Here is a 227,771-nt window from a genome sequence, read left to right on the forward strand (position 1 = left end):
TAAACGCTGGGGGGGATACAAGGTGATCAAGGTGTCCCACGTGGGGCTCACGGTCTTCATCCCCATTTTACAGATGAGGGAACTGAGGCTCAGAGAAGTGAAGTGACTTGCCCGAGGTCACACGGCAGACATGTGGCGGAGCTGGGATTCGAACCCATGACCTCTGACTCCAAAGCCCGTGCTCTTTCCAATGAGCCACGCTGCCTCTCTATATATACGGATATATAGATATCTATATATGGATATAGATGTATATATAGATATAGATATATAGAGATAGATATCTAGATATATATGCAGGTATAGATACATAATAATAATAATGATGGCATTATGGCTATATCTATATATAGATAAATATATAGAGATATCTATATATGGATATATAGATATCTATATATAGATATGGATGTATATATAGATAGATAGATATCTAGATATATATATACAGATATAGATACATAATAATAATAATGATGGCATTATGGCTATATCTATATATAGATAAATATATATATATCTATATATATGGATATATAGATATCTATATATAGATATAGATGTATATATAGATATAGATAGATATCTAGATATATATACAGATATAGATATATAATAATAATAATGATGGCGTTATGGCTATATCTATATAGAGATAAATATATATATAGATATCTATATATCTGGATATATAGATATAGATATAGATATAGATATCTAGATATCTATATATAGATATAGATGTATATATAGATATAGATATATATAGATCATCATCATCATCATCAATCGTATTTATTGAGCGCTTACTATGTGCAGAGCACTGTACTAAGCGCTTGGGAAGTATAAATTGACAACATCTAGAGACAGTCCCTACCCAACAGTGGGCTCACAGTCTAAAAGGGGGAGACAGAGAACAACACCAAACATACTAACAAAATAAAATAAATAGAATAGATATGTACAAACAAAATAAATAAATAAATAAATAGAGTAATTAATATGTACAAACATATATACATATATACAGGTGCTGTGGGGAAGGGAAGGAGGTAAGATGGGGGTACAGATATAGATACATCATCATAATAATAATGATGGCATTTATTAAGCGCTTACTATGTGCAAAGCGCTGTTCTAAGCGCTGGGGAGGTTACAAGGTGATCAGGTTGTCGGACCCAACCCCTTTCTCACTCGGGGCTCACAGTCTGACGGGGAGGGAGACCAGGGATTTATGTAATGGCGTTTATTATGTAATCGCATTTATTAAGCGCTTACTATGTGCAGAGCACTGTTCTAAGCGCCGGGGAGGTTCCAAGGGGATGAGGTTGGCCCACGGGGGGCTCACAGTCTTAATCCCCAGTTGACAGAGGAGGGAACTGAGGCCCAGAGAAGTTAAGTGACTTGCCCAAAGTCACACAGCTGACAATTGGCAGGGTCGGGATTCGAACCCATGACCTCTGACTCCAAAGCCCAGGCTCCTTCCACTGAGCCACACTGAGGGATTGTATCTCAATCGTATTTATTGGGCGCTTGCTGTGTGCAGAGCCCTGTACTGAGCGCTTGGGAACGAAAATTTTTTGACAGATGTGGAAACTGAGGCTCAGAGAAGTGAAGTTACTTGCCCAAGGAAGCATGTGGCTTAGAACAGTGCTTTGCATGTAGTAAGCGCTTAATAATCGTATTTATTGGGCACTTGCTGTGTGCAGAGCCCTGTACTGAGTGCCTGGGAACGAAAATTTTTTGACAGTTGTGGAAACTGAGGCTTAGACAAGTGAAGTGACTTGCCCAAGGAAGCAAGTGGCTTAGAACAGTGCTTTGCACGTAGTATGCGCTTAATAGTCATATTTATTGAGCGCTTGCTGTGTGCAGAGCCCTGTACTGAGCGCCTGGGAACGAAATTTTTTTGACAGATGTGGAAACTGAGGCTTAGAGAAGTGAAATGACTTGCCCAAGGAAGCAAGTGGCTTAGAACAGTGCTTTGCACGTAGTAAGCGCTTAATAATCATATTTATTGGGCGCTTGCCGTGTGCAGAGCCCTGTACTGAGCGCTTGGGAACGAAATTTTTTTTACAGATCAATCAATCGTATTTCTTGAGCGCTTACTGTGTGCAGAGCACTGTACTAAGCGCTTGGGAAGTCCCAGTTGGCAACATCTAGAGACGGTCCCTACCCAACAGCGGGCCCACAGTCTAGTACAGATGTGGAAACTGAGGCTCAGAGAGGTGAAGTGACTTACCCAAGGAAGCAAGTGGCTTGGAACGGTGCTTTGCACGGAGTAAGCACTTAATAAATGCCATTATTGTTATTATTAAGTGGCGGAGCAAGGATTAGAGCGCAATAACTCCAGCTTCCAGGCCCGGGCTCTTCGGGTGGGCCGCAGCCTCTGGTTTGGACTCCCCTTTGCTTTCCCTTCCCGCCCCACCAAGTCTCTGGAGAGCTTCCCAGCTGTATTGGACAGATCCCAAATTGGATCTCGATGATCCTTTGGCCAACAGAAGCCGGCTTTTTTCCAGCCCCGGCCCTCTTTTTTATGGTCTTTGTTAAATACTTACTATGTGCCAAGCATTGTACTAAGTGCGGGGGTAGATGGAAGCTAATCCGATTGGACACAGTCCCTGTCCCACATGAGGCAATCTTAACCCCCACCCATTGTACGGATGAGGGAAGTGAGGCCCATTCATTCATTCATTCAATCGTATTTATTGAGCGCTCACTGTGTGCACAGCACTGTACTAAGCGCTTGGGAAGTTCAGGTCGGCAACAGAGACGGTCCCTACGCAACAGCGGGCTCACAGTCTAGAAGGGGGAAGGAAGACAACAAAACATGTAGACGGGTGTCAAAATCGTCCGAACAAATAGAAGTAAAGCTAGATGCACATCATTAACAAAATAAATAGAATAGTAAATATGTACAAGTAAAATAAATACAGTAATAAAGAGAGAGAGAGAGAGTGCCCGGGCTTTGAAGTCAGAGGTCGCAGGTTCAAACCCCAGCTCTGCCAATTGTCAGCTGTGTGACTTTGGGCAAGTCACTTCACTTCTCTGGGCCTCAGTTCCCTCATCTGGAAAATGGGGATGAAGACGGTGAGCCTCCCGTGGGACAACCTGATCACTCTGTAACCTCCCCAGCGCTTAGAACAGTTACTTGTACCTATCTATTCTATTTATTTTATTTTGTTAGTATGTTTGGTTTTGTTCTCTGTCTCCCCCCTCTAGACTGTGAGCCCACTGTTGTGTAGGGACTGTCTCTATATGTTGCCAGCGTGTACTTCCCAAGCGCTTAGTACAGTGCTCTGCACACAGTAAGCGCTCAATAAATACGATTGATTGATTGATTGATTAACAAATTCTGTTATTATTATTATTATTATTATTATATACAAGGCCTTCCCAGACTGAGCCCCCTTCTCCCCCTCCCCATCGCCTTACCTCCTTCCCCTCCCCACAGCACCTGTATGGATGTATATATGTTTGTACGGATTGACTACTCTATTTATTTTATTTGTACATATTTATTCTATTTATTTTGTTAATATGTTTTGTTTTGTTCTCTGTCTCCCCCTTCTAGACTGTGAGCCCACTCTTGGATAGGGACCGTCTCTATGTGTTGCCAGCTTGTACTTCCCAAGCGCTTAGTACAGTGCTCTGCACACAGTAAGTGCTCAATAAATATGATTGATTGATTGAGACAGACATGAATAGAAAGAAAGAAATTACAGACGTGGACGTAAGTGCTGTGGGGGTGGGAGGGTAGGGGATGAATAAAGGGAGGCTCTTTGACCTCTGCTCTTCTGGGCCTCCGTCCTGACCATGGCTGCTGTTGGCCAGCATTCATCAGGGATGCCCGCTCCCAGAGTGTCCCTTCCCTCCACCAAATCCCCCTCCGCTCCTCCCACCATTCCCTCTTCTCCCACCCTTCCCTGTTCCCGCCCGCCGGGAGGGGAGAGAAGGATGCTGGAAGTCAATGAAGGCCTTTCTCCCCTCAAGACAAACCCACACACTTAATTCATAACGGGTGACAGGGCAGCTATTGAATGTGGAGATGCTGGAGGGAGGGGGCGGCGAGGGAGACTCTTCCAGAAATAGGCTGTGGCCTGGAGCAGGAAGGGGGGCTGCTGGCCGGAGGGAGAGGCAGGGAGCGGGAGAGGAACAGAGAAGGGAAGAGAGATAGCCAGGGAGATAAAGGGGAAAGGCAGAGAGAAGGAGAGATTCAGAGGAAGGCCCAGAGATAGAGAGATAAAGACACAGAGAGATGATAGACACAGAGAAATAAAGAGGAAGGCCGAGAGATAGACATAAAGAGGATGGCAGGTGGGGCTGAAGTAGAGAAACAGAAAGAAACAGGGAGGGAGAGAGGAAGACGGATGGGAAAATCAGAAAGAGAATCAGAGCGCTGGACAGGCGAAGATAAAGGAGAGAGACAAAGAAGAACAGAGAGAGGAGCGAAAGCTAAAGGGAGGCAAAGAGAAAGAAGAAAGACATTAGAAAGAGACAGGCAGGGAGAGATATAGAGAAAGATAGGGGAGGGAGGGAGAGGCAGAAAGAGGAGATGAGAGAAAAGGATACTGAGAGGCAACAGAATAGAGGACTAAAGAGACAAAGAGAGGGGAGACAAAAAAAGGATTAAAAGAGACAGAACGGAGACAGCAGAAGGCCGAGATCTGGAGAGAAACAGAGGGGGGAGAAGAGACAGAGAGACAGAGAGTCAACAGGAAGAAAGATACACAGAGAGGCAAGCAGAGAGGTAGAGAATCACAGGGGAAAGAAAGAGGAAGAAAAAGAGAAAAGAGAAAGACAGGCAAGAGAGGAAAGCAGAAAGGAGGCAGAGGGGGCTCTCACTCAATCCCCATTTTACAGATGAGGAAACTGAGGCCCAGAGAAGTGACGTGATTGTCCCAAGGTCACCCAGCAGACAAGCGGCAGAGCAGGAATTCATTCATTCATTCATTCAATCGTATTTATTGGGCGCTTACTGTGTGCAGAGCACTGTACTAAGCGCTTGGGAAGTACAAGTTGGCAACATATAGAGACGGTCCCTACCCAACAACGGGCTCACAGTCTGGAAGGAATGAGAACCCGGGTTCTTCTACTCCCAGGCCGAGGCTTTATTCATTCATTCATTCATTCAATCGTATTTATTGAGCGCTTACTGTTTGCAGAGCACTGGACTAAGCGCTTGGGAAGTACAAGTTGGCAACGTGTAGAGACAGTCCCTCCCCAAAAACAGGCTCACAGTCTAGAAGGAATGAGAACCCAGGTTCTTCTACTCCAAGGCTGAGGCTTTATTCATTCATTCATTCATTCATTCAATCGTATTTATTGAGCGCTTACTGTGTGCAGAGCACCGTACTAAGCGCTTGGGAAGTACAAGTTGGCAACATATAGAGACGGTCCCTACCCAACAACGGGCTCACAGTCTGGAAGGAATGAGAACCCGGGTTCTTCTACTCCCAGGCCGAGGCTTTATTCATTCATTCATTCATTCAATCGTATTTATTGAGCGCTTACTGTGTGCAGAGCACTGGACTAAGCGCTTGGGAAGTACAAGTTGGCAACGTATAGAGACGGTCCCTACCCCACAACGGGCTCACAGTCTAGAAGGAATGAGAACCCAGGTTCTTCTACTCCCAGGCTGAGGCTTTATCCACTAGATGAGTAGGGAGTGTGTCGGTTTATTGTTCTACTGTGCTCTCCCAAGCGCTTAGTACAGTGCTCTATTTATTTATTTTATTTGGACATATTTATTCTATTTATTTTATTTTTGTTAATATGTTTTGTTTTGTTCTCTGTCTCCCCCTTCTAGACTGTGAGCCCGCTATTGGGTAGGGACCGTCTCTAGATGTTGCCAACTTAGACTAACCATGCGCTTAGTACAGTGCTCTGCACACAGTAAGTGCTCAATAAATATGACAATGAATGAATGAACGCTCTGCACACAATAAGCGCTCAATAGCTACGATTGAATGAATAAAGGAGTAGGCTGCTCTGTGTTGGCTAATCTAGCTCCACCTCCAGCAGTGTGGCTCAGTGGAAAGAGCCCGGGCTTTGGAGTCAGAAGTCATAGGTTCAAATCCCGGCTCTGCCACTTGTCAGCTGCGTGACTTTGGGCAAGTCACTTCACTTCTCTGTGCCTTAGTTCCCTCATCTGTAAAATGGGGATTAAGACTGTGAACCCCCGGAGGGACATCCTGATCGCCTTGTAACCTCCCCAGAGCTTAGAACTGGGCTTTGCACTTAGTAAGCGCTTAATAAATGCTATCATTATTATTATTATGGGGCTGGAACTCCTTTTCGGCCCCCCGTTCCAACCACCTCCCAAGGCCTGGGTTCCCCTTCCCCACCCTCCTGGAGGCCCGAAATAATAATAATAATAATAGTAATAATGATAATAATAATAATAATAATAATAATAATGGCATTTGTTAAGCGCTTACATCATCAATCATCAATCGTATTTATTGATAAATATCATCATCATCAATCATATTTATTGAGTGCTTACTGTGTGCAGAGCACTGTACTAAGCTCTTGGGAACTACAAGTTGGCAACATATAGAGACAGTCCCTACCCAACAGTGGGCTCACAGTCTAAAAGGGGGAGACAGAGAACAAAACCAAACATACTAACAAAATAAAATAAATAGAATAGATATGTACAAGTAAAATAGAGTAACAAATATGTACAAACATATATACATATATACAGGAGCGCTTACCATGTGCAGAGCACTGTTCTAAGCGCTGGGGGGGATACAAGGTGATCAAGTTGTCCCCCGTGGGGCTCCCAGTCTTAACCCCCATTTTACAGATGAGATAACTGAGGCTCAGAGACCGAATCGGCTTCGCGGACGGGAGCGAGAGGAGGCCGAGGGCCGGAGGGAGCGGGCCCAGCTGGGGTCTCCAGCCGGCCACCGTAATGCAGATGTCAGTTAATTAGAGGAAAAGTTCGCGTCTTTAGCGGCGGGATCGATACCGAAGGAATTAAGAGCCGTGGGCGATGAACTCTCTCCCTGCGGGTAGCGGGGGCTGCGTGGAGGTAAAATTCAATACGCATTAGTGGGGCAATCAGTGAACGCGGCCATTGGGAGGGCCGGGGCCACATCCCAAGCGCTTAGTACAGTGCTCTGCACATAGTAAGCGCTCAATAAATACGATTGATGATGATATTGGGGCGAGGCGAGGGTCCTCTCCGGCCTCTCTGCCAGGCCTCAACTACCGGCCGGAGGCGGGAAAAATGGGAAGGAAGCCGCGTGGCCTTGTAGCCGGAACCCGGGCCTGGGAATCAGGAGGATCTGGGTTCTGATCCCGGCTCCGCTGGGTGACCTCGGGTGAGCCACTTCCCTTCTCTGGGCCTCCGTTGCTTCAACTGGAAGATGGAGATTACGACTGTGAGCCCCAACTGTGTCCAACCTGTTCGCTTAGAACAGTGCCTGGCACGGAGATCATCATCATCATCATCAATCGTATTTATTGAGCGCTTACTATGTGCAGAGTACTGTACTGAGCGCTTGGGAAGTACAAATTGGCAACATATAGAGACAGTCCCTACCCAACAGTGGGCTCACAGTCTAAAAGGTAGTAAGCGCCTAACAAATACCATAAAAAACGGGGGAAGTGGTGGGGCTTTACTTAATAATAACGATGGGATTTGTTAAGCGCTTACTATGTGCAAAGCACTGTTCTAAGCGCTGGGGGGATACAAGGTGATCAGGTTGTCCCACGGGGCGCTCACAGTCTTCATCCCCATTTTACAGATGAGGGAACTGAGGCTCAGAGAAGTGAAGCGACTTGCCCAAAGTCACCCAGCTGACAAGTGGAGGAGCTGGGATTTGAACCCATGACCTCTGACTCCAAAGCCCGGGCTCTTTCCACTGAGCCACACTGCCTGTCTAATAATAACAATAATAATAATAATAATAACAATAATAATAATAATAATAATGGTATTTGTTAAGCGCTTACTATGTCAAGCGTCTTTCCATTGAGCCATTTCTATTTATTGGGATGACTTGACACCCGTCCACATGTTTTGTTTTGTTGTCTGTCTCCCCCTTCTAGACTGTGAGCCCGTTGTTGGGTAGGGACCGTCTCTAGATGTTGCCGCCTTGGACTTCCCAAGCGCTTAGTACAGTGCTCTGCACACACTAAGCGCTCAATAAATACGCTTGAATGAATGGATGAATGAGGGGAGGGATGCGGGTTCTGCCTTCCAGATTCTCAATCGTATTTACTGAACGCTTACTCTGTGCAGAGCAATCAATCAATCAATCAATTGTATTTATTGAGCGCTTACTGTGTGCAGAGCACTGTACTAAGCACTTGGGAGAGGACAACCCAAAAGAATTAGCAGGCGCGTTCCCTTACAGTCTAGAGGGGGGAGACAGACGTTAATAAGAATAAATGCCATTTATGGCATATAATTTAAAGATATGTACAGATTTGTACATAAGCGCTGCGGGGTTGGGAGTGGGGCCAATATCACGTGTCCAGATTTCACAGAATAATGATGGCATTTGTTAAGCGCTTACTATGTGCAAAGCACTGTTCTAAGCGCTGGGGAGGTTACAAGGTGATCAGGCTGTCCCACGGTGGGGGGGCTCACAGTTTTAATCCCCATTTTTCAGTTGAGGTCACTGAGGCCCAGAGAAGTGAAGTGACTTGCCCAAAGTCACACAGCTGACAGTTGGTGGAGCCGGGATTCGAACCCATGACCTCTGACTCCAAAGCCCGGGCTCTACCCACTGAGCCACGAGGGGGGCTCTGCGTACAGAGCTCTGCACACAGTAAACATGATTGGATGAATGAGTCTCCCCATCCCCCCGCCTTACCTCCTTCCCCTCCCCACAGCACCTGTATATAATAATAATAATAATAATAATAATAATAATAATAATAATGGCATTTATTAAGCGCTTACTAAGTGCAAAGCACTGTTCTAAGCGCTGGGGAGGTTACAAGGTGATCAGGCTGTCCCACAGTGGGGGGGCTCACAGTTTTAATCCCCATTTTTCAGTTGAGGTCACTGAGGCCCAGAGAAGTGAAGTGACTTGCCCAAAGTCACACAGCTGACAGTTGGTGGAGCCGGGATTCGAACCCATGACCTCTGACTCCAAAGCCCGGGCTCTACCCACTGAGCCACGAGGGAGCTCTGCGTACAGAGCTGTGCACACAGTATACACGACTGGATGAATGAGTCTCCCCATCCCCCCGCCTTACCTCCTTCCCCTCCCCACAGCACCTGTATATAATAATAATAATAATAATAATAATGGCGGCATTTATTAAGCGCTTACTAAGTGCAAAGCACTGTTCTAAGCGCTGGGGAGGTGACAAGGTGATCAGGTTACCTCATCTGGCAAATGGGGATTGACTGTGAGCCCCACGGGGGACAACCCGATCACCATGTCACCTCCCCAGCGCTTAGAACAGTGCCTTGCACATAGTAAGCGCTTAATACCATCATTATTATTATTATTATTCTTACTAAGCGCTTGGAAAGTACAGTTCAGCGACAAAGAGAGACAGTCCCTGCCCACACCGGCCCAGTGCTCTGCATTTCGCTCATTCATTCATTCATTCAATCGTATTTATTGAGCGCTTACTGTGTGCAGAGCGCTTGGGAAGTCCAAGTTGGCAACATATTACCCAAAAGCGGGCTAGTAAGCGCTCAATAAATACGATAAATGCAACTGACTGGACGGAGCGAGCCCTCCCGCCCCTCGGTAAAGGCTCCGTTGCCGTATCTCGATCTCATCCCATTACGAGGATTAAATCAGGGCCTGGACCCAGGAGGCCCTCCGCGCCTCTCCCCCTCCACGTAATTGCCTTTGGCCTAATCTGAGGTCATCGCACCTCTCTCTCTCTCTCCCAGATATTGAACAGGCTAAATGGGAGCAGGGGAAGGCCGGGAAATCCGGGGAGAGGGATGGAGTGGACGCCAGAGTAAGGGCAAGGTCAAGAGCTCCCAGGCTCGTCCAGGACGGGCGGGAGAATCCTCCCCGGGCCTGAGATGTCAAGTGATGGGAGAGACGGGATCTGAGAAGTGATGGGAGAGAGGGGGGATCCCCATCCCCCCGCCTTACCTCCTTCCCCTCCCCACAGCACCTGTATATAATAATAATAATGGCATTTATTAAGCGCTTACTAAGTGCAAAGCGCTGTTCTAAGCGCTGGGGAGGTTACAAGGTGATCAGGCTGTCCCACGGGGGGCTCACGATCTGAGAGGGGATCTTCTCCCCCGTCTAGACCGTGAGCCCACTGTTGGGTAGGGACTGTCTCTATATGTTGCCAATTTGTACTTCCCAAGCGCTTAGTACAGTGCTCTGCACATAGCGAGCGCTCAATAAATACGATTGATGATGATGAGAGGGATGGATGGACACGATTCCCCCTCCCCAGCCCCCGTCCACCCCCCAGCGGGCTCGGCCCATTAGCTGGGAATCCCGGAAGCCTGGGTTGGCCGAATCCTGCCCCGGGAAGATTTTCCAGAAACCCTGGCGGACCCCCGGGAACTCCGCTCCGAACTGGCGGCGCGGTTCCATCTTCCGGCAACAGCCCGTTGTTGGGTAATAATAATAATGGCATTTATTTGCCAACTTGGACTTCCCGAGCGCTTAGTACAGTGCTCTGCACACAGTAAGCGCTCAATAAATACGATTGATTGATTAAGCACTTACTATGTGCAAAGCACTGTTCTAAGCGCTGGGGAGGTTACAAGGTGATCAGGTTGTCCCACGGGGGGGGCTCACAGTCTTCATCCCCATTTTCCAGATGAGGGAACTGAGGCCCAGAGAAGTGAAGTGACTTGTCCAAAGTCACACAGCCGACAAGTGGCGGAGCCGGGATTTGATCCCGTGACCTCTGACTCCAAAGCCTGGGCTCTTTTCCACTGAGCCACGCTGCAGTATAGATAGGGATAGATAGGGAGATAGACTAGAACATCCATGGAACATAGAACATAGAACATCCATAATAATAATAATAATGGCATTTGTTAAGTGCTTACTATGTGCAAAGCACTGTCCTAAGCGCTGGGGTGATACAAGGCGATCAAGTTGTCCTACATGGGGCTCACAGTCTTAATCCTCATTTTACAGATGAGGTAACTGAGGCTCAGAGAAGCAAAGTGACTTGCCCAAGGTCACACAGCAGACTTGTGGCGGAGCTGGGATTCAAACCCATGACCTCTGACTCCAAAGCCCGGGCTCTTTCCACTGAGCCACGATCCATCCCCCTCCTAGACTGTGAGCCCACTGTTGGGTAGGGACCGTCTCTATATGTTGCCAACTTGGACTTCCCCAGTGCTTAGTCCAGTGCTCTGCACACAGTAAGCGCTCAATAAATACGACTGATTGATTGATTGATCCATGGTGTTACCACGACCGCTAGCTTTCCGCTGAATTTTTCTCCCAAGGGGATCCTATCTTCCTGCAAGAGCTGAAGAGGCCTCCCCGGGCGTCCCTCCCCACCGGCTCTTGTCTCCAGCCCGATACGTCGCCGGGTAATTAAGCGATTCCTGAATAACCCTCTTGTTTCCATCTGGGACAGGCTGGGAGCCATGGATGCCGTCTCGGAAAAAGTCCTGGCCTCCATCCAATCCGTCTCCAGTTAATGGGCTGTCAATCCCGGGGTCCCGGGAGGCCTCCGGAGAGGACCCCCCTGCCGTACCCGAGTGAGCCAAGGTGATGCGTCGTGGACGCCATCGTCAGTCAATCGGGCCACCTGTGGTATTTACTGAACGCCTACTGTATGCCCCTTCTTGACCGTGAGCCCCTTCTAGACGGTGAGCGCACTGTTGGGTAGGGACCGTCTCTATATGTTGCCAACTTGGACTTCCCAAGTGCTTAGTACAGTGCTCTGCACACAGTAAGCGCTCAATACGATTGACTGAATGAATGTGAGCCCCTTCTAAGCGATAAGCCCACTGTTGGGTAGGGACCATCTCTATATGTTGCCAACTTGTACTTCCCAAGCGCTTAGCACAGTGCTCTGCACACAGTAAGCGCTCAATACGATTGACTGAATGAATGTGAGCCCCTTCTAAGCGATAAGCCCACTGTCGGGTAGGGACCGTCTCTATATGTTGCCAACTTGTACTGCCCAAGCGCTTAGTCCAGTGCTCTGCACACAGTAAGCGCTCAATAAATACGATTGAATGAATGAATGAATGTGAGCCCCTACTAGGCAGTGAGCCCACTGTTAGGTAGGGGCCGTCTCTATATGTTGCCAACTTGGACTTCCCAAGCGCTTAGTCCAGTGCTCTGCACACAGTAAGCGCTCAATAAATACGATTGAATGAATGAATGAATGTGAGCCCCTACTAGGCGGTGAGCCCACTGTTGGGTAGGGGCCATCTCTAGATGTTGCCAACTTGGACTTCCCAAGCGCTTAGTACAGTGCTCTGCACACAGTAAGCGCTCAATAAATACGATTGAATGAATGAATGAATGTGAGCCTCTACTAGGCAGTGAGCCCACTGTAAGGTAGGGGCTGTCTCTACATGTTGCCAACTTGGACTTCGACAAGCGCTTAGTACAGTGCTCTGCACACAGTAAGCGCTCAGTAAATACGATTGAATGAATGAATGAGAGCCCCTTCTAGGCAGTGAGCCCACTGTTGGGTAGGGACCGTCTCTAGATGTTGCCAACTTGGACTTCCCAAGCGCTTAGTACAGTGCTCTGCACACAGTAGGCGTTCAATAAACACGATTGAATGAACGAAGGAATTGAGGACAGCGGGTGGGAGGGGGCGGTGGGCACGGCAGAGCGCAGAGTGGCTCGGTGGAAAGAGCCCGGGCTTGGGAGTCAGAGGTCGTGGGTTCTAATCCCGCCTCCGCCACTTATCGGCTGTGTGACTTTGGGTAAGTCGTTTCACTTCTCTGGGCCTCGGTGACCTCATCTGGAAAATGGGGATGAAGACTGTGAGCCCCCCGTGGGACAACCTGATCAGCCTGTGCCCCCCAGTGCTTAGAACAGTGCTTTGCACATAGTAAGCGCTTAACAAATATTATTATTATTATTGTTGTTGTTATTATTATTATTATTACTACCGAGTTGGGACAATGGCCTGCCGGGCTTCACGAGCTCGGCTCTTTCCTGCCACCTTGTGGCCACACACCGCTCTGCAGGCCGGTTATTGTTATTACTATTATTATTATTATTATTATTATCATCATCGTCATCATCATTCATTCATTCAATCGTATTTATTGAGCGCTTACTGTGTGCAGAGCACTGGACTAAGCGCTTGGGAATCATTACCAGAGAAGCAGCGTGGCTCAGTGGAAAAGAGCCCGGGCTTTGGAGTCAGAGGTCATGAGTTCAAATCACGGCTCCACCACTTGTCAGCTGTGTGATTTCAGGCAAGTCACTTCACTTCTCTGGGCCTCAGTTCCCTCATCTGTAAAATGGGGATGAAGACTGTGAGCCCCCACGTGGGACAACCTGATCACCTTGTAACCTCCCCAGCGCTTAGAACAGTGCTTTGCACATAGTAAGCACTTAATAAATGCCATCATTATTGTTATTATTATTACCATAGTTATCATCATTATTATCATTATCATCATTATCATTATCATCATCATCATCATTATTTGAGAAGGCCTTGGTTTGGCCAAGCAGATTGGGGAAACCTGTTTTCCTGGCTTTCCTGTAAACTCATGGCGGGTAGGGAATGTGTCTGTTACGTTGTACTTTCCTCAGCGCTTAGTAATAATAATAATAATGATGGCATTTAATAAGCGCTTACTATGTGCAAAGCACTGTTCTAAGCTCCGGGGAGGTTACAAGGTGATCAGGTTGTCCCATGGGGGGCTCACAGTCTTCATCCCCATTTGACAGATGAGGGAACTGAGGCCCAGAGAATAATAATAATATTTGTTAAGCACCTACTATATGCAAAGCACATTTCTAATATTAATAGTAATAATGATGACATTTATTAAGTGCTTACTATGTGCAAAGCACTGTTCTAAGCGCCGGGGAGGTTACAAGGTGATCAGGTTGTCCTACGGGGGCTCACAGTCTTCACCCCCATTTTCCAGATGAGGGAACTGAGGCCCAGAGAATGATTTGGGCCCAGTAAGCCCTCAAAAAAACACGGATTCACTGATTGATTCGCTGATTCATTGATTCTTCTAGACACTGTTGGGTAGGGACCGTCTCTCTATGTTGCCAACTTGGACTTCCCAAGCGCTTAGTACAGTGCTCTGCACACAGTAAGCGCTCAATAAATACGATTGATTGATCGATTCTCTTGCTTGCTTGTCTCTAGGGAGCAAGAAGACTCAGAAGGTCAAAGATGCTCCCCCCCCCACCCCAAACCAAACCCGCCAAGATCGCCCGAAGGCGGAAATCCAAGAGCAATTCCAGAAATCAAAGACAACTCGATCAAAGAGCCCGAAAGGTGGAAACCGCTCATTCTCCCCGTGGAAATTAGTTTTGAGGGACCTGGGAATCTTCAGCGATTTAATTTGTCAGATGATTCGATTGTAGCTGCTTTATTTTTGACGATTTGTCTCCTGCAACTGGCCATCTGCCCTGCAGTTTTCAACCTCCCAAAGCGTGTGGATTGAAAAATAAATCTACCTCGCAGAGAAGACCAAAAATAAAATTACCAGCCCACTCAAAGCTTCCGTGGGCCAATCTTCCCCGCAAGGAAATTCCCAGGGGGAGAAGGCAAAAATAAAACGGGGGGCGGGAGGCCAAAGGGGAGGCTTTATTTCTTGATCTGGGCTAGTGGCAAGTTTGATGAACTGTTCTTGGCACATAGTAAGCGCTTAACAAATATCATTATTATTATTATTATTATGAAGACTCCCACAGCCTACTAAGGAGGAGGATGGACAGCCTGCTGGGTCGGTCAATAAATAATCTTGAGTGATTGATTGACCGCCAAGCTAGCTCTCTTCCTCCCTTCAAGGCCCTACTGAGAGCTCACCTCCTCCAGGAGGCCTTCCCAGACTGAGCCCCTTCCCTCCTCTCCCCCTCGTCCCCCTCTCCATCCCCCCCCATCTTACCTCCTTCCCTTCCCCACAGCACCTGTATATATGTTTGTACATATTTATTACTCTATTAATTTATTTATTTTACTTGTACATATCTATTCTATTTATTTTATTTTGTTAGTATGTTTGGTTTTGTTCTCTGTCTCCCCCTTTTAGACTGTGAGCCCACTGTTGGGCAGGGACTGTCTCTATATGTTGCCAATTTGTACTTCCCAAGCCCTTAGTACAGTGCTCTGCACACAGTAAGCGCTCAATAAATATGATTGATGATGATGATGATGACTGATTGATTGTCCGTGTGGTTGAGGAGTTGCTTTGATCCCACCTGGAGGATCATAGGACATCCAGAATTCCCTCTTGGCCTTTCCCATACCAGAGGTATTGCTTTGATCCCATCTGGAGGATCATAGGACATCCAGAATTCCCTCTTGGCCTTTCCCATCCCAGAGGAGTTGCTTTGATCCCACCTGGAGGATCATAGGACATCCAGAATTCCCTCTTGGCCTTTCCCATCCCAGAGGAGTTGCTTTAATCCCACCTGGAGGATCATAGGACATCCAGAATTCCCTCTTGGCCTTTCCCATCCCAACGGCTCCGGCAGGAGGAAGGACAGGGGCAGAGAGAACTCCATCCGGCGAATTAAGGGTTGAGGGCTGTGCGGATCTGGGAGAGATCCTTCCCCTCCCCACAGCACCTGTATATATGTTTGTACGTATTTATTACTCTATTTATTTATTTTATTTGTACATATTTAGTCTATTTATTTTATTAATATGTTTTGTTTTGTTCTCTGTCTCCCCCTTCTAGACAGTGAGCCTGCTGTTGGGTAGGGACCATCTCTATATGTTGCCAACTTGGCCTTCCCAAGCGCTTAGTCCAGTGCTCTGCACACAGTAAGTGCTCAATAAATACGATTGAATGAATGAATCTGGAACTCCATTTATTTATTTATTACTCTATTTATTTATTTTACTTGTACATATTTATTCTCCTTATTTTATTTTGTTAATATGTTTTGTTTTGTTCTCTGTCTTCCCCTTCTAGACTGTGAGCCTGCTGTTGAATAGGGACCGTCTCTAGATATTGCCAACTTGGACTTCCCAAGTGCTTAGTCCAGTGCTCTGCACACAGTAAGCGCTCAATAAATACGATTGAATGAATGAATCTGGAAATCAGAGCCCGGCTTCCCCTAAGGGCGAAGCAGGGCCAGGGATGGACCACCGGATCCCAGCTTTCCTAGAACAGAGTGCCATCATTATGGTAATTCCGAGGAGAGGACTATGACATCAGCTTCACAATCAATTCTCTCTCCATCTTGGGCTTTCAGGGGCGACCTCAGAGGATTTGGCATTTGGGGGCATTGGTAATTGATGGGAGAGAAGTGAGGAGGGTCAGGAGAAAGTGAGGGCGGGGGCTTCCAGGAACCCAGGACTGCAGCCAAGTCAGGAGGAAATCCTGAGAGGGAAAGGGCCGCTTCCCATCATGGCCCTGGGTGAGCCACTTTGGCTAAATAATAATAATAATAATAATAATGATAGCATTTATTAAGTGCTTACTATGTGCAAAGCACTGGGGAGGTTACAAGGTGATCAAGTTGTCCCACGGGGGGCTATCAGTCAATCCCCATTTTACAGATGAGGGAACTGATAATAATAATAATAATAATAATAATGGCATTTATTAAGCGCTTACTATGTGCAAAGCACTGTTCTAAGCGCTGGGAAGGTTACAAGATGATCAGGTTGTCCCCTGGGGGGCTCACAGTCTTAATCCCCATTTTACAGATGAGGTAACTGAGGCCCAGAGAAGTTAAGCGACTTGCCCAAAGTCACGCAGCTGACAAGTGGCTGAGCCGGGATTTGAACCCATGACCTCTGACTCCAAAGCCCGAGCTCTTTCCACTGAGCCACACTGCTTCTCTGCTGCTAAAGGGAAGAAGTAATTGCCCACCTGGGCCTTTCTGCAGGAAGAACATTTGAATTTGTGAATACTAATACTCATTATGGTAGTCGATCCATCAATGTTTTTATTGAGCACTGGTTTAATAATAATAATAATGGCATTTATTAAGCGCTTATTAAGCACTGGGGAGGTTACAAGGTGATCAGGTTGCCCCACAGGGGCTCACAGTCTTCATCCCCATTTTACAGATGAGGGAACTGAGGCACAGAGAAGTGAAGTGACTTGCCCAAAGTCACACAGCTGACAGTTGGCGGAGCCAGGATTTGAACCCACGACCTCTGACTCCAAAGCCCGGGCTCTTTCCACTGAGCCACGCTGCTTCTGGGTTCAGAGCACTCTACTAAGTGCTTGGGACAGCATTCATTCATCCCATCATTTTATAGATTGTTTTATATCCCCCATTTTATAGATGAGGTAAACGAGGCATGGGGCAGGGGAGCCATTTATTCATTCATTCAATCGTATTTATTGAGCACTTACTGTGCACAGAGCACTGTACTAAGCGCTTGGGAAGTCCAAGTTGGCAACATCTAGAGACGGTCCCTACCCAACAGTGGGCTCACAGTCTAGAAGGGGGAGACAGACAACAAAACATAACATATTAACAAAATAAAATAAATAGAATAAATATGTACAAGTAAAATAAATAGAGTAATAAATATGCACAAACATATATACATATATACAGGTGATGTGGGGAGGGGAAGGAGGTAAGGCGGGTCAGAGGTCATGGGTTCAAATCCCGGTTCCGCCAAATGTCAGCTGTGTGCCTTTGGGGAAGTCACTTCACTTCTCTGGGCCTCAGTTGTAAAATGGGGATTAATCAATCAATCAATCGTATTTATTGAGCGCTTACTGTGTGCAGAGCACTGTACTAAGTGCTTTGGAAGTGCAAGTTGGCAACATATAGAGACAGTCCCTACCCAAAACTGGGCTCATAGTCTAGAAGACTGTGAGCGCCCCGTGGGACAAACTGATCACCTTGTAACCCCAGCGCTTACAACAGTGCTTTGCACAGAGTAAGCGCTTAACAAATGCTATTATTATTATTATTATTATTATGAGAGGGGAAAAATGCTTTATACACCTCATTTTATATGTTTTATATACCTCATTTTATATGTTTTATATACCTCATTTTATAGGGAAAAATGTTTTATAGACCTCATTTTATATACTTCATTTTATAGATGAGGTAACCGAGGCACGGAGCAGGGCAGTCAATTGCCCAAGGTCACACAGCAGACAAGTGGCGGAGCCGGGATTAGAACCCAGGACCTCTCAACTCCCATGCCCAGGCTCTACCCACTAGGCTAAGCTTCTCCCATAGGCCTTCCGACCCTCAGGAGATCAATCAATCAATCAATCGTAATTATTGAGCGCTTAACTGTGTGCACAGCACTGTACTAAGCACTTGGGAAGTCCAAGTTGGCAACATCTAGAGACGGTTCCTACCCAACAGCGGGCTCACAGTCTAGAAGGGGGAGACAGACAACAAAACAAAACATATTAACAAAATAAAATAAATAGAATAGATCTGTACAATAGATGAAGGCGGTCACACCCCGGTCATTCACCTGAGAGGACTCGCCCGTTGGCGGTAAGAAGAAGAAAACTTCCTTTTCCAGGAAGGGACCTCTGATGAAACCATTTAAAATATCCACACCCAGGGTCACCACAGGCACGGGAATGTTCAGGAAAAAGGAGCAGTAGCAAAAACCATTAGATCCCATTAAAAGCTTTCGTTTTGAATGCCCAGGGGGACGACGGTCCATTCTGGCTGAATCTTGGATATTTCACCTTCCTCTCCCCCTCGTCCCCCTCTCCATCTCCCCCGTCTTACCTCCTTCCCTTCCCCACAGCACCTGTATATATGTATATATGTTTGTACAGATTTATTACTCTATTTATTTATTTATTTTACTTGTACATATCTATTCTATTTATTTTATTTTGTTAGTATGTTTGGTTTTGTTCTCCGTCTCCCCCTTTTAGACTGTGAGCCCACTGTTGGGTAGGGACTGTCTCTATATGTTGCCAACTTGTACTTCCCAAGTGCTTAGTCCAGTGCTCTGCACACAGTAAGCACTCAATAAATATGATTGATGATGATGATATTTATTACTCTATTTATTTATTTATTTTACTTGTACATATCTATTCTATTTATTTTATTTTGTTAGTATGTTTGGTTTTGTTCTCCGTCTCCCCCTTTTAGACTGTGAGCCCACTGTTGGGTAGGGACTGTCTCTATATGTTGCCAACTTGTACTTCCCAAGCGCTTAGTCCAGTGCTCTGCACACAGTAAGCGCTCAATAAATATGATTGATGATGATGATATTTATTACTCTTTATTTATTTTACTTGTACATATCTATTCTATTTATTTTATTTTGTTGGTATGTTTGGTTTTGTTCTCTGTCTCCCCTTTTAGACTGTGAGCCCACTGTTGGGTAGGGACTGTCTCTATATGTTGCCAACTTGTACTTCCCAAGCGCTTAGTACAGTGCTCTGCACACAGTAAGCGCTCAATAAATATGATTGATGATGATGATATTTATTACTCTATTTATTTATTTATTTTACTTGTACATATCTATTCTATTTATTTTATTTTGTTAGTATGTTTGGTTTTGTTCTCCGTCTCCCCCTTTTAGACTGTGAGCCCACTGTTGGGTAGGGACTGTCTCTATATGTTGCCAACTTGTACTTCCCAAGCGCTTAGTCCAGTGCTCTGCACACAGTAAGCGCTCAATAAATATGATTGATGATGATGATATTTATTACTCTTTATTTATTTTACTTGTACATATCTATTCTATTTATTTTATTTCGTTAGTATGTTTGGTTTTGTTGTCTGTCTCCCCCTTTTAGACTGTGAGCCCACTGTTGGGTAGGGACTGTCTCTAGATGTTGCCAACTTGTACTTCCCAAGCGCTTAGTACAGTGCTCTGCACACAGTAAGCGCTCAATAAATATGATTGATAATGATGATATTTATTACTCTATTTATTTTACTTGTACATATCTATTGTATTTATTTTATTTTGTTAGTATGTTTGGTTTTGTTCTCTGTCTCCCCCCCTTCTAGACTGTGAGCCCGCTGTTGGGTAGGGACCGTCTCTATATCTTGCCAACTTGGACTTCCCAAGCGCTTAGTACAGTGCTCTGCACACAGTAAGTGATCAATAAATATGATTGATTGATTCACCCTTTTGAGTGATTTGATACCTTTCCGTCGTCCTCTTCGTTCTCCATTTTCTCCTCCTTCCTTTCCGCTTATTCGCCTTATAACGTTTCTCTTCCTTCCCCCCATCATCTGTTCGACAGCCGAACATAAATGCCACTAATTCTGACTAGGGACTGTCTATGTTGCCAACTTGTACTTCCCAAGCGCTTAGTACAGTGCTCTGCGCACAGTAAGTGCTCAATAAATACGATTGATTGATTGATTGATTGACTCGGCCCGGCGGACTGTCCAGCCCTGGATGGGGGCAACAGCCCTCTAGACTGTGGGCCCGTTGTTGGGTAGGGACCGTGTCTATATGTTGCCGACCGGTACTTCCCAAGCGCTTAGTACATACAGTAGGCGCTCAATAAATACGATTGAATGAATGAATGAACAGGATGCTTCAAGGCCCTACTGAGAGCTCCCCTCCTCCAGGAGGCCTTCCCAGACTGAGCCCCTTCCTTCCTCTCCCCCTCGCCCCCCTCTCCATCCCCCCACCTTACCTCCTTCCCTTCCCCACAGCACCTGTATATATGGATATATGTTTGTACAGATTTATTACTCTATTTATTTTACTTGTACATATCTATTCTATTTATTTTATTTTGTTAGTAAGTTTGGTTTTGTTCTCCGTCTCCCCCTTTTAGACTGTGAGCCCGCTGTTGGGTAGGGACTGTCTCTATATGTTGCCAACTTGTACTTCCCAAGTGCTTAGTACAGTGCTCTGCACACAGTAAGCGCTCAATAAATATGATTGATTGATTGATTGATTGATTGAAGGAATTGGGTGCTGTTAGGGATGGACTGGCCAACATCCTGACTCTCCCCCGTTCCTCCCCAGTGACCCAGCATGGCCCATCCCACCCCCCCCGACTCTTCCCTCTCCCTCCCTGACTGTCCTCCAGTGTCCCAGCATGGACCATCTTTGTGCCTCAGTTCCCTCATCTGTAAAATGGGGATGAAGGCTGTGAGCCCCACGTTGGGACCACCTGATGACCTTGTATCTCCCCCAGTGCTTAGAACAGTGCTTGGCACATGGCAAGCGTTTAACAAATGCCATCATAATAATGATGGCATTTATTGTGTGCGTTTAACAAATGCCATAATAATAATAATAATGGCATTTATTATGTTTGTATGTATTTATTGCTCTATTTTACTTGTACATATCTATTCTATTTATTTTATTTTGTTAATATGTTTGGTTTTGTTCTCTGTCGCCCCCTTCTAGACTGTGAGCCCACTGGTGGGTAGGGACCGTCTCTATATAATAATAATAATGATAATAATGGCATTTATTAAGCGCTTACTACATGGAAAGCACTGTTCTAAGCGCTGGGGAGTTTACAAGGTGATCAGGTTGTCCCACGGGGGGCTCACAGTCTTCATCCCCATTTTCCAGATGAGGGAACTGAGGCACAGAGAAGTGAAGGGACTCGCCCAAGGTCACCCAGCTGACAAGTGGCGGAGGAGGGATTCGAACCCATGACCTCAGATTCCCAAGCCCGGGCTCTTTCCACTGAGCCACCCTGCTTGTCCAATAACAACAATAATAATAAGAATGGTATTTGTTAAGCACTTACTATGTGCAAAGCACTGTTCTAAGCGCTGGGGGGGATACCAGGTGATCGGGTTGTCCCACGTGGGGCTCGCAGTCTTCATCCCCATTTTCCAGATGAGGTCACTGAGGAACAGAGAATTGAAGTGGCTTGCCCAAGGTCATCCAGCTGACAAGTGGCGGGGGAGGGATTCGAACCCACGACCTCGGACTCCCAAGCCCGGGCTCTTTCCACTGAGCCACCCTGCTTAAATGCTATCATTATTATTATTATATTATTATTATATATGTATATATGTTTGTACATATTTATTACTCTATTAATTTATTTATTTTACTTGTACCTATCTATTCTATTTATTTTATTTTGTTAGTATGTTTGGTTTTGTTCTCCGTCTCCCCCTTTTAGACTGTGAGCCCACTGTTGGGTGGGGACCGTCTCTAGATGTTGCCAACTTGTACTTCCCAAGCGCTTAGTACAGTGCTCTGCACACAGTAAGCGCTCAATAAATACAATTGATTGATTGTCTAATAACAATAATAATGATGGCATTTGTTAAGCACTTACTATGTGCAAAGCACTGTTCTAAGCGCTGGGGGGGGATACCAGGTGATCGGGTTGTCCCCCGTGGGGCTCGCAGTCTTCATCCCCATTTTCCAGATGAGGTCACTGAGGAACAGAGAATTGAAGTGGCTTGCCCAAGGTCACCCAGCTGACAGTATGTTTGGTTTTGTGGTCTGTCTCCCCCTTTTAGACCGTGAGCCCACTGTTGGGTAGGGACTGTCTCTAGATGTTGCCAACTTGGACTTCCCAAGCGCTTAGTCCAGTGCTCTGCACACAGTAAGCGCTCAATAAGTTCGATTGATGATGATGATGATAACAAGTGGCGGGGGAGGGATTCGAACCCACGACTTCGGACTCCCAAGCCCGGGCTCTTTCCACTGAACCACGCGGCTTCTCCACGAGGCCCCGCCCCTCCACGAGGCCCCGCCCCCTTCCAGCGGGCCCCGTCCAATCAGCACCACGCCCCCTCCTCAGGCCCCGCCCCTCTCCCCCACCTCCACCCGGCTTTCCCGCCACGACGCGTCCCGACCAATGGGAAGCGGCGACGGCCGCCCGGCCCCCTCCGCGGGGGGGGCGGCGTGTGGGGGCGGGCGCTCCGATTGGCCGCCGCGGCGTCCAATGGCGGCGGCGCTCCTTGAGGGGTGGCCGAGTGTGGCGCCTCGTGATTGGCCGAAGCCGGGGCCGGGCGGGAAGATGGCGGCGGGGGCCTCGGCGGGCGCGGGAAGCCCGGCGGCCTCCCCGGCGGTGGCGGCGGCGGCGGGGGCGGCCACTACAGCCCCCTCGGCCCCTTTCTCCGACCTGCGGGAGATTAAGAAGCAGCTGCTGCGGATCGCGGGGCTCAGCAGGGACCGGGGGCTTCAGCACAGCGGAAAATGGTGGGAACCTCCCCCCCCCCAATTTCACAATCATATTACCAATAATAATAATAATAATGACATTTATTAAGCTTTTACTATGTGCCAAGCACTGTTCTAAGCGCTGGGGAGGTGACAGGGTGATCAGGCTGTCCCACGGGGGGCTCACAGTCTTCGTCCCCATTTTACAGATGAGGTCACTGAGGCCCAGAGAATAATAATAATAATAATGATGGCATTTATTAAGCGCTTACTATGTGCCAAGCACTGTTCTAAGCGCTGGGGAGGTGACAAGGTGATCAGGTGGTCCCACGGGGGGCTCACACTTTTCATCCCCATTTTACAGATGAGGGAACTGAGGCCCAGAGAATAATAATAATAATAATAATGATGGCATTTATTAAGCGCTTACTATGTGCCAAGCACTGTTCTAAGCGCTGGGGAGGTGACAAGGTGATCAAGGTTGTCCCACGGGGGGCTCACAGTCTTCATCCCCATTTTACAGATGAGGGAACTGAGGCCCAGAGAATTATAATAATAATAATGATGGCATTTATTAAGCGCTTACTATGTGCCAAGCACTGTTCTAAGCTGTGGGGAGGTGACAGGGTGATCAGGCTGTCCCACGGGGGGCTCACAGTCTTCATCCCCATTTTACAGATGAGATCACTGAGGCCCAGAGAATAATAATAATAATAATAATAATGGCATTTATTAAGCGCTTACTATGTGCCAAGCGCTGTTCTAAGCGCTGGGGAGGTGACAAGGTGATCAGGTTGTCCCACGGGGGGCTCACAGTCTTCATCCCCATTTTACAGATGAGGGAACTGAGGCCCAGAGAAAAATAATAATAATAATGATGTCATTTATTAAGCGCTTACTATGTGCAAAGCGCTGTTCTAAGCGCCGGGGAGGTGACAAGGTGATCAGGTGGTCCCACGGGGGGGCTCACAGTCTTCATCCCCATTTTACAGATGAGGGAACTGAGGTACAGAAAATAATAATAATAATACTTGTTAAGCACTTACTATATGCAAAAGCACTGTTCTAATAATAATAATAATGATGGTGTTTATTAAGGGATTACTTTGTGCCAAGCACTGTTCTAAGCGCTGGGGAGGTTACAAGGTGATCAGGTTGTCCCCTGGGGGTTCACACTTTTCATCCCCATTTTACAGATGAGGTCACTGAGGCCCAGAGAATTATAATAATGATGATGGCATTTATTAAGCGCTTACTATGTGCCAAGCACTGTTCTAAGCGCTGGGGAGGTGACAAGGTGATCAGGTGGTCCCACGGGGGGCTCACACTTTTCATCCCCATTTTACAGATGAGGGAACTGAGGCCCAGAGAATAATAATAATAATATTTGTTAAGCGCTTACTATATGCAAAGCACTGTTCTAATATTAATAATAATAATGATGGTGTTTATTAAGCGCTTACTATGTGCAAAGCACAGTTCTAAGCACTGGGGGGATACAGGGTGATCAGGTGGTCCCACGTGGGGCTCACAGTCTTCATTCCCATTTTACAGATGAGGGAACTGGGGCCCAGAGAATGATGATGGCATTTATTAAGCGCTTACTATGTGCAAAGTGCTGTTCTAAGTGCTGGGGTGGTTACAAGGTGATCAGGTTGTCCCATGGGGGGCTCACAGTCTTCATCCCCATTTGACAGATGAGGGAACTGAGGCCCAGAGAATAATAATAATAATATTAAGTGCTTACTATATGCAAAGTGCTGTTCTAATATTAATAATAATAATGATGGCATTTATTAAGCGCTTACTATGTGCAAAGCACTGTTCTAAGCACTGGGGAGGTTACAAGGTGATCAGGTTGTCCCCCGGGGGTTCACGCTTTTCATCCCCATTTTACAGATGAGGGAACTGAGGCACAGAGAATAATAATAATAGTATTTGTTAAGCGCTTACTATATGCAAAGCACTGTTCTAATATTAATAATAATAATGATGGTGTTTATTAAGCGCTTACTATGTGCAAAGCACTGTTCTAAGTGCTGGGGAGGTTACAAGGTGATCAGGTGGTCCTACAGGGCGCTCACACTTTTCATCCCTATTTGACAGGTGAGGGAACTGATGCCCAGAGAAGAATAATAATAATATTTGTTAAGCGCCTAGTATATGCAAAACACTGTTCTAATACTAATAATAATAATGATGGCATTTATTAAGCGCTTACTATGTGCAAAGCACTGTTCTAAGCACTGGGGAGGTGACAAGGTGATCAGGTTGTCCCATGGGGGGCTGACACTTTTCATCCCTATTTGACAGGTGAGGGAACTGAGGCCCAGAGAATAATAATAATAATATTTGTTAAGCGCTTACTATGTGGCAAGCACTGTTCAAAGTGCTGGGGAGGTTACAAGGGTATCAGGTTGTCCCACAGGGAGCTCACATTTTCATCCCTATTTGACAGGTGAGGGAACTGAGGCCCAGAGAATAATAATAATATTTGTTAAGCGCTTACTATGTGCCAAGCGCTGGGGAGGTTACAGGGGCATCAGGTTGTCCCATGGGGGGCTCACACTTTTCATCCCTATTTGACAGGTGAGGGAACTGAGGCCCAGAGAATAATAATAACATTTGTTAAGCGCTTTCTATGTGCCAAGCACCGTTCTAAGTGCTGGGGAGGTTACAAGGGCATCAGGTTGTCCCACGGTGGGCTCACACTTTTCATCCCCATTTTCCAGATGAGGTCACTGAGGGATTGATTTGTGTGTGTGAGTTTCAGGGCCTCGGAGCTGGCCTTCGCCCTGGCCCCGCTGCCCCTGGCCGACCTGCCGCCGCCTCCCGCCCTCACCGAGGTAAGGCCAACCCCGCTTCGGTCCGGTTCGATCCGGTCTGTATCCGTTCCCAGGCGTCCTCCAGGCTCACCTCCTCCAGGAGGCCTTCCCACACTGAGCCCCCTCCTTCCTCTCCCCCTCCTCCCCCCTCCATCCCCCCGCCTTACCTCCTTCCCCTCCCCACAGCACCTGTATATATGTATGTATGTTTGATTGGATTTATTACTCTAATTTGTACATATTTATTCTATTTATTTTATTTTGTTAATACGTTTTGTTTTGTTGTCTGTCTCCCCCTTCTAGACTGTGAGCCCGCTGTTGGGTAGGGACCGTCTCTAGATGTTGCCAACTTGGACTTCCCAAGCGCTTAGTACAGTGCTCTGCACACAGTAAGCGCTCAATAAATACGATTGATTGATTGATTGTCCACGTTTTGTTGTCTGTCTCCCCCTTCTAGACTGTGAGCCCGCTGTTGGGTAGGGACCGTCTCTATATGTTGCCAACTTGGACTTCCCAAGCGCTTAGTCCAGTGCTCTGCACACAGTAAGCGCTCAGTAAATACGATTGAATGAATGAATGAATGAATTCAGCAGTGAAGAGACAATCCCTCCTTCCCCTCCCCACAGCACCTGTATATATGTATGTATGTTTGTATGGATTTATTACTCTAATTTGTACATATTTATTCTATTTATTTTATTTTGTTAGTATATTTGGTTTTGTTCTCTGTCTCCCCCTTCTAGACTGTGAGCCCGCTGTTGGGTAGGGACCATCTCTATATGTTGCCAACTTGTACTTCCCAAGTGCTTAGTACAGTGCTCTGCACACAGTAAGCGCTCAATAAATACGATTGAATGAATGAATGAGGAGGTGGAGAGGAAGGAGAGGGCTCAGTCTGGGAAGGCCCCAGTCTCTGGGGTCTGTTTATTGTTCTGTTGTCCTCTCCCATGCGCTTAGTACAGTGCTCTGCTCCCAGTAAGCGCTCAATAAATACTGCTGAATGAATGACTGTTTCCTGGGAGCTCATCATCGTCCCTGTCTCCCCCAACTTCCGTCCCTTCCAGGAGGACGCCCAGGATTTGGACGCTTACACCCTCGCCAAGTCCTACTTCGACGTGAAAGAGTACGACCGGGCGGCCCACTTCCTGCGGGGATGCAAAAGCCAGAAAGCTTATTTCCTGTACATGTATTCCCGATATCTGGTATGTGCCACAAACACACTCCGGTAATTCCTGCAGAGAAGGAAGCCAAAATGATCAAGCAGGAAGAGGTGGAATGATGCGGGCAGGGGAGGGGGTGTCCCCCCCATCTCAGAAACCTTTAGTTCCTTGTGCAGAAGGGCGTCCTGGGCCTCAGTTCCCTCGTCTGTAAAATGGGGATCGAGACTGTGAGCCTAACATGGGACAGGGACGGTACCCGACCCGATTTGCCCGTATCCACCCCAGTGCTTAACGTAATAACCTCCTCCCCCTCTCCATCTCCCCCCGCCTTACCTCCTTCCCCTCCCCACAGCACCTGTATATATGTATGTATGTTTGATTGGATTTATTACTCTAATTTGTACGTATTTATTCTATTTATTTTATTTTGTTAGTATGTTTTGTTTTGTTCTCTGTCTCCCCCTTCTAGACTGTGAGCCCGCTGTTGGGTAGGGACCGTCTCTAGATGTTGCCAACTTGGACTTCCCAAGTAATAAGCGCTTAACAAGCACCATCATCATCATCAATCGTATTTATTGAGCACTTACTGTGTGCAGAGCACTGTACTAAGCGCTTAGGAAGTACAAGTTCGCTTGGGAAGTACAAACTTGGGAAGTACACCACAGTCAAGAGCCCGGGCTTTGGAGTCGGAGTTCACGGGTTCGAAGCCCGGCTCTGCCAATTGTCAGCTGGGTGACTTTGGGCAAGTCACTTCACTTCTCTGGGCCTCAGTGACCTCATCTGGAAAATGGGGGTTACGACTGTGAGCCCCATGTAGGACAACCTGATCACCTTGTAACCTCCCCAGCGCTTGGAACAGTGCTTTGCACATAGTAAGCGCTTAACAAATAACATTATTATGATTATTATTATTATGATTGACAAAAACAGATTTGCCCCCAGCCCGCTGACTCTGGGTTTTCCTTTATAGTCGGGAGAAAAGAAGAAGGACGATGAAACGGTGGACAGCTTAGGTAAGATCCCGGCTAGCCCCCACCACTTGTCTGCCGTGTGGCCTTGGGCAAGTCACTTCACTTCTCTGTGCCTCAGTGACCTCATCTGTAAGAAAAAAAAAAGGGGGATTAAGAGTGTGAATCCCATGTGGGACAGGGACCGTGTCCGACCTGATTAACCTATATCTATTCCAGTGCTTAGAACGGTGCTTGGCACATAGTGGGTGCGTAGCAAATCCCATCATTATTGAGAATCTCTCCCCGCGCCAACAGAGACGGCGAGGGAGACGTCTCAGTGGGGTGAGGGAAGTCTCTCTCCCCATTCTGCCACCTCGGTGTCTGGGGAGGGGCTCGAAGAAGTCGTTGGGTTCCTCCCCGTCGATCACCGGTATTGATTGTGCACGGAGCACTGGACTAAGCGCTTGGGGGAGTGTAATGGCCGCGTCCCCCGTCCACAACGACCTTCCAGTCCCCGCTCCCCGCAGGCCCCCTGGAGAAGGGCCAGGTGAAGAACGAAGCCCTCCGCCAGCTGCGGGTAGAGCTCAGCAAAAAGCACCAGGCTCGCGAGCTGGACGGATTCGGCCTGTACCTGTGAGCGCGGGGCCGCGGTTGGCGGGGCGGGGGGGCCGGGGAGGGGCGGCTGTCCCCCGGGCTCCTGAGATGGGCCCCCGTCCCTCCCCGCGGCAGATACGGAGTGGCGCTGCGGAAGCTGGACCTGACGAAGGAAGCCATCGACGTGTTCGTGGAGGCCGCCCACGTGTTGCCCCTGCACTGGGGGGCCTGGCTCGAGCTGTGCAACCTGATCACCGACAAGGAGATGGTGAGCGGCCCCCTGGGCGGCCCCTCTCCTCCCCATCGGGGGGGCTCTCGGCCCCAGGCTGGGCATTCGGGCCCAGTGGGGGTCAGTGGAGGGCGTGGGGAGGTTCCTCGGGGCTCTTGCAGCCAAGAGCCCCAGCGGACATGTGGCGGTCGGTTGGCCGGGTGGCCGGCCGGAGGGAGGGTTCCTGGCCGGCCTGAGCCAACAGAGCCAGGGGAGGACGGACCGCACCTCCCTAGGAATTGTCCACCACCAGAAACCCTTCCTCACCCATCCCCAGCCACTTCTCACTCTCCTGAGACAGGCCAGGCTTTCTCCTCTCCCTCCTCCCCCTCTCTCTCCCTCCCTCCTCCTCCTCTTCCTCTCCCTCCTGTTTTCCTCTCCCTCCACCTCTTCCTCCTCTCCTCTCCCTCCTCCTCCACCTCCTTGTCTCCTCTCTCTCCCTCCACCTCTTCCTCCTCTCCTCTCCCTCCTCTCTCTCCTTTCCCTCCTCCTTGTCTCCTCTCTCTCCTCTCCCTCCTCCTTGTTTCCTTTCTCTCCTTCCCCTCCTCCTTGTCTCCTCTCTCTCCTCTCCCTCCTCCTTGTCTCCTCTCTCTCCTCTCCCTCCTCCTTGTCTCCTTTCTCTCCTCTCCCTCCTCCTTGTCACCTCTTTCTCTTCTTCCTCCTCCTTGTCTTCTCTCCTCTCCCTCCTTGTCTCCTCTCTCTCCCTCCTCTTCCTCTCCTCTTCCCCTCCCTCCTCTCCCTCTTCCTCTCTCTCTCCTCCTCTTCTCCTCCTGCCCCCTTCTTTCCCTTCACCCTCCTCCCCTCCTCCTCCTCCTCCTCCTCTTCCTCCTCCTCCTCCTCCCTTTCCTCCTCAGCGCCCCACATCCTCCACCTTTCAACTGTAGCCAGTTTCTGCATGCCCCAAGCCGTTTGTTTGGCAGGAATCAGTCGCTCAGCAAGCGATCAACTGACCATATTGGCCACCGTCCGGGGAAGGAACGGGAATGTTTGGAAGTGTGGGTAGGAGGCAGGGTGTGGTTTTCCGGCTTATTCTTGAAATATTTCTCTCTGTCTCTTCCTGTTTGTCTCCCTCTGCCCTTTCTTGTCTCCGTCTCCCTCTTTGTTTCCTTCTGCCTCTTCCTGTCCCTCTTCCTCTTCCTGCCCGTTTTCCTCACATCTCCTCCTGTCTGTTTCCTTCTGCCTCTTCCTGTTTTCCTCACGTCCCTTCCCGTGCTTCCTTCCGCCTCTTCCCGTCCCGTCTCCCTCCGTGACCGTCTCCCCCTCGCCCGTCTCCACCCGCGCGTCCGGTCCGTGGCCTTTCCAGCTGAAGTCCCTGTCCCTCCCGGACACCTGGATGAAGGAGTTTTTCCTGGCTCACATCTACACGGAGCTGCAGCTGATCGAGGAGGCCCTGCAGAAGTACCAGAGCCTGATCGACGTGGGCTTCTCCAAGAGCACATATATCATCTCGCAGATCGCCGTCGCTTACCACAACATCCGCGGTCAGCGGCGGCCCCGGGGGGCCCCGGGGGGCGGGGGTCCGGGCCGTAGGGCGGGCGGCCCCTGAGCCCCGACGCTCCTCCACGCCGCAGATATCGACAAAGCCCTGTCCATCTTCAACGAGCTGAGGAAGGAAGACCCTTACAGGATTGAGAACATGGATACGTTCTCCAACCTGCTGTACGTCAGGGTGAGCACCGTGCCTGTCCGGCCCTCTCCGGGTTCACCCCACCCTCCGCCTTGGCGGTTTCTCTCTGACCCCGATCTCCCCGTCCCCGTCTCTCTCCCTCTCCCCGATTCAGAGCATGAAGCCCGAACTGAGCTACTTGGCTCACAATCTGTGTGAGATAGACAAATACCGGGTGGAGACGTGCTGCGTTATCGGTGAGAGCCCCCTCTCACCGGGGAGCTGGGCGGACGGGCGGGGGGCCGGGGAGCAGCCCCCCGAGAGAGACCGGAGACGCTAGTTATCTGGGGCGGGATCCCCCCCGGGTGCGGAGGGAACCACAACGTAGACCCCCGGCTCCAGTCCGGAGATGTCAGGGTCACTCCGGACCACTGCACCCCCTTAATAATAATAATAAAAATGATGATGATGGCATTTGTAAAGCGCTTACTATGTGCAAAGCACCGTTCCACTGCACCCCCGTAATAATGAATAATAACAATAATGATGATGATGGCATTTGTAAAGTGCTTACTATGTGCAAAGCACCGTTCCACTGCACCCCCGTAATAATGAATAATAATAATAATGATGATGATGGCATTTGTAAAGTGCTTACTATGTGCAAAGCACCGTTCCACTGCACCCCTGTAATAATGAATAATAATAATGATGATGATGATGGCATTTGTAAAGTGCTTACTATGTGCAAAGCACCGTTCCACTGCACCCCCATAATAATAATGAATAATAATAATGATGATGATGATGGCATTTGTAAAGTGCTTACTATGTGCAGAGCACCGTTCCACTGCACCCCCGTAATAATGAATAATAATAATAGTAATGATGATGATGGCATTTGTAAAGTGCTTACTATGTGCAAAGCACCGTTCCACTGCACCCCCGTAATAATGAATAATAATAATAATAATGATGATGATGGCATTTGTAAAGTGCTTACTATGTGCAGAGCACTGTTCCACTGCACCCCTGTAATAATGAATAATAATAATAATGATGATGATGGCATTTGTAAAGTGCTTACTATGTGCAAAGCACCGTTCCACTGCACCCCCGTAATAATGAATAATAATAATAATGATGATGATGGCATTTGTAAAGCGCTTACTATGTGCAAAGCACCGTTCCACTGCACCCCCGTAATAATGAATAATAATAATAATGATGATGATGGCATTTGTAAAGTGCTTACTATGTGCAAAGCACCGTTCCACTGCACCCCCGTAATAATGAATAATAATAATAATAATGATGATGATGGCATTTGTAAAGTGCTTACTATGTGCAGAGCACTGTTCCACTGCACCCCTGTAATAATGAATAATAATAATAATGATGATGATGGCATTTGTAAAGTGCTTACTATGTGCAAAGCACCGTTCCACTGCACCCCCGTAATAATGAATAATAATAATAATGATGATGATGGCATTTGTAAAGCGCTTACTATGTGCAAAGCACCGTTCCACTGCACCCCCGTAATAATGAATAATAATAATAATGATGATGATGGCATTTGTAAAGTGCTTACTATGTGCAAAGCACCGTTCCACTGCACCCCTGTAATAATGAATAATAATAATAATGATGATGATGGCATTTGTAAAGTGCTTACTATGTGCAAAGCACCGTTCCACTGCACCCCCGTAATAATGAATAATAATAATAATGATGATGATGGCATTTGTAAAGTGCTTACTATGTGCAAAGCACCGTTCCACTGCACCCCCGTAATAATGAATAATAATAATAATGATGATGATGGCATTTGTAAAGTGCTTACTATGTGCAAAGCACCGTTCCACTGCACCCCCGTAATAATGAATAATAACAATAATGATGATGATGGCATTTGTAAAGCGCTTACTATGTGCAAAGCACCATTCCACTGCACCCCCGTAATAATGAATAATAATAATAATAATGATGATGATGGCATTTGTAAAGTGCTTACTATGTGCAAAGCACCGTTCCACTGCACCCCTGTAATAATGAATAATAATAATAATAATGATGATGATGGCATTGGTAAAGTGCTTACTATGTGCAAAGCACCGTTCCACTGTACCCCTGTAATAATAATAAATAATAATAATAATGATGATGATGGCATTTGTAAAGTGCTTACTATGTGCAAAGCACCATTCCACTGCACCCCCGTAATAATAATAATAATAATAATAATAATAATGATGATGATTTGTTAAGCGCTTACTATGTGCAAAGCACCGTTCTAAGCGCCGGGGTGGATACAGAGCGATCAGGTTGTCCCACGTAGGGCTCACAGTCTTCATCCCCATTTTACAGGCGAGGGAACTGAGGCTCAGAGAAGTGAAGTGACTTGCCCAAAGTCACCCAGCTGACAGGTGGCGGAGCCGGGATTTGAACCCATGACCTCTGACTCCCAAGCCCGGGCTCTTTCCCCTGAGCCGCGCTGCTTCTCTAACCTGAACCCTCCTCCTGACCCAATCCACGAGTCACGCCCTCCTAAATTGTCACCGTCTCCCTCTTTGTTTCCTTCTGCCTCTTCCTGCCCGTTTTCCTCACATCTCCTCCTGTCTGTTCCCTTCTGCCTCTTCCTGTTTTCCGGGAAACGGACAACGAGGTGGGGAAACCTCATTGGATTTCGAGTCCAACGCCTTAACCACTCGGCCATCACAGCACCCGCATTACGGGGCTTTGCACGTAGCAAGCGCTCAATAAATGCCATCATTATTATTCGGGGGGGCCGTCCGAAGCCCCAAGGAGGAGGCCCCGGAGAGACGGTGACGGGAGATTCGGGTGGGACTCGGCGTCCCACGCGCCGGCGTCTCCCCCATCTCCCCTCCACCCCCCCCGCTAGGCAATTACTACAGCCTGCGCTCGCAGCACGAGAAGGCGGCCCTGTACTTCCAGAGGGCCCTGAAATTGAACCCCCGGTACCTCGGGGCCTGGACCCTGATGGGCCACGAGTACATGGAAATGAAGAACACGTCGGCGGCCATCCAGGCCTACCGGTGGGTGCCGGGCCGGGCGGCGGGTGCGGCGGAGGGGGGGATCCCCGGCGTCGGCCCGCGCCCCGCCGGAGGCCTCACCCGCCTCCGTGCCCCCCCAAAACAGGCACGCGATCGAGGTGAACAAACGCGACTACCGCGCCTGGTACGGCCTGGGGCAGACGTACGAGATCCTCAAGATGCCCTTTTACTGCCTCTACTACTACCGCCGGGCGCACCAGCTCCGGTGATTTGCCCGCCCCGATGCCATCCCCCCGGGGCTGGAAGCGCGGGCGCGTGCCCGGACGGATGCCCGCGGATGCCCCTTTGCGCTTGGGGAGGGAGGGAGGGAGGACGGGGGCGAGCCGCGGGGTCCGGGGTACCCCAACCGATCGGGGTTCGCGAGGGCACGGGCCGGAGAAGCCCGGCGCGCCTCAAAAAACGGTCTCTCTCCCTCGCACCCGCGCCCAGGCCCAATGATTCCCGCATGCTGGTGGCCCTGGGCGAGTGTTACGAGAAGCTCAACCAGCTGGTGGAAGCCAAAAAGGTAATAAGGCGCTATTAGTATTAACAATAATAATATTTGGTAAGCACTTACTGTGTGCCAAATACTGTTCCAAGTGCCGGGGTAGCTACAGAGTAATCAGGTTGGCCCAAGTGGGGCTCACAGCCTTCATCCCCATTTTGCAGATGAGGTCACTGAGGCGCAGGAAAGCAACTTGCCCAAAGTCACACCGCTAATAATCATAATGGTATTTGTTAAGCGCTTACTATGTGCAGAGCGCTGTTCTAAGTGCTGGGGAGGTTACAAAGTGATCAGGTTGGCCCACGTCGGGCTCACAGCCTTCATCCCCATTTTACAGATGAGGTCACTGAGGCGCAGAAAAGCGACTTGCCCAAAGTCACACCGCTAATAATCATAATGATGGTATTTGTTAAGCGCTTACTATGTGCAGAGCGCTGTTCTAAGCGCTGGGGAGGTGACAAGGTGATCAGGTTGGCCCACGTGGGGCTCGCAGCCTTCATCCCCATTTTGCAGATGAGGTCACTGAGGCGCAGAAAAGCGACTTGCCCAAAGTCACACCGCTAATAATCATAATGGTATTTGTTAAGCGCTTACTATGTGCATAGCACTGTTCTAAGCGCTGGGGAGGTTACAAGGTGATCAGGTTGGCCCACGGGGGGCTCCCAGTCTTCATCCCCATTTTACAGATGAGGTCACTGAGGCGCAGGAAATCGACTTGCCCAGAGTCACACTGCTAATAATCATAATGGTATTTGTTAAGCGCTTACTATGTGGAGAGCACTGTTCTAAGCGCTGGGGAGGTGACAAGGTGATCAGGTTGGCCTACGTGGGGCTCACAGCCTTCATCCCCATTTTGCAGATGAGGTCACTGAGGCGCAGAAAAGCGACTTGCCCAAAGTCACACCGCTAATAATCATAATGGTATTTGTTAAGCGCTTATTATGTGCAGAGCGCTGTTCTAAGCGCTGGGGAGGTTACAAGGTGATCAGGTTGGCCTATGTGGGGCTCACAGTCTTCATCCCCATTTTACAGATGAGGTCACTGAGGCGCAGAAAAGCGACTTGCCCAGAGTCACACCGCTAATAATCATAATGGTATTTGTTAAGCGCTTACTATGTGGAGAGCGCTGTTCTAAGCGCTGGGGAGGTTACAAGGTGATCAGGTTGTCCCACGGGGGCTCACAGTTTTAATCCCCATTTTCCAGATGAGGGAACTGAGGCCCAGAGAAGTGAAGCGACTTGCCCAAAGTCACCCAGCTGACAATTGGCGGAGCCGGGATTTGAACCCATGACCTCTGCCTCCAAAGCCCGGGCCCTTTCCACTGAGCCACGCTGCTTCTCCGTGATAAAAGTGGCGGAGCCGGGATGAGAACCCCCGACCTCTGACTCCCAAGCCCGGGCGGTGTTTTGTGCTCTTCCAAGCGCTTAGTACAGTGCTTTGCACACAGTAAGCGCTCAATAAATATTCATTCATTCATTCAGTCGTATTTATTGAGCGCTTACTGCGTGCGGAGCACTGTACCAAGCGCTTGGGAAGTCCAAGTTGGCAACATCTAGGGACGGTCCCTACCCAACAGCGGGCTCACGGTCTAGAAGATCGAATGAGTGAATGAAGGGCTCCCTGGGCGGGCCAGTAACAATTATGGCGTTCGTTAAGCGCTTACTATGTGCTAAGCACTGTACTGAGACCTCTCGTTTCTTCTACAGTGTTACTGGAGAGCGTACGCCGTGGGCGATGTGGAGAAAATGGCTCTGGTGAAACTGGCCAAGTGAGTGAAGGGGGCCGGGGCGGGACGTAGTTTCTGTGTTTAGTGATCGATCAATCAATGGTTTCTATCGAGCACTTACTGGGTGCCGAGCGCTGTACTGAGCGCCTGGGAGAAGGCAGCGCAGCAGCGTTTGCGGACGCATCTCCAGCCCACAGGGAAGTGACATTCTAGAGGGTTTTATAGTCTAGGAAGATTTTGAGTTATAATAATAATCATAAGTACGGTGTTCGTTAAGCGCTTACTATGTGCCGGGCGTCGTACTAGACTGTGAGCCCGCTGTTGGGTAGGGACCGTCTCTATATGTTGCCAGCTTGGACTTCCCAAGCGCTTAGTACAGTGCTCTGCGCACAGTAAGTGCTCAATAAGTACGATTGAATGAATTGTACTAAGCTCTGTAATAATAATAATAATAATAATAGTAATGTTGGTATTCAATCAATCAATCAATCGTATTTATTGAGCGCTTACTATGTGCAGAGCACTGTACTAAGCGCTTGGGAAGTACAAATTGGCAACACATAGAGACAGTCCCTACCCAACAGTGGGCTCACAGTCTAAAAGGGGGGGTTAAGCGCTTACTAATTACTCCGCCAGTTGTCAGCTGTGTGACTTTGGACATGTCACAACTTCTCTGGGCCTCAGTTCCCTCATCTGGAAAATGGGGATGAAGACCGTGAGCCCCCCGTGGGACAACCTGATCACCTTGTAACCTCCCCAGCGCTCAGAATAGTGCTTAGTCTCCCCCTTTTAGACTGTGAGCCCACTGTTGGGTAGGGACTGTCTCTATACGTTGCCAACTTGTACTTCCCAAGCGCTTAGTACAGTGCTCTGCACACAGTAAGTGCTCAATAAATACGATTGATGATGATGATGATGACAGTAAGTGCTTAATAAATGCCATTATTATTATTATTATTGTTATTATTATTATTATTATTATTATTATGTGCCAAGCGCTGTTCTAAGCGCTGGGAAGATACAAAGTAATCAGGTTGCCCCACTTGGGGGGCTCACAGTCTTCATCCATTATTATTATTATTATTATAACTAAGCACTTGGGAAGTACAACATATAAAGACGGTCCCTTCCCACCAACGTGCTCACAGTCTAGGAGGGGGAGACGGACAACAAAACGAAACACGTGGGCGGGTGTCAAGTCATTCATTCGTTCATTCGGTCGTATTTATTGAGCGCTTACTGTGTGCAGAGCACTGGACTGAGCGCTCGTCCCCCTCTCCATCCCCCCCATCTTACCTCCTTCCCTTCCCCACAGCACCTGTATATACGTCTATATGTTTGTACATATTTATTACTCTATTTTACTTGTACCTATCTATTCGATTTCTTTTATTTTGTTAGTATGTTTGGTTTTGTTCTCTGTCTCCCCCTTTTAGACTGCGAGCCCACTGTTGGGTAGGGACTGTCTCTAGATGTTGCCAATTTGTACTTCCCAAGCGCTCTGCACATAGTAAGTGCTCAATAAATACGATTGATTGATTGGGAAGTCCAAGTCGGCAACACATATCTGACGACGCAAGTCGTCAGAGCACAATTCGAATCGGATGATTCGGGGTGCGGGGAAACGGAGGGTGTTTTGGGGGGGCTGCTGAGACCCCCGCTCGCGAACCGCCCTCCCCAGGCTACACGAACAGCTCACTGAGTCAGAACAGGCCGCCCAGTGTTACATCAAGTACATCCAGGACATCTACGCCTGCGGGGTGAGTGTGGCGGAGGGTTGCGGGGTGGGTGTGGGGGGCGTCTCTCCCCTTCCCCTACCCCGGGCGTCCCGTACGGGATCGGAAGGGGGGTCCGGGAGGGGCGGTGGCGTCCCGGCTGGGGACGGGGGGGCCCGCGAGAGCCGCCGGCGGTCCCCCTTCTCCCCCCCGGCCCAGGAGATCGTGGAGCACCTGGAGGTGAGCACGGCTTTCCGGTACCTGGCGCAGTACTACTTCAAATGCCGGCTGTGGGACGAGGCCTCGGCCTGCGCCCAGAAATGCTGTGCCTTTAATGACGTGAGTGGGGGGCGGGCGGGCCGGGGCGGTCCCCCCTCCGCTTTATACCAAGCCGCCGGGAAGGATTTCGGTACGCGGCCTCCAGTCAACCCATCGGCGGGTGGTATAACAATAATAATAATAATGATGATGGCATTTAGTAAGCGCTTACTATCATCAATCGTATTTATCGAGCGCTTACTATGTGCGGAGCACTGTACTAGGCGCTTGGGAAGTACAGATTGGCAACATATAGTACAAATTGGCAACCTATGTGCAAAGCACCGTTCTAAGCACTGGGGCGGTTACAAGGTGATCGGGTTGTCCCATGTGGTGCTCACAGTCTTCATCCCCATTTGACAGATGAGGGAACCGAGGCCCAGAGAAGGGAAGTGACTTGCCCAAAGTCACCCAGCTGACAATTGGCGGAGCCGGGGTTTGAACCCACGGCCTCTGGCTCCAAAGCCCGGGCTCTTCCCGCTGAGCCCCGTTTGACAGATGAGGGAACTGAGGCCCAGAGAAGGGAAGTGACTTGCCCAAAGTCACCCAGCTGACAATTGGCGGAGCCGGGATTTGAACCCACGACCTCTGACTCTAAAGCCCGGGCTCTTTCCGCTGAGCCACGCTGCTTCTCTATCTGGCGAGGGCCTACCGGGGACGGGGCACGGCGCGTGGGAGAGGACAGCAGTTCGGAGGTCCCGATACCTACCCTCAGGGAGATTACGGTCCGCCGCGGGCAGAGCACTGGACCGAACGTTTAGGAGAGGGCAGTGGCGGCGGTCCAGCGCTTAGAACAGTGCTTTGCACATAGTAAGCGCTTCACAAATACCATCCTTTTTATTATTACGTGACCGTCAGGGAGCTGACGGTCTGCAGGGCACTGAGTGGAGCAGCTGGGGGGTCGAGTTAGAGCAGGTGGGCGTGATTCCTGCCCTCCAATCAATCAATCAATCAATCGGATTTATTGAGCGCTTACTGTGTGCAGAGCACTGTACTAAGTGCTTGGGAAGTACAAGTTGGCAACATATAGAGGCGGTCCCTACCCAACAGTGGGCTCACAGGCTAGAAGGGGGAGACAGAGAACAAAACCAAGCCTATTAACAAAATAAAATAAATAGAACAGATATGTATAAGTAAAATAAATAGAGTAATAAATATATACAAACATATATACAGGTGCTGTGGGGAAGGGAAGGAGGTAAGATTAGGGGGATGGAGAGGGGGACGAGGGGGAGAGGAAGGAGGGGGCTCAGGGAGCCGACGGTCTGCAGAGCACTGAGTGGAGCAGTTGGGGGGTTGAGTAGAGCAGATGGGCGTGATTCCTGCCCTCCAGAAGCGTCCAGTCTATACGGAGTATTTGGGAGAGTACGGCAGAGGGGCCGGGCCTCACCCCCACCCCGCCGCCGGCTTGGAGCGGAGAGTCATCATCATCAATCGTATTTATTGAGCGCCTACTGTGTGCAGAGCACTGGACTAAGCGCTTGGGAAGTACAAGTTGGCAACATAGAGAGACGGCCCCTACCCAACAGCGGGCTCAGAGTCCGGCGCGGATAGTCGGGAGGGAACGTCGGGCCGCTCCGGAAACCTCCGACTTTGTTCCAGACCCGCGAGGAAGGCAAGGCCCTCCTGCGCCAGATCCTGCAGCTGCGCAACCAGGGGGACGGCTCGGCGGCCGACATCTCGGCCCCCTTCTTCCTGCCCGCGGCCCTCTCCGCCAGCAACACTCCCACCCGCAGGGTCTCCCCGCTCAACCTCTCCTCCGTCACGCCCTAGGCGGCCGCTCCCCCCCCGGGGAGGCCCTTCCCCGCGGCCGGATGGACGCTGGAAACGGACCCCCTTCCCCTCCGCCGCAGGAGCGGGGGGAAAGAGGTCGGTGGGTCTCAGCGGGAAGTGACTCTCGCCTCGCAGTGACCCCGGCACGGGGTGCGAAGGAAAGCGGGGCCTCAGCTTTGGAGGAAAAGACTGCCCTGAACGGCTTGTCCGTTTTAATAAAACCGATTCAACCCCGGTCCTGCCTCCTTGCCGGTAGCCCGTTCCTGGGGCGGTCGGGACTGCTGCCTTAGTGGCGATTTAGACCGCCCCAATTTTGCCACTCGCCCGACTCCACGTTTCTGACGTGTGGGTGCCCACTTCGCGAAGCGGAGGCCCAGAGAGGTTAAGCGACCGGCCCCCGGTCCCACAGCAAGCCGGCGGCAGAGCCGGGACTTGAACCCCCCCCTCCCTGCCCAGCGGGGGTGAGGTAGAAAAGACCAGCGAGCCTCTTGGCTGTGTTTACAATGTACATAATATATAAGTTTATTTTGTGCATAGAAACCATCAAACGGACAACGGTTTGGATACAACGCGGGAATATAGTACAAGTGAGAGTAGCGGGCGGTGCAACTTGCAACTGGAGCGTTCGCCCTGTGTTTTAAAAACAGAGGGGCGACCCCCCTCTTTAAAGCTTATAGGATCGCGAGGTTGTCGGACGGGGTGGGGGGGGAACCGACACCCCCCGCCCCTCAGTATTTCCGGCCGAAGGGCCCCGACTTGAGCAAGGGGGAGCGGCGGGAGCGGAGGATACGGACGTAGGGGCTGCTGTCGGCCGTGACCGGGCGCGAGGGCGTCCGGTTCAGGAAGCCGTGGAGGAAGGGCCTCTTGCCCGGCGGCTGTTGCCCGGGCTGCACGTTCTCCTGGTTGGGGCCCTGGCGCTTCTTGAAGAAGGCGGGGGCCGGCGGCCTGAGCCCCGCGTGGCACCCCTCGCCCCCGGGGCCGGCCGTCTTCCGCAGGTCCAGCTTCAACAGCGTCAGGTTGTTCTGCAGCTCGGCCAGGGTCTGGTCCTGAAGGCGGTGGGGTTGGTTTGGTGAGCGCCCTTTCGGGGCCGGGCGCCCTGCCAAGCGGGTACCGGATCCCCCGTGTGACCGGGTCAAGCCCCTCTCCTTCCCAGAGGCGGGATCAGAACCCAGGTCCCCGGCCTCCCCTCCTTCGTGCGACGGTGCTAGGAAGGGGACTTGGATCAGCTGCAGGTGGCCGGCCACCTGCTTAGGAACCTCAGGAGCGAGGGAGGGAATCAAATCCTCTAATTAGGAGTGGACAGACCAGAGAAGGTAGCAGAAGCAACCTGCCTCGTCCCCAACTCTGTCCGCTCGGGAAAGGAGAGTGGAAGTGGCGGGAGAAAAGACGACGCTGGATTTGGGTTAAATCCCGGGCCGGCTGAAGTCGGGGGCTCGTCCCCCACTGCCGCGCTCTCCCGATCTCGGCATGGGCCGCCGGCCGTTTCCTAAACCGGACCCCAAGGGATCCCTCGGGGAGGCTGCCGGGTGACGACACCCTCCCCGTCAATCAATCAATCGTATTTGAGTGCTTACTGTGTGCAGAGCACTGTACTAAGCGCTTGGGAAGTACAAGTTGGCAACATATAGAGACAGCCCTTACCCCCGTCACTCCCGGGAGGTGACAGGGCACCTCCGCGGCTGGGCGAGACCGGGGGGTGGGCCGCAGGAGGCTGCCGCGTTTTAAACCTGCAGATGAGGGGCGGGGAGAGGAATCTGGGGACGTGGATCCACCCCTTCAAAAATCCCAACTCCAATTTTGCTGTGGGGGTCAGAGCCGAGAGGAATTGCGGTTTAGGGGTCCCCTCCCCGGCAGGAGGAAATCTCCAATGAAATCCAAGGCGATGGTTAAATACGGAACTGATCCGATGCCACAGTTGTGTAATCGTCTCCTAAGTGAGGAAGAGTACATCCGCAAAGGACCCCCCAAAAATCTGATCGTCCCCAGGGACCGCGGGAGTGAATCCGGTCCCCGGCCCGGAGGCATGAAGTTAAAGAAGGGGGGGCAGGGGGCCCTTCGTCCCACTCCCGGCCCGGGGCAGGAGGAGGGAGGGAGGGGAGGGCGGTCACCTACCTGCTTGACGAGGATGTCGTCGCAGGTGGCCAGGGCCTGGCGCAGTTTCCCCGCCCCGGTGCTGTGGCAGCAGACTCTCTCGGCCGACTGGAAGGACTGGCCCAGCTTTTCAAGTTCTGCCCGCAGCAGCCTCACGTTCTGCGGGGGGACGGAGGGGGGTCTGGGGGTGAGGGAGGGGAGCGGGCGGCCTCATCTCCCCCTCCAGCCCGGCTTGGGGGGCGGAAAAACCAAGCCGTTAGTCTGGGGTCGGGGGGAAACCAGGCCGGGCATCCTGGCAGGTGGCCCGCGGGGTCGCCGTTACCTTCTGCCCCTCTTCCAGCTTCCTGTCCACGTCGCTGGCGAAGGATTTGGAGGGCGAGGGCGGCGGCTCCAGCATCTTCTGGTACTTGTGCAGCTCTGAGGAAGCACGGGGCCCCAAGGCGAGGAGGGACGGTCGGACTGAGCGGGTGGGCGCCTCCCTGGGGCTTCCCACCCCTGCCCTGGGAAGACCTTCCCCAAATTTATTAAGCGCTTACTATGTGCGCTGGGGAGGTTACAAGGTGAACAGGTTGTCCCACGCTCTTCACCCCCATTTTCCAGATGAGGTCACTGAGGCCCAGAGAAGCGGGATGACTTGCCCCAAGTCACCCAGCTGACAAGTGGGATCTGAACCCGTGACCTCGGACTCCAAAGCCCGGGCTCCTTCCACTGAGCCCCGCTGCCCCAGTAAGTGCTCAATAAATATGATTGATGGATTTTACTTGTACATATTCTGTTTATTTGGTTTATATGTTTTGTCCTCCGTCTCCCCCTTCTAGACCGTGAGCCCACTGTTGGGTAGGGACCGTCTCTAGATGTTGCCAACTTGGACTTCCCAAGCGTTTAGTCCAGTGCTCTGCACGCAGTAAGCGCTCAATAAATACGATTGATTGATTGATTGTGTGGTGCGTGCCCGGCTCTCCTTACCACGCTGGGCAGAGCTCAGCTCCTCCTGGCAGTGGGCCAGCTTGGCCTTGGCCTCCTGCAGTTCCTGCAGGCCGGAGGCGGCGGCCACGCGCTGGGACCGCCGCACGGGGAGGCCGGCCTCCGCCGCCTGCTGCCGGGCCTCCCGCAGCGCCGCCTCCAGCTCCTCCACCTGCTCGTCCCGCTCCTGGGGGGGGAATAACAATAACGATGGCATTTGTTAAGCGCTTACTATGTGCAAAGCGCCGTTCTAAGCGCTGGGGGGATACAGGGTGATGAGATTGTCCCATGTGGGGCTCACAGTTTCCATCCCCATTGCCCAGATGAGGCCCAGAGAAGTGAAGTGGCTTGCCCAAGGTCACACAGCCAAGTGGTGGAGCTGGGATTCGAACCCATGACCTCTGACTGCCAATAATAATAATAATAATAATGGCGGCATTTGTTAAGCACTTACTCTGTGCAAAGCACCGTTCTAAGCGCTGGGGGGATACAAGGTGACGAGATTGTCCCATGTGGGGCTCACAGTTTCCATCCCCATTTCCCAGATGAGGCCCAGAGAAGTGAAGTGGCTTGCCCAAGGTCACACAGCTAAGTGGTGGAGCCGGGATTCGAACCCATGACCTCTGACTCCCAATAACAATAATAATAATAATGATGGCATTTGTTAAGCGCTTACTCTGGGCAAAGCACCATTCTAAGCGCTGGGGGGATACAAGGTGATGAGATTGTCCCCCGTGGGGCTCACAGTTTTCATCCCCATTTTCCAGATGAGGTCACTGAGGCCCAGAGAAGTGAAGTGGCTTGCCTAAGGTCACACAGCTAAGTGGTGGAGCCGGGATTCGAACCCATGACCTCTGACTCCCAATAATAATAATAATGATGATGATGATGGCATTTGTTAAGCGCTTACTCTGGGCAAAGCACCGTTCTAAGCGCTGGGGTGATACAAGTTGATGAGATTATCCCCCGAGGGGCTCACAGTTTTCACCCCCATTTTCCAAATGAGGTCACTGAGGCCCAGAAAAGTGAAGTGGCTTGCCCAAGGTCACAGCTGACAAGTGGTGGAGCCGGGATTCGAACCCATGACCTCTGACTCCCAATAATAATAACAATAATGATGGCATTTGTTAAGTGCTTACTATGTGCAAAGCACCGTTCTAAGCGCTGGGAGGAATCAAGGTGATGAGATTGTCCCCCCGTGGGGCTCACAGTTTTCATCCCCATTTTCCAGATGAGGTCACTGAGGCCCAGAGAAGTGAAGTGACTTGCCTAAGGTCACACAGCTGACAAGTGGCGGAGCTGGGATTCGAACCCGTGACCTCTGACTCCCAATAATAATAATAATGATGGCATTTGTTAAGCGCTTACTATGTGCAAAGCACCATTCTAAGCAGTGGGGGGATACAAGGTGATGAGATTGTCCCCCGTGGGGCTCACAGTTTTCATCTCCATTTTCCATATAAGGTCACTGAGGCCCAGAGAAGTGAAGTGGCTTGCCCAAGGTCACACAGCTAAGGGGCGGAGCTGGGATTCAAACCCATGACCTCTGACTCCCAATAATAATAATGATGATGGCATTTGTTAAGCGCTTACTATGTTCTAAGCGCTGGGATCAGGTTGCCCCCTGGGGGGCTCACAGTCTTCATCCCCATTTTACAGATGAGGTCACTGAGGCACAGAGAAGTGAAGTGACTTGCCCAAAGTCACCCAGCTGACAGTTGGCAGAGCCGGGGTTTGAACCCATGACCTCTGACTCCAAAGCCCGGGCTCTTTACACTGAGCCACGCTGCTTCTCGACTAAGCGCTTATTCGATTCATTCATTCAACTGTATTTATTGAGCGCTTACTGTGTGCAGAGCACCGAACTAAGCGCTTGGGAAGCCCAAGTCGGCAGCATATAGAGACGGTCCCTCCCCAACAATGGGCAGTGTGGCTCAATGGAAAGAGCGCGGGCTGTGGAGTCAGAAGTCATGGGTTCAAATCCCAGCTCCGCCGATTGTCAGCTGTGGGACTTTGGGCAAGTCACTTCACTTCTCTGTTCCTCAGTTCCCTCATCTGTAAAACGGGGATTAAGACTGTGAGCCCCCCGTGGGACAACTTGATCACCTTGTAACCTCCCCAGCGCTTAGAACAGAGCTTTGCACATAGTAAGTGCTTAATAAATGCCATCATCATCACTTCTCTGTGCCTCAGTCACCTCATCTGTAAAATGGGGATGAAGACTGCGAGCTCCCCGTGGGACAACCTGAGCACCTTGTAACCTCCCCAGCGCTTAGAACAGTGCACATAAGTAAGCACTTAATAAATGCCATTATTATTATTATTATTTTTTTTATTATTATTATTATTATTAACAGGCTCACAGTCTAGAAAGGGAAGACAGACAACAAAACCAAGCATGGAGACAGGGTGTCAAAATCGACAGAACAAATAGAATTTCTAGACTGTGAGCCCACTGTTGGGTAAGGACCGTCTCTATATGCTGCCAACTTGGATTTCCCAAGCGCTTAGCCCAGTGCTCTGCACCCAGTAAGCGCTCGATAAATACGACTGAATGAATTAAAGCTGAGGAGAAGCAGGGAGAGGCGAGGAAGAGGAACAGGAGGGACAGTGAGGAGGAGGACCAGGAAGAGGCTGTGAGCCCGTTGTTGGGTAGGGACCGTCTCTAGATGTTGCCAACTTGCACTTCCCAAGTGCTTAGTACAGTGCCCTGCCCACAGTAAGCGCTCAATAAATACGATTGAATGAATGAATTAAAGCTGAGGAGAAGCAGGGAGAGGCGAGGAGGAGGAACAGGAGGGACAGTGAGGAGGAGGACCAGGAAGAGGCTGTGAGCCTGTTGTTGGGTAGGGACCGTCTCTAGATGTTGCCGACTTGCCCTTCCCAAGCGCTTAGTACAGTGCCGTGCACACAGTAAGCGCTCAATAAATACGATTGAATGAATGAACTAAAGCTGAGGAGAAGCAGGGAGAGGCGAGGAGGAGGAATCAATTGTATTTATTGAGCGCTTACTGTGTGCAGAGCACTGGACTAAGCGCTTGGGAAGTCCAAGTTGGCAACATATAGAGACGGTCCCTACCCAACAGTGGGCTCACAGTCTAAAAGGGGGAGAAGGAACAGGAGGGACAGTGAGGAGGAGGAGGACCAGGAAGAGGCTGTGAGCCCGTTGTTGGGTAGGGACCGTCTCTAGATGTTGCCGACTTGCACTTCCCAAGCGCTTAGTCCAGTGCCCTGCCCACGGTAAGCGCTCCATAAATACGATTGAATGAATGAATGAAGAGGCTGCGGACCAGGGAGAGTCTGAGGGGAATAATAACGGTGTTTTTTAAACGCTTCCTATGGGCCAAGCACTGTTCTGAGCGCTGTGGGGGGGACACAAGTCGGGCCCTCCCCGCCCCTCCGGCTCACCCGCAGCTCCTCCCGGTAATACGTCGTCAGCGACTCCTTCAGGTTCTTCAGCTTGTCTTCATACAGATCCTCCAGGAGCTCTTTCTGGGTGTCCAGGTGCTCGCTGCTCGGGGCGGGGCGAGGGGGGAAAAAATAAATAAATCAATCCATCACCGGCGATCGCGCGCTGACTTGGTGCAAGACCCCGAGGGGGGACGGATTTGATGGGACGCGGCGGTCCCCGAGCCCCACGGGCATCCCACGCTGGGCTCCTGTCGGCATCGTCCTCCTCGGCGTCATCAATAGTGCTCATGGAGCACTTCCTGGGGGCAGGGCGCTGTACTATGCGCCTGCGAGAGTCCAGTTATAATAACAATGATGGAATTTATTAAGCGCTTACTATGTGCAGAGCGCTGTTCTAAGCGCTGGGGAAGTTACAAGGTCATCAGGTTGTCCCACGGTGGGGCTCACAGTCTTAATCCCTATTTTACAGATGATAGAATAATAATAATAATGGCATTTAAGCACTTACTGTGTGCACTGTTCTAAGCGCTGGGGAAGTTACAAGGTGATCAGGTTGTCCCACGGGGGGGCTCACAGTCTTAATCCCCATTGTACAGATGAGAGAATAATAATAATAATAATAATAATAATAATGGCATTTATTAAGGGCTTACTGTGTGCAGAGCGCTGTTCTAAGCGCTGGGGAAGTTACAAGGTGATCAGGTTGTCCCACGTTGGGGGGCTCAGTCTTAATCCCCATTTTACAGATGACAGAATAATAATAATAATGGCATTTAAGCGCTTACTATGTGCAAAGCACTGTTCTAAGCGCTGAGGAAGTTACAAAGTGATCAGGTTGTCCCACGGGGGCGCTCACAGTCTTAATCCCCATTTTACAGATGAGAGAATAATAATAATAATAATAACAATAATGGCATTTATTAAGGGCTTACTATGTGCAGAGCGCTGTTCTAAGCGTGCTGGGGAAGTTACAAGGTGATCAGGTTGTCCCACGGGGGGGCTCACAGTCTTAATCCCCATTTTACAGATGAGAGAATAGTAATAATAATAATAATAATAATGGCATTTAAGTGCTTACTATGTGCAAAGCACTGTTCTAAGTGCTGAGGAAGTTACAGAGTGATCAGGTTGTCCCACGGGGGGGCTCACAGTCTTAATCCCCATTTTACAGATGAGAGAATAATAATGATGGCATTTGTTAAGCGCTTACTAGGTGCAAAGCACTGTTCTAAGCGCTGGGGGGGATACAATGTGATCAAGTTGAGGACAACAGACTTCAGTCCCACAGACTTCCCAAGTTGCTCTGCCCACAGTAAACGCTCAATAAATACGATTGAATGAATGAATGAATATCATTATTATTATTATTATTGTTATTATTAAGTGGCCAAGCCGGGATTTGAACCCCTGACCTCTGATTCCAAAGCCCGGGCTCTTTCCACGGAGCCACGCCGCTTCTCTGCAAGTCAGTAGGACTGAGTTGGCGGGCACGTGCCCAGCCGGGAGGGCGGGGGGCCCGGAGGACCCCCAATCCCCGGCCCCTCCCGGGCCTCCCGCCCGCCGCCCGCTAACCTGTACCACTGCTCCCTCTCCCGCATCTGCTCCACCACCTCGTTGCAGATCTCGTTGCGGAGTTGCATTTCCAGCTGCAGCTTTTCCCGCCGCTCCTGCAGCAGCAGCTTCTTCAGGGCGTCCACCACCTGCAGCAGTTTCTGGGGGGAAGACGGGGCAGGGATGACGACGGTGGCGTTTGTCAAGCGCTTACGACGTGCCAAGCACTGTGCGGGCTCAGCATGTCGGCCCCCGTGGGGCTCACAGTCTTCACCCCCGTTTTACAGATGAGAGAACTGGGGCACAGAAGCGACTCGCCCCAAGATACACCGCTGACAAGTGGGATTAGAATTATTTTCATTCATTCATTCATTCCATCAATCGTATTTATTGAGCACTTACTGTGTGCAGAGCACTGTACTAAGCACTTGGGAAGGACCTCACAGTCTTCACCCCCGTTTTACAGATGAGAGAACTGGGGCACAGAAGTGACTGGGGCACAGAAGCGACTCGCCCCAAGTCACACTGCTGACAAGTGGGATTAGAATTATTTTCATTCATGCATTCAATCAATCAATCGTATTTATTGAGCGCTTACTGTGTGCAGAGCACTGTACTAAGGGCTTGGGAAGTACCTCACAGTCTTCACCCCCATTTTACAGATGAGAGAACTGGGGCACAGCAGCGACTCGCCCCAAGTCACACCGCTGACAAGTGGGATTAGAATTATTTTCATTCATTCATTCCATCAATCGTATTTATTGAGTGCTTACTGTGTGCAGAGCACTGTACTAAGCGCTTGGGAACTGCCTCACAATCTTCACCCCCATTTTACAGATGAGAGAACTGGGGCACAGAAGCGACTCGCCCCAAGTCACACCGCTGACAAGTGGGATTAGAATTATTTTCATTCATTCATTCATTCCATCAATCGTATTTATTGAGTGCTTACTGTGTGCAGAGCACTGTACTAAGCGCTTGGGAAGGACCTCGCAGTCTTCACCCCCGTTTTACAGATGAGAGAACTGGGGCACAGCAGCGACTCGCCCCAAGTCACACCGCTGACAAGTGGGATTAGAATTATTTTCATTCATTCAATCAATCGTATTTATTGAGCGCTTACTGTGTGCAAAGCACTGTACTAAGCGCTTGGGAAGCACCTCACAGTCTTCACCCCTGTTTTACAGATGAGAGAACCGGGGCACAGAAGCGACTCGCCCCAAATCACTGTTGAGAAGCAGCGTGACTCAGTGGCAACAGCCCAGGCTTCGGAGTCAGAGGTCATCCAGCGCTTAGAACAGCACTCTGCACATAATAAGTGCCTAAGTTGGCTTATGTTGCCGACTTGTACTTCCCAAGCGCTTAGTACAGTGCTCCGCACACAGTAAGCGCTCAACAAATATGATTGATTGATTGATTGAACAAATGCCATCATTATTATTATGGGGTCAGTCCCCCTCCGCCCCCCGATGACCCCAGGGCTCCTCCCCAGCCCTTCCACTCACTTCCTTCTCACAAAGGGAGAAGTCCTCTTCGTCACCGCTGCTTTCAATCAATCAACCAATCATATTTATTGAGCGCTTATTGTGTGCACAGCACTGTACTAAGCGCTTGGGAAGTCCATGTTGGCAACATATAGAGACAGTCCCTACCCAACAGTGGGCTCACAGTCTAAAAGGGGGAGACAGAGAACAAAACCAAACACACTAACAAAATAAAATAAATAGAATAGATATGTACAAGTTAAATGAATAGAGTAATAAATAGGTACAAACATATATACAGGTGCTGTGGGGAAGGACCTCGCAGTCTTCCCCCCCGTTTTACAGATGAGAAAACTGGGGCACAGAAGCGACTCGCCCCAAATCACTGTTGAGAAGCGGCGTGGCTCAGTGGCAACAGCCCAGGCTTCGGAGTCGGAGGTCATCCAGCGCTTAGAACAGCGCTCTGCACGTAATAAGCGCTTAAGTCGGCTTATGTTGCCGACTTGGACTTCCCAAGCGCTTAGTACAGTGCTCCGCACACAGTAAGCGCTCAATAAATACGATTGATTGATTGATTGAACAAATGCCATCATTATTATTATGGGGTCAGTCCCCCTCCGCCCCCCGATGACCCCGGGGCTCCTCCCCAGCCCTTCCACTCACTTCCTTCTCACACAGGGAGAAGTCCTCTTCATCACCACTGCTTTCCTCCTCCTCCTCCTCGTCTTCCTCCGCGGAGACCGGGCCTCGCCTGGCCGCTTTCCCCTGGCCGGGGGCAGCGAGGAGGCTACTATGGCTCTTGATGAACAGCCCCAGCTTCACGGGGGGGGCGTGGACCAGCTACAAGGGAAAAACGGCCTCGGCTCAGACCCCCGATCCCCCCCACCCCCCGATTTCTAGACTGTGAGCCCGCTGTTGGGTAATAATGATAGCATTTATTAAGCGCTTACTATGTGCAAAGCACTGTTCCAAGCACTGGGAGGATACAAGGTGATGAGGTTGTCCCACGTGGGGCTCACAGTCTTCATCCCCATTCTACAGATGGGGGAACTGAGGCCCAGAGAAGTTAAGTGACTTGCCCAAAGTCACCCAGCTGACAGGTGGCGGAGCCGGGATTTGAACCCATGACCTCTGACTCCAAAGCCCGGACCGTCTCTAGGTGTTGCCGGCTGTTCTAAGCGCTGGGGAGGTCACAGGGTGATCAGGCTGTCCCACGTGGGGCTCACAGTCTTCACCCCCCTTTTCCAGATTAGGGAACTGAGGCACAGAGGAGTGAAGTGACTTGCCCGAGTCACACAGCCGGCAGGATTGGAACCCACGACCTCGGACTCCCAAGCCCGGGCTCTTTTCACTATACCACCGTGGAGTCAGTAGGCGCGATCCCTGCCCTTTAGGAGCCTGCGGTCTACATATGTTGCCAGCTTGTACTTCCCAAGCGCTTAGTCCAGTGCTCTGCACACAGTAAGCGCTCAATAAATACGATTGATTGATTGATTGCGTGCAGGGCAGGTATTTATTTATTTACTTTACTTGTACATATCTATTCTATTTATTTTATTTTGTTAGTATGTTTGGTTTTGTTCTCTGTCTCCCCCTTTTAGACTGTGAGCCCACTGTTGGGTAGGAACTGTCTCTATACGTTGCCAACTTGGACTTCCCAAGCGCTTAGTACAGTGTTCTGCACACAGTAAGTGCTCAATAAATACAATTGATTGATTGATTGACTGTACTGGGTGTTTGCGTGTGAGCCCGTTGTTGGGTAGGAACCGTCTCTATATGTCGTCAACTTGTACTTCCCAAGCGCTCAGGACAGTGCTCTGCACACAGTAAGCGCTCAATAAATACCATTGAATGAATGAAAGTAATAATAGCAATTATAACGATGGCATTTAAGCTCTTACTTTGTGCCAAGCACTGGTACTGGTATTCATTCATTCATTCAATCGTATTTATTGAGCACTTACTGTGTGCAGAGCGCTGGACTAAGCGCTTGGGAAGTCCAAATTGGCAACATAGAGAGACGGCCCCTACCCAACAGTGGGCTCACAGGCTAGAAGGGGGAGACAGAGAACAAAACGTATTAACAAAATAAAATAAATAGAATAAATATGTACAAATAGAATAATATGTACAAACATATGTCCGTATATGTATATATATGTATGCCAGCGCTTAGGACAGTGCTTTGCACATAGTAAGCGCTTAACAAATACCATTATTATTATTATTATTACGTGTATGTATACAAATAAATGCATATATATATATATATGTTTGTACATATATACAGGTATTTAAGCCCTTTTATTAAAAACAAAAAAAAGGACCCACCACCCCACGGTAACCAAAAAAGGACACGCGGATGCAATGCAGCGGGATGACCGAGGGGCAACAATAGACGGAGTTCCCAACGGGAGCGGGATACCAAACTCCAGGACTCCGGGACCGCCTCCCGGGCTCCCGGTTTTGGCAGATTCATTCATTCAATTCAATTCATTCATTAGTCCAGTGCTCTGCACATAGTAAGCGCTCAATAAACACGATTGATGATGATGATGATGATTCAATCGTATTTATTGAGCGCTTACTGTGTGCAGAGCACTGGACTAAGCGCTTGGGAAGCACAGGTTGGCAACGTATGCGGATGCGGGAGCCCCCTTCCCTTCGGTTGCCGGGGCCGGGGGAGGACGACGGAGGGGCGCGAGCCCACCTGGCTGGCCAAGGCCGAGAACTTGGCCACGTGGAGGGTCTCGTCGTACGTGGAGGCGCAGGGGTTGACGTTGACGATCATGCACGAGCGGCCGCGGCCCGTGAAGAAGCCCTGGAACACGCGTGTCAGCTTGCTGTCGCGGAAGGGCACCAGGCTCGGCTTGGGCCTGCGGGGGGGCGGGAGGACGGGGCGGCTGAGCCCGGGGGAGCGCGGGGGGCGAGGTCCCCCCGGCCCTCCCCGCGGCCCCCGTGGCGGCGGAGCTCACCGCGCCTGCTGGTTCTGGCGCAGGGCCGCGATGCAGCGGCCCAGGGTGTGCAGGGACGTGTTGATGCTCCCGGCCTCCTTCAGGCGCTCCCCGGTTTTCTGCTCCTTGCAGCGCTCGGACCCGGCCAGGTCGCAGAGGGACAGTCTGGGAGGGGTGGGGGGGGGGACCGGGGTGAGAGGGGAGGGCCTCTCCGGCTAAGAGGGAGCCCCCACTCCTAAAGGGCGGGCTCACGGACTCGTCAGTCCCGGGCTTGGTCTCTGGCAGAGGGGCACCGGGATGCTGGGAGGAACCGGGGGCTGGTCGCCTGTTGCCACCCGCCCTCGGAGGGGGTGGAGGGGGGACGGACCGGCCAACATCCCCGATTCTCTCCTCTCCACCCCTGGTTCCCCTGCAGTGACCCGGCCTGGACCACAATCCCACCCGACTCTCCCCTCTCCATCCCTGCTCCTCCCCCCGTGACCCAGCCTGGACCACCCAACACCCCGACTCTCCCCCTTCTCCATCCCTGACTCTCCCCAGTGACCCAGCCCGGATCACCCAACACCCTGACTCTCCCCTTCTGACCCAGCCCAGATCACCCAACACCCTGACTCTCCCCATCTCCATCTCTGACTCTCCCCCAGTGACCCAGTCCGGATCACCCAATGTCCTGACTCTCCCCCTCTCCATCCCTGACTCTCCCCCAGTGACCCAGTAAGGACCACCCAACACCCTGACTCTCCCCCAGTGACCCAGTAAGGACCACCCAACACCCTGACTCTCCCCCTCTCCATCCCTGACTCCTCCCCAGTGACCCAGTAAGGACCATGCAACACCCTGACTCCCCTTCTCCATCCCTGACTCTCCCCAGTGACCCAGCCCGGATCACCCAATACCCCGACTCTCCCCCTCTCCATCCCTGACTCTCTCCCAATGACCCATTAAGGACCACCCAACACCCTGACTCTCCCCCAGTGACCCAATAAGAACCACCCAACACCTGACTCTCCCCCAGTTACCCAGTAAGGACCACCCAACACCCTGACTCTCCCCCTCTCCATCCCTCACTCTCCCCCAGTGACCCAGTAAGGACCATGCAACACCCTGACTCTCCCCTTCTCCATCCCTGACTCTCCCCAGTGACTCAGCCCGGATCACCCAACACCCTGACTCTCCCCCAGTGACCCAGTAAGGACCACCCAACACCCTGACTCTCCCCCAGTTACCCAGTAAGGACCACCCAACACCCTGACTCTCCCCCAGTTACCCAGTACGGACCACCCAACACCCCGACCGCGGCCTCCTGGGCCGGGACTTCCCCCAGCCCTGCGGAGCAGAGCCGCCCCCCACTCACTCGCTGATCTTGAGGACCACTTCGCTGTCTCCCTGCAGGTGCAGGATGCGGATGGAGAAGATACTGTGGCTGGGGTGGGGCGAGGGCGGAGAAGGGATACGGAGGGAGCACGTGAGCCAGGGGGGCGGCGTCTGGCCGGATTCATTCATTCAGTCGCATTTATTGAGCGCTTACTGTGTGCAGAGCACTGTACTAAGCGCTTGGGAAGTACAAGTTAGCAACATATAGAGACGGTCCCTACCCAACAGTGGGCTCACAGTCTAGAAGACTAGAAGATCCTCTGGCCCTGAGCCATTTCCACCTTCCTCCCGAGGCAATGCGCTCGTCGTGGGCAGGGACTGGGTCTCCCCCAAGCGTTTAGTAATAATAATAACGATGGCCTTTATTAAGCGCTTACTATGTGCCGAGCACTGTTCTAAGCGCTGGGGAGGTGACACGGTGATCAGGCTGTCCCATGGGGGGCTCACAGTCTTCACCCCCATTTTCCAGAGGAGGCCCAGAGAAGTGACATGCCCAAAGTCACCCAGCTGGCAATTGGCGGAGCCGGGATTTGAACCCACGGCCTCGGACTCCAAAGCCCGGGCTCTTTCCGCTGAGCCACGCTGCTTCTCGGAGTAAGCGCTCAATGAATACGACTGACTGACTGAAGCCCCCGCCGGGTCTAGCGGTCTCCCCCAGCTCCTCTCCCCCCGTTCCCGGCCCGTCCGGCCCCCGACCTGCGGCTGGAGTTGTGGTTCAGGTGGGTGCTGGCGAAAGTCTGGTTCATCCGTCCTACACGCAGAAGCTTCCAGGCCTCGTCCGCATCCCGCACGTTCACCCAACTCAGGTCTGAGGCCCACCACGACCGGGCCGGTGGGTGGGGGCGGAAAAAAAAAACAATAATAATGAGGGTATCTGTTAAGCGCTTACTATGTGCCAACTTGTACTTCCCAAGCGCTTAGTACAGTGCTCTGCACACAGTAAGCACTCAATAAATACAATTGAATGAATGTGCCAAGCACCGTTCTAATAATAATAATGATGGCATTTATTAAGCGCTTACTATGTGCAAAGCACGGTTCTAAGCGCTGGGGAGGTTAAAAGGTGATCAGGTTGTCCCATGGGGGGCTCACAGTCAACCCCCATTTTACAGATGAGGTCACTGAGGCCCAGAGAAGTGACTGGCCCAAAGTCACACAGCTGACAGTTGGCGGAGCCGGGATTTGAACCCGTGACCTCTGACTCCAGAGCCCGGGCTCTTTCCACTGAGCAACGCTGCTTCTCTAAGGCTCTAGACTGTAAGTTCTTCGTCGGTGGGGAATGTGTCTATTGTTTTAGTGTACTCTCCCAAACGCTTCAGCTGCGTGACTTTGGGGAAGTCACTTCTCTGTGCCTCAGCGACCTCATCTGTAAAATGGGGATGAAGACTGTGAGCCCCCCGTGGGACAACCTGATCACCTTGTATCCTACCCAGCGCTTAGAACAGAGCTTTGCACATAGTAAGCGCTTAACAAATGCCATCATCATCATCATTATTATTACTAAGTCACAACTTCTCTGGGCCTCAGTGACCTCATCTGTAAACTGGGGATTAAGAATGTGAGCCTCCCGGGGCACAACCTGATCACCTTGTAACCTCCCCAGCGCTTAGAACAGTGCTTTGCACTTAGTAAGCGCTTAACAAATGCCATCATCATCATTATTATTATTATTATTATCAAGTCACTTCACTTCTCTGGGCCTCAGTGACCTCATCTGTAAAATGGGGATTAAGACTGTGAGCCTCCCGTGGGACAACCTGATCACCTTGTAACCTCCCCAGCCCTTAGAACAATGCTTTGCACATAGTAAGCGCTTAACAAATGCCATCATCATAATTATTATCATTAAGTCACTTAACTTCTCTGGGCCTCAGTGACCTCATCTGTAAAATGGGGATGAAGACTGTGAGCCTCCCGTGGGACAACCTGATCACCTTGTAACCTCCCCAGCGCTTAGAACAGTGCTTTGCACATAGTAAGCGCTTAACAAATGCCATCATCATTATTATTATTATTATTAAGTCACTTAACTTCTCTGGGCCTCAGTGACCTCATGTGTAAAGTGGGGACTAAGACTGTGGGACAACCTGGTCACCTTGTAACCTCCCCAGCACTTAGAACAGTGCTCTGCACACAGTAAGCGCTTAACAAATGCCATCATCATCATTATTATTATTAAGTCACTTAACTTCTCTGGGCCTCAGTGACCTCATGTGTAAAGTGGGGACTAAGACTGTGGGACATCCTGGTCACCTTGTAACCTCCCCAGCGCTTAGAACAGTGCTTTGCACATAGTAAGCACTTAACAAATGCCATCATCATTATTATTATTATTAAGTCACTTAACTTCTCTGGGCCTCAGTGACCTCATGTGTAAAGTGGGGACTGAGACTGTGGGACATCCTGGTCACCTTGTAACCTCCCCAGCGCTTAGAACAGTGCTCTGCACACAGTAAGCGCTTAACAAATGCCATCATCATCATTATTATTATTAAGTCACTTAACTTCTCTGGGCCTCAGTGACCTCATGTGTAAAGTGGGGACTAAGACTGTGGGACATCCTGGTCACCTTGTAACCTCCCCAGCGCTTAGAACAGTGCTCTGCACACAGTAAGCGCTTAACAAATGCCATCATTATTATTATTATTAAGTCACTTAACTTCTCTGGGCCTCAGTGACCTCATGTGTAAAGTGGGGACTAAGACTGTGGGACATCCTGGTCACCTTGTAACCTCCCCAGCGCTTAGAACAGTGCTCTGCACACAGTAAGCGCTTAACAAATGCCATCATAATTATTATTATTAAGTCACTTAACTTCTCTGGGCCTCAGTGACCTCATGTGTAAAGTGGGGACTAAGACTGTAGGACATCCTGGTCACCTTGTAACCTCCCCAGCGCTTAGAACAGTGCTCTGCACACAGTAAGCGCTTAACAAATGCCATCATCATCATTATTATTATTAAGTCACTTAACTTCTCTGGGCCTCAGTGACCTCATGTGTAAAGTGGGGACTGAGACTGTGGGACATCCTGGTCACCTTGTAACCTCCCCAGCGCTTAGAACAGTGCTTTGCACATAGTAAGCGCTTAACAAACGCCATCGTCATCATTATTATTATTAAGTCACTTAACTTCTCTGGGCCTCAGTGACCTCATGTGTAAAGTGGGGACTAAGACTGTGGGACAACCTGGTCACCTTGTAACCTCCCCAGCGCTTAGAACAGTGCTCTGCACACAGTAAGCGCTCACTAGATGCGACTTGAGGCGTCCCCATTTTACACTTGAGGAAACCAGCCCAGAGAAGCGAAGTGACCGGCCCCAGGTCACCCAGCAGCCAAGTGCTGGAGCCGGGATTAGCCTCCCCCCCGAGTCATTCATTCATTCAATCGTATTTACTGAGCGCTTACGGCGCGCAGAGCACTGGACTGAGCGCTCGGCAAGTCCAAGTTGGCAACATCTGGGGACGGCCCCGACCCAACGGCGGGCTCGGCTCCGCCGCACCTTTGACGTAGGGGTTGCCCTTGTGGTCCTCGCACAGCCGCAGCGTCTGCCTCTTGTGCCCGGGCAGCTCCAGCAGGTCGTAAATGAGCTCGTTGTAGATCTCGAAGAAGGACACCCAGACCGAGAAGCGGACGGCCGCGGCCACGCGCAGCGGGGCGTCCTCCGCTTCGGCCCAGCGGGCGCTCGGCTCTGTCGGGGTGGGGGGTCAGGCGGCGCCTCAGGCCCGGTCCCCTCGCCCCCCATGCCCGCCCTCGCCCCTACGCACCTTCCAGCTGGCTCCCGCTGGCGTGGCCGGACGAGGACAGCCCGGCGATGCCGCTGTCGAAGCTGGCGGCCGCCTGCGGGGTGGGCGGCTCCGGGCTGGGCTTCGGGGGCCGATCGGCCGGCAGCGGCGGGGAGGAGGGGGTCGCCTCCCGCGAGCCGGCGCTCAGCAGGGCCTGCTTGCGGGCCTCCTCCTGGCGGCCCTGCCGGCCGTCCAGCCGCACCACCTCGTGGGACAGCAGCGGCTTCAAGGCCGCGCCCGCGGCCAGCTGCCCCCGGATGCTGCTGAAGATGAGGGCCAGGGAGCGCGGCAGGATGCCCCCGTCCTTCTGGGTCCCTGCGGGGAGGGGCAGGCAGCGGCGCTGAGCCCCCCAAACACCCCCCGGCCCGCGACCCCCGTGCCGGCCGCCCCCCGCCGCTCACCCTGCACCGTGTGCGTCTTGCCCGAATTGGTGACTCCGTAGGTGTAGATGAGCCGGTTCTGGCCGCTCAGGACCTCCCTCACCATCTCCCTCACCGTCAGGTTGAAGAAGGACGCCTGGCCCACGTCCGGCCCGAAGACCTAGGGGTGGCCCAGATCAATCGATCGCATTTATTGAGCGCTTACTGTGCGCAGAGCACTGGACTAAGCGTCGGGAGGCCCTGCCCTGGGCGTCCAGACCGGTCCGGCCCCCCCCGGGGCTACTAGCTGAGCGGGACGGGACGCCGAGGCCGCCTCTCGAGCTCTAGAGGATGGGGCGGGACGGAAGCGCGCCCTACGGATCGGGAACACCTTCATCATCATCATCATCAATCATATTTATTGCACGCTTACTATGTGCAGAGCACTGTACTAAGCGCTTGGGAAGTACAAATTGGCAACATATAGAGACGGTCCCTACCCAACAATCAATCATATTTATTGAGCGCTTACTATGTGCAGAGCACTGTACTAAGCGCTTGGGAAGTACAAATTGGCAACATAGAGAGACAGTCCCTACCCAACATTGGGCTCACAGTCTAAAAGGGGGAGACAGAGAAAAAAAAAAAAAACCAAACATACTAACAAAATAAAATAAATAGAATAGATATGTACAAGTAAAATAAATAAATAAATGAGTAATAAATATGTACAAGCATACATATGTATGTTTGCATGTATATGTGTGTGTATGTATGTATGTGTATGTATGTATATGTATGTGAGCCCACTGTTGTACATATGTACAACAGTGGGCTCACAGTCTAAAAGGGGGCACCTTCCCAGCACGCCCCCGGGCACGCAGCACCGTCCTCATCTCCTCGACCTTTATTTTATTTTACTTGTACCTATCTATTCTATTTATTTTATTTTGTTAGTATGTTTGGTTTTGTTCTCTGTCTCCCCCTTTTAGACTGTGAGCCCACTGTTGGGTAGGGACTGTCTCTAGGTGTTGCCAATTTGTACTTCCCAAGCGCTTAGTACAGTGCTCTGCACACAGTAAGCGCTCAATAAATACGATTGATGATGACCCAGCCCGCTCAGGCACAGACTCCTCTTCTTCTCCCCACCTTGCTTTTTAAAAGCCATGTAAGCGCCTACATCGGGCCTGGGGTCGATACAAGCTAACCCGGTTGGACACCGTCCCCGTCCCACATGTAAGCTGATGTTTACAGATCATCATCATCATCATCAATCGTATTTATTGAGCGCTTACTGTGTGCAGAGCACTGGACTAAGCGCTTGGGAAGTCCAAGTTGGCAACATCTAGAGACAGTCCCTACCCAGCAGTGGGCTCACAGTCTAAAAGGGGGAGACAGAGAACAAAACCAAACATACTAACAAAATAAAATAAATAGAATAGATATGTGCAAGTAAAATAAATAAATAAATAGAGTAATAAATATGTACAAACATATATACAGATGAGGGACGACTGTGACTGTGAGCCCACTTTTAGACTGTGAGCCCACTGTTGGGTAGGGACTGTATATGTTGCCAACTTGGACTTCCCAAGCGCTTAGTACAGTGCTCTGCACACAGTAAGCGCTCAATAAATACGGTTGATTGATTGATTGATGAGGAAACTGAGGCACAGAAAAGTTAGGCGCTCTCTCCTCTAGGCCCCGCCGCGTCCCCCGTCCCTGTGACGAAGGGAGAGCGAGAGAGCAAGAGATAATAATAATAATAATAATGACGGTATTAAGTGCTGGGGAGGTGACAAGGTGATCAGGTTGTCCCACGGGGGGGCTCACCGTTTTCATCCCCATCTTCCAGATGAGGTCACTGAGGCCCAGAGAAGTGAAGCGGCTTGGCCGAAGTCACCCAGCTGACAGTTGGCGGAGGCGGGATTTGAACCCGCGCCCTCCAACTTCAAAGCCCGGGCTCTTTCCACCGAGCCACGCTGCTTCTCCGCGGGTAGGTGTGTTTGGGCGCGCACCCGCGAGTGGTTTGAGGGGATGGCGGGGACACCGGCCCCCCGCCGGTACTTACCTGGGAGAAGGTGAAGCGGTGAGTGGCTTGGCCCACTCCGCGCTCGGTGCTCTTCATGGCGAACGACTTTTTGGGCGCCTGCAGGACCAGGGTCTCGGCGTTCTCGATGACGACGCAGCCCTGGCGCGGGGGGGTCGAGTGAGGTGGGGGGGCCGGCGGCGGCTGCTGAGCGGGCCCCCTCAAGGCGCAAGCGCTTAGTACATCATCATCATCATCAATCGTATTTATTGAGCGCTTACTATGTGCAGAGCACTGTACTAAGCGCTTGGGAAGTACAAGTTGGCAACATAGAGAGACAGTCCCTACCCAACAGTGGGCTCACAGTCTAAAAGGGGGAGACAGAGAACAAAACCAAACGTACTAACAAAATAAAATAAATAGGATATGTACAAGTAAAATAAATAGAGTAATAAATATGTACAAACACAGTGCTCTGCACACAGTAAGCGCTCAGTACATACGACTGAATGAAAGTACGGCCACATCCTCCGCCTCACCTGCTCCTCATGTCTGTCCACCTCGGACGGCATCAGGGGCCGGACGCGCAGGTAAACCTTCACCTTCCCGGCCTCTTCCTCCACCTGTGACGTACAGTCAGCCGGTCAATCGTAATAATAATAATAATAATAATAATAATAATAGGCATTTGTTAAGCGCTTACTATGTGCAAAGCACTGTTCTAGGCGCTGGGGAGGATACAGGGTGATCAGGCTGTCCCCACCTGGGGCTCACAGTCTTCACCCCCATTTTACAGATGAGGGAACTGGGGCTCAGAGAAGTGAAGTGACTTGCCCAAGGTCACCCAGCAGGCACGTGGCGGAGCCGGGATTTGAACCCATGACCTCTGACTCCAAAGCCCGGGCTCTTTCCACTGAGCCACTCTGATCGTAGCTTTTGAGCGCTCACTGTGTGCAGAGCACTGTACTAAAGTCCAATATGACGGTATTCGCTCCCACACCCAGCTTGCGGTCTAGAGGGGGAGGCTGACGGCAGTATAAATAATTAAATTACGGCTATAATAATAATATAATAACTGTGAGCCCCCCCCCCCCCGTGGGACAACCTGATCACCCTGTAACCCCTCCAGCGCTTAGAACAGTGCTTGGCACATAGTAAGCGCTTAACAAATGCCATCATCACCATTATTATTATTATTATAATGATGGAATTTATCCATCCTCGCCCAAAGTCGCCCAGCTGACACGTGGCGGAGCTGGGATTTGAACCCATGACCTCTGACTCCAAAGCCCGGGTTTTTTCCACTGAGCCACGCTGCTTCCCCTATTCCTGGTAAATACGACTGAGTGAACGAACCATTCATTCATTCAATCGTATTTATTGAGCGCTTACTGTGTGCAGAGCACTGTACTAAGCGCTTGGGAAGTCCAAGTTGGCAACATAGAGGGACGGTCCCTACCCAACAGTGGGCATTTATTGAGCGCTTACTGTGTGCAGAGCACTGGACTAAGCGCTTGGGAAGTCCAAGTCGGCAACATATAGGGACGGTCCCTACCCAACGGTGGGCATTTATTGAGCGCTTACTGTGTGCAGAGCACTGGACTAAGCGCTTGGGAAGTCCAAGTCGGCAACATCTAGAGACGGTCCCTACCCATCAGTGGGCATTTATTGAGCACTTACTGTGTGCAGAGCACTGTACTAAGCGCTTGGGAAGTCCAAGTGGGCAACATCTAGAGACGGCCCCTACCCAACAGCGGGCTTACAGTCTAGAAGGGACGCCCACGGACGGATCGGTCGACTGAGCTGGGGGTCGGGGGCTTCATCCGTCCGTCCGTCCGTCCATCACAGCCCCTCACCTGCGTCTGGTCGCCCTCCGGGCCGGGCGAGATGGTGGAGAATTCGGCCAGCAGGTCCTTCCGCAGGCCGGCCACCAAGTCGGCCGCCGTGGACTCGAACAGGGGGGAGACGGCTTCGTCCTCGTCCGACAGCAGGTGGGTCGGGGGGGACAGGAGCTCCTGGGCCATGGCGGATCCTTCTTCGCCCTGCAGGGAGACCCACACCGGTCATTCCTATTTATTGAGCGCTTCCTGTGGGCTGGGGAAAGCAGAATACGGCGAGGAGCAGACACATCTGAGACCACACCGGTCATTCCTATTTATTGAGCGCTTACTGTGGGCAAAGCACTGAGCGCTGGGGAAAGCAAAATACGACGAGGAGCAGACACATCTGAGACCACACCGGTCATTCCTATTTATTGAGCGCTTACTGTGCGCAAAGCACTGAGCGCTGGGGAAAGCAGAATACGACAAGGAGAGGACACATCTGAGACCACACCAGTCATTCCTATTTATTGAGCGCTTACTGTGGGCAAAGCACTGAGCAAAGCAGAATACGACGAGGACCAGACACATCTGAGACTACACCGGTCATTCCTATTTATTGAGCGCTTACTGTGCGCAAAGCACTGAGCGCTGGGGAAAGCAGAATACGACGAGGAGCAAGACACATCTGAGACCACACCAGTCATTCCTATTTATTGAGCGCTTACTGTGGGCAAAGCACTGAGCGCTGGGGAAAGCAGAATACGGCAAGGATGAGACACATCTGAGACCACACCGGTCATTCCTATTTATTGAGCGCTTACTGTGGGCAAAGCACTGAGCGCTGGGGAAAGCAGAATAGGACAAGGAGCAAGACACATCCGAGACCACACCAGTCATGCCTATTTATTGAGCGCTTACTGTGCGTAAAGCACTGAGCGCTGGGGAAAGCAGAATACGACGAGGAGCAAGACACATCTGAGACCACACCGGTCATTCCTATTTATTGAGCGCTTACTGTGGGCAAAGCACTGAGCGCTGGGGAAAGCAGAATACGACAAGGATAAGACACATCTGAGACCACACCGGTCATTCCTATTTATTGAGCGCTTACTGTGCGCAAAGCACTGAGCGCTGGGGAAAGCAAAATACGACGAGGAGCAGACATATCTGAGACCACACCGGTCATTCCTATTTATTGAGCGCTTACTGTGCGCAAAGCACTGAGCGCTGGGGAAAGCAGAATACGACGAGGAGCAGACACATCTGAGACCACACCGGTCATTCCTATTTATTGAGCGCTTACTGTGGGCAAAGCCTGAGCGCTGGGGAAAGCAGAATACGACGAGGAGCAAGACACATCTGAGCGCTTGGGAAAGCAGAATACGACAATGAGCATAATAGCATTACTCAGGCCTCACTCAATTCCCTCATCTGTAAAATGGGGATTAATAATAATAATAATAGCATTTACTAAACGCTTACTACGTGCAAACTCTAGACTGTGAGCCCTCTGTTGGGTAGGGACCGTCTCTCTATGTTGCCAAATTGGACTTCCCGAGCGCTTAGTACAGTGCTCTGCACACCGTAAGCACTCAATAAATACGATTGAATGAATGAATGAAATGCAAAGCACTGCTCTAACTTGTACTTCCCGAGCGCTTAGTACAGTGCTCTGCACACCGTAAGCACTTAATAAATACGATTGAATGAATGAATGAAATGCAAAGCACCGCTCTAACTTGTACTTCCCGAGCGCTTAGTACAGTGCTCTGCACCCAGTAAGCGCTCAATAAATACGATTGTACGAATGAATGAAATGCAAAGCACTGCTCTAGGCCCCCCGTGGGACAACCTGACCACCTTGTAACCCCCCCACAGTGTTGAGAACAGTGTTTTGCACAGAATAAGCGTTTAATACGTAGCAATAATAATATAATAATATGCAATAATAATGTCAGCATGATTATTATTACTTATTGAGCGCCTACTGGCGAGAGAGAGCAATGTAGCCCACGCACAATAGACTCACAGGATCCCACCGCTGCAGGTGTCCGCAGGCCCAGTCCTTGGCGGGGCGTCGGGGGATCTACGCTTTTGTGTCCGCGGCGGCGTTTCAAACTCCGCGCCCTGCCCCGGCGGCCAATCATAGGGCGAGGGGGACCACCGGCGGCCAATCATAGAGAGAGGGGGCCTGCGGCGGCCAATCAGAGAGCGAGGGGTGCTCCGACAGCCAATCAGCGCCAGACGAGGGCGGGCCCGGGCAACGGTTTCTCCCCGCCCCCTGTCACGTGACTTCCAACCGTCACCCTCCGGGCTGAACCATTTAGGGCTGCTCCCGGGGGGGGGCAGCGGGAGCAGAGGGTCCCGCCGCTCCCTATCAGGGCGGAAAAGGCGCGTTACAGTGAAGTGGAGCAACAGTAGAAGCCGACAGCCTTTTTTGCGTCCTCTACGGGGCGGAGGGGCGACGGGGCTCCCTTCCCTGCGCCCCCTGAGGCGCGTCACGTGGGCGCGCCCCGTACTCCCGCCGGGGACTACAACTCCCAGAATCCCCCGGGGCGCAGCAGGCCGCAGGCCCCGCCTTGGCCTGAGGGGGGGCGTCTCCCAGAATCCTCCGGGGCGCAGCAGGCCGCAGCCCCGCCTTGGCCTGAGGAGACGTCGCGGCCAAGATGGCGACGGGGATGGGCAGTGAGTGAGGCCTCAGGGCCGTGGGAAGCCACCCCTGGGAGGGCCTGGGGGGTGGGGGGTGTACAGATTTATTACTCTATTTATCATTTATTTTACTTGTACATATCTATTCTATTTATTTTATTTTGTTAGCATGTTTGGTTTTGCTGTCTGTCTCCCCCTTCTAGACTGTGAGCCCACTGTTGGGTAGGGACCGTCTCTAGATGTTGCCAACTTGGACTTCCCAAGCGATTAGTACAGTGCTCTGCACACAGTAAGCGCTCAATAAATACGATTGATTGATTGATTTGGGGCTGTCTTAATTAATAATGGCATTTATTAAGCTCTCACTATGTGCAAAACACTGTCTCCTTGAGCCCCTTCCTTCCTCTCCCCCCGTCCCCCTCTCCATCCCCCCCATCTTAACTCCTTCCCTTCCCCACAGCACCTGTATATATGTATATATGTTTGTAAGTATTTATTACTCTACTTATTCATTTATTTTCCTTGTACATATCTATTCTATTTATTTTATTTTGTTAGTATGTTTGGTTTTGTTCTCTGTCTCCCCCTTTTAGACTGTGAGCCCACTGTTGGGTAGGGACTGTCTTTAGATGTTGCCAACTTGGACTTCCCAAGCGCTTAGTACAGTGCTCTGCACACAGTAAGCGCTCAATAAATACGATTGATTGATTGATTTGGGGCTGTCTTAATTAATAATGGCATTTATTAAGCTCTTATTATGTGCAAAACACTGTCTTCCTGTGCCCCTTCCTTCCTCTCCCCCCGTCCCCCTCTCCATCCCCCCATCTTACCTCCTCTTCCCCACAGCACCTGTATAGATGTATCTATGCTTCTATATATCTGTTACTCTATTTATTAATTAATTTATTTTACTTGTACATATCTATTCTATTTATTTTATTTTGTTAGCATGTTTGGTTTTGTTGTCTGTCTCCCCCTTCTAGACTGTGAGCCCACCGTTGGGTAGGGACTGTCTCTAGATGTTGCCAACTTGGACTTCCCAAGCACTTAGTACAGTGCTCTGCACACAGTAGGCGCTCGATAAATACGATTGATTGATTGATTGGGGACTGTCTTAATTAATAATGGCATTTATTAAGCTCTCACTATGTGCAAAACACTATCTTCCTGAGCCTCTTACTTCCTCTCCCCCCGTCCCCCTCTCCATCCCCCCATCTTACCTCCTTCCCTTCCCCACAGCACCTGGATATATAGATATATGTTTGTACGTATTTATTACTCTATTCATTTATTTTACTTGTACATATCTATTCTATTTATTTTATTTTGTTAATATGTTTGGTTTTGTTGTCTGTCTCCCCCTTCTAGACTGTGAGCCCACTGTTGGGTAGGGACTGTCTCTAGATGTTGCCAACTTGTACTTCCCAAGCGCTTAGTACAGTGCTCTACACACAGTAAGCGCTCAATAAATACGATTGATTGATTGATTTGGGGCTGTCTTAATAGTGGCATTTATTAAGCTCTTACTATGTGCAAAACACCGTCTCCCTGAGCCCCTTCCTTCCTCTCCCCCCGTCCCCCTCTCCATCCCCCCATCTTACCTCCTTCCCTTTCCCACAACACCTTTATATATGTATATATGTTTGTACGTATTTATTACTCTATTTATTTTGCTTGTACATATCTATTCTGTTTATTTTATTTTGTTAGTATGTTTGGTTTTGTTCTCTGTCTCCCCCTTTTAGACTGTGAGCCCACTGTTGGGTAGGGACCGTTTCTATATGTTGCCAACTTGTACTTCCCAAGCGCTTAGTACAGTGCTCTGCACACAGTAAGCGCTAAATAAATACGATTGATTGATTGAGCGCTTACTGAGTGCAGAGAGCTATACTAAGCGCTTGGGAAGTCCAAGTTAACAACATCTAGAGACGGTCCCTACCCAACAGTGGGCTCACAGTCTAGAAGGGGGAGACAAATACCATTATTATTATTGTTATTATTAGAATGAACCAGACCTAATAATAATAATAATAATCAATCGTATTTATTGAGCGCTTATTGGGTGCAGAGCACTGTACTTAGCGCTTGGGAAGTCCAAGTTGGCAACATCTGGAGATGGTCCCTACCCAACAGTGGGCTTACAGTCTAGAAGGGGGAGACAAATACCATTATTATTATTATTATTAGGAGAATGAACCAGACCTAATAATAATAATAATAATCAATAAATCAGTCGTATTTATTGAGTGCTTACTGTGTGCAGAGCACTGTACTAAGCGCTTGGGAAGTACAAGTTGGCAACATATAGAGACAGTCCCTACCCAACAGTGGGCTCACAGTCTAAAAGGATAATAAGGATTAAGACTATCCAACCTGATTTAGCTTGTATCTACCCACTGCTTAATATAGTTATTTATTTACTTTTTTGTACATATTTATTTTATTTTGTTAGTATGTTTTGTTTTGTTGTCCGTCTCCCCCTTCTAGACTGTGAGCCCGCTGTTGGGTAGGGACTATCTCTAGATGTTGCCAACTTGGACTTCCCAAGTGCTTAGTACAGTGCTCTGCACACAGTAAGCGCTCAATAAATACGATTGAGTGGATGAATGAATCCCCATTTTCTCTCTCTCACACACACACACACACACACACCCCTCCCCCCCCCCCCCCCCATGAATGAGTGAAGGGACTCTACCATATCTGAGTAGAGGCTCAGCACTTTAACGCAGTCCTTTGCACCTTGTAAATACTTACCAGGTGTCACAGCCATCATCATTATTATTGTGGTATTTGTTAAGTGAGAAGCAGCGTGGCTCAGTATAAAGAACACGGGCTTTGGAGTCAGGGTCATGGGTTCGAATCCCAGCTCTGCCAATTGTCAGCTGGGTGACTTTGGGCAAGGCACTTCAGTTCCCTGGGCCTCAGTTCCCTCATCTGGAAAATGGGGATGAAGGCTGTGAGCCCCCCGGGGGACAACCTGATCTCCTTGTAACTTCCCCAGCGCTTAGAACAGGGCTTTGCACATAGTAAGCGCTTAATAAATACCTTCATCATTATTATTATTAATAAATGCGATTGAATGAATGAGTTTAGTACAGTGCTGTGCACACAGTAAGCACTCAGTAAATACGATTGGATGAATGAGTGAATGAATCCCCATTTTCTCACACACACCACACACACACACACACACACACACACACACACACACACATGAATGAATGAATGAAGGGACTGTACCAGATCTGAGTAGAGTCTCAGCGCTTAACGCAGTCCTTTGCACCTTGTAAATACTTACCAGGTGTCACAGCCATCATCATTATTATTGTGGGATTTGTTAAGTGAGAAGCAGCGTGGCTCAGTGGAAAGAGCCCGGGCTTTGGAGTCAGGGGTCATGGGTTCGATTCCCGGCCCTGCCAATTGTCAGCTGTGTGACTTTGAGCAAGTCACCTAACTTCTCTGGGCCTCAATTCCCTCATCTGGAAAATGGGGATGAAGGCTGTGAGCCCCCCGTGGGACAACCTGATCTCCTTGTAACCTCCCCAGTGCTTAGAGCAGTGCTTTGCACATAGCAAGCGCTTAATTAAATGCCATTTAAAAAAAAAAAAGAGCTCGGGCTTGGGTCAGAGATCATGGGCTTTAATCCCGGCTCCGCCACTTATCAGCCGTGTGACTTTGGGCAAGTCACTTCACTTCTCTGGGCCTCAGTTCCCTCATCTGTAAAAGGGGATGAAGTCTGTGAGCCCCACGTGGGACAGCCTGATCACCTCGTATACCCCGCCCCAGCGCTTAGAACAGTGCTTGGGGACATAGTAAGTGCTTAACAAGTACCACCATTATGATTATTACTACGTGTTGAGTGCTGGTCTAAGAAATTCATTCATTCATTCAGTCGTATTGAGCGCTTACAGTGTGCAGAGCACTGTACTAAGCGCTTGGGAAGTACAAGTTGGCAACATATAGAGACAGTCCCTACCCAACAGTGGGCTCACAGTCTAGAAGGGGGAGACACAACAAAACAGAACATATTAACAAAATAAAATAGAATAAATACGTACAAGTAAAATAGAGTAAAATGTACAAACATATACATATTCACTCATTCATTCAGTCGTATTTATTGAGCGCTTACTGTGTGCAGAGCACTGTACTAAGCGCTTGGGAAGTACAAATCGGCAACATGTAGAGACAGTCCCTACCCAACAGTGGGCTCACAGTCTAGAAGACAACGAAACAAAACATATTAACACAATAAAATAAATAGAATAAATATGTACAAGTAAAATAGAGTAATAAATATGTGCAAACATACATACAGGTGCGGTGGGGAGGGGAAGGAGGTAAGCCGGGGGGAAGCAGACATGTCCGGGATTTGAACCCATGACCTCTGACTCCCAACCCCGTGCTCTTTCCACTGAGCCACGCTGCTTCTCTAATATGCTGTAATAATAATTAGGATTATATTATATCATATTAATAATAACAATATAATAATATATAATATATAATTATATATAATATTATATATTATATATAATAATATACATATAATATACATGATTATATATAATATTATATTATGTATCATATATGTTGATAAATATAATGTTGATATTAATACCACAATATTACATATAATTATATATGATTATATTGTTATATAATTATAATATACAATGTATGATGATATGATAATATGATGATAATTATATTATATTAATAATAGAATAAATATATATAAGTAAAAGAAATAGAGTAATATATACAAACATATACATATTCATTCATTCAATAATACTGGATGCTGTGTTAATAATTAGTAATAATAATTTTTTAAGCCCTTACTGTCTGTCAAGCGCCGAGCACTGGGGTACTCTCCCAGGCGCTTAATCCAGTGCAGGTACTTAGCGCTCAGTAAATACCGTCAGAGGCGAAACGGGCAAGGGAGGAAGATGATGGGGCGGAGGGGTGTCTAGTCCAGCGCCTGTGGCTAAAGCTCCCGCTGTCCTTTCAGAACATAAGCTCCTGACCACCGGCCCCACGGAGCCGTGGTCCATCCGCGAGAAGTTGTGCCTGGCCTCTTCGGTCATGAGGAGCGGAGACCAGAACTGGTAAGCGCCTCTGGGGGGGTCTGGGAGGAGTACTTCCCAAGCGCTTAGTACAGTGCTCTGCACATAGTAAGCGCTCAATAAATACGATTGATGATGATGATGATGACGATCCGATTGCGGTGCTTAGTACAGTGCTCAGCACCCAGTAAGCGCTCAGTACCACTGGCTGACCGACTTCATCATCATCAATCGTATTTATTGAGCGCTTACTATGTGCAGAGCACTGGACTAAGCGCTTGGGAAGTCCAAGTTGGCAACATATAGAGACAGTCCCTACCCAACAGTGGGCTCACCGTCTAAAAGGGGGAGACAGAGAACAAAACCAAACATACTAACAAAATAAAATAAATAGGATAGATATGTCCAAGTTAAATAAATAAATAGAGTAATAAATATGTACAAACATATATGCATATATACAGGTGCTGTGGGGAAGGGAAGGAGGTAAGAAAGGGGGATGGAGAGGAGGACGAGGGGGAGAGGAAGGAAGGGGCTCAGTCAGGGGAGGCCTCCTGGAGGAGGTGAGCTCTCAATAGGGCCTTGAAGGCCATCCTTAATAATAATAATAATGGCATTTATTAAGCGCTTACTATGTACAAAGCACTGTTCTAAGCGCTGGGGAGGTTCCAAGGTGATCAGGTTGTCCCACGGGGAGCTCACAGCCTTAATCCCCATTTTCCAGACGAGGTAACTGAGGCCCAGAGAAGCGAAGAGACTTGCCCAAAGTCACCCAGCTGACTGGCAGAGCCGGGATTTGAACCCATGACCTCGGACTCCAAAGCCCGGGCTCTTTTCCACTGAGCCACGCTGCTTCATATGGGTCATTCTTTAATATCCCCAAAAAATACCATTGGAAGGGGGACAAGTCATTGTTATTAGGTCTTACTAGAAGAGTATTGTTATTATTAGAGAAGCAGCGTGGCTCAGTGGACAGAGCCCGGGCTTTGGAGGCAGAGGTCATGGGTTCAAGTCCCGGCTCCGCCAACCGTCAGCGGTCGGCAAGTCACTTAACTTCTCTGTGCCTTAGTGACCTCATCTGTAAAATGGGAATTAAGACTGTGAACCCCACCCCCGTGGGACAACCTGATCACCGTGTAACCTCCCCAGCGCTTAAAACGGTGCTTTGCACATAGTAAGCGCTTAATAAATGCCATTATTATTATTATTAGAGAAGCAGCGTGGCTCAGTGGAAAGAGCTCGGGCTTTGGAGGCAGAGGTCATGGGTTCAAGTCCCGGCTCCGCCAACCGTCAGCTGTCGGCAAGTCACTTAACTTCCCTGTGCCTCAGTGACCTTATCTGTAAAATGGGAATTAAGACTGTGAGCCCCACCGTGGGACAACCTTGTCACCTCCCCAGCGCTTAAAACAGTGCTTTGCACGTAGTAAGCGCTTAATAAATGCCATTATTATTATTATTTTTCTTATGTTATTGATGTCTGCTTGTTTTGTTGGCTGTCTCTTCCTTCTAGACTGTGAGCCTATTGTTGGGTAGCGATTGTCTCCATCTATTGTACTTTCCAAGCGCTTAGTCCAATGCTCTGCACACAGTCAGCGCTCAATAAGTACGGTTGAATGAATGAATGAACGAATGAATGAATTAGGTCAGCAGACCCACCTCTGCCAGCATAGTGGGGAAAGGGGACTGGGAAGCTCCAATCAGTCGATCGATGGCACGTATTGAGCGCTTACTTTGTGCAGAGCACTGTACTAAGCACTTGGGGGAACATAATATGACAAAGTTGGGAGGCGCACAATGAGCAGAGGGGGAGTTCCACTCAGTCCATCAGGGATATTTATTGAGCACTTGCTGCGTGCAGAGCCCTGGACTAAGCACTCGGGAGAACACAATAAAACAGATGCGTTTAATTATTATGTTGTACTCTCCCAAGCGCTTAATACAGTGCCAATACTAAGCGCTCAATAAATACCATTGATTGAAAAAAATTAGAGGCGAAACGGGCCAGGGCGGCAGGCAGATCGATGTGATCCCTGACCATGAGGAACTTACAATCTACGAGGGGAGACGGGCGTTAAAATGACAGATACAGGGGGGAAATTGGCAGCATGGAGGGATGTGGGCGTGGATGCTGGGGGGTTGAGGATCAAAGGCTTACAGATAACAGTAAGCGCTTACTATGTGCAAAGCGCTGTTCTAAGCGCTGGGGAGGTTGCAGCGTGATCAGGTTGTCCCACGGGGGGCTCGCAGTCTTCATCCCCATTTGACAGATGAGGTACTGAGGCCCAGAGAAGTGACTTGCCCAAAGTCACCCAGCTGACAATTGGTGGAGCCGGGGCTTGAACCCATGAGTGCTTAGTACGGTGCTCCGCACACAGCAAGCGCTCAGTAAATACAATTGAATGAATGACCTCCGACTCCCAAGCCCGGGCTCTCTCTGCTGAGCCACGCAGGCGCGTAGGCACTGGGCCTGCCCTTCACGGGGCTCCCAATCAATCAATCAATCAATCAATCGTATTTATTGAGCGCTTGCTGTGTGCAGAGCACTGTACTAAGCGCTTGGGAAGTACAAGTTGGCATCATCTAGAGACAGTCCCTACCCAACAGTGGGCTCACAGTCCCGATCCAAGAAGTCGAGAGAGCGAGCTGGTGTCCCGTCCCCGTTTTACAGATGAAGAAACTGAGGGCCCGCGAAGCGAAGGTGGCTTGCCCCCGGGGGGCCCCCCCAAGCGGGTCGGTGGCCGAGGTGGGGTCAGAATCCCGGGCCTTGCGACGGCCGGTCACGGGCTCTTTCCACCAGGCCGGCCAAACAGCTTGACCACTCCGGCCCTCGCCCCAGCGTGGGGGGCGAGGGGGCGTCCAAAACAAGTCCCCTCTCTCTCTCTCTCCCACAGGGTGTCCGTCAGCCGAGCCATCAAACCCTTCGCCGAGCCCGGCCGCCCCCCGGATTGGTTCTCCCAGAAAGTAAGTTGCTGAGACGGGGGGGGCGGTCTCGGTCTGCCTCAGTTTCCCTCTGGACTCCAGGCACAGGGGGATCGTCAGTCTTTCCAAGCTAAGAAAGTCCCATGGGGCCCTGCGGAACCTCAAAAGGGCCTGGGGGTGGGCGCCGTCTCCAAGGTGACGTCCAAAAAATAATAACCCTTCACCCTCCGCCCCCGGGCCGTACGGGAGGTCAGGCTTCCCCTCCCGCCGGAGCTGTCGGGCTCAGCTGGCGCGTCTCTCCGCAGCACTGCGCCTCCCAGTACTCGGAGCTCCTGGAGACCACCGAGACCCCCAAGTGAGTGCCCTCCCAACCCCCGGCCCGGGATTTTCCGGGCCCCGTCGGGCCGGCCGGTGAGGTGGGCGTCCGTCCCGGCGGAGCCCCCCCGACCGACCCAAGGGCCGACCCCCCCGCAGGCGGAAGAGGGGCGAGAAGGGCGAGGTGGTGGAGACGGTGGAAGATGTCATCGTGCGGAAACTGACGGCCGAGAGAGTGGAGGAGCTGAAGAAGATGATCAAGGAGACCCAGGAGAAGTACAGGTAAGGACCGCCTCCAGGTGTTGCCGACTTGCACCTCCCAGGCGCTTAGCACAGTGCTCTGCACACAGTAAGCGCTCAATAAATGCGATTGATTGAATGATTGAATGAATACAGGTGCTTGATTTGGGGGGGGGTGCAGGGTTGGCCCCCGGCTTCTCCCCTGAGGTCTATTAGCCGGTTCCGGAGCAGGCTGGGTCCGTCCAAGAGGTGGGCTCGGCCAAGGGACTGTGGACACCAAGATAATAATGATGGCATTTGTTGCCATTTTGTACTTCCCAAGCGCTTAGTACAGTGCTCTGCACACAGTAAGCGCTCAATAAATACGATTGATTGATTGATTAAGCGCTTTACTATGTGCAAAGCGCCGTTCTAAGCGCCGGGGCATTCATTCATTCAGTCGTATTTATTGAGCGCTTACTATGTGCAAAGCACTGTTCTAAGCACTGGGGGATACAAGGGGATCAGGTTGTCCCACGTGGGGCTCGCCGTCTTCATCCCCATTTTACAGATGAGGGAACTGAGGCCCAGAGAAGTGAAGTGACTTGCCCAAAGTCACACGGCTGACAGAGCCGGGATTCGAACCCACGACCTCTGACTCCCAAGCCCGGGCTCTTCCCGCTGAGCCACGCTCGAGGCGGCAGGGTGGCGTAGTGGAAAGAGGCCGGGACTCCCAGGACCCAAGTTCGAGCCCCGGCTCCGCCGTCGGCCTGCTGGGTGATCCGGCCCGAGTCGCCGTACCCAGGCGGGCCTCAGTTTCCTCATCTGCACAGGGGGCATAAAATAGATCGAGCCCTTTCTCAGTTCTTGAGCCTTGACTCTTACCATATAGTAAGCGCTTAACGAATGTCGTAATTATGAACGGTGCCTTTGGTTATCGGTGAGGCGTAGTCGAGTCCTCACTACAGTGTCAATCAATCAATCAATCGTATTTATTGAGCGCTTACTATGTGCAGAGCACTGTACTAAGCGCTTGGGAAGTACAAATTGGCAACATATAGAGACAGTCCCTACCCAACAGTGGGCTCACAGTCTCGTTGTGTGGACTGGAGGTCTCAGCAGTCTTCTGCTCTGGGGGTCAAAAGTCAGCATTCGGTGAGACAGATACATGGTCAAGTATCTTGTGTAATAATAATAATAACGATGATAGCATTTATTAAGCGCTTATTATGTGCAGAGCACTGTTCTAAGCGCTGGAGAGGATACAGGGTTAAGGCTCACAGTCTTAATCCCCATTTTCCAGATGAGGGAACTGAGGCCCAGAGAAGTGAAGTGACTTGCCCGGTCACCCAGCTGACAATTGGCGGAGTCGGGATTTGAACCCTCGACCTCTGACTCCAAAGCCCGGGCTCTTTCCACTGAGCCACGCTGCTTCTCCTCCTGTAATCCTTCTGTAATTCTAGTGCAACTGATGTAGAAAACATCCAGCCATAATGCAATTAATGCAAGTGTGGATTTGGTGTGTTAGAATTCCCAAGAGGAAAATATGAATTATGGTGTTTTGTCCCCCACATGTGGTGGTTAATATTTTTCATGAAATATTTTTAATTGTTTTCTTTGGAAGCCGCTTGTTTACCTGTAAAACTTTAAATCAATCATCAATCGTATTTATTGAGCGCTTACTGTGTGCAGAGCACTGTACCAAGCGCTTGGGAAGTCTAAGTTGGCAACATATAGAGACAGTCCCTACCCAACAGTGGGCTCACAGTCTAGAAGGGGGAGACAGAGAACAAAACCAAACATGCTAACAAAATAAAATAAATAGAATAGATATGTACAAGTAAAATAAATAAATAGAGTAATAAATACGTACAGACATATATACAGGTGCCGTGGGGAAGGGAAGGAGGTAAGATGGGGGGATGGAGAGGGGGACGAGGGGGAGAGGAAGGAAGGGGCTCAGTCTGGGAAGGCCTCCTGGAGGAGGTGAGCTCTCAGTAGGGCCTTGAAGGGAGGAAGAGAGCTAGCTTTCAACAGTCCCCACCCGCCATTGGGTAGGGACTGTCTCTATATGTTGCCAACTTGTGCTTCCCAAGCGCTCCGTACAGTGCTCTGCACACGGGAAGCGCTCAATAAATACGATTGATTGAATGAATGAGTGAACGCCTTCAGCGCCCCATTCCCCGGGAAACCGAATGAAAGAGGCTCCTTCTGGGCCCTTCTCTCCCTGACCCTCAAGGCAACTGAAGAAAGACGCGGAACTGATCCAGGCCGGCCACTTGGACGGGCGGTTGGACGAACTGGTCAACGAGATTGTGATGTGAGTCACGTCACCCCTCCTCCCGCCCTCATCCTCCTCCGTCCCAGAGATGCTCGGAGCGGGGAGGCGACCCCTCAATAAATACGATTGATTGATTGATTGATTGACCCGGGGCCCGAAACCCCCCGAAGGCCGGGCTCCTCGGGTGGAGCCCCGGGCCCGGCCGATGGAGTGTGGCCAAGAGGGAGGAAATCCCCCGGGATCGAACGAGGACCCTGTCCCCCGGCTCGGGCGGAGGTGGGGGGCTGACCCTCTCCCTCCGCAGGAAGAAGAAACTGGAGGAGGAGGAGGCCGAAGTGAGGAGGAAGGCCACGGATGCGGCCTACCAGGGTGAGCCTCGCTCGCGGGGGGCCTCAGGTGGGACTCACGCACTCTCGGCCCAGGCCCCACGGGGTCGAGACCCCTGGTAGTCGAGCGGGGGGCTCGGTAGGGGACGGAGCCCCGCCAGCCCCAATTTTGAAAGGCAAGTGACGAGGAAATGAAAACGGCAGGGACGGGCCAGCGAGCGGCGTGAAAATCGGGACGGTTCCTCAGACCCGGCCCCGCGCTTCACGGAGCGCGTCGGGTCGGCTCTTAGCGAGTCTGGCGGTGAAATCAGTCCGTCCATCAATCCGGGGTCTTGATGACGCGCTTGCTGCGTGCGGAGGGTTGTGCTAAGGGCTGGGGAGCGTTCAGTGCAGCAGAATTAGCAGAAATGTCTCCCGAGGACAGCCGCGCAGGCAGACGGCAAAAAAGCGCAACCTCCCGCCGTTGTCGTATTTATTGAGCGCTTACTGTGCGCGGAGCACCGTACTAAGCCCTTGGGAAGTACAAGTTGGCCACATGAGAAGCAGCCTGGCTCAATGGAAAGAGGTCGTGGGCTCAAATCCCGGCTCCGCCACCTGTCAGCTGGGCGACTTCGGGCAAGTCACTTGACTTCTCTGGGCCTCAGTTCCCTCATCTGTAAAATGGGGATGAAGACTTTGAACCCCATGTGGGATAACCTGATCACCTTGCCTCCTCCCCAGCGCTTAGAACAGTGCTTTGCACATAGTAAGCGCTTAACAAATACCAACGTTATTATTATATAGAGATGGTCCCTACCCAACGACGTCGCCAGCCAGGGACCGAGCGCCTAGAGAGGGATAGCCACCCTGCAGATTTAAAGGAGACCCTGCTAACGGTGCAATTCTCCTCTGCCCGCGTCTTGGCAGTCATCATCATCATCATCAATCGTATTTATTGAGCGCTTACTATGTGCAGAGCACTGTACTAAGTGCTTGGGAAGTACAAATTGGCAACATATAGAGGCAGTCCCTACCCAACAGTGGGCTCACAGTCAAAAAGCTGCCCCTTGTCATGTAGTCATGCTTAACATTTTCTCTTTTGCCCCCTTGTCTCTCGTTTGCTGAGAAGCTTTGGCTCGACAAGAACCACTCCATTCTCAATGCCAAGGAGTGTGCCAAGCACTGCACTAGAGGCTAGGAACGTACTGGTTCCTGGCCTCCGGGAGCTTACGGAGTTTTTTCCCTCCCCGCTCCCGGCTCCCTTTCTCCGCCCCCAACCAAAGATCCGGCCCTCTCTGCCCGGACGGGAGCCGTGGTGGCATCGGGACACGAGCCCCGGCTTCCAGACCAGAGGCCCCGGAGCCAGCGGGTTGAGTCCTTAGAATTGGCACGGGCACGTTTTCCAGGAGGGAGCACGGGCCCAGGCGTCAGAAGGCCCTGGGTTCTAATCCTGGCTCCGTCCCATGCCTGCTGTCTGATCTGAGGCAAGTCACTTCCCTGGGCCTCAGTTCCTTCACCTGTAGAATGGGGATTAAAAGCGTGGGCCCCACGTGGGATGGGGCCAACCTGATTGACCTGTGCTTGGCCTGTAGTATGTGCTTAATAAGTGTCATTATTGTTATTGTCGTTGTTATCGGCCCGTGCTCCAGGAGGGAGCAGGAGGCGGGGCCGAGGGTTGGTGGTTGGAAGGAGAAGAGGGGCCGGCGGCCCCAGGCCCGTGGCCGCCCGTGACACCCCTCGAGCCGTCCCCTCGCCCGTTTCAGCCCGCCAGGCGGTCAAGACGCCCCCTCGGAGACTGCCGAGCGTCATGGTCCGGTCCCCCGCCGGCTCCACCTCCCCGGGAGGCGAATGCCCGCTGGGGGAGTTGGCTGCGTCGGCCGCGGAGGACGGCAGCTCTGGGGTAAGGGGGCACCTCTGGGCCCCTGGCTGGGTCGGGGGGCTTCCCGGGAAGGGCGACTGCGGCGGTGGGGAGAGAGGGGCTCCCCTCAACCGGGAGCCCCCGCTCCCGGAGACAGGTGGGAAAGAGGCGGGGAGACGGGCAGCGGCCGGCCCGGGGACCCGGAGTCCGGAACGGGGTCGTTGGGTAGAACCGACTGAGCTCCTGCTGTGTGCAAAGCACTGTGCTGAGCACCTGGGGGAAGGCAGCAGGGAGACCGGGCTGGGCCGCCCAGAAGCCGTGCAGTTAGAGAAGGGGACTGACCGGGAGTTGCAGGCGACGGTCCGTCCCCGAGTGTTTGGCTATCCCCCCACCCCGACCCTCCCCGGCCCAACCCAGCCTCTCCATCGCCCTTCAGGTGACCCCCGGGACTCTTCCGAGCGCCCCGGCCGCCTCGTTTCCGGGGATCCCCGACACCCCTCCCCTGGGCCTGGACGCCGCAGCCGCCCCGGGCGCAGACGACCCCTCTCAGAAAAAGCTGGTGGGCCCCAAGGCCACCCCGCCACCCTCCCCGCTGCTGTCCGAGCTCCTGAAGAAGGGCAGCCTCCTGCCCACCAGCCCCAGACTGGTACGGAGGCACCGGCCGTTCGGGGCTTTGTGGGGGGTGGAGGGAAGGACAAGCGAAAACCCCCGCCCTCCCCCCCGAAATGCAAGTGTGATGGTCTGGAGCAGAACGGGAGAGAGCGATAGGGCCCCGGGGCCTAGCCCCTTGCTTGGCAGAGGAGGTGGGCACCCGGGTTTGGGCCCATCGCCCTCGCTGCTTCAGTGGAGGGAGGGGATACGGTGTGGGGAGGGCATGGCCTGCCTCTCCCGGGCAGCTCCGACGGAGCGGCCAGCCCTGTCTCTCCCCGGCAGGTGTCCGAGAGCGAGGCGGCCGGGCCTTCCGGCCACCTGAGTAGCCCGGGCGTCCTCCTGGAGGTCAGCGGCGGAGCCATCCCCGGCCTCCCCGGTGGGGAGATGCCACCCGCGCCCGGCGCCATCCCCGCCTCTCCCGCCGCCTCCGGTGAGTCTGTGGGCTCTTCCCCGCCGGGGCTCTCGGAGGCCCAGGAGCAAAGGAATCAACCCTCTGGTCCCCGAGCTGGGGATCCTTTCCTCCTCAGTGGAAGAAGGCAGAAGGGGCGGGGGCCGCTCTTGTCCGTAGTCACCGCGGAGATGCCCACCGGGCCAAGGTTGTGCCCCAGAATGAGGCCCAGATCTCCGGGGTGGGGGTGGGCTGGAGGGGACTGGCCGAGCGGCCTCGTCCCTCACCGTCCCCCCCGTCCCGTGTCCCCCTCCGTTCCCCTAGGTGCTCCCACTCTGTCCCGGCTTCTAGAGGCCGGTCCCTCGCAGTTCAGCGTGCCCCTCGCCTCTTTCGCCTCCGCCGAGCCGCCTGCCAAGCACGGGCCGCTCCCCGGGGACCCCGGGCCCCAGGCGACCATCGTCCTCCCGGGCCCGCCCTCCGCACCGCCTGCCACCGCGCCCGAGAGCGGCGCCCCAGGTGGGTCCCCGGCCCGGGGGACGGGAGGGCCCCTCGGGGCCGGGGGCGGGCGGCCGCGGGCTGACGCGTGCACCCGTTCCTACCCAGCGAGCCAGCCCGAGGCCCGGCTGCCCCTCGAGTCCGTCGGGGAGCAGCACACGGTGACCGTCTCCATGGACAGCAGCGAGATCTCCATGATCATCAACTCCATCAAGGAGGAGTGCTTCCGGGCCGGGGCCGCCGAGCCCCCCGGCGGGTCCCAGGCCCCCGGCGTGGGCGGCCGGGAGGACCTGGTCCTGGCCCAGAAGATGGACATAGCGGTCTCCTACACCGGCGAGGAGCTGGACTTTGAGACCGTCGGGGACATCATCGCCATCATCGAGGACAAGGTGACGGTCCCCGCCCGGCCGGCCCCTTCCTCCGCCGTCGCTGCCGTGCCGCCCGGCCCCCCCCGGTGACCCAGGCCCGCGTGTCCCGGGACAGGTGGACGACCATCCGGAGGTGCTGGACGTGGCGGCCGTGGAGGCGGCCCTGTCCTTCTGCGAGGAGAACGACGACCCCCAGTCGCTGTCGGGCCCGTGGGAGCACTCCATCCAGCCCGAGCGCCCCGTCCCGCCCGGGGACGGCCCGCTCACCATCAAGCAGGAGAGGCTGGACTCGGAGGAGCCGGAGGGCAAGGCCGGGCGGGCCCCGCCGGCCCCCGGCCTCCAAATCAAGGCGGAGCCGGCCGAGCCCGCGCAGGACCGCCTCGGCCCCGACGGGGCGGCCGGGCCGGAGCCCCTGGACCTCGGGCCCCGAGACCTGGGAGGGGAGGCCGGCCTCGGCCTCGGCCACGGCCCCCACGCCGACGTCCTCCGGGGGAAGGGCGACGACGCGCCGCGCCTCACCGTAAAGACCGAGGTGAGCCGAGGGCGCCGGGGCTGTGCGGGCGGGCGGAGGGAACCATTTCCCGGAGGTCGAGGCTTCGATGCCGTCGCCTCTGCCCGGGGCGTGGGGCGCGGCTGCCGTCCGTCAGTCGGCGCGGGGTCCTCTTCTCCCGCTTCCAGGCCTCCCCCGAGGGCGACCTGTCCCCACCGCCCGGCCCCCACCCCGGCGAAGACCCGACGGAGCCCGAGCCTCGGCACAAGTTCGAGCTGGCAGGTACGGAGGGAGGCCGGGGGGAGCCGAGCGAGGGGGCGGGGAAGCCCTCGGCGGGGGTGCTGGGAGAGAAGGGGCAGAGGATCCCGCCCCGTCGGGGCAGAAACACCCGCGGTGTCTCCTCGGCAGGTCCGTTGAAAGAAGAATCGGGGACGATGTTTGGAAGCCAGATAAAGGTACTGACCTCTCCGGCCGCGGAAGCCCCACCTCCCTGGGTCTATGGGGCTCGAGCGGCGGGGAGGAGTCCACGGCCCGGTCGGGGTCACCACCCGGGAGGGTGGAGCAGGCGGGTGATGCCCGCCCGTGACACGCACGGCTGCCGTCGGCCGATCAGCAGCCTCTGCTGGGTACAGAGCATCATCATCATCATCAATCGTATTTACTGAGCGCTTACTATGTGCAGAGCACTGTATTAAGCGCTTGGGAAGTACAAATTGGCAACATATAGAGACAGTCCCTACCCAACAGTGGGCTCACAGTCTTAAAAGGGCTCAGAGTCTAAAGAGCTCCGCGCAGAGCGTTGGGGCGACGCACTCGCCTTGACCGCGCGGTGCTCCCGCCCCCCGCCCGTCCGCAGGAAGCCCCCGACGAGGACGAGGACGGGGCCAGCGAGGTGGCCAGCCTGGAGGAGCCCAAGGAGGAAGACCCGGGAGAGGGCTACTTGTCCGAGATGGACAACGAGCCGCCCGTGAGCGAGAGCGAGGACGGCTTCAGCGTCCACAACGCGGCCCTGCAGTCGCACGCCCTGGCCGACTCCATCCCCAGCAGCCCCGCCTCCTCCCAGTTGTGAGTGACCGCCCCGGGGGGCCGCCGAGGAGGGTACCCACCCGCGCCCCCGCCCCGGTCGGCTCAGGGCCCCCTCCTCTCGCCTCAGCTCCGTCTGTAGCGAGGACCAGGAGGCCATTCAGGCGCAGAAGATCTGGAAGAAAGCCATCATGTTGGTGTGGAGGGCAGCGGCCAACCACAGGTGAGGCTGGGCGGGCCGGCCCGCGGCCGCTTCTCGCCCGCGTGGGGAAGGGCGCGACCTAAACGGGGCCATCCCGTCTCCGGGCAGGTACGCCAACGTCTTCCTGCAGCCCGTCACGGACGACATAGCTCCCGGCTACCACAGCATCGTGCAGAGGTGAGCCGGGCCGCCTCCGGGCTGCGGTTGCTCTGGACGGTATCCGTTAGGCGCCTGCTAGGTGCCGGGGGAGGTGCGGAGTTGGGCGTCATCCCTGTCCCACCTCGGTCTCCTGTGTCCCCCCGAGTGCTTAGAACAGTCCTTTGCATCATCATCATCAATCGTATTTATTGAGCGCTTACTATGTGCAGAGCACTGTACTAAGCGCTTGGGAAGTACAAATGGGCAACATCTAGAGACAGTCCCTACCCAACAGTGGGCTCACAGTCTAAAAGGGGGAGACAGAGAACAAAACCAAACATGCTAACAAAATAAAATAAATAGAATAGATATGTACAAATTAAATAAATAGAGTAAAAAATATGTACAAGCATATATACATATATACAGGTGCTGTGGGGAAGGGAAGGAGGTAAGATGGGGGGGTGGGGAGGGGGACGAGGGGGAGAGGAAGGAAGGGGTATCATCATCTTCAATCGTATTTATTGAGCGCTTACTATGTGCAGAGCACTGTACTAAGCGCTTGGGAAGTACAAATGGGCAACATCTAGAGACAGTCCCCACCCAACAGTGGGCTCACAGTCTAAAAGGGGGAGACAGAGAACAGAACCAAACATACCAACAAAATAAAATAAATAGAATAGAGATGTACAAATAAAATAAATAAATAAATTGCACATAGTAAGCGCTTAACAAATGCCAACATTATTATTAATCCCCAGTTTACACCCGAGGGAACCAACACGTAGAGAAGTGATGGGTTCACGGTCCCTCGGGAGAGCAGCGGCAGGGCCGGGATTAGAACTCAGGTCCTTCTGGCTCCCAGGCCTGGGCTCTACCCCACGGGCCAAGGTGCATCTCGAGTTCGGGGGCCTAGAGGTGGGGTGGTCTAGCCAATAGCCCGCGGGGGACAGGAGGAGGATGGGTGGCGGTATTATAGCACCACTAGGCCCCCTCGTAAGCACCGCGGAGAGGACGACGGTAGCCCAAGAAACGCCCCCTGCCCATAATTTATTTATTTATTTTACTTGTACACATCTATTCTATTTATTTTATTTTGTTAGTATGTTTGGTTTTGTTCTCTGTCTCCCCCTTTTAGACTGTGAGCCCACTGTTGGGTAGGGACTGTCTCTAGATGTTGCCAATTTGTACTTCCCAAGCGCTTAGTACAGTGCTCTACACATAGTAAGTGCTCAATAAATACAATTGATGATGATGATGATGATAAGGGGCTACCACCCTGACGGTGGTCCTGGCACAGAGAAGCAGCATGGCTCAGTGGGAAGAGCCCGGGCTCTGGAGTCAGAGGTCATGGGTTCAAATCCCGGCTCCGCCGACTGTCAGCTGTGGGGGATACAAGGTGATCAGGTTGTCCCTCGTGGGGCTCACAGTCTTCATCCCCATTGTACAGGTGAGGGAACTGAGGCTCAGAATAATAATAATAATAATGCTATTTATTAAGTGCTTACTATGTGCAAAGCACTGTTCTAAGCGCTGGGGGGATACAAAGTGATCAGGTTGTCCCCTGTGGGGCTCACAGTCTTCATCCCCATTTTACAGGTGAGGGAACTGAGGCTCAGAGAATAATAATAATAATGGCATTTATTAAGCGCTTACTACGTGCAAAGCACTGTTCTAAGCGTTGGGGGGATACAAAGTGATCAGGTTGTCCCCTGTGGGGCTCACAGTCTTCATCCCCATTTTACAGGTGAGGGAACTGAGGCTCAGAGAATAATAATAATAATGGCATTCATTAAGCGCTTACTACGTGCAAAGCACTGTTCTAAGCACTGGGGGGATACAAGGTGATCAGGTTGTCCCCTGTGGGGCTCACAGTCTTCATCCCCATTTTACTGGTGAGGGAACTGAGGCTCAGAGAATAATAATAAAAATAATAATAATAATAATGGTGTTTATTAAGCGCTTACTACGTGCTAGCATTGTTCTAAGCGCTGGGGGAATACAAGGTGATCAGGTTGTCCCCTGTGGGGCTCACAGTCTTCATCCCCATTTTACTGGTGAGGGAACTGAGGCTCAGAGAATAATAATAATAATAATAATAATAATAATAATGGCGTTTATTAAGCGCTTACTACGTGTAAGCACTGTTCTAAGCGCTGGGGGGATATACAAGGTGATCAGGTTGTCCCCTGTGGGGCTCACAGTCTTCATCCCCATTTTACAGGTGAGGGAACTGAGGCTCAGAGAATAATCATCATCATCATCATCATCATCATCAATCGTATTTATTGAGTGCTTACTGTGTGCAGAGCACTGTACTAAGCGCTTGGGAAGTCCAAGTTAGCAACATATAGAGACGGTCCCTACCCAACAGTGGGCTCACAGTCTAAAAGGGGGAGACAGAGAACAAAACCAAGCATACTAACAAAATAAAATAGAGTAGATATGTATAATGGCATTTATTGAGTGCTTACTATGTGCAAAGCACTGTTCTAAGCGCTGGGGGGATACAAGGTGAACTGTGGCTCAGAGAATAACAATAATAATAATAATAATAATGGCATTTATTAAGTGCTTACTATGTGCAAGCACTGTTCTAAGCCCTGGGGGATATACAAGGTGATCAGGTTGTCCCTCGTGGGGCTCACTAGTCTTGATCCCCATTTTCCAGATGAGGGAACTGAGGCCCAGAGAAGTGAAGTGACTTGCCCAAAGTCACCCAGCCGGCAATCGGCAGAGCCGGGATTTGAACCCCTGACCTCTGACTCCAGAGCCCGGGCTCTTTCCACTGAGCCACGCTGCTCCAGCGGCGGCCACCCCCTAAGCTTTGGGGTGCCAGAGCGGGCGAAGGGCCCTCCGCCAGCGGAAGTCGGGGGGATCCCGATTCCATTCCAATGCAATTCCCGGATTCCGCTCCAGGCCGATGGACCTGTCGACGATCAAAAAGAACATCGAGAACGGGCTGATCCGGACCACCGCCGAGTTCCAGCGGGACATCATGCTCATGTTCCAGAACGCCGTCATGTACAACAGCTCCGACCACGACGTCTATCACATGGCCGTGGAGATGCAGCGCGACGTCCTGGAGCAGATTCAGGTGACCGAGAGGCCGGAGGACCCGGGTTCTAATCCAGCCCCCGCCACTCGCCTGCCTGTCTGGGCCTCGGTTTCCTTATCTGTACAACGGGGATGAGATCCCCGCTCTCCCCCCCCCGCCTTTTCAGGCCGGAGCCCCGGATAGGACGGGATCTGTATCCGATCCGATGGCAAGTTGTGTTGCCAGCTTGTACTTCCCAAGCGCTTAGTACGGTGCTCTGCACACAGTAAGCGCTCAATAAATACAATTGATTGATTGATTGATCTGCTTGTTTGGAAGCAGCGTGGCCTAGTAGGGAAAGCAGCGTGGCTTCTAGACTGTGAGCCCACTGTTGGGTAGGGGCTGTCTCTATATGTTGCCAACTTGTACTTCCCAAGCGCTTAGTACAGTGCTCTGCACACAGTAAGCGCTCAATAAATACGATTGATTGATTGATTGATCTGCTTGTATGGAAGCAGCGTGGCCTAGTAGGGAAAGCAGCGTGGCTTCTAGACTGTGAGCCCACTGTTGGGTAGGGACCATCTCTATATGTTGCCAACTTGTACTTCCCAAGCGCTTAGTACAGTGCTCTGCACACAGTAAGCGCTCAATAAATACGATTGATTAATGGAATAAGCCCAGGCCTGGGAGTTCAAATCCTGCCTCCGCCTCAAGCCTGCTGTGTGACCTTGGGCAAGCGGCGTGAGAAGCGGCGTGGCTCAGTGGAAAGAGCCCGGGCTTTGGAGTCAGAAGTCATGGGTTCAAATCCCGGCTCCGCCAACTGTCAGCTGGGTGACTTTGGGCAAGTCACTTCACTTCTCTGGGCCTCAGTTCCCTCATCTGTAAAATGGGGATGAAGACTGTGAGCCCCATGTAGGACAACCTGATCACCTTGTAACCTCCCCAGCACTTAGAACAGTGCTTTGCACATAGGCGCTTAATAAATGCCATCATTATTATACAAACAAATCAAGTTGGACACAATCCCTGTCCCATATGGGGGTCACAGTTTCAATCCCCATTTTCCAGATGAGGTCACCGAGGCACAGAGAAGTGAAGTGACTTGCCCAGGTTCCCACAGCAGACAGCGTGGCTCAGTAGGAAAGAGCCCGGGCTTTGGAGTCAGAGGTCATGGGTTCAAATCTCGGCTCTGCCAACCGTCAGCTGGGTGACTTTGGGCAAGTCACTTCACTTCTCTGGGCCTCAGTTCCCTCATCTGTAAAATGGGGATGAAGACTGTGAGCCCCCGTGGGACAACCTGATCACCTTGTATCCCCCCCCAGCACTTAGAACAGTGCTTTGCTCATAGTAGGCGCTTAATAAATGCCATCATTATTATTATTATTATTGTCAGTGCATTGCACATAGTAGGTGCTTAATAAATGCCATCATTATTATTATTATTATTAAGTCAGTGCATTGCACATAATAGACACTTAATAAATGCCATCATTATTATTATTGTTATTATTAAGTCACTTCTCTGGGCCTCATTTCCCTCATCTGCAAAACCTTGCGGAGAAGCAGCGGGCCTAGGTGTCTGAAGGATCTGAGTTCTAATTCCGGCTTGGCCACTTGTCTGCCGTGTGACTTTGGGCAAGTCACTTCACTCCTCCGGGCCTTGGTTCCCGCATCTGGAAAATGGGAATTAAGATGGGGAGCCCCATATGGAAGGGGGCCAGCCTGTTGACCCTAGAGCCCGTTATGGGCAGGGATTGTCTCTCTTTGTTGCTGAATTGTACTTTCCAAGCGCTTAGTACAGTGTTCTGCCCATAGTAAGCGCTAAATAAATCCGATTGAATGAATAGAAGAGCGCCCGGCACATAGTAAGCGCTTAACAGATACCATAAAAATAAAAAATGGGGATTCGCTCCCTGTTCTCCCTCCTCCTCAGACTGTAAGCCCCCTGTGGGACCCGATTACCCACCGCAGTGCTTGGAATAATGTTGGCACGTAACAAGCGCTTAACGAATATCCCCGTTATTATCGTCGAAGCCCGTCACCTAGTGCGTGCTAACAAACGTCACTGATTTTTATCTCTGTCATTTTGGGGTTATCTGGATGCCGAGCCTTAGTCCCTCGGGGTTGGCTCTATAATAATAATAAATAATAATAATAATAGTGGCATTTATTAAGCGCTTACTATTCATTCAATTCATTCAATCATATTTATTGAGTGCTTACTCTGTGCAGAACACTGTACTAAGCACTTGGGAAGTACAAGTTGGCAACATATACTACGTGCAAAGCACTGTTCTAAGCGCTGGGGCGGTTACAAGGTGATCAGGTTGTCCCACGGGGGGGCTCACAGTCTTAATCCCCATTTGACAGACGAGGTAATAATAATAATAATGGCATTTATTAAATGCTTACTATGTGCACAGCACTTTTCTAAGCACTGCGGAGGTTACAAGGTGATCAGGCTGTCCCACAGGGGGCTCGCAGTCAATCCCCATTTTACAGATGAGGCAACTGAGGCCCCGAGAAGTGAAGTGACTTGCCCAAAGTCACACGGCTGACAATTGGCAGAGCCGGGATTTGAACCCACGACCTCTGACTCCAAAGCCCGGGCTCTTTTCCACTGAGCCACGCTGCTTCTCTCAGGTAACTGAAGCCCAGAGAAGTGAAGTGACTTTTTAGACTGTGAGCCCACTGTTGGGTAGGGACTGTCTCTCTATGTTGCCAGCTTGTACTTCCCAAGCGCTTAGTACAGTGCTCTGCACACAGTAAGCGCTCAATAAATACGATTGATTGATTGATTGATCGCCCAAAGTCACACAGCTGACAGTCTTATCTCGGTGACAGATTTCTCGGAGGGCTTCATTCCCGTCGCTCCAGGCAGCCGGGTGGGCTTCCTCTTCCAAAGACTATTTTTCTTTTTTAAATAGTATTCGTTAAGTGCTTACTCTATGCCAGGCACTGTTCTGAGCGCTGTATGAAGGGTTCCTACAGCACTTAGTTTCTGCCATTCATTCATTCATTCCGTTCAGTCGTATTTATTGAGCGCTTACTGTGTGCAGAGCACTGGACTAAGCATTGGGAAGTCCAAGTTGGCAACATAGAGAGACAGTCCCTACCCAGCAGTGGGCTCACAGTCTAGAAGGGGGAGGCAGACAACAAAACAAAACACATTAACAAAATGAAATAAATAGAATAAATACGTACAAATAAAATAGAGTAATAAATCCGTGCAAACATATATATACACACACACATATATATGTATATATACATACATATATATATACATACATATATGTGTATATATACATACATATACACATGTGTATATATATGTATATATATGTGTATATATATATACACATGTGTATATATATGTGTGTATATATGCGTATATATACACACACAGGTGCTGTGGGGAGGGGGAGGGAGGTAAGTCTGGGGGGTTGGGGGGGAACACTTAGTACAGTGCCTGGCACATAGTAATTGCTTAGAGAAGCAGCGTGGCTCAGTGGAAAGAGCCCAGGCTTTGGAGTCAGAGGTCATGGGTTCAAATCCCGCCTCCGCCAATTAGCTGGGTGACTTTGGGCAAGTCTCTTCCCTTCTCTGAGCCTCAGTGACCTCATCTGGAAAATGGGGGTGAAGACTGGGAGCCCCCCGTGGGACAACCTGATCACCTTGTAACCTCCCCAGTGATTTGCATGTAGTAAGCGCTTAATAAATGCCATCATTATTATTATCAACGAACACATTTAAAGGGGAAAAAGAGACAGGGGAGGGGGCCTCGGTCCGGATCAGCCGGGGTCCGCTCGCCCGCCCGGGCCCCTTCCTCCGTCCCCGGCCCACCGGGGTCCGGTTGGCCCCCCGCTCGACCTTCGACCTCTGCCCCCACAGCAATTCCTGGCCACGCAGCTGATCATGCAGACGTCCGAGTCCGGCATCAGCGCCAAGAGCCTGCGAGGGAGGGATTCCACCCGCAAACAGGACGCTTCGGAGAAGGTGAGGGACGGCGGCGGGCCGGACGCCGGCCCTCGGGGGTCTCCACGAGCCCCGACGTTGGTTCCGTGTAGCATGTCGGGCGTCCGCCCCCCGCCCCGCCAAACCCCGAAGAAGCTGGGGGTGCCAGGGACCTCCTCCCGTCCCGGCCCTCGGGAGCGGGCGACGGATCTGTCTCCCGGACTCCTTCCTCCTGGTGTCCCGGTGGCGACCCGGCGCCCGTGCGCCACTCCGGTCCCCGGGACCGGCGTTCCGGCCGTCCCTGATCGGCTTTGTCTGTTTGTGTGTGTGTGTGTGTGTTTGTTCGTTTGTCCTCTGACAGGACAGTGTCCCCATGGGCTCTCCTGCCTTCCTTCTCTCTCTCTTTGTAAGTATTGAACGGCGGGCGCGGGCGCCCCGAGCCCCGCCTGGCCGGCCCGGGCTCCGGTGCCCAGCCGCCGCCATTTCCTCTCCCGCTTTCCTGTCCGTGTGCATGTGTGCGTCGGGGGCCGGCTCGGGACGGGGGCCGCCTAGGGGGGGCGGCTCCGGCGGGTGGGCGTCGTTCTCTCTCTTTCTCGCTCTTTTTCTCCCCCCTCCGTCCTCCCCTCCCGTGCCCGCCCGCCGCTCCCAGCGGGCCCTCGGCGGGCACCGCCTTCCCGCTGTCGCCTTCCAGACGGGAGCCCGGCAGGGCCGCCCCCTCTCGCGCCCTTTCCTCTCCCGGCACGGGCCAGAGCTTGCGGAAACGGCTGCGTCCGGGCGGTTGGGGTCGCGGGGCGGGGGTCGCCAGCCTCAACGCGCTCGCCCCGGAACGGCAACCGGCCGCCGTCCCCTCTGGCCCCGTCCCGCCCATCGGAGGTCGCCTGTACAGAACGGCTTTCCCCCCCCCCCCCTTTCCCTTCTTGCTCCCCACAGCGGCCCGCGGCCCCGAACTGGGAGCGGAGGATTTTCTGGGCCCTGGGCCTTTAGGGACCGAAACCTCTCCGGCCCCTCAGAAAAAGCGGGCCCGCTCGCCGCCACCTCCTCCCCAGAATCCCCGCCCCAGGCCCGGGCCACCCGGCGTGGAGAAGCCGGGCCGCCGGGCGCCGTTCCCGCTCTCTGGGACCGGCCCTCTGACCTTTCCGTATCGAAGACAGCCAGATATGAACAGGAGAAGGAGCTGGGCTCCAGGGACAGGAGGAGGTGCAAAGAAGCTTTCCCATGATTGATTGGCCTCCGCGCTCCCGGAAGGCAGCGGTGGTCAGGAGGTGCTAGGGAGCTTAGTGCCAGGGTCAGTCGGCAGGAAGGGCCCCTCTTAGGGGGGCCGACAGACGGACAGGTACGTTAGCCCAGAGTCTCGCCCTTCCCCGCCCCCCTCCCCCTCCTCCCCGCCCCACCTAGGGATCCTGGGAGCGGTGGGGGGCTGGGGCCGGGCCAGGACGGGCACCCCCCCCCCCCTCACGTACGCACGCACACGCACGGTGATCGATGTCGGGCGCCCGAGCCCCCCACCTCTCCGCTCGCACCCCAAGCCTCCAGCCGCTCTCTGGGAGGACCGGGGAGCGCCTTCGGACTTCGTGGCCGACGCGGTTGGTTCTCGGGATGCCGACCCCCTCCGGCCCCTTCCCCTCCCCGCCCTCCCATCCCCTCCGTCGTCCTCCTCCTCCGCCCTCCCTCACAGACCCCTTCTCTTTCTGCCTATCACTCAGGACGGGGGCACCAGAGGTCGGCGCTGCGCCATTGAGGCGGACATGAAGATGAAGAAGTGAGGCCTCCCCGCCCCCCGAGACCCGAAGACCCCCGGCCCCGGGGTCCCCCGGGCGGGCCGGCAGAGAGGCGAGGCCGCCCGGCTGCCCGTTTTAGGGCAGAAGCGGCCGGCGGCGGGCCCGGCGCGGGAGGCCCCGCGGGATTTTTTAACCTGTAAAAAGCACCCACGCGGAAACAATAAATTCCGGAAGGAAAACGCCGTCTCCCCACGTCCTCATTCCCTGTCTCGGGAGCCACCAGGCCGGAGAAAAAGCCGGCTCCCCGCCAAGTCGCCGACTCCGGCTCAGGATGGAGTCAGGGAGTGGCCACCCCTCGTCGGTCACTCCGATCGCCCGGCTGGGAAATACCTCTGTGCCCACCACGCCCATCAGAATGGAAGCTCCCAGAGGGCAGGGATCGGCTCTCCTCCGGGCGTCCTCTTCCCAAGCGATGGGGACCACAAACCACAGATAACGTCGCCTCTTCAGCTGGGCCACATCGGGCAGGAGGGCAGAGGCGGAGACCCGCCGGCGGCCAAACACCGGGGTTGCCCGGAGTTGTCCCATCGCGGGCCGATTGCCGGGCAAGGCCGGTCATTTGTTTTCTCAACCTCGGTCTTCGGTGCCTTCTTTTCCTTGCCTTTCCGTGTGTCTAGAGGAGCCCAGTCTCCCCTCTCTGGTCTGGTCAGCCGCCTCGTGTGTGTCTTTAGTGGCTTGTGGATGGTTCCGTGGTTCGAAGATCGGACCACTCGCTTTGTAAAAAAAACAGAACAGTTACTTGCTGATGTCGGTTCTGATCTTGGCTCCTTGTCCTTGATGCCCGTTCGCCGTCGGGTTAAGGACGCGTTCTCGGTGGTGGTTGCGACGGTTTCAGTGTCTGTATTGATGTCAATCAACCTCTCCTCCGACCTCCCCCTCTCGCATCTTCCCTTCTTATTTCTGTGCCTCCTCGCCACTTCCGTTGCACTTTCTGGAGTGGTTTTTACCATCCCCGACTTCTCCGTCCATTTCACCCCTCTCTGGAAATGAGTTGATGTCTCAGACCGTTAGCTCCCCGAAGGCAGCGGTCGTGCCCTCTCACTCCAAGCGCCCCGTACGCCGCCGGGTCCGTAGTCGTCGCTCAATAAAAGCCGTTGACTGATTGCTCGATTGCTCGATTGCCTGATTTGCCCCCAAAGACGCCGAAAACGTTTAAATCCCGGGAGTGCTCTCGAGACGCTTCTTGGAGGGTGAGTTCCTTTGACTTCCGTTTGCCTCCCCGCTTCTGGCCTTTTTTCGTTCCGACTTCATCGTTGATCTTCCACTTGCATTAACGCTTGGCTTCCCCGGGTTTCCGGGACCGCCCGCCCCCGCGTTTCCCGCCTGGCTGAATTCCCTGTCCGGGAAGCGTTTTGGGGCAGCGCTTGGTTTGAAACTAACTCTGCTCTCTTCTCCTCCTCTTCTTTAATCCAGGCAAATCGACTTATAGTTAACAGCAGTAGACTAAGCGTGCGTGGTTCTGTTTAACCTGCTTTCTCCTCTGTGGTATCAGCTCTTAGTACAGCGTGTCGCACCCATTCGGAGCGCAAATGCTTCTCCTTTCCATACTACCGTTACCGCCCGAGCTTCGTCCTCCGGCTGCAGTGTAGAAAACAAGCGCGGCCGGCGTCGGAAGCCGGCGGGCCTGATCCGGACGAGACCCTCTGATCCCCTTCTCCACTCTCCCCAGGTGGACGTGGAGCCGAATCCCGGGGGAGACGATCGCCACCGGTCCGAGCCGCCCCCCGGCTCGCGGGACCCCCGTCCGCACCGGGACCTGGGCAGCTGGAGGGAGATGGAAGAGCCGGGCGGTGAGGATCACGAGAGGAGTAGCCCCGAGAGAGGGGGTAGCCCTCCGGGGCTGAGCGACCCCGAGCCGGACGGAGGAAGCGGGAAGGAATTCCGGGAAGAGGGGCGACGCTGCCATCAGAACGTCCTTCAGTTCCTCTCCGAGGTAGGATTCATTCATTCATTCAGTCAGCACATAAAAACGCTTAAAAATGCCATTATTATTATTATTATTATTAATAAGCACTTAACAGATACCATTGCACTTACTGTGCACTTATTATACCATTGCACTTACTATACCACTGCACTTACTATGTGCAAAACATTGTTCTAAGTGCTGGGGAGGTTATAATAATAATAATAATGATAACGGCAATTATTAAGCACTTACTGTGGGCAAAGCACTGTTCTAAGCGCTGGGGGGAGATACAAGGTGATCAGGTTGTCCCACGTGGGGCTCACAGTCGTCATCCCCATTTTACAGATGAGGGAACTGAGGCCCAGAGAAGTTACGTGACTTGCCCGAGGTCACGCGGCAGACGTGCGGCAGAGCCGGGGTTCGGACCTGTGACCTCTGACTCCAAAGCCCGGGCTCTTTCCACTGAGCCACGCTGCTTCTGTATCGAGCGCTTACTGTGTGCAGAGCACTGGACTAAGCGCTTGGGAAGTCCAAGTTGGCAACATCTAGAGACGGTCCCTACCCAACAGCGGGCTCACAGTCTAGAAGGGGGAGACAGACAACAAAACAAAACATAGTGACAAAATAAAATAAATAGAATAAATATGTACAAGTAAAATAGAGTAATAAATCCGTACAAACATATATACATATATACAGGTGCTGTGGGGAGGGGGAGGAGGAAGGGGGCTCAGTCTGGGAAGGCCTCCGATGCTCCACTAATAATAGCTGTGGTATCTGCTAAGCGCCTATCGTGTGCCAGGCACTGTACTAAGCGCTGGGGTCGGACACAGTCCCTGTCCCCAGTGGGGCACCCAGTCTTAATCCCCATTTTCCAGATGAGGGAACTGAGGCCCAGAGGAGGGAAGTGACTTGCCCAGGGTCACCCAGCGGATGGGTGGCAGAGCGGGGATCGGAACCCAGGGCCTCTGACTCCCGGGCCAGGGCTTTAAGTAGTAAAATCCCGTTAAAATTCAACTTTAAATTCAAGTCCCCGCTCTGCCAACTGTCAGCCGTGTGACTTTGGGCAAGTCACTTGACTTCTCTATGCCTCAGTTACCTCATCTGGAAAACGGGGGTGAAGACTGTGAGCCCCCCGTGGGACAACCTGATAATAATAATAATAATAATAATAATGGTATTTGTTAAGCACTTACTATGTGCAAAGCACTGTTCTAAGCGCTGGGGGAATACAAGGTGATCAGGTTGTCCCACGGGGGGGGGGCTCACAGTCTTCATCCCCATTTTACAGATGAGGGAACTGAGGCACAGAGAAGTGAAGTGACTTGCCCAAAGTCACACTGCTGACAATTGGCAGAGCTGGGATTTGAACCCCTGACCTCTGACTCCAAAGCCCAGGCTCTTTCCACTGAGCCACACCGCTTCTCGCAACCTGATCACCTTGTAGCCTCCCCAGCGCTTAGAACAGTGCTTTGCACATAGTAAGCGCTTAATAAATGCCATCATTATTATTATTATTATTATTACTACTATTAGTAGTAGTAGGCCACATGGTGGGCAGGCTCTCCCTCCTCCGTCCCCGTGGATCTGGTAACGAGGTCTCCCTCCTCCATCTCTTCCCCACCCCCAAGACTCTAAGCTCGCTGTGGGCAAGGAATGGGTCTGTTTATTGTTCTCTCGTCCCCTCCCAGGTGCTTAGTACAGTGCTGTGCACAGAGTAAGCGCTCAGTAAACTCGACCGAGTGACTGACCCGAGGAGCTGTCATTGCAGGTGGCCTACCTGATGGAGCCTCTGTCCATCAGTAGCAAGGGAGCCACTGACGGGGGCAGGGCCCAGCCAAGTTGCAGCCCCCCAGAAGGGAGCGATGCCCGCGCGGCGGGGGGAGAGGCGGAAGAGCCGGCCCCCGAACCTCCCAGCCCGGGGGCCCCACGAGAGTCTGGCGGAGGAGCGGGCCTACAGGTGATCGAGGGGTAAACAGAGTCCCGGGGGGCTTCCGATCCGCCTGGCCTCCAGGGACGCGGCTGGAACCTGATGGGGGGCAGCGGGTGACCCCACAGAGGCCAAAAACGCGGTGGGAGGTGGGCCTGCCGCTGCCCAAATCGTCATCATCATCATCAATCGTATTTATTGAGCGCTTACTATGTGCAGAGCACTGTACTAAGCGCTTGGGAAGTACAAATTGGCAACATATAGAGACAGTCCCTACCCAGCAGTGGGCTCACAGTCTAAAAGGGGGAGACAGAGAACAAAACTAAACATACTAACAAAATAAAATAAATAGAATAGATATGTACAGATAAAATAAATAAATAGAGTAAAAAAATATGTACAAACATATATACAAATTTGTCGGGACTCACCAAATCCTAAACCCCGTCAGCGAGGCCAACTGCCCCATCAGCCATCTCCCATCCTCGTGTCTCTCCCCTCTTCAATCCATACTTCATGCTGCTGCCCAGATTGTCTTTGTCCAGAAACGCTCTGGGCATGTCACTCCCCTCCTCAAAAATCTCCAGTGGCTACCAATCAATCTGCGCATCAGGCAGAAACTCCTCGCCCTGGGCTTCCAGGCTGTCCATCCATCCCCTCGCCCCCTCCTACCTCCCCTCCCTTCTGTCCTTCTCCAGCCCAGCCCGCACCCTCCGCTCCTCCGCCGCTAATCTCCTCACCGTACCTCGTTCTCGCCTGTCCCGCCATCGACCCCCGGCCCACGTCCTCCCCTGGGCCTGGAATGCCCCCAATCCCTCCGCCCATCAGCCAAGCTAGCTCTCTTCCTCCCTTCAAGGCCCTGCTGAGAGCTCACCTCCTCCAGCAGGCCTTCCCACACTGAGCCCCTTCCTTCCTCTCCCCCTCGCTCCCCTCTCCATCCCCCCAATCTTACCTCCTTCCCTTCCCCACAGCACCTGTATATATGTATATATGTTTGTACATATTTATTACTCTATTTTGCTTGTACGTATCTATTCTATTTATTTTATTTTGTTAGTATGTTTGGTTTTGTTCTCTGTCTCCCCCTTCTAGACTGTGAGCCCACTGTTGGGTAGGGACCATCTCTCTGTGTTGCCAACTTGTACTTCCCAAGCATTTAGTCCAGTGCTCTGCACACAGTAAGCGCTCAATAAATACGATTGATTGATTGATCAGCCGGGCCGGCTTCCCCCTGGGACCCCGCCGTGAACCTCCCTGTGTCTCCCAGCTGCCCCAGGACACTGCCCGGCAGGAACACGGGGAGCCAGACGTGGGCGAGGGCTCGGCTGGGCTCCCGGCCCGCGGGCCCGGTGACGACGACAAAAGCAGAGTTGCCGCTGCCAGCCTTGTCAGGGCCCCTCTGGACTTCTTCTTCGGCAGCGGCCCCGCCATCTCGCAGCGGTGAGTACCAGCAGCCCCACGGCGGGGACAGTGGGCCGCTCGGCGACCTCACCTCCATCACCAGATCCCCAAAACCATCGCCAGGCACGGCTCCCTTCCGTGGCCACGGGCTGGATCGCCCTCGGGCCGTGGGTTGGAGGGAGAGGCGGTGGGTTAGGACGAGGAGGATGGGGGGCTGACGAGCCGTGGGCTTGAGGGAGAATCGGGGGGCCCAGGAGTCTGGTGAGAAGAAGACCAGGGGCAGGCGGAGTCGATGCAAAGGAAAACGGCTCCCGCCAGGCTCCGCACAGGCCGGGCCGGAAGCCATCCCGCCGCCCCGGAAGCCCGAACTTCCAGGAGCCGCGGTGGCCACCAGGTTTGCGTTTCCCTGCTCGTCCCGGCTCCGCTCCCGCGATTACGCTTCCCAGAGCGGGGGGCTTTCCCCGGCCCGGTTGGGATCCGGACGGGTTACGGAGTGGGGGCTGGCGTTTGAAGGGGGAAGGGACAACCCCCAGCATCATCATCATCATCAATCGTATTTATTGAGCGCTTACTGTGTGCAGGGCACTGTACTAAGCGCTTGGGAAGTCCAAGTTGGCAACATAGAGAGACAGTCCCTACCCAACAGTGGGCTCACAGTCTAAAAGGGGGAGACCGAGAACAAAACCAAACAGACTAACAAAATAAAATAAATAGAATAGATATGCTTCTCATGGTATTTATTGAGCGCCTAATGTGTGCAGAATGCCGAACTAAGAGCTTGAGAGTGCAGCGGAGCGGGTAGATGGGATCCCTGCCCACAAGAAGCTGACGATCTTGCTTTCATTCCTTTTCTAAATGAATATCCTCTCCCCACCTTCCACTCCCCGTCTGAATGCTCTTATTTCGTATTCACCCCAACTACTTAACAAGCGCTTAACAAATACCGTTTAAAAAAAAAAATCAAAGGAACATAGAGAAAATCACGAGCTTTCTCCGCCGTTCTCCCCTCTCCTAGGACCGACAGGAGCCGGAGTGATTCCAACCCGGACCACCTCCTCCTCAAGAAGACGCTTCTGCCCCTCTGGAAGATGATTGCCAGTCACAGGTGTGTGTCCAAGAGGTGGGCTCCCGGGAAAACTGGCTTCTGCCCTTTTCCGAATCCAACACCCTCCCAGAACTAGACCTGTTAGAGGGCGACTGTTTTGGTACGGATAAAAGATGTTTCCTCGGGTCCCCTCCCCGCAGGAAATAAGGCCACTCTGAGTTTCATTCTGAAGTTTCCGGGACTTTCGTTCCGAAGTTTCCGGGCTCTCACCTGGCCCAGTTTTTTTTGTTGTTGTTTTGTTTTTTTAATATCATCATCATCAATCGTATTTATTGAGCGCTTACTGTGTGCAGAGCACTGTACTGAGTGCTTGGGAAGTACAAATTGGCAACATTGGCAATACATTAATAGTATTTGTTAAGAACTTACTATGGGCCAGGCACTGTTCTAAGCACTGAGGTGGTTACAGGGCAATCAGGTTCATTCATTCATTCAGTCGTATTTATTGAGCGCTTACGAAGCGCTTGGGAAGTAAAAGTTGGCAACATAGAGAGACGGTCATCGTCATCATCATCAATCGTATTTATTGAGCGCTTACTATATGCAGAGCACTGTACTAAGCGCTTGGGAAGTACAAATTGGCAACATATACAGACAGTCCCTACCCAACAGTGGGCTCACAGTCGTTACCCAACATGTCCCACATGGGGTTCCCAATCTTAATCCCCATTTTACAGATGAGGGAACTGAGGAGCGGAGAAGGGAAGTGACTTACCCACTGGGGGAACAGCCTGGGTGGTCCCCAGACCCTTTTCCCAAACAGTTCCCTAGGGCTGAGCGGGGCCGGATGCTACCATAGGCCAGCCTGGGGCTGAGGTGAACCTCTCTGGTAGTCAGTCGTATTTATTGAGAAGCGGCATGGCTCAGTGGAAAGAGCCCCGGCTTTGGAGTCAGAGGTCATGGGTTTGAATCCCGGCTCCGCCACGTGTCACCTTGGGCAAGTCACTTAACTTCTCGGAGCCTCAGTTACCTCATCTGTAAAATGGGGGTGATGACTGTGAGCCCCACGTGGGACAACCTGATCACCTTGTATCCCCCCAGCGCTTAGAACAGTGCTTTGCACGTAGTAAGTGCTTAACAAATGCCATCATTTTTTTTTTTTTGGAGTCAGAGGTCATGGGTTCAAATCCCGGCTCCGCCAGTTGTCAGCTGGGTGACTTTGGGCAAGTCACTTCACTTCTCTGGGCCTCAGTTACCTCATCTGGACAGCCTCCCCGTGGGACAACCTGATCACCCTGCAACCTCCCCAGCGCTTAGAACAATGCTTTGCACATAGTAAACTCTTAATGAATGCCATCATTATTATTATTATTATTATTATTATTATTATTGAGCGCTTACTGTGTGCACAGCTCTGTATTAAGCGCTTGGGAGAGTACAACAGAACAGACACATTCCCTGCCCACAAGAAGCTGAGAGTCTAGAGGGGGAGACAGACGTTAATAGACGTCTTCTAGACTGTGAGCCCACCGTTGGGTAGGGACCGTCTCTATATGTTGCCAACTTGGACTTCCCAAGCGCTTAGTACGGTGCTCTGCACACAGTAAGCGCTCAATAAATACGAGTGATTGATTGATTGATAGAAATAAATTACAGAGACGGACCACAAGAAGCTGAGAGTCTAGAGGGGGAGACAGACATTAATAGAAAGAAAGAAATGACAGAGACGGACATGAGGGCTGCAGGGCTGGGGGGAGAGGGGTGTTGAATAAAGGGAGCAAGGCAGGGCACCCCTTCAGTCCCTACTATTGGGTAGGGACTGTCTCTATATGTTGCCAATTTGTACTTCCCAAGCGCTTAGTACAGTGCTCTGCACATAGTAAGCGCTCAATAAATACGATTGATTGATTGATTGATTGATTGATTGATTGATTCCATGACACCCCCAACCCTCAACAGGTTCAGCAGTCCATTTCTAAAGCCCGTGTCAGACCGGCAGGCCCCGGGCTACAAGGACGTAGTGAAAAGGTAAGTAGACACCCCCCTCCCCGGCCCCGTCTCCCCGTGTCTCTCCTTCAGCTCTCTGGTCGCCAGTCTCGGGCTCGCATCCTACCTCCATCTTTAAAACCCGCCTGAAACCCCTCCTCCAGGAAGCCCTCCCCGCTTCCGTCCCACCAACCCCAATGGCGTGCCCCTCCCGACACTGAGGTAGCGTCGTTCGCCAGCGCTAGTCGCTCTACCCGTGCTACTTCCCGATTCACTCATCCTTCCTGCTTTGCCATCCATATTCCTGCTGACCCTTGTGTCCCCCACTCGATGGTGGAGAGCTCCTTGAGGGCGGGTTTGGATTCCCACACTTGCCCAAGCGCTTAATACACCCCCCCGGTGTCCGGTACACACCCCTGAACACCCCGAAGGTGAACCGGGGAATCTTTCCGCTCTGCGATTTCCTCAGGGGACCTGATATTTGTCCTCTACTGGATATTTGGTAAGTCGGGGTTTCCCTTTATCGGGTAGAGTCGTGAGCAGAGCAGAACAGTGCTTGGCACATAGTAAGCGCTTAACAAATGCCGTCATTATTATACCTTTCCTCCCCCAACATCCTTTTTGGGGTGCCTTCCTCACTACCCCCAGCTGCTCTACTCCCAGGTTTCCCCCTGGGTCATCATCATCATCATCATCAATCGTATTTCTTGAGCGCTTACTGTGTGCAGAGCACTGTACTAAGAGCTTGGGAAGACCAAGTTGGCAACGTATAGAGACGGTCCTTACCCAACAGTGGGCTCACAGTCTAGAAGGCAGGCACCCCCAACTTCGGAGGGGAGGGCGGGGTACCGGAGAGGGCCAGGGTGGCCCCGGGGCGGCGGTCCAGTTGACGCCGGTTGCCCCCGGGCCTCCCGCAGACCCATGGACCTGACCAGCCTGAAGAGGAACCTGTCCAAAGGGCGGATCGGCAGCACGGCCCAATTCCAGAGGGACCTGATGCTCATGTTCCTCAACGCCGTCATGTACAACGCCGCCAACCATCACGTCTACCACATGGCCGTGGACATGCAGAGAGAGGTCCTGGAGCAGATCCAGGTACTGGGCAGGGGACGGGGCGGGACACGCGGCGGGTTCTAGCCTATAATCAGTCAATCGTATTTATTGAGCGCTTACTGTGTGCAGAGCACTGGACTGAGCGCTTGGGAAGTCCAAGTTGGCAACATATAGAGACAGTCCCTACCCAATAGTGGGCTCACAGTCTAAAAGATAGAGCCCGGGAATCGGAAGGTCATGGATTCCGATCTCCGCCCCGCTGCTTGGTCTGCTGTGAGACCTTAGGCAAGTCACTTCCCTTCTTTGCACATAGTAAGCGCTTAATAAATGCCATTATTATTATTCTCCGGGCCTCAGTTCCCTCATCTGGAAAATGGGGATCGAGACCGTGAGCCCCGCGTGGACAGGGACTGTGTCCTGTCTGATTTTACTTGTACATATTTATTCTATTAATTTTATTTTGTTAATATGTTTTGTTGTCTGTCTCCCCCTTCTAGACTGTGAGCCCGCTGTTGGGTAGGGACCGTCTCTCTATGTTGCCAACTTGGACTTCCCAAGAGCTTAGTACAGTGCTCTGCACACAGTAAGCGCTCAATAAACACGATTGAATGAATGAATGAATGAATGAATCCACCCCAGCGCTTAGTACAGTGCCTGGCATATTATGGACAGGAACCTTTCTGTGAATTCTCTTGTATTGTTAGTACAGTGCTCTGCACATAGAAAGTGCTCTGCACACAGTAAGCGCTGAAAAAATACGATTGATTAATGCCTTTAGGACTGAGCAATCTTTAATCTTAAGGTATTGATTAGGCACCTTCTGCGGGCTGCAGTTCTATCAAATCCCACCTCCGCCACTTGTCTGCTGTGAGACCTTGGGCAAGTCACTTCACTTCTCTGTAGTTACCTCATCTGCAAAATGGAGATTTGAAAGTGTGAGCCCCATGTGGGATCACCTGATTACCCCGAATCTACCCCTGTGCTTAGAACAGTGCTTGGCACATAGTAAGCGCTTAACAAATACTATTCATTCATTCATTCATTCAATCGTATTTATTGGGCGCTTACTGTGTGCAGAGCACTGTACTAAGCGCTTGGAAAGTCCAAGTTGGCAACATATAGAGACAGTCCCTACCCAACAGCGGGCTCACAGTCTAGAAGGGGGAGATAGAAAACAAAACATATTAACAAAATAAAATAAATAGAATATGTACAAGTAAAATAAATATTTTATTATTATTATTATTTATTATCATTATTATTATTATTGTCTGATCTTTCGGTAGGTGCTGAGTATCTGGCTGGACCGGCGGAGAGAGATGAGTGGCCTTGACTAAGTTCTCTCCCTCCAGAGTTGGGAGAGCCAACTTAATCCCTGCACCTGCCAGGGCCCTTTGGGTTCTGGGAGGGTGGCTCTCTTAACCGGAGTTGTATTTCCTAGATGACCAAAGTCCTATTTCCTAGATGACCAAAGTCCTATTTCCTAGATGACCAAAGTTCTATTTCCTAGATGACCAAACGGATTTCCTAGGTGACCAAAGTCGGATTTCCTAGATGGCCAAAGTCATATTTCCTAGATGGCCAAAGTCGGATTTCCTAGATGACCAAAGTCGGATTTCCTAGGTGGCCAAAGTCTGATTTCCTAGATGGCCAAAGTCGGATTTCCTAGATGACCAAAGTCCTATTTTGTAGATGACCAAAGTCCTATTTCCTAGATGGCCAAAGTCCTATTTCCTAGATGGCCAAAGTCAGATTTCCTAGATGACTAAAGTCAGATTTCCTAGATGGCCAAAGTTGGATTTCCTAGATGACCAAAGTCATATTTCCTAGATGACCAAAGTCGGATTTCCTAGATGACCAAAGTCCTGTTTCCTAGATGACCAAAGTTGGATTTCCTAGATGACCGAAGTTGGATTTCCTAGATGACTAAAGTCATATTTCCTAGATGACCAAAGTCGGATTTCCTAGATGATCGAAGTCCTATTTCCTAGATGACCGAAGTCGGATTTCCTAGATGACTGAAGTCATATTTCCTAGATGGCCAAAGTCATTTCCTAGATGGCCAAAGTCAGATTTCCTAGATGACTAAAGTCATATTTCCTAGATGGCCAAAGTCGGATTTCCTGGATGACTAAAGTCATATTTCCTAGATGACCAAAGTGGGATTTCCTAGATGACCAAAGTCCTATTTCCTAGATGACCAAAGTCCTATTTCCTAGATGACCAAAGTCCTATTTCCTAGATGACCAAAGTCGGATTTCCTAGATGACTAAAGTCATATTTCCTAGATGACCGAAGTCGGATTTCCTAGATGACTGAAGTCCTATTTCCTAGATGGCCAAAGTCATATTTCCTAGATGGCCAAAGTCAGATTTCCTAGATGACTAAAGTCATATTTCCTAGATGGCCAAAGTCGGATTTCCTGGATGACTAAAGTCATATTTCCTAGATGGCCAAAGTGGGATTTCCTAGATGACCAAAGTCATACTTTCTATGCACCCACCGGCTGAATGTTTTCCAGAGGCTTAAATAAACATTTATTGAAGAAAGGGACATTTTGGGTGAGAGATTCATTGGGGCTGGGAACGGCTGAGGGGGAAGGGCAGGCCTGAAGCGAGATAGCCGGGCGCGAAACGCGCGGCGGGGATTGACCCTCTTCCGCCGCCGTAGTCCTCGGCGGCAGCCGCGGCTGGACGCCGTCTCCTAGCAACCGGGGTCGCCGGAAGTAGGGAACCGCCGGCTCTGAGGTGAGTCTCGGCCCGAAAGTCGGGAGGAGGGTGGCCACGTTCGTCGCCTCCGACCCCTTCACCTCCGGGAGCGGCTGCGGGATGGGGGAATCCCCCCTGTGGGGTGTGATCTGCCTTTTCCCCTTCTTTTCCACCCCGCCATGCCCGAGGAGGCGGAGGTGGCGGCACTGCGCAGGCGCAGTGGGGATGCCCTCGGCGAGGCGGCCGCACTGCGCAGGCGCAGTGGGAATGGCCTCGGAGAGGCGGCCGCACTGCGCAGGCGCAGTGGGGATGCCCCGGAGAGGCGGCGGCACTGCGCAGGCGCAGTGAGGATGGCATTGCGAGGCGGCGGCACTGCGCAGGCGCAATGGGGCTGACACCTGACCCCGTCGGGGCGGGCTGGAGGGCCTGCTCCCAGAAGGCATTGCGGCCTAGGCACTTAGCCACAGTTCATTCATTCATTCAGTCGTATTTACTGAGCGCTTACTGTGTGCAGAACACTGTACTAAGCGCTTGGAAAGTTGCCACATAATAATAATAATATAATAATAATATTATTAATAATAATAATAAGTTCTGATCCCGGCCCCGCCACTTGTCCGCTCTGTGACCTTAGGCAAGTCACTTCACATCTCTGGGCCTCAGTGACCTCATCTGGAAAAAGGCGATTAAGACTGTGAGACCCACGTGGGACAACCTGATTCATTCATTCCTTCAATCGTATTTATTGAGCGCTTACTCTGCGCAGAGCACTGGACTAAGCGCTTGGGAAGTACAAGTTGGCAACATATCACAGGTGACATAGGTGACAACCTGATCACCTTGTATAATAATAATAATGATGGTATTTGTTAAGCGCTTACTATGTGCCAAACACTGCTCTAAGTCCGGTGATAGATACAATATAATAATAATAATGGCATTTATTAAGCGCATACTATGTGCAAAGCACTGTTCTAAGCACCGAGGAGGTTGCAAGGTGATCAGGTTGTCCCACGGGGGGCTCACAGTCTTAATCCCCATTTTCCAGATGAGGTAACTGAGGCCCAGAGAAGTTAAGTGACTTGCCCAAAGTCACACAGCTGACAAGTGGCGGAGCCGGGATTTGAACCCATGATCTCTGACTCCAAAGCCCATGCTCCTTCCACTGAGCCACGGTGCTTCTCTAAGGTTAACACCTGAGTGCTTAGAACAGTGCTTGGCACATAGTAAGCACTTAAATGCCATTAGTAGTAGTAGTAGTAGTAATAATTGAATATTAATTCTATCGTATTTATGGAGCACTTACTGTGTGCAAAGCTGTACTAAGCGCTTGGGAAAGTACAATGCAACAATAAACAGCGACATTCCCTGCCCACAGCAAGCTCACAGTCTAGATGCGGGGAGACGGACATCAATTGAGAAGCAGCATGGCTTAGTGGCTAGAGCATTGCCTGGCTGGGAGTGAGAAGGTCATGGGTTCGAATCCCGGCTCCCAAACGTCTGCTGCGTGACCTTGGGCCAGTCACTTAACTTCTCTGAGCCTCAGTTCCCTCATCTGTAAAATGGGGATGAAGACTGTGAGCCCCCTGTGGGACAACCTGATCACCTTGTATCCCCCCAGCGCTTTGAACAGTGCTTTGCACATAAGTGCTTAACAAGAGCCATTATTATTATTATTATTATTCCTAAGTGCTTGGAAAGTCAAAGGTGATTTTAGCAAGCCGGTTAAAATGGTGAAATAAAAAGTGGCATTTTTGATTTCACGTTTAATAAGGCGGTTTACCATAAAGCATTCAGGAGTAACGAAACCTCAGAAAGGCCTGCTTAAAATCCGAGCATTTTGCAGATTCAATTTCCGTAGGTTAATTGGAAAGTTTGTACTTCCAACTTTATTTCCTTCTTGGATGGTTCCCCTCGCCTTTTGGGGCTTCATGTCGGTTTACCCACACTTTAAAATTAAGAACGATTTTATTTTACCAAAAAGGACAAAATGGAGAGCTTAATGCCGCCCCCTCAGATTTATGTGGAAAGAACTCTGGCCATGATCAAACCCGATGCTGTGGACAAAGAAGAAGAGATCGAAGATATAATTCTCAGATCTGGATTCACCATTATTCAGGTAAATCCATCCCAATCCTCTGGGATGTTTTCTCATGAAACCGAATAAATAAACGACAAATTTATTTCACGTACCTGCACCTATGTTTGGTCTTTAGGTAGGATTTAATATTCTAGGTAGTCATCTCCTTGGATGTTTGGTGAATAGAATTGCTAACTTGTACTTCCCAAGCGCTTAGTACAGTGCTCTGCACACAGTAAGTGCTCAATAAATACGATTGAATGAATGCTATTTTGTGGATTGGAAAAATAACAAAAATAGAGATTGGATGCTCCTAGCAGGAATTTATTTTCGTAAATGTCCATTGCTGAGATAGTGTTCTGAGAGGCAATCAATCAGAGCCTCAGTTTCAGGCTTCCTGGGGCTGACCTTCTTTACTTTTCTTTTTTTTAAATGGTATTTGTTAAGTGTTCACTACAGCCCTGGGGCTGTACTAAGCCCTGGGGTGGTAATAATAATAATAATAATAATAATAATAATAATAATAATAATAATGGCATTTATTAAGCGGTTACTATGTGCAAAGCACTGTTCTAAGCGCTGGGGAGGTTACGAGGTGATCAGGTTGTCCCTTGGGGGGCTCACAGTCTTCATCCCCATTTTACAGATGAGGGAACTGAGGCCCAGAGAAGTTAAGTGACTTGCCCAAAGTCACACAGCTGACAAGTGGGGGAGCCAGGGTTTGAACCCATAACAACTAATTAGGCAGTCAGTGTTCCACTTGGGGCTCACAGTCTTAATTCCCATTTTACAGACGAGGGAACTGAGGCCCAGAAAAATGAAGTGACTTGCCCAGGGTCACATAGCAGACAAATGACTGAGGTAGAATTAGAACCCAGGTCCTTTCGACTCCCAGCATGTGCTTTATTCACTAGGCCATGCTCCTTAGAGAAGCAGCGTGGCTCATTGGAAAGAGCCCGGGCTTTGGAGTCAGAGGTCATGGGTTCAAATCCCGGCTCCACCAATTATCAGCTGTGTGACTTTGGGCAAGTCACTTCTCTGTGCCTCAGTGCCCTCATCTGCAAAATGGGGATGAAGACTGTGAGCCCCCCCCCCCCCCCCCCCCATGGGGCAACCTGATCACCTTGTAACCTCCCCATTCATTCATTCAGTTGTATTTATTGAGCACTTACTGTGTGCTCAATAAGCTGTAAGACATGTACGCTGCCCACAATGCTCTTCTAATAATAATAATAATAATGATGATAATGGCATTTATTAAGCGCTTAGAACAGTGCATTGCCCATAGTAAGCGCTTAATAAATCAATCAATCAATCATATTTATTGAGCGCTTACTGTGTGCAGAGCACTGTACTAAGCGCTTGGGAAGTACAAATTGGCAACATATAGAGACAGTCCCTACCCAACATTGGGCTCACAGTCTAAAAGGGGATAATAATAATAAATAATAATAATAATAATAAATGCTATTATTATTATTATTATTATTACTTCTCACTCACTCATGCCTTCCTTCCCGCGTGGAACTCCCTCCCCGTTCGAACGGGGCCAGTCCTCAGCCTTCCCTGTCTTCTAGCCTGTGAGCCCGCTGTTGGGTAGGGACCGCCTCTATATGTTGCCAACTTTTACCTCCCAAGCGCTCAGCATAGTGCTCTGCACACAGTAAGCGCTCAACAAATACGATTGATGGATTCAAAGCCCTTCCGAAACGCCGCCTCCTCCAGGAGCCTTTCCCTGATTAATTCTCCCTCTAGCAACTCAGCTGTATCTCTCTTGTAACTCCACCCACCGTATCTCTGTTTTGCTTTCCTAAACGCCCTGCCCGCAGTCACTCAGTAAATACCATCGCTAGATTCATCATCATCAATCGTATTTATAGATTTGTTGATCTCGCTGAAGCGGGGCGGAACCTCCATTCTTGACTACTTTTTAAAAAAAGAAAATAACCCGTTGCAAGCCTGCCTGCAATCCAGTTTTTTTTTTGGTGGTGGTTGTTGTTTTTGATCTCTAATCTCTTCCCAGAGAAGAAAACTGCAGCTCAGCCCAGAGCAGTGCAGCAACTTTTACGCGGAACTCTACGGGAAGATGTTTTTCCCCAACCTCACAGCGTACATGAGTTCCGGGCCGCTCGTGGCTATGATTTTGGCCAGGGACAAGGCCATCTCCTACTGGAAAGAGCTGATGGGCCCCCGGGACAGCTTCAGAGCTAAGGAGACCCACCCTGGCAGGTAATTTCCCCAAGGATCCCCCCCCTTTGCCCTTTCTGGCACTGATTAAACACTTCCCGAGGGCCAAGCACTCTGCTAAACGCTGGGGTTAGCACACGATGACCAGATGGGCTGCAGTCCGGTTCCACCGAGGGTTTACAGACCAGAGGACGTCGTTTGAGGCGGGTTGTGTTACACCGCAGAGACTCGACTTCCCTTGTAGGCCGTAATTTCGTTGTGAGCAGGGAATAATAATAATAATAATGATGGCATTTATTAAGCGCTTACTATGTGCAAAGCACCGTTCTAAGCGCTGGGGAGGTTACAAGGTGATCAGGCTGTCCCACGAGGGGGCTCACAGTCTTCATCCCCATTTTACAGTTGAGGTAGCTGAGGCGCAGAGAAGTGAAGTGACTTGCCCAAAGTCACCCAGCTGCCAAGTGGCGGAGCCGGGATTTGAACCCATGACCCCTGACTCCAAAGCCCGGGCTCTTTCCACTGAGCCACGCTGCTTCTCTAATGAGCTAAGAAGCTGCTTCTTCTCTGGAACGAGTCTACCAACTTTGTTATATTGATAATAATAATAATAATTATGGCATTTATTAAGCGCTTACTATGTGCAAAGCGCCGTTCTAAGCGCTGGGGAGGTTACAAGGTGATCGAGTTGTCCCCTGGGGGGCTCACAGTCTTAATCTCCATTTTCCAGATGAGGGAACTGAGGCCCAGAGAAGTGAAGTGACTTGCCCAAAGTCACACAGCTGACAAGTGGTGGAGCCGGGATTTGAACCCATGACCTCTGACTCCAAAGCCCAGGCTCTTTCCACTGAGCCATGCTGCTTCTCTGATATTATCATTGTAGCGCTTATATTGTTGTTGTCATTGTAGTCATTCATTCAGCACTTACTGTGTGCAGAGCACTGTACTAAGCACTGGGGAGGGTACGCTACAACAATAGACACATTCCCTGCCCAGAACAATCAATCAATCAATTGTATTTATTGAGCGCTTACTGTGTGCAGAGCACTGTACTAAGCACTGGGGAGGGTACGCTACAACAATAGACACATTCTCTGCCCAGAACAATCAATCATATTTATTGAGTGCTTACTGTGTGCAGAGCACTGTACTAAGCACTGGGGAGAGTATGCTACAACAATAGACACATTCCCTGCCCAGAACAATCAATCAGTCAGTCAATCAATCGTATTTATTGAGCGCTTACTGCGTGCAGAGCACTGTACTAAGCGCTTGGGAAGTCCAAGTTGGCAACATATAGAGACGGTCCCTACCCAACAGTGGGCCCACAGGCTAGAGGGGGGAGACAGAGAACAAAACAAAGCATATTAACAAAATAAAATAAATAGAATAGATATGTACAAGTAAAATAAATAAATAGAATAATAAATACGTACAAATTAATCAATCGTATTTATTGAGCTTTTACTGTGTGCAGAGCACTGTACTAAGCGCTTGGGAAGTCCAAGTTGGCAACATATAGAGACAGTCCCTACCCAACAGTGGGCTCACAGTCTAAAAGGGGGAGGCGGAGAACAAAACCAAACATACTGACAAAATAAAATAAATAGAATAGATATGTACAAGTAAAATAGAGTAATAAATATGTACAAGCATATATACATATATACAGGTGCTGTGGGGAGGGGAAGGAGGAAGAGGGGGAGAGTGCAGTCACTCTGGAAACCAGTTCTGTTATACTGTTGTATTGGACTTAACCAAGCGCTTAGTACAGTGTCCTGCCTACAGTAAGCATGCAGTAAATCCCACTGATGGATGGATCAATCGATCGATCGATTGAGACGCGGTTTGGAAAGAACTTGAGATGTCAGATAACAGCCGAGTCTCGTTTGCTCTTAGCCTGCGGGCAATCTACGGCACCGACGACCTCAGGAATGCCGTTCACGGAAGTCACACCTTTCCCGCCGCGGAAAAAGAAATCCGGTTCCTGTTTCCTGAAGGTGAGCTCCCTCAGCAAAGAGCGCTTTGCCAGTAGCCGCGCCTTGAGATTCGCAGCCGGCTCCACCGCGGGGTTTTATAAGCTCCTCGAGGGCAGGGATCCTATCGGCGGACTCCGTTGGACTGTCCGTAGCGCTTAGCCCAGTAACCAGTAGACTGTCAGTTCCTCGGAGGCAGGGAAGGCGTCAAGCTAAGCGTACTGGACGCTCCCAAGCGCTTAGTGTAGTGCTCCGCACACAGGCAGTGCTCGACGGATAATAATAATAATAATGATGGTATTTGTTAAGCGCTTACTATATGCAAAGCACTGTTCTAAGCGCCGGGGGGATACAAGGTGATCAGGTTGTCCCACGTGGATCTTAATCCTCATTTTACAGATGAGGTAACTGAGGCTCAGAGAAGTTAAGTGACTTGGCCAAGGTCACACAGCAGACAGGTGGCGAAGCTGGGATATGACGGATGTGACTGAGCGATTGATCGAGAGGAGAGGGATCTTTGGCTCTTCTCGTTCTGGCCTCTCAATCCATGTGAGCCCGCTGTTGGGTAGGGACCGTCTCTATATGTTGCCAATTTGTACTTCCCAAGCGCTTAGTCCAGTGCTCTGCACATAATAAGCGCTCAATAAATACGATTGATGACGATCAGCGGGGCAAAGTTCTGGGATGTCGGGATCCAAATTAAAGGATGGAGCAGTTGTGATGTCCTGTTCAAGGTTGCCTTCATCCATCACCTGCCCCGCAGCTCTCAGCTGGTCCAGTTTTCCCACTGTGGTGTCCATGCGTGACCTAAATTATAATAATAATAATAGTACTATTAAGCGTTTACTATGTGCCAAGCACGGGAGAAAGGTACCAGATTATTAGAATCGACACAATCGATTCTATTTTATTTTATTTTGTTAGTATGTTTGGTTTTGTTCTCCGTCTCCCCCCTTTTAGACTGTGAGCCCACTGTTGGGTCGGGACTGTCTCTAGATGTTGCCAACTTGGACTTCCCAAGCGCTTAGTACAGTGCTCTGCACACAGTAAGCGCTCAATAAATACGATTGATGATGATGATGATGACACGATCATATTCCTCGAGCACTCGCCGTGGGCAGAGCACTGTGCTAAGCGCTTGGGAGAGTCTAACAATAACACAGGCTCACCGTCTAAAAGGGAGGAAGAACAGGGGTCTAATCCCTGTTTTTCAGATGAAGAAGCTGAAGCACGGGGCAGGGACGTGACCTCCCCAAGGTCACACGACCAGCAAGCGGCCGAGCCGGGATTAGAACCCAGGTCTTCCTGCCGCCCAGTCCCTCTGCTTCTCTCAATCGGCAGCGCTAGCCCAAAATGGGATTCCAAGCTTTGTGGGCAGGGAACGGGTCTGTTGTCCTCTCCCGAGCGCTTAGTACAGTGCTCAGCGCAGAGGAAGCACTCAATAAGTACGATTGACTGGCTAAAACCATTTAGAGAGGGGCCCATCCCAAAAGGCCAGTGGAGGATGCAGCGTTGATGGGTAAAACCCTGACGCATCCAAAATCAGGGGTGAGAAAGAGGAGCTATAATAATAATAATAATAATTGTGGTATTTTTTAGGTGCTTACTATGTGCCGGGCACTGTACTAAGCTCCGGGATGGTTACAAGCGAATAGGGCTGGACACAATTCCTGTCCCACGTGGGGATCACAGCCTCCATCCCCGTTTTACACTTGAGGCCCAGAGAATAATAATAATAATAATAATAATAATAATGATGGCATTTGTTAAGCGCTTACTATGTGCAAAGCACTGTTCTAAGCGCTGGGTGTTGGGGGGGGGGATACAAGGTGATCAGGTTGTCCCACGTGGGGCTCACAGCCTTAATCCCCCTTTTACAGATGAGGGAACTGAGGCTCAGAGAAATAATAATAATAATGATGGCGTTTGTTAAGTGCTTACTATGTGCAAAGCACTGTTCTAAGCGCTGGGTGTGGCGGGGATACAAGGTGATCAGGTTGTCGCACATGGGGCTCACAGCCTTAATTCCCATTTTACAGATGAGGGAACTGAGGCTCAGAGAAGTAATAATAATAATGACAGCGTTTGTTAAGTGCTTACTATGTGCAAAGCACTGTTCTAAGCACTGGGTGTTGGGGGGGATACAAGGTGATCAGATGGTCCCACGTGGGGCTCACAGCCTTAATTCCCATTTTACAGATGAGGGAACTGAGGCTCAGAGAAATAATAATAATAATGATAATAATAATAATAATAATGACGGTGTTTGTTAAGCGCTTACTATGTGCGAAGCACTGTTCTAAGCACTGGGTGTTGGGGATACAAGGTGATCAGATGGTCCCACGTGGGGCTCACAGCCTTAATTCCCATTTTACAGATGAGGGAACTGAGGCTCAGAGAAATAATAACAATAATAATAATAATAATAATAATAATAATGACGGCATTTGTTAAGCGCTTACTATGTGCAAAGCACTGTTCTAAGCACTGGGTGTTGGGGGGGATACAAGGTGATCAGGTTGTCCCACGTGGGGCTCACAGCCTTAATCCCCATTCTACAGATGAGGGAATTGAGGCTCAGAGAAGCGAAGCGACTTGCCCAAGGTCACACAGCAGACACGTGGTGGAGCCGGAATTCGAACCCGCGACCTCGGGCTCCAAAGCCCGGGCTCTTTCCACTGAGCCCCGCTGCTCCTCCAAAGTGGAGTGAACTTTTTATAAATGGCATGTATTAAGCGCTTACCGTGTGCAAAGCAAAGCACATAGGAAGCGCTTAATACATGCCATTTATAAAAAGTGACTTTCCCAAGGTCCCCGGGCAGAGCAGGGGCGGAGCCAGGATTAGAACCCACGACCTTCCGGCTCCCAGGCCCGTGCTCTTCCCGCTTACGCTCTGCTGCCTGCCGTGGATTCTCGGACAGGCGGATGGATGGAGTAACGGTGATAATGATAATCATCATCGTCAATCGTATTTATTGAGCGCTTCCTGTGTGCAGAGCACTGTACTAAGCGCTTGGGAAGTACAAATTGGCAACAGATAGAGACAGTCCCTACCCAACAGTGGGCTTACAGTCTAAAAGCAGCGTGGCTCAGTGGAAAGAGCCCGGGCTTTGGAGTCAGAGGGCATGGGTTCAAACTCCAGCTCTGCCAATTGTCAGCTGTGTGACTCTGGGCAAGTCACTTAGCTTCTCTGTGCCTCAGTTACCTCATCTGTAAAATGCGGATTAAAACTGTGAGCCCCCCGTGGGACAACCTGATCACCTTGTAACCTCCCCAGCGCTTAGAACAGTGCTTTGCACATAGTAAGTGCTTAATAAATACCATTAAAAAAAAAAAAGGGGGGGAGACAAAATAATAATGATAATAATGATGATAATGATGAAGGTCTGGGAGGCCTTCCCAGACTGAGCCCCTTCCTTCCTCTCCCCCTCGTCCCCCTCTCTATCCCCCCCGTCTTACCTCCTTCCCTTCCCCACAGCACCTGTATATATGTATATATGTTTGTACATATTTATTACTCTATTTATTCTACTTGTACATATCTATTCTATTTATTTTATTTTGTCAGTATGTTTGGTTTTGTTCTCTGTCTCCTCCTTTTAGACTGTGAGCCCACTGTTGGGTAGGGACTGTCTCTATATATTGCCAACTTGGACTTCCCAAGCGCTTAGTACAGTGCTCTGCACACAGTAAGCGCTCAGTAAATAAGATTGTTAATGATGTGCATCTAGCTCTATTTCTGTTTATTCTGACGAGGTTATGATGTGCATCTTGCTCTATTTCTATTTATTCTATTTATTCTGACGACTGGACACCCATCCACATGTTTTGTTGTCTGTCTGTCTCCCCCTTCTAGACTTCGAGCCCGTTGTTGGGTAGGGACCATCACTAAATGTTCCCAAGCGCTTAGTCCAGTGCTCTGCCCACGGTAAGCGCTCAATAAATCATCATCATCATCATCAATCGTATTTATTGAGCGCTTACTATGTGCAGAGCACCGTACTAAACGCTTGGGAAGTCCAAATTGGCAACATCTAGAGACGGTCCCTACCCAACAGCGGGCTCACAGTCTAAAAGGGGGAGACAAAATGACGATGATGATGATGGTGGCGGTGGCGTTTGTTAAGCGCTTACTATGTGCGAAGCACTGTTCTAAGCGCTGGGTTGCCCCCTCCCATCCCGCGCGTGCCCCTTTGTGTCTGCAGCGGTCACGGAGCCCATTTCCACCGGATCAGCGGCCAGAGACTACCTCAATTTTTACGTCAACCCGACTCTCCTGACGGGACTCACGGAGCTGTGTAGACACAAGCCGGCAGACCCCTTCGTAAGCCACTTTTTCCTCCGAACTTTAGCAACGGGATTTCAAACCCGTGCCTTCGTTTGTTTTTTTTTTAATCGTCATCGTCAATCGTATTTATTGAGCGCTTACTATGTGCAGAGCACTGTACTAAGCGCCTGGGAAGTACAAATTGGCAACATATAGAGGCAGTCCCTACCCAACAGTGGGCTCACAGTCTAAAAGTCCATTAAGCGCTTACTAGGTGTCAAACGCTGTCCTAAGCGCTGAGATGGGTAGAAGTCCTCCCCCTTCTAGGCTGTGAGCCCACTGTTGGGTAGGGACCGTCTCTAGGTGTTGCCAACTTGGACTTCCCAAGCGCTCAGTACAGTGCTCTGCACACAGTAAGCGCTCAAGAAATACGATTGATTGACAGAAGTTAATGATAGAAGTTAATGAGAGAAGGGGGGAGGACAGGTATCAAATCCCCATCTTACCTCCTTCCCTTCCCCACAGCACCTGTATATATGTTTGTACATATTTATTACTCTATTTATTTCTTTATTTATTTTGCTTGTACATATCTATTCTATTTATTTTATTTTGTTAACATGTTTGGTTTTGTTCTCTGTCTCCCCCTTCTAGACTGTGAGCCCACTGTTGGGTAGGGACCGTCTCTAGATGTTGCCAACTTGGACTGTGCGCAGAGCACTGTACTAAGCGCTTGGGAAGTCCAAGTTGGCAACATCTAGAGACGGTCCCTACCCAACAGCGGGCTCACGGTCTAGAAGGGGGAGACAGGGAACAAAACATATTAACGAAATAAAATAAACGGAATAGATATGTTCAAGTAAAATCAATAATCCTAATTAAAAAGAATCCTAATTAAGTTCATCACCACGGCTCTCCGATCCGAGCGGAGAGAGGGAAGTTTGAAAATGCGGACGTATCGAATCCTAAAAGCGTTCTTTTTTTCCCGTAGACTTGGCTGGCTGATTGGCTGCTTAAAAATAACCCCAACAAGCCCAAGGTACATCCCCAAATAACCGTGGAAGAGCCTGTCTTAAAATAAAGAAAAACGAAGCATCGTTTGTTTCGTGTTGTCGGAAGGAAAGGATTTGATTCCGTCGTCTCCTTTTTTTACCCAGCTTATTCTTAGCGTCCGGGTTTCGAGCGGTTATGTAAGAAATGCAGATTTTACAGCGCTCAAAAATAATAATAATAATAGCCGAATAATGATAAGGATGGTATTTGTTAAGCACTTACGATGTGCCAAGCAATCAATCAATCAATCAATCATATTTATTGAGCGCTTACTATGTGCAGAGCACTGTACGAAGCGCTTGGGAAGTACAAATTGGCAACATATAGAGACAGTCCCTACCCAACATTGGGCAAGCACTGTTTATTGAGCGCTCACTGGATGCAGAGCAGTGTACTCAGTGTTTAGAAAGTACAATAATGATGGTATTTGTTAGGCGCTTACTACATGCCAAGCGCTGTTTATTGAGCGCTCACCGGATGCAGAGCAGTGTACTCGGTGTTTAGAAAGTACAATAATGATAATGATGGCAGTTGTTAGGCGCTTACTACGTGCCAAGCACTGTTTATTGAGCACTCACTGGATGCAGAGCAGTGTACTCAGTGTTTAGAAAGTACAATAATGTAATGATGGTAGTTGTTAGGTGCTTACTATGTGCCAAGCACTGTTTATTGAGCGCTCACCGGATGCAGAGCAGTGTACTCAGTGTTTAGAAAGTACAATAATGATAATGATGGCGGTTGTTAGGTGCTTACTACGTGCCAGGCACTGTTTATTGAGCGCTCACCGGATGCAGAGCAGTGTACTCAGTGTTTAGAAAGTACAGTAATGATAGTGATGGTAGTTAGGTGCTTACTATGTGCCAAGCACTGTTTATTGAGCGCTCACCGGATGCAGAGCAGTGTACTCAGTGTTTAGAAAGTACAATAATGATAGTGATGGCAGTTGTTAGGTGCTTACTACGTGCCAAGCACTGTTTATTGTGCGTTCACCGGATGCAGAGCAGTGTACTCAGTGTTTAGAAAGTACAATAATGATAATGATGGTAGTTGTTAGGCGCTTACTACGTGCCAAGCACTGTTTATTGAGCGCTCACCGGATGCAGAGCAGTGTACTCGGTGTTTAGAAAGTACAATAATGATAGTGATGGCAAGTTGTTAGGTGCTTACTACATGCCAAGCACTGTTTATTGAGCGCTCACCGGATGCAGAGCAGTGTACTCGGTGTTTAGAAAGTACAATAATGATAATGATGGTAGTTGTTAGGTGCTTACTATGTGCCAAGCACTGTTTATTGAGCACTCACTGGATGCAGAGCAGTGTACTCAGTGTTTAGAAAGTACAATAATGATAATGATGGCAGTTGTTAGGTGCTTACTATGTGCCAAGCACTGTTTATTGAGCACTCACTGGATGCAGAGCAGTGTACTCAGTGTTTAGAAAGTACAATAATGATAATGATGGCAGTTAGGTGCTTACTACGTGCCAAGCACTGTTTATTGAGCGCTCACCGGATGCAGAGCAGTGTACTCAGTGTTTAGAAAGTACAATAATGATAATGATGGCTGTTGTTAGGTGCTTACTACGTGCCAAGCACTGTTTATTGAGCGCTCACCGGATGCAGAGCAGTGTACTCAGTGTTTAGAAAGTACAATAATGATAGTGATGGCGGTTGTTAGGTGCTTACTACGTGCCAAGCACTGTTTATTGAGCGCTCACCGGATGCAGAGCAGTGTACTCAGTGTTTAGAAAGTACAATAATGATAATGATGGCAGTTGTTAGGCGCTTACTATGTGCCAAGCACTGTTTATTGAGCACTCACCGGATGCAAAGCAGTGTACTCAGTGTTTAGAAAGTACAATAATGATAATGATGGTAGTTGTTAGGTGCTTACTACGTGTCAAGCACTGTTTATTGAGCGCTCAATAAATACGATTGATTGAATGAATGAACATATATCATCAATCGTATTTATTGAGCATATATATAGAGGTGATCCCTACCCAACAGCAGGCTCTGCAGAGACTCAGAACTAACAGATGCTCAGGAAATTTAGCGTTAAATTGCCATCCCCAGAGGCCTGTCATCTCAACCCTCAGCCAGTCAATCGTATTTATTGAGCGCTGTGTGCGTGCGGGGCACTGTACTAAGCGTTTGCGTTGGATACATTACGCAGTTCAACCCCGTGCCGCAAGACTTGGGATTTGGGCTTCTTCCCAAATCGGCATTGTAGTCATTGGATTATTCTCTGTACCTGCTATATTATATATCGTACTCCCCCAAGCACTTAGCACAGCACACGGTAGACACCCAATAAATATGATCGATTGATTCTGTGCAGAAATGAAAACCCCCAAGGTTGCTGTTTGGACTGGGCAGGGGTGTTGAAGAAGCCCCTCCATGGGTGAATAGGGCAGGAGTTGGGGAGGAGGTGAAAGGGGGGGAAATTTAGCAGCCTTATCTCGGTTAGGAGGTTGTAAAATTCTCCTTCTGGGTGGGATTTGCCAGCTGGAAATCCTTATCTATCTTCTTTTTTTTTTTTAGTAAAGTTCCTTCCCTGTGTGTGAGAACATTTCAAGGAGTTTTTAACATCCCCTCGTGGAGAGTCCCCCCCTGCCAGCACCATAAAATTGGCACCCAATATAAAGTAACCCCTCCACAATGAAGTGGAAGCCTCTGAATTGGGCTCATTCTCTTAATGGTGCTTTCTGACTTTTATAATGCGCCATTCAGCAAATGAACTGTGAAAAATCAGCCCCGCTCTGAAAAGTTAGACTGACCGTCCTGGATCACCGAGTTGAATAGTTGCGGGTTTTCTCCTTACCATCCTCGAAGATTGATTAGAATAATGGCTTTTGTGCAACGCTTAGCGTGTGCCAAACACTGTAATAATAATGTAATATTTGTGAAGTGCTTACTTTGTACCCAGCACAGTGCTAAACGCCGGGAGGGATACGAGAGAATCAGGCCGGACGCAGTCGAAGTAGGAGGAAGTACAGGTTTCGAATTCCCGTTTTACAGTTGAGGAAACTGAGGCAGACAGCACATAGTAAGCGCTTAATAAATGCCGTGAAAAAGAAAAAAAGTAGCTTGCCCAGTAGGCAAGTGGCGGAGCCAAGATTAGAACATTTGTACATATTATTTGCTTAGCATGTGCCAAACACTGTAATATTTGTGAAGTGATTACTTTGTACCCAGCACAGTGCTAAACACCGGGAGGGATACGAGAGAATCAGGCCGGACACAGTCAAAGTAGGAGGAAGTGCAGGTTTCAAATCCCCATTTTACAGTTGAGGAAACTGAGGCAGAGAGCACATAGTAAGCGCTTAATAAATGCCATGAAAAAGAAAAAAAGTAGCTTGCCCAGTAGGCAAGTGGCGGAGCCAAGATTAGAACATTTGTACATATTTATTATTTGCTTAGCGTGTGCCAAACACTGTAATAATAATGTAATATTTGTGAAGTGCTTACTTTGTACTAAACGCCGGGAGAGATACGAAAGAATCAGGCTGGACACAGTCGAAGTAGGAGGAAGTGCAGGTTTCAAATCCCCATTTTACAGTTGAGGAAACTGAGGCACAGAGCACATAGTAAGCGCTTAATAAATGTTGTGAAAAAGAAGAAAGGTAGCTTGCCCAGTAGGCAAGTGGCGGAGCCAAGATTAGAACATTTGTACATATTTATTATTTGCTTAGCGTGTGCCAAACACTGTAATAATAATGTAATATTTGTGAAGTGCTTACTTTATACCCAGCACAGTGCTAAACGCCGGGAGGGATAGGAGAGAATCAGGCCGGACATAGTCGAAGTAGGAGGAAGTACAGGTTTCGAATCCCCATTTTACAGTTGAGGAAACTGAGGCAGAGAGCACATAGTAAGCGCTTAATAAATGCCGTGAAAAAGAAAAAAAGTAGCTTGCCCAGTAGGCAAATAGCGGAGCCAAGAGTAGAACATTTGTACATATTATTTGCTTAGCATGTGCCAAACACTGTAATATTTGTGAAGTGATTACTTTGTACCCAGCACAGTGCTAAACACTGGGAGGGATACGAGAGAATCAGGCCGGACACAGTCAAAGTAGGAGGAAGTGCAGGTTTCAAATCCCCATTTTACAGTTGAGGAAACTGAGGCAGAGAGCACATAGTAAGCGCTTAATAAATGCCATGAAAAAGAAAAAAAGTAGCTTGCCCGGTAGGCAAGTGGCGGAGCCAAGATTAGAACATTTGTACATATATATTATTCTATTTATTTTATTAATGATGTGTATATATCTATAATTCTTTTGATCTATTTTGATTCTATTGATAATAATAATAATAATGATGGTATTTGTTAAGCGCTTGCTATGTGCAAAGCACTGTTCTAAGCGCTGGGGAGATACAAGGTGATCAGGTTGTCCCATGTGGGGCTCACAGTCTTTATCCCCATTTTACAGTTGAGGGAACTGAGGCACGGAGAAGTGAAGTGACTTGCCCAAAGTCACCCAGCTGACAAGTGGCGGAGCCGGGATTTGAACCCATGACCCCCGACTCCAAAGCCCGGGCTCTTTCCACTGAGCCACGCTGCTTGATGCCTGTCTACTTGTTTAGTTGTCTGTCTCCCCCCTCTTCTAGACTGTGAGCCCATAGGGATTGTCTCTATCTGTTGCCCAATTGGACTTTCCAAGCGCTTAGTACAGTGCTCTGCACACAGTAAGCGCTCAATAAATATGAATGAATATTTATTTATTTTATTTATTTATTTTACTTGTACATTTTTATTCTACTTATTTCATTTTGTTAATATGTTTTGTTGTCTGTCTCCCCATTCTAGACTGTGAGCCCACTGTTGGGTAGGGACGTCTCTATATGTTGCCAACTTGTACTTCCCAAGCGCTTAGTACAGTGCTCTGCACACAGTAAGCGCTCAATAAATACGATTGATTGATTGATTGACTGTGAGCCCCCTGTGGGACAACCTGATCACCTTGTAACCTCCCCAGTGCTTAGAACAGTGCTTTGTGCATAGTAAGCGCTTAATAATAATGGCATTTATTAATCAATCAATCAATTGTATTTATTGAGCGCTTACTGTGTGCAGAGCACTGTACTAAGCGCTTGGGAAGTACAAGTTGGAGCACTTTAAGCACTTACTATGTGCAAAGCACTGTTCTAAGCGCTGGGGAAGTTACAAGGTGATCAGGTTGTCCCACGGAAGGCTCACAGTCTTAATCCCCATTTTACAGATGAGGTCACTGAGGCCCAGAGAAGTTAAAAGTGACTTGCCCAAGGTCACCCAGCTGACAATTGGTGGAGCCGGGATTTGAACCCATGACCCCCGACTCCAAAGCCCAGGCTCTTTCCACTGAGCCACGCTGCTTCTCTTGGTAAATGCCATTATTATTATTAGGCTATCCAAAGGCCCACTGAGCTCCGATCCATCCGGGTTCAGGCATTGAGTCGGATTTACTGAGCGCTTCCTGTGTGCAGAGCACTGTACTAAGCGCTTGGGAAGTCCAAGTTGGCAACATATAGAGATGGTTCCTACCCAACAGCGGGCTCACAGCCTAGAAGGGGCCGGGAGAACAAGAAGACCAGGGGGAAGGGGGTTTATGGCGGTTGACAACAAGGCAATAAAATGCCCCCCTCTTGCTCAGCCGGGGGAGGTTAGTAAGCAGTTTGATAAGCGGATCATTTGCATGACGAGGAAATTGAGTTTCATTTCCTCGGCCTTTGTGACTGCCCCCCCCCCCCCCCCCAATTGAGGAGGGGGTCAGGGGGAACCGGTGTGGGGCCCACTCACCAATTTCGTTTGCAAAACAAAGCCAGTCACGGTCAAACTCACTTGGCTTGTCCCACAGATTTGCATGGGAGGCCTCAGAATGCCCCTTTAATAATAATAATAATAATAATAATAATAATAATAATAATAATAGTATTAAGCACTTACTATGTGCAAAGCGGGATACAAGGTGATCAGGTTGTCCCACATGGGGCTCGCAGTCTTCACCCCCATTTGACAGATGAGGGAACTGAGGCCCAGAGAAGTTAAAGTGACTTGCCCAAGGTCACCCAGCAGACACGTGGCAGAGCTGGGATAATAATAATAATAATAATGATAGCATTTGTTAAGCGCTTACTCTGTGCAAAGCACTGTTCTAAGCGCTGGAGAGCTTACAAGGTGATCAGGTTGTCCCACGCAGGCCTCCCAGTCTTAATCCCCATTTCGCAGATGAGGGAACTGAGGCCCAGAGAAGTGAAGTGACTTGCCCAAAGTCACACAGCTGACAATTGGCAGAGTCGGGATTTGAACCCATGACCTCTGACTCCAAAGCCTGGGCTCTTTCCACTGATCCACGCTGCTTCTCCTCCTGGGATGTGAGGACCAGGACAAGATTCATTCAGTCGTATTTACTGAGTGCTCATCGTGTGCAGAGCACTATAATAATAATGATGATGGCATTTATTAAGCGCCTACCATGTGCGAAGCACTGTTCTAAGCACTGTGGTGGTTACAAGGTGATCAGGTTGTCCCACGGGGGGCTCACAGTCTTCATCCCCATTTTACAGATGAGGGAACTGAGGCCCAGAGAGGTGAAGCGATTTAATAATAATGATGGCATTTATTAAGCGCTTACTATGTGCAAAGCACTGTTCTAAGCACTGGGGTGGTTACAAGGAGATCAGGTTGTCCCACAGGGGGCTCACAGTCTTCATCCCCATTTTACAGAAGAGGCCCAGAGAAGTTAAGTGACCTGCCCAAAGTCACACAGCTGACAATTGGCAGAGCTGTGATTTGAACCCATGACTTCTGACTCCAAAGCCCGGGCTCTTTTCCACTGAGCCACGCTGCTTCTCTGCGCTTGGAAAGTACAATTGAGTAGTTGTATATACAACCTGTATATATGTTTGTATGTATTTATTACTCTATTTTATTTGTACATATTTATTCTATTTATTTTATTTTGTTAATATGTTTTGTTTTGTTGTCTGTCTCCCCCTTCTAGACTGTGAGCCCGCTGTTGGGTAGGGACCGTCTCTATATGTTGCCAACTTGGACTTCCCAAGCGCTTAGTACGGTGCTCTGCACACAGTAAGCGCTCAATAAATATAGAAGCAGCGTGGCTCAGTGGAAAGAGCACGGGCTTTGGAGTCAGAGGTCATGGGTTCGAATTCCGACTCCTCCACATGTCTGCTGTGTGACCTTGGGCAAGTCACTTAACTTCTCTGGGCCTCAGTTACCTCATCTGTAAAATGGGGATAAAGACTGTGAGCCCCACGTGGGACAACTTGATCACCTTGTATCCCCCCAGCGCTTAGAACAGTGCTCTGCACATAGTAAGCGCTTAATAAATGCGATTATTATTATAATAAATACGATTGAATGAATGAATAAATGCTTTGCACTTAATAAGCGCTTAACAAACCCACAGCACCTGTATATATGCTTGTACATATTTATTACTCTATTTATTTTACTAGTACATATTTACTATTCGATTTATTTTATTTTATTAACATGTTTTGTTTTGTTGTCCCTCTCCCCCTTCTAGACTGTGAGCCCGCTGTTGGGTAGGGACCATCCCTAGATGTTGCTGACTTGGACTTCCCAAGCGCTTAGTCCAGTGCTCTGCACGCAGTAAGCGCTCAATAAATACGATTGATTGATTGATTGATTGATTGATTAGTCCAGTGCTCTGCCCACAGTAAGCGCTCAATAAATACGATTGAATGAATGAATGAATACGACTGAATGAAAATGCTCAGTAAATAAGAATGAAGTGACTTGTCCAAGGTCAGCACAGGTATTGAATCCCCATTTTGCAGATGAAGGAACTGGGGCCCAGAGAGGGGAAGTGACTTGTCCAAGATGGCTCAATCAGTCAATCAGTGGTATTTATTGAGTGCTTACTGTGTGCAGAGCACTGTACTAAGCGCTTGGGAAGTAGGAGTTGGCAACACAGAGAGACGGTCCCTACCCAACAGTGGGCTCGCAGCAGATAATTTCAGGCTCTCCTCTCCCACCCGCCTCAGACCGTGCCCTCTCAATCAATCAGTCGTATTTATTGAGCGCTTACTGTGTGCCGAGCACTGTACTAAGCGCTTGGGAAGTCCAAGTTGGCAACATATAGAGACAGTCCCTACCCAACAGTGGGCTCACAGTCTAGAAGGGACTCTCCCCTCCCTCTCCCCCTCTCCTCTAGATGTTGCCAACTTGGACTTCCCAAGCGCTTAGTCCAGTGCTCTGCACACAGTAAGCGCTCCATAAATCCGATTGATTGATCGATTGATTGATTGATTAGACCCTTTAAAGCCCCTCTCCGAGATTTTCCCACCGGTCCTCGCCCTCCCCTCATCTACTATCCCCCCACCTCCCACCCCAGGCCCACCGAAGCCAGGCCTTCCCACTTTGTTATGGAAAGGGATCCGTTTGCAAATCAAAAACGTCGGGATTTCTGACTTGGGGGACGAGGGAGGGGAAGGAAAACTCCCTCCCACCCCCTCCCCAAGAGGGAAGGTGACCGAGCACCTCCCCCTGAATATGAAAAGCAGCCGGAGAATAGGAGGAAGAGAATCTCTGTTGTCAAGGTGACTGATGGAGCGTTATTGCCGTCAGGGGTTTGTTCAGACTGTGAGCTCATGGGCTTCCTGATGGCTCTGGCCTCCAGATGACTTCAATAATAATAATAATAATAATAATAATGGCATTTATTAAGCGCTTACTATGTGCCAAGCCCCTGTTCTAAGCGCTGGAGGGGATACCATCATCATCATCATCATCATCATCAATCGTATTTATTGAGCGCTTACTGTGTGCAGAGCACTGGACTAAGCGCTTGGGAAGTACAAGTTGGCAACGTATAGGACAACCAGGTCATCAGGTTGTCTCATGTGGGGCTCACAGTCTTCATCCCCTTTTTCCAGATGAGGCCCAGAGAATGATAATAATAATGTTGGTATTTGTTAAGCGCTTACTACATGCCAAGCACTGTTCTAAGCGCTGGGGTAGATACAAGGTCATCAGGTTGTCCCATGTGGGGCTCACAGTCTTCATCCCCTTTTTCCAGATGAGGCCCAGAGAATGATAATAATAACGTTGGTATTTGTTAAGCGCTTACTACATGCCAAGCACTGTTCTAAGCACTGGGGTAGATACAAGGTCATCAGGTTGTCCCATGTGGGGCTCACGGTCTTCATCCCCTTTTTCCAGATGAGGTAACTGAGGCCCAGAGAATGATAATAATAAGGTTGGTATTTGTTAAGCGCTTACTACATGCAAAGCACTGTTCTAAGCACTGAGGTAGATACAAGGTCATCAGGTTGTCCCACGGGGGGCTCACAGTCTTCATCCCCCTTTTACAGATGAGGTAACCGAGGCCCAGAGAATGATAATAATAATGTTGGTATTTGTTAAGCGCTTACTACGTGCCAAGCACTGTTCTAAGCACTCGGGTAGATACAAGGTCATCAGGTTGTCCCACGGGGGGCTCACAGTCTTCATCCCCCTTTTACAGATGAGGTAACCGAGGCCCAGAGAATGATAATAATAATGTTGGTATTTGTTAAGCGCTTACTACATGCCAAGCACTGTTCTAAGCACTGGGGTAGATACAAGGTGATCAGCCTGTCCCACGGGGGCTTACAGTCTCCATCCCCCTTTTACAGATGAGGTAACTGAGGCCCAGAGAATGATAATAATAATGTTTGTATTTGTTAAGCACTCACTACATGCCAAGCACTGTTCTAAGCACTGGGGTAGATACAAGGTCATCAGGTTGTCCTTCGTGGGGCTCACAGTCTTCATCCCCTTTTTCCAGATGAGGTAACCGAGGCCCAGAGAATGATAATAATAATGTTAGTATTTGTTAAGCGCTTACTACATGCCAAGCACTGTTCTAAGCACTGGGGTAGATACAAGGTCATCAGGTTGTCCCACGGGGGCCTCACAGTCTTAATCCCCATTTTCCAGATGAGGGAACTGAGGTACAGAGAAGTTAAGTGACTTGCCCGAAGTCACACAGCTGAAAAGTAGTGGAGCCGGGATTAGAACCCATGACCTCTGACTCCCAAGCCGGGCCTCTTTCCACTGAGCCACGCTGCTTCACTCTAGTACAGTGCTTTGCACGCAATAAGCACTTAACAAATGCCGTCATTATTATGATTATTATTATAAGTGCTGTGGGGCCGGAGGTGGGGATGAATAAAGGGAGTAAGTCAGGATGAGGCAGAAGGAAGTGGGAGAAGAGGAATGGAGGGTGCAGTCCAGGAAGGCCTCTTGGAGGAGGTGGGCTCTGCCCACAGTAAAGGCTCAATAAATACGATTGAATGAGTGAATAAGGCTTTGAAGCGGGGGGAGCGTCATTGTCCCTTTGGGCAAGTCACGTCACTTCTCTGTGCCTCAGTTCCCTCATCTGTAAAATGGGGATGAAGACTGTGAGCACCCCCGTGGGACAACCTGATCACTGTGTAGCCTCCCCAGCGCTTAGAACAGTGCTTTGCACCGAGTAAGCGCTTAGTAAATGCCATTGAAAGAAAAAAAAGGAAAAAAACATCCCGGCTCCACCACTTATCAGCTGGGTGACTTTGGGCAAGTCGCTTCTCTGAGCCTCAGTTCCCTCATCTGTAAAATGGGGATTAAGACTGTGAGCCCCCCCCCCCCCACCCGTGGGACAACCCCGTGAAGCAGCGTGGCTCAGTGGAAAGAGCCCAGGCTTTGGAGTCAGAGGTCATGGGTTCAAATCCCGTCTCCGCCAACTGTCAGCTGGGTGACTTTGGGCAAGTCAGTTGACTTCTCTGTGCCTCAGTTACCTGGTCTGTAAAATGGGGATTAAAACTGTGATCCCCCTGTGGGACAACCTGATCACCTTGTAATCTCCCCAGCACTTAGAACAGTGCTTTGCACATAGTAAGCGCTTAACAAATACCATCATCATCAACCTGATTACCTTGTAGCCTCCCCGGCGCTTAGAACAGTGCTTTGCACAGAGTAAGCGCTTACTAAATGCCATCATCATTAGTATTATGAAGAGGGCCCAAATGGACAACCATCCAGTGAGTGACTTTGGGGGCCCCGGTGACCCCCCGCTTCCCCTGAAACCAAGACCAGAAAAAACCGGCGGCGAATGAATCTGAATGACGCCCTGTCTGTCGGGAATGAGCTCTTGACAAGGGTGCTGATGGATGGGGAGAAATCCGAATTTCTTTTGTTTCCCACCGCAGAGCTAATCGGGGCGGGATGGAGGGGTGTGATTGATTAGAGTCAAAAGCCGCCAGACGGATGGGGCGAGAGATGTCAGGTAACCGGGAGGAAACAGGATAGCAGAATCACCAAAGGGTTAACAAGCGCCACCCGTTATCAGAATTATTATCATCCTCATCATCACCGGCCACCAACTCTCCACATATCACACCTTCAGGAGCCCCACACTAAACCCATGGGGTAATAATAATAATTGTCTGCTGTTATCAGAATTATTATCATCCTCATCATCACCGGCCACCAACTCTCCACATATCACACCTTCAGGAGCCCCACACTAAACCCATGGGGTAATAATAATAATTGTCTTCGTTAAGTGCTTACAAGGAAACAGGATAGCAGAATCACCAAAGGGTTAACAAGCGCCACCCTCGCTGTTATCAGAATTATTATCATCCTCATCATCACCGGCCACCAACTCTCCACATATCACACCTTCAGGAGCCCCACACTAAACCCATGGGGTAATAATAATAATTGTCTGCTGTTATCAGAATTATTATCATCCTCATCATCACCGGCCACCAACTATCCACATATCACACCTTCAGGAGCCCCACACTAAACCCATGGGGTAATAATAATAATTGTCTTCCTTAAGTGCTTACAATGTGCCAAGCACTGCGGTAGACGCAAGATAAGCAAGATAAGCGGTTAAGACAGAGGCCCCCCTGCTCCCTTCTAAGAGGGAGGATGAACAGCTATTGGGTCCCCATTTGACTGCTGAGGAAACTGAGGCGCAGAGAAGTGACTTACCCAAGCGCTCTCTCGGTTAGGCCAAAGCGGTTAAGACAGAGGCCCCCCGCTCCCTTCTAAGAGGGAGGGAGGATGATCAGCTATTGGGTCCCCATTTGACTGCTGAGGAAACTGAGGCGCAGAGAAGTGAAGTGACTCACCCAAGCGCTCTCTCGGTTAGGCCAAAGTGGTTAAGACAGAGGCCCCCCGCTCCCTTCTAAGAGGGAGGGAGGATGAACAGCTATTGGGTCCCCATTTGACTGCTGAGGAAACTGAGGCACAGTGAAGTGACTTACCCAAGCGCTCTCTCGGTTAGGCCAAAGCGGTTAAGACAGAGGCCCCCCGCTCCCTTCTAAGAGGGAGGGAGGATGAACAGCTATTGGGTCCCCATTTGACTGCTGAGGAAACTGAGGCGCAGAGAAGTGAAGTGACTCACCCAAGCGCTCTCTCGGTTAGGCCAAAGCGGTTAAGACAGAGGCCCCCCGCTCCCTTCTAAGAGGGAGGGAGGATGAACAGCTATTGGGTCCCCATTTGACTGCTGAGGAAACTGAGGCGCAGAGAAGTGAAGTGACTTACCCAAGCGCTCTCTCTCTCAGCCCCCCCCCGTGGGACAACCTGATCTCCCTGTACTTAGAACGGTGCTTTGCACATAGTAAGCGCTTAATAAATGCCATCATTATTATTATTATTATTACTACAGCGCCGCAAGCTCAGTCCAAGGCCGGCGGAGGTGGAGAAAGCAGAAGAGGAGTGGATTTGGTCCCCCACAACAAAAATCTCACAACGGTATTTCCAACATTTATTTTGAAAAGTGGTCAGGCAAAACAAGAGAGGGCTCGTGCTCTCAGGGGGAGTCCAGATAGTGCCCGGCCCCGCTTCTCGTCGGGAAAACGCGCGGGACGAGAACCCGTCGCGGGACCACGAGTTGGGAGAGAACCCCTCGTGCAGGCATCGGTGTAAGCGGCAGTCGTCCAAAGACCAGCCGTGGAAGCGTCCGCCGTCTAAGCCCCTCGCACCGATTTTCCTTGGAAAATCGTCCAGTCTGGGCGGTGGGGGCCATTCCTTCCTCTTGCTTCCTTCCTCCAGCCCAACTCCCCCCGGGTCGGGGGGCTCCGTAAAGTGCGTGAATCTCCCGGGTCCGGCCTAGGCCTTCCCTCATCCAGGCAGCCCCGACCCGGAGGGACGGCGGGAGGGACGGGGAGGGGAAGGGATGACTTGTACTTCCCAAGCGCTCGGTACAGCGTTCTGCGCGCAGGAAGCGCTCAATAAATACTATCGAATGAACGAATGAATGAATGAGAAGGGATGGAGACGGGAAGTCCGGGATGGGGGGCGGGCGGAGGGGGTCCACACCGGGGGCTCGTCCGGCTAGCGGTCCGGAGGAGGCCCCGGCTGGAGCCGGGATCGCTTTCCCTGGCCGGGATGGGCGGCCTCAGCCCGGCCCCGGGTGCGAGGGCGGGCGCAGTAGTGCTTGGTGACGGCCTGGCGGCACTGGTCGCAGCGAACCACGCAGCACCAGTGGAACCTGCAGTTGCAGCTGGCCAGGACCTCGCTGCGCCGCTCCTCCACCCGCAGCCCGCAGTCGCTGCAGAGGCGCCGGCAGACCCGCCGCTCCCCCTGCAGACACTCGCGGCCCTCGGTGCCCAGGACGCCCAGGCTGGCGTTGCGGGCGCAGAAGTCGGGGGACTCCTCCAGGAAGACCAACTCGGTCTCCAGGCGGGCGGGGAGGGCCTCGGCCGGGGCCCAGTGGCCGTCCGCGCTGTTGCCGGCCCGGGCCGGGCGCTCGCCCGTCTCCATCTTCAGGGCCCGGTCGTACTTGGCTTTCAGGTAGCGGCCCATCTCGCGGAAGTCGGCCAGCTGCAGCCAGCAGGTCTGGACGCTGCAGCTGCCCGAGATGCCGTGGCACTTGCACGTCCGCTTCATGGTGGCCCGGACCGCCTGCGGACGGAGGGGAGGGGAGCGCGGATGGCTGACGATAAACATGGTGGTGGTATCTGTGGAGCGCTTACTAGGAGCCAGGCAAATCGGTCCCTGGCCCTTAATAGCGTGGCTCGGTGGAAAGAGCCCGGCCTTTGGAGTCAGAGGTCACGGGTTCGACTCCCGACTCCGCCACATGTCTGCTGTGTGACCTTGGGCAAGTCACTTAACTTCTCTGAGCCTCAGTTACCTCATCTGTAAAGTGGGGATTAAGACTGTGAGCCCCACGTCGGACAACTTGATCACCTTGTATCCCCCCCCCCCCCCCCCCACATAGTAAGCGCTTAACAAATGCCACCGTTTTACAGATTCTAGACTGTGAGCCCACTGTTGGGTAGGGAACCGTCTCTATATGTTGCCAACTTGGACTTCCCGAGCGCTTAGTCCAGTGCTGTGCACACAGTAAGCGCTCAATAAATATGATTGAATGAATGAATGAATGAATGTTGCCAACTTGGACTTCCCAAGCGCTTAGTCCAGTGCTCTGTAAGCGCTCAATAAATACGATTGAATGAATGAATGAATGAACAGATGGGGGAACCGAGGCGTAGCTAAGTTAACCTGCTTGCCCAGGATCACACAGCGGGCACATGGCGGGAGGCGGGATTCGAACACTTCACCTCCGTAACTGGGGACCCGAATGCCTCATGGAATTGTTGCCAACTTGTACTTCCCAAGCACTTAGTACAGTGCTCTGCACACAGTAAGCACTCAATAAATACGATTGATTGAATGAATGAATGAACAGATGGGGGAACCGAGGCGTAGCGAAGTTAACCGGCTTGCCCAGGATCACACAGCCGGCACATGGCGGGAGGTGGGATTCGAACACTTCACCTGCGTAACTGGGGACCCGAATGCCTCATGGAATTGTTGCCAACTTGTACTTCCCAAGCGCTTAGTACAGTGCTCTGCACACAGAAAGCGCTCAATAAATACGATTGATTGAATGAATGAATGAACAGATGGGGGAACTGAGGCGTAGCTAAGTTAACCAGCTTGCTCAGGATCATACATTCAGCACATGGCGGGAGGCGGGATTCGAACACTTCACCTGCGTAACTGGGGACCCAAATGCCTCATGGAATTGTTGCCAACTTGTACTTCCCAAGCGCTTAGTACAGTGCTCTGCACACAGAAAGCGCTCAATAAATACGATTGATTGAATGAATGAATGAACAGATGGGGGAACTGAGGCGTAGCTAAGTTAACCGGCTTGCCCAGGATCACACAGCGGGCACATGGCGGGAGGCGGGATTCGAACATTTCACCTCCGTAACTGGGGACCCGAATGCCTCATAGAATTGTTGCCAACTTGTACTTCCCAAGCGCTTGGTACAGTGCTCTGCACACAGTAAGCGCTCAATAAATACGATTGATTGAATGAATGAATGAACAGATGGGGGAACCGAGGCGTAGTGAAGTTAACCGGCTTGCCCAGGATCACACAGCCGGCCCACGGCGGGATGCGGGATTCGAACATTTCACCTCCGTAACTGGGGACCCGAATGCCTCATGGAATTGTTGCCAACTTGTACTTCCCAAGCGCTTAGTACAGTGCTCTGCACACAGAAAGCGCTCAATAAATACGATTGATTGAATGAATGAACAGATGGGGGAACTGAGGCGTACCAGCATGCCCAGGATCATACATTTGGCACACGGTGGAAGGCAGGATTCAAACACTTCACCTCCATAACTGGGAACCTGAATGCCTCATGGAATTGTTGCCAAGTTGTACTTCCCAAGCGCTTAGTACAGTGCTCTGCACACAGTGGATGGAGATTCCCAGACTGAGCCCCCTCCTTCCTCTTCCCCTCCTCCCCATCCCCCCCGCCTTACCTCCTTCCCCTCCCCACAGCACCTGTATATAAGTTTGTACGTATTTATTACTCCATTTATTTTACTTGTACATATTTATTCTATTTATTTTATTTGGTTAATCTGTTTTGTTTTGTTGTCTGTCTCCCCCTTCTAGACTGTGAGCCCGCTGTTGGGTAGGGACCGTCTCTAGATGTTGCCAGCTTGGACTTCCCAAGCGCTTAGTACAGTGCTCTGCACACGGTAAGCGCTCAATAAATACGATTGAATGAATGAATTGGACCCCCACCTGGGTTCTGGGGAGAGCTCCCTTCAAAGCCCTACTGAGAGCTCACCTCCTCCAAGAGGCCTTCCCAGACTGAGCCCCCTTTTTTCCTCTCCCCCTTCCCCTCCCCACAGCACCTGTATATATGTTTGTACGGATTTATTACTCGATTTATTTGACTTGGACGTATTTACTATTCTATTTATTTTGTTAATGATCTGCATTTAGCTTTAATTCTTTTTATTCTGACGACTTGACACCCGTCCACATGTTTCGTTTTGTTGTCCGTCTCCCCCTTCTAGACCGTGAGCCCATTGTTGGGTAGGGACCGTCTCTAGATGTCGCCGACTTGGACTTCATTCACTCAGTCAATCGTATTTATTGAGCGCTTACTGTGTGCAGAGCACTGTACTAAGCGCTTGGGAAGAACAAGTTGGCAACATCTAGAGACGGTCCCTACCCAACAGCAGGTTCACAGTCTAGAAGGGGGAGACAGGACAAAACAAAACATATTAACAAATTAACAAAATTAACAAAATTAACAAAATTAACAAAATAAAGTAAATAGAAAATAAAATAAAAGCGAATAAATATGTACAAATAAAATAAATAGAGTAATTAATACATACAAACATATATACATATGAGCTTACTGTGTGCAGAGCACTATACTAAGCGCTTGGGAAGAACATGTTGGCAACATCTAGAGACGGTCCCTACCCAACAGCGGGCTCACAGTCTAGAAGGGGGAGACAGAACAAAACATATTAACAAATTAACAAAATAAATTAACAAAATTAACAAAATAAAATAAATAGAAAATAAAATAAATAGAATATGTACAAATAAAATAAATAGTAATTAATACGTACAAACATATACACATATGAGCTTACTGTGTGCAGAGCACTGTACTAAACGCTTGGGAAGAACAAGTTGGCAACATATAGAGACGGTCCCTACCCAACAGCGGGTTCACAGTCTAGAGGGGGGAGACAGAGAACAGAACCAAACATATTAACAAATTAACAAAATAAATTAACAAAATTAACAAAATAAAATAAATAGAAAATAAAATAAAATAGAATAAATATGTACAAATAAAATCAATAAGTAGAGTAATTAATATGTACAAACATATATACATATGAGCTTACTGTGTGCAGAGCACTGTACTAGTGCTCTGTACTAGAGAAGCAGCGTGGCTCAGTGGAAAGAGCACGGGCTTTGGAGTCAGAGGTCATGGGTTCGAGTCCCGGCTCCGCCACATGCCTGCTGTGTGACCTTGGGCAAGTCACTTAACTTCTTGGAGCCTCAGTTACCTCATCTGTAAAATGGGGATGATGCCTGTAAGCCCCACGTGGGGGACAACCTGATCACCTTGTATCCCCCCCAGCGCTTAGAACAGTGCATTGCACATAGTAAGCGCTTAACAAATGCCATCATTATTATTATTATTACTAAGCGCTTGGGAAGAACAAGTTGGCAACATATAGAGACGGTCCCTACCCCAACAGCGGGCTCACGGTCTAGTCACAGTCTAGTTCTAGTCAAAGCTCAGGGAGTGAACGAGCTATTTATTGAGTGCCCCCAGGGAGTTTGGCACCATACAAAGCACTTGGGGGAGCACAATAGAGTTGACAATCTACTATATACAGAGCACTATATGAAGCACTTGGGGGAGCACAATAGAGTTTACAATCTACTATATACAGAGCACTATATGAAGCACTTGGGAGAGTCTAATAGAGTCAGTAGACAGGATTCCTGCCCTCAAGGTGTTTACAGTCTCCTGTGGTCAGAGCATTGTACTAGGAGCCTGGGAGAGTGTAATAGAGTTAGTAGACACTACCCCTGCCCTCGAGGTGTTTACGGTCTACTGTGTGGCTAACAAGGTGCTAAAGATTTGGGAGAGTCCCAAGAAAGTCAGTGTGTTGTGACAGTGTGTTGGCTACTGGTCCCTGAGGCAGGCACAGTGTTTCGAATAATAATAATAATAATAATAATAATAATAATAATGGCATTTATTAAGCGCTTACTATGTGCAACGCACTGTTCTAAGCGCTGGGGAGGTTACAAGGTGATCAGGTTGTCCCACCGGGGGCTCACAGTCTTCATCCCCATTTTACAGATGAGGGAACTGAGGCCCTTCTGGGGCCTCCGTTTTCCCCCAAGAACTCATGAGTGGGGACGGGAAGGTAGAAGAGGATGGACAGGAGGCAAATGTTCAAAGTAGCAGGAGACAAACGAAGCTGAACACTTCCAGAATGGGAGTCTTTGGGTACTGTGGAATTAATTCCCCGCGGAGGCCGTGGAAATTTTAGGGGGAAAGAAGGGAAAAGGGAGTCTGGGAGGGTGGTTCTCCTTACTCACCAGCCTCCCTGCCTTGTTGTTGTGGAGATTCATTAGGGCTCTGGCGTCTTTTTAGGGGGAAAGAAGGGAAAAGAGAGTCTTTGGGCAGGTGGAATGAATTCCCTGCGGAGGCCGTGGAGATTTTAGGGGGAAAGAAGGGAAAAGGGAGTCTGGGTGGGTGGTTCTCCTTACTCACCAGCCTCCCTGCCTTGTTGTTGTGGAGATTCATTAGGGCTCTGGCGTCTTTTTAGGGGGAAAGAAGGGAAAAGAGAGTCTTTGGGCAGGTGGAATGAATTCCCTGCGGAGGCCGTGGAGATTTTAGGGGGAAAGAAGGGAAAAGGGAGTCTGGGAGGGTGGTTCTCCTTATTCACCAGCCTACCCGCCTAGTTGTTGTGGAGATTCATTAGGGCTCTGGCGTCTTTTTAGGGGGAAAGAAGGGAAAAGAGAGTCTTTGGGCAGGTGGAATGAATTCCCTGCGGAGGCCGTGGAGATTTTAGGGGGGAAAGAAGGGAAAAGGGAGTCTGGGAGGGTGGTTCTCCTTACTCACCAGCCTCCCCGCCTAGTTGTTGTGGAGATTCATTAGGGCTCTGGCGTCTTTTTAGGGGGAAAGAAGGGAAAAGAGAGTTTCTGGGTAGGTGGAATGAATTCCCTGTGGAGGCCGTGGAGATTTTAGGGGGGAAGAAGGGAAAAGGGAGTCTGGGAGGGTGGTTCTCCTTACTCACCAGCCTCCCTGCCTTGTTGTTGTGGAGATTCATTAGGGCTCTGGCGTCTTTTTAGGGGGAAAGAAGGGAAAAGAGAGTCTTTGGGCAGGTGGAATGAATTCCCTGTGGAGGCCGTGGAGATTTTAGGGGGGAAGAAGGGAAAAGGGAGTCTGGGAGGGTGGTTCTCCTTACTCACCAGCCTCCCCGCCTTGTTGTTGTGGAGATTCATTAGGGCTCTGGCGTCTTTGCCCCTCTCCAGCCCATCCACGAAGAGTTTGGAGATCCTCTCGCCAAAGTCCACATTGTCACTGCAGCCTCCCCAGATCCAGCCGTGACCCCCTAGGGACAGGCAGGGCGGACCAGAAGGTCAATTAGCTGGATTCCCCGTATTGGAGGTAACCCTTGGAGGTAACCGAGGGGTGACCAGCTGAGCTTTTTATCTATAAATTATTTATTTATGTATAAATCATATTTATTGAGCTCTTACTGTGTGCAGAGCCCGGTACTAAGCGCTTAGAGAAGCAGCGTGGCTCAGTGGAAAGGGCCCGGGCTTTGGAGTCAGAGATCATGGGATCAAATCCCGGCTCTGCCAATTGTCAGCTGGGTGACAATTGGGCAAGTCACTTCACTTCGCTGGGCCTCAGTTACCTCATCGATAAAATGGGGATCATCATCATCAATCGTATTTATTGAGCTCTTACTGTGTGCAGAGCACTGTACTAAGCACTTGGGAAGTACAAATTGGCAACACATAGAGACAGTCCCTACCTAACAGTGGGCTCACAGTCTAAAAGGGGGAGACAGAGAACAAAGCCAAACATACTAACAAAATAAAATAAATAGAATAGATATGTACAAGTAAAATAAATAAATAGAGTAATAAATATGTACAAACATATATACATATATACAGGTGCTGTGGGGAAGGGAAGGAGGTAAGATGGGGGGATGGAGAGGGGGATGAGGGGGAGAGGAAGGAAGGGGCTCAGTCTGGGAAGGCCTCCTGGAGTAGGTGAGCTTCACTTCACTTCTCTGGGCCTCAGTTACCTCATCTATAAAATGGGGATGAAGACTGTGAGTCCCACGTGGGACAACCCGATCACCTTGTAACCTCCCCAGCGCTTAGAACAGTGCTTGGCGCGTAGTAAGCGCTTAATAAATGCCATCATCATTATTATTATTATTACCAGGCCAGCGGAGGGGCTCAGCTGCCTCAGCACGTCGGGGGGCAGGGGAGGCTCACCTGTCTTCCCGTTGACGGACTCATCACAGCCACAGTTCTCAAAGTCCCCCATGCTGCAGTTCTTGGTGATGGTATACATGACCCCGGCGGAGCTGATGGCGTGAATGAAGGACGTCTCCCTGGTGGCTGGCAGAAGACGGGGACGCAGGAGGAAATGATGGTAAGGGGAAACCCGCTGCTGCTTGGCAGCAGCCGTACTCCCACCTGTATACTCTTTCCCAAGCGCTTAGTACAGCGCTCTGCACTCAGTAAGGGCTTAATAATAACGAAGGCATTTGTTAAACACTATGTGCAAAGCACTGTTCTATCCCCCTTCTAGACTGTGAGCCCGCTGTTGGGTAGGGACGGTCTCTATATGTTGCCAACTTGTACTTTCCAAGCGCTTAATAATAACGAAGGCATTTGTTAAACACTTACTATGTGCAAAGCACTGTTCCACCCCCCTTCTAGACTGTGAGCCCGCTGTTGGGTAGGGACCGTCTCTAGATGTTGCCAACTTGGACTTCCCAAGCGCTTAGTACAGTGCTCTGCACACAGTAAGCGCTCAGTAAATACAATTGAATGAATGAATGAATGAACTCAGCAATGAAGAGAGACAATCCCTCCTTCCCCTCCCCACAGCACCTGTACATGCTTGTACATATTTATTACTCTATTTATTTTACTTGTACATATTTACTATTCGATTTATTTTGTTAATATGTTTTGTTCGGTTGTCTGTCTCCCCCTTCTAGACTGTGAGCCCGCTGTTGGGTAGGGACCGTCTCTAGATGTTGCCAACTTGGACTTCCCAAGTGTTTAGTACAGTGCTCTGCACACAGTAAGCGCTCAATAAATACAATTGAATGAATCAATGAATGAATTCAGCAATGAAGAGAGACAATCCCTCCTTCCCCTCCCCACAGCACCTGTATATATGTTTGTACATATTTATTACTCTATTTATTTTACTTGCACGTATTTACTATTCGATTTATTTTGTTAATACGTTTTGTTTTGTTGTCTGTCTCCCCCTTCTAGACTGTGAGCCCGCTGTTGGGTAGGGACCGTCTCTAGATGTTGCCAACTTGGACTTCCCAAGCGCTTAGTGCAGTGCTCTGCACACAGTAAGCGCTCAATAAATACGATTGAATGAATGAATGAATGAACTCAGCAATGAAGAGAGACAATCCCTCCTTCCCCTCCCCACAGCACCTGTCTATATGTTTGTACATATTTATTACTCTATTTATTTTACTTGTACATATTTACTATTCAGTTTATTTTGTTAATATGTTTTGTTTTGTTGTCTGTCTCCCCCTTCTAGACTGTGAGCCCGCTGTTGGGTAGGGACCATCTCTAGATGTTGCCAACTTGGACTTCCCAAGCACTTAATACAGTGAGTGCTCTGCACACAGCAAGCGCTCAATAAATGATTGAATGAATGAATACAAGGTGATCAGGTTGCCCCACGTGGGGCTCACAGTCTTCATCCCCATTTTACAGATGAGGGAACAGAGGCACAGAGAAGTTGCCCAAAGTCACACAGCTGACAATTGGTGGAGTCGGAATTTGAACCCATAACCTCTGACTCCAAAGTCCGTGCTCTTTCCACTGAGCCACGCTGCTTAATAAATACTATTGCTCACCTCCCTCCTACTTTAGTGAGCCCAGTGTGGGGCAGGGACTGTGTCCAGTTGTAACTTGTAACTACCCCGGGGATTGATTATTCTATTCGTTCATTCATTCAATCGAATTTATCGGGCGCTTACTGTGTGCAGAGCATTCATTCAATCGTTCAGTCGTATTTATTGAGCGCTTACTGTGTGCAGGGCACTGTATTAAGCGCAAGTTGGCAACATATAGAGACGGCCCCTACCCAACAGTGAGCTCACAGTCTAGAACTGTACTAAGCATTTGGGAGAGTACAATACGGGGTGTCTTAATAAACAGACACATTCCCTGCCCACAAAGAGCTTACAGTCTAATACAGTGCCTCTACTAGAGGCACTAGTCTGTAGTCTAGTACAGTGCCTGACGCATAGTAAGCTCACTGTAGGCGGGGAACATGGCTACCAGCGCTGTTCCACTGTACTCTCCCAAGTGCTGAGAACAGTGCTCTTTAAGTAGTAAGTGATCAACAAATTATCAAGTGATTGATTCCAACTCTATTCTGTTGTACTCTCCCAAATGGTTAGTCTGTTATTATTATTATTACAGTACTCTGCACAGAGTAAGTACTCGATAATACCAGTGATTGATTGATTAAAAATACAATAACGATAGCAACAACTATAATAATAATTATTACTACTTCTACTACTTCTCTGTTGGGCTTCCATGACATAAGACATATAGAGAAGCAGCGTGGTTGAGTGGAAAGAGCCCGGGCTTTGGAGTCAGAGGTCATGGGTTCAAATCCCAGCTCTGCCAACTGTCAGCTGGGTGACTTTGGGCAAGTCACTTCACTTCTCTGGGCCTCAGTTCCCTCATCTGTAAAATGGGGATGAAGACTGTGAGCCCCCCGTGGGACAACCTGATCACCTTGTAACCTCCCCAGTGCTTAGAACAGTGCTTTGCACGTAGTAAGTGCTTAATAAATGCCATCATTATAAGAGCTTCCAACTGCCTGAGAAGCCATGTGGCCTAGTGGAGAGAGTGGGAGTCAGAGGTCGTGGGTTCTAATCCTGACTCCTCCACTTGTCTGCGGTGTGACCTTGGGTGAGTCACTTGACTTCTCGGTGCTTCAGTTAGCTCATCTGTAAAATGGGGATTAAGACTGTGAGCCCCATGTGGGACATGGACTGTGTCCCACCTGATTAGCTCGTATCTATCCCAGCAGTTAGGACAGGGCTTGGCACATAATAAGCGCTTAACAAATATCATTTTAAAAAATCAACCGCTAAAGCCCCTGCCCCTCTAGGAGTGGCCTTATTTATTGCTGGGAGGGAGGGAAGCAGGAGGAAGCATTCATTCATTCATTCAGTCGTATTTATTGAGCGCTTACTGTGTGCAGAGCACTATACTAAGCGCTTGGGAAGTACAAGTTGGCAACATATAATCAATCAATCAATCGTATTTATTGAACGCTTACTGTGCGCAGAGCACTATACTAAGCGCTTGGGAAGTACAAGTTGGCAACATATAATCAATCAATCAATCGTATTTATTGAGCGCTTACTGTGTGCAGAGCACTGTTCTAAGCGCTTGGGAAGTTCAAGTTGGCAACATATAATCAATCAATCAATCGTATTTATTGAGCGCTTACTGTGTGCAGAGCACTGTACTAAGCGCTTGGGAAGTCCAAGTTGGCAACATATAGAGACGGTCCCTACCCAACAGCGGGCGCACAGTCTAGAAGGGGGAGACGGACAACAAAACGAAACAAAACATGCAGGAATTAATAGCTTCCCAAAGATATTAATGGAAGCAGGATTTCAAGTAAGCCTAGGGAGAGTGACTTCTTCAATCAATCAATCAATCAATCAATCGTATTTATTGAGCGCTTACTGTGTGCAGAGCACTGTACTAAGCGTTTGGGAAGTTCCAAGTTGGCAACATATAATCAATCAATCGTATTTATTGAGCGCTTACTGTGTGCAGAACACTGTACTAAGCGCTTGGGAAGTCCAAGTTGGCAACATAGAGAGACGGTCCCTACCCAACAGCGGGCGCACAGTCTAGAAGGGGGAGACGGACAACAAAACGAAACAAAACATGCAGGAATTAATAGCTTCCCAAAGATATTAATGGAAGCAGGATTTCAAGTAAGCCTAGGGAGAGTGACTTCTTCAATCAATCAATCAATCAATCAATCGTATTTATTGAGCGCTTACTGTGTGCAGAGCACTGTACTAAGCGTTTGGGAAGTTCCAAGTTGGCAACATATAATCAATCAATCGTATTTATTGAGCGCTTACTGTGTGCAGAACACTGTACTAAGCGCTTGGGAAGTCCAAGTTGGCAACATATAGAGACGGTCCCTACCCAACAGCGGGCGCACAGTCTAGAAGGGGGAGACGGACAACAAAACGGAACAAAACATGCAGGAATTAATAGCTTCCCAAAGATATTAATGGAAGCAGGATTTCAAGCAAGCCTAGGGAGAGTGACTTCTTCAAAAGTCCCGCTGCAAGGCATTGGTGGAATTGGGCCAGGTGTCAAATCAATCAATCAACCGTATTTATTGAGCGCTTACTGTGTGCAGAGCACTGTACTAAGCGCTTGGGAAGTACAAGTTGGCAACATAGAGAGACGGTCCCTACCCAACAGTGGGCTCACAGTCTAAAAGTGGCCCTCCAGGCTGCTCAGGTACAAATAGAAGGAGCCTACGGAGTCTGTAGCAGCGTACTCTCCCAAGCACTTGGTCCAATAAGTGCTCAATAATAGTTGGATCGATGGATTGAATCCCAAGCTTTGGTCTGGGCCAAAATGGTTCGTCTCCCTGGTCTACCCGACAACTTTTCGCCAACCGCCATGTCCACCCCGTCCATCCTTGGCCACCCCAGACGGGCTGGCTATGTGCCACCCCTCCCCACGGACTGTTACCACTTAGCCTGCTTTGAGTGGAGATCTGCAGGGCGTTTTCGGGGCAGTTCCATCGCTCCCAGGCAAACTGAAACTTGCACTCCTCAATGCCGCTTTGAGCCCCCAGGGCCACACTGGTGGTGTAAGTCAGGTAGGCCTTAGAATGAAATAATAACAATAACAGTCGTGGTATTCGTTAAGCACTTAAGAAATAATAACAATAATGGCATTTATTAAGCACTTGCTATGCGCAAAGCACTGTTCTAAGCGCTGGGGATTGCAAGGTGATCAGGTTGTCCCACAAGGGGCTCGCAGTCTTCACCCCCATTTTACAGATGAGGTAAGTGAGGCCCAGAGAAGAATAATAATAATAATGGCATTTATTAAGCGCTTACTATGTGCAAAGCACTGTTCTAAGCGCTGGGAAGTGAAGTGACTTGCCCCAAGTCACACAGTTGACAACTAGCGGAGCCAGGATTTGAACCCATGACCTCTGACTCCAAAGCCCGGGCTCTTTCCACTGAGCCACGCTACTTCTCACGCTGCACTTGCTATGTGCCAGGCACTGTACTAAGCTCTGGGGTGGATACAAGCGAATGGGGTTGGACGCGGGCCCGGTCCTGTTTAGGGCTCCCGGTTTTAATCCCCATTTAACAGATGAGGTAACTGAGGCACAGGGAAGTGAAATGACTTGCCCAAGGCCACACGGCAGACAAGTGGCAGAGTCAGGATTAGAACCCATGACCTTCTCACTGCTAGGCCCGTGCTCTGTCCACCAGACAATTTCTCAGCCTGGGATCTTGGCCAAACCTGCCTGAGGATATATGGGTCACCCCTGCCCCCTCTTCTAGACTGTGAGCCCACTGTTGGGTAGGGACCATCTCTAGATGTTGCCAACTTGTACTCCCCAAGCGCTTAGTACAGTGCTCTGCACACAGTAAGCGCTCAATAAATACGATTGATTGATTGGAGAGGGGGAATCCATTCCCTCTACTGCTGAATTTTTTTAAGCGGTATTGGTTAAGTGCTTCCTACGTGCCAGGCACTGTACTAAGCATTGGGGTAGATACTGGTTGGACTCAGTCTCTGCCCCACCTGGGGCTCATTTTTACAGATGAGGAATCAGGCGCGGAAGTGAAGTGACTTACCCAAGCTCACCCGGCAGACAAGTGGCGGAGCAGGGATGAGAACCCAGGTCCTCTGGGCCTCAATCAATCAATCAATCAATCAATAGTATTTATTGAGCACTGTACCAAGCACTTGGGAAGTACAAGCCTCAGTTTCCTCATCTATTAAATGGGGTTTCGACACCTCTCATCTGTAAAATGGGGATCGAGACTGAGCCCCATGTGGGGCGGGGACTGTGTCCAACCCCATTTGCTTGTATCCACCCAGCGCTCAATCAATCAATAGTATCTATTGAGAGCTGTACTAAGCACTTGGGAAGTACAAGCCTCAGTTTCCTCATCTATTAAATGGGGTTTCGACACCTCTCATCTGTAAAATGGGGATCGAGACTGAGCCCCATGTGGGGCGGGGACTGTGTCCAACCCCATTTGCTTGTATCCACCCCAGCGCTTAGTACACTGCCAGGGCCGTAGCAAGCCCTAAACAAATACCATAATAATTATTATTACCTGTCTCCAATGATTACCTGTCCTCCCTTCCCCTTAGATTGTGAGCCCGGTGTGTGGCAGGGACTGTGTCCCATCCGATTATCAGCACTTAGCACAGCGCTTGGCACGCAAGGCGTCCTTAGCAAATACCACCACTATTACTATTAAACGACCCCAGAGATGGTCCTGGGCATGTCCTACCTTGGGTCCCGTCATGAGGAAATTGCTCACGGACCTAGGAGAAAAGGGAAAAGAGCCCTCATGAGGGTGGAAAGCGGCAGATGGAGGGAGATAGGGGTCCCTGAGGGATGGTCCGTGGTGGGGCCTTACCAGGCAGAGGCGTAGCAAACTCCAAGGGTGAGGAAAGCGAAGAGCTGAGGACCCTCCATGGTTCCTGTGAGACCCAGGCCCCCAGTTCCCGCCCCCCTCCCAGTTCCCTTGGAATAAAGCTGGATCTGTGGCTGAGGGAACTATCTTGGATATTTATATGGGGAAGGGTAGGGGAAAACTCCCCACCGGGCCCTTCTGATTTGTTATCCAGTGATCCCGGAGATTGGAGGCCTCCACCGGTCCAATGGGGGACCAGGATGGGGGTGGGGGGTGGGGGGGCGGCCCTATGGTGCACTTCAAAAGGAGCAAGAGAAACTGTCAACAGAAAACTCAGTAGCCCAGGCTCAGCCCTCAGCCACCCCTGAGAGGCTGAAAGGCTGGAGAGCTCAGGGACAGCAGCCTGGGCTCAGGGCTCAGGCCTCAGGTCCAGGAAAGCTTAACTGGCCCCTGCTTTAACCACCAGGCCACACTGCCTCTCCTTATGGTTGTACATATTTCTTACTCTATTTATTTATTTATTTATCTTACTTGTACATTTCTATCCTATTTATTTTATTTTGTTGGTATGTTTGGTTCCGTTCTCTGTCTCCCCCTTTCAGACTGTGAGCCCACTGTTGGGTAGGGACTGTCTCTATGTGTTGCCAATTTGTACTTCCCAAGCGCTTAGTACAGTGCTCTGCACATAGTAAGCGCTCAAGAAATACGATTGATTGATTGATTCAGGGGTCTCTGGGGGAAAAAACTTCCTTCAGAGGTCCCCCGGGGCGGGGAAAAAACTTCCTTCAGGGGTCCCACCTCTCTGAGGGAAAACTCCTCTCTAGAGGTCTCAGAGCTCAGCAGCAGCGCGGGCTCGGTTGGAAAGAGCCGGGGCTTTGGAGTCAGAGGTCACGGGCTCAGAGTCAGCTGTGTGACTTTGGGCAAGTCACTTCACTTCTCTGGGCCTCAGTCCCCTCATCTAGATAATCATCATCATCATCAATCGTATTTATTGAGCGTTTACTATGTGCAGAGCACTGTACTAAGCGCTTGGGAAGTACAAATTGGCAACATATAGAGACAGTCCCTACCCAACAGTGGGCTCACAGTCTAAAAGACAGTCTAAAAAAATAGGGATTAAGACTGTGAGCACCCCCGTGGGACAACCTGATCACCTTGTCACCTCCCCAGCACTTACTGAGCCCCCTCCTTCTTCTCCATCCACCCCACGCTTACCTCCTTCCCTTCCCCACAGCACCCTATATATGTATATATGTTTGCACGGATTTATTACTCTTTATTTTACTTGTACATATCTATTCTATTTATTTTATTTTGTTAATATGTTTGGTTTTGTTGTCTGTCTCCCCCTTCTAGACTGTGAGCCCACTGTTGGGTAGGGACCGTCTCTAGATGTTGCCAACTAGTACTTCCCAAGTGCTTAGTACAGTGCTCTGCACACAGTAAGCGCTTAATAAATACGATTGATTGATTGATAGTAAGCGCTTAATAAATGTCATTATTCATTCATTCATTCATTCAATCATATTTATTGAGTGCTTACTGTGTGCTTGGACTAAGCGCTTGGGAAGTCCAAGTTGGCAACATCTAGAGACGGTCCCTACTCAACGGCTGGCTCACAGTCTAGGAGGGGGAGACAGACAACAAAACAAAACATATTAACAAAATAAAATAAATAGAATAAATACGTACAAATAAAATATATAAATACAGTCATTCATTCAATCGTATTTATTGAGCCCCTACTGTGTGCAGAGCACTGGACGTACAAATAAAATATATAAATACATTCATTCATTCAATCGTATTTATTGAGCCCCTACTGTGTGCAGAGCACTGGACTAAGCGCTTGGGAAGTACAAGTTGGCAACATTATAATTATTATTATTATCTTACCTCCTTCCCTTCCCCACAGCACCTGTATATATGTATATATGTTTGTACATATTTATTACTCTATTTATTTATTTATTTATTTTACTTGTGCATATCTATCCTATTTATTTTATTTTGTTAGTATGTTTGGTTTTGTTCTCTGTCTCCCCCTTTTAGACTGTGAGCCCACTGTTGGGTAGGGACTGTCTCTAGATGTTGCCAATTTGTACTTCCCAAGCGCTTAGTCCAGTGCTCTGCACATAGTAAGCGCTCAATAAATAGGATTGATGATATTAGGTCTCTGTGGGAAAACTTCCTCCAGGGCCCTGAGGGAAAACTTCTCTCTAGAGGTCTCAGGTCTCTGAGAGAAAATTTCCCTCAGGGGTCTCAGGAGCCGGGGGAGAGACCCAGGAGTTTCACACTTGGGGAGAGACAGCCGGGATTCTCCGAGAGGGGATCAAAGAGCCCGGGTGGCCTAACCCAGTCCTCATTAAGGCCTCTCTTTGCAAATGTCTCTCAGCTCCCAGCTAGTCGGAAATCTCCCCCTATCCCCCCATTCAAATGGACCCACAGAGAGCTCTAAGCGGGTTTCTAGGGGAGTCACATCAGAAGGCCAAGTCTTGCTTGGCCCCTTTGAAGTTTCTCTTTTTTCCTTGAGGGGAACATTTGGGAAGAACTCCTCTCTCCTCCGACCCCTCCTCACAACTCCCTCTTACCTCAGACTCATACTTAAGCCCACCCCCTACCTCCTCCCGGCTTTGGTCAGTTTTACTCCCCATTTTACAGATGATGTAACTGAGGCCCAGAGAAGTTGCCCTTAAAGAAAGAAAGAAAAAACCTTTCTCTCTTTCCCACTATCGATCTCTCTTTCTCTTTTGCCCACATTTTGTCTTCTGTCTTATGTGTTCATTTCTACCCCTCGTCCCCCTCTCCATCCCCCCATCTTACCTCCTTCCCTTCCCCACAGCACCTGTATATATGTATATATGTTTGTACATATTTATTACTCTATTTATTTTACTTGTACATATCTATTCTATTTATTTTATTTTGTTAGTATGTTTGGTTTTGTTCTCTGTCTCCCCCTTTTAGACTGTGAGCCCACTGTTGGGTAAGGACTGTCTCTATATGTTGCCAACTTGTACTTCCCAAGCACTTAGTACACTGCTCTGCACACAGTAAGCGCTCAATAAATACGATTGATGATGATGATGATGATGATTACTCTATTTATTTATTTAACTTGTACATATCTATTCTATTTATTTTATTTTGTTAATATGTTTGGTTTTGTTCTCTGTCTCCCCCTTTTAGACTGTGAGCCCACTGTTGGGTAGGGACTGTCTCTATATGTTGCCAACTTGTACTTCCCAAGCGCTTAGTACAGTGCTCTGCACACAGTAAGCGCTCAATAAATACGATTGATGATGATGATGATGATAATTACTCTATTTATTTATTTTACTTGTACATACCTATTCTATTTATTTTATTTTGTTAGTATGTTTGGTTTTGTTCTCTGTCTCCCCCTTTTAGACTGTGAGCCCACTGTTGGGTAGGGACTGTCTCTATATGTTGCCAACTTGTACTTCCCAAGCACTTAGTACAGTGCTGTGCACACAGTTAGTGCTCAATAAATACGATTGATTGATTGATTCTCGTGCTATAGCCCTCTTTCCCACCCTCCTTTGGCCCATCACTTCCACCTCTTCCCCCACCTAGTTACCCTCTATACCTTTATGATTGAACCTGTCCTGTCTCATTTTGATATTCCCTCCTTTCAGTCATCTCCTCCCCTTCGCCCAGAAACCTTTTTCCTTATAATAATAATAGCATTTATTAAGCACTTACTATGTGTAAAGCACTGTTCTAAGTGCTGCGGAGGTTACGAGGTGATCAGGTTGTCCCTCGGGGGGCTCACAGTCTTAATCCCCAGATGAGTTAACTGAGGCACAGAGAAGTGAAGTGACTTGCCCAAAATCACACAGCTGACAATTGGCGGAGCCGGGATTTGAACCCATGACCTCTGACTCCAAAGCCCGGGCTCTTTCCACTGACCCACGCTGCTTCTCTATTCTTCCTCCTCCCTCCTTCTCCTTCCTCTAGAGACTTGGCCTTGTACTTTGACAATATTGAAACCATCGAGATTGATCTTCATAAAATATTCCCTGCTCCTCTACAGTCCCTCCCTCTTCTTGCACCCTCTTTCAATTTTCCAGCTTTCCCAGCAGTATCAAGAGAAGGGATTTGCCTTCTAGACTGTGAGCCCGTTGTTGGATAAGGACCGTCTCTGTATGTTGCCGACTTGTACTTCCCAAGCGCTTAGTACAGTGCTCTGCACACAGTAAGCGCTCAATAAATACGATTGAATGAATGAATGAATGAATGGTCCAGAATCTACAGAGTCAGTCCAAGGCCTAGGTGCAGACAACAGCTCAGAGCTGGGAGTCAGGAGATAACAATAATAATAATGGCATTTATTAAGCGCTTACTATGTGCAAAGCACTGTTCTAAGCGCTGGGGGAGTTATAAGATGATCAGGTTGTCCCATGGGGGCTCACAGTTTTAATCCCCATTTTACAGATGAGGGAACTGAGGCACAGAGAAGTGAAGTGACTTGCCCAAAGTCACACAGCTGACAGTTGGAGGAGCCGGGATTTGAACCCACGACCTCTGACTCCAAAGCCTGGGCTCTTTCCACTAAGCCACGGTTCTAATCCCAGCTCTACAGTAGTGTGACCCTGGGTGAGTCACTTCACATCCCTGGTTCTCTGTAGCCTCTTCATCAAAATATAGTAATAATAATAATAATGGTTTTTGTTAAGCGCTTACTATGTGCAAAGCACTGTTCTAAGTGCTGGGGAGGTTACAAGGTGATCTGTCCCACGGGGGGCTCACAGTTTTTATCCCCATTTTTACAGATGAGGTAACCGAGGCACAGAGAAGCAAAGTGACTTGCCCAAAGTCACACAGCTGACAGTTGGCAGAGCCGGAATTTGAACCCATGACCTCTGACTCCAAAGCCCGTGCTCTTACCAATGAGCCACGCTGCTTCTCTCCCATGCGCTTAGAGCAGTGCTTTGCACATAGTAAGCGCTTAATAAATGCCATTATTATTCGAACCCAAACCACACTGCTTCTCCGAACTGTTTCTTCCCAAGTGCTTAGTACAGTGCTCCGCACATGATAAGCGTGGCTCAGTGGAAAGAGCCTGGGCTTTGGAGTCAGAGGTCATGGGTTCGAATCCCGACTCCACCACATGACTGCTGTGTGACCTTGGGCAAGTCACTTCTCTGAGCCTCAGTTCCCTCATCTGGAAAATGGGGGTTCAGATTGTGAGCCCCACATGGGGCAACTTGATGACCTTGTATCCCCCCCAGCGCTTAGAACAGTGATCTGCACATAGTAAACGCTTAACAAATGCCATTATTATTATTATTATTATTATTATTATTGTTATTATTATTATAAGCGCTCAACAGATACAGACAGGCTCCAGACTCCTGTTTATTTTGTTAGTATATTTGGTTTTGTTCTCCGTCTCCCCCTTTTAGACTGTGAGCCCACTGTTGGGTAGGGACTATCTCTTAGAACAGTGCTTTGCACGTAGTAGGCGCTTAATAAATACCATTATTAGTAGTAGTATTAGTAGTAGTAGTAGTAAACCAATGGTTTCCAGTAGGGAATATGCAGTTGAGTTTGGGTCTCATTTTTAGGAAATAACATTTAATTGAACAGACTGTTGAGGGGATTGAGTAGAAATATTTAGACGTGAGCCCACTGTTGGGTAGGGACCGTCTCCATATGTTGCCAACTTGTACTTCCCAAGCGCTTAGTCCAGTGCTCTGCACACAGTAAGCGCTCAATAAATACGATTGATTGATTGATTGATCCTGTGGGAAAGATGTCTAGGTGTCCACCCCACCCCACCCAGGTAATCAGCTTTGCTTTCCCTCAGGGTGGTCTCTCCCGGCTTCGGCTCCAAGTTTATTAGCAAGCCCTAAGGGCTACTTAGCGCCCTGGGACACCAGTCCAGGCCGGCTTCCTCAAAGGGATTGGGAAGGTGGATGGGATGGGAATGGAATGAAACTTTAAATGGCTCTTCATTGATCAGCAGCTCCTCCTCCCAACCCCACGCCCTGCTGAGATGCCAGGGAAAGGGGGGCAATTCAATCCCACTAATGGGTGCCCTTCTCCGGGGTCAGGGACAGTGCAGTCTCCTGGGATTCTCCCATCCTTCCAGGGAATAAAACTCCCCCTTCCCTCTCCCTCCCGCAGCTCCCTCCTCAACAGGGTGAGGAAGATTTGTTTTTCCAATCAATCCGTGGTATGATCACTGGTATGTTTGGTTCTGTTCTCTGTCTCCCCCTTTTAGACTGTGAGCCCACTGTTGGGTAGGGACTGTCTCTGTGTGTTGCCAATTTGTACTTCCCAAGCGCTTAGTACAGTGCTCTGCACATAGTAAGCGCTCAATAAATACAATTGATTGATTGATTGATTAGACTGTGCTCTTAGGAGATGCAATATAACTGAGGTGGTAGACCCGTCCCCTGCCCACAACAAGCTTGCAGTCTAGAGGAGCAGCGTGGCTCAGTGGAAATAATAATAATAATAATAATAATGGCATTTATTAAGCACTTACTATGTGCAAAGCACTGTTCTAAGCGGTGTGTTCTAAGCACTGGGGAGGGTTACAAGGTGATCAGGTTGGCCCACGTGGGGCTCACGGTCTTCACCCCCATTTTACAGATGAGGGAACTGAGGCTCAGAGAAGTTAAGTGGCTTGCCCTAGGTCACCCAGCGGACACGTGGCGGAGCCGGGATTCGAACCCGGGGCTTTGGAGTCAGAGGTCATGGGTTCAAATTCCAGCTCCGCCGCTTGTCAGCTGGGTGACTTTGGGCAAGTCACTTCTCTGGGCTTTAGTTACCTCATCTGTAAAATGGGGGTGAAGACTGTGAGCCCCCCATGAGACAACCTGATCACCTCGTAACCTCCCCAGAGCTTAAAACAGTGCTTTGCACATAGTAAGCGCTTAATAAATGCCATCATCATTATTATGGGTTCAAATCCCAACTCCGCCACTTGTCAGCTGTGTGACTTTGGGCAAATCACTTCACTTCTCTGGGCCTCAGTTACCTCATCTGTAAAATGGGGATTAAGACTGTGAGCCCCCTGTGGGACAACCTGATCACCTTGTAACCTCCCCAGCGCTTAGAACAGTGCTTTGCACATAATAAACGCTTGGTAAACGCCATTATTATTATTATAGAGGGAGTTTCCAGTCTAGTTTCTGGCCATGGAAAGGTGTCTGTGTGTCCCACATGGGGCCCACAGTCTTTGGAGGGACCCCCATTTTACAGATGAGGAAACTGAGGCCAGAAAAGTACTTGCTCAAAGTCACCCAGTCGACAAGCAATGGAGTTGGGGGTTGAGCAACAGCACCATATAATGGATAGAGCACAGGCCCGGGAGCCAGAAGGTCGTGGGTTCTAATCCTGACTCTGCCACCTGTCTGCTGTGTGCCCTTGGGCAAGTCACTTCTCTTAAATGTGCCTCGGTTACTTCTCTTCTCTGTGCCTCGGTTAACTCATCTGTAAAATGGGAATTGAGACTGCGAGCCCCATGTGGGACAGGGACTGTGTCCAACCCGATTTGCTTGTATCCACCCCGGCGCTCAGTATAGTGCCTGGCACATAGTAAGAGCTTAAGAAATACCATTATTATTAGACTCTCCCAAGTGCTTTGTACAGGGACTCTGCACAAAGTAAGCACTCAGTAAATAATAATAATAATGATGGTATTTGTTAAGCGCTTACTATGTGCAAAGCACTGTTCTAAGCGCTGGGGAGGTTACAAGGGGATCAGGTTGCCCCATGGGGGGCTCACAGTTTTAATCCCCATTTTACAGATGAGGCAACTGAGGCCCAGAGAAGTGAAGTGACTTGCCCAAAGTCACACAACTGACAAGTGGCAGAACCGGGATTAGAACCCATGACCTCTGACTCCCAAGCCCGGGCTCTTTCCACTGAGCCACGCTGCTTCCCCCTGGTACATTGAAAGCGCTTAACAAATACCACAATTTCCATTATTAGTGCTGTGGTCTGCCCACGATAAGTGCTCAAAGCAGTCATTCATTCAACTCTGTTTACTGAACACTTACTGTGGTCATGGGTTCAAATCCCGGCTCCGCCCCTTGTCAGCTGCGTGGCCTTGGGCAAGTCACTTCACTTCTCTGGGCCTCAGTTCCCTCATCTGTAAAACGGGGATTAAGACTGTGAGCCCCCCGTGGGACAACCTGATCTCCTTGTATCCCCCCAGCGCTTAGAACAGTGCTTTGCACATAGTAAGCGCTTAACAAATACCATCATTATTATTAGTGTGGGCAAAACGCTGTACTAAATACTTGGGAGAGTACAATATAACAATAAGCAGACACATTCCCTGCCCATGTGCGATCGATTGATTGATTGACCGGGGCAGGGAGTCACGGGATTCCCATTTGGCTCATCCCATGCTCCCTCTGGGATTCATTCAATCATATTTATTGAGCGCTTACTAAGCACTGTACTAAGCGCTCGGGAAGTCCAAGTTGGCAACACATAGAGACGGACCCCTTCCTTCCTCTCCCCCTCGTCCCCCCTCCATCCCCCGCATCTTACCTCCTTCCCTTCCCCACAGCACCTGTATATATGTTTGTACATATTTATTACTCTATTTATTTATTTATTTTATTTGTACCTATCTATTCTATTTATTTTATTTTTTTAGTATGTTTGGTTTTGTTCTCTGTCTCCCCCTTCTAGACTGTGAGCCCAGTGTTGGGTAGGGACTGTCTCTAGATGTTGCCAGCTTGTACTTCCCAAGTGCTTAGTGCAGTGCTCTGCACACAGTAAGCGCTCAATAAATACGATTGATTGATTGATTGATTGACCCTACCCAACAGCGGGCTCACAGTCTAGAAGGGGGAGACAGACGACAACTGGGGTGGGCCTGGCAATTTCCCAGAGGCCGGCCTGAGGAGAGAGGATTTGGGGGAGACTTCCAGGGTGGGGCTCGGACCCCCTTAGGGGGAAAGGCTGGAGAAAGTCCAGGTTTGATCATGGGGGGAGATAGAACCGACCACTTGGCCTCACCAAAGGACAAGTTGGTATCCAGGGGGGCCGAATCCCAGGCTTCACACCTCTCTGCCAGCCAGATAAGGCGCCGGGGGAATCTGGGTACATTCCAGAGGGACCCGGGCCTTCTCCCAGATCCCAGCCTGGAATGCCTTCCCTCCCTCATATCCCACAGACAATCCCTCTCTACCCCTTCAAAGCCTTACCTATTCTATTTATTTTATTTTGTTAGTATGTTTGGTTTTGTCTCCCCCTTTTAGACTGTGAGCCCACTGTTGCGTAGGGACTGTCTCTATATGTTGCCAATTTGTACTTCCCAAGCGCTTAGTACAGTGCTCTGCACACAGTAAGCACTCAATAAATACGATTGATGATGATGATGATGATGACACATCTCCTCCAAGAGGCCTTCCCCAACTAAGTCCTCTTTTCATTCATTCATTCATTCATTCATTCATTCATTCATGCATTCAATCGTATTTATTGAGCGCTTACTGTGTGCAGAACACTGGACTAAGCACTTGGGAAGTACAAGTTGGCAACATAGAGAGACGGTCCCTACCCAACAGTGGGCTCTCCTCTCCTCCCTCTCCCTTTCTCCCTTCATTCATCCCCCTCTCCCAGACTCACAGCATTTACGTCCATCTCTGACATTTATTTATTTATATTCATTCAGTCGTATTTATTGAGCGCTTACTGTGTGCAGAGCACTGGACTAAGCGCTTGGGAAGTACAAGTTGGCAACATATGGAGACGGTCCCTACCCAACAGTGGGCTCTCCTCTCCTCCCTCTCCCTTTCTCCCTTCATTCATCCCCCTCTCCCAGACTCACAGCATTTACGTCCATCTCTGACATTTATTTATTTATATTCATTCAGTCGTATTTATTGAGCGCTTACTGTGTGCAGAGCACTGGACTAAGCGCTTGGGAAGTACAAGTTGGCAACATATGGAGACGGTCCCTACCCAACAGTGGGCTCTCCTCTCCTCCCTCTCCCTTTCTCCCTTCATTCATCCCCCTCTCCCAGACTCACAGCATTTACGTCCATCTCTGACATTTATTTATTTATATTCATTCAATCGTATTTATTGAGCGCTTACTGTGTGCAGAGCACTGGACTAAGCGCTTGGGAAGTCCAAGTTGGCAACATATGGAGACGGTCCCAACTCAACAACAGGCTCTTTATATTCATTCAATCGTATTTATTGAGCGCTTACTGTGTGCAGAGCACTGGACTAAGCGCTTGGGAAGTCCAAGTTGGCAACATATATGAATTTATATGAATGTTCATATATGAACATTTATATGAATGTCGTCTCCCCTTCTAGACTGTAAACTCATTGTGGTCAGGGAATGTGTCTGTTTATCAATCAATCAGTCGTATTTATTGAGCGCTTACTGTGTGCAGAGCACTGGACTAAGCGCTTGGGAAGTACAGGCTGGCAACATATATGAATTTATATGAATGTTCATATATGAACATTTATATGAATGTCGTCTCCCCTTCTAGACTGTAAACTCATTGTCCGCAGGGAATGTGTCTGTTTATCATTCAGTCAATCAATCAATCGTATTTATTGAGCACTTACTGTGTGCAGAGCACTGTACTAAGCACTTGGGAAGTACAAGTTGGCAACATATAGAGACTGTCCCTACCCAACAGTGGGCTCACAGTCTAGAAGGGGGAGACAGAGAACAAAAACAAAACATATTAACAAAATAAAATAAATAAAATAGATATGTACAAGTGAAATAAATTTATTGCTCTATTGTCCTCTCCCAAGGGCTTAGTACAGTGCTGTGCACACAGTAAGAGCTCAATGATGATGATGGCATTTATTAAGTGCTTACTATGTGCAAAGCACCGTTCTAAGCACTGGAGAGGTTACAAGGTGATCAGGTTGTCCCACGGGGGGGGGGGGGGGGGCAGGGCGGGGCGCTTACAGTCTTAATCCCCCCATTTTCCAGATGAGATAACTGAGGCCCAGAGAAGTGAAGTGGCTTGCCCAAAGTCACCCAGCTGACAATTGGCGGAGCCGGGATTTGGTCCCATGACCTCTGACTCCAAAGCCCGGGCTCTTCCCACTGAGCCACGCTGCTTCTCAATAAATGTGACTGAATCAATTAACGAAACTGTTGGGTAGGGACTGTCTCTATATGTTGCCAACTTGTACTTCCCAAGCGCTTAGTACAGTGCTCTGCACGCAGTAAGCGCTCATTAAATACGATTGATTGATTGATTGATTGATTAATGGATGAGTGAATGAACAGAGCAGACCTGGGGTGGGGTGGGGGGGAGCAGGGGGAGGTGGGGAGTGTCTGCAGACCTCTGTGACCGCCCCCCCAAAAAAACCCCTTTGGTTGCCAGACTTTCACCCCACTTGTCTACTGTCATTCATTCATTCATTCGTATTTATTGAGCTCTCACTGTGTGGAATGCACTGTACTAAGCGCTTGGGAGAGTACAAAAGAGCAATAAGTGTTCCCTGCCCACAATGGATTTACAGGCTACACTCAATGGGGCTTCTATCTTTCCCCAAGGGCCTAATCCTTAATGATCTTGGGTGGTTCCATCTTAGCTACCTTATCTTATCTGTTCTATTAGGTATCTTATTATTATTATCTTACTATAAATATTATATTATCTTATTATTTTATTAGGTATCAGGTATCTTATCTGCTTATCTGTTCTATTAGGCGCATCTAATATAGCAGTAATAATTGGGAAGGAGTGTGGCTCAATAATAATAATGATGGCATTTATTAAGCGGTTACTATGTGCAAAGCACTGTTCTAAGCGCTGGGGTAGATGCAAGGCAATCAAGTTGTCCCACGTGGGCTCACAGACTTAATCCCCATTTTCCAGATGAGGGAACTGAGGCCCAGAGAAGTTAAGTGATTTGCCCAAAGTAATGATGACATTTATTAAGCGCTTACTATGTGCAAAGCACTGTTCTAAGCACTGGGGAGGTTACAAGGAGATCAGGTTGTCCCACATGGGGCTCCCAGTCTTCAGCCCCATTTTACAGATGAGGGAACTGAGGCACAGAGAAGTTAAGTGACTTGCCCAAAGTCACACAGCTGATAAGTGGTGGAGCTGGGATTTGAACCCACGACCTCTGACTCCAAAGCCCGGACTCTTTCCACTGAGCCACGCTGCTTCACCCAGCTGCCAAGTGGCGGAGCGGGATTTGAACCCACAACCTCGGACTCCAAAGCCTGGGCTCTTTCCATTGAGCTACGTTTGGAGCCAGAGGCCATGGGTTCAAATCCCGGCTCCGCCAACTGTCAGCCGTGTGACTTTGGGCAAGTCACTTCACTTCTCTGGGCCTCAGTGACCTCATCTGTAAAAAGAGGATTAAAGCTGTGAGCCCCCCGTGGGACAACCTGATCACCTTGTAACCTCCCCAGCACTTAGAACAGTGCTTTGCACATAGTAAGCGCTTAATAAATACCATCATCATTATTATTATTATTCTCTGGGCCTCAGTGGCCTCATCTGTAAAAAGGGGATTAAAGCTGTGAGCCCCCCGTGGGACAAGCTGATCACCTTGTAACCTCCCCAGCGCTTAGAACAGTGCTTTGCACATAGTAAGTACTTAATAAATACCATCATCATCATTATTATAATTATTCTCTGGGCCTCAGTGGCCTCATCTGTAAAAAGGGGATTAAAGCTGTGAGCCCCCCGTGGGACAACCTGATCACCTTGTCACCTCCCCAGCGCTTAGAACAGTGCTTTGCACATAGTAAGTACTTAATAAATACCATCATCATCATTATTATAATTATTCTCTGGGCCTCAGTGGCCTCATCTGTAAAAAGGGGATTAAAGCTGTGAGCCCCCCGTGGGACAACCTGATCACCTTGTAACCTCCCCGGCACTTAGAACAGTGCTTTGCACATAGTAAGCGCTTAATAAATGCCATCATCATTATTATTATTATTCTCTGGGCCTCAGTGGCCTCATCTGTAAAATGGGGATTAAAACTGTGAGGCCCCCGGGGGACAACCTGATCATCAGCGCTTAGAGCAGTGCTTGGCAGATAGTAAACGCTTAACAAATGCCATTATTATTATTATTGTTATTATTATAATGTCAAAGCTTCTCTTTTTCCAGGGACTTTCAGAGCAAAGGCTCCTTGCCCTCATCCAAACTCCTCTGGCACCTCCTTCTGGTCACCGAGGATTTTTTTTAAAATGGTATTTGCTATGCGTTTACTATGTACCAGGCACTGTACTAAACGCTGGAATAGATAGAGAAGCAGCGTGGCTCAGTGGAAAGAGCACGGGCTTTGGAGTGATTTCCATTTGGGAGGACCAGGTCCAAAGAAACTCCAACCATTCAGTGGTATTTACTGAGCACCTATAATTTGCAGGATGCCGGACTGAATACTTGGATTTTTTTTAAAATGGTATTTGCTAAGCATTTACTATGTACCGGGCACTGTACTAAACGCTGGAATAGATAGAGAAGCAGCGTGGCTCAGTGGAAAGAGCACGGGCTTTGGAGTGATTTCCATTTGGGAGGACCAGGTCCAAAGAAAATCCAGCCATTCAGTGGTATTGACTGAGCACCTATAGTTTGCAGGATGCCGGGCTGAATACTTGGATTTTTAAAAATGTATTTGCTAAGCGTTTACCATGTACCAGGCACTGTACTAAGTGCTGGAATAGATAGAGAAGCAGCGTGGCTCAGTGGAAAGAGCACGGGCTTTGGAGTGATTTCCTTTTGGGAGGATCAGGTCCAAAGAAAATCCAGCCATTCAGTGGTATTTACTGAGCACCTATAGTTTGCAGGATGCCGGGCTGAATGCTTGGATTGTTTTTTTAATGGTATTTGCTAAGCGTTTACTATGTACCGGGCACTGTACCAAGTGCTGGAATAGATAGAGAAGCAGCATGGCTCAGTGGAAAGAACACAGTGATTTCCATTTGGGAGGACCAGGTCCAAAGAAAATCCAGCCATTCAGTGGTATTGACTGAGCACCTATAGTTTGCAGGATGCCGGGCTGAATACTTGGATTTTTAAAAATGTATTTGCTAAGCGTTTACCATGTACCAGGCACTGTACTAAGTGCTGGAATAGATAGAGAAGCAGCGTGGCTCAGTGGAAAGAGCACGGGCTTTGGAGTGATTTCCGTTTGGGAGGACCAGGTCCAAAGAAAATCCAGCCATTCAGTGGTATTTACTGAGCACCTATAGTTTGCAGGATGCCGGACTGAATACTTGGATTATTTTTAATGGTATTTACTAAGTGTTTACCATGTACCAGGCACTGTACTAGGTGCTGGAATAGATAGAGAAGCAGCGTGGCTCAGTGGAAAGAGCACAGGCTTTGGAGTGATTTCCGTTTGGGAGGATCAGGTCCAAAGAAAATCCAGCCATTCAGTGGTATTGACTGAGCACCTATAGTTTGCAGGATGCCGGGCTGAATACTTGGATTTTTAAAAATGTATTTGCTAAGCGTTTACCATGTACCAGGCACTGTACTAAGTGCTGGAATAGATAGAGAAGCAGCGTGGCTCAGTGGAAAGAGCACGGGCTTTGGAGCGATTTCCGTTTGGGAGGACCAGGTCCAAAGAAAATCCAGCCATTCAGTGGTATTTACTGAGCACCTATAGTTTGCAGGATGCCGGGCTGAATACTTGGATTTTTTTAACCACCTACCAGGCACTGTACTAAGTGCTGGAATAGAGAAGCAGCGTGGCTCAGTGGAAAGAGCACGGGCTTTGGAGTGATTTCCGTTTGGGAGGACCAGGTCCAAAGAAAATCCAGCCATTCAGTGGTATTGACTGAGCACCTATAGTTTGCAGGATGCCGGACTGAATACTTGGATTGTTTTTTTAATGGTATTTGCTAAGCGTTTCCTATGTACCGGGCACTGTACCAAGTGCTGGGGTAGATAGAGAAGCAGCGTGGCTCAGTGGAAAGAGCCCGGGCTTTGGAGTCGGAGGTCATGGGCTCAAATCCCGGCTCCGCTACTTGTCAGCTGTGTGACTTCGGGCAAGTCACTTCACTTCTCTGGGCCTCAGTTCCCTCACCTGTAAAATGGGGATGAAGACTGTGAGCCCCCCATGGGACAACCTGATCACCTTGTAACCTCCCCAGCGCTTAGAACAGTGCTTTGCACATAGTAAGTGCTTAATAAATGCCATTATTATTAAATGCCATTATACAAGTTAATCAGGTTGGCCATTGTCCACGTCCCACATGGGAATCACCACTTAATCTCCATTCTACAGATGAAGGAGTTGAGGCACGGGGAAGTTAAGGGACTTGCCCAAGGTCACGTAGCAGAGAAGTAGTAGAGTGGGGACCCTCTGACCTCCACGTCTATATCACTTCTCAGCGTGAGCGGGGGCCGGGGGCTGAGAAAGTCAACAGGTGTGCGATCTAACACACAAAACCGACATTTCCCAGTTTCCCCCTCCCACCTGTCCCACGCTCCTTGCCAGGTAGGAGAGTGAGCCACTGTTCAAATCAGGCTCTGCCTCCTTCCTGTTGAGTGACCTTGGGTGAGTCGTGTGGCCTAGAGGAAAGAATCCTGCCCTGGGATCCAGAGGGCCTGGGTTCTAATCCTTTCTCCGCCGCTGGTCTGTTGGGTGACCTGAGCCAAGTCATTTCTCTGCGCCTCAGTTCCCTCATCTGCAAAATGGGGTTCAGTACTTGCCTCCCTCGTCCCCCTCTCCATCCCCCCATCTTACCTCCTTCCCTTCCCCACAGCACCTGTATAGATGTGTATATGTTTGTACATATTTATTACTCTATTTATTTATTTATTTTACCTGTATATATCTATTCTATTTATTTTATTTTGTTAGTATGTTTGGTTTTGTTCTCTGTCCCCCCCTTTTAGACTGTGAGCCCACTGTTGGGTAGGGACTGTCTCTATATGTTGCCAACTTGGACTTCCTAAGCGCTTAGTACAGTGCTCTGCACACAGTAAGCGCTCAATAAATACGATTGATCGATTGTATTCATTCATTCATCCATTCATTCAATCGTATTTATTGAGCGCTTACTGTGTGCAGAGCACTGTACTAAGCTCTTGGGAAGGACAAGTTGGCAACATATAGAGACGGTCCCTACCCAACAGTTCATTCATTTCCTTCAATCGTATTTATTGAGCACTTACTGTGTGCAGAGCACTGTACTAAGCGCTTGGGAAGTACAAGTTGGCAACATATAGAGACGGACCCTACCCAACAGTTCATTCATTTCCTTCAATCGTATTTATTGAGCGCTTACTGTGTGCAGAGCACTGTACTAAGCGCTTGGAAAGTACAAGTTGGCAACACACGGAGACAGTCCCTACCCAAAAGTTGTATCTACCCCAGAGCTCAGTATAGTGCTTGGCACATAGCAAGCACTTAACAAATACCACAATTATTACTATTAAATCACTTATCCTCTCGGCGCCTCATTTTCCTCCTCTGTAAAAATAAGGATGAGATCTTTTCTCCCACTCCCCTAAACTGTGAGCCCCATTTCATTCATTCATTCAATCATATTTATTGAGCACTTACTGTGTGCAGAGCAATGTACTAAGCGCTTGGAAAGTACAAGTTGGCAACATATAGAGACGGTCCCTACCCAACAGTGGGCTCACAGTCTAGAAGTCCAGTCCATTTGGGACAAGGACTCCATCTCCCGCTGTTGCGTAGGGACCGTCTCTATACGTTGCCAACTTGTACTTCCCAATCGCTTAGTACAGTGCTCTGCACACAGTAAGTGCTCAATAAATACGATTGAATGAATGAATGAATTGATCTAATCTGATTATCTTATTTCCACCCCAGTGCTTAGCATATAATAAGAGCTTATGAAATACCACAGTTATTTTATTACTATTAGGCACGATTTCCTAAATACAGATCCAATCTTCAACAAAAGCTTGGAATGCTGGATCTTAGTGTGCTCGGTTGTGAGCTTCCTGAGGGACAGGGACTGTGTCTAATTCCCCCTGAATATTCTCTTCAGTCGATCCGACAGGGATATTTATTGAGCGCTGACGATGTACTAAGCACTTGGGAGAATCCAGTACAACAGAATTAGCAGACACGTTCCCTGCCCATCATGAGCTTACGGTCTAGAGGTGCTGTTGTGCTCAGTACAGTGCTCTGCACACAGTAAGCATTGAATAAATAGCATTACTATCTGTTGGGAGTCCGGTAAGGTAGAGGAAATTCCCTACCATTTGGACTCAGTATCAGTTATTAATCGTGGCCTTGGATGTTTTCTCCAGCCTTGTCTTATCACCAGCCCGGTTCTAATGTTTGCTTTTCTCCTCTCTCCCCTTTCCCTGGCCAGTGGACTCCTTGTTAATTCGAGGCCTGGAGAATGGACTCCTTGTTAATTCGAGGAAAGAACCTCCCTACCATCTGAACTCAGTATCGGTTATTAATCGTGGCCTTTGGATGTTTTCTCCAGCCTTGTCTTATCAGGATCTCTGGCCCGGTTCTAATGTTTGCTTTTCTCCTCTCTCCCCTTTCCCTGAAAAATGGACTTCCTTTGTTAATTCGAGGAAAGAGGAAGGAGCGCTGAACAGCTTCTCTTGATTAATTCATAAGGAAAAATGTTAGATTGAATCACCTGAGGCTTGTTTGCCATTCAGTGGGTGGTGCCCGGCTGGTCCCACCCTATATATGGGTGCATAGGGCAGGTGTTTATGGCGATAAATCAGTAAATTTGCAGGGTTGGACTCTCGCGAGTTAGAAGATTGCAGTCATGAGGATCACAGGTGTCTTCCTGCTGCTGTTAGCAGCTTTTCTCTGCTTCTCAGGTGAGTTCGGTAGCTCTCTCTCCCTGGCTCTCTAATTTTTCTTTTTTAAGGGTATTTGTAAGGGCACTGTGCTATTCTGTGCGGGGAGTGTGTCTACCGACTCTGTTATCAAGTACTTAGTACAGTGCTCAGCTCACAGAAAATGCTCAATAAGGGAAGCAGTGTCCCCTAATGAATAGAGCCCTTAATCCCCATTTGACAGATGAGGTAACTGAGGCACAGAGAGGTTAAGTGACTTGCCCAAAGTCACACACCTGATAAATGGCGGAGCCGGGATTTGAACCCACAACCTCTGACTCCCAAGCCGGGGCTATTTCCACTGAGCCACGCTGCTTGTACCTATCCTAGTGCTTAGTACAGTGCCTGGCACACTAACAAACACCCTAAAATACCCTGAAGCACTAGGGTAGATCCAAGCTATTCAGGTCGGACACAGTCCCTATCCTACATGGAGCTCCCAGTCTTTACCCCATTTTACAGATGAGGGAACTGAGGCCTAGTGAAGTGACTCACCCAAGGTCATGCAGCAGATGGGCGGTGGAGCTGGGATTAGATCAATCAATCATTTATTGAGCGCTTACTGTGTGCAGAGCACTGTACTAAGCGCTTGGGAAGTACAAGTTGGCAACATCTAGAGACAGTCCCTACCCAACAGTGGGCTCACAGTCTAAAAGGGGGAGACAGAGAACAAAACCAAACATACTAACAAAATAAAATAAATAGAATAGATATGTTCAAGTAAAATAAATAAATAAATACGGTAATAAATATGTACAAACATATATACATATATACAGGTGCTGTGGGGAAGGGAAGGAGGTAAGATGGGGGGATGGAGAGGGGGAGAGGAAGGAAGGGGCTCAGTCTGGGAAGGCCTCCTGGAGGAGGTGAGCTCTCAGTAGGGCCTTGAAGGGAGGAAGAGAGCTAACTTGGCGGAAGATTAGATAAAATCTGTTCCATGTCCCCACATGGGGCAGGGGCTGTGTCCAACCCGATTTGCTTGTATTCACTCCAGCACTGAATGCCTTGCAAATAGTAAGTGCTTAACAAATACCATCATCATCCTAAGTGCTCTGTGTAGGTTTTGGGGGCGGGGGGGGGGGGATCCCTGTGGGATGAGAACAAACTTGGGCTGGAGGGAAGCTGTCAGCCCAGGTAATGCCAAGTTCCCATGAGGTTCCTGGGATTTTAGCTCCCCTGGTGAGGCCCGACAGGGATAATTCCATCTACTTTTTCATCTCTTTCTTTCAGACCTTGCCGGAGCCCAGGGAAAGGGGAGAGAGGTAAGCGGCATGTGGGGAGGGGTGATTCCGGGTACTGGGGGCGTCTCCCCATCTTCCGACCCTCCGCTTTTTGCCTCTGGGCCTGCTGGCAGCATCCACATCAATCAATCAATCAATCGTATTTATTGAGCGCTTACTGTGTGCAGAGCACTGTACTTAGTGCTTGGGAAGTACAAGTTGGCAACATATAGGGACTGTCCCTACCCAACAGTGCGCTCACAGTCTAAAAGGGGGAGACAGAGAACAAAACCAAACATACTAACAAAATAAAATAAATAGAATAGATATGTACAAGCAAAATAAATAAATAAATATGTACAAACGTATATACATATATACAGGAGATGCAGGATAATCAGGTCAGACATGATCCTCTCTTCCTCCCTTCAAGGCCCTACTGAGAGCTCACCTCCTCCAGGAGGCCTTCCCAAACTGAGCCCCCTCCTTCCTCTCCCCCTCACGCCCTCTCCATCCTCTCCGTCTTACCTCCTTCCCCTCCCCACAGCACCTGTATATATGTATATATGTTTGTACATATTTATTACTCTATTTTACTTGTACATACCTATTCTATTTATTTTATTTTGTTAATGTGTTTGGTTTTGTTCTCTGTCTCCCCCTTCTAGACTGTGAGCCCACTGTTTGGTAGGGACTGTCTCTAGATGTTGCCAACTTGTACTTCCCAAGCTCTTAGTCCAGTGCTTTGCACACAGTAAGCGCTCAATAAATACGATTGATCCCTATCAATCAATCAATCATATTGAGCGCTTACTGTGTGCAGAGCACTGTACTAAGTGCTTGGGAAGTACAAGCTGGCAACATATAGAGACAGTCCCTACCCAACAGTGGGCTCAGGGAGAGAAAACTTATCTGGACTCCCCATTTTACAATTGTAATTACAAGGCCCAGAGGAGCAAAATGACTGGTCCAAAGTCACACAAGAGGCAGGGGGCAGAGCCAGGGTTAGAGCACAGGTGTTTTGACCCCTCGGCCTATGCTCTTTCCATCAGGCCTCACTGCTTCACTGGTAGTTGTTCCTGCCAGAGCTAAAGTGTTGACTGGAACTACTGGGGAGGGGCCTTGTTCATCGTTCATCATCATCATCATCAATCGTATTTATTGAGCGCTTACTGTGTGCAGAGCACTGTACTAAGCGCTTGGGAAGTCCAAGTTGGCAACATCTAGAGACAGTCCCTACCCACCAGTGGGCTCACAGTCTAAAAGGGGGAGACAGAGAACAAAACCAAACACACTAACAAAATAAAATAAATAGATATGTACAAGTAAAATAAATAAATAAATCATCATCATCATCAATCGTATTTATTGAGCGCTTACTATGTGCAGTGCACTGTACTAAGCGCTTGGGAAGTACAAATTGGCAATATATAGAGACAGTCCCTACCCACCAGTGGGCTCACAGTCTAAAAGGGGGAGACAGAGAACAAAACCAAACATACTAACAAAATAAAATAAATAGATATGTACAAGTAAAATAAATAAATCATCATCATCATCAATCGTATTTATTGAGCGCTTACTATGTGCAGTGCACTGTACTAAGCGCTTGGGAAGTACAAATTGGCAACATATAGAGACAGTCCCTACCCACCAGTGGGCTCACAGTCTAAAAGGGGGTGACAGAGAACAAAACCAAACATACTAACAAAATAAAATAAATAGAATAGATATGTACAAGTAAAATAAATAGAGTAACAAATATGTACAAACATATATACATATATACAGGTGCTGTGGGGAAGGGAAGGAGGTAAGATGAGGGGGATGGAGAGGGGGACGAGCGGGAGAGGAAGGAAGGGGCTCAGTCTGGGAAGGCCTCCTGGAGTAGGTGAGCTCTCAGTAGGGCCTTGGCTCGGGGGGTCGCATAACGTTCCCACCGTGGCTGCTCCTGAAGGCTCCTGAGACTTGTGGTCCCCTCTCTCCGCCTCCTCCAAATCCAATCTGGGGTGCCCAACCCCACCACCCCAGTGGTCCGCCAGAGTCCCGCTTGGTTTCCAACGATGCTGCGGGCTGGAGGAGATGGCCCAGGAAGAGGGTCACCCTTAGACTCTTCACCCTGGAGGGAGGGAACATTCCCGTCTGAGCCGTCGTAGGCCGGAAAGATCTAGGGATTCTGAGAGGAAACTCAAGGTGAACTGATATGCGTCCTCTCCCAAACCGTCCTGTGCTGTTATCTTGCAGCCTAACTGTCAAACCCCATTGGCAAAGTGCACCAAGATCTATGAACCTGTGTGTGGGTCGGATGGAGAGACTTATGCCAACGAATGCCTGCTCTGTGAGGCAAACAAGTGAGTATTCATTCATTCAATCGTATTTATTGAGCGCTTACTGTGTGCACAGCACTGTACTAAGCGCTTGGGGAGAACAACATAACAATAAACAGACACACTTCCTGGCCACGGTGATCTTATAATCTATTCATTCAGTCAGTCGTATTTATTGAGCGCTTACTGTGTGCACAGCACTGTACTAAGCACTTGGGGAGAACAACATAACAATAAACAGACACACTTCCTGGCCACGGTGATCTTATAATCCATTCATTCAATCGTATTTATTGAGCACTTACTGTGTGCAGAGCACTGTACTAAGCGCTTGGGAAGTCCAAGTTGGAAACATCTAGAGACGGTCCCTACCCAACAGCGGGCTCACAGTCTAGAAGGGGGAGACAGACAACAAAAAAAACATATTAACAAAATAAAAATCTACCAGGGTAGGACCTACTCACTGTCCCCAGTGACTTCCAAACAGATCCCTGAAAAGCCATTCCTTTGGGGCTTTTTAAATGGTATTTAAGCGCTTATTATGTGTCAGGCACTTTAGTAAGCACTGGGATAGATACAAGTTAATCAGGTTGGTCATAGTCTGTGTCCCCCGTGGGACTCAGTCTTCATCCCCATTTTCAGGTAAGGTGACTGGGGCACAGACGTGAAGTGACTTGCTCAAGGTCACCCAGCAGACAAGTGGCAGAGCTGGGATTAGAACCCAGGTCATCATCATCAATCGTATTTATTGAGCGCTTACTATGTGCAGAGCACTGTACTAAGCGCTTGGGAAGTACAAATTGGCAACATATAGAAACAGTCCCTACCCAACAGTGGGCTCACAGTCTAAAAGGGGGAGACAGAGAACAAACCAAACATACTAACAAAATAAAATAAATAGAATAGATATGTACAAATCAAATAAATAAATAATAAATAAATAAATAGGTCCTTCTGATTACCAGGCCCGGGCGGGCTCTAGCCACTAGGCCACATGTCAATCAATCATTGTCAATACACCAGTGGCCACAAAGACCCTTCACTGTAGCCTAACGATTTGGGTCCCCTGGGAGTGTGGATGTTGCCACACTGGGCGCCCCAGTAATCACAAGTCAAGAGTAAGTGTAGGCCGAGGGAAAGCCCGGGTTGAAGGGGATGTCAGCACCATATCAAGCCAGGGATCAAACCCGATCCCTGTCCCACACGAGGCTCACAATCTAAGGTAGGGAGATCAGCTCTCTTGCCCCCATTTCACGGATGAGGACAAGGAAGTTCAGAGCCGGGATTAGAGCCCAGGTCTCCTAACTTCCCAGCCCTGAGTTCTTTCCTCCGGGCCATACCGAAAGTGGAGGGCAACTCGCACATCCCAGAATCGCGGTCTTCCCCTGCTGCTGTGTCACCCTGGGCAAGTCGCTTAATTTATCTGGGCCTCCATTTCCCCCTCCTGTAAAATGGGGATTCAATAACTGTAGTTGCTCCCACTGAGCCCCACACAGGGTGGGGACTCTGACCTGATTATCTCGTGCCTATCCCAGCTCTTATAGCAGTGCAGGGTACATAGTAAGCGCTTTATTTCCTTCCCAATTCCCTGCCCAGCCTGGATCACCACCAAAAGTAGAAACCTCCCTTGTCCAGTTTGAGTGGAGAGGAAGGTCACGGGAGCAAAGGAGAAGGGGCCAGTTCTGGACCCACCCCGTGATCCGGGGGGAGGAGGGATGCTGACCTCACTGTGTGCGCTCCATGTCGTAAGCGCTCAATAAATACTACTGATTGATTCCAAACCCATCTGGCCACCGTCTCACGACCTTCGTGTCCCCTTAGTGACGTCTCAAGGGAGAGAGAGCAACTGTTCCTGAGCCTTGGGACACAGCTGGCAGGGAGATGGGGATGAGGGTGGCACGAGATCGGAGCTTGGGGGCCCGGGAGGATGGGCGGCATGGCAGTCTGGCGTTGAATGGTTGGGTGGCGCTGGCAGCCGAGGTGCCTAGGCTGAGGGTTGGCTGTTGGGGAGGGGGGTTGTGGCTGGTGGAGGGCCTCCTGGAGGAGGAGGTTGGGGGGAAGAAGTTGGCGGGGGGATTTCCAGGGGTCCTCCAGGAGGAGGGGGGACTTCTGGCCAGCCTCCTGGAAGAGGTGGCAGGGGGGGTATTTCCGATGGGCATCCTGGAAGAGGAGGTGAGACTATCAGGGGGCTTTGAAGACGGGAGACCTGAGGTCTGACAGATTTGAGAAGCCGCGTGGCTCAGCGTAAAGAGCCTGGGATTTGGAGTCCGAGGTCATGGGTTCAAATCCCGGCTCCGCTAATTGTCAGCTGGGTGACTTTGGGCAAGTCACTTCACTTCTGGACTGTGAGCCCACTCTTCTAGACTGTGAGCCCACTGTTGGGTAGGGACTGTCTCTATATGTTGCCAACTTGTACGTCCCAAGCGCTTAGTACAGTGCTCTGCACACAGTAAGTGCTCAATAAATACGATTGAAGGTGGCCGTGGTTATTGCGTGCTTATTGTGTGGGGGGCACTGTACTAAGCACTTGGGAGTGTCCATTAAAATAGTAGACACATTCCCTGCCCACAGTGAGCTTGGACAAAGTAAGCACTTAACGAATTCCACCAAACCCTGATGGAATAAGAGGCTGAGAGACTTTAGCTGATCAGTGACAGCATCCCGAGGGATACAGACATCGTCATCATCAATCGTATTTATTGAGCGCTTACTGTGTGCAGAGCACTATACTAAGCGCTTGGGAAGTACAAGTTGGCAACCTATAGAGACAGTCCCTACCCAATAGTGGGCTCACAGTCTAAAAGGGGGAGACAGAGAACAAAACCAAACATACTAACAAAATAAAATAAATAGAATAGATATGTACAAGTAAAATAAATAGAGTAATAAATATGTACAAACATATATACAGACAGATAGCTTATGTCCAGACTTTGGCCTCAGCGGGAATAATTCTGTCAGCGGATGTCAGGAAACAGGAATGAACGAAGCCTCATCCCTGTATCCCCTCCTCTGGCCCGCGGGTGCCGGTGGGATTTTAAATCGAGTCGCCCACGGCTGTTTTCCGGGGACTCAGAGCTTCGAAACGTCTCTTCCAGGTCCAGGAAGGAGCACGTCCTCGTTCGGAAATCCGGGAAGTGCTGAAGACCCCAGTGGAGGATCGGGGGTGGCGGAGAGAAGCCCGGCGCCTTCCGAGTCCTAACTCAACCCGCCTGGTGGTTTAATAAAGGCAGGGGCACGGCCCAGGCTTGTGTGGGTGTTTCGTGGGGGCTGGAGAGAGGGGCTTTGCCAAGGTAAGGCCGCGGAAGATCCCTCACCTGCCCATCCCGGCTGAGGGAACTGCCAGGGAAGAGCCGGGAGAGGTGGAAGTTGGCCTAATGGGTAGAGAATCTCCCTCAGGACCTCTCCCTGGAGCCTGGCTCTCTCAGGCAATAAGTGGTGGCAGGTAATCAATCTATCGGTGGTATTTACTGAGTACTGATTGTTTGCAGGGCACTGTACTGAGCGCTCGGAGGGTACAATAGATTTGATAGCCACTCTTCCTGCCCTCCAGCAACATACAGTCTACTGAGTACAGAGCACTGGAATGAAAGCTTGGAAGAGGGTAATACAAGTCAGTAGATACAAATCACTGCCTTCAAGGAGCTTAGCCTGATAATAATAGTAATGATGGCATTTGTTAAGCGCTTACTATGTGCAAAGCACTGTTCTACCTCTAACTCCCAAGCCTTTGCTCTTTCCACTGAGCCACGCTGTTTCTACTGTGTGCTTCAGAGTAGGCACACTGGACTGAGCTTGGGGGAGTATACTATTCATTGTCGTATTTATTCGTTCAATCGTATTATTGGGAGTTTAGTCTACTGTGCAGGACTAAGGGCTTGGGAGTATGATATTCACCCAGCGCTTAGAACAGTGCTTTGCACATAGTAAGCACTTAACAAATACCATTATTATTATTATTATTATTAGTCAGTTGTATTTATTCAATCGTATCGAGTGCTTACTGCTTGCAAAGCACTGTACTAAGCACTTGGGAGAGTACAATATAACAGACACATTCCCTGCCCACAACAAGCTTAGGCAAATATTCATTCATTCATTCAATTGTATTTATTGAGTGCTTACTGTGTGCAGAGTGTTGTACTAAGCACTTGGGAGAGGACAATATAACAGACACATTCCCTGCCCACAACAAGCTTAGACAGATATTCATTCATTTATTCAATCGTATTTATTGAGCGCTTACTATGTGCCGAGTGTTGTACTAAGCGCTTGGGAGAGTACAATATAACAGACACATTCCCTGCCCACAACAAGCTTAGACAGATATTCATTCATTCATTCAATCGTATTTATTGAGTGCTTACTGTGTGCAGAGTGTTGTACTAAGCGCTTAGAAAGTACAATTAGCAACAGATAAAGACAATCCCTACCAATAATGGGCTCACAGTCTAGAACGGGAGACAGGCAACAAAACAATAACATCAAAATAGATAAATAGAATTATAGATATATAATAATAATAATGATGGCGTTTCTTAAGCGCTTACTATGTGCAAAGCGCTGTTCTAAGCGCCGGGGAGGTTACAAGGTGATCAGGTTGTCCCACGGGGGCTCGCAGTCTTCATCCTCATTTTACAGATGAGGGAACTGAGGCACAGAGAGGTTAAGTGACTGGCCCAAAGTCACACAGCTGACAAGTGGCGGAGCTGGAATTTGAACCCATGACCTCTGACTCCAAAGCCCGGGCTGTTTCCACTGAGCCCCGCTGCTTCTCTTAAGATATACATCAACGGTATACACATCATTGATAAAATAAATAGAATCATAAATATGTACAAATATACACAAGTGCTGTGGGGCGGAGAAGGGGGTAGAGCAGAGGGGGGGAATAGAGAATTAGGGGATATTAATATAAATTACACAATAAAGGTGGTAGATAAGATCACTGCCCTCTGGGCACTTAGTCTACTGTGTGCAGAGCACTGTACTAAGCTCTCAGAAGAGTATAATGTTAGAATTTTATCCATTAGGCAGCACTGCTTCTCACCAGATCTTTACGTGGTTAAGAGGTTCAGGGAGCAGGTGGGAGGCTGCCTCGGAGAGGGGTTGGGAAAACAGGTATCCTGCACATCCAGTTCCCCTCTTCTCCTGCCGATTGAGTGTGTTGTGAGCGTGTCCCTCCTGGTCCGAGTTTTTGGGGGTCTTAGGATCAAAAGAAATACTTCAGGGTGGGGGACGATAACCAGAGGGAATCTGTTCCCCCAGGAAGCTGGGAAGTAGGTGATCCCAGCTGCCAGAAGGAGTTGAGCTAGAAGCATTTATTCATTCAATCATATTTATTGAGCACTTACTGTGTGCAGAGCACTGAACTAAGCGCTTGGGAAGTACGAGTCGGCAGCATATAGAGTCCCTACCCAACAGCGGGCTCACAGTCTAGAAGGGGGAGACAGACAACAGGGGTGGAGGGAGTGGGGGTGATGGGGGTGGGAGGAGGAGCAAAGGAAAAGGGGGGCTCAGTTTGGGAAGACTTTCATCCATTCATTCATTCATTCAATCGTATTTATTGAGCGCTTACTGTGTGCAGAGCACTGTACTAAGCGCTGGGGAGGTTACAAGGTAATCAGGTTGTCCCACAGGGGGCTCACAGTCAATCCCCATTTTCCAGATGAGGTAACCAAGGCACAGAGAAGTGAAGTGACTTGCCCAAAGTCACACAGCTGACAGTTGGCAGAGCCGGGACTTGAACCCATGACCTCTGACTCCAAAGCCCAGGCTCTTTCCACTGAGCCACGCTGCTTCTCTGGGAATCGGCGGAATAAATCTGCGGAACTATTTCTTTCCTTCTTGAAATCTGTTTACTTTGAGTGTGATCACTTCCCTCTTGGAAAGCTTAGGCTCTGGCTAGAATCAATCAATCAATCAATTGTATTTATTGAGCGCTTACTGTGTGCAGAGCACTGTACTAAGCGCTTGGGAAGTACAAGTTGGCAACATATATAATGTTCTATTATTAGAATAATGATTATTATTAGTAGGAGGGCGGCCACTACTATTACTACCACCACTTGCTCCTATTTCACTCCCCCAAACGCTTAGAACAGTGCCAGAACTCAATAGTTCTATAAATACCATTAATTCATTAATTCATTCATTCAATTGTATTTATTGAGCACTTACTGTGTGCAGAGCACTGTACTAAGCGCTTGGGAAGTACAAGCTGGCAACATTGATTGAACTGAAACATATTAGGGATTTAATGGCATCACAACTGCCTTTGGCTTGAAGCCACATTCCCACAGCTACCCCTGGAATTTCTCCCCGCATCCCAGCCTCGGAGGGACACTGGATTTTTCATGAGCATCGCAGGGGCGGAGGCCAGTGGCGGGAGAGAGCCGACGATATTTTTAAGCCTTTATTTTTCTCCTTTTGCTCATTTTTAGGATGCAGGGTTGAGGGCGCTGGGAGAAACAGGCGAGGTCAAAAAATGTTGGCCTTCGCCCAGGGTTGGTTCTCAACGAATTCCCAGGGTCGGGTGGAACCAGCCTGAACCTTGGAGATCTGGACAAATCTGGAATCGGAAAGATTTTCATAGGGGGAGGGCGGGAGTCGAGCTGGGATTGGATATTCCAAAAACAGCAGAAACTCCAGGTTGTTTTTTTTTAATGGTATTTATAAGTGCCCACGTCCTGCTCCTGGCCTGGAGACATCCGGGAGACAATCACTGTCCCCACCTTGAAAGCCTTATTCATTCAGTCATATTTATTGAGCGCTTACTGTGTGCAGAGCACTGTAATAAGCGCTTGGGAAAGTTCAACGCAGCAATAAAGAGAGATAATCCCTGCCCACAACGAACTCACAGTCTAGCAATACAAATAAACAGACATAGCATTAAAGTGTGTGAGCCTTTTATTCATTCAATCGCATTTATTGAGTGCTTACTGTGTGCAGAGCACTGTACTAAGCGCTTGGGAAGTACAAATCGGCAACAGATAGAGCCCACTGTTGGGTAGGGACTGTCTCTATATGTTGCCAACTTGTACTTCCCAAGCGCTTAGTACAGTGCTCTGCACACAGTAAGCGCTCAATAAATATGATTGATGATGATGATGATGTGTGAAAAACAAGTCAGAATCCAAACTGCCTTTCCCTTACTGAAGGCGTATCTCCAAGCTTTCCCTGTCTTCCTTTCCTCTTTTTCCACTCCCTTTTTCATCTCACCCCTCCCTCAGCCCCAAAGCTCATTCATTTTCATTCAATCGTACTTATTGAGTGCTTACTGTGTGCAGAGCACTGTACTAAGCGCTTGGGAAGTACAAGTCGGCAACATAGAGAGACGGTCCCTACCCAACAGCGGGCTCACAGTCTAGAAGGGGGAGACAGACAACAAAACAAAACATATAAACCAAATAAAATAAATAGAATAAATATGTACAAGTAAAATAAATAGTGTAATAAATATGTACAAACATATATGCATATATACAGGATATGCATATATACAGGATATATATACATATATATATATATACACACTTACATCCATAGCTGCAATTTATTTATATTGTCTGTCTCCCCCTCTCGATTGTAAGCTCCTTATAGGTAGGGAATGTGTCTGTTTATTGTTCTACGGTTATTTTCCCAAGCATTTTAGTGCTTAAGTGCTCTGTACAGAGTAAATGCTCAAAAAATACAATTGAATGAATGAAGATATAAGGTAATCAGGTGGGACACAGTCCGTGTCCCACGTGGGGCTTGCAGTGCTAATCCCCATTTTGCAGATGTGGGAATGCTGCTGCTTCCCAAACCTGTGGAGTGTGGTCAATGGGAAAGAGCCCGGGCTTGGGAATCGGAGGACCCGCGTTCTAATCCCGGTTCCTCCGATTGTCTACGGGGTGACCTTGGGTGAGTCATTTTGCTTCTCTGGGCTTCATTTTCCCCATCAGTATGATGGCGATTCCAAACCTGTTCTCCCACCCCTTTAATAATAATAATAATAATAATGGCAGCGTGGCTCAGTGGAAAGAGCACGGGCTTTGGAGTCAGAGGTCATGAGTTCGAATCCCGACTCCGCCGCATGCCTGCTGTGTGACCTTGGGCAAGTCACTTAACTTCTCTGAGCCTCAGTTACCTCATCTGTCAAATGGGGATTAAGACTGTGAGCCCCACATGGGGCAACCTGATCACTTTGTATCCCCCCCCAGCGCTTAGAACAGTGCTTTGCACATAGTAAGCGCTTAACAAATGCCAATATTATTATTTATTAAGCACTTACTAAGTGCCAAACACTGGGGAGGTTAGAAGCCGATCAGGTTGTCCCACAGAGGGCTCACATGAATCCCCATTTTACAGACGAGGGAACTGAGGCCCAGAGAAGTGAAGTGACTTGCCCAAAGTCACACAGCTGACAATTGGTGGAGCCGGGATTTGAACCCATGGCTTCTGAATCCAGAGGCCGTACTCTTTCCACTGAGCCACGCTGCTTCTCTTTAGATGTGAGCCCCAAGTGGGACAGGGACAGTACCCGATCTGTTGATCTTGTATCCACCCCAGAACACTGTAGAGTGTTTGGCACACAGTAAGCACTTAGCAAATACCATGACTATTATTCCCTGGCTCCTGGTTCTCCTACCTCCATCCCCTCACTTAACTTATCCCAACATGCCCAAAATAAAATGAGATAAAATGAGATGCAAAATTGCTTCAACGACATAAAAGCACTCTTCCGCGTCAGGAATTCTAATTACCAAGGGCCTGGGAGACTGCAATAGAGGGGGAAAAAGGTAGTCTCTTCTCTTAAGGAGCTTTTGTCTAATAATTACTTCGGCACTTTTCCATGTTTTCCCAGGTATCTCTGATCCGGGCAGCAGCGAACTGATTTCCATATCGTTTATATTCCATTCACATATCGTTCCAAGAGATTAAGTCCTCTTTTCCCTGGCATCCTCTCCCTTCTGTGTCATCTCTTAGGGACTGTCTCTATATGTTGCCAATTTGTACTTCCCAAGCGCTTAGTACAGTGCTCTGCACGCAGTAAGCGCTCAATAAATATGATTGATTATGATGATGATCTCTGCACTGGGATCTCTGACCTTTGGGCATTTGATAGTCACCTCGCCCGCAGCCCCAAAGGACGTAAGAACGTATCTATAAATTATATATTTTAAATTATTTATTTATATTAATTTCTGTCTCCCCTTCTAGACTGTAAACTCACTGTGAGCGGGAAACATATCTCCCAACTCTGTCGTACTGTACTCTCCCAAGCATTTAGTACAGTGTTTTGCACACGCAAGTGCTCAATCATTACTATTGATTGACTGATTGCTTGATTACCTAGGGCAGACATGCAGGTTTTGGGGGGAAGTTTTAGATTCAGAATGTTATTGTCATTACTCTGAAGGTGATTGCGTTTATTATTATTAATATTATAATTGCTAATAATAAGCAAGACATTTGTTAAACACTTACCATAATAATAATGATGATATAAGAATAAATGTGATCATTTTTCTTTTAAATGGTATTTGTGAAAGATGTAAATCTATATGCCAGGCACTGACATATAGACACAAGCTAATCAGATTGGACAATGATAATAATAATGACGATAGCATTTATTAAGCACTTATTATGTGGAAAGCACTGTTCTAAGCACTAAGGAGGTTACAAGGTGATCAGGTTGTCCCACGGGGGGCTCACAGACTTCATCCCCATTTTACAGATGAGGTAACTGAGGCCCAGAGAAGTGAAGTGACTTGCCCAAAGTCACCCAGCTAAGTGGTGGAGACAGGATTTGAACCCATGACCTCTGACTCCAAAGCCCGGGCTCTTTCCACTGAGCCACGCTGCTTCTCATGGGCAAAGTCCATGTCCCACACAGGGCTCACTATAACAATAATAATAATAATAATGATGGAATTTATTAAGCGCTTACTATGTGCAAAGCACTGTTCTAAGCGCTGGGGAGGTTACAAGGTGATCCGGTTGTCCCACAGGGGGCTCACTATCTTAACCCCCATTTTACAGATGAGGTAACGGAGGCCCAGAGAAGCAAAGTGACTTACCCAAGGTCACCCGGCAGACAAGTGATGGAGTCAGGTTTAGAACCCAAGTCCTTCTGCCTCCCAGCACTTACCAGGCGTCCGGGCCTGGGAATCGGGAGGTCACGGGTTCTAATCCTGCCTCCACCTCCTGTCTGCTGGGTGACCTTGGGCAGGTCACTTCGCTTCTCTGGACCTCCGTTCCCTCATCTGTCAAAGGGGGCTTGAGACTGTGAGCCCCACGTGGGACAGGGACTGCGCCCAACCCGATTTGCCTTTATTCACTGTACTAAGCGCTTGGGAAGTCCAAGTTGGCAACATATAGAGGCAGTCCCTACCCAACAGTGGGCTCACAGTCTCTGGAGAGGAGGAGGAAGAAGAGAGAGGTTAGAGGAACGGCAATAGTCCCTGGAGAGGAGGACTGAATAAAGAGGAAGAAGAGAAATTAATATCTTCACTTTTGCCGCTGTGTCCCCGCCGCCTCTCTTGCAGCTGAGAAATCCACACCAGCCTGTGGAAGTCCTTCCCTTATTTAGGCTTTTTTTGGGGGCAGCTCGGCAACTCCAAATGTTTATTTATTTATGGTACTTGTTAAACGCTCACTCATGACCATCCTGGGTTTTTTTTTTTGGAATGTCCGACTTTTTTTTTTCATTCGTATTTATTGAGCGCTTACTGTGTGCAGAGCACCGTACTAAGCTCTTGGGAAGTCCAAGTTGGCAACATATAGAGACGGTCCCTACCCAACGGCGGGCTCACAGTCTAGAAGGGGGAGATAGAGAACAAAACATATTAACAAAATAAAATAAATAGAATATGTGCAAATAAAATAAATAAATACAGAAATAGGAGAGTACAATATAAAAGTGTTGGTATTTAATACAACTCGTCATTCTCACAGCAGCAAAATTTCATTGCTTTCTGCTCCTCCAGCATCATCTGCACAGAGTTAAGCGCTTAATAAATGCCATTATTATTATTTATTATTATTACTAAGGACCGGGGTGGTTTCAAATTGTACTTTCCAAGCGCTTGGTCCAGTGCTCTGCCCACAGTAAGCACTCAATAAATGCGATTGAATGAATTCATGAATGCAAGCAAATGGGGTCGAACACAGTCCCCGTCCCACATGGGGCTCACGGTCTTAATCCCCCTTTTAAAGATGAGGTAACTGAGGCATAGAGAAGTTGATATGTGACTTGCCCAAGGTCATCCAGCCAACCAGAAAGGGCAACTGCCCCCACTAAGTTGGTTTCTTTCGTCACGGCTGAATCCTGTTCAGCTGACAGGATGGCAGACAAGATAAAATGCCTTTTTATCTCCTTCCTTCCTGATTTAGTACTCTAATAAATAATTACTCTAAAAGATAATTTATAAATATTACTCTATTTATTTATTTATTTATTTTACTTGTACATCTCTATTCTATTTATTTTATTTGGTTAGTATGTTTGGTTTTGTTCTCTGTCTCCCCCTTTTAGACTGGGAGCCCACTGTTGGGTAGGGACTGTCTCTATATGTTGCCAATTTGTACCCCAGGCGCTTAGTACAGCGCTCTGCACATGGTAAGCGCTCAATAAATACGATTGATGATGATGATGATGATGATTTCAGTGAGCCTGGCTGAGCGAAAGAGCGAAAGAGCACGGGCCTGTAGCGGATAGAACCTAGGCCTAGGTGACAGAAGGACCTGGGTTCTAATCACGGCTCTGCCGCTCTTCTGCCGGATGAGAAGAAGAGTCCAATAGAGTTGGTAGACACAATCCCTCCCCTCAAGGAGTCTGTTGTGTGCGGAGTGCTGTGCTAAGCGCTTGGGAGAGGACACACTAAATAGCAATAATAATTGTGGTATTTGTTAAGCGCTTACTACTTGAGAAGCGGCGAGGCTTAGCGGAAAGAGCCCGGCTGGGGAGTCATGGGTTCTAATCCAGACTCCTCCGCTGGCCAGCTGTGCGACCTTGGGCGAGTCACTTCACTTCTCTGGGCCTCAGTTCCCTCATCTGGAAAATGGGGATGAAGACTGTGAGCCCCACGTGGGACAACCTTGTAGCTACCCCAGCGCTTAGAACGGTGCTTGGCACATAGTAAGCGCTTAACAAATACCATTCTTATTATTGTTATTATTATGTGCCAGACACTGTACTAAGCGCTGGGGGACGCTTGGAAAGAGGACAACAGAGCTAGTAGACACGATCCCTGCACTCAGGGAGTTTTTGTGTTGTGAAGAGAACCATAAAGGAAAAGGCCGTTGTGAATTTTGACCTTAGAGGATGTCGCAGCTGCTGGAAAGATTGTACTTCCTCTGTCGGTTGTGGCTGAAAAGTTTGCTTCTTCCTTCCTGAACCCCCGGAAGGGTAGGGGTGTCTTTCTAAACCCCTTCCCCGAAGGGGCGATGACGATGATGGTATTTGTTAAGCGCTTACTATGTGCCGGGCACTGTACTAAGCGCTGCGGTGGAGCCCTTACTATGTGCCGAGCACTTTACTAAGTGCTGGGGTAGATTTATTCTGATGACTAGACACCTGTCCACATGCTTTTTTTAAATTGTCTGTCTCCCCCTTCTAGTCTGTGAGCCCCTTGTTGGGTAGGGACCATCTTTATATGTCGCCAACTTGTACTTCCCAAGCGCTTAGTCCAGTGCTCCGCACACAGTAAGCGCTCAATAAATACGATTGAATGAATGAATGAATCCACCGCACCATGGGCCCATGTGGCCATCGCTAGAGATGCTCTCCCAGAGAGTAGCCACTCACATAGAGAAGCAGCGTGGCTCCGGGCTTGGGAGTCAGAGGTCCTGGGTTCGAATCCCGGCTCTGCCACACGTCTGCTGTGGGAACTTGGGCAAGTCACTTAACTTCTCTGAGCCTCAGTTACTTCATCTGTAAAATGGGGGTTAAGATTGTGAGCCCCGCGTGGGACAACCTGATCATCTTGTATCCACCCCCCAGCGCTTAGAACAGTGCTTTGCACATAGTAAGTGCTTAACAAATCCCATCATTATTATTATTATTACGTCCTAAACTCGTCTAGACTGTGAGCCCGTTGTTGGGTAGGGACCGTCTCTATATGTTGCCGACTAGGACTTCCCAAGCGTTTAATACAGTGCTCTGAACACAGTGAGCACTCAATAAATACGAATGAATGAATGAATGAACTCTGTCATATTGGACTCGCTTAGTACAGTGCTCCGCAGGCAGCAAACGCTCAATAAATACCAATGAGGTTGAGAGCTGAGGTCCCCGGAAAATGTCATGCCAGGCTCATCTTCTCCTGGAAAGCGCTTAGTTCAGTGCTCTGCACGCAATAAGCGCCCAAGCCATTATCTCTATCTGTTGCTGAATTGTAGTTTCCAAGCGCTTAGTCCAGTGCTCTGCACCCAGTAAGCGCTCAATAAATACGACTGGACTTTGGGTAAGTCCCTTCACTTCTCTGGGCCTCAGTTACCTCATCTGGAAAATGGGGATTAAGAATGTGAGCCCCCCATGGGACAACCTGATCACCTTGTAACCTCCCCAGCGCTTAGAACAGTGCTTTGCACATAGTAAGTGCTTAATAAATGCCATTATTATTATTATTATTATTAAATAGAGACAATTCCTACCCAACAATGGGCTCGAACGCCGAGTGTGTGCAGAGCACTGAACTAAGCACTTTCCAGGAGAAGATGATCCTGGCATGACGTTTTCCTGGGACCTCAGCTCTCCTCCTCATTGGTATTTATTTATTTATTTGTCACATGTCTGCTGTGTGACCTTGGGCTAGTCACTTCCCTTCTCTGGGCCTCAGTTCCCTCGTGTGTAAAAGGGAGATTAAGCCTGGGAGCCCCATTTGGGACAGGGACTGTGTCCAACCTGACGAGCTGGTAATCACCTCAGCGTTTATTATTATTATTATTATTATTATTAATAATAATAATAAGAATGGTATTTTAAGGGCTTACTATGTGCCAAGCACTGTTCTAAGAGCTGGGGTAGATGCAATAATAATGATGGTATTTGCTAAGTGCTTACTATGTTCTAAGCACTGTTCTAAGCGCTGAGAATAATAATGATGGTATTTGTTAAGCGCTTACTATGTGCCAAGCACTGTTCTAAGAGCTGGGGTAGATACAATAATAATAATAACGATGGTATTTGTTAAGCGTTTACTATGTTCTAAGCACTGTTCTAAGCGCTGGGAATAATAATGATGGTATTTGTTAAGCGTTTACTATGTTTTAAGCACTGTTCTAAGCGCTGGGAATAATAATGATGGTATTTGTTAAGCCCTTACTATGTTCTAAGCACTGGGAATAATAATGATGATATTTGTTAAGCATTTACTATGTTTTAAGCACTGTTCTAAGCGCTGGGAATAATGATGATGGTATTTGTTAAGCCCTTACTATGTTCTAAGCACTTTTCTAAGCGCTGGGAATAATAATGATGGTATTTGTTAAGCGTTTACTATGTCTAAGCACTGTTTTAAACGCTGGGAATAATAATGATGGTATTTGTTAAGCGTTTACTATGTTCTAAGCACTGTTCTAAGCGCTGGGAATAATAATGATGGTATTTGTTAAGCGTTTACTATGTTTTAACCACTGTTCTAAGGGCTGGGAATAATAATGATGGTATTTGTTAAACCCTTACTATGTTCTAAGCACTGGGAATAATAATGATATTTGTTAAGCGTTTACTATGTTCTAAGCACTGGGGATAATAATGATGGTATTTGTTAAGCCCTTACTATGTTCTAAGCACTGGGAATAATAATGATATTTGTTAAGCATTTACTATGTTTTAAGCACTGTTCTAAACGCTGGGAATAATAATGATGGTATTTGTTAAGCCCTTACTATGTTCTAAGCGCTGGGAATAATAATGATGATATTTGTTAAGCGTTTACTATGTTTTAAGCACTGTTCTAAGTGCTGGGAATAATAATGATGGTATTTGTTAAGCCCTTACTATGTTCCAAACGCTGGGAATAATAATGATGATATTTGTTAAGCGTTTACTATGTTTTAAGCTCTGTTCTAAGCGCTGGGAATAATGATGATGGTATTTGTTAAGCCCTTACTATGTTCCAAACGCTGGGAATAATAATGATGGTATTTGTTAAGCGTTTACTGTGTTCTAAGCACTGTTTTAAGCGCTGGGAATAATAATGATGTTATTTGTTAAGCATTTGCTATGTTCTAAGCACTGTTCTACGCGCTGGGAATAATGATGATGGTATTTGTTAAGCCCTTACTGTGTTCTAAGCACTGTTCTAAGCGCTGGGAATAATAATGATGATATTTGTTAAGCGTTTGCTGTGTTTTAAGCACTGTTCTAAGCGCTGGGAATAATAATGATGGTATTTGTTAAGTGTTTACTATGTTTTAAGCACTGTTCTAAGCGCTGGGGTAGTTACAAGGCGACCAGGTTGTCCCACGTGGGGCTCACGGTCTTAATCTCCATTTTACAGATGAGGTCTCTCAGGCTCAGAGAAGTGAAGTGCCTTGCCCCAAGTCACCCAGCTGACACGTGACAGATTAGAACCCACGACCCCCGTGCCTGCCACGTGGTAAGCGCTTAGCGACAGCGTCCCAACTGTAATTCTTGGGAACGGGGAGGCGGGATGGCGGGGTCCCAGGTGGCAGGGGTTTGGGGGCGAGGACCAGGGCCGGGCCCCTCCCACTTCGGCCACCCTAACTCACATGAGATATGTCACAGGCTGGCCTGCTCTGTGTGTGTGTGTGTGTTTGTGAGAGAGGGTGTGTGTGTGAGTGGCAGCACTGAGCGAAAAGGAAGCCAGGGAGGGCAGGGGAGGGGGGTCTCTGTCTCTTTCTCGCTGTCTCTTTCTCTCTCTGTCTCTGTCTCTCTGTCTCACTCTCTCTCTCTCTCTCTGTCTCTCTCTCTCTCTCTGTCTCTTTCTCTTTCTGTCTCCCTCTCTGTCTCTCCGTCTCTGTCTCTCTGTCTCTCTCTCTCTGTCTCTTTCTCTGTCTCACTCTCTCTGTCTCTCTCTGTCTCTCCGTCTCTGTCTCTCTCTCTCTGTCTCTCTCTCTTTGCCTCTCTCTGCCTCTGTCTCTCTCTGTGTCTCTCTGTCTCTGTCTCTTTTCTCTCTGTCTCACTCTTTTCTCTCTTTCTGTCTCTCTGCCTCTCTCTGTCTCTTCCTCTGCCTCCATCTCTGTCTCTTTGTCTCTCTCTGTCTCGTCTCTCTCTCTGTCTCTCTCTCTGTCTCATTTCTCTCTCTCTGTCTCACTCCCTGTCTCTCTCTCTCTGTCTCTCTCTGTCTCTTTCTGTCCCTTTCTCTCTGTCTCACTCTCTGTCTCTCTCTGTCTCACTCTCTGTCTCTCTCTGCCTCTCTCTCTCATCTCTCTCTCTGTTTCTCTCTCATTTCCTTCTGTCTGTCCCTTTCTCTCTGTCTCACTCTCTGTCTCTCTCTGTCCCTCTCATTTCTCTCTGTCTGTCCCTTTCTGTCTGTCTCTCTGTCTCTCTGTCTCATCTCTCTCTCTGTTCCTCTCTCATTTCTCTCTCTGTCTGTCCCTTTCTCTCTGTCTCTCTGTCTCATCTCTGTCTCTCTCTCATTTCTCTCTGTCTGTCCCTTTCTCTCTGTCTCTCTCTCTGTCTCATCTCTGTCTCTTTCTCATTTCTCTCTGTCTGTCCCTTTCTCACTGTCTCACTCTCTGCCTCTCTCTCTCTCTCATTTCTCTCTCCATCTGTCCCTTTCTGTCTCACTCTCTGTCTCTCTCTCTGTCCCATCTCCCTCTGTCTCTCATTTCTCTCTCTGTCTGTCCCTTTCTCTCTGTCTCACTCTGTCTCTATCTCTTTCTCATTTCTCTCTGTCCCTTTCTGTCTGTCTCACTCTCTGTCTCTCTCTCTGTCTCATCTCATTTCTCTGTCTCTCATTTCTCTCTGTCCCTTTCTCTCCCTGTCTCTCTCTGTGTCTCTCTCTGTCTCTGCCTGTCTCTCCAGCCCAACGAACATCTGTCGGACTGCGAGGAAGCCAGTGCCAGTCCTGGCTTGGAGGCTGCCCCTAAAACCAGCCCAGGCGACCACCAGCCCGCCGCCCACCCCCGCTCCAGGTAAAAGACCCCCTCCCCACGGCCACCTTCAATCAATCAATCAATCAATCAATCGTATTTATTGAGCGCTTACTGTGTGCAGAGCACTGTACTAAGCGCTTGGGAAGTACAAGTTGGCAGCATATAGAGACAGTCCCTACCCAACAGTCTAAAAGTCCAGTGGGCTCAACTGCAGGAGAAGCAGAGGGGAGGGGAAAGGCTGTATAGATGTATATATGTTTGTACGTATTTATTACTCTATTTTATTTGTACATATTTATTCTATTTATTTCATTTGGTTAATATGTTTTGTTTTGTTGTCTGTCTCCCCCTTCTAGACCGGGAGCCCACTGTTGGGTAGGGACCGTCTCTAGATGGACTTCCCAAGCGCTTAGTCCAGTGCTCTGCACACAGTAAGCGCTCAATAAATACGATTGAATGACTGAATGAATGAATGCAAGGCCCTCGGACAGACCCACAGCCCCCCCCCCCTCCAAGAAGGTCACCTCCTCCAGGAGGCCCTCCCCTAGTGAGGGAGGGGCAGTTTGGGGGAGGGAGGCGTCCTTTTGTGGGGGGAAAAAAGGGGGTGAAGCCGGTGTCCGGAGGGAGCGGGGGGGGGGGAGGGGGTCGAAGGGGTTTAGTTTTTTGGGGGGGGGGGACAATCGATCAATCAGTCATCGATGATAATAATAATGATGGTACTTGTTAAATGCTTACTGTGTACTGTCCTAAGCGCTGGGGGAGATACAAGGTAATGGGGTTGTCCCACGTGGGGCTCACAGTCTTCATCCACATTTTACAGATGAGGGAACTGAGGCCCAGAGAGTAATAATAATAATCATGGTATTTGTTAAGCGCTTACTATGTGCCAAGCACTGTTCTAAGCGCTGGGGGAGATACAGGGTAATGATGTTGTCCCACGTGGGGCTCACAGTCTTCATCCCCATTTTACAGATGAGGGAACTGAGGCCCAGAGAATAATAATAATAATAATAATAATCATGGTATTTGTTAAGCACTTACTATGTGCCAGGCACTGTTCTAAGCGCTGGGGAGGTTACAAGGTAATGGGGTTGTCCCACGTGGGGCTCACAGTCTTCATCCCCATTGTACAGATGAGGGAACTGAGGCCCAGAGAAGTGAAGTGACTTGCCCAAGGGTCACACAGCTAAGTGGAGCCAGCAGCGTGACTCAGTGACAAGAGCCCAGGCTTGGGAGTCAGAGGTCGTGGGTTCTAATCCGGCTCCGCCAATTGTCAGCTGTGTGACTTTGGGCAAGTCACTTACCTTCTCTGGGCCTCAGTTCCCTCCTCTGTAAAATGGGGATGAAGACTGTGAGCCCCATGTGGGAAAACCTGATTACCTTGTATCTCCCCCCGGCGCTTAGAACAGTGGTTTGCACATAGTAAGCACTTAACAAATGCCATTATTATTATTATTATTATTAAGTGGCAGAGCCGGAATTAGAACTCATGACCTCCGACTCCCAAGCCCGGGCTCTTTCCACTGAGCCACGCTCAATTAATAACAACAATTATGGTATTTGTTAAGTGCTGACTATATGCCAAACACTGTTCTGAGCGCTGGGGGAGATCCTAGGTAATGGGGTTCATTCATTCAGTCGTATTTATTGAGCACTTACTGTGTGCAGAGCACTGTACTAAGCGCTTGGGAAGCCCAAGTTGGCAACATATAGAGACGGTCCCTACCCAACCTCACAGCCCCACTTGGGGGGCTTACAGTCTTCAACCCCATTTTACAATGAGGCCCAGAGAAGTGAAGTGGCTTGCCCAAGGTCACAGACAAGTGGTGGAGGCGGGATTCGAACCCACGACCTCTGACTCCCAAGCCCAGGGTCACTAAGCGTTCTGATAATAACAATAATGGTGTTGGTTAAGCGCTTATTAGGTGCCGGGCAGTGTACTAAGCGCTGGGGTGGATCGAAGCAAAGGCTTCGGGGAAGCATGACCCCCAACCCGGCCTGAGACCCTCGGAGCGCCTCCCCTACTAGTGGGAGCAGGGGCTAATAATAATAATAATAATAATAATAATAATAATAATAATAATAATAATAATATAATGACATTATATTGTCATTGTTCTAAGCCCAAGAACAGGTTTTGAATCCCCATTTTTTTAATGGTATTTGTTAAGTGCTTCCTATGTGCCAGGCACTGTACTAAGCGCTCTCCCCCTTCTAGACTGTGAGCCCGTTGTTGGGTAGGGACCGTCTCTATATGTTGCCAACTTGTACTTCCCAAGCGCTTAGTACAGTGCTATGCACACAGTAAGCGCTCAATAAATGCGATTGAATGAATGAATGGGGTAGATACAAAGTAACTGGGTTGGACACAGTCCCTGTCCCAAATAGGGCTCACAGTCTTAGACCCCATTTTACAGATGAGGTCCAGAGATGTGAAGTGACTTGCCCTCCAGCGCTTAGAACAGCGCTCCGTACATAGTAAGCACTTAATAAATGCCATCATTATTATTATTGCCCAAAGTCACACAGCAGACAGATGCCGGAGCCGGGATTAGAACCTAGTCCTTCTGAATCCCAGGCCCGGGCTCTAACCACGAGGCTATGCTGCTTCTTGTAATAAAAAAAAATACAAAACGCACTCACTGATGGTGAAATTTACCTGTTAGCATGTGTGGAATTGGAAAAACCCCGTGGTTTTGGGGTTTTTTAGTTGTTGCTTTTTTTGATACCAAGAATGATAAGAGCCGCTTTGCCTTAGCTTGCAGCAGGACGGAGTGTGGGTGGATTTAAGCATTTCCCAGCTAAGCTCATTGTGGTCTGGGAATTTGTCTGCTCATTCTGTGGTAGTGCGCTCTCCCAAGCGCTTAGTACAGAGCTCCGCACGTAGGAAGAGCTCAATAAATGCCATTGATTGATTGATTGATTCCCATCAGTGTGGCTTAGTTGAAAGAGCATAGGCTGGGGGGCCAGGAGACCTGGATTCTAGTCCTTGTTCTGCCCCGACCCTGCTGTGCATTCTTGAGAAAGTCGCTTAACTTCTCTGGGTCTCAGTTTCCCCATCTGCGTAATGGGGCTAAGACACTTGTTCTCCCTCCCTCTTGGACTGCAAAGCTCGTTGTGGGCAGGGAATATGTCTTGTTTATTGTTATATTGTACTTTCCCAAGCGCTTAGTACAGTGTCTGGCTCATAGTAAGTGCTTTACAAATGCCATTACCATTATTACAGTGCTCTGCGCGCAGTAAGTGCTCAATACATACGACAGAATGAATGAATGTGTGGGACAGAGACTGTGTCCGATTGGTTTATCTTGTATCTGCCTCAGCTCTTAGCACGATACTTGGCATTTAGTAGGCACATAATAAAGGCCAAAAATCATTATTATTCAGAAAGCCTTTGGAAGTTCCGTCAGTGAATTATATTTATTGAGCGCTTCCTGTGTGCAGAGCACTGTACTAAGCACTTGAGGGAGAACAACACAATATAACAGACACATTCCCGACCCACAACGAGTTTACAGTCTAGAGGGGGGCCATGGTAGAGAGTCTGGCCCTAGAAATGTTCAGAAATCAGCTGGGCACCTCTTTGAGCTGGAAGGATTAGTTGTTTGGAGGCAGGGGGTTGGACCAGATGACCTCTAAAAGTAACAGGGTAAACTTTGTTGGATTATCCAGCCCTGCCCCTGCTTGGATAATGAGAGGCGGTTCTCATCCCGGCTCTGCCACTAATCTGCTGTGTGACCTTGGGCAAAACACTTCACTTCTCTGTGCCTCGCTTCTCCTGTTCTCTCTCTTATTTGGACCGTGTTCAATCTGATTCACTCGTATCTACCCCATTTGGCAATACGGAATTGGGGCTAAAATGTTGTCTGCCACTCCCAGCAGAGTTGGGAGGCCGAGAGAGACGCAGAAAGACCCGGAGAGAGGGAAAGAGAGAAACAGACAGGGGAAGAGAGAGAGATAGAAGATGAGAGAAGGGGAGAGGAAGAGAGATATAGAGAGAGCACAGAGAGGAGCGGGGACCTCAAGAACCGAAATTTTTATTTCCCTCTTCCTGTTATGTCCAATTTTTTCCCCCCCAGGCCTTCCGAGAGAGGGCCTGAACAGCCCCTGGGTAATTCAACAATTATTATTATTAGTAGTAGTAATAATGATAAGTATTATCATTAGAGAACTATCGTAATAATAATAATAATGGCATTTATTAAGCGCTTACTATGTGCAAAGCACTGTTCTAAGCTCTGGAGAGGTTACAAGATGATCAGGTTGTCCCACGGGGGGGCTCACAGTCTTCATCCCCATTTTACAGATGAGGTAACTGAGGCCCAGAGAAGTTAAGTGACTGGCCCAAAGTCACACAGCTAATTGGTGGAGCCGGGATTTGAACCCATGACCTCTGACTCCAAAGCCCGTGCTCTTGCCCACTGAGCCAAGCTGCTTCTCATTATTAATTAATTATTATTATTATTAATGATGATATCTCTATCATCATTAACAGAGAAGCAGCGTGGCTCAGTGGAAAGAGCACTGGAGTCAGAGGTCATGGGTTCAAATCCCAGCTCCGCCACTTGTCAGCTGTGTGACTTTGGGCAAGTCACTTCACTTCTCTGGGCCTCAGTGACCTCATTTGTAAAATGGGGATTAAGACTGTGAGCCCCACATGGGGCAACCTGATCACCTTGTAACCACCCCAGCGCTTAGAACAGTGCTTTGCACACAGTAAGTGCTTAATAAATGCCATCATCATCATCATCATAACTATGGTATTTGTTAAGCGCTTACTATGTGCCAGGCACTGTACTAAGTGCTGGGGAAGGCACAAGAATAGCAGATTGGACACAGTCCCTGTCCTAGGTGGGGCTCAGAGTCTCAATCCCCATTTTACAGGTAACTGAGGCTTAGAGAAGTGAAATAACTTGCCCAAGGTCACACAGCAGACAAGTGGCTGAGCCAGGATTAGAATCCCAGGCCTGTGATCTATCTACTAAGCCATAATCATCAATTCATTCATTCAATTGTATTAATTGAGCACTAGAGTACTGTAGTAGTAATAGTAGTATTAATAATAATAATGACAACTGTAGTATTTGTTAAAGGTTTACTATGTGCCAAGATGAACACAGTCCCTTCCTTGCCTCCGGAAGCAACGTGGCCTAGTGGAAAGAGCCTGGGCTTGGGAGCTCTATCCCAGCTCTGCCGCTCTTGTCTGCTGGGTGACCTTGGACAAGTCACTTCACTTCTCTGGGCCTCAATTCCCTCATCTGTAAAATGGGGATTAAGACCGTGAGTCCCGTGAGGGACGTGGACTGTGAAAACCTGATGATCCAGTATCTATCCCGGTTCTTAGTACAGCGCCTGGCACCTAGTAAGCACTTAAAAAAATCCCGTTATAAAAAAAAACCAGAGAGAGTCATTCAGTGGAAATTACTAAGCACTTACTGTATGCGGATGGGCGGGAAATAGATATAGAATCTCCATCTGACAGATGAGGAAACTGAGGTACTGGGAAATGACTCGTCCAAGCTCACGTGGCAGGCAAGAGGCAGAGTCAGGATTAAAACCCACGTCCTCTGAATCTAACAAGACCACGCTTTTTCTGAGAGCCATTTCCGCTCTTATCCCATCCAACAATCTTCGGGAGTGAAGCCAAAGTTTCGGAGAAGCTGTAGCTGTTACAGGGAAACTGGAGGAAACCGTGCTACTGCCATTGCAAGAATCATGTCTAATAATAGCGGTTGTATTTGCTAAGTGCTTACTATGTGTCAGGCCCCTGGGGAAATACTAGCTAATCAGCTTGGAACCCATCCTTATCCTATACGGGGCTCACTCTCTAAGAGGGAAGGAGAACAGCCATTTAAACTCCATTTTACAGATGAGGAAACTGAGGCCCAGAGAAGTGACTTGTCCAAGATCACACAACAGGCAAGGGGCAGAGCTGGGATTAGACCCCATTTTGCAGATGAAGTCATTGAAGCACACAGAAGTGACTTGCCCAGGGTCACACAACGGGCAAGAAACTCCTTGGGGCGGAGATTATGTCTACCAACTCTACTGTCCTCTTCCCAGAGTTTAGTATATATTTATTACTCTATTTATTTTACTTGTACATATCTATTCTATTTATTTTATTTTGTTAGTATGTTTAGTTTCATTCTCTGTCTCCCCATTTTAGACTGTGAGCCCACTGTTGGGTAGGGACTGTCTCTGTATGTTGCCAACTTGGACTTCCCAAGCGCTTAGTACAGTGCTCTGCACACAGTAAGCGCTCAATAAATACGATTGATTGATTGATAGTACAGTGCACTGCACACAGGAGTCTGTCAGCTCCTTGTGGGCAGGGATCATGTCTCCCCCTTCTAGACTGTGAGCCCGTTGTTGGGTAGGGACTCTATCTGTTGCCAAATTGTACTTTCCAAGCGCTTAGTACAGTGCTCTGCACACAGCAAGCGCTCTATAAATACAATTGAATGAATGAATGAATCGTGTCTACTAACAGCTATATACATATATACCTGTATATATGTTTGTACCTATTTATTACTCTGTACATATTTATTCTATTTATTTTATTTTGTTAATATGTTTTGTTTTGTCATCTGTCTCCCCCTTCTAGACTGTGAGCCCGCTGTTGGTAGGGACCGTCTCTATATGTTTCCAACTTGGACTTCCCGAGTGCTTAGTACAGTGCTCTGCACACAGTAAGCGCTCAGTAAATACGATTGGATGAATGAATGAATGAATGAATTAGAATCCAGGCCTCCCAACTCCCAGGCCCGTGCTCTTTCCACTGGGCCACACTGCTCCTCTGTTCTCTATCAGGCGAGCAACTATGGCACAGAGGAGTGAAGCAACTTGCCCAAAGTCACACAGCAGACAAGCGGCAGAGCTGGGAGTATGTACATATGTTTGTACATATTTATTACTCTATTTATTTATTTATTTTATTTGTACATATCTATTCTATTTATTTTATTTTGTTAGTATGTTTGGTTTTGTTCTCTGTCTGCCCCTTTTAGACTGTAAGCCCACTGTTGGGTAGGGACTGTCTCTATATGTTGCCAATTTGTACTTCCCAAGCGCTTAGTACAGTGCTCTGCACATAGTAAGCGCTCAATAAATACGATTGATGATGATGATGAGTAGAACCCAAATCCTTCTGACTCGCCAGCCCGTGCTCTATCCACTAGACCATCCTGCTTCTTGATAAGCAGGGAGAGTGAAGTACAGGAAGCTCCTTGTGAGCAGGGGGCAAAGTCCACTAACTGTATTTTATCGTCCTTTCCCAAGCACTTAGTACAGTGCTCTGCGCACAGTAAGCTCTCAGCAAATACCATGGACGGATTTATTACAAGCTCCTTGTGAGCAGGGAACGTGTCAGCCAACTCTATCGTATTGGACTCTCCTAAGCACTTAATACAGTGCTCTGCACACAGAGTCGGTGCTCAATAAATACCATGGATTGACCGATTGAAGCGATAACAGGACGGTTCCAACCCTGATGCCCAGCAGGTAATTTATAATAATTGTGGCCATTTTTTAAGTGCTAACTATAATGTGGTAAAGACTGGGGCAGGTAGAAGATAATCAGACCAAGACACAGTCCCTATTCCCCACAGGGTTCAGAGTCTAATTTTGAGGTAGAACAGGTGCGACTCTCCAAAGCGCTTAGTACAGTGCTCTGCACACAGAGTCGGTGCTCAATAAATACCATGGATTGACCAATTGAAGTGATAACAGGACAGTTCCAACCCTGATGCCCAGCAGGTAATTTATAATAATTGTGGCCATTTTTTAAGTGCTAACTATAATGCGGTAAGCACTGGGGCAGGTAGAAGATGATCAGACCAGACACAGTCCCTATTCCCCACAGGGTTCAGAGTCTAATTTTGAGGTAGAACAGGTGTGACTCTCCTAAGCGCTTAGTACAGTGCTCTGCACACAGAGTCAGTGCTCAATAAACACCATGGATTGACCGGTTGAAGTGATAACAGGATGGTTCCAACCCTGATACTCAGCAGGTTATTTATAATAATTGTGGCCATTTATTAAGTGCTAACTATATTATGGTAAACACTGGGGCAGGTAGAAGATAATCAGACCAGACACAGTCCCTAGTCCCCACAGCGTTCAGAGTCTAATTTTGAGGTAGAACAGGTGTTGAATCCCCAATTCCAGATGAGGAAACTGAGGCCCGGGGAAGTGAAGCCTAGACTGTAAGCTCGGTGTGGGTAGGAAATGTGTCTGTTCTAAGATTTTATTCTCCCAACCGCTTCGTACAGGGTTCCGCAGGAGCGGCATGGCCTAGAAGCAGCGTGGCTCAGTGGAAAGAGCACGGGCTTTGGAGTCAGAGGTCATGGGTTCGAATCCCGCTCCGCCACATGTCTGCTGTGTGACCTTGGGCAAGTCACTTAACTTCTCTGAGCCTCAGTTACCTCATCTGAAAAATGGGGATTAAGACTGTGAACCCCACATGGGACAACCTGATCACTTTGTATCCCCCCCCCAGAACAGTGCTTTGCACATAGTAAGCGCTTAACAAATGCCAACATTATTATTATTATTATTAGTGGATAGAGCCGGGGCCTGTAAATCACAAGGACCTGGGTTCTAATCCAGGTTCCGCCGCTTGTCTGCTGTGTGACCTTGTGGATGTCACTTCACTTCTCTGTGCCTCAGTTCCCTCATCTGTAAAATGGGGATTGAGACTGTGAGCCTAATGTGGGACAGGGATTGTGTCCAATCTGTTTATCTTTTATCTACCCCAGTCTGGCACATAGTAAATGCTTAACAAATACCATTTTTATTATCCTGCCTCTGCCACTTGTGTGCTGTGAGACCCTGGCCAAGTCACTTCACTTCTCTGTGCCTCAGTTCCCTCATCTGTAAAACGGGGATTGAGACCGCGAGCCCCACGTGGGACAGGGACTGTGTCCAACCCGATTGGCTTGTATCCACCCCAGCGCTTAGTACAGTGCCTGGCACATAGTAAGTGCTTCACAAATACCACAGTTATTATTATTATTATTATTGCTCTGCACACAGTAAGCTTTCAGTAAATACGATTGACTGACTGACTGAAATGACTCACCCAAGGTCACGAAGCAGGAGAATGACGGAGTCGGGATTAGAACCCTTATTTCTCAAACCCGGGCCCGATGCAAGTGGACTGCGTACAGTGCTCTGCACACAGTAAGCGCTCAATAAATACGATTGATGATGATGATGACTGCGTGATCAGCTACGACTCTGATAAGCGGTTTGGGTCCATGATAGCTCGGTTTCGTATTAATATCGATCATATTTGTTCAGTACTGACTGCAAGCCAGGCACCGAATGATCTGGGAAGGGAAGGTATTTACAGACTCAAAGCAAAGTCTGGTTAGTCTCTGGTGCTAAAAAACTAATGGTAGGGGAAGCAAGCAAACATGAAAGGTGAGACTGCTGATAAGAGAATTATCTACTTAAACATCCAGATAAGGAGAGGGGAACCAAGTTCATGGGGCAACCTTGGGCACTTCACTTCTCCGGGCCTCACTTTTCTCATCTGTAAAAATGGGGATTCAATACCCGCTCTTCCTCCTATTTTGACTGTGAGGCCCATGTGGGACAGGAGCTGCGTCTAACCTGATTTGCTTGTAATAGTAATAATAATAATGATAAGCATTTATTAAGCGCTTACTATGTGCAAAGCACTGTTCTAAGCACTGGGGAGGTTACAAGGTGATGAGGTTGTCCCGTGTGGGGCTCACAGTCTTAATCCCCATTTTCCAGATGAGGGAACTGAGGCCCAGAGAAGTGAAGTGACTTGCCCAAAGTCACACAGCTAAGTGGCAGAGTCGGGATTTGAACCCATGACCTCTGACTCCAAAGCCCGGGCTCTTTCCACTGAGCCATGCTGCTTCTTTTTCCACCGCAGTGCTTAGTACAGTGCCTGGCACATAATAAGCACTTAGCAAATACCATAATTATTGTTATTATTAGAACAGTGCTTGGCACATAGTAAGTGCTTAACAAATATAATAATAATAATGATGACGATGATGACGAGAAGAATAATAGAAGGGAAAGTGAGGGCAAGACACGTAGGCTTCATGAGGAGGTGGTATTTTTGATGGGAAGAAAGGATGCGTTTTGTCAAAGCAAAGGGGTAGGAGGGAGGGCATTCCAAGACTGGGGAGTTGGAATGTCGGAAAGATAACTCAGAGGCAGGAATGAGGAGGGCTGGGGAAGAGAAATAAGAAAGGGATAGAGAGTGAGAGAGAGAGAGAGTGAGGAAGGGAGAGTGAGAGAGAGAGAGAGAGAGAGGGAAATCAAAAATATTTACAAGGGGGTGAGCTTTGATGGGGGCAGGAAAGATGCTCAGCTCAGTTTCTAGACTATAAACTCTTTAAGGGAAAGGATCGTGTCTACTAACTTCTGCACACTCCCAAGTGCTTAGTACAGAGAAGCAGTGTGGCTCAGCGGAAAGAGCCCGGGCTTTGGAGTCAGAGGCCATGGGTTCAAATCCCGGCTCCGCCAATTGTCAGCTGTGTGCCTAATTTCTCTGCGCCTCAGTTCCCTCATCTGTAAAACAGGGATTAAGATTGTGAGCCCCACGTGGGACAGCCTGATCACCTTGTATCCCCCCAGTGCTTAGAACAGTGGTTGGCACATAGTAAGCGCTTAATAAATGCTATTATTATTATTTGCTCATATCTACCCCAGTGCTGTGTACGGTGCTCGGCACATAGTAAGCGCTTAACGAATACCACGATTATTCCAGTGCGACAGAATTGACACATTCCCTGCCCATAAGGGGGGTAGAAGAGCTTGGTGTTCTCTCCCAAGATGCCCCCTGACACTTAGATCAGTCACCCCACCCCAAACCCAGCCCTTACTGTATGCAGAGCACTGTACTAAGCGCTTAGCACCCCCAAAGGGCGGGAGTTCTGCAGTCGTAGGATTTTGTTCTCTTCTACAGGGTGGACCTCCTTGGGTTTTCAGTCTCTGTGTCTTTCTGACCCCGTGAGGCTAAGCAGTGTGGCTTACTGGAAAGAGCCCGGGCTTGGAAGTCTGAGGACCCGGCTTCCCATCCCAGCTCTGCCACTTGCCTGCTTCGTGACCTTGGGCGAGTCACTCGTCCTCTCAGTATCCTCCTCTGCAAAATAGGGACTCAGGGAGTCTGTTTTCCCTCCCTTTTCTGTCACAAGCTCCATGGTTGCCATGGAGCTTGTTGCATTGTTGCCAATTTGTACTTCCCAAGCGCTTAGTACAGTGCTCTGCACATAGTAAGCGCTCAATAAATACGATTGATGATGATGATGGTTGGACAGGGACCGTGTCCGACCTGATAATCTTGTATCTGGTCCTGCATTTAGCACAGTACTTGACATGTAGTAAGCACTTAACAAATCCCTTAGATATTATTAGTTCTGCAGGCTGGTTTTCCTGTAACTAGCCCAACTTTTCCTCCTGCCTCTCTCCCCTCAGCTGGCCTGGATTCGCCCTCTCTTACATCTTCCCTCCAATCAATCAATCAATCATATTTATTGAGCGCTTACTGTGTGCAGAGCACTGTACTAAGTGCTTGGGAAGTACAAGTTGGCAACATACAGCTTAAATAATAGCAATAATAATAATGGCATTTGTTAAACGCTTACTAGGTTTTCCGCACTGTTCTAAGCGCTGGGGTGGATACAAGCTAACCAGGTTGAACAGAGCCCCAGTCTCACATGGGGCTTCCCATTTGACAGATGAGGTAACTGAGGAACAGAGAAGTGAAATGACTTGTCCAAAGTCACACAGCAGACAGCTTTCTGCAGCCTCTCTCTTTCCAGGGGTGGGAGGGGGGTGTCCCTTTCTCTCTTGCCCAACCCAGGGTGACCAAGCCATTCCACCAGTTCCAAGTGACGTCATTTCTTGGGGACCCCCTCAGGGGAGCCAAAGTAATCCCATGGGCCCTGATCATAGTAGATCATAGATCTACTAGATCTATGATCTACTAGATCATAGATCATAGATTACCCACATAGTATGGCACAAGAGCACTCGTGACTGGATGTATTTACGCAAATAAGGGGCTTTCTGGAGGCATCTGTTATCTGTTCTCTTTGGCCACCAGCCAACCTCCTGCTAGTTTCTTCTAACCTTCTCTCCCTGCCTCGGCCTTCTATTCCCACGCCAATCCAAGTCTCATATGTTAACTCCCGTGTGACACTTGCTTTCCCACACAAGCGGTAAATCAGCATTATGTGTTCATTCAATTTCTCGCCCCTCTGCGGCCGGGGATTTAAGATGGGTTAAGTCGCACGCTGCTGCTCTTTTCCTTGACCTTTTCAAGAGCGATCTCCTTCTCCGTGTCGGGCTCTGGGTGCCTTCTCCTTCCCCGGATACCAGCCCTCCGTCCAGCCAGAGACAAGGGTCTTCTGGAAGTGGTGTCCTTTCAATCAGTGGTATTTATTTCAATCAGTGATACTTACCTTGCTGCGTGCAGAGCACCGTACTAAGTGCTTGGGAGAGTTCAATGGAGTAAGCAGACCTAATCTCTGCCCTTAAGGAGCTTCTAGTCTATCGATCAATTAATCGGTCGTATTTATTGAGCATTTATTGGGTGGAGAGCACTGTACTAAGTGCTTGGGAAAGTACAGTTGGTAGTCTGGGTGACTGAATACTGGAGTGTTTCTGTTTGATCCCTCTCACTTTGCCCCTAGAATACTCCACTCCTGCAACCACAGTTCTTCAAGCGGTTGTATTTTGTTTCAATTCTCTTGATTTTTACCCCTCAGCCATTCCTGGGTGACTCTCCTCTGGAATTTGTGAATTTGGGGTGTTAAAAAGTTAATCATTCAGGTGTGAAACAGGCAATAAAGAGGTTGGGGTGGGGTTTTTTTGGTATTGTTGTGCCCTCATGGGTGCTTAGTAACTCCCTGGCCTGGGGGAGGAGGGTGGACCCCATTATTTTCAGGACCCCCAACCCTCACCAAGCAGTGGCATCAGCACTGGGAGACCAGAATGGGGATGAGATAGCACTGGTCTGAAACCACTTGTGAAGCTGAGATCCGTCAGGTTTTAATAGGTGTGAAAACTTCCTTCTTCACAATAGGCCTGCCAGCGTCCCTGAGACCTAGGAGACCAAGAAAACTTGATAACACCCTAGAACGAAACTGAAACTGAGGTAGCGTACCCAGTGGCTAGAGCCCAGGGCTGGGAGTCAGGAGAGCTGGGTTCGAATCCTGACTCCGCCACTTGCCATGGGCAAGTCACGACCTCTCTGGACCTGTTTCCTCATTCGTAAAATGGGGATGCAACGCCTGCTCCCTCTTAGACTGTCCCATGAGGGACAGGGATTGTACTGTATCTGCCCCAAGGCCCTGCTGAGAGCTCACCTCCTCCAGGAGGCCTTCCCAGACTGAGCCCCTTCCTTCCTCTCCCCCTCGTCCCCCTCTCCGTCCCCCCATCTTACCTCCTTCCCTTCCCCACAGCGCCTGTATATATGTATATATGTTTGTACATATTTATTACTCTATTTATTTATTTATTTTACTTGTACATATCTATTCTATTTATTTTATTTTGTTAGTGTGTTTGGTTTTGTTTTTTTTTTCTCTCTGTCTCCCCCTTTTAGACTGTGAGCCCAATGTTGGGTAGGGACTGTCTCTATATGTTGCCAATTTGTACTTCCCAAGCGCTTAGTACAGTGCTCTGCACATAGTAAGCGCTCAATAAATATGATTGATTGATTGATTGATTGCCCCAGTGCTTGACACATTTTTTTATGGTATTTGTTAAGGTCTTACTAAATGCCAGGCACTGTACTAAGCTCTGGGGCAGATTGGACATGGTCCCTGTCCCACATAGGGTTCACAGTCCTCATCCCCATTTGACAGAGGAGGTACCTGAGGCCCAGAGAAGTGAAGTGACTTGCCCTAGGTCACCCAGCAGACAAGCGGTGGAGCTGGAATTAGAGCCCAGTCCTTCAGACTCCCAGGCCTATGCTCTAACCACTAGGCCATGCTGCTTTCCAGTAATAGGCGCTTAACAAATATTATTATTTTTAGTATTATTAACTTTACCATGAATCAGGTAGTCAGAGATAAAAAAAACCAGTGTGTAACTACACCAACCAACTCTGAGCCAGGAACTCTCCAAATCAGCCTCTGACTAAACGCTCACCCGCAAGAAAAAGTGTACGGAGGTTACAAGGCTCTGGAGACTTTTGAGGCATTTGGAAGGGAAGATGAGTCCAAAGAAAATACGGACAGATCAAGCGCCGTGAAAGTAATCGAGGTTGGACTTGGTTTGAGCAGTGGCCATGATGGAATAGCTTTTGGAAGCTCATCCGCAGAGAGCATTGGGTGACCCTTGATGAAAGAGAGCTGGTTGCATTTGGGTGGTGGAATGGTTTGTGGTGAGGGCTGAGGGGGAATTTGCTGTTTGGAGAGTAAAATGGAAACTCAATTTCAACATAAGGGGGAAATGATTCATTAGCGAATCTTGGGACAGCATCTGCTCAACACTCTGAAGAAGGTTTTGTTTTGAAAAACATACCCAGTGGGGGCAAGCATCCAAAAACACTCTTGTGGGGTATGAGCAGCTCTACCTGAGGGTTCTCTGCTCACTCCAAATTAGGGAGAGACTAGAAAAGGAGCCCTAAACCTCACTTGTTTCCCCAGTCTTAGACCAGTCTCCCCAGAGAACCTTATCTCGAGAACTTTAATCTTGCCGCATGGGTAAAATGCCAAAAGCGATGGCCCGTCTGTGGAAATAGTGCGGTCTAGTGGAAAGAGCACTTGGGGGTCAAAAGATCACAATCTGAGTCCCAACTCTGCCACTGCCCCTTAGGGGAGTCACTTAATCTCCAGGTGCCCCAGTTTCCTCATCTGTAAAATGGGAATAAGATCAAATATGAACCCTGGATGAAAGCGGGGCTGTATCCAAACTCATAACTTTGTATCTACCCCTGTGCTTAGCACCTAGTAAGGCTTAATAAACGTCATAATTATTATGTGTGCATTAATATATAATGTAAACTGTTTCAATATAATAGGTGCTATGTTATTTATTATTCTATCAATCAACTGTATTTGAGCACTTACTGAGAGCAGAGCACTGCACTGTTTGGGAAAGTGCAAAATAACAGAAGTAGTAGACAATCAATCAGTAGTACTTACTGAGCGCTTTAATCACATTCCCTGTCCACAACAAGCTCGCCGTCTAGACGGGGAGACAGACACTAATATAAATACATGAATAAATGAATTAAGTGCTGTGGGACTGAGGGCGGGGGGCGAGGGGGGATAAAGGGAGCAAATCCAAGTGATGCGAAAGGGAGTGGGAGAAGAGAAAATGAGGACTTCCTCAGGGAAGGCCTCTTGGAAAAGATGAGCCTTCAGTAAGGCTTTGAAGGGAAGGAGAGTAGATGTCTGTCAGAGATAAAGAGGAAGGGCGTTCCAGGCCAGAGGCAGAATGTGGGTGAAAGGTTGGTGGCGAGATAGATGAGTCAATCAATCAATCGTATTTATTGAGCGCTTACTGTGTGCAGAGCACTGTACTAAGCGCTTGGGAAGTACAAGTTGGCAACATACAGAGACAGTCCCTACCCAGCAGTGAGCTCACAGTCTAAAAGCGGGAGACAGAGAACAAAACCAAACATACTAACAAAATAAAATAAATAGAATAGATATGTACAAGTAAAATAAATAAATAGAGTAATAAATATGTACAAACATATATACATATATACAGGTGCTGGGGGGAAGGGAGTCGAGTCGAGAGTCGAGGTTCAGAGAGCAGGTTGTCATTAGAGGAGTGAAGTTTGCGGGGTGGGAAGCAGCGTGGCTCGGGGGAAAGAGCCCGGGCTTTGGAGTCAGAGGTCGTGGGTTTTGAATCCCGACTCCGCCACATGTCTGCTGTGTGACCTGGGGCAGGTCACTTAACTTCTCTGAGCCTCAGTTCCCTCCTCTGTAAAATGGGGATTAAGACTGTGAGCCCCACGTGGGACAACTTGATCACCTTGTATCCCCCCAACAGCGCTTAGAACAGTGCTCTGCACATAGTAAGCGCTTAACAAATGCCATCATCATTATTATTATTATTAGCACAGCAGCAAGGTGAGGTAGGATTATATGTATATTATGTGAATCTGCATACACACTTCCCCCTCTCCCCCTCACCACATACATGTATAAGGCTGTAAGTCCATGAAGCCTAGGAAGTAGAGAATTGGCATGGAAGACAGAACTCCATGAATCCAGAACGACTTCAGAGGTCCCCAGGGGACTCTGTTTTAGATGCCCAGGGGACCAAGAAGGAAGGACCCTAATCAGACCTGGCTCCTTGTGAGCAGGGACCATGTTTACCAACTGTCTTGTATTGTACTCTCTTGTGTGGTTTAGTGGTAAGAGCCCGGGCTCGGGAGTCAGAGGTCGTGGGTTCTAATTCCACCTCCACCACTCATCAGCTGTGTTACTCTGGACAAGTCGCTTAACTTCTCTGTGCCTCAGTTACCTCATCTGTAAAATGGGGATTAAGACTGTGAGCCCCACGTGGGACAACCTGATGACCGTGTATCTACCCCAGTGCGTAGAACAGTGCTTGGCACATAGTAAACACTTAACAAATACCAACATTATTACTATTATTATTAACACTCAATAAATAGCACTGATTGATGGATTGCCAAAGCTCTCTGTCACCCGTCACCCAGGGATGGGTTCAGGAATCGGCACGATGAGAGAAATTAACAAAATTTACAAAATTTATCCCACGCGGTGAATTGAACTTCCCTTTGGGGAGGGATATAATTATTTAATTGTTCGGACATGGCCAACTGAACCTCCCTTTCGGTAGAGCTATAATTTAATTACTTAGGCGTGGCGAAGTGAACTTCCCTTCTGGAAGGAATTCTCATATATGTGAGCCCCCCATGGGACAACCCGATCACCTTGTAACCTCCTCAGCGCTTAGAACAGTGCTTTGCGCATAGTAAGCGCTTACTAAATGCCATCATTATTATATATGTCACCCGCCCCTAGCTGCCGTCCACAAATGCTTCCCACTCGGGACTTATGTGTTAGTCGCCCATAGCCAAGCATCAAGGTGCAGCCCATGAGCACTCAGGGAAACCCCCATCCATCTCGTGGACCCTCGCTTTAGCACTCTGATTCCAGAGACAGAGCGGATTATTTGACGGTCTGGGCAGGGATGACAACCGAGTAGCAGCTGCAGGCCTCAATCCTCCGCTTCGCAGAACGTCGGAGTGGGCAGGTGTTCAATCAATCAATCAATCGTATTTATTGAGCACTTACTGTGTGCAGAGCACTGCACTAAGCGCTTGGTAAGAACAAATTGGCAACATGTAGAGACAGTCCCTACCCAACAGTGGGCTCACAGTCTAAAAGGTGTTCACCACCAGCTTCCCGCCTTCTGCTTGTCCGATCTCTGGCCTTCCCTCCTCTACACCTTATTTGATTGGCACGGGGGCGAGGGAAAAGACTCTCAAGGCTCTTGGGCTCTCAAGAGTAAACTAAGCTTCCGAGCAGGTGGATAGTCAGTGTAGCAGAATGTAATCTATCTGGCAGTCCTTGATTCCTGTGGTGACTAGATTGTAAGCTAGACTCTAGACTGAAGCCCCCCTCTGGACCATGGACTCTTTCTGGGCAGGGAATGTGTCTTCCAACTTTGTTGTATTGTACTCTCTTGGCGCAGAACTCAATCTTGGTTCCCCCCACACTCCTTTAGACTGTGAGCCCATTGTTGGGTAGGGACTGTCTCTATATGTTGATAACTTGTACTTCCCAAGCGCTTAGTACAGTGCTCTGCACACAGTAAGCGCTCAATAAATACGATCGAATGAATGAATGAATGAATACCTACTTCCACACTCCACGCTCCTGGCCTGCCCCTCCCGTTTTCCGGATGGAGAAACAGAGGCTCAGAGAGGCTACTTGAAGTCACCCAGCAGGCCAGGGGCAGAGCTGGAACTAGAACCCAGGACTCTAGCCTCAAATTCACGCGGGCTCTTTCCATTAGACAGTGCTATCTCCATGTCTGACTCTGTCAGCTCCATCTTGGTCAATCAGGGAAGGTTTTGGGAGGAGGTGGGCTGGGATGTTTGGTGAAGGAGGAGAGAGGGTAAACGGCCGTGATGTCAGAGATTCATAGGGGTGGATGGGGTTCACTGTCCAGACCAGGTGATCCGGAACATCTAGCCTAGATTAGGGAGGCAGCATGGCCTGGTGGGAAGAGTTTGGAGTCGGGAATCTGCGATCAGGAGAGGTGATTTCTAATCCCAGCTCTGCCACTGGTCTTCTGCGTGACCTAGGGCGAGTCACTTTACTTCTCTGGGTCTCAGTTTCTATAAAATGTGGATGAAATACTTGTTCTCCCTTCCCCCATGTGGGACAGGGACTGCATCTGCCCTAATTGCCTTGCATCTACCCCTAGCGCTTAGTACAGTGACTGGCAGATAGTAAGCACAGACAAACACCACAACTGTTCTTATGACAAAGGCTCCTTCGTTCAAAAGGGTCCTTGCTGTCTTATCTCTGCCACCCCCGTGCGCTAATAAATCAATATTTGATTTCCAGTTCCAGGTGCAGTTCGTCCTGCGACGGTGGAGATAGATTCCCCCATTCCCCCTCACGCCCCTCCCTGTGCTGTGATCTTCCAAGCTTTCCAAGTTTCCTCCTCTGAGGCCTCCTTCCCCGGTTTTGGATCGGGGCGTAACTCGGCCGAAGAAAGAGGCGACTTCCTCCCCGACTGCCGCGACCCTGAAGCTGGCTCTGCCTTCCACTTCCAAGACGGAATCGAGGATGAGATTAGGCCAGTGCTCAGACGTTTAGTCCAGTGTTCTGCACACAGTAAGTGCTGGATGAATCCCATCGATCGATTGACAAGAGAGCACCCGGCCCCGTTGTACGGCATGGTCTCCAGGGACTCTCCCAAGGCCTGAACGCCAACAGAGTGGATTAAGTCCTGGTATCTGGGAGAGGATCCCAAGTCCCACGCCCTCAGCCAGAGGCCCCTTTATTTTTTTTATTTTTTAAGTGCTTACGATGTGCCAGGCACTGTTCTAAGTGCTGGGGTAGATCCAAACTGATTAGGTTGGGCCCAGTCCCTGTCCCACGTGGGATTCACAATCTTAATCCCCATTTTGCAGATGAGGCCCAGAGAAGTGAAGTGACTTGCCCAAGGTCACATAGCAGACAAGTGGCGGAGCCAGGATTAGAATCCGGGTCCTTGGGATCCCTAGGCCCGCGCTTAACCCGCTAGGCCACGCCATTCCCCGCCAACGGGAGAGACGAGCCCGGCGTTCCTGGGGTCCGGACGTCTGAATGGACCAAAGGTCTGGATGGACGTTGAATGCCTTCCCTCATTGGCGTTGGACAGCCCACCTCTGTGTCCGAGGCCCGGGGCTTGCCCTGGGGGCAGGGGGAAGGGGGCATGACGGGCCTCGCTGGCACCAACCCCTGGAACTCGACCGCCAACCAGGTTGGGGGGGGGCGTCATCCTCGGGACCCTCATCCTGGTGGTCATCGGGGGCAACGTGGTGGTCTGCTTGGCCGTGGGCCTTGACCGGAGGCTCCACAGCCCGACCAACTGCTTCACCGTGTCCCTGGCGGTGACGGACCTGCTGCTGGGCATCCTGGTGCTGCCCCTGTCCGCCATCTCGGAGCTGCGCCGGACCTGGCTCTTCAGCCGCACCCTCTGTGACATCCACACCAGCCTGGACGTCATGCTGTGCACGACCTCCATCCTCAACCTCTTCATGATCAGCCTGGACCGCTACTACGCCATCACCGCCCCCCTCCGCTATCCCGCGCTGGTCACGCCTTCCCGGGTGGGCACGGCCCTGGCAGGGATCTGGACCGTGTCCCTCCTGTTCTCCTTCCTGCCCATCCACCTGGGCTGGAACGCCCAGGACGCCCCGACGGCCACCTCCTATCCCCCCCAGTGCAAACTGCAGGTCAACAAGGCCTACGGGCTGGTGGACGCCCTGGTCACCTTCTACATCCCTCTGTTGGTCATGGGCACCACTTATTATCGCATCTTCAAGATCGCCCGCGAGCAAGCCAAGAGGATCAACCAGGCCAGGGGCTGGTGGCAGGGCCCTAGGCCTGGCTCGCCCGCCGCCAAGGAGCACAAAGCCACGGTCACGCTGGCGGCCGTGATGGGGACCTTCATCGTCTGCTGGTTCCCGTACTTCACCGTGTTCGTCTACCGGGGAGTGAAGGGGGACGAGGCCGTCGACAAGACCCTCGAGGCCGTGGTCCTGTGGCTCGGCTATGCCAACTCGGCCCTCAACCCCCTCCTGTATGCCGCCCTCAACAGAGACTTCCGCGCGGCCTACCGCCGCCTATTATCCTGCCACAGGGCCCGGACCTCAGCCCACCTCGAGTCCAGTGGCTGGAGGGAGAAGAGGTCACCCGGACTGCTGGTGAGAATTGAAGCGGAGACCTCACTCGGCCCGGGACCCCCAGACAGGTAATGTGGTTCGGGAGGAGGAGGAGGAGGGACATCGTATTTATCGAGAGCTTACTAGATGTGGACAACAGTACTAAGCACTTGGGAAGGGACAATACAACCATACAGCGGAGACATTTCCTGACCACGAGAAGCTTAGGGTCAAGACGGGGAGACAGACATTATTAGAAAGAAAGAAATTACCCATGTGGACGTAAGTGCTGTGGAGCTGGGATGAATAAGGGGAGCGAGTCGGGGAGACGCGGAAGGGAGCGGGAGAAGAGGAAAAGAGGCCCACTATTAGGCAGCCCTCGCTGCCTTTTGGCCTCACGTCCAGACTATTTCTGGAGGAGGAACAGCAGGAGGAAACCTGTCTACCAGCTCTGTTATTTTGTACCCTCCCAAGTACTTCCTACAGTGCTCAATAAATGAGATTGATTGAGGCGGGGGACAGTGAGAGAGAGTGGGTTGGTTTGGGTGGAATGAAGAGTGTGAGCTGGGATGCAGTGCAGTGCTTTGCACACAGTAAGCGCTTAATAAATACGATTGAATAGGAACAGGATGCAGTGGCAGATCTGCAGGTCTAGGTAAGAGAGAGAAAGCAGATAGGAGTTTCCCTTGAAGGCAATAATGAAATCACCCCTCAGCCTTCTCTTCAACGGGCTTCCACCCCGATTCCTTTCCCCTGTTTCCTTCTCTCTTTTGTGGACTCTTTCTGGGGTCTCCACTTCCTTTTTTTATGGTATTTATTAAGTGCTTATTATGTGGCAAGCACTGTTCTAAGCACCAAGGTAGATACAAGCTATAATCAGGTTGAACTCAGTCCGTGTCCCACATGGGGCTCACAGTCATAACCCCCATGTTACAGATGAGAGAACTGAGCCCCGGAGATGTGAAGGGATTTGCCCAAGGTCTTACAGCAGACGAGTGGCGGAGCCGGGACTAGAACCCAGGTCCTTTTGATTCCCAGACTTCCTCTTTGAAAACATGCTGAGCCAAGTTTTATCAGCACTCCAGCCGGAAACTAATTTGGAAAATGGGTTTCCCCCATTCTCTCACCGTTTTCCAGGAAACCCAGCAGGTGTTGAAACAGACTCAGGAAAGGGACACAGCCAAGTGGAAGGAGCACGGAGTCAGGAGACCTGGGATCTGCCACTTCTCTGCTGAGCGACCCTGGGCAAGTTACTTCTCTGGGCCTCAGTGATCTCATCTGTAAAATGGGGATTGAGACTGTGAGCCCCACACGGGACAGGGACTGTGTCCAACCCGATTTGTACGGCGCTTAGTACAGTGGCTGGCACATAGTAAGCCCTTAACAAACACCCCAATTATTATTATATATTATTATATTATTATTATTATTAATATATGTTATATATTATTATATATTAACAGAGGAGCAGCGTGGCTCAGTGGAGAAGGGCACGGGCTTTGTAGTCAGAGGTCATGGGTTCGAATCCCGGCTCCGCCACATGTCTGCTGTGTGACCTTGGGCAAGTCACTTAACTTCTCTGAGCCTCAGTTACCTCATCTGTAAAATGGGGATTAAGACTGTGAGCCCCATGTGGGACAACGTGATCACCTTGTATCCACCCCCAGCGCTTAGAACAGTGCTCTGCACATAGTAAGCGCTTAACAAATGCCATTATTATTATTATTATTACTTGCCTGGGTGACCCTGGGAAGGTCCCTTAACTACTCAGCGCCTCGATTTTTCTCATCTGTAAAATGGGGATGAAATTCCTATTCTCCCTCCTCCTTAGACTGAATCTCTGGTGAGGCCAGAAATGTGTTCCATCTGATTATATTACATTGGCTCCAGGGCTTGGCTCATAGCACCAAATAAATACCACAGTAATTATGAAACAGGCGGAGGCTGCCATGGTGATCCGGCCAAGTTGGGAAGGCATCTAAAAATCGTAACAGTTGTTCGGATATTTATTAAGTGCGGTCTATACGCCAAAGCGCTGGGGTGGATACAATATGGTCAGATCAGACTCTGCCCTTTTCCCAACCGGAATTCGGTGTGGCCTAATGGATAGACTGTGAGCCCATTGTTGGGTAGGGACCGTCTCTATATGTTGCCGACTTGTACTTCCCAAGCGCATAGTACAGTGCTCTGCACACAGTAAGCGCTCAATAAATACGACTGAATGAATGAATGAATGAATGAAGGACTCAGGTTTAATCCCAGCTCTACCGCTTGTCTGCTGTGTGACCTTGAGCAAGTCACATCACTTCTCTGGGCCTCAGTTCCCTCATCTGTAAAACGGGGATTAAAACTGTGAGTCCTATATGGAACAGGGACTGTGTCCAACCTGATTAACTTGTATCTACACCAGCGCTTAGAACAGTGCTTGGCACAGAGTAAACGCTTGACAAATGCCACAATTATTATTATTATTCACAGTCAAAGGGGGAAGAAGCACAACACAAGTGCTATTTCCCCTCAGCCCGGGGACGGGTGAGGGGGAAAACCATCGTATCTGTTGTGGGGAGGGATGAGTGGGTAGTGATTCAGCAGAACAATCCCCACCTCGGGCATAGACTGGGCACCTCTGGAAGGGGCAGCTCAGAACTTGGCACCTGGGTTCCCCGTTTCAGATAATAAATACAAAATCCACCCCACACGTCTGTCAATAACCTTGACACCGAGGAAGGGCTACAGGGCCGTTCGTAAAGAAAACGATTCTTCAACCAAGCCTGATGGCCCCGCCTCCTCCCTGCCTGATTAATTCGTCAATCAATCGTATTTATCGAGTGCTTACTGTGTGCCGAGCAATAATAATAATTGTGATATTGGTTAAGCACTTACTATGTGCCAAGCACTGTTCTAAGCGCTGGAGTAGATATAAGATAGTCAGGTTGGACACAGTCCCTGGCCCACGTGGGGCTCACAGTCTCCATCCCCATTTTACAGATGAGGTAAATGAGGAACGGAGAAGTTAAGCGACTTGCCCCAAGTCTGGGATTAGAATCCACCTCCTCTGACTCACAAGTCCTTGCTCTTTCCACTAGGCCACTAGAGCACTGTATTAAGCGCTTGGCAGAGTCCAATAAAGCCGAGTTCTCCTTCCCCCTTAGACTGGAAGAGACAGAATCTGCTCTGATTGTATTTTATCTACCCCAGAGCTTGGCTGTGCTGTGCTGTTGTTGTTATGTTAATGGTATTTGTTAAACGCTTACTATGTGCCAAACGCTTAGTACAGTGCTCTGCACATAGTAAGCGCTCAATAAATACGATTGATTGATTGATTGCCAGACACTATACTAAACACTGGGAAAGATACGAGATAATCAGGTTGGACACAGTCCCTGCCCGACATGGGGCTCACAGTCTTAATTCCCATTTGACAGACAAAGGAACTGAGGCCCAAAGAAGTGAATAATAATAATTCTCGTATTTAAGTGCTTACTAGGTGCTAGGCATGGAGCTAAGCGTTATGGTGGATACAGGCAAATCAGTTTGGACAAAGTCCCTGTCCCACATGGGGCTCACAGTCTTAATCCCCATTTTACCGATGAGGTAACTGAGGCCCAGAGAAGGGAAGCGTCTTGCCCGTGGTCACACAGCAGACAAAGGGCAGAGCCGGGATTGGAACCCAGGTTCCTCTGACTCCCAAGCCCGGTTTCTATCCACTATAGTGCTGCGCTGTACTGGGAAGCCGGCTTGGGGGGAGACCTTGGAGAAGATTTTGCGGAAGAAGTAGCCACAGTTTTGAAAGTCTTCTAGGAAGGACAGGGAAATCCCAGTGCAGGAGGGGCTGGGGAGGAGGAGGAGAAGGGAAGGGGTGGGGGAGAAGGGAGGGGTGAATCAATCAATCAATCAATCAATCGTATTTATTGAGCGCTTACTGTGTGCAGAGCACTGTACTAAGCGCTTGGGAAGTACAGGTTGGCAACATATAGAGAAGAGATGGTCAAGGGTTGGGGGGAGAGGAGGAAGGGGCTGGGGGGAGTAGGTAGTTCCGACTGGGGAACTGGGGCTCTAGACCGTCAGCCCGTTGTTGCGTAGGGACCGTCTCTCTATGTTGCCAACTTGTACTTCCCAAGCGCTTAGTACAGTGCTCTGCACACAATAGGCACTCAATAAATACGATTGAATGAATGAACAGGGCTGGACACAGGTGAGGTTGGAGGCAGGAGGGTGACTGGGGAGGAGGTTGAGAGAGGCTGAGGGAAAAAGGGAGGCTGGAAGCAGGAGGGAGGCTGGGGAGGAGGGGAGAGAGAGGCTGGGGAAAGAAGGGAATAATAATAATAATGATGGTATTTGTTAAGCATTTACTGTGTGCCAAGCACTGTTCTAAGCACTGGGGGAGATACAAGATGGGCGGGGGCAGGAGTCCTGGAGGAGGAAGTATAGGAGGAAGGGTCATACTTGCCCATTTTCTCCCTGCTGGCCCAACGTTGGCCAGGGAAACCACATAGGCAGAAAGCTGCTAGCCACAACACACTTAAAGGGACAGAAAGATTTACTCTGAGCCCTCATATACGGCCTCATCATTCAGTCATATTTATTGAGCGCTTACTATGTGCAAAGCACTGTACTAAGCACTTGGAAAGTACAATTCGGCAATAGATAGAGACAATCGCTAACCCAAAATGGGCTCACAGTCTAGAAAAATGGGCTCACAGTCTCGAGGCTCAGATAGAGACAATCGCTCCCCAAAAATGGGCTCACAGTCTAGAAAAATGGGCTCACAGTCTAGAGGCTCATCAGGCTCACGGGCTCATCAGGTCCCCGGGGTCTGATTTCTGCTCCCTGGCCCCTGAAAACACACACACACCCGTGTTACATGGAGGCAGTGCAGCCTAGAGGAAAGAACCCGGGCCCTGGGACTCATCATCATCATCATCAATCGTATTTATTGAGCGCTTACTGTGTGCAGAGCACTGTACTAAGCGCTTGGGAAGTACAAGTTGGCAACATATAGAGACAGTCCCTACCCAACAGTGGGCTCACAGTCTAAAAGGAAACCTGGAAACCTGGGTTCCAATCCCTGCTCAGTCATTTGCCTGCTACCCTGGGCGAGTCACCTCACCTCTCTCCAAGCGTCAGTTCCCTCTTCTGTAAAATAGTGATGAAATTCCAGTCGCCTGTGTGGGATGGGGATTGGGTGTGATCCGATTGTCTCCTTGTCTTCCCCTGCCCCCCTGTCCAAGGTGAATCCATTCCAGATTTCTACACTCTCATAGATGGGGCTGGGGGAAAAGGGCTGAGAGGTCAGAGAGACTGTAGCTATGGTCAGCCAGCGGTCAGGATGCTGCATTTATGCTGGGAGGCCCAAGGGACAGCTGCTGTCCAGACCGCCCCATCTTCCGGACAAGGAGCCGGGATTCCCTGCCATGTCGCGCATCCACCCACTGGGAATTTCACTGGGAAAGCCGGTTCTGGAGAATGGGGAGGATAGCCCTCGGGAAGGGAGGAGAGGGATGAGGGTGACCCTCTGGCCCTGAGCCCAGTTAGAATAGCCAAGGAAGCTTGGCCGGAGGGAGCGGGGAGCCCAGTGTAGCCTGGTGGAAAAAGCATGGGCCGAACTCTAACACTTTTCATTCATTCAATCGTATTTATTGAGCGCTTACTGTGTGCAGAGCACTGTACTAAGCGCTTGGAAAGTACAAGTTGGCAATATCTAGAGACGGTCCCTACCCAACAGCGGGCTCACAGGCTAGAAGGGGGAGACAGACAACAAAACAAAACATATTAACAAAATCAAATAAATAGAATAAATATGTACAAATAAAATAGAGTAATAAATACATACAAACATACATATATACAGGTGCTGTGGGGAGGGGAAGGAGGTAAGGCAGGGGGATGGGGAAGGGGAGGAGGGGGAGAGGACTTGCCAGCTTGCCAGCTGGGTGACCTTGGGCAAGTCACTTAACCTCTCTGGACCCCCATTTCCTCATCTGTAAAATGGGGATTCAATCCCTGTTCTCCCTCCCTCTTATACTGTGAGCCCCACGTGGGACAGGGACTGCATCCAACCTGCTCGTTGTGAGCAGGGAATGTCACTATGGTTGTATTGTGTTTTCCCAAGCGCTTAGTGCAGTGCACTGCACAGAGCAAGAGCTCAATAAATACGATTGAATGAATGATCATCATCATCATCATCAATCGTATTTATTGAGCGCTTACTATATGCAGAGCACTGTACTAAGCGCTTGGGAAGTACAAATTGGCACTTTGTCCTGTATTGGCATTATCCTGTATCCTCTACCCCAGAGCTTAATATAGTGTTTGGCAAAAAAAAAATGTACCACAATTATTATTATTACTTCTACATTCCCAGACACACAGAAATTATTGCATACACAGAGGCACACAAACACTACACAAATTCTCCCACACAGCTTCAGAGGCTCAAACACATGCACACTCTCACACTCTCACACACACTCACAATTATATACACATTCTCCACCCCATTCTCATATGCTCTCTGAGACACACCCTCACTCACACAGTGCAATCTCACATATGAGCTTCTTCCCTCTACCCCGCTGCACACAGGGAAAAATGGGGACCGTGCCCTCTCTGTCCCCCCCGAGTTAGCTGGTCAGTGTGCTGAAGCTTGGAGAGGGCCAGGTGCTGAGTTCGGATCCAGCCTTTTCTGTGCTTTGTCTGACCTTGAGCAAGCTCCTGCGGGCATTCGTGTCTTTGCTCGGGAAAGGAGAAGGACACTCCGACCCTCTTCCCAGGTTGTGAACGTGAGGAGGAACTGAGAAAAATGGGTTCCCCACCTATCAGATCCCCGCCAGAGGGAAATGATCTTCACTGCGGGGTTTCAATTCCCCACCTTTAGGAGGGACTCGCTCTTTTTTATGGTATTTGTTAAGCGCCTAGTAGGCGTCAGGCATTGTACTATGTGCTGGGGTAGATACAAGCTAATCAGGTTGGACACAGTCCCTGTCCCATCTGGGGCTCACAGTCTTCATCTCCATTATACAGATGAGGGAACTGAGGCACAGAGAAGCAAAGCGACTCGCCCAAGGTCACAGAGCAAAGTGTGTATTTGTTTCTATTAATGTCTGTCTCTCCCTCTAGACCTTAAGCTCACTGTGGGCAGGGAATGTGTCCGTTTATTGTTATATTGTTCTATCCCAGGCGCTTAGTACAGTGCTCTGCTCCCAGTAAGCCCACAATAAATATGATTGAATGAATGAATGAATTGGAGGACCTAGGATTAGAACCCAGGTCCTCTGACTCCCAAGCCCGTGCTTTTTCCACTAGACCACACTGCCTCTCTATACTGAGCCCCCTTTTTCCTCTCTTCCTCCCCATCCCCCCTGCCCTCCCTCCTTCCCCTCCCCACAGCACCTGTATATATGTTGGTACAGATTTATTACTCTATTTTACTTGTACATCTTTACTATTCTATTTATTCTGTTAATGACATGCATCTAGCTTTATTTCTATTTATTCTGACGACTTGACACCTGTCCACACGTTTTGTTTCGTTGTCTGTCTCCCCCTTCTAGACTGTGAGCCCGTTGTTGGGTAGGGACCGTCTCTATATGTCGCCAACTTGGACTTCCCAAGCGCTTAGTACGGTGTTCTGCACACAGTAAGCGCTCAGTAAATACGATTGAATGAATGACTGACCCCTCTTGGACCCTTCTTGAGTAAGGGTCGGGGGGCAAGGGAGAGTGGAACCGTAATGGCGGCTTGTAGTAGTAGATGGAGCGGTAATTGTGATGGCGACGGTGACCATGGCGATGGTGACCATGACGACGGTGACGGTGACCCTGATGACGATGGCGACCTTGACGGCAGCGACGGCCTCTGTGTTTGTCCTTGCGCAGGAAGGCTGTCCGGCCCTGGGCCCCAGCTCCCGACAACATCCTCTCCTGCTGCAAGGGCTGGTGGAGATCTGATCTGCCTCTGCAGGGGACAGCGAAGGTCCCGGGGGCGGTTATTTCGACGACCACGACAGTGACGACAGCGACAGGGGAGGAGGGTCTGCTGCAGCCTTCCTGCAGCCACTGGCCTCCATCCGCGACCGCCCGGAACCCGCCCGGAATCCCGTGTCCATTCCCGGGTACCCCAGATGTTGTGGCTCTGAGCCCCCCAATGCCCTGAGGGACCGAAGCCCTCCATACAGTGTGCAGGGGTGAGGGAGATACTGGCGTGGGCTCTGGGTTCCAGGCCGCACTCTTCGAGGGCTCAGCTTGGACCTTCAGGCACACAGGGGCAGAGGTGGGGCTCTGCCCGAGGGACGGCCCCCGTCAAACACACTCCCCCCTGCTCCTCCTCCTCCTCCTTCCCAGCCCCCACCAAAGACATCTTCTAGACTGTAAGCCCACTGTTGGGTAGGGACCGTCTCTATATGTCGCCAGCTTGTACTTCCCAAGCGCTTAGTACAGTGCTCTGCACACAGTAAGCGCTCAATAAATACAATTGAATGAATCCGGGCTCTCCAGAAGCCCCCCTCTCCTCCGCCAACCGGGCAGGAGACCCCATTGTCCCGAGGCCCCGGGTTGGGGCGGCCATGGCACAGATCTGTTCCCTCAGAGACTCCGAGCTGGAACGTGGCAGCGTCCGGTGCTGGATCGGAACTGAAACAGGAATAAAGTTTTTGTTCCTTTGATGGGAACTCTTCCTTCTTGACCGTACTGGGGAGGGGGGCGAGGGGTGGGGATCGCAGGCTGTGGCGGAAGCCTGGGTTCCCATCTGTTCAGTCTGGGACCAAGAATCAGCTCAGCTCTGGACCGGAATCGGCACAAACCAGGAGTAGAATCAGCCCAGGCCAGGACTAGAATCAGCTCAGTCCGGGGCCGGAATCATCTCTTTCTTCCCGCTTAATCAAAATAATTCATTCATTCAATTGTATTTATTGAGCGCTTACTGTGTGCAGAGCATCCTCACTGAAGGCCTCTAGTGATGAGGCTCTGAGGTTGAACAGCTCAGGAAAAGGTTTACTGGTCCCCCTGACTTTCCCCTCTCCATCCCTGACTCTCCCTCAGTGACCCAGAATGGATGTATCAATCAATCAATCATATTTATTGAGCACTTACTGTGTGCAGAGCACTGTACTGAGTGCTTGGGAAGTACAAGTTGGCAATATACAATATATGGTATATATACAATACATATATGCAATATATGATATTTGTTAAGCAATTTCTATGTGCCAGGCAGCGGACTAAATGCTCGGGTAGATACAAGTTAGGTTGGATACAGTCCCTGTCCGACACAAACTCACAGTCTTTATCCCCATTCTACAGATGAGGGAACTGAGGCGCAAAGAAGTAAAGTGACTTGCCCAAATGGCAGAGCCAGGTTCTTTTGACTCCTAGGCCTTTGCTTCATCCACTAGGCCTCGCTGCTTCTCATCATGGAATTTGTTAAGCGTTTACCATGGATCAATGTATTCACTCATTCATTCATTCAATCGTATTTATTGAGTGTGCAGAGCACTGTACTAAGCGCTTGGGAAGTACAAATATATCATATCCATAGGATGTTTTCTCCCTCTGTCCTTACAGAGCTCTTACTGTCCCCTCTTATTTTCCTCACATCTCTGGGAGAGAGGGGGGTTTATCGCCAATTCCACCGAAAAGCAGCGCGGCCTCATAGACAGAACCTGGGCCGGGGGAGTCAGAGGACTTGGGTTCTAATCCCGGCTCATCCACCTTCCCGCTGTGTGATCTTGGGCAAGTCGCTTCACTCCTCTGTGCCTCAGTTCCCTCATCTGTAAAGTGGAGATTAAATCCTACTCCCTCCTTCCTTGACTGTGAGCCCCCGGTGGGACAGGTTCCATGTCCAACCTAATTAACTTGTATCTACCTCAATGCTCAGAACAGTGCTTGACAATTAATCAGTCAATCCATCAATCGTATTTACTGAGCACTTACTGTCTCCTGAGCACTGTACTAAGCTCTTGGGAGAGTACAACATAACCGAGTCGGTAGACACGTTCCCTGCAATGAACAAAACCATAATAATAAGCCCGTTGTCGGGTAGGGACCATCTCTATATGTTGCCAACTTGTACTTCCCAAGCGCTTAGTACAGTCCTCTGCACACAGTAAGCGCTCAATAAATACGATTGAATAAAAGGAGAAAACTGAGGCTCAGAGAGGTCAAGCATCTTGCCCCTGGGTTCTAATCCTGCCTCCACCACTTGTCTGCTGTGTGGCCTCGGGCAAGTCACTTCACTTCTCTGTACTTCAATCAGAGCCTGATTGGAGTGATCAATCAATCAATTAATCATATTTATTGAGTGCTTACTCTGTTCAGAGCACTGTGCTAAGTGCTTGGGAGAGCTTGGAGTGGATACAACAGCTACAACAGAGTGGGTCTCTGTGCTCACAAGGAGCTTACAATCAATCAATGATATTTATTGAGTCCTGACTGTGTGCAGAGCACTGGACTAAGCGCTCGGAAGAGTCCAATAGAGAAGCAGCATGGTGTAGTGGATTGAATTTGGGCCTGGAATTAAGAAGGTCATGGGTTCTAATCCCAGCTCTGCCACTCATCTGCTGTGGGACCTTGGGAAAGTCACTTAGCTTCTCTGTGCCTCAGTTATCGTATGTATAAAATGGGGATTGAGACTGTGAACCCCAAGTGGGACAACCTGATTACCTTGTATCCACCCCAGTGCTTAGTACAGTGCCTGGTACATAGTAAGCGCTTAACAAATACCATAATAATAATAATAGAACAGAGTTGGTAGAAATGTTCCCTGCCCCACAGCAAGGTTACAATCCACAGGGGGATAGAAACCAGATTAACACTTCCCCTGCTTCCTTCTAATTTAAGCTTAGTACAGCGCTCTGCACACAGTTAAGCAGTGCGGCCTAGTAGGAAAAGCACGTGCCTAGGATCCAGAGGACCTGGGTTCCAACCCCAACTCCTCCCCTGGACACTTGTGTGACCTTGGGCAAGTCACTTCCCGTCTCCGTGGCTCAGTTTCCTCAACTGTAAAATGGGAATCCCATTCCCGTTCTTCCTCCTACTTAGACTGGGAGCCCCACGTGGGACAGGGGCAGTGTCTGACCAGGTGCATTTGTATCTATCCCAGCGTTTAGAAGAGTGCTTGTTACATAGCGCTTAATGATTACCGTTTTCAAAGCGCTGAAGTAATATAATATAACATAATACAATATAATACAATATAATACAATATAATATAACCATAATATATAATATAATATAATATAATATATAAAATATAATATAATATGCTTAATGTAACATAACATAACACAACACAATATAATATAATAAATATAACATAATGTAATGTAATACAGCATAACATAAATAACAACATAATATAATATAATATATTATAATATAATATAACATAATATAACAAAATATAATATAATATAATATAATATAATAATACATGATGCAATGCAATGTAATGTAATACAATACAATATAATACAATACAATATAATATAATACAATATAATATAATATAATATAATATAATAATATAATATAGTATAATACAATATAATATAATAATAAAATAATTAGTTTAATATAAATATAATAAAATAAAGTTGATTATTCTGTCTGCTCCCAAAGGGCCCTGGACCCCGAGAAGCGCACATTGACCACTAGGGGGCGGCACAACCCCACCGATTCATTCATTCATTCATTCAATCGTATTTATTGAGCGCTTACCTTGTGCAGAGCACTGTACTAAGCGCTTGGGAGGTCCAAGTCGGCAACATAGAGAGACGGGAGAGACGGTCCCTACCCAACAGCTGGCTCACAGTCTGGAAAGGGGAGACAGACAAGAAAACAAAACATAGAGACAGGTGTCAAAATTGTCAGAACAAATAGAATTCTAGCTATATGCACGTCATTAACAAAATAAATAGAATAGTAAATATGTACAAGTAAAATAAATAGCGTAATAAATCTGTATAAATATATACAACCGACGAGACCCTCAAGGCCCCCCCACCCCCTTTCTGGACCCCTCAGAGAGAAGGGGGGGCTGAGCTTCCCAAGTGCTTAGTACAGTGCTCTGCACACAGTAAGCACTCAATAAATACGATTGAATGAATGAAGGAATGAATGAGCTCCCCATTCCAGCCCCTTCCCACATCCTGCCATGACCCCCGACCCCCGGCCCAAGACTGGCCACTTCCCAGGGTTGTAGCTGGGGTTCTCGAGAACACCACTCCTTCCGTTGCTAACTCATAATCAATCAACCAATCAATCAATCCACCGATCCATCAACTGGATTTATTGAGTTTTTAACCTCATTTGCTTATGTGTGAGCTTATGTACAGATAATAATAATAACTGTGGTATTTGTTAAGCGCTCCCTGCGTTCCAGGAGCTGTGCTAAGCGCTGGGGTGGATCCAAACAAATGGGATTGGACACAGTCCCTGTCCCACGTGGGGCTCACAGTCTCAATCCCCTTTTCACAGATGAGGTCATCTGTATCTGGAATCTCAGCACTTCTGTCCATATCTGTAATTTATTTATCTTAATGTCTGTCTCCCTCTCTGCACCCAGCACTGTGTCTGTTTATTGTAATTTTGTACTCTCTCAATAATAATAATAATAATGACGGTACTTGTTAAGTGCTTACTATATGCCAAACACTGTTCTTAGCGCTGGGGTAGATACAAGTTCATCAGGGTGGACACAGTCTCTGTCCCACATAGGGGTCACAGTCTTTATCCCCATTTTCCAGATGAGGTAACTGAGGCCCAGAGAAGTGAAGTGATTTGCCCAAGGTCACACAGCAGACAAGTAATGGAGCCGGGATTAGAACCCATGACCTTCTGATGCCTAAGCTCCTGCTCTAACCACTAGGCCATGCTGCTTCTCTCGGCATTTAGTACAGTGCTTTGCACACAGTAAGCACTCAATAAATGCAATTGAATGAATAAAGGACTTGGGAGGGTATAATAGAGTTAGGTCACTGTCCTAAGTGCTTAGGAAAAGACAATATGATGGAGTTAATAGATGCAATCCCTGCTCTCAAGGAGTTTAGACACATCAAAACAGTTGTCCTCTCCCAAGACTTTAATACAGTGCTCAGCCCCAAAGAAACTGCCCTCAATACGTATGATCGAATGAAGCAATCGATCGATCAATCTATTTATTGAGTGGTTATTGTGTGCAGAACACAGTACTAAAAGGTAACTGGACACTTCAGTGGACTGTGAATCTCACCCCGGCGCACTACAGCTGGTAATCAATCAGTCTATCATATTTATTGAGCGCTTACTGTGAGCAGGACACTGTACTAAGGCAATAATGGTAGCAAATTACAGTCAATTTCCAAAACTGAAATCAAAGTCCCACAGCAAACCAAAATGTCCCTCCGTTCCTCGATGCTGAAACCTTCCATCTGCAGGCCCGGCGAACCACAGAGGCGTCCCTGGATTTCTCCAGCTGTGTTAGACAAGGAAAATGTGTTTGGAGACCAAATGAAGCTTTGTGATCATTGTCACTCTTTCCCCACTGATGATTAGAGACATCGCAATTTTGAAATATTTCCAGGCCCGCTCCCCTCTCTCCCCTCTTCGGGAAGAACCTCAGAAAATCATGCTGACAGGCTTCTCGGGAAGGCTTTGTTGTGGAGACTGTTGGCATAGAAGTATTTGCAAATCTGAAGAGAAAGCGTGATTCTCATGAAAGTCAATCACTTCCTTCCTGTCCGCACACCATGAGTAAGTATTCCAGACACTGATTTTTCCCACTAGTCGTTCTCCTTCTCAACCCTGTCCTTCCCTCCTCCACGCCCCCACACTCCAGGTCCGGGCGATTCTCCTCATAAAAATCACCCCAGTCTCAAAAAAAAAAATCGCATTTTCAAGAACAGAATTTACAATGTCCCCCAGTTTGCATTCCCCACGATTTTTTTAAGGGCCTTTGTTAAGCACTTACTATGTTCCCGGCACTGTACTAAGCGCCGGGGTGGATACCAGCAAATCGGGCTGGGCACAGCCCCTGTCCCACGAGGGGGTCACATTCTTAATCCCCATTTTACAGATGAGGTAACTGAGGCACAGAGAAGTGAAGTGACTTGCCTGAGGTCACAGAGCAGTCAAGGAGCGGAGCAGGATTAGAACCCAGGTCCTGCTCCCCAGAGATTTGCTCTCTGCCTCTCCATTTTTTTATGGTATTTGTTAAGGGCTTACTACGTGCCAGGCACTGTACTAAGTGCCGAGGTATATACCATCTAGGCAGGTTGGACACAGTTCCTGTCCCACATGGGAGCCCCGTTTTGCAGATGAGGTAACTGAAATGACTTACCCAAGGTCACACAGCAGAATCCCAGGCCCGTGCTCTTTCCACTACGCCATGCTGCTTCTCAATCTCTCTGCCCAGAAGAGCGTCTGTTATTGGTGAAATTATATTCGCATTTCCCATTCAGCTTGATTAAACCCACCAGGCTGCCCCACGATGATTATATTCCAGTAATATAAAGTCCCTGGAGCCAGAAGAGAATATAAATGTTTAAAGCAGAGACGCTTGGTTCTGTCGAAGTCTCTGTATGGGTTAGATTCATCATTTCCTTCCCTTTTTATGGTATTTATGGTATCTAAGTGCTTACTAGGTGCCAGGCACTGTACTGAGCACTGGAGTGGATACAAGACAATCGGGTTGGACACGGTCTCTGTCCCACAGAGGGCTCCCAGTCTTAATCCCCATTTGGCAGATGAGGTAACTGAGGCACAAAGAAGTGGAGTGTCTTGTCCAGAGTCATCCAGCAGGCAAGTGGCGGAGGGGGATTAGAAACCAGGCCCTCTGATACCCAGGCCCACGCCCTAACCACTAGGCAACACTTCTCCCCTCTCCATCCCTGACTGTCCCTCCAATATCCCAGCGCGGACTGCGTGAAGCCCCAGAAGAAAGGAGATAGTACTTCCTTCCTCTCCCCCTCGTCCCCCTCTCCATGCCCCCCATCTTACCTCCTTCCCTTCCCCACAGCACCTGTATATATGTATATATGTTTGTACATATTTATTACTTTATTTATTTATTTATTTTACTTGTACATATCTATTCTATTTCTTTTATTTTGTTGGTATGTTTGGTTTTGTTCTCCGTCTCCCCCTTTTAGACTGTGAGCCCACTGTTGGGTAGGGACTGTCTCTATATGTTGCCAATTTGTACTTCCCAAGCGCTTAGTACGGTGCTCTGCACACAGTAAGCGCTCAATAAATACGATTGATGATGATGATGATAGTAAGGTCAACGAATTTCCAGCCGGAGATCCCGTCCAAAAATGAAGTCTCTCTATCCGTTAGCTCGTGGGCAGGGAACTTATCTATCAGCTCTATTGTATTGTCCCTTTCCCAGCGCTTAGTACAGCGCTCTGCACCCATCAAGTGCTCAGTAAACACCATTGATTGATGAAGTGTTCCATGGAGCCCAGCATTTCTGTGGTCTCCATCCCTGAAAAGTCTTTCACCCATGGACAATCTCTCCCAGATCCGTCCTTGGAGAGTTTCACCTAATTTTGGTCCTCCTCAACACACCCGGTCTGCGTCCGTCTCCACCCTGGGGGTCCTAGCTCGCCTCTCAGACTTTCCTCCTGCCCACAAGGCTGGCATTGAAGCCCCCAACTTGAATCAGCTCCAGACTCCCACCCCCAACCCCGCCAAAGCCCCGGACTGCAACTCCAATGACCCTCCTCCATCCCTTTCTCACTGGGGCTCCATCTCATCTATCTCACCACCAACCCCTCACCCCCGTCCTGCCTCCGGCCTGGAATGCCCTCCCTCCTCATATCCCACGGACAATGACTCTCCCCCGCTTCAAAGCCTTACTGAAGGCCCATCTCCTCCATGAGGCCTTCCCTGACTAAGCCTCCTTTCCTCTTCTCCCACTCCCTTCTGCATCACCCTGCCTTGCTCCCATTTATTCATCCCTCCTCCCAGCCCCACACCGCTTATGTTCGGATCTGTCATTTATTTCTACTCATGTCTGTCTCCCCGTCTAGACTGTAAGCTCATTGTGGTCAGGGATTGTGTCTGTTTACTGTTGTATTGTCCACTCCCCAAGGCTTAGTACAATGCTCTGCACACAGTAAGCGCTCAGTAAATATGGCCGCATAAATGACCCCATCATTAAACCCTAGAGCATCCCTGTAGGACAAGACAAAAGGACGGGTCCCACCTTGTAGAATCCAGCGTTTAGCACATAGTAAGCGCTTAACAAGTACCATAATCATTAAACTGAAGCCCCTAGGGGGAAGAGGGGCTAGCCCCAAATCCCACGAGACCCCCGAGGGGAAGAGGGAGGGAGAATCCCAAATTCAGTGGTAAGACCGGGGCCTGCCCAAACTCTCACTGAACCAAAAGCTCGCTTTCCCCGACTTCAACACTCCCGTCAGATCCAGCTGGCGTCAGAACCGACTCCCCCCCACACACCATACACACACACAAAACGCACACAAACACACAGAGAGGCCGCCGTGACTGAAGACTTTGACAGGCCTGCGGAGCGAGGGCTTGAAGAGAGAACACCGTTAGGCGGTGAGAACGTTTAGTTACTAACGAGGCAACAATTTAGATCGGGCCGGAATTAATATGCAATCCGAAGTGACTAATTGAGCATTTATTTTGGGGCCTGGATTAAACGACGGCTCTTCTATTTTTTTTTATTTTTATTTTTATTTTTCCACGTCTTTTTTCTTTTTCGAAGATGAGACCTCACCGCCTCCACCAGGATGGGCAGATTAGAGTTGGATTCCCTCAAATTGAGCCTCCATTTTCTTTACTCTGACACACTTACCCACCCCCATCACCTAAAGTACTACGACCACCCCATCCCTATCACCCCTCCGCCACCACTACCACCATCGGATGTCCTCCCGCCGCCTCAAGTTTAACGTGTTCGAACGGAGCTCCTGATCTTCCCACCCAAACCCTGTCCTCTCCCTGACTCTCCCATCACTGTAGACACCTCCACCATCCTCCTTGTCCCACAAGCCCGTGACCTTGGAGTTATCCTTGACCCCTCTCTCTTTCATAATAATAATAATGAGGGTATTTGTTGAGCACTGTTCTAAGCACTGGGGTGGAGACAAGGTGATCAGGTTGTCCCACGTGGGGCTCACAGTCTTCATCCCCATTTTACAAATGAGGTAACTGAGGCCCGGAGAAGTTAAGTGACTCTCATTCAACCCGGCTATTCAATCCATCACTAAATTCTGTCGACATGGCTAAAACTTGCCCTTTCCTCTCGATCCAAACTGCTACCGCGTTAATACAATAACTTATCCTATTCCTCCTCAGTGACTTTGTCAGCCTCCTCTCTGACCTCCCAGCCTTCTGTCCCTCCCCACTCCAGTCCGTACTTTGCTGTCCTGATCATTTTTCCTCAAAAACGTTCGGGATATTTTTCCCCCCTCCTCAAGAAACTCCAGGGGTTACCCACCCACCTCCGCAACAAAAAAAACCTCCTCACCATCGGCTTCAAAACACTCAATCACTTTGCCCCCTCCTACCTCACCTCCCAACTCTCCTACTCCAATCCAGCCCACGCACTTCGCTCCTTTAATGCCAATCTTCTCACCGTCCCCCCATCTCATCCATCTCACTGCCGACCACTCGCCCACGTCCTGCCACAGGCCATATGTCCGTATCTGTAATTCATTTATTTTTTTATATTAATGTCGGTCTCCCCCTCTAGACTGTAAGTTCTTTGGGACAGGGAATGTGTCTATTTAGTGTTGTATTGTCCTCTCCCAAGGGCTTAGTCCAGTGCTCTGCACACAGTAAGTGCTCAATAAATATGACTGACTGAAAGAATAACCCAGGACCACCACCCTAAGGCGTCAAGGGCATCTAGGTGATAATCGGGGCCCAATCTCCCTTCTTCTCTGCCATCAGGTAATCATGCAAGGTACATGGAGCTGCCTCAACCTGCGGGATGTCTTGTATTGGACTCTCCCAAGCGCTTGTATGCTGCTCTGCCCACAGTAGGCACTCAATAAATACCATCGATTGATAATAATAATAACAATAATGGCATTTATTAAGCGCTTACTATGTTTAAAGCACTGTCCTAAGCGCTGGGAAGGTTACAAGGTGATCAGGTTGTCCCACGAGCGGCTCACAGTCTTAATCCCTATTTTACAGATGAGGGAACTGAGGCACACAGAAGTTAAGTGACTTGCCCAAAGTCACACAGCTGACAAGTGGAGGAGCCTGGATTTGAACCCATGACCTCTGACTCCAAAGCCCGTACTCTTTCTACTGAGCCATGCTGCTTCTCATTGATCACCGAAGCCCCTTGGGAAGCTCTTCTCAGATCTGGTGTCCGAGCCCCCATCCTCTATGGGCAGGAAAGTTGTCAGCTAAATCTGTTGGATTGTACTCTCCCACGCGCTTAGTACAGAGTAGTGAACGCTCAATAAATACCACTGATTGACTGATCTAGGTCCCTGCTTCCCACTCCCTGCCTTTGCCTGGCAGGCTGGAAGCTACTCTCCGGACCATCAGTTATCCAATTTGGAGTTCCCAGTCGGCTGTTAATGGGCATTTCCAGCAGCTGATTTTGTTTTCAGGTGTGTAATTAATTTTAAATGTGATTACTCTCTGAGCGGTTACCACAGACCCTTTGTAGGGGGTAGGGGGAATTTCTGTGGAAGAGAGGGGCTCAGCTGGGGAGTGGGGAAAGTCCAGAAGCCAGGCATTGGGAACTTCTAGACTGGTGGCTCGTAGTGGGCAGGGATTGTGTCTACTTATCGTTGTACTCTCCCAAGAGCTTAGTACAGTGCTCTGCACACCATAAGCACTCAATAAATATGATTGATTGAATGACCCCTGGTGATAATGCAGAGATGATCCCAATTTTTTTAGACCTGCAGAGGAGGTGGGAGTACTTTAAGTTAGGTTGAGTAACCTGAGAGGACTTTATGGAGAAGATCTGGGCTCTGTAGAGTTTTTAGAAGTGGGAAGTGATTTGGCAGAGAGGAGGGCAAAGGAAGCCATGCCAACTTGGGGGAAAGGTGCGAATGCCACCAACTGTGAACCACCCCAGCACGGAGTCCGCTCTTCGCACATGTGTGGGAGCCCTCAGCCGGGAGAGAGAGTCGAAGCTTGCGGGGAGGATGGGTGGGGAGGAGGTTAAGCACGGCCTCTGGAATCATCTTTTACTTTTTCCGTGTTCCTTTCTCCCGGAGAGAAACCAGGAGATTGAGCGCCTTGGGAACCACCGACGAAAAGACTCGGAGAGCCTCGGACAGTGTATAAAACAAGGGGCCGACTGCAGCTGGTCCGCAATGCACTGCTCTGAGGCGTTCAGTTATGGATGCGTCTGCCCTGAATCCCTCCTCATCTCCCTCCCTTTCCCCCCTCACCCCAGAACCTCCCTCCGTCTTTCCCGGTTCTGATCTCCAACCCTGTTCAATAATCAATCGATCCATCAATATATTTATTGAGTGCTTATTGTGTGCAGAGCAGTGTAATAATAATATTAATAATAACAATGGTATTTGTTAAGCGCTTACTATGTGCCAAGCACTGATCTAAGCATTGTGGGGGGATAGAAGGTAATCAGGTTGTCCCACATGGGGCTCACAATCATCATCTCCATTTTACAGATGAGGTAACTGAGGCACAGAGAAGTTAAGGGACTTGCCCAAAGTGGCAGAGCGGGATTAGAACCCATGACCTCTGACTCCCATGAGCCACGCTGCTTCTCTGTACTAAGAGCTTGGGAGAATACAATGCAACTGAGTTGGTAAGTTGGTAAGTGGAAAGAGCCCAGGCTTTGGAGTCAGAGGTCATGGGTTCAAATCCCAGCTCCGCCACTTGTCAGCTGTGTGACTTTGGGCAAGTCACTTAACTTCTCTGGGCCTCAGTTACCTCATCTGGAAAATGGGGATTAAGACTGTGAGCCCCCCGTGGGACAACCTGATCACCTTGGAACCTCCCCAGCTCTTAGAACAGTGCTTTGCACATAGTAAGCGCTTAACAAATGCCATCATTATTCTCCTCCTTCTAGACTGTGAGCCCGTTGTTGTTGGGTAGGCACCGTCTATATGTTGCCAACCTGTATTTCCCAAGCGCTTAATACAGTGCTCTGCACACAGTAAGCGCTTAATAAATACGACTGAATGAATGACTGAATGAATGAATGGTAGACACTTTCCCTGCCCACTGAGGAGCTTACGGTGCACAGGGAATAATGATAAGAATCAGCAAAAAATCACTGTGGTATTGGTGAAGTGCTTACTGTGTGCCAAGCACTGTGCTAAGCTCGGGGGAAATTACAAGACAATCAGATCAGTTACGGTCCCTGTCCCTCACAGAGCTCACTGTCTAAGGGGGAGGGAGAACAGATTACAGGTAACAAAACTGAGGCCCAGAGAAGGGAAGTACTGTACTCTCCCAAGCGCTTAGTACAGTGCTCTGCTCAGTAGACACAGAGAAGCAGCATGGCCTGCTGGAAAGAACACAGGCCTCGTAGTCAAAGAACCTGGATTCTAATCCTGGCTCCTTCCCGTTCCTGCTGTATGACCTTGGGTAAGTCACTTCACTTTTCTATCAATCAATCAATCGTATTTATTGAGCACTTACTGTGTGCAGAGCACTGTACTAAGTGCTTGGGAAGCACAAGTTGGCAACATATAGAGACAGTCCCTACCCAACAGTGGGCTCACAGTCTAAAAGGGGGAGACAGAGAACAAAACCAAACATACTAACAAAATAAGTGACTTTGGGCAAGTCACTTAACTTCTCTGTGCCTCAGTTCCCTCATCTGCAAAGTGGGGATTCAATCCCTGTTCTCCCTCCAATTTAGGCGGTGAGCCCCACATGGGACCTGATTGTCCAGGAGCTTAGTACAGTGCTTGGTATATAGTGAGAGCTTATCAGATGCCACAATTATCATTAGTAGTAGCAGTATTATAGCTCTGAGCCCTTGCAGCTTCGGGGCAGTGTGAATTGCAGTGAGAGGCCTAGAATGTGCTGAATGCCCTCAATCCCTAAATCCATGCTGGCACAGGAAAAAATTATTCAAGCTCCCTCAGGGCAAGACATCTTGCAATAACCAGAGTAGAAGTTTAATGTAACGCTGGAATTTACTGAGCTGTTAATATATGCAGAGTACTGAACTAACGGCTTGGAAGAGGACAGTCCAACAGAGATGGAATACAAGTATGCTGCCCACAATGCTCTTCTAATAATAATAATAATAATGATGATGATGGCATTTATTAAGCACTTACTATGTGCAAAGCACTGTTCTAAGCGCTGGGGAGGTTTCAAGGTGATCAGGTTGTCCCACGGGGGGCTCACAGTCTTCATCCCCATTTTACAGATGAGGGAACTGAGGCCCAAGGAAGTGAAGTGACTTGCCCAAAGTCACACAGCTGACAATTGGTGGAGCTGGGATTTGAACCCATGACCTCTGACTCCAAAGCCCAGGTTCTTTCCACTGACCACCTGCTTCTAGTTCAGAGGGGGCTTAAGGCCCTTTCATTCATTCATTCAATCGTACTTAATGAGCGATTACTGTGTGCAGAGCACTGCACTAAGCGCTTGGGAAGTACAAGTCGGCAACATATAGAGACGGTCCCTACCCAACAACGGGCTCACAGTCTAGACAGGGGAGACAGAGAACAAAACAAACCATGGAGACAGCCCTTCATCTGCTCCCTCCCTCTTATCCACTCTCTTCCCCCTCCACACTCCAGCTCACTCTCTTTGAGAAACAACATGGTCTAGTGGATAGAGTGTGGTCCTGGGAGTCGGAAGACCTGGGTCCTAATCCCAGCTCCCTTGTCTGCTGTGTGACCTTGGGTAAGTCACTTAACTTCTCCCTGCCTCGGTTTCCGCATCTGTAAAATGGGAATTAATCAATCAATCGTATTTATTGAGCACTTACTGTGGGCAGAGCACTGTACTAAGCGCTTGGGAAGTACAAGTTGGCAACATATAGAGACAGTCCCTACTCAACAGTGGGCTCACAGTCTAAAAGGGGGAGACAGAGAACAAAACCAAACATACTAACAAAATAGAATAGATATGTACAAGTAAAATAAATAAATAGAGTAAATTAAGACTGTGAACTCCATGTGGGGCAGAGTTTGGGGCCAACCTAATTCATCCGTACCCACCCCAGCCCTTAGACCACAATTTGACACATAGTAAGCATTTAATAAATACTGTTTTAAAAAATAAAATAAGGAAAGAATCGCGCCTGGCTTCTGGATAAGAGCGGAGCCTCAATTTCCTTGTGGCTTTTATATGGTATGGTATTTTATGGTATTTGTTAAGCGTTAAGCACTTACTATGTGCCAGGCACTTTACTGAGCAGTGGGGTAGATACAAGCTAATCAAGTTGGACCCAATCCCTGTCCCACATGGGGCTCACAGTTTTAATCCCCATTTTACAGATGAAGTAACTGAGCCAGAGAGAAGTGAAGTGACTTTCCCCCAAGTCGCACAGCAGAAAAGCGGCAGAACTGGGATTAGAACCCAGCATGGTGAACCCCCTCACGGGGCTCAGATCTAATACACTCAGTTTCTCGCAATCCTGCAATACTATTGCTGTTTAATAGAGCTGTCAGCACTAAAATCTATGAGCCAAAACGTGGCTGGATTTAATAATATCAAGGAAAATCCTGGCTCCGCGGAGCACAAGCAAAGCCGGTGCCAATATTCTATTTTAATAGCGGAGTAAAGTTGGTGTCCCTAGTCAGAAACTCTTTCCAGAAATTCCGTTCCAGCCTCCGTGATTCCCAAAAGTTCTCCCTAGGAGCCTAGGAGTCCCTGAGATTTTTAGAGGGATGTTGTCCCAAGTTGAAGCTAAAGAAACTTGTTATTCATCCGGTGGTACCTCATCACCCTCCTTTGTTTATTGTTCTAGTGTACTCTCCCAAACGCTTAGTACAGTGCTCTGCACACAGTAAGCGCTCAATAAATACGATCGAATGAGCTGCCCTCCTGAAATCTCACCTTTCTTTTTTAAATGGTATTCGTTATACATTTACTATAACTTAAAGTATCTATATATACTATATATAGTATACTATAGTATACTAGCATATAGTATACTATATATAGTATATATCTATATCTACCTATATATCTATATATATGTATATATATAGCATATATAGTATCTATATCTATATATATGTATATATAGTATATATATAGTATCTATATATACTATAGTATACTAGCATATAGTATACTATATATAGTATATAGTATATATAGTATACTATATTATATCTATAGATATATATAATATATCTATAAACTTAAACTTAAAGTATCTATATATAGTATACTATAGTATACTAGCATATAGTATACTATATATAGTATATATAGGTATATATTTATATATACCTATATATACTATATATAGTATACTATAATATACTAGTATATAGTATACTATATATAGTATATATAGATACTTTAAGTTTAAGTTTATAGATATATTATAGTATATATATAAGCGCCCGGGTAGATACAAGCTGAGAGAGTATTATACTTTCACAGTTTTAATTTCCATGAATTAAAACTTTAGTTTAAGTTTATAGATATATTATAGTATATATATAAGCGCCTGGGTAGATACAAGCTGAGAGAGTATTATACTTTCACAGTTTTAATTCCCATGAAGTAACTGAAGCTCAGAGAAGTGATAGATACAAGCTGAGAGAGTATTGTACCTTCACAGTCTTAATTCCCCTGAAGTAACTGAAGCTCAGAGAAGTGAAGTGACTTACCCAAGGTCACAGAGCTGACAAGTGGGGAAGTCGGAATAAGAACCGAGGTCCTCTGACTCCTAGACTGGGGCTCTTTCCACTAGGCCACACTGCTTCCCACATTGGCTAACAAGCCCATCCTGATTAATTATTAGCCTCCTGAAGCCAAGCTTTTAGTACAGTGCTCTGCACACGGTAAGGAAAAATAAACACGATAAATATGAATCCTGTTAGGCCCTCAGCTATCTCTAGCACTTCCGTATTTATTCACTAAAACCACTCCTCTGCACTTAGGTACTTTCAAATGAACCCCTTCTTTCCTCTCCCCCTCGTCCCCCTCTCCATCCCCCCGTCTTACCTCCTTCCCTTCCCCACAGCACCTGTATATATGTATATATGGTTGTACATATTTATTACTCTATTTATTTATTTTACTTGTACATTTCTATCCCACTTATTTTATTTTGTTGGTATGTTTGGTTCTGTTCTCTGTCTCCCCCTTTTAGACTGTGAGCCCACTGTTGGGTAGGGACTGTCTCTATGTGATGCCAATTTGTACTTCCCAAGCGCTTAGTACAGTGCTCTGCACATAGTAAGCGCTCAATAAATACGATTGATTGATTGATTGAACGTTCAGTGTTTTTATTCTGCTTGCAAATATTTTTAGGCCTTTCTCCGTCGATAGAGTCCAAGTGCTCTGTGGGCAAAGAAAATGTCATGTGCTTCTTCTGTGCTTTCCCAAGCGCTTAGTGTAGTGCTTTGCATTCACTGCCTACTCGGTAAATACCGCCACTAGTTAGTTGTGTTATTTATTAAGCACTTATTACATGTGTCAAGTACTGTGCTGAAGACTGAGGTAAATACAAGATAATGAGAATACTGGCAATCATTGCCCGCAGCTTGGTTTCTTCTCAGCCTGGCCTGATTTTCCACTTGCCCTTTGGGCTAGGCTTATTTGAAAGGTTGGCCTCTTATCATCATCATCAGCAGCAGAGGCATTTATTGAGCTCTTACTGGGTGCAGACCACTGTACTAAGCACTTAGGAGAGTACAGAATAACAAAGTTGTCAGAAATGTAGGCTGCCCACTGTGATATTATGGCCTAGCATCTTTCGAGAGGCCCTCCTAGATCAAACCCTCTTTTCCTCCGCTCCCACTGTCTTCCGATTCATCTATGCACTTGGATCTCTGACCTCTGGGTATTCTATCTATTCTATTTATTTTATTTATTCTATTTATTTTATTTTGGTAGTATGTTTGGTTTTGTTCTCTGTCTCCCCCTTCTAGACAGTGAGCCCACTGTTGGGTAGGGACTGTCTCTATACGTTGCCAACTTGTACTTCCCAAGCGCTTAGTACAGCGCTCTGCCCACAGTAAGCGCTCAATAAGTACGACTGATTGATTGATATCCGCTCCACACTCAACCCCACAGCACTCAGAGGCGTATCTATAGGTTAAATATCGTAAATTACTTATATTAATGTCTGCCTCCCCCTCTAGACTGTGAGCTCACTGTGGGACGGGAACGGGTCTTCTCTGTGGTATTGTATGCTCCCAAGAGCTTAGTCCAGTGCTCTGCACGCTGCAAGTGCTCAATAAATACCATTATTGATGAAGAAAACGGGGAAGGCTTCCTTTAGCTTTCCCGATTCAGGGGAGTTGATCCTGGTGGCTAAAAGCTCCTCTCCTTCCACGTGGCTCTGCTCCCAGAGAGAACAGATGGCCGGAGAGATGTGTTTATGCCTTCGCCTTCCCCTGGACGGACTTTGCAGCTGGGGAGAAAGAGAGGACTCCAGCCACGAATTTATGTGAAGGCTCCTATTTCACAGTTTGACCAGTTCCACCTGAATAGTTTATTTTATCTGTGCCCCCGCGGTGAATTCAATTTCCTTTAGTCCCGCCTCCGGAGGGCCTTAAGTGATGGAGGGGAGGGGGCAGAAAGGGGGGAAGAAAGGGAAGGAGGGGTAGAATAGGGAGAAAGGGAGGAGGAGGATGCAGGGGAAGGAGGGAGAGGGAAGGAAGAAGGGAAAAGAGGAAGGAAGGAGGGGTGAAGAAGAACAAGGGGAGGAAGGTTATTATGGTTGTACATATTTATTACTCTATTTATTTATTTATTTATTTTACTTGTACATTTCTATCCTATTTATTTTATTTTGTTGGTATGCTTGGTTTTGTTCTCTGTCTCCCCCTTTTAGACTGTGAGCCCACTGTTGGGTAGGGACTGTCTCTATGTGTTGCCAATTTGTACTTCCCAAGCGCTTAGTACAGTGCTCTGCACATAGTAAGCGCTCAATAAATACGATTGATTGATTGATTGAAGGGAAGGGGAATAATAATAATAATAATAATACCAGGTACTTCGTTTCCCTTCCATAATAATAATAATTCACCCCGCCTTACCTCCTCCCCTCCCCATAGCACCTGTATGTATGTTTGTACGTGTTTATTACTCTATATATTTATGTATTTTATTTGTACATATTTCTTCTATTTATTTTATTTTGTTAATATGTGTTGTTTTGTTCTCTGTCTCCCCCTTCTAGACTGTGAGCCCGCGGTTGGGTAGGGACCGTCTCTAGGTGTTGCCAACTTGGACTTCCCAAGCGCTTAGTCCAGTGCTCTGCACACAGTAAGCGCTCAATAAATACGATTGAATGGATGACTGAATGAATAACAGTATGGTGGTAATGATACCAATATTATTTTAATAGTACTATTATTAAAATAATAATTATTGTTATTGTTATGGAAGGGAAACGAAGTACCTGGTTTCCGAGATGGGCAGGGAATGTGTCTGCCAACTCTGTTCTGTTGTTCTCTCCCAAGCGTTCAGTACAGGGCCGGGCACACGGTAAGCGCTCAATAAATACCATTGATTAATTGATGGACCGTAAGTTCGTTGTGGGCGGGGAGCGTGTCTACCAACTCTGTTCTATTGTTCATTCATTCAGTCGTATTTATTGAGCGCTTACTGTGTGCGGAGCACTGTTCTAAGCGCTTGGAAAGTACAATTCGGCAACAGAGACCTGCCCCGCATCCGCAAAATACCCCACTTTGGGCTTTTTCCACCGGAGGCCTTGTCTTCCCCCTCTTCCCCTTCCCACTCTTTTTTTCTCTCCCAAGCGTTCAGGACAGTGCTGTGCACACAGTAAGCGCTCAATAAATACCATGGATGGACTGATTGATGCAGAGGAGCCCCCAGCCCCAGGACCCTTTCAGATTGCGAGCTTTCCTCGCCCACGGGGGCGGTGTGGACCACCCCAGGAAAGGCAAGAAGTGGAGACGGGGGTGAGAAGACAGAAGGGAGGATGGAGGTGAGGGAGGGGGGCCATCATTGGTGCCATCAAGAAAGGGACATCCCAGGAGTCCTCTCTGACCTCTCTCCCCCGGCCCCATCCCTCCCCGGAGGGAAACTGAGTCCTGGGAGTTGGGGAGGGGGACGGTGGGGGGGCTCAGGATGGGTGCCTCGAGTCTCAACGATACAGACACAACTACCTGTTTCTGCTCTTTCTCCCTTCTCCCTCCTCCCTCCAGCTCCTCCTTCTCCCTTAATAATAGTGGCATTTATTAAGCGCTTACTATGTGCAAAGCACTGTTCTAAGCGCTGACCTTCCTCCTCCTTCCCTCTTTTCCTTCCCCCTCCTTCCTTCCTTCCTCTTACCTCCTCCCTGCATGGGACAGGAGCTGTATCCAACTCGATTTTCTTGTATTCGTGCATTCAGTCGTATTTATTGAGCGCTTACTGTGTGTACAGCATTGTACTAAGCGCTTGTATAATAATAATGGCGTTTGTTAAGCGCTTAGTATGTGCCAAGCACTGTTCTAAGCGTTGAATAATAATTATGGCACTGGTTCAGCGCTCACTATGTGCCAAGTACTGTTCTAAGAGTTGAATAATAATTATGGTACTAGTTAAGCACTCACTATGTGCTGAATAATAATTATGGTACTGGTTAAAAGTGCTCACTATGTGCCAAGCACTGTTCTAAGCGCTGAATAATAATTATGGTACTGGTTAAGCGCTCACTATGTGCCAAGCACTGTTCTAAGCGCTGAATAATAATTATGGTACTGGTTAAGCACTCACTATGTGCCAAGCACTGTTCTAAACATTGAATAATAATTATGGTACTGGTTAAGCGCTCACTATGTGCCAAGCACTGTTCTAAGCGTTGAATAATAATTATGGTACTGGTTAAGCGCTCACTATGTGCCAAGCACTGTTCTAAGCGCTGAATAATAATTATGGTACTGGTTAAAAGTACTCACTATGTGCCAAGCACTGTTCTAAGCGTTGAATAATAATTATGGTACTGGTTAAGCGCTCACTATGTGCCAAGCACTGTTCTAAGCGTTGAATAATAATTATGGTACTGGTTAAGCGCTCACTATGTGCCAAGCACTGTTCTAAGAGTTGAATAATAATTATTATGGTACTTGCTAAGCCCTTACTATGTGCCAAGCACTGTTCTAAGCTTTGAATAATAATTATGGTACTGGTTAAGCGCTCACTATGTGCCAAGCACTGTTCTAAGCATTGAATAATAATTATGGTACTGGTTAAGCACTCACTATGTGCCAAGCACTGTTCTAAGAGTTGAATAATAATTATGGTACTTGTTAAGCCCTTACTATGTGCCAAGAACTGTTCTAAACACTGGGGTAGATATAAGTTAATCAGGCTGGACACACAGCCCCTGCCCCACATGGGGCTCACACTGATACCCTTATTTTTCCAGATGAGGTAGCTGAGGCCCAGAGAAGTGAAGTGACTTCTCCAAGGTCACACAGCAGACATGTGGTAGAGTCGGAATTAGAACCCAGGTCTTTCTGACTCCCAGACCACTAAACCACGCTGTATCTCCCCCTGCGCATAGAACAGTGACTGACACATAGTAAGGGCTTATCAAATACCACGATTATTATTATTAGTCTCTCCTTTCTCTCCCTCCTCCTTCTCCTCTTTCTTTTTCCCTTTCTCTCTCTTCCTTCCTCCTCCACCCTCCACTCCTCTTTCCCTCTCCCGCTCCTTTTCCTCCCTTCATCTCTTCCCTCTCCTTCCTGCCTCTCACCTCTTCCTTCCCACTCTTCCTTCCCCTCTCCTTTTCCTCTCCTCCGTCCCCTCCTCTTTCCCTTCCCTCTTTTCTCTCCTCTCCCTCCTCCTTCCCTCTCCCCCGTCCCCCTCCTGCCCCCTCCACCCCCTCCCTTCTCCCTCGTACCTCCTCCTTCCCTCGTATTTCCCTCTTCCTCCTTCTCTCTGTTCTCC

The 227,771-nt window shown here is 49.1% G+C and overlaps 8 protein-coding genes across 11 annotated transcripts; 6 read left to right on the forward strand and 2 right to left on the reverse strand.

Moving 5' to 3' along the window:
* The first annotated feature begins 23,017 nt into the window (after nt 1-23,017).
* On the forward strand, nt 23,018-39,672 carry CDC23 (cell division cycle 23). The gene is made up of 16 exons (XM_038770909.1): nt 23,018-23,199; nt 25,934-26,006; nt 27,050-27,187; nt 28,116-28,158; nt 28,623-28,728; nt 28,825-28,957; nt 30,261-30,438; nt 30,529-30,626; nt 30,739-30,820; nt 33,469-33,622; nt 33,726-33,845; nt 34,070-34,145; nt 35,831-35,892; nt 37,532-37,610; nt 37,785-37,904; nt 39,486-39,672. Exons 1-16 carry the CDS (start codon nt 23,018-23,020, stop codon nt 39,654-39,656), a joined length of 1,815 nt encoding a protein of 604 aa, XP_038626837.1. The 3' UTR covers nt 39,657-39,672.
* Nucleotides 39,673-40,171: 499 nt separating this feature from the next.
* KIF20A (kinesin family member 20A) lies at nt 40,172-63,595 on the reverse strand. Of its 2 annotated transcripts, none has more exons than XM_038771221.1 (18): nt 63,508-63,595; nt 61,512-61,697; nt 60,195-60,278; nt 59,698-59,817; nt 57,669-57,807; nt 57,250-57,582; nt 56,985-57,173; nt 54,181-54,292; nt 53,465-53,533; nt 52,132-52,275; nt 51,867-52,032; nt 49,820-49,996; nt 47,694-47,833; nt 46,119-46,221; nt 42,714-42,897; nt 42,070-42,164; nt 41,769-41,906; nt 40,172-40,702 (listed from the first exon to the last, which is right to left on the reverse strand). In XM_038771221.1, exons 2-18 carry the CDS (start codon nt 61,677-61,679, stop codon nt 40,385-40,387), a joined length of 2,679 nt encoding a protein of 892 aa, XP_038627149.1. In that variant the 5' UTR covers nt 61,680-61,697; nt 63,508-63,595; the 3' UTR covers nt 40,172-40,384. The 2 variants fall into 2 exon arrangements, with proteins under 2 accessions (XP_038627149.1, XP_038627150.1); XM_038771222.1 differs by having other exon boundaries at nt 63,497-63,549.
* A 490-nt stretch (nt 63,596-64,085) lies between these two features.
* On the forward strand, nt 64,086-90,723 carry BRD8 (bromodomain containing 8). 2 transcript variants are annotated; one of them, XM_038770875.1, is made up of 22 exons: nt 64,086-64,163; nt 69,142-69,238; nt 72,088-72,157; nt 72,421-72,470; nt 72,590-72,712; nt 74,889-74,969; nt 75,235-75,299; nt 76,999-77,135; nt 77,530-77,739; nt 78,027-78,174; nt 78,457-78,648; nt 78,736-79,016; nt 79,111-79,527; nt 79,674-79,767; nt 79,894-79,940; nt 80,342-80,550; nt 80,639-80,731; nt 80,819-80,887; nt 83,768-83,945; nt 87,780-87,884; nt 88,204-88,248; nt 89,546-90,723. In XM_038770875.1, exons 1-22 carry the CDS (start codon nt 64,145-64,147, stop codon nt 89,603-89,605), a joined length of 2,790 nt encoding a protein of 929 aa, XP_038626803.1. In that variant the 5' UTR covers nt 64,086-64,144; the 3' UTR covers nt 89,606-90,723. The 2 variants fall into 2 exon arrangements, with proteins under 2 accessions (XP_038626803.1, XP_038626804.1); XM_038770876.1 differs by lacking the exon at nt 89,546-90,723 and adding an exon at nt 88,773-88,913.
* Nucleotides 90,302-101,535, forward strand: LOC119949620 (bromodomain-containing protein 8-like). The gene is made up of 9 exons (XM_038771490.1): nt 90,302-90,460; nt 90,712-90,810; nt 91,290-91,553; nt 93,301-93,489; nt 94,727-94,899; nt 95,876-95,965; nt 97,865-97,933; nt 98,809-98,986; nt 100,231-101,535. Exons 1-9 carry the CDS (start codon nt 90,302-90,304, stop codon nt 100,279-100,281), a joined length of 1,272 nt encoding a protein of 423 aa, XP_038627418.1. The 3' UTR covers nt 100,282-101,535.
* Nucleotides 101,536-101,655: 120 nt separating this feature from the next.
* Nucleotides 101,656-113,276, forward strand: NME5 (NME/NM23 family member 5). 2 transcript variants are annotated; one of them, XM_038771433.1, is made up of 6 exons: nt 101,656-101,691; nt 103,637-103,771; nt 105,756-105,961; nt 107,816-107,916; nt 112,098-112,216; nt 113,151-113,276. In XM_038771433.1, exons 2-6 carry the CDS (start codon nt 103,643-103,645, stop codon nt 113,238-113,240), a joined length of 645 nt encoding a protein of 214 aa, XP_038627361.1. In that variant the 5' UTR covers nt 101,656-101,691; nt 103,637-103,642; the 3' UTR covers nt 113,241-113,276. The 2 variants fall into 2 exon arrangements, with proteins under 2 accessions (XP_038627361.1, XP_038627362.1); XM_038771434.1 differs by lacking the exon at nt 101,656-101,691 and adding an exon at nt 102,439-102,466.
* Nucleotides 113,277-126,551: 13,275 nt separating this feature from the next.
* WNT8A (Wnt family member 8A) lies at nt 126,552-140,053 on the reverse strand. Its single transcript, XM_038771492.1, has 6 exons — nt 139,995-140,053; nt 139,866-139,899; nt 138,070-138,205; nt 133,543-133,668; nt 132,496-132,638; nt 126,552-127,121 (listed from the first exon to the last, which is right to left on the reverse strand). The coding sequence occupies exons 1-6, from the start codon at nt 140,051-140,053 to the stop codon at nt 126,552-126,554; spliced, it is 1,068 nt and encodes a 355-aa protein (XP_038627420.1).
* Nucleotides 140,054-157,681: 17,628 nt separating this feature from the next.
* Nucleotides 157,682-164,559, forward strand: LOC119949562 (serine protease inhibitor Kazal-type 1-like). The gene is made up of 4 exons (XM_038771429.1): nt 157,682-157,768; nt 159,020-159,051; nt 161,254-161,360; nt 164,435-164,559. Exons 1-4 carry the CDS (start codon nt 157,714-157,716, stop codon nt 164,478-164,480), a joined length of 240 nt encoding a protein of 79 aa, XP_038627357.1. The 5' UTR covers nt 157,682-157,713; the 3' UTR covers nt 164,481-164,559.
* Nucleotides 164,560-176,983: 12,424 nt separating this feature from the next.
* HRH2 (histamine receptor H2) lies at nt 176,984-207,134 on the forward strand. Its single transcript, XM_038771494.1, has 7 exons — nt 176,984-177,007; nt 178,321-178,430; nt 190,246-190,312; nt 191,078-191,162; nt 197,039-197,189; nt 197,859-198,851; nt 206,640-207,134. Exons 1-7 carry the CDS (start codon nt 176,984-176,986, stop codon nt 206,914-206,916), a joined length of 1,707 nt encoding a protein of 568 aa, XP_038627422.1. The 3' UTR covers nt 206,917-207,134.
* The last annotated feature ends 20,637 nt before the right edge of the window (nt 207,135-227,771 follow it).

The sequence above is a fragment of the Tachyglossus aculeatus genome, chromosome X2, assembly GCF_015852505.1.
Source record: "Tachyglossus aculeatus isolate mTacAcu1 chromosome X2, mTacAcu1.pri, whole genome shotgun sequence".
Classification (NCBI taxonomy): Eukaryota; Metazoa; Chordata; class Mammalia; order Monotremata; family Tachyglossidae; genus Tachyglossus; species Tachyglossus aculeatus.

Coding starts and splice junctions, on each gene's coding strand:
- WNT8A (XM_038771492.1), bottom strand. CDS start 140,053: ATGGAGGGTCCTCAGCTCTTCGCTTTCCTCACCCTTGGAGTTTGCTAC. Junction 139,900..139,994: donor GTTTGCTACGCCTCTGCCTG/GTAAGGCCCCAC, acceptor CTTTTCTCCTAG/GTCCGTGAGCAATTTCCTCA. Junction 133,669..138,069: donor CACTCAAAGCAGGCTAAGTG/GTAACAGTCCGT, acceptor GTCTTCTGCCAG/CCACCAGGGAGACGTCCTTC.
- LOC119949562 (XM_038771429.1), top strand. CDS start 157,714: ATGAGGATCACAGGTGTCTTCCTGCTGCTGTTAGCAGCTTTTCTCTGC. Junction 157,769..159,019: donor AGCTTTTCTCTGCTTCTCAG/GTGAGTTCGGTA, acceptor TCTTTCTTTCAG/ACCTTGCCGGAGCCCAGGGA. Junction 159,052..161,253: donor CCCAGGGAAAGGGGAGAGAG/GTAAGCGGCATG, acceptor GTTATCTTGCAG/CCTAACTGTCAAACCCCATT.
- KIF20A (XM_038771221.1), bottom strand. CDS start 61,679: ATGGCCCAGGAGCTCCTGTCCCCCCCGACCCACCTGCTGTCGGACGAG. Junction 52,276..53,464: donor GTGGTCCTCAAGATCAGCGA/GTGAGTGGGGGG, acceptor CACCCCTCCCAG/ACTGTCCCTCTGCGACCTGG. Junction 42,165..42,713: donor GCTGAGCTCTGCCCAGCGTG/GTAAGGAGAGCC, acceptor GTGCTTCCTCAG/AGCTGCACAAGTACCAGAAG.
- BRD8 (XM_038770875.1), top strand. Junction 77,740..78,026: donor TGCCCACCAGCCCCAGACTG/GTACGGAGGCAC, acceptor TCTCCCCGGCAG/GTGTCCGAGAGCGAGGCGGC. Junction 80,888..83,767: donor TACCACAGCATCGTGCAGAG/GTGAGCCGGGCC, acceptor ATTCCGCTCCAG/GCCGATGGACCTGTCGACGA.
- CDC23 (XM_038770909.1), top strand. CDS start 23,018: ATGGCGGCGGGGGCCTCGGCGGGCGCGGGAAGCCCGGCGGCCTCCCCG. Junction 27,188..28,115: donor ACATGTATTCCCGATATCTG/GTATGTGCCACA, acceptor TTTCCTTTATAG/TCGGGAGAAAAGAAGAAGGA. Junction 37,611..37,784: donor AGGACATCTACGCCTGCGGG/GTGAGTGTGGCG, acceptor CCCCCGGCCCAG/GAGATCGTGGAGCACCTGGA.
- LOC119949620 (XM_038771490.1), top strand. CDS start 90,302: ATGGTTCCGTGGTTCGAAGATCGGACCACTCGCTTTGTAAAAAAAACA. Junction 93,490..94,726: donor GCGGAGGAGCGGGCCTACAG/GTGATCGAGGGG, acceptor TGTGTCTCCCAG/CTGCCCCAGGACACTGCCCG. Junction 94,900..95,875: donor GGCCCCGCCATCTCGCAGCG/GTGAGTACCAGC, acceptor CCCCTCTCCTAG/GACCGACAGGAGCCGGAGTG.
- NME5 (XM_038771433.1), top strand. CDS start 103,643: ATGGAGAGCTTAATGCCGCCCCCTCAGATTTATGTGGAAAGAACTCTG. Junction 103,772..105,755: donor CTGGATTCACCATTATTCAG/GTAAATCCATCC, acceptor ATCTCTTCCCAG/AGAAGAAAACTGCAGCTCAG. Junction 105,962..107,815: donor AAGGAGACCCACCCTGGCAG/GTAATTTCCCCA, acceptor GTTTGCTCTTAG/CCTGCGGGCAATCTACGGCA.
- HRH2 (XM_038771494.1), top strand. CDS start 176,984: ATGGCGGGGTCCCAGGTGGCAGGG. Junction 178,431..190,245: donor GCCGCCCACCCCCGCTCCAG/GTAAAAGACCCC, acceptor TGCCCAACCCAG/GGTGACCAAGCCATTCCACC. Junction 191,163..197,038: donor TACCCCTCAGCCATTCCTGG/GTGACTCTCCTC, acceptor TGATCTTCCAAG/CTTTCCAAGTTTCCTCCTCT.